This window comes from Erinaceus europaeus, chromosome 15 (genome assembly GCF_950295315.1).
Source record: "Erinaceus europaeus chromosome 15, mEriEur2.1, whole genome shotgun sequence".
In the NCBI taxonomy this organism is placed as follows: domain Eukaryota; kingdom Metazoa; phylum Chordata; class Mammalia; order Eulipotyphla; family Erinaceidae; genus Erinaceus; species Erinaceus europaeus.
The window spans coordinates 61,788,151-62,042,812 of record NC_080176.1 but is presented as its reverse complement, the minus strand read 5'-3'; the positions used below and the strand labels follow the sequence as shown (position 1 = coordinate 62,042,812).

The following is a 254,662-nucleotide window of genomic DNA, read 5'->3' as shown; positions in this document are numbered from 1 at the left end:
AACAGAAGGATTAAAAATTTTTTTTCACATTTTCTGGGTTGTTATTGTTGTTGAGAGAAAGAGGAAGTGATACCACAGCACCAGAGCTTCCTCTGGTCTCATGACACCTTGTATGTGGTGCGGGGTCTCAAATCTGGGCTACATCCATGGCTAGGCACAGATCTGTTAACTATCTCTCCAGTCCTGATAGACACTTTTTCCTTAGCTTATCATCAATTTAATTAGACCATGAGCAAAACAGGTAAGAACAGCTAACTAGCCTTTGCCCACAATGTAATTTTCATTGGTTAAACACAAGTGATTAGTGGACCAGGAGATGGCACACCCAGTAGTTTATCACATGCCAACCAAGAAGCGGGGTTTAAGTCCCCAGCACCGTATGAGAACACCATGTGGAAGCTCCATAAATGGCTGAGCAATGCTGTGTTGTCTCTTTTTTCTTTTCCTCCCTGTGTTTTTCTATCTGAAATGAAAAAGAGAAATAATGTCCACCAGGAGAAGTGGAATTGCATGGGCATGAGGCCACAACATGTAAACCAATGTTGCCATCTTAAGAAGACAAGAGACTTCTGCTTCTAGGGTCTTGGGCCTTCCAGTTGACCTCCAGCTTCTTCACTTCTAGGATCTAGGAGAGGGACTTTGGATTTCCAGCAGGAATGTTGATCATTTAACCTCTTTGCTGGGATGGGGTGTTGTGGGAAAGACTTCAGGAATCTGCCATCATAGTGTTGCCTCCACAAGCGATGGTGTCCTAATTTCCTATAGTTCCCTGTGAAGGTTTGGGGTGTGTGTGTTGGTGGGGAGGGGCTTGTACACAAGTAAATGAGGGTGATATTTGATTATGAGAACTTCTGTTTTCAAGTTCTAATAAATAAACTCTTTCATATTCAAAGAAGAAGGAAAACTTTAAGAAAATAATCCATACAAAACTAATACTGTTTTCTCTCCTCCCCCCATCCTTTTTTAAAGGTGAACACACACAAGAAACAAATTCACCTCATTCACTCAAAAAAGATGTAGAAAATATGGGAAAAGGTAAGAAAAAGTTTCAATTCTATGGAACTTCACTTTGCTTTAAGACTATAGAGATAATAGGATATTTTTGTTCTACTCCATATTTTAAGCTTGACAAGCAACATATGAATAATATATGGACCATTGGGTGGATATAATTGAGATTAATGCATACATATCAATCAATACATGACACTGTAATATAATACTTTAAAATAATATATTACATTGATTTATATTCATGGATTTCTGCACAAAATCTATCCTATGTCTATGCAGCACTTTTTAAACTGGTAAAATATTTTGTCTTATAGTAATAAATTGCCATATATAACAGTTCTCTGGAGAGTTATTTGTAAAGATTAGTAAAATGATTCTTCTTTTTATTTATTTTTTTTCTTATTAGAAGAACTTCAGAAGGTTTTATTTGAACAAATAGATTTACGGAGACGACTAGAACAAGAATTCCAAGTGTTGAAAGGAAATACGTCTTTCCCAGTATTCAGTAAGAAATCACTTTTATTGCATCACATTTATGATGTTTGATGACATTTCTATTACCAGGATTAGGGATAGACCTTTAAGTACTCAGTGATTGTTTATAGCACTGTCTGGTGTTCAGTGATCCACTTACATATTCAAAAATTTGGGACTTAGCTAACTTTCTAAGATTCTTGGTCTCTCATGTATGCGCCTGTGTTGGAGCACAACCCCCCATTGCACTGGGGGAAGCTTCTGTGCTGAGGTGCCTTTCCCTCTCTCCTTCTATCTCTCTGCTCTTGTGTCCGCCTATATGCAATAGTTATTCCAGAATAGTGAAGCCCTGGTGATGGCGAAAACAAAAAAAATCTGACATTTTAAATTTACATCGCATCAGTTCACAGGTAAAAATCCTTTTTAAAAAAGCTTTGAGCCTCTAGCTCATTGGTTTTCTGCATATCTATGTACACATATTATTTCCTTTTAAAATGTGTGTGTAAACATACCATCATAAATGTTAACATACTTGGATGTTTAGAGTATGTTCTTTAATTAATCTTTTTTAAGTTTTAAATTTTATTTATTTATTTTGGATAGAGAAATAAACTTAGAATGAGGAGATAGAGAGGGAGAGAAAGACACCTACAGCACTGCTTCACACCTTGTGAAGCTTCCCCTTCTATAAGTGGAGACAGGAGGCTTAAACCCAGGTCCTTTTATGTGGTAATACATACTCTCAAACAGGTGCACCACCACTGGGCCCTAGATTGAGTTATTGATTGACTGATTGATTGATTTGATAGAGACAGAAAAATTGAGAGGGGATGGAGAGATAGGGAGATACCTACAGCACTTGTGAAACATTTCTATTTATGAAACATTTCTACTTGTGAAGCATTTCTACTTGTGAAGCACTCCCTCTGCAGGTGGGGCCTTGAACCTGGTTCCTTGCATATTGTAACATGTGCGTTCAACCAGGTAATGCCACCACCTGACCCCAGATTGTGTTTTTTTAAAAAAAATACTTATTTAGGTGCTCTTTATCCCTAAGCTAGGAAAAATGAAAGAACACTGAACTTAGCATTAGAAAGCAGCCTGTTCTTGAAATGTATATTAATGTAAGCATTTAAAATATAGCAATGTCCTGTGATAAGTCTACTTTCTTCATTGAACTTACTGTAATTTTAGTAGTTTGAGAGTTCTTAATCCAAAGTGCCAGTCCCAATGTAGTAGCAATAGATATAGTAGCATAACAACTGTTGTTCTGCTCCCGGAGTCAGGGAATTTCAGGATGACTTTATTATAGGTGTTTAGATATCCGAGGCAAATACATCACAGTAGTGGTTTTCAAGTTTTGGAGGATTTTATTTTGTCACAGTCCCCCTCACCAAGGACAAGGAAACAGAAAGGAAACAAGCATTAAACACACACACATATATGTGTGTGTGTGTATGTATATGTATATATACATATGTATTTTAATTTTTTTTATTTATTTATTTTCCTTTTTTGTTGCCCTTGTGGTTTTATCATTGTTGTGGTTATTATTATTGTTGTTATTGATGTTGTTGCTGGACAGGACAGAGAGAAATGGAGAAAGGAGGGGAAGACAGAGAGGGGGAAAGAAAGATAGATACCTGTAGACCTGCTTCACCACTTGTGAAGCGACTCCCCTATAGGTGGGGAGCCAGGGGCTCGAACTGGGATCTTCGGGATCTTTAAGCTAATTTCGCACCATGTGTGCTTTTTAAAAAGATAACTAGAACAAGATGTCCGTATTTTCCTGTTTGATAATCCAGGCATCACAAAGCTTCTGTTGGCTTGCTCAGTAACTGTGATACTTTGAATACTTGAATATGAAGGTTTATGTTCATCAGAACTTCTCAAATGTAATCATCAGCACTACTGAAAGGCATGCCCTTTGGGGCAGTGGTTTTGAATAGTACCAGGTGCTTGATAACATATTAAACTGAGTTTCACCAGAAAGCTTAATAGGGTAAAAATGGAGAGACTGAATGGTAGAAGAGAGTTCTGACCACACAGCACAATAGAGTCTGCCAAGTTGTCATCTCTCTGTACACAAGCTCATGGTGCTTCAGTCTGTTGGGTTGGAATGATGTCTACTGAGGGCTCCTATAACATAGAGGGCAATAATCAGTAGCTTGAGATAGTGTATTAGGTTCACTTTGACATTTGTAGCTTTAGGAGAAAGAGATGTATGTTAAAAATACATCTGGATCTTTGGAAGCCAAGTGCTTCTAAAGGATCCAAAATGTTCTAATTTCTAAAACTGTAGTTTAAGAAAGACTGCATAATTCTTTGCAGCAATGAATAGAAATTGAAAATATTTTCCCATGTGCTGTTGTTTATCTAGTAGTTGAGGCTGCAAATCCCTGCTTTCAGATCCACCAAAGGCAAAGTCCCACTGAATCCCTCAAGTGCTTACTTAACTCCCCATGAAGCCAGAGCAGCCAACATTTATTTATCCATTAATAAAATCCAATTTATCATTTTAAAGATTTAAGTAATTTATAGCAATCCCCGTGTTTTTCTTATCATCTACTCTACCATACATGCACATATTGCTGTTATTATTTTTCTTTAAACTGGAGTGTTACAGTTAGTTTTGGCTCAGAACTATTACTCACCCTTTAGGTGTGAACAAGAATTAATCTGTTGTAAATAGCACATATAGGAGATACTTTAATTATATAACAGCAAAATATTTTCCTCTTTTTTTTAATCTATAACTTACTCTGTTGACCAAGGAAGTGGCATTGTGTGCCCAAGCTTGAATAATGCGTGGTTTAGATACACCACAAAGTGGCAGTTAATTTCACACCAATGAAAATAGCAAATGTACATTATGTGCCTGTTAAATTAATGTGAGAGGCCATGAGGTTGGCAGACAGATTTAGATTCACTCAGGTGAAAAGGGGAAGATGGAACTTTATGAAAAGCCACAACAGAAGGAAGCACCAGGATTCCTAACTGGAGTTTTGCAAAGCTTTTTTAGTAAGAGATGGAGAGACATAATACTCATAACACACAAACTAGTTCACTTAGAACACTGGGAACTTAGTATAAGATATAACATGTAACAAATGGGAATCCACACTCAAAACTAGACCAGGCCCAAGTTCACATTAGGATTCTGCTACTTCCTGGTTGTAGAATACCAGAAACTTTGAAAGAGCCAGAGCATTCCTGTTTCACAGGAAGATGGGAGGGCTAAATGAGGTATCCTTTTGAAGTGTTGCTTACATCCCAAGCACAGGAGAAGCAGACTGCAGTGTCAGCTGATGATGGTGGTAATAAGAAAGTCAGAAGGAGGGGAGGGAAATGTTATCATTGAGCTCTAGAAAAGCATTTCTTAAATCAATGCAAATTTCTGATTTTATGTTGTGGTTATGAGACTTAATGAGGACCACTGGAGTGGATCCTGGACATGAAAAAAGGTTAGGATAAGAATTAGAGGAAAGTAGAGGAGGAAGGTGAGGTGAAGGAGGAAGGAGATGAAAGAAAAGGAAGAGGAAGAAAGAGGATGGAGGAGGGGGATTTAAGAAGAAGAGGAAAAGGAAGAAGGATGAAGAAAGGAGCAAGTTTCCATATTGAAGAAGCAGAGTTTGAGAAATGGAGGCAGAACAAGCATGCCCCTCTACTATCTGACAGAACCTTTCAGAATTGCTTTACATAGATGCTTCTGCATGATTCTGTTGGGAAAACACAGGGCAGAGGAATGGGAACAGAACCCTGGGACCAGGCAGGTATTTACAATTTGAGTGGAAGCAGAGAAGCAGAGTGGTTATTAGTGAATCAAGAGTCCCATGCTTGGAAAATGATTTCTCCACTGAGTAACCCTAGGCAAATTACATAACCTCCCTCTCACCCGTAAAACAATACTACTACTACCTACCTCACTGGGTTGCTAAGAAGATTAAATGAGTGAAATGTAATCAAGTGTTTAGTATACTGACTGATCCATAGTAATGTGAGTTGTTATTTTAGAGTTTGATACGTCCCTACAGGGACTTTACTGTAAACCAGTTGATGTCAGAAAGCAAAACTTCTACATGTGTTGGGCTATAGTTTTGGAGAGTGGATCAGGCAGTGAAACTTGCTTTATTACCAGGCAGTAGATTTAGTCGACATGAGAAGGTAGGATATGAGAAGAGAGGTTAGGCGTGTATCCCCAGAAGAGGTGGGTGAAATGCAACTTAGAACAAATTCAAAAGAGGTATTTGGAGGCAACAAGCTTCACCTTTTATTGTCTTGAAATGGCAATAGGAGAGAAGTGAAGTCTGTTCATTTGGACAGGAATAATGATTAGAGACCCTGCCACCATGTCACTATTTTAGACCCTCCCATTAATGACTAGTTGGAACACTTTTGCAACTGGAAGTCCCACAGTCATTATTGTCGCTGTGCTGTGTCACCCTGCCTAGTGAGTCTGTCTCTTGTTGCTGCCCTCCCCTCTGGCACCTTATGTCATCCTCTGTTATAGCACCCATCGATCCACTGTCGTTTTCCATTCATTTACTCTCTTCCCACCAGTATGAACTCAGACTCCAACCTTCAACCTGGGACCTGCTAAAGGGCTGCTGCTAGGTGAGACAGTGAATGAAAAAGATCCTTCCTCCTTATTTATTTATTTATTTATTATTTTATTTATTTATTCCCTTTTTTTGCCCTTGTTGTTTTATTGTTGTAGTTACTATTATTGTTGTTGTTGTTGTTGTTGGATAGGACAGAGAGATGGAGAGAGGAGGGGAAGACAGAGAGGAGGAGAGAAAGATAGACACCTGCAGACCTGCTTCACCACCTGTGAAGCGACTCCCCTGCAGGTGGGGAACTGAGGTTCGAACCGGGATCCTTATGCTGGTCCTTGTGCTTTGTGCCACCTGCGCTTAACCCACTGCGCTACAGCCCGACTCCCCCTCCTTTTTTATTTTTATTTTTATTTACAAAAAGGAAACATTGACAAAAACCAGAGGATAGAAGGGGTATAACTCCACACGGTTCCCACCACCAAAACTCAGTATCCCATCCCCTCCCCTGATAGCTTTCCTATTCTTTTTTTTTAAATATTATTTATTTCCTTTTGTTGCCCTTGTTGTTTTATTATTGTTGTTGTTGATGTCATCATTGTTAGATAGGATAGAGAGAACTGGAGAGAGGAGGGGAAGACAGAGAGAGGGAGAGAAAGATAGACACCTGCAGGCCTGCTTCACCGCTTGTGAAGCAACTCCCCTGCAGGTGGGGAGCCAGGGACTTGAACCAGGATCCTTATGCCAGTCCTTGTGTTTTGCGCCACATACGCTTAACCTGCTGCACTACCTCCAGACTCCCAGTTTTCTTATTCTTTATCCCTTGTGCCGCTGTAGTGAAGCACTCTGGTTTCTCACTCCCTTTGACCACTCCAACTCTCTGCTATTAGTCCAGTATTCCTAAACTCTAGCTTTGGCTCCAGGTCTTCTACTTAGAAGTTGTAGTGATTCCCTACTACTTACCATACTGCATCTAGCTTAACTCCTAACTAACTCTCAAAACTCTTATTATTGACCCATCCTAGCCCTCCAACCTAATTTCTACCTGTGCAAACTGTACTTCTCCAGTCTAAAAAGCCTTTCCTCCAGGTCCTCTTGTCATTTAGGATACCACTCAGGATACACCACCTCCAGGAAGCCTTCCCACTCTTGGCAGTAAGCACTCTTTTCTGAAGTCCTGTGTTCATTCTTGGTTCCTCAGATGTTTTGTGTTGACTTATCTCTAATGGTCTTCATGTGTGTTATCCTCTTCTACTTAGAGGTATTGTAAATAGGTTCAAGAAAGAGGATTCATTGGTGAGGGTAGATAGTATAATGATTATGCAAAGAGACTCTCATGCCTGAGGCTTTGAAGTCCCAGGTTCAATCTCCTGTACCACCATAAGCCAGAGCTAATCAGTACTCTGCCATCTTTCGCCTGTGCTGCTACTAGGCTCAGTGTAAATTCTGTGGCTTCTGTGGTCTGGGAGGTGGCACAGTGGATAAAACATTAGACGCTCAAGCATGAGGTCCTGAGTTCAATGCCTGGCAGCACATGTACCAGAGTTATGTCTTGTTCTTTCTCTCTCCTCCCATGTTTCTCATTAATAAATAAATAAAATCTAAATCTATATATATATTCTGTGGCTTCTGTCCTTGTCCCTTTTTTTTTGTACCATCCTCTAGAGTGGGAGAGATGGAGAAGTTCAGAAATATTGACTACATAAAAACTTTCCATTGTTATTTAAAAGAAATAATAGCAAAGACTATGTAAACAAAATGAGTTCTCAAACCTATAGTTTGATGATCAGAATCTACCAGATGAACAAGATGTTTAACATGGGTCCTCTTCTAATTTCTGGTTCCAGAGATGTCGTCTGGGTATTTTTTATTCTGTTTGACAATCCCTGTAACTTTCAAAGTGTCCACATACACAGCCTTTGCCACAGTGTTGCTGCAAGACAGTGCTATACTGCTTTTCTCTCTACCTTCCTTTTATACTAATATTTTCCAGAAATATTTGTTTTGGGAAATCTTATTAGAGACAACAGCTTAATTTTTTTTCTTTTTCATCCTCAGTTAAACTGTGTCTTCATTAACCTATAGAATATAAAAGACATTTTTTAGCTTTTTCATTTGTCAATTAGTCTTTACATCACAAAAGCTATACATGTACATATAGAACAAAACCTGAAATATACAGATATACAAAGGAAGAAAAAATAAGGTCACTCATAACCTTGCCCCCTAGAGTAAGCATTGTTAACATTTTGGAGATTGAGTCTTTTTTACTGAATATTAAATCAACTTCTAATAGAATGAAATACCATATACTGTCATTCTTTAAATTTCTTTATTAGGGGATTAATGGTTTACAGTTGACAGTAACATACAATAGTTTGTACATGTACAACATTTCCCAGATTTCCACATAACAGTTCAACCTCCACTAGGTCCTCCTGTGCCATCATGTTCCAGGATCTGAACCCTCCTGCCCACCCCACAATCTTTTACTTTGGTGCAATACACCTTCAATCCAAGTTCTGCTTAGTGTTTTCCCTTCTGCTCTTAATTTTCAACTTCTGCCTATGAGTGAGATCATCCCATATTCATCCTTCTGTTTCTGACTTGATCACTTAACATGATATCTTCAAACTCCATCCAAGATGGGGTAAAGAAGGTGAAATCACCATTTTTAATAGCTGAGGAGCATTCCATTAGTGTACATTATCTTTTACCCCCTGTGCATTGTTTTGGTTTGGTTAAGTTTCCTTTTTGGTTAACACAAGCCTCTTTTCTTTCTTGGAAAAAGTAATTCATAGATGTTTTCCTATTTGGGAGATTCGAGTTTATCCAAACTTAGGAGATGGTCATCATTATAGCTAACCACACCCATAATTATTTTCCATAGGTTAAGCTCTGAAAATAATTTAAAGGTACACTTTTTTTTTATTGGATTGAGACAGCCAGAAATCAAGAGGGAAGGGGGTGATAGGGAGAGAGACAGAGAGACACCTGCAGCACTGTTTCACCACTTGCAAAGTTTTCCCCCTGCAGGTGGGGACAGGGGCTCGAACCCCGGTCCTTGAGCATTGTAATATGTGCTCTCAACCAGGTGCGCCACAACCCAGCCCCATTAAAAGTTACAACTTTTTAAAAATTGTATTTATTCATTATTGGATAGAGACATAAATGAGAGGGGAAGAGTAAGTAGAGAGGGAGAGAGACAGAGAGACACCCGCAGCCCTGCTTCACTGCTAGTGAAACTTTCCCCCTGCTGGGGGTCCTTGTGCACTGTGTAGTGTGCGCACTCAATTAGGTGCACCACCACCTGGCCTCTAAAGAGTACAGTTTTTAAAAGCGTGGTTCTTTGTATTATTTCCATTTCTTTCATTGCTCCCGATGTTGAACACCTCCTGTGTTTGTTGCTCCTTTTTATGTTTGTGACAATTCATTTCTGTCAATTCATTTCTTCCTTCCTTTGCCTTGTGATATGTTCATCTTCTTATTGCTATATATGAGCTCTTTATATAGTGCAGTATTGATTCCTTGTAATGTTGCAAATAATTGATTTTGGATCAGTTAGTTTTAAAAGTTAACCATGGTGTGTTTGGTTTGATCTATTTGTAGTCTATTGTGAGTCCAGATTTGTCTGTCAAGTCTATCAACATTTTACAATATTGGTTTTTGTCTTTGACACCACCACCCAACCCAATCTTATAAAAATTATCACTATTTTTACACTTTAATAGCTTCATTCTTTTTTTCATGTTAACTGAAAAATTATATTAAGAATTCCATCATAGAACAATGAGCATGAATTAAGGAAGGAGTGGTTATCATTCCACTCTGAATTGCCCATAGCTATGTCCTACAATCAGAATCTTTGGGGATTCCAGAGAGTTACCCCAGCCAGTTCAGTTTCATGCAGCTCCTTATTTCTGCCAGTGAGAAGCACCTTAGATCTAGCCTTCAAGGGACAGAAGAATTAGCTGAAACTCAGAGGACAGTCTCTTCTGCACAAAGGGAGACCACCTTGGGATGTGCTTTCAAGTCTGGAAAACATGCCATCCTCCCAGAGACACTGGGTTCTGGCCAGGTGGTGGTACACCCTGTTAAGTACACATACTGCTATGCACAAGGAACTGGGTTTCCCCCCCCCGCCAGCTCCCCACTTGTAGAGGTGAAGCTTCACGAGTGGTGAAGCAAGTCTGCTGGTGTCTGTCTTTCTCTTTCCCTCTTTATCTACCCCTCCCCCTATCAATTTTTCTCTGTCCTGTCAAATATAACAGAAAGGAAGAAGTAAAGAAAAAGGAAAAAAAGGAAAAATGGCCACCAGGAGCAGTAGATTCCCAGTCCTGGCACCAAGCCCCAGTGATAACCCTGGTGGAATGAAAAAATAAAGTAAAATAAAAATTAATAAGGTAGTATAGATGTCAAACAGTTCAGACAATATTTAAAATTTCTAAGTACACAGAATCTCAAGTGGTAAAGAACTTTTTTTTTTTTAATTTTTTATTTAAGAAAGGATTAGTGAACAAAAGCATAAGGTAGGAGGGGTACAACTCCACACAATTCCCACCACCCAATCCCCATAACCCACCCTCTCCCATGATAGCCTTCCCATTCTCTAGCCCTCTGGGAGCATGGACCCAGGGTCGTTGAGGGTTGCAGAAGGTAGAGGGTCTGGCTTCTGTAATTGCTTTCCCGCTGAACATGGACGTTGACTGGTCGGTCCTTACTCCCAGTCTGCCTCTCTCTTTCCCTAGTAAGGTGTGTCTCTGGGGAAGCTGAGCTCCAGGACACATTGGTGGGGTCTTCAATCCAGGGAAGCCTGGCCAGCATCCTGGTGGCATCTGGAACCTGGTGATTGAAAAGAGAGTTAACATATGAAGCCAAACAATTTGTTGAGCAATCATGGATCCCAAGTTTGGAATAGTGGAGAGGAAGTGTTAGGGAGGTACTCACTGCAAACTCTAGTGTAATCCTGCTTTCAGGTATATATTTTGCAGTAGTTTATGGATACGTGTGCACATACGCTCTCTCTCACAGAAACTGGTGTATGTCTAGGTTATGGGACTTTGTTAGAAAGTGAACTACCTGAGATGAAATTAGAGTGTACTATAAAAGGAAAGGTCTCACCCGAGTAATGAAGCTGAAGGGTTGTCATTCCACACGTGAAGTCTCTGGATACACTCTGAGGTGAAGCATGTTGAGATGGCAATCGTTGCTTTGGTTAGGTTGTGATCGGCGGATGCAATATTATTTGGTATGGATTGGGAGATGCATACGGGAAAGTGAGCCCTATCCAAGGGTTCCAGGACTGGGGGAAGTAGGGGCTCTATAGTGAAGATGTGAGGTTCCTGCTGTCTTAGGGTTCAAAAAGACAATCAATAGTTAATATTATCATCACATTATTTGTTAATTGGGTTAACTTTGAAAAGTCCCTTTGTTATGGTTTGCTGTACAGTACCCAGTATCTTGTATATAGCTGTGCTATTGGAAGCTTCTAATCTACTTGGTCTAGGTTTTTGAGAGAGTCCGCATATCAAATACGTAGCCTATCTATTAAAAAGATTCAGTTTGTCTTTTGAGAACCTTTGAGACATACAATTGATTTCCCCCTCTCATATTAATTAACTACTGATTTATATGTCTACATTTTGCTAGGAGTGTACATAAACACCATTCCCATCACCAAAGGACCGTGACCCATCCCTCCCGCCCACTCCCACCCCCCACTGGCCCAGGAAGCTACATGTCTACCCCTCACCACTGGGTTTTTACTTTGGTGCCCTACTGGTAAAGAACTTTTTAATCTCAAAAGCAATGTGTAGTCATCAGACAGGGGAATGAAAAAGACTTAGTGAGGCAAGAGCTGGAGGCCAGAGGTCAGTTGGGACACTGATCCAGAGAAGTGTTTGAATTTGGAGGTGACAGTGGGAAAGAGCAAAAGATGGAGGTGAAACATATAGGACTCCCACACCAGTTGGCTTAAGAGGTGAATGGGAGCGAGGAAAAAAGTTGGCAAAGCTTCTGGCTTCTTCAAGCTGCTCCCCTGCCTATCCACCACCGAGTTAACATGAAATCATCTCAATTTTTCATTTGAAGCAATTCTGAAGTTAGATTGATCTATACTTTAGGAAAAACATCACACAGAGAAGATGCAGCAATGTGATAACATTAAGAAGTCATTCGTTTTCCATAAAGGCAGGGAAATGATCAATATGTGCATTGCTCTATCTTTTAAAGCTCCTCCCTTCTTAGGTTGAGATAATTTGTAGAATTGCTCCAGACCTAAGGAGGACCATAAAAATAAGGTTGATAGAAGGTGAGAGTGTTTGCAGGTTGGGAGAATTGGGCCAGAGCACATTTATCGCTCTCTTAGGAGTGAGATGAGCTGCAGTGAAGACAGGGAGGAATATCTAATGGACCAACGTCTTATTGCCCAGAAGGCATTATGAGTACATGTGTCCCATTCCCTGTGCTCAGCTCTATCTGAGGCTCACCTCTCATTTATACTAGATTTCTGAAGGCAGTGGAAGTTCTTAGCACCTGTTACTTGCTCAATTGCAAAAGGGTTAGGGACCATCACATTTCTAAGTGCTTATAATATACAAGGGATTCCATAAATATGGACTTTTACAAGATATTGTAAAAAATAAAACATAGATCTTGCTTTCTTAAAATTTCCAATCCATTCTGATTAAATTTAGAGTTTTAAAAGCATGCCTTTGAACAGCTATATTAGTTTACTTTTTTAATTAGTGGTTTAATAATGATTAACAAGCTTGTAAGATAACAGGGGTACAATTCCATACAGTTCCCACCACCAGAGTTCCATGTCTTATCCTCTCCATTAGAAAATTTCTTATTCAGGCCAAGCAGTGATGCATGTGGCTGAGTGCACATGTACAATACGCAAGGATCCAGATTCAAATCCCCGGCTCCCACCTATAAGGGGAAATCTTTACAAGTGGTGAAACAGGGCTTCAGGTGTCTCTCTCTTCCTCTCTCCCTCTTTTATCTTCCTTCCTTCCAGATTTCTCTGTCCCTATCCAATAAATAAAATAATAGAAAGAATATTAAGAAAAATAAACTTTCCTACTCTTTATCCCTCTGCGAGTATAGAACAAAATTCTTTATGGGATGCAGAAGGTGGAAGGCCTGGCTTCTGTAACTGCTTCTCTGCTGAAAATAGATGTTGGCAGGTCTATTCAGACCCCCATCTTGTTTCTGTCTTCTTCTAGTGTGGTAGGACTCTGAGGAAGTGAGGCTCCAGCACACATTGGTGAGGTCATCTGTCCAGAGAAGTCAGGATAACATCATGGTAGCGTCAGTAACTTGATGGCTGAAAGACAGTAAAATATAAATCAGGATAAACTGTTTGATAATCAGGAACCCAAAGGTAAGAAGAGGGCAGATGAAACTAGAGGTCTTTGTATAGGAAGAAGCTAGGAAATCTATTTTGGTACGTTCCAAGGGGCGCATGACTTTAGTAATTTTTGCCTGATAGCTGACATGCAGGTGGGCTAAAAGTATTGTCTGGGAAGATGAAGTAACAAAAGGGGGGTGGATTTCTATTGGATAGTCAGTAATATTTTTACTAGATGTACTAAAATGAGGTTTTATACTGTGATTAATTTTTCTCTATTGCCCTCTCCCACCAGATAATTTTCAGGATCAGATGAAAAGGGAACTAGCCTACCGGGAAGAAATGGTGCAGCAGTTACAAATTGTAAGATGCATTTCTGTTTTAAAATAAAACAACCATAATGTGTGAAACAGTCTATATTTTTGCTATGGAATCCTTTGGTCCACTTACCCTTCAGCTGGTTAAGACACTAATTACCAAGAGATTTACTTAGACATGGGATAAACAGCTGTGTCAGTGTGTATCCTTGAAATGTAACTACCTACCATGTGTCGATAGACAGATGTGTGAATTGCCTCCATGGGCAAACTGGAGGTATTTCATTGTCTTCTACTGTGCAAACTTGTGATGTGTTGAAAGCTCAATGGGGGGCAACAGTCTTTTAATTCCCTCTCATCAACAATTAATCATTTAAATTCACTTGAAAAATATGATGAAAAGGAACAGAGTATTTCTAGATGAAATGTTATATTTTCCTAATCATGTCCAAAAATGGATACTAAGATCTCCATATAGAGAAACAGGGAGGCAAGAAGTTAGGTATCTGATAAAGAAATGTAGTGAGGCTTGTTTCCTTTTTATTTTTTTAAATGCCTTACCCTTTGTCCCCCCTGTAGTTACATCTGGTATTGCTCTTTTGTGTTTTGAAAGCAGTCTCCAAAGTGTTCTCATTTTCCAAGTACAGTGGGGAATATAATCTCTCTCAACATTTGTAAAATAGGTTTAATCACCTGGGTAGACGTGCACTGATCCTTCGTGATAGTCACAGCGTGATTATTATAATTTGGGTTGCTTGACATCTTCTTCCTGGTCCTTTTCCCATTAAGCCTGCACCTTTGCACTGTCACTTCTGTCTAGAAAAATCAGGTATTTGGCTGTCAGGATATTTAAGGAAGATAGTTATTCATGTTTCCTCTATGCGTGGAAAAACTAGTGCTTGTGTTAATGGAGTCTGCTGAGAGTCATGTTTAAAGCAACTTTGTAGTATTTTGTGTCTTTCTCCATTCAAAGGACTCTTTAAATGTCCTTGTATTAGATTTGCCTATACCTGAATCCAGTGGGGAGCAGGAGGAGTTTCTGAGTGACAAGAAATCCCCATAAAGGTTTTAAAAATGTATCTACTACCCTTCCATATTGACACCATGGTGATAAGAACTACTAATCACTTGCTGTGTTTACACTAGTGTCTTCTTTGTTCAGAGAAAATTTTAATTATGGAATTGAAAGTTGACAGAGATAAAATGTTAAGATCTTGCTATTATACATAACAGTAAGTACATCATTTTCAGATACTAAAAACAAAAGTTGCCACACATGTAACCAAGAAATTGTAATTTCAGGGCAGTACTGAATATAGAAAAATAGACATTAGAAAAGTAAATGATATCATTTAGCCTGTCTACAGTTACATACCAGTTACATAATTAAAAATATTTTTTGATACTTAGTATATTTAGTAAAAGAGAGAATAGTATTGTATCCCTGTAATAAGCAGGCAGTGTTGATAGAAAAATGTCACTTGTCTTTTGACACATTTGGTAGACGAATATGTTGCAAAATATTTGACTGCTATATGTTCACTTTTCTCAACAATTTCATTAACAATATTCCTCTTGATAGTAAATTAATCCTGTTTACAATTAAATTTGTTGGGAGAAGCTAGAATTTCTCTCCAGCTGCGGATTTACCATATAATCCCTGTAATCTACAAAGACAAGTATAAATTAAGGGTTTGGGAATTGGTGAAACAGATATGATTTGTCACCATGTGCTGCTCCACCTTCCCTTATGTCCCTACTAGAAGATACAGAGTGTTTGTACACTACCTCCAGAAAATGTCATGCTAGCCTTCTTCAGATAACTGACAGTACATGTTTGTTGAATGAATCACCTATGCATCCTTCTGATCCAACTCTAAAACAATCCCTTAATGCTTTTCCAAGTTTCCCTGACTTGGTTCTACTTTTCCCAAATGTTCTTTTGTACTGCCAGAACTACCAAAGGAAGGCATACTAGTGAATCATGGAGGATTCTGCACTGCATTTGTGCAGAAAAAAAAAAAAAAAACAGTAAATGTTAAGGTCTGCAAGCTTGAATTCAATACTCATCCCATGTTATTCACTATGTCAGCTCCTCATTCACAGGACCCTGTTTTAAATTTAACCTGGTTCCCTGCTAGGTATGTAGCAAGATATAGCTATATAATGAACTGGGAATGGACTGCCAGTCCAGTATGAGTGATCAAATTAATGGCATGCTTCTTCTCAAAAGTAATAGTACTTCCAAGAATGAAACTGTTTTCGTGCAGGAAGCACCGGTGTTCATATTACACTATTTGTTTTAGCATTGTGACAGCAGACTCATATTTTCCTAGAATCTTCTAGTCTCTTACTCAGATTATTGTATTTTCTAAAGTTCCTGGGAGAGAAATGTCTTTGGAAAATCCCATCTAAAGGTTAGCAAGAAGTTGCTAGTTATCGGTGTAACTGACTTTCTCAATATTTGTAGTTGAATAGTCTAATTCAACAATAAATATGGCTGCATGCTTTGCTCCCTAAAAACAACAACTTTATTTTATAAAGTTTATAGAGCATACATTACAGAATCCTCATTTGCCTACAGAATAGGCACTTACCCCTAAATTTTGAAACATCAACCTACCTTATCCTGCAATCATGGAGAATTCAAGTATATTAAAACCATCAGATTTTGTAACAATTCCCATAGGCCCACAATGCATTTATCGTATGCAGTTACAAAGCATTCTTATTCAAAAGATTGTGTTGAAAGCATCTTGGGTATCATTGCCACAGAAAGAAAAATTATGAATTTTGTAGCTCTAGCATTTTTAGATTCTCTGTTGACTATAATTTCTACATCATTGCTTCCTTCTTGAGTTTGTTAAATGCAAACTTGTGATGGCTGTAGAGTCAGATGATTTGACTCGTGCATTTAGAAATGAAGTTATATTTATCTCAATGTGATACTTAAAGCACATACACTTTATTTAACAATTATGCATAGGCCAGAAGCTAACTTTTTAAAAATAACTTTAAATTAGCTTTAATACTTAACACAGTTTATCTAAAGTCTTCCACCTCCCCCTGAGTTTCCAAATACTTAAAATATTTTTGTTATTAAACCCTTTAAGACTTTTTTACACAAACAAATAGATATATCCCCTTTGCTACAAACCAAATACCAAAGCTTCATATTTTAGAAAGTTTGTGAAAATGTTAGTGGGCATAGTAAAGAGTAAGTTTCCTTATTATTGAGTGAGTTGTGATCATATGAAAAAAATACTAAATTTAAGAGCAAAATCCATCACCCTTAAGGGTCAGTAATTGGTAAGCAAGTAATTTAATATTATATGTCTATTATATCTTTTTTTTTTGCCTCCAAGGTTATTGCTGGGGCTCAGCAATAACCTTGGAGGCTATTTTTTCCCTTTTGTTGCTCTTGTTGTTTATCTTTGTTGTTGTTATTGCTGCCATTGTTGGATAGGACAGAGAGAAATTGAGAAAGGAGGGGAAGACAGAGAGGGAGAGAGAAAGATAGATACCTGCAGTCCTGCTTCACCTGCTGTGAAGCGACTCCCCTGCAGGTGGGGAGCTGGGGACTTGAACCAGGATCCTTAAGCCAGTCCTTGCACTTTGCACCACCTGTGCTTTGCACCACCTGCGCTTAACCCATTGTGCTACATCTGACTCCCTTATATCTCAATTTAAATTTTTTAGAGATTCTAAAGATGCTATTCAATGTATACCCGTTTGATTAAAGTTTCTTTTCCCAAGGAATGGTGAATGTAATTTACAGCGTGAGCTGAAACCATTAAGATTATTTTACCTTGATAAGTTTTATTGTTGTTGTTATTATTATTATTATTATTATTATTATTATTATTAAGTTGGCAGTCGTATTCTTAAACAAGTACATGTTTGTTAAAGCTACAACTGTGAGTTTATTGAAGACATACAGCTCTTCAGTCAGTTCTTGAAGGTCATTCAGAAGCTGCTATGGAGAACACATGATAAATGACCAGACCCAAATACACATTCCTTGACCTTGCTGGATTGATATCAAGAAGTGTGTATAGATGGTGAAAGTGTGCCAGTCCTGAAGTGCCCTCTGCTGTTTTTCTAAAATTCTGCAGTCACAGCCAGTCAGGGAGAACAGTTCTCCAAGGTCTTCATTAAAAGTCCCAGTTAAAATCATGTTCAATCAAGAGATTTAGCACCAAAGTTTCATTCACTGTGGGCTTGTAAACACACACAGAGAGAGAGAGAGAGAGAGAGAGAGATTATAACTTTCTGATGGTGGGAGTCAAGTATTTCCTTGCAGGAAAGGAGAGATATTTTATTATTGCTACAGGGATGCTCACTTCTTTAAAAATTTTTTCTTATATTTATTTATTTATTTCCCTTTTGTTGCCCTTGTTTTTTATTGTTGTTTCAGTTACTGTTGTTATTGATGTCATCGTTGTAAGATAGGACAGAGAGAAATGGAGAGGGGAGGGGAAGGCAGAGAGGGGGAAAGAAAGATAGACACCTACAGACCTGCTTCACCACTTGTGAAGCGACTCCCCTGCAGGTGGGGAGCTGGGGGCTCAAACCAGGATCCTTATGCCGGTCCTTAGGCTTTGCACCATGTGTACTTAACCCTTCTGCATTACCGCCCAACTCCCAGGGTGCTCACTCTTTGACAAAGGTATAGCTCTCTTCAATGAGAGGGCTTCTTTCTGTCTCTCTTTCTCTTTCTTTCTTTCTTCACTCTTTTTTAAACATTTTATTGAGGGGTTAAGAGTGTACAGCACAGTTGTTGGCATGCAGTTACTGCTTCTGCAGAATAGTCTCACCCCCAACTTAGATCCTTTTCTATTATCTTGCACCAGGACCCCATTACTGCTCCATCTTTCTCTCCTTTCCTTTCTTCCCCAGTCTTTCACTTTGGTGCAATACACCATGTACCAGGACACTGCTCAGCTCTGGCTTACAGTGTTGCTGGGGATTGAATTTGTGTCCTTTGGTGCCTCAGGCATGAAAGACTTTTTGCTTATCCCCTCAGCCCAATATGGTCTGTTTTTGTTTTGTTTTTGTTCTCCAGTGTTCATTAGAATGGGGACTTTCCCAGACTTCTACCCTTTCAACCCAGAGACCTTCAAAAATATCATTTATATACTCTTAAAAAATAGATAATATAGGACAAGGGTAGATAGCATAATGGTTATGCAAACGGACTCTCATGCCTGTGGCTCAGAAATCCCAGGTTCAATCCTCTGCACCACCATAAGCCAGAGCTGAGCAGTGCTCTGGTAAAAAGAAAAAAAAAACCCAGATAATATCTATATCTATATAGATAGATAGATATAGATAATATATGTACTGTTTTGTACCAAATTATTAGCAAAAGATTCCAGAATCTCTGGAAGATTTGGGTTTTGTGTTTAAATGTCAAACAAAAGACAATTTCTATAGGCCTGAACTTCCAGCCATGGCAGTTGCTTGTGTGTGAGCTGAGAGGTGGCATAGTGCATAGTGTTGGCTTCTCATGCATGAAGTCCTGAGTTCAGTCTCTGTTATTGCATGTATCAGAGAATGCCGTGGTCCATTCTCATATTCATTCTCTCTCTCTCTCTCTCCCTCTCCCTCTCCCTCTCCCCCCCCTCTTCCTCTCTCTCATACATATATTTGAAAAAAAGATTCACCATAAGTAGACCACAATAAGTCTTTCCCCAGTTTTTAGGCATATTGTCATGCATCTTTTTTTTAATTTATTGGTGATTTAATAATTATTAACAAGATTGTAAGATAGCAAGGGGGTATAATTCCATATAGTTCTCACCACCAGAGTTCCCTGTCCTATCCCTTCCACTGGAAACCTCCCTATTTTTTAAAAAATATTTTATTTATTTTGTTTATTTATTAAATAGAGGCAAAGAGAAATTAAAAGGAGAGGGATGAGGTAGAGAGGAAAAGAGACAGAAAGACACCTGTAGCCCCAGTCATGAAGCTTTCCTTCAGCAAGTGGGAACCAGGGGCTTGAACCTGGGTCCTTACATACTGTAATGTGAGTGCTTAACCAGGTGTGCCACCACTTGGCCCCAACTTCCCTATTCTTTATCCCTCTGGGAGTATGAACCAAAATTCTTTTTGGGGTGCAGAAGATGGGAGTTCTGGCTTCTGTAATTGCTTCTCCACTGTACATGGGCACCAGCAGGTCAACCCATACCCCCAGCCTATTTCTATCTTTCCCTAGTGAGGTAGAGTTCTGGAGAGGTGAGACTTGGGGACACATTGGTGAGGGCATCTGCCCAAGAAAGTCATAATGCAATCATAGTAGCAATTTTGTGACTGAAAATTGCCATGCATCTTGACAATCAACTTTGTTTCTTAGTTAACAGTCATTTCTTTCTCCTTCTGAGATACTGGTCCTCCTGAATGTATAAGCTCAAACTAATTATCTCTCATCATAAACTAGGAAGATATTTATTTATGCATTTATTTACTTGTAATACACCAATACTTTTGATAGGTTACAACCAACTAGGCAATTTAAAAGTTACATAACAACTTTGGGTGAGGGCGTTATCCATGCCAATCTTGGTGATTTCCAAGCTGGTCAAAATGAAAAGAAAGCTTTTATAAGTTCTATTATATGAGAGTTGTGTAATATTAATTAGGTTATATGAGTCTATGGATCCAGGACTCTCAACTGTGAGGAGTGTTTGCTGAGTTCTTTGCATTTCATAGTATCTGAAGCGCTATCAATTACAAGAGGTATTACTCAATCTTTCATAAAGAAGAAAACTTCCAACTATTATTCTAAGATATATTGTCCTGGTAAGCTCTTCTTCCAGTCTGTCTGCATTGGTGTATTCTTTATCATTCTTGACTTAAATACATGATCAAGGGGCACAGCAGGTTAAGCGCACATGGTACAAAGAGCAAGAATCAGCAGAAGGATCCTAGTTCAAGCCCCTGGCTGCCCACCTGTAGGTGGGTGACTTCACAAGCAGTGAAGCAGGTCTGTAGGTGTCTTTCTGTCCTCCTATCTGTCTTCCCCTCCTATGTCCATCTCTTTCTGTCCTATCTGGCAATGACATCAATAACAACAATAATAAAAACCACAACAATGATAAAAACAACAAGGGCAACAAAAAGGAAAATAAATAAAATATAAAAAATTCAAAAAAATACATGATCTTTTGCTTGAAACTTTTAAAAATTATTATCTTTATTTATTTATTGTATAGAGACAGTCAGAAATTGAAAGGGAAGGAGGAGATAGAGAGAGACAGAGAGACACCTGCAGAACTGCTTCACCACTCATAAAGCTTTCTCCCTGCAGGTGGGGACTAGGGGTTCGAACCTGGGTCCTTGTGCATTGTAACATGTGCACTCAATCAGGTGCACCACCACCCAGCCCCGACTTGCAACTTTCTTCTTTAGTTCTGTTGGGTTTTATTTATCAGTAATTTCATTTTAATTAGATGAACACCCAGTCAATGTTTAAGGGAATAGTTCTTCACACCAAGTAAAATTATAGTTTGAACATCTGGTAATCAAATGTGCTTATTTGGAAATGTCCATTTTTTTTTTCTGAGTCCTTTTTCTTTTTTATTTCCAGCTTACCATCTTTTTTTTTCCATCCTACCATCTTAATAAGTGTTAAGATTGTTGTTTCTGGGAGGAAGGGGGAGAAAGAAAAGCCAGTGGTATTCTGACTTAGATCTGAGAGTTATGTCCTTCAGACTGTTTTTTTTTTGGGGGGGATAGGATGAGCTTACTGACTTTTATGAGAGGGCCTATTGTGATGGTAGTTTATCACGTAGTTCTTGGCACAGACAGAGACTCAATAAATCTTTGTGTCATCTAACCTGATGTGAGGATTCTAAGTGGGAGAAAGGCACACGTATATTCTATTGTGTGATTCTTCATACCCCAAGGTTTATGTTCTTTCTACAAGTCACCCTAGAAGTACTTTTCTGTTCAATGTTCTATTGTATCATGAATCTAAAAAGAGAGGTGATTTATGTGTTTTTGGTATAGCAAAGCATACATCATATTTGAAAAATCAAGATTCAGATAGTGTCTCTGTTAATAGCAGGTATATCATAACCAAGAGTGAAGAGTTAACCTGAGTAAATCTTATGTAGCTATTCTTGCTATAACTATCTAGTTGATTTCAGTTCACGTCTGAAATAGGAGATTAAGACTCTGAACTTTCAGTGGTACTGTATGTATCATTAATTTCAATGTTGTTAGCTATATCTTTATCAAATATGCAGCTGTTAGATACATTTATGTTGTGACTACATACCAAAATAGTGAGGTGGTTATTTTAGTCTTTCCCTAAAAACAATTTGATATAATTAACCAGTTATTATGACCAAATGGTCCAGCTAATCTTCCACTACTAGTATCTTGCAAATTCCTAGCTTCTTCCCATTAATCATATCATATTTAAGGAGATGTGAACCAGGAGAGTAAACTAGAAAAACACTAGAAATGTAGGGGAATGAATGTAACAGTATCCCCAAAATGGTTGCCTAATTGGATGAAAACAATTTTACTTATTTATTCCCCACTGCTTTTACATAACATCTGTATTTCAGAAAATTGAATAGTAATTCCTTTAAATGTAAAATTGAGTCATATCTCTCAAGCCCTGAATTTAGCTTTGTAATGATAAAGGTAAATAGTATAATGATAAGGTATTTTAATTGGGGTTAGTAGAGAATCAAATCTAAATAATACAAGTAGCTAATTTCAGCCATTTGAATTTTCTAATGAAAAGTTGTGTATCAAGTGTGGTAAACTTTAATTCAAAGCCGAGACATTGAAAAGCACTTTAGGTTTAATCAGGTATAATTCTCAAGGGTCATTTTTTTCCATGTAGTGCAGTTGTTTCTGATGTTTCTTCATAGTCATTAAGAAATTACCCATAGTAATGGTTTGTGTTCAGTTAGTTTATTTTACTGTGATTTATAATGATAGCATGTGTACCATTGTTAATTGAATTAAAGATTATATTGAACTAATTTATGGTCACATTCTGGTCCTGTGACCTTAGTTTTTGTACCTAAATTCATAATAATAATATTAGTATTAGATCTAAATTGTAAAGACATTAAATTATTTTAAATGTTTTTTTAAGTTTTAATTATTTTTATTACTTACTGGATAGAGACAAAGAGAACTCAAGAGGGAAGGAGAAAGAGAGAGAAAGAAAGGAGTGCAATGCTGCTTCACTACTTGTGAAGCTTTTCCCCCTGAAGGTGGCACCCAGGGTCTTGAACTTGTATCCTTGCCCATTGTAACATATAATCAGGTATATCACTGCCTAGCCTCTAAAAGAATTTTAAAAAATTTTTTTGCCTCCAGGGTTATCACTAGGGGGTAGGTACCTACACTACAAATCCACTGCTTCTGGAGGCCATTTTTTTCCATTTTTGTTGCCCTTGTTGCCCGTGTTGTTCTTATTATTGTTATTGCTGCTGGATAGGACAGAGAGAAATCAAGAGAGGAGAGGAAGACAGGGGGATAGAAAGATAGATACATGTAGACCTGCTTCACCGCTTGTGAGTCACCCCCCCTGCAGATGGGAAGCCAGGGGCTTGAAGCAGGATCCTTCCACCGGTCCTTGTACTTTGCACCACGTGCGCTTAACCTACTGCACAACCACCCAGCCCCCAAGAATTTAAAATTCTTTAAGTGAAATTAACTCATGAATCTTAGAGACTACCTGTAACAACAGTGCATGTGCTCATCTGTTCACTTTGATTTGCTTTTGAGCTGGCTTTAGGGCTATTATGCCTCAGAAGTTCTAAACTACTGAGCTGGAGACATTTTCTCCATGGGAGGAACAATTCACCATCAGATTATTAGGCATAGGTCTCCATTGCACCTCTTTTTTTTCAGATTTAACTTACCTGGATCGTTTTACTTGTTTTCTTTCTTCCTTTCTTTCTTTTCATCTTACAGATTCCTTATGCAGCCAGCTTGATCAGGAAAGAAAAGCTTGGCGCTCACCTCAGCAAAAGCTAAAAGGTAAGCTCATGCAAGGAAAGAGATATGTCTTAACTCTCTAAATTGTTATTTTTTGGTCATGTTCCTTATTAATAAGTTTGAAACAGCTCAGCAAGATTGGTTAAGTTACACTTACTATTGATATAATGATTTACGATGAACTCCAGTATGTATATGCCTGGGTCTTCCTAATGAATTTTTAAAATGTGGTAATAAGTTCCATGGGAAATTCCTAAAATTAAGTAAATTCTCTACAGTCTCGCTTTTCTGCTACCAAAAAGTCTTCCCAAAGTCCAACTTTCAGTGAGTTGCTTATAAATGATGAAATGAACAATTTGAAGCAAAAAAAAAAAAAGTTCTGGCTTAGGAATAGTAATTTTTTTTTCTTTAAACCAATAACATTTTTCTGTAGCTGAAGTTGAGTTCAAGCTGATATTCCTGGCAGTGACTTTTATTTATTTATTTATTTTTACTTAACATTTTTTCCCCTTCTGTTGCTCTTGTTGTTTATCATTGTTGCTGTTATTATTGTTGTTGTTGTTGTTATTACTGTCATCGTTCTTGGATAGGATAGAGGGGAATTGAGAGAGGAGGGGAAGACAGAGAAGGGGAGAGAAAGATAGACACCTGCAGACCTACTTCACTGCCTGTAAAGCGAACCCCCATGCAGGTGGGGAGCCGGGGGCTCAAACCGGGACCCTGATGCTGGTCTGTGTGCTTTCCGCCATGTGCAGTTAACCCACTGCACCACCACCTGGCTCCCAGCAGTGATTTTTAAAAGACAGATACTCTGGATTGAAAAAAAGAAGAGAATTAATACCTACTGATAGTATTCAGAATATACCAAAACATTCCAAAACCAACTTTTTTTGTTTTGGAAAAGAATGCATATATAATTGTTAAAGTGAAGGAATGCAAAAACCTCAGACATAGTTGTGTCTGTAGCAATATGTTAAGATGACCTTGACAATTAAAATTGCTATATCAAGGGAAATTCAGATGCAGCACTTATAGTGGTGATTGGCCTACTGAGGTTGCAGTCAATCATCAATTCAGTCCATTCCCATCAAAATGATTCCTCCCACTCCTCTCTGGAATATATTTTTAACTCAATAGAACTTATTGGCAGAAGGAATTCTGTACAATGTAGACTTACAGCTCTGTTTCTTCCCTCCATGCCTCTCCTCTGCATATTACAGGTCTTTTCTGCCTTGCACAGATGACAAATCTACTCCTTGCCATCTATTCATCATTTGTCTAAAGTAATGATAATTTGTCATGTTTCATCAGGACTTCAAAAGTCACTGCAAAACAGTCATGCATCTGTTTTCCCTTCATTTTATACATATGAGACTGAGGTATAGAAAAGAGATGTGTGATGTTTAATGTCCATGTTACAAAAAACAGGAAGAGATTCTAGTTCTTGATTTTAAATCTAATGCCTAATTTCTCCAGTGTATGCATTTTCTGTCTTCTGTGAGCAAATGATTATACAATAAAGACATGCACAGAATAAGACATTCTGTTTCTATCTCCATGAAGTAATATATAACTGGGTCTGTGAATTGTCTGTATTCTGTAAATTCAAACATTTCTCTTAAATCTGAGGTTGACTTTGGACAATTTCTTACCGTAGTTGACCAGGGAAGCAGTAGCAATGTGAAATGTATAATTTTACAACATGTAGATTCCAGTAAGTCTTAATTCAGAGGACAATTGAAGCAAAACCATCCAAATTAGTGCTGATAATCCCATAGGTATAATGTCTCTAAAGTGTCAAATGAATGCTCTTCCAAATCATAGAAGATATGCTTTGAAGCATAATGTACATTCATCAACTAAAGTACAACTCTTTTTCTGTTCTTCCCAATTCCCTGATTCATCTTTCCTGCTTGTCAGATATGGGTTGCACTTGCACCTACAACATAAGAACTTACTGCCCAGAAACCATGTCTCTGATGGTGACAAAGCACACAGCTAGGTGGAAAGATTGATTTGTTCTAGTAACTAATGCTTCCTCCATGCTGATTTTGTTTCCATCCTTGCAGACAACAGGGATTTCTCTAAGTAGGCCCTGGTGTTTTCAGAAGATTAGTGGTTACTTAAATGCTGAGCTAAATCAGCCAAGCAGAGAATCACAACCATATTGTTAGAGTCAGTATTTGATTCTCAACATGCCAGGCCTGCAAGGAATTACCCCATGAGAGATTACAAAATAAAACTCACTATACCAAAGGAGAGAGACACATTCTGTCTTGCTGAGTGACCACAGGTTTCCAAATTAGGGACTGATGCATTAATGTCTTATGCAAGAGTGACCCTTAAGGTAGTGTGCTGTGTTCTTGCCACTCAGTGGATTCGAATATGACTATTAAGAGGAGGAAGCTTTTCAAAACCACAGGCAATCCACTTAATAAACTCAGCAAGTATTGCCACATCTCACTGTGCTACACATCTTATGTCCAATGTTAGGACTAAGAAATCTATGTTGAGTCAAAATAAAGGTTCACCCAGATCAAGATACTAATTGTGTAATTTCATTTAAAAAACTAAACTGTGGTTCTTAACAATGCCAACCTCAAAAATTTAGGCATATACATTGAATATTCTTTACTTTTACTTGGTAAAGACTTAAAGCTCCATTAGCCATGAGTTTATCTAAACCTTTCTTCAACCTGAACATAGTTCCCCTTTGGCCCAATGAATTCTATTTGTTTAGCTACCAACTGTGTAAAAGGATGTTTATTTTATATATCTTCACTCTACCTTCTAAAATAAGCCCAAGAATCAGGAAATAGCTCACTAGTAGATCTTATCAGAGACAAGGTCCTGGGTTTAAACCCCAGAGCCACTAGGGAGTCCCACAGATAGCACACAGAGACCACCACAGGTGGTCAGCAGTGTTGTAGTGTTTCTCTTTTCTCTGTTTTTCTCACTTTCTCTTTTTCTAAAGAAAAAAGAAAAGGGGGGGCATCAGACTACCCAATAGTATCACACATGTACCAGGCCCTAATTTCATTTCCTGAAGCCACACTAAATCAATAAATTAATCAGTCCAAAGTTGATTAGCTACACTACTCTGTATTTTGCTTCATCTCAAGCTACAAGTATGTTAGGAATGATTTTGAAAACTTTTTTAAAGTGTGTATACAACTTAAAATAGTCCTTTCATTTTTAACATCAGGATTTAGGTGTTCCTTTGACCCAATCCTGCCAAATACTCCAGTGTTATCTGCATCAAGTTTGTACACCAAATAAAAAAATGCATAACATCAACACAAATTTAATTATTTCTTTACATTTTTTCCCAAGCATCTTTTATCACTATGGAAATTTCATCCACATACCTAGTTGAAATATCTATGTATTTCACAAAGGAAAACTCAATTATTTTACATAAGTAGAAAGTAAATTGGGGGAAATGACTTGTTCACAGTTACACAGAAATCCACTGACCAAAATTGGAAATCATCATTATTAATTGAACATTAACTCTGCCAGCTACTGGGAAAAAGTTTTGAGGGAATATGGTTTTGAAGTCTGACATTATCTTCCTGTGTTATATGTTTTTGACTATTTTAATTTACTTTTAAGTATTTATTTATTTAAGGCCAGAGTACCACTCCACTCATATGTGGTACCAAGGACTGAACTCTAAGCCTTAAAATACGAAGGGGCTTTTTGCTTGTTTGGCTTTACATTTTATTGTGTTTTTTTTTTAATTGTTTACAGTATAGTTGTTAACATCTTCCCATGATAGGTCTCTGCAAAACATTCTCACCCCCACTTTGGTCTTTTTCCACCATCAAGTATCAGGACCCCAAAACCCCCCTATCCCGTTCCCGCTTCTCCTTCACCAGAGTTTTCTGCTTTGGTGCAAAACATTCAAGTCTTGCTCTTGACCAGCTGAACTTCATCCCCACCACTCCCTGTGTTATATTGAGTCACATAATTTCATCTCTTTGAGTCTTGTTGTCATCTATAAGTTGTGGGTAGCCAAATCTGACCAAAATCTCTTCAACTCTCAACCTCTCTACTTTCTTTCTTTCTTTCTTTCTTTCTTTCTTTCTTTCTTTCTTTCTTTCTTTCTTTCTTTCCTCCTCTCTTTCTTTCTTTCTTTTTTTACTTCTTTTTTTTTCATTAGAACATTTCTCAGCTCTGCTTTATAGTGGTGCCAGAGATTGAACCTGGGAACTTAGAGCCTCAAGTATGAAAACCTGTTTGGGGACCAGGGGCTCAAACCTGGGTCCTTGCACATTGTAACTAACATGTGCACTCAAGTAGGTGGCCCCCACCCAGCCCCGCCATATTTAATCTTTTAAAGCAAGCTGTTCAGGAAAATATTGCTGCCTTAACTATTTACATCATGAAGAAGACTGAAATACAGAGAAATGAGCAAGTTACCTGTGATCTTACTCTAATGAGTGAATTTGAACTAGGATATTTGATTTGACAGTCCACACTTCACTCTCCTGGCTTAGTACACATACTGTTAATAGCCCGTTCAATGACTGTGTTGATGTTATATCACAAAGCCTCCAATTATACAGTTAACACACCAGGACAAGAAAAGTAGATATAACCTGGACCATCCAGCCAAGCTGATGGGGCCCTGGAGTTATCTGCTGCATCACAGCAGATTGTCTTAACATTTGCTTCAACAAAATAGTTTCTAGAATATAGCAAAACAGCTTTACTGCTTGAATTAAGAAAAAATACATAGCAAACCAGCATACTCTGATTCAGTAGTTCTGATCTGACTCGATTTTAAATACGTAACACAAGATAGCACATAACTATGTAAAAATAAAGCTACTTTTCTGCTCACTGTTCAAAAATGTCTATCCAAACTGCACTAAAAAATGTCTTTCATTAAAGATATGCTAAATATGACTTTCAATACTTTGTAATTTTCTGGTGCTATTGTGCTGATATTTTCACTCTACTTTTTGTTTTATCCCAGGTGCACAGAACTACTTACTCTTGATCTCTTGTAAGATACAGCCTGCCACTGAGCACTCTGACCCACAAAAGACTGCAGATTGAAAGGGCTTGGGAATCAAATACAAAATCAGGTTCAGGAGAACCCAAGGACAAGTGACCTCAAAGCTGAATGGACAACCCTGTAAGATAGACCATAGTGGCCATTCATTAGTGGGGGGAGGGGGGAGCTAACCAGAGCAGTCAGTGCTTGTCACATCTTTGGGTGGAACCAAAGTTTGAGTCTTTGTGATTTTTAAAAGCCAACTGGACCCAGAACCAGCCATGGTGGAAAATTCAAGGATGGTACCAAGTGCTGTCTGTTCTGCACCTTTGGAGAGAACAGTTCTACAAGATTTCTTTTGCGTTTGAAGAGTTTATTCTTGGTGTAAAGGAAACATAAGACCTGTCCTCGGAGTGGGTGATACATTTCAACAGCTAAGATGGCATCTGCTGTACAAATCTGCTTTTTGTAGCAAACTGGATAGACTTAACATGTGGCCCCTTCCTCTCTGGTACTTTGCCTGCTGAATGAATGAAGATTGTATTCCTCTGGAAATATTTTACAGTTTAATATTGAGTGTAATTAAGAATATAATCATGTTATCAAAAATGGTATTTAACTCTGTTGTAGTTTCTTTAACATTCATGTGGATAAAAAGTCTATAATAAAAAATGCTATGAAGTAATAGTTGTGTTCATGTAGTTAAATGCACATTTGCTTGGGGGCAGTGAATAGAAGTTACTACTTTTTAGAATTATTTTGGCATAAAATATTTGAATAAATTATTTTTGAAAACTGAATTCCTCCAAAAAATGATTATTAAAGTCTAGATTTGATTTGGGAGATAGTCCACCCATTATACCATGAAGCCTTGGACTCAGGTCTGGCCAGGGCCACCGTAAGAAGCACTGTGTGTGCCACTAGAGGAATTTCAGGGATGACGGAGTGGTGCTAGAGTATCTTTTATCTCTATGTCTGTCTCTCCTTCTCTTTTTCTTCTCCTCCTTCTCCTCTCCTCTCTTCTCTATCTCTCTAAAAAAAAAAAAAAGACAAAAATGAAACAGTTGGGTCAAGGATGACACTAAGTGGTACATGATGTTCAGGGTCCTGGGTTCATTCCCTGGTTTACATTTAAAAATAAAATAATAATAAAGTCTAGATCAACTTTTGACCATGATCAGCAACTGGAAGCCTCCACATCACGTTAGAATTATTGCACTGAATGTTGGTGACCGAGTTGACTTGTGCCTTCTTTAGTGAGATGTTGAACCCAAGTCTGAGATAGTTTTCTGCCAAAAGTTCTGCATCCCACAGTTCCTGGAGGTAGATTGAAGTGTCAAAATGGTGAATGCTTCAGAAACACAATTTCTTTTTCTTTTTTAAGATTTCCTTATTGGGGGATTAATGGTTTACAGTTGACAGTAAAATACAATAGTTTGTACATGTGTCATGTTTCCCAGGTTTCCACATAACAGTTCAAATCCCCACTAGGTCCTCTGCAATCATGCAGAAACACAATTTCTAAAGTAGTTCAGGGTTGTATACTAGTCTACTGTGAGTAACCTTCTAACCCAAGGCTGCAGGAAAACTTGCAAACTAAAGGGATATCTCACCAATGGAACCCCTGGACAGATTTTTTTTATAAGAGATTTAAAATGCCATCATACTAGTATTTGATACTTTCTCCACATCATCTTCACAATTGTGAACTACAGAGGAAAAAAACTTCACAATTTACCATTGAGATGAGTGTTCCTTCTTTTAAAAACATGTACTTATGGGGTCCATCTGGTGGCTCACCTAGTAGAGTATGTACTTCATCACTCAAAAAGATACAGTTCAAGCAATGGACTACCACATGATAGCACTTTCAGTGGGGGAAAGCTTTGCAAGTGATGGAGTGGTGCTGAAGTGTCTTTCCTTCTTTCTATCTCTTCCTCTCTCCTTGTCTCTCATCTATCAACTTTTAGCTAGAGGAAAGGAAGAGGGGGAAAAGCCACCAGTAGCAGTGGAGTCATGTAGGCACCAAGCCCCAGCAATAACTCTGGTGGCAAAAAAATTAAATTATTATATATATTAAATTGTATGTATATGGTATATGGAGAGAGAGACTAGAATATAGCACTGTAGGGCATGCAGTGTGAAGGATCAACCTGTGGTCTTTACACATGGATGTGAGGGCATTTCTTTGTGCTCCGGCCTCTAAATAACTTTTCTTATTTTCAATTGCCATATGAAAAAGCTAAAGCAGGAATACACATTTGTGATTCTTTCTAGCCCATGAAATCAAGTCAGAGAAGAGATATAAACCAAGTCCTGGAGTCTGAGAGCAGGTTCTCAGTGATCACTAGTGAAAAAATAATAGTGAAAATGGTATAAGTGACTATGAAGATTAGGATGTTCTCTTTGATCTGCTACTCCAGGAAGATCGTGGGGCTCATGTGGCCTTCCAGATGTGCCACGTGCTCTTGGAACTGACAGCTGTCCTTAGAGTACTAGGCAGCCAAGACGGTAGAGCAACTTTCTCCCTTCTAAGCTTTAAGTTACACTAAATAGCGATAGGAATCTAGTATTCTTTGTACGTTAATACCACTAGAGATAACAAAATTATCTGGGTGAATGACAGCAAATTGGCCTCAGGACCAGTCACCAGAGGACAGCAGAAACCATTTTCTACAGAACCCAATACAAACTATGGGATTAAATAACTTCCTAGCTAGGAACATCAGCTTGCCCAGGAGCTAAGAGGGAGAGGCAGCTGAGTTGCAGATGAATTACCTGAAGGTTTTTGTTCGGCAATTGCATCAACAAGCAGTATGAAATGTCATTCTTTTCTTTCCAACTGAAACTTTAAATGCCTTAGAGTAGCTAGTTCTAAAATAACAGCAAATGACCTATCAAAAGGGAAATTAGAACCAGACAATGTGACAGATGTGTCCAAGAAATATGTGTCAAGGAAATTTAACTTAAGAACATATACATTTTCTTAGCTCATGCATTTTTCATTAAAATGAATATCTCTTTTCTAGTCTAGTAATATTTGATGCTTCTAGATTGGAACAAAAGAATATTTTCCCTAAGACTGGATGTGACTGGCTTATCTGCACTGCCTTGTGCAAAGAGACAGCACATTCATCTAAAGTACTGCATGGGGCTAAAAATAAAGTCACTCTTCAAAAGGACAAATGTGAATTCTTGACTCCTCAAAGTGACAGCAGAAAGATGTTGTGCTCTTTTCTTTGTTTTATCATGTCAAAACATCAAGGTCAACCGAAATACTAGATAATGAAGAAAACAGGCAGCACAAAATAACATCCTCTATTTTAATTCCAACTGAAATTATATGAACAGAATAACCATATCATATCAAGCGGAAATTCCAGTCCAACCAATAAAGCATTTCCTCCTGGGATAGAGTATATATTTCAGACTTATCTTCAGAATGCTCAACTATCTGCCATAGGCAAGAACAGTGGGACATCCTAATTTTCTTAGATTGAGCAATGAGTCTAAACTCTTGTCTGTGTAAAATAGAGGGATAACTCCCCCCCCCAGCTGCAGGGAATTTAATCAAGTAGATAGGATCTCTTTCGTTTAAGGATAAGAATTAAGAAAGCCTTATCATTAGTGAGGAAGGTAGGAGAAGAAGAAAACTGTTGACTTACTAAGGTTGTATAACTACATCTTTAATGGGGCACTTCCAACCAACTCAGTGCCCATGTGCCATGCCCCTTTGCTAAGGAGTTGTGCATACAAAGTTCAAGGCCTACCATCTGCAAGGTTCCTCATGACAACCAACTATAGCCTGTATGTTTAGTGAAAAAGCATGTGCTTATAAACAGTACCTGAGGACAGTGGCTATTCAAGTTCTGAGCACACATAACACTTCCACAGAATGAATACATAGATTTCATTTGAGCTAGCCACAAGAAAACATTTCACAATTATTATGTTAAACGCTCTGTCAGTGAATGTTGACATTTCATTTGGTTTCAAATGATCATACATTGTGAGTTACTAGCTGCTATCCAAGATATCTAAATGAAAGGTTAGATGTCTCAATTTTATTTGCAGTTAGATGAGGCCACATGTGTTGTATGTTTTACACTGGGTTGTTCTAGCTCTCCCCCGCCAAGAAAATTGGATCAGTCCTGCTAATTTCGTGGGCCCGCTTGACCCCGCCCCAAGAAACCCGAGAGGGTTCCAGAGTTGCAGAGTTCGAGAGTTGGAGAGTTGCAGAGTTAGAGAGTGCTTGGGGCCGTCGTGGGGGAAAGAGGCAACAGAGTTCTGTTTGGTGATTAGTTTGGGTTAGTTTATGAATCGTTGTTCCTGAATAAAGAAATACAGCTTCCCTGCCCAGCCGTATGTCTCTGGTCGACTCTGTTACCCGCCCGTGAAGCTAGCCCGGCCAGCTGGAGCCTCCGAATTTTAACAACAAATGGCACCCACGTGGACCTGACCTGCGCATCTCTCAGATAAGTGAAGACAATTTGGCTACCTATGTACTATGGCCTTCTCTTCTGCTTGTGAAGAGATCTCCAAAAGCCTCTGCTCTTTCTTCAGGAGACTGTTTCGCTGTTTCTGGAACATTTATCTCTGGACCACTCTGTGGTTTCCACTCGCTCGGCCGAACTCAGAACGCTCTTGTCAGTGAATGTTGACATTTCATTTGGTTTCAAATGATCATACATTGTGAATTACTAGCTGTTATCCAAGATATCTAAATGAAAGGTTAGATGTCTCAATTTTATTTGCAGTTAGATGAGGCCACATGACTATAAGAAATAAGTGCAACTATGTGGACCTTACAGGAAGATCACTTCAAAAGTGCTTTGAGGAATAATTCTCTTTCTCCTTCCCTTTATCCCCCACCACCTCTGCCCAAATATCTTCATGATGATGGAACACCAGAATCATGTTGGATCATGAGATAACTCTAGAGATAGAAGTCAAATACTAGAATAATACAGAAAGATGGTGAAAACCAGTCTATAAGTGTAACATCTCTGGCACCCCCATTCTAACATAGACACATAGACAGAAGAAGATGAGGACAATAAGGTAGACCTGAATTGAATCCTCTGTGGAGGACAGAAGCTAGACTAGAAATATATACTGTCCAGATCTGCCAACACCCATATTCAGAAGAGAAGCAATTACATAAGCCAGACCTTCCACCTTCTGCACCCCATAATGACCTTGGATCCATATTCCCAGAGCGATAAAGAATAGGAAAACTTTCAAGGGAGGGGATTGAATACGGAGTTGTGGTGGTGGGGATTGTGTGAAAGTCTACCCCTCTTACCCTATGGTCTTGTCAACATTTCCATTTTATAAATAAATTTTAAAAAAAAAGAAATACGAGGGCACAGCGAGTTAAGCGCACATGGCTCAAACTGCAAGGACCGACATAAGGATCCCAGTTTGAGCCCCCAGCTCCCCACCTGCAGGGGGGTCGCTTCACAAGCGGTGAAGCAGGTCTGCAGGTGTCTCTCTTTCTCTGGCCCTCTCTGTCTTCCACGCCTCTCTTGATTTCTCTCTGTCCTATCCAACAACAATGACAGCACTGGCAACAATAATAATAACAACACCGATAAACAACAAGAGCAACAAAGGAGAAAAAATAGCCTCCAGGAGCAGTGGATTTGTCGTGAGGCACCAAGCCCCAGAGATAACCCTGGAGGCAAAAAAGAAAAGAAAGAAATACACACTGTCCAAAAGTCTTATGTGATGCAAGAAAACCATGAGCTGGTATAGCCAGACCTCACAAGCGAACAGAGCTCAACAGCACAGGTAGGTCCTGGATCAGGAGGTTATCAGTAATCACTGTCCATGTTAACTGACCCCCGCACCCCTCTAAGCACATTCCTATATTTCAAGAAAACTGAATTTAAAAATGTTTAAATATAAGTAAATAAAAAGAATATGTCTAAAATCCTTTCTTTTCATCCAGCTTTTACATTATCTCATTCTTAAGGACAGAGGCTTCCTGGATGATTGTTAATGATGGTTTTCTTTATTATATTTTAGGCCATTTAGCAAAGTTTATTGATTTATACTTCCTTGTAATTAGTTGTAGAGATTAAAATAGCTTTTATGGCCCTCTAGAGATTGACTTTTTAAAGAATCAACATTTCTCCCAAATTGTGAGCATTAAAACATGGTTAAATACTGCTTAAATTCAGTACTAAGCCATCACTGTTAAGTGAAGCTGTGATTTTAAATGTATTTGCTTTCTCATCCTTCTACTTATATAGCACTACCCTTCAATTGTTTGGCAGCCAATAGTAATAGCAGCAGCCAACTTTCGTAGTGATTTCTTTTCTTTCTTCTGTCGGTCTTTTTTTTTTTTTTTTTTGCCTCCAGGGCTATTGCTGGTGCTGGGTGCCTGCACTATGCATCCATAACTCCTGTGGCCACTTTATTTCCTTATTTTTTGGATAGCACAGAGAGAAGTTGAGAGGGGAGGGGAAAATAGAGAGGGAGAGAGAAAGACAGACACCTGCAGATCGCTTGCGAAGCAATTCCCCTACAGTTGGGAAACCAGGGGCTCGAACTGAGATCCTTAGGTGGGTCATTGTGCTTTGTTCTATGTGTACTTAATCTGGTGTGTCACTGCCCAGCCCCCCACGGTGATTTCAATAAGCCAAACATTATACTATGTCTTTATGCATGTTTCATTTAATCCCTTTCACAACCATATGAGTCAGAGGCTATTTAAATAGCTAACTGAAATTCAGGGTTGGGAGTAGGACTGGCCTAAGGATCCTGGTTCAATCCCCTGGCTCCCCACCTGCAAGGGAGTCGCTTCGCAGGTGGTGAAACAGGTCTCCAGGTGTCTTTCTCTCATCTCTGTTTTCCCCTCCTCTCTCCATTTCTCTCTGTCCTATCCAACAACGATGACATCAGTAACAACAACAACAATAAAACAACAAGGGCAACAAAAGGGACAGAGTTGAGAAAGAAGAACAGAAAGGGAAACTAAAAGCAGGATCTGACTAAACTGAGAGTAGGGCACCAAAGTAAACACCCTGTGGTGAGGGTGAGGGTGGACATTTGGCTTCCCAGGGTGTCAGGGGATTGGGGTTGGGTGGGTGGGATGGGACACAGTCTTTTGGTGGTGGGGATGGTGTTTATGTACATTCCTATTACAGTGTAAACATATAAACCACTAATTAATATGAGAAGGGAAAAATTGATTGTATGTCTCGAACTTTTTAAAACACAGACTGAGTCTCTTTAATACATAGGCTGAGTCTTTGATATGTGCACTCTCTCAGAAGCCTAGACCAAGTAGAACAGAAGCAACCAGTGGCACAGCTATATACAAGATCCTGGGTATTATACAGCAAACCCTAACAAAGAGACTTTTCATAGTTAACCCAATTACCAAATAATATGATGATAACAATAACTATCCATTGTCTTCTTGAACATTAAGACAGCAGGATCCTCACATTTCCACTATAGAGCCTATTTTTCCCCTAGTCTTGGAACCTTAGGGTGGGGCGCACTTTCCTGCATCCTTCTCTCAGTTCATATCAAATAATATTGCATCCACCAATCGCAACCTAATCAAAGAAACGAGTGCCACCCCAGCATGCTTCACTTCAGACTGTGCCCAGAGACTCAGGTATGGAATGACAACCCTTCAGCTTCATCACTTGGGTGAGACCTTTCCTTTCACAGTATTCTCTAATCCCATTCCAGGTGGTTCACTTCCTAACCAAGTCCCAAAACCTAGCTATAGACCAGGTACCCTGAGATAGAGCATATGTTCATACATATCCATAAACTAGGGCAAAATATATACCTGAAAGCATAAGTACACAGAGTTTGCAGTGAGTATCCCCCAACACTTCATCTGCTCTATTGCAGCCTTTAGGTCCATGATTGTTCAACAATTTGTTTGGCTTTGTATGTTAACTCTCTTTTCAGCCACCAGGTTCCAGAGGCCAGCCAGCTGGATGCCGACCAGACTTCCCTGGACTGAAAACCCCACCAATATGTCCTGGAATTCCGCTTCCCCAGAGTCCCATCTTACTAGGGAAAGAGAGAGGCAGACTGGGAGTATGGATCGACCAATCAATGCCCATTTTCAGTGGGGAAGCAATTACAGAAGCCAGACCTTCCACCTTCTGCAACCTACAATGACCCTGGGTCCATACTCCTAGAGGGACAGAGAATGGGACAGCTATCAGGGGAGGGGATGGGATATGGAGATTGGGTGGTGGGAATTGTGTAGAGTTGTAGCCCTCATATCCTACGGTGTTGTTAATGTCTCCTTTCTTAAATAAATAAATAAATAAAATTTTTTAAAAGGAGAGATTTTAAAGTCACACTGATCTTATGTTCAAATTTCTTATTTCCTCTTTCCTACTGAATGACTTAACCCTGAATTTCTTTTTTAAAAATATTTTTTTATTCCCTTTTGTTGCCCTTGTTATTTTCTTGTTGTAGTTATTGTTGTTGTCATTGTTTTTACTTTGGTGCCCTACTCTCAATTTAGTCAGATCCTGCTTTTAGTTTCCCTTTCTGTTCTTCTTTCTCAACTTCTGTTGATGAGTGGGATCATCCCATACTCATATTTTTTTTTTATTTATTTAAGAAAGGAGACATTAACAAAATCGTAGGATGGGGGGTACAATTCCACACAATACCCGACACCCAATCTCCATATCCCATCCCTCCCCAATAGCTTTCCCATTCTCTATCCCTCTAGGAGTATGGACCCAGGGTCGTTGTGGGTTGCAGAACGTGGAAGGTCTGGCTTCTGTAATTACTTCCCTGCTGAATATGGGCATTGACTGGTCGATCCATACTCCCAGTCTGCCTCTCTCTTTCCCTAGTAGGGTGGGTCTCTGGGGAAGCTGAGCTCCAGGACACATTGGTGGGGTCTTCAGTCCAGGGAAGCCTGGTCGGCATCCTGCTGGCCTCTGGAACCTGGTGGCTGAAAAAAGAGTTAACATACAAAGCCAAACAAATTGTTGAACAATCATGGACCCAAAGGTTGGAATAATGGAGATGAAGTGTTGAGGGGGTACTCACTATAAACTCTAGTGTACTACTGATTTCAGGTATATATTTTGCCCTAATTTATGGATACGTGAGAACATATGCTCTATCTCATGGAACCTGATGTATATCTAGGTTTTGGGACTTTGTTAGGAAGTGAACCACCTGGGATGGAATTAGAGAATACTGTGAAAGGAAAGGTCTCACCTGTGTAATGAAGCTGAAGGGTTGTCATTCCACACCTGAAGTCTCTGGACGCAGTCTGAGCTGAAGCATGTTGAGGTGGCACTCGTTGTGTTGATTAGGTTGCAATCGGCGGATGCAATATTATTTGATAAGAATTGGGAGAAGCATGCAGGAAAGTGGGCCCTACCCTAGGGTCCAGTCCCAGGACTGGGGGAAGTTTAGGGTCTATAGTGGAAATATGAGGTTCCTACTGTCTTAGGGTTCAAGAAGACAATGGATAGTTATTGTTATCATGACATTATTCAGTAATTGGGTTAACTTTGAGAAGTCCCTTTGTTAGACACACAATCAATTTTTCCCCTCTCATATTAATTAAATAGTGATTTATATGGCTATAATTTAACAGGAGTGTACATGAACACCATTCCCACCACCAAAAGATTGTGACCCATCCCACCCACCCACTCCCCCACCGGCCCAGGAAGGCACATGTCCACCCTTTCCCTCACCACAGGGTTTTTACTTTGGTGCCCTACTTTCAATTTAGTCAGATCCTGCTTTTAGTTTCCCTTTCTGATCTTCTTTCTCAACTTCTGTTGATGAGTGGGATCATCCCATATTCATCTTTATCTTTCTGACTTAGCTCACTTAACCAATGTTTTCCTCTAAGTATTTGATAGTTTCTGGTCTAACATCCAGGTCCTTGATCCACTTGGAGTTGATTTTGGTTTCTGGTGAGATAAGGTGGTTCCACTTCATTCTTCTGCATGTTTCAACCCAGTTTTCCCAGCACCATTTATTGAAGAGAGCTTCTTCCATTTAATACTTTGGGCCCCCTTATCAAAGATTAGATGTCCATAGATGTGGGGGTTTACTTCTGGGCTTTCAATTCTGTTCCACTGGTCTGGGTGCCTATTTTTGTTCCAGTACCAGGCTGTTTTGATGATGATGGCCTTATAATATAATTTGAGATCTGGCAGGGTGATGCCTCCATTTCTGTTTCTTTTCCTCAAGATGGTTTTGGCAATTCTAGGTGTTTTCTGGTTCCAGATAAATGATTGTAGTTTTTGCTCTATTCTCTTAAAAAAGCTTGGTGGAATTTTTATGGGTATCACATTAAATTTGTATATGGCTCTGGGGAGAATATTCATTTTGATGATATTTATTCTTCCAATCCATGAGCATGGGATGTCTTTCCATTTCTTGGTATCAGTTTCTGTTTCCTTGAGTAGTGACTCAGAGTTTTCAGTATACAAGTCTTTCACTTCTTTGGTCATCTTTATTCCTAGGTATTTTATTGATTTTGCTGCAACAGTGAATGGGAGTAATTTCTGGATGTCTTCTTCTTCAGATTTAGTGTTTTCATAAAGAAATGCCACTGATTTTTGTACATTAATTTTGTAGCGTGATACCTTGCTATATTGCCTAATAAGTTCCAGTAGTTTTCTGCTGGACTCTTTAGGTTTTTCTATGTATACTATCATATCATCTGCAAATAGTGAGAGCTTGACTTCTTCCCTTCCGATCTGTATACCTTTGATTTCTTTCTCTTGCCTGATTGCTATGGCAAGAACTTCCAATACTATATTGAAGAGTAATGGTGATAGTGGACAGCCTATCTCGGACTGTCTAGTCCCCGATCTGAGGGGGAATGCTTTCAGCTTCTGTCCACTGAGTATGATGTTGGCTGTAGGTTTGCTACATTTGGATTCCACTATCTTGAGGAATTTCCCATCTATTCCCATTTTTTGTAGAGTTTTGAGCATGAATGGGTATTGGATTTTGTCAAAGGCTTTCTCTGCATCTATTGAGATAATCATGTGGTTTTTGGTTTTGCTTTTATTGATGTGGTGAATGATACTGATTGACTTACATATGTTGAAACAGCCTTGCATTCCTGGGATAAATCCCACTTGGTCGTGATGAACAATCTTTTTGATATACTGCTGTATCCAGTTGGCCAAGATCTTGTTTAATATTTTGGCATCTATGTTCATCAGAGATATTGGTCTGTAGTTTTCCTTTTTTTGTTGTGTCCCTATCTGCTTTTTGTATCAGGGTGATGTTGGCTTCATAGAAGGTGGAAGGGACTGTTCCTGTTTCTTTGATTTTATGGAAAAAGCTTTAGAAGTATGGGTATTAACTGTTTCCTGAAGGTTTTGTAGAATTCGTTTGTGAAGCTATCTGGTCCAGGACTTTTGTTGTTGGGAAGATTCTTAATAACTGTTTCAATTTCTTTGTCTGTGATTGGTGTATTTAGGTTTTGTAGTTCTTCTTGGTTCAGTTTTGGAAGGGCATATGTTAGGAATTCTTCCATTTCTTCCAGATTTTCTAGCTTGGTGGCGTATAGTTCTTCATAGAAGTTTCGCATGATTTTCTGGATTTCTGTGGTGTCCGTTCTAATATCTCCTCTATTGTTTACAATTCTATTAATTTGAATCTTTTTCATTTTTTTTTTTTTAGTCAGTCTGGCTTGGGGGTTGTCAATCTTGTTTAATTTTTCAAAGAACCAACATTTGGCTTCATTGATCTTTTGTATGGTTCTCTTATTTTCGATGTTGTTTATTTCTGCTCTAATTTTAGTGATTTCTGTCCTTCTGGTTGTTTTAGGGTTTCTTTGTTCCTCTTCCTCTAAGTCCTTAAGGTGTGCAGTAAGGTCGTTTATTTGAGCATTTTATTGTTGTTAAAAACCTCTGCTTTTAACCACTAAATTCCATGCTCACTTTGAGTTGCTAAGAATACCCCCTTCTACATACAGTGAATTGACTGCCACATCGCACTCAACTCCAGAATGATAGGTCTGACAGTGTCAGCACCCAGGAAAACTCTCTTCAAGGAAGAAGAATTCTGGGAGTGGGTCTTGGCATCCTGAGCAGATCTAAATTGGAAACTCTGATTATTGTTTTCATTATGTACATGGTAATGATGCTGTGTAACCGGGGACAAACAGCCCCTGTTCCCAGATTAGATACAGATGAACAAGAAATGAGGTGGACAAAGTTATGGGTCATCAAATACATAAAGTTTTAGGAAAAATTCTTAATAATACTTACTCACCTCCTCTTATGAAATATGTTAAAACTCTATGTAAAATACTATCTGCTAAGCCTGTTACTCAGAAGTACATCACCCCATGAAGTATGACATTTCTGTAAAACCACAAGGCCATTACTTTCTGTATTCAGATATTGTTTATGTAAGGCTGAAGGATATATAAACTCTCACTTGCTAAATAAAACTTGAGTTCAGATTCACCCTCCAACAGAGTGTGTTGTATTCTGTTCTCCTCCTGACCCACCCTGGTGGTCACCTTCGGAGTTCCCTGATCCTTCCTACTGCTCCTCCGCCTGAGCGGTCCGTTGCAATTGACCATACACTAACAGATATGATTTGCAAGTTTCTGGAAGGCTCATCTTAAAAGTATCTCCTCAGCAACTTCACTTGAAGTTGAGACTTCATCATTATTTTACAGTAATGGCTAAGGTATGACTTGTTCCATGTAAGATCAATGCCACAGAATAGTTACTCAACTATGTTCTGTCAAAGAGAAAAAAAAAAAAAAAAAACAAGGAAAATACATAGATAAATCATCATGGTGTTGTGTTGGACAATGGTTTCTTAGACACAGCACCCAGAGCACAAGTAACAGATAAAAAATAGATAAATTGACTCTATCAAAAATACAAATTTCTTTGTTACAGATAATACTATCCAGATTACAGAATAGAAGAAAACATGTGTAAATTATCTATTTGAAAAGAAATTTGTATCCAGAATATAAAAGAACTAGATCATCAAAAGTAAACAAATAGTAAATGGGCAAAAGATTAGAGTAGGTACTTTCCCAGAGAAGATAGGTGAATGCCCAAGTAGCACATGAAAAAATACTTACCCCATGAGTCAGTAAGGAAATATCACTTGACATATCAAAACCACACTGAACACATTCTATAAGCCATCCCACACCCACCAAGATAAATATTGTCAAAAAGAGAGTAGTAGTATTGATGAAGACTTGAGAGAAACTAGACATTTGCAAGTAACTGATGCAAATGCAGAATGGTACAACCACTTTGAAAACTAGTTTAGTGATTTCCCACAAAATTAAGCACAGAATTATAATATAACCTAAAAATTCCCTTCCTGTATGCCCAGGAGCACTGAAAATAGGTACTCAAATGTGTTTATACAAATATCCATAGCTGTACGATTCCATAGTCAAAAGGTGGAAATAACTCAAATGTACAGCTAAAAAGATAAACATTTGTGAGATATAAGATGAATTACTCAACTACAGGAAGTAGTGAAACAGTGATGAGCTACAACATTCATGAAACAAAACATTGTGCCAAGTCAAAGAAGTCAGACTTAAAATTCATGTGGTGCCTATGGGAACTAGCTAGAATAGGAAAATCCATAGAAACAGAAATCAAATTGGTTTCCAGGAACTAAGAGGAAGAAAAGAATTTTAAGATCCTACTTAACGAGTACAGGGCCTTCTTTTTATCCCTTACTCTTTTTTGAAAATCATTTTTAGTGGGCCAAGAGGTGGTGCACCTGGATGAGCGCACCTGGGTTCAAGCCCCCAGTCCTCACCTGCAGGAAAGCTTCACAAGTGGAGAAGCAATGCTGCCGGTTTTCTCTCTGTCTCTCTCCCTTTCTGTCTTCCCCTTCTTCTCAATTTCTTGCTGTCTCTATCAATTCTTCTAGCGTTTGCCTTTCTTCTGTAGCCAGTCAACAGCGTCAGGTTGAGCCTGATGTAAAGTTTCGAGACTTCCTTTGAATCTGGAGAGGTGGCAGTCATTGACTATGTGGGTCATGGTCTGTCTGGAGCCGCAGGGGCAGTTCGGGTCGTCTCTGGCTCCCCAGCGATGGAACATAGCGGCACACCGGCCATGGCCTGTTCGATAGCCATTGAGGAGGGCCCAATCATAACGTGCTAGGTCAAAGCCGGGTTGACGCTTGCAGGGGTCTGTGATGAGGTGTTTGTTCTTTACCTCAGCTGACTGCCAACTCTGTTTCCAAGAGACTGGAACAGAGAAGTTCAGTGTAGGCGTAGGGGACCAGATTGGGTGAGGAGACGTCAAGCGTTGGACAGGGTGGGCGAAGATATCCGCGTATATTGGCAGGTCCGGTCGAGTGTAGACATGGGAAATGAACTTAGATGATGCCGCATCCCGACGAATATCTGGCGGGGCGATGTTGCTAAGAACTGGCAGCCATGGAACTGGGGTGGAACGGATGGTTCCAGAAATTATCCTCAAGGAGGAATATAATTTGGAATCGACCAAGTGGACATGGGGGCTACGGAACCATACTGGGGCACAGTATTCTGCAGTGGAATAGCATAATGCCAGAGATGATGATCGTAGTTTGGAAGCGCTCGCACCCCATGAGGAGCTGGCCAGTCTTGCAATGATGTGATTCCTCACGCCCACCTTTGCTGCAGTTTTTATGAGATGTTCGTGAAATAACAGGGTGCGATCGAGAGTAACGCCAAGATAGACTGGCTGGGCTTCATGCCAGATTCTCGTATCGTCAAGCTGCACATTAAGCTCATGCGAGGCCGAGGCATGGTGTAGATGGAAAGCAGATGATACCGTTTTTGCAGTGCTAGGGATTAGTCGCCATTTTTTACAGTAATCAGATATCAGAGACATGTCTTTCGTGAGTGTTTCCTCGAGGATGTCGAACTTGGATGCCTGAGTTGCACAGCAGATGTCATCAGCGTAGATGAACTTCCTTGAAGAAGTTTCTGGGAGGTCATTGATGTAAATATTAAATAGCGTAGGAGCCAGAACAGAGCCCTGGGGGAGGCCACTTGAGACAAGTCTCCATCTGCTAGACTTGTCACCCAGATGCACCCGGAATCTTCTGTTTTGGAGAAGAAATGATATAGTGTTGACCACCCATGGAGGCAGCATCTTGAGATCTTGACTAGGAGACCACGGTGCCAGACCGTGTCATAGGCTGCTGTGAGATCAACAAAGACAGCACCCGTCTTTAAATTCTTCTGGAATCGATTTTCAACGTAAGTTGAGAGGGCCAGGGCTTGTTCGCAGGTAGATCTTTCTGGGCAGAAACCAGCTTGGGCGGGTGATAGGAATTTCTCTGTAAGAGGAGAAATACATGACAGAAGCAGCCTCTCAAGGAGTTTGTAACACACGGAGAGGAGAGAAATTGGTCTATAGCTGGCGGCCAGTGTTGGATCTTTCTTGGTTTCAAAACGCTATTATCTTCTCTGTCAATAAATCAAGGTAATAAAATTTTTTTTTTTAATTTTTTATTTAAGAAAGGATTAGTGAACAAAAGCATAAGGTAGGAGGGGTACAACTCCACACAATTCCCACCACCCAATCCCCATAACCCACCCTCTCCCATAATAGCCTTCCCATTCTCTAGCCCTCTGGGAGCATGGACCCAGGGTCGTTGAGGGTTGCAGAAGGTAGAGGGTCTGGCTTCTGTAATTGCTTCCCCGCTGAACATGGGCGTTGACTGGTCGGTCCATACTCCCAGTCTGCCTCTCTCTTTCCCTAATAAGGTGTGTCTCTGGGGAAGCTGAGCTCCAGGACACATTGGTGGGGTCTTCAATCCAGGGAAGCCTGGCCAGCATCCTGGTGGCATCTGGAACCTGGTGATTGAAAAGAGAGTTAACATATGAAGCCAAACAATTTGTTGAGCAATCATGGATCCCAAGCTTGGAATAGTGGAGAGGAAGTGTTAGGGAGGTACTCACTGCAAACTCTAGTGTACTTCTGCTTTCAGGTATATATTTTGCAGTACTTTATGGATACGTGTGCACATAAGCTCTCTCTCACAGAAACTGGTGTATATCTAGGTTATGGGACTTTGTTAGAAAGTGAACTACCTGAGATGAACTTAGAGTGTACTATAAAAGGAAAGGTCTCACCCGAGTAATGAAGCTGAAGGGTTGTCATTCCACACGTGAAGTCTCTGGATACAGTCTGAGGTGAAGCATGTTGAGGTGGCAATCGTTGCTTTGGTTAGGTTGTGATCAGCGGATGCAATATTATTTGGTTTGGATTGGGAGATGCATACGGGAAAGTGGGCCCTATCCAAGGGTTCCAGGACTGGGGGAAGTAGGGGCTCTATAGTGAAGATGTGAGGTTCCTGCTATCTTAGGGTTCAAAAAGACAATCGATAGTTAATATTATCATCACATTATTTGTTAATTGGGTTAACTTTGAAAAGTCCCTTTGTTATGGTTTGCTGTACAGTACCCAGTATCTTGTATATAGCTGTGCTATTGGATGCTTCTAATCTACTTGGTCTAGGCTTTTGAGAGAGTCCGCATATCAAATACATAGCCTATATATTTAAAAGATTCAGTTTGTCTTTTGAGAAACTTTGAGACATACAATTGATTTCCCCCTCTCATATTAATTAACTACTGATTTATATGTCTACATTTTGCTAGGAGTGTACATAAACACCATTCCCACCACCAAAGGACTGTGACCCATCCCTCCCCAGGGTTTCCTTTTAAATGATGAAAATACTTGGGAACTAAAAAGAGTTGGTGATTTCACAAAATTTTGAAATTGTTAACTGTCACAGAAATGTCACTTTTAGTTTATGTGATGTGAATTTCACCTCAGTAAATAGTAAGAGTATTAAAAAATCAGAATAAATTCATCAAAAGCTATATAAGATCTGTATGTTGAAAAGTTCAAAAATTGAGACAAGTTTTTTAATCTCTAAAAGCTTGAGAAATATGCTATATGCATATTCATTATCATTAAAATATCAGTTGTACCTATCTATATTTATAAATTCAACACAATTTCAATCAAACTCCCAGCAGGTCTTTTGGGGGAAAACTGGCAATATGAATCTATAATTTAAACACAAATGCAAAGGACCTAGTATACTCAAAGCAATCATGAAAAAGAAACGTAAGGTTTCAGATGTCTGTCCTTGCCTAGTTATAAAACTTCCTATAAAGATACAGCAAATATAATGTTATTGGTTTAAGGACAAACATATCAGTTTAGCCAAGTTGAGACCCCAGACCTAGAATACATTTACATGGCCATTTGGTTCTTGGCAAAGGTACTAAAACAATGTAAAAGGCATGTTGGCTTAACAAAATAAGATACTGAAATAATTCTGCAGCCATTGGGGAAAAAATGAACTTCAAAATTCTATCAATGATTTTTTTAATGTTTTTATATTTATCTCATAGATAGAAGTTGAAGTTAAACATATAAGATAAGGAAGGGCCAGCAAAATAGTAAGCTGAAGAGTGTGCCTACTTTGTCATGTGCATAACACAGCCTGGACTCCACTGTATTGGAGGAAGTTTCAGTGGACAGTGCCTTTCCCCTCTCTGTCTCTATCTTTCTGTATAGAGAAGTTAACCTAGAGCAGTGAAGTCCCAGCAACAGGAAAAAAAATTAAAACAATTTCAAATGAAATTTTTAGAGCAAAAGAGGAGACTTTTTTTTTACAACTAAATATCAAACAGGCATATCTTGAATGTGCAAGGCAATAAAAAATTCCCAAAATAATTCTTATCAATTGAATTTCATCAAAATTTAAAACTTTGCTCATCGTGACACCAATAAGAAATGACCATACATATCAGACTCAAGTTAGTACATATTCAAAGAAATCATAGCAGAAAATTTTCCATACCTGGCAGCATTCAGAACATATACATTGAGGCAGCTGCGTAAACACCCAAATTCTTGAATCCAAACGAGTTTACACCAAGACACATTATAGTAAAATTTTCAAAAATCAAGGACAAAGATACTCCAGTGTTGCTGCTGCTTCTGCTCCTGGTACTACTACTGATGATGATGATAAATAAATAAAACCTGGATGGCAGAATCTATGTATAGGTGTTCACAGTAAATTCTTTGAACTGTGAAAGACATTTTTGGAGTTTTCATAATAAAATTCTGGGACTCAATAAGGATGTGATAGTACAGAGTAGTCACAAAATCCTGTGTCAAGAGACATTTGTAATGCACCTTACTATTCTCCACACATATTTTCATGTCCTCCATATTATTCTGAATTATTTCTGGTTAATAGTCATGAAGATAGTCATCAAGGGGCCTGAAAAATATCTCACCTTGATAGTATACTTGCTTTGCCATACATATAATCTAGATTCTCTCTCTCTTTCTTTGTCTCTCTCTCTCCATATATATGAAAAAGTTATCCTGGAGCAGTGAGGCTCTGGAAAAAATAAAATAAAATAAAATAAATGTCCTTAATAAATGTCTCTTCTACTACTACTATAACTTTTAGGTAGAGCTGAAAATTTTCTCTTGCACATTGTCCCAAGGCTGGGAGTCAGATCTGTGAGTTGAGTACTCACCACCATGGCATATCCACATTCATATTTCTATCAGATGAATTTGTCATTAAGATCATGTCTTATCAAAAAAAAAAAATTTAGGGAGTTGGGTGGTAGTGCAGTGGGTTAAGCGCACGTGGCACAAAGCACAAGGATCAGCATAAAGATGCTGGTTCAAGCCCCTGGCTCCCCACCTGAAGGATAGTCACTTCACAAGTGGTAAAGCAGGTCTGCAGGTGTCTATCCTTCTCTCCTTCCCTCTGTCTTCCCCATCTCTCTTCATTTCTCTCTGTCCTATCCAACAGCAACAACATCAACAATAACTACAACAATAAAAAACAACAAGGGCAATAAAAGGGAATAAATAAACATTTAAAAAATAATAATCAGGCTCCATCTCATGTTCTGGGCATTGTTGTTACTCTGCTCAATCCTAAACTGTCAATAAGTCATGAAATAAATTCCATTAATGTAGAATACAAACTCTTCCTTTGTTATCTGTGTTTTTCAAACATACCTCTGTTTAAGCAAGAGTCAAAATACTCTTCTTTGTAGCTTTCATTATGCTTTAATAATTATAATTGTATTTTCATTGTAGTTCTAAACATTCCTCATATTGGAAGGTTTTCAGTCCTCAGAGACCAACTTGATTGGTCTGAAATACAGTCAGAGCATCAGAATTGTGATATACTCCCAAGGTGATTCTTTTGTGCAGTTAAGAGTGAGAACTAGGGGGCCAGGTGGTGGCACACCTGGTTAAATGCACACATTGCAGTGCTCAAGGACCCAGGTGCAAGCCCCTGGCCCCCACCTGCAGGGGGAAAGTTTCATGAGTGGTGAAGCAAGGCTGCAGGTGTTTCTCTGTCTCTCCCACTTTCTCCCTCCCTCTCCCTTCTCAATTTCTCTCTGTCTCTATTCAATAATAAATAAAGATATATTAAAAAAAAAAAAGGGGAGTCGGGCTGTAGCGCAGCGGGTTAAGCGCAAGTGGCACAAAACACAAGGACCGGCATAAGGATCCCGGTTCGAACCCCGGCTCCCCACCTGCAGGGGAGTCGCTTCACAGGCGGTGAAGCAGGTCTGCAGGTGTCTATCTTTCTCTCCTCCTCTCTGTCTTCCCCTCCTCTCTCCATTTCTCTCTGTCCTATCCAACAACGACAATAATAATAACTACAACAATAAAACAACAAGGGCAACAAAAGGGAATAAATAAATAAAATATTTAAAAAAAGAATAAAAAAAAAAAGAGTGAGAACTAGGCCTTCAGATCCATTGTCCCCTTTTAAAGGAACACTGTTCATAATATCACACAGAATCCCAGTTGCATCTACTTCACTACATCATTTAAAAAATTTTTTTAATATGTATTTTCCCTTTTTTAGCCCTTGTTTTTTTATTGTTGTTGTAGTTATTATTGGTGTTTTTGATGTTATCATTGTTAGATAGGACAGAGAGAAATGGGGAAGACAAAGAGGGTGAGAGAAAGACACCTGCAAACCTTTACCACCTGTGAAGGGACTCCCCTGCAGGTGGGAAGACGGGGCTTGAACCGGTATCCTTATGCAGTTCTTGTGCTTTGCGCCACATGTACTTAACCCACTGTGCTACCGCCCAACTCCCACTACCATCATTTCTGTACACCATTATGCATTACCATTTAAAAAAATGTCCATTGTTCCCCCATAGGACCTTGCCCTCAACTTGGATCAACAACGGTAGAGAATGTTCCATCCTCTGAAGGGAGGCTGATCAACATACTCTATGCTACACCTGAGGAAGATGGGTCCTTATATTGGGGCAGCTTGGAATGTTCCTACTCATGACCACAGAATGTGAGCTCAGATCTACAGGGATGCAGAGGTCACATAGGCTCCTAAGCTGAATATGGGCCCCAGAGCACATCAAATGCTCGATGGGGTCTGTAGTCAACAATATTTATACACCTTTCCCATATTTGGGAGCTACTCTTTTCCCAGATCCAGCTTTCTGGTCCTTTTTCCAGCCATGACATCATCTCCCCGGACAATAACTTGGATCCACCTGCATATTAGGTTTCAGGCTTAAGGAAAAAAAAAAAAAAAAACCCAACTAGGCCCTTTGGAATATAAACACAGGCCCTTTCAAATATAACTAAAATATGCCTACTAGCTACCTACAGAATGGAGACCCCCTCCCCCAACTCTTCATCAGCACTACTCCAGCCTTTAGGTTCATGATTAGTCAACAATTTGTTTGGCTTTATAAGTTAACTCTCTTTTCAGCCACCAGGTTCCAGATGCTAGCATGATGCCAACCAGACTTCCCTGGACAGCTCAACCAATGTGTCCTAGAGCTCCGCTTCCCCAGAACCCCACCCCACTAGGGAAAGAGAGAGGCAGGCTGTGACTATGGATAGACCCATCAACACCCATGATCAGTGGGGAAGCAATTACAGAAGCCAGACTTTCCACCTTCTGCATCCCACAATGACCTTGGATCCATACTCCCAGAGGGTTAAAGATTAGGGAATCTATCAGGGGAGGGCATGGGATACGGAGTTCTGGTGGTGGGAACTGTGTGGAGTTGTACCCCTCCTATCCTATGGTTTTGTCAGTGTTTCCTTTTTATAAATAAATAATAAAAAATTTAAAAAAGAAAATTAAAATAAAAAGAAGTGGGTCAGAAGGCCAGGTGGTGGTGCACCTGGTTGAGCACACACATTATGCACACACAGTATGCAAGGACCCAGGTTCAAGCCCCTGGACCCCCACCTGCAGGAAGAAAACTTCATAAATGGTGAAGCAAGGCTGCATGTGTCTCTCTAACTCTCTCCCTCTCTCATTTTCTCTCTGTCTCTATCTGATAAATAAATAAATAAAATATTAAAAATAAATTTTAAAAAATTTAATGCCCATTGTTTAGTCAGCTAGTCAACTTCTCTTCCTGTCTTCCCTCTTCTTTTGTATTTCCCAACCTCTGTCTCTACCTAACCCCATCCTTTTTTGTTTTCTTCTTCATATAAAAGACTGAAGTTAATACATTCTGGATAGAGCTACTCTGCTTCTCAATTTCCCTTCTTGAATTATATATATTTGAGATGTCATTCTATCAGCTCAGTGGTTGCTGTAGCTTTTGGGTTATACAGATAGCCTCACTTTGATAGCTTTTCCCTGTGGTTCATGCCACCTTGTATTTCATTACATTTCATCTCCCCATGTTAATGCCCCCAACCCCATGATGGAATCATATAATATGACCTGTTAAAACCAGCAAATGTAAACTAGAAAGGCTATCCACTTTTTCCATTCCAAGACTCCAGAATGGAACATCAGAAGAGAATGATTCTTGAACTTCAGAAAGGAAGCTCTTCTCCAGTGACCAATGAAGAAATCCAGGTGTATTTCCCTAAAGAGTCACCTCTTTAGTTAGCAACATTCCTGAAACTCAGGCTTGCTACTCTTCACTATTCACTAGGGAGAATTTCCCAAGAGAATAATAAGTATGAGGTGGCATCATCTTTCCAAGGACACTTCTAAGAGATAATTAAGGCAGAGCTTTGGGAGTACATGACCGTGGTTCTACTCAGCCAGGTCTCTCTGCAAATCATTCTGGGAAGTATTATTTGAAGTCTAGCCTTTATGTATACTCTTTCACTTCAATATCAACAACTAATAATAGTTACCATTTGTTTAGAACTCACCGTATACCAAGTATTATAAACTTTATCATGTAGTACAACCCTGTGAGTCAGGAAATCTTAGGACCATCAAATAAATTCAGAAAACTTGGTGTCAGAGCTCAAGTGGTGGGTGCAATTAGCAAATAACCCAGCTTTCATTTGAACCTATGAGACTGAATCTTAAATCCATGTCCTGGTTCATTAAGCCATATAGTTGGAAAGTGCTACAGGAGTGCCACAGTGAGTGAAAAGTCAGTGTGGCTATCAGTAACATAATTTTATGGAGGTGGTGGGATTTATCAACAAGATTAAGGTGAGCAAAGAGGAGGGGGGAAGTAAAGCCATGAACCCAAAACAGACAGGGCTACTAGGCACAGTTTTAGAGAAACAAGGTGACCTAAGTTCGATAAACTGGGACTATAGACAATAGCCCACAAGACTGTTTACTATGACTCTATTTTGTGAGGGCTATTTAATGTGTTAATGGGCTTTTTGAAAGGATCCTGGTGTTGTGTGATCCTTCTCAGATTATCCTGGTTGTTTTCCTAGTTGATTGGTGAGAGCAAAATGCAGCTGCTCAGACCTTGTTTGTTTTCCTAGTATTTGTTTTCAAGTTTGTCATTAAGTGAAAAGATCATCCCCATTCATTTTGGTACTGGAGCTCTATAAGGGTCAATCAGCCTTGGCTTATTGTGAGCTAAGAACAAAAAGTCCTGTTTCAGAAATGAACACTCATCTTGTGTTGTCAAGATTTTCCCTTCCTTGTTATTTAATGTTAAAGGAAGAAACCCTCTTTGGAGTTCTAAGAATTAATTAGTATCTCCCAAAGGACTTTCTTGTGTCTGCTGTTATTTATGTAGCTTATTAAAGAAAAGGTCTCTCTTTAAAAATATTAGCTTGTTAATCTTTGTTGAATTAACCTCATACTCAGTCAAGATGATGGGCAGAGATGGGAGTATGGAATTTTTTTTTTATGGAAACAAAAGTAAATCTGGAAGAATACCTTGTAGATGTTAGAATTTGGAGGTTATAAGAGCTTTGGGAATTTGACATATTATAGAACAGATATCCTGTCATTTTTTAAAATATATGTTTCTAAATAGTCACTTATTTATTTATTTATTTATTTTTTTGGAGAGAAAATGAGAGTGACCTGGAGTCCAGAGTTTCACTCAGTTCTGGTAGACGGTGATGACAAGAATGGAATCTAGGGCCTCAAGCATGCAAGTCCTGTGTTCTAATGCTGAACTGTTGTTAAAGGTTCGGGGGCTCCAGCAGGCTGGGCTAGCTTCACAGGGGTAGACAGAGACAACCAGAGACAGAGACTCGGGGACACACAGCTGGGCTGAGAAGCTGCAGTTTAATCTTTATTCACGAACAGGCAAATCACCACACCATGAGCTTCTCCATCATTTTCCCTCTGCTGCTGCTGCTGGGACTCTGAACATCCTTAGCATATGGGCCGGGGAGGAAGAGGGGCGTAAAACTAGCAAGGGCCAAACCATTTCTCTCAGAGGTAGGGGGAAGGGGACCAAACCAACACGAAGAATACCAACATATTCCACCTTTTCTTTTTAACTAAATGACCACAGTATCAGGGGTGTGGGGTGAACAGAAACCTTTATCGTACAGGCATTTTCAAAAAAGAAACTGGCACAAACATGGAGAAACATGTAAGCGAGTAACAAGAACCAGTGTGCTACCAAGGGAAGGCCTGAGGGGGCCATTTTTTGCCTCTGGGCAAAACTTTATCAGCTTAAAAAAAATTTTCTGCCTCTGGGGGGCATACTTGCCTCAACAGGCATTTTCTAGCATGGGGGGAGGGTGAGGCCTAGAGTCCCAAGGCATGGCTGCAGTCAGTCTTTGAGAAACCCAGCAGCATAAGGGAAGCTGCTAGTTTTGTGCAAAGTGTCCGAGGTGTACCAGTGAGTCCGATAGAAGTCCAAAGCAGATATCCACCGAAGAATTGCCAGGGGGTGAATCATTGTACGTCTGTCTCGATGGGGAATATCAGCCATCAGAATTCTGCTTTTTTGTAGAGAACTTGACAGCTGCAATTCCCTTACTTATGAAACAAAACTTGTAGCAGGTTAGAAATTTACCACAATTGATAACTCTATCACAATTGGAAGTCTCCTCCAGCACGATTCTAAGGCTATTTAAAGTTTAAACAATAAAATGTAGAAAGGCAAACATGAACCATAGAAAGAAAAAAGGCCTCAGGCATGAGAATCATTAGCATAGCCATTGTGTAATCTACCATTTCTAATAGAGAAGGTAATCGAGAGTTTTACATATCAACGTCTATTTAACCTTTTGTTACACCCATTCAAGATGGAGACACACCCTAGGTGTGCACAGGTTTTATTTAGACCAACTTGGTTAAAATATATTGATATTTAAACTAATTTTTACCTCAGACTTTAAATGTAAGTTAATTTTATCTTTATGAGAATTATGTTGAAAACCTTTTTCCTTTAACTCTGTCTGGTAAGAATATAGTCTTAAAGTTATATTTTTAACCTTAAAGTTAATGTTACCAAACTTTAAACACACACGTAAACATGGTCTTTAATACACAAGGAGAGAAACCTTTGTTGCGAAGACATGTCATTTTAAACACGAATTTAGATCTTTACTGTCTTAGTTGTTGGGGGGGATCACCATCCGGAGGTGGCTTCCCACGCAGCTCCATTCCTGCGCAGCTCCACTTCTAGGAATTGTAGGTTGCAATCTCTGGATGAATCTCTGCGTGTTCTAGCTTGTCTGCCTTCAGACCCAAGCTGGCGATCTCGGCCAGGGGGCCCAGTTTCGGCAGGGAGCCCGCGGTCTCCGGGTGGTCTGGGATCTGTCCAGACTTCATAGCACGAGGGCGGGCGGGCCAGCCATGCAGAAGGCGTGGGCCGAGGTGCCACGGGGTGGTGGCCAGGATAGGCTGCCGCGGCCCTGCCCCATGGCCCTGCCATATCTGCTGCCCTGCTCCCAGCAGCCGAGCAGCATGGAGGGAGCCCACACCCAATGCTCCGCGCCACACGGCAGAAAGCCGGCTCATGCAGGCTGGCGTTGGGCTCCTGCGAGCCGGCATAGGGCAGAAACCACAGAGTGGTCCAGAGATAAATGTTCCAGAAACAGCGAAACAGTCTCGTGAAGAAAGGGAGAGATCTCCCTTTCTTCTTTTGGAGATCTCTTCACAAGCAGAAGAGAAGGCCATAGTATATAGGTAGCCAAATTGTCTTCACTTATCTGAGAGATGCGCAGGTCAGCCCCATGTTGGGCGCCATTTGTTGTTAAGGTTTGGGGGCTCCAGCAGGCCGGGCTAGCTTCACGGGGGTAGACAGAGACAACCAGAGACAGAGACTCGGGGACACATGGCTGGGCTGAGAAACTGCAGTTTAATCTTTATTCACGAACAGGCAAATCACCACACCATGTGCTTCTCCATCATTTTCCCTCTGCTGCTGCTGCTGGGACTCTGGACGTCCTTAGCATATGGGGGAGGAAGAGGGGCGCAAAACTAGCAAGGGCCAAACCATTTCTCTCAGAGGTAGGGAGAAGGGGACCAAACCAACACGAAGAATACCAACACTGAACTATTTCCCTAATCTTCCTTCTTTCCCTACTCCCTCCCTCCCTCCCTCCCTCCCTCCCTTCCTTCCTTCCTTTTCTTTTTTCTTCCTTTCTCTACTCCCTCCCTTTTTTTAAGATTTTTTTTAAAGATTTTTTTATCCATTTTTTAATGAGAAAGATAGGAGGAGGGAGAGAAAGAACCAGGCATCACTCTGGTACATGTGCTGCCAGGGATTAAACTCAGGACCTCATGTTCAAAAGTCTAAGGCTTGATCCACTGGACCAGTCTGACCCTCACTTTTTTAATTTACTTACTACCAGTGTTATCACTGGGGCCTGATATATGCACAACAAATCCATTTCCTCCCTTTTTGATAGAGACAGAGAGAAATGAAGAGGGAAGAGATAGAGAAAGAGAGAGAAAGATACAGCTCTGCTTCACACTATCACTTGTTAAGCTTCTGTACTGCAGGTAAGGGCCTGTGGCTTGAACCCTGGTCCTCATGCATAGTAATGTTTGTGCTTTACCTGGTGAGCCACTACCTGGCCCCATTTCCTTTTTTTTTTTTTTAAATTTTTCTATTAGGGGATTAATGGTTTATAGTCGACAGTGAAATACAATAGTTTATGCATGCATAACATTTCCACATAACAATACAACCACCACTAGGCCCTCCTCTACCATCATGTTCCAGGACCTGAATGCTCCCCCCATCCCACCCCAGAACCTTTTACTTTGGTGCAATATGCCCCCATTTCCTTTTTCTTAGTAATGGAAAAACCACATCTCTTCTCCAGGGTATTTTCTCTAAAACAAGAAACATAGAGCATGTTTTCTTATATAACTTTAAACATAGGCATAAGAGGAAAATTGGGCTTATGACAAAACAACATTATGAGTGTTGTTAAGCACTTGTATGTAGTCTTATTTAAAGAGAACAGTTCAAGTCACTTCAAGAATGGGAGTTAAGGAAGACTTTCAGAGGCCTAACTATGGAGTAGCAGCAGATGCATTTTGTTCTCCTGTATCAACTAGGAAAACGAGGATCACCTGAGAACACAAGACTAGGATCCATTCAAAAAAAAAAACCCAAGCCATGGGTGAGTGCAAACATGTGTGGCTCATGGACAGAGAGGGGCTAAGAGAAAGAATCCTAACACCTAGATATGAACTGGGGCACAAGAGATAGAGCACATGTACACATATATCCATAAATTAGGGGAAGTACATACCTTAGAGCAAAAGTGCACAATAGTTATCAGTGACCCAATAAGCATAGCAAGCAAGTAGAAAGACCTAAAAAAGACACCATAAAATACTTAATCAAATAGTTTCAACTTAGACCTAGATACTCTCCTCACCTCCCTCCTATTTCACTTCCCTCAACCACTCCAAGACTAACCTTGTCAGACAAAGTAAGGATTACAATAGCTGGATAAGGGCAAGAGACTGGCATTTAATAGAGGCTCTTTGGCTTACTACAAGGCCACCTCATCTCCTGAGGTACTAGTCAGGGAATCCTGGGATTCCCACATAGATATGATGAGCCTAGACCTCTAATAGATGCCTCTCTCCACTGTCACTGGTCATCTCCATCAGGAACAACATAATGTACCCCTTTGTTGGCCCCCATAGGATCTTGCCTTCAATGTGGATCAGCAATGGTAGAAACTGTCCCATTCTTGGGAGAGAGGTTGGACCAAAATCTTCTACCACTTGAGGAAGATAGGTCTTGAACTTAGTGCAGCCTAGAACATTCCTAGCCATGACCACAGAATGTGAGCTCAGACCTACAGGGATGCAGAGGTTGCACAGACTCCTGCACTGAATATAGGCCCCAGATCAAATCAGTGGGGTTTACAGTTAATGGTATTTATATACATTTCCCAGATTTGAGTGCTACTCTCTGCCCTGATCCAGCTTTATAGTCCTATTTCCAACCCTGACTCCATCTCCCCAGATAATACCTTTAGCTCATCTGCATATTAGCTGTCAGGCTCAGACTAGTAAAGTCATGGGCCCCTTGAAATATACTTAAAATAGACCTACTAACTTTTTCCAAAATTGAAACCCCAGATGTCATCTGATATATGCTTTTAGGTTCCAAATTATTAAACAATTTGTTCTTTATATCTTAATGCTTTTTCAGAAACCAAATTGCGTATGCTACCATGACACAAATCTGACTCCCCTACACAGACAACCTCACCACTGTGTCCTGGAACCCCACCTCTCTGAATCCCTGCCCCACTAGTAAAGAAAGAGGTTGGGAGTATGGATTGATTTGGCAATACACATATTCAGTGGAGAAGCAATTACAGAAGCCAGACCTCCCACCTTCTGCACCCTGTAATGATCCTCGGTCCATACTCCAGAGAGATAAAGAATAGGAAACCTTCCAGTTGAGAGGATGGGATATAGAACTCTGGTGGTGGGAAATGTGTGGAATTTTACCCCTCTTATCCTATGGTTTTGTCGATGTTTTCTATTTTTTATTTTATAAATAAATTATTATTTTTTTTTTACCAGAGCACTGATCAACTCTGGTTTATGGTGGTGCAGGGGATTGAACCTGGGACTTTAGAGCCTCAGGCTTGACAGTCTGTTTGCATAACCATTATGCTATCTACCCCTGCCCAATAAATTAAATTTTAAAAAGTATATTTGTTTTAAACTGAAAAGAGAGAGAGAGAATCCTGGGACTGAAAAACCATTCTCAGGAGTGGTTGGTACCAGTCCAGCAGTTTGCCAGTTGATGCAGCACTTCTGGTCTGAGTTTTACCAACAAAACAAGTGTTAAAGGGAGCAGAAAATCACCTAAAACTCACCAATTTACAACTGTGTGTCTCCATCATTATTGCCCTGGAATGGCAGCAGGGAAACAGAGAACTGGTAGGGTGCCTCAGGATAGAATCTACCTTCCCAGTGGTCCAAAGTGTAGCTATTTAGTAGAAGGCTTTTCATATCAATCTCCTGATAAACTAGTAGAAATGGTGAATAATTGCCTCAGAACTCACCAAATACAATCAAGATTTATTTGGAAACTCACAGGGCCACAAGCACTGCTCTGCTCTTGCAGGTGGTGGAGCAGGGGATTGGGCCTGGGACTTTAGGCCCTCAGGTGTGGGAATCTCTTTGGATAACAATTGTACTATCTACCCTCTACACAGTTTTATCTCCTGGTCACTACTGAGTAAATAAATAACATACAAATCACAAAACAACATAAGGTTTAACAACCACTGTGCTTCACCTCAGGGATGGAGATAACATTGAACAACTGTTAAGACTCGCAACTGTGAACTCTTAGGTACCTTGCTTAGACACAAGTCAATCCAGGAAAGTCTAATCAGTGGATTGAAAACTAGTAAAGGAGGTATATTTCAAGGCTGTAGAAGCTGCACTCAGCATGAGAAGGTTCCATCTTGCTGTTCCAATACATTTCTCTCTTCAGTTTGAACATAAGAGACCCTAACAAAAGCAGCTGGCTCAACATTAGACTAACGCCTCCAAACATTCCTGAAACACACCGAAGGCTAAAGGCAACCAGCTACAGGGATCCAGAAACTAACCAACCAGAAACAACCTCAAACCATATATAAACAGCAACACTCAGGAAGCTAGAGTAAATTTCTTTTTTATTTCTTTAAATTTATTTATTGATTTAATAATGATTGGCAAGACCATAGGATAAAAGAGGTACAATTTCACATAATTTCAACCAACAGAGTTCTGTATACCATCCCCTCCATTGGAAGCTTTCTTATTCTTTTTTTAAAAATTAATTAATTTATTTATTCCTTTCTATTGACCTTGTTTTATTGTTGTAGTTATTATTGATGTCGTTGTTGTTGGATAGGACAGAGAAAAATGGAGAGAGGAGAGGAAGACAGAGAGAAGGAGTGAAAGATAGACACATGCAGACCTGCTTCACTACTTGTGAAACGACTCCCCTGAAGGTTGGGGGCGGGCTCAAAGCCCCCTTACTGCGGGTCCTTGTGCTTTGTGCCATGTGCACTTAACCCGCTGCACTACGCTGGACTCCTGAAGCTTTCCTATTCTTTTTTTTTTTAATATTTATTTGTTTTCCCTTTTGTTGCTCTTGTTTCATTGTTGTAGTTATTATTGTTGTTATTGATGTCGTTGTAGTTAGATAGGAAAGAGAAATGGAGAGAGGAGGGGAAGACAGAGAGGGGGAGAGAAAGACACCTGCAGACCTGCTTCACCATCTGTGAAGCGACTCCCCTGCAGGTGGGGAGTTGAGGGCTCGAACCAGGATCCTTATGTAGGTCCTTGCGCTTTGCGCCACATGCGCTTAACCCACTGCGCTACCGCTTGACTCCCCTCTTTCCTATTCGTTATCATTCTGAGAGGATGGACCCAGGATCATTATGAGGTGCAGAAGGTGGAAGGTCTGGCTTCTCTAATTGCTTCTCCACTGAACATGGGCATTGGCAGATTGATCCATACTGCCAGCCTGCTGCTCTTTTTAATTTTTTTATATTTATTTATTTACTCCCTTTTGTTGCCCTTGTTGTGTTATTGTAGCTATTAAGTTGTTGTTATTGATGCCATTATTGTTGGATAGAACAGAGAGAAATGGAGAGAGAAGGGGAAGACGGGGGTGGGTGGGGGGTCGGGGGGATAGCCACTTGCAGACCTTCTTCACCACTTGTGAATTGACTCCCCTGCAGGTGGGGAGCCGGGGACTCGGAATTGGGATCCTTATGCCGGTCCTTGTGCTTCGTGCCACATGCGCTTAACCCGCTGCACTACCGCCCGACTCCCAATAGATAGTTATTCTTATAACCAAGTTATTTAGGAATTTGGTTTACTTTGAAAATTCCATGGTTAGGATTTATTGTACCATACAAGACCTGACCATCATTTATGGTATTTAATGCTATTTACAAATTATTGTATCTTCTATACTGACAAGACCAATTGCTCTGGTCTCCCTGGCCTAATATTAGAAAGGATTTGATATTTCAAAGAAAATGTTATTACTAGAAATGTATTAACAATTTAAGACCACTGTTAAAATTCAACTAGGCTACCAATTTGAAATCTTAAGTGCTTAAATTGAAGGAATATGTACTCAGAACTGGGATCTATACATTCAAAATTTCAAGACATTCAATCTGTTTTTCCCTCACCATATTAATTAAATGATTTTAAGTGATTTGTTGGACTCTAAGTTGGGGGGGACAGTTGGTGGCACACCTGGTTGAGTACACATGTTACATTACTACTCTGAAGATTCCTACAAGCGCTTCCGCCAAGCCATCTTCAAAGCAGCTTCCCAAGCCATTCCTCGTGGGAGACGTGCTAACTATACACCTTGTCTTGATGCTGAATGCGAGCAACTACTAAAGCAGTATGATGAGTCGGGAGACCCAGATGTGGCTGACCATCTCATTGCCTCCCTGGATGCAGCATGCCAAGCCCGCTGGCAACAACTCATGGAAAGTCTGAATTTCACCCACTCAAGTAGGAAGGCCTGGAAGCTTCTTCACAGACTGGGTGCCGGTAGCCAACCCCCTCCCATCTCCCATCCTCCCGTATCTCCAAACTCAGTGGCCAGTCACCTAACTCAAGTTGGACGTGCTAAGATCGACCCAGTCTGGAAAAGAGAAATTTCCCATGAGTGGTCATCCCACTTCCGTTTATCTTGTCCATCTCCAAAACTCTCTCCCTTTACACTGTCTGAACTCGAAGACGCTTTGAAGAGGGTTAAACCGGGAATGGCTACTGGCTATGATAACATCACCCCAGAACTCATTCTTAACTTGGGCCCCGCGGCAAAGAAGTGGCTCACTTCATTCCTGTCCCACATCTTGGAATCTGAATCTATGCCCAAAATTTGGCGTCGTGCGAAGATAATAGCAGTTTTGAAACCAAAGAAAGACCCAACACTGGCCGCCAGCTATAGACCAATTTCTCTCCTCTCCGTGTGTTACAAACTCCTTGAGAGGCTGCTTCTGTCACGTATTTCTCCTCTTACAGAGAAAGTCCTATCACCCGCCCAAGCTGGTTTCCGCCCAGAAAGATCTACCTGCGAACAAGCCCTGGCCCTCTCAACTTACATTGAAAATGGATTCCAGAAGAATTTAAAGACAGGTGCTGTCTTTGTTGATCTCACAGCAGCCTATGACACGGTCTGGCACCGTGGTCTCCTAGTCAAGTTCTCAAGATGCTGCCTCCATGGGTGGTCAACACTATATCATTTCTTCTCCAAAACAGAAGATTCCGGGTGCATCTGGGTGACAAGTCTAGCAGATGGAGACTTGTCTCAAGTGGCCTCCCCCAGGGCTCTGTTCTGGCTCCTACGCTATTTAATATTTACATCAATGACCTCCCAGAAACTTCTTCAAGGAAGTTCATCTACGCCGATGACATCTGCTGTGCAACTCAGGCATCCAAGTTCGACATCCTCAAGGAAACACTCACGAAAGACATGTCTCTGATATCTGATTACTGTAAAAAATGGCAACTAATCCCTAGCACTGCAAAAACGGTATCATCTGTTTTCCATCTACACCATGCCTCGGCCTCGCGTGAGCTTAATGTGCAGCTTGACGATACGAGAATCCGGCATGAAGCCCAGCCAGTCTATCTTGGCGTTACTCTCGATCGCACTCTGTCATTTCACGAACATCTCATAAAAACTGCAGCAAAGGTGGGCGTGAGGAATCACATCATTGCAAGACTGGCCAGCTCCTCATGGGGTGCGAGCGCTTCCACACTACGATCATCATCTCTGGCATTATGCTATTCCACTGCAGAATACTGTGCCCCAGTATGGTTCCGTAGCCCCCATGTCCACTTGGTCGATTGCAAATTATATTCCTCCATGAGGATAATTTCTGGAACCATCCGTTCCACCCCGGTTCCATGGCTGCCAGTTCTTAGCAACATCGCCCCGCCAGATATTCGTCGGGATGCGGCATAATCTAAGTTCATTTCCCACGTCTACGCTCGACCGGACCTGCCAATATACGCGGATATCTTCACCCACCCTGTCCAACGCTGGACATCTCCTCACCCAATCTGGTCCCCTACGCCTACACTGAACTTCTCTGTTCCAGACTCTTGGAAACAGAGTTGGCAGTCAGCTGAGGCAAAGAACAAACACCTCATCACAGACCCCTGCAAGCGTCAACCCGGCTTTGACCTAGCACGTTATGATTGGGCCCTCCTCAATCGCTAACGAACAGGCCATGGCCGGTGTGCCGCTATGTTCCATCGCTGGGGAGCCAGAGATGACCCAAACTGCCCCTGAGGCTCCAGACAGACCATGACCCACATAGTCAACGACTGCCACCTCTCCAGATTCAAAGGAGGTCTTGAAACTTTACATCAGGCTCAACCTGACGCTGTTGACTGGCTACAGAAGAAGGGCAAATGCTAGAAGAAGAAGAAGAATTAATTTGGACTGCATATGACATAATTGGTGTCAGGAGAAATATCTAGCTGGATGTTCTATGAGGCTGGAAAGTGTACAAGCAGTAGCTTATGTTTTTTAGGCTAGTAGCAGTATCAACAGTCGAGTCAAGAGTTTCAGATTCTTGAACATCCCTGTCCTGAATTAGCAGTACACTCACTAGATGACTTAGCTCTCTACAAATGAAAAACCCCCAGACAAAAGAATGAAGGAGAGAAAACTGCTGCAAATGGCAGACTCTCACGTCACTTCTGCATTCTCGTATCCTAGTAGAAATCTTGGTGGGCTTTGTAACCAATCAGCTTGTGCCATGCCCAGTTTGAAAAAAGATAAGAGGCTGAGTGCTGAGGTAGAGAGATGCTCAGGCCTGGTAGGAATAGACCTGAAACCTGTTAACCAAAAATCAGCGTAACTCCCTGCCCTCCAGGTAGCCTCTGTCTCATTCTTTGGCTGCATTTGAGCTCTAATATTTGAAAGCTTCACAGGAGAGCTGAAACACAGATTTTTTTCTGTAATACTCTCAAAATCTTGATTTCTTTTGATGAAAAACCTTTCAATCTTGCCTAGAGGCAAATGCAGACTACTCTATTAGTCAAGAAGTTAAAATGTTATTGCACCAAAGTAAAAAACTCTGGGAGTGGGATGGGGAAGAGTATATTTGCAGCTCCACTGTAGGGGTTTGGGGATAGGTACACAGGCCTTTGGTAGGGGGGATGGTGTTAATATATTCTCCTACTAACCTATAGTCATATAAATCACTATTTAATCAATATGAGAGGGGAAACAGTTTGAATGTCTCGAGCTTTTTAATGCAAAGACCAGCTCTGAGTATATATTCTGAGTATATATTCAATCTAAGCACTTAGGGTTTCAAATGAGTAAATTGATTGAATTTTAACATTGGATTTAAATTGTTAAAAGATTTCTAATAATAGCTTTTTAAAAAATATTAAATCTTAGATCAATGAGACCAGAAGTAACAAATCTTTTCAGTATATGAGATTTATTTATTATTTATTTGTAAATAGCATTAAATGACACAAATCATGGTAAGGTCTTGTATGGTACAGTAAATCTTAACCATAGGATTTTCAAAGTAATTCAAGTCCCAAATAAGTTGGTTAAAATAATAATGATCTATTGCCTTCTTAAACTCTAAGACAGCAAGAAATCTTCCTCATTCTCTATAAACCCATATTTCTCCTGGTCCTAGAACCTCTGGGGCTTTGCTCATTTTCCTTCATGCTTCTTTTGATTCATACCATTTGCTACTGCATCTGCTGATAACCAAATCAATGCTACCAGTACCAGCTAAACATAATCAATTTCAGACTGTGTCCAGAGACACCAAGCATGGGATGTCAATCCTCCAGCCCCAATACTTGGGGTGAGGCCTTTTCGTAGTTCATAGGAGTCCTTAGTTTCATTTCAGGTGGCACACTTCCTAACAAAGTAACAGAACCTAGATATAGACCAGGGTCTGTGAGATAGGACACATGTACAGATGCTTCTGTAAGTTGGGGGAAAATATGTACACTAAAGTAAAAGCACACAATAGTCTACAGTGACTCAGTCAGTGTAGCAAGCAAGTAGAAAGACCTAAAAAAGACACCATACAGTATTTAATAAAATGGCTTCTACTTGGTCCTAGATACCCTCCTCACCTATTTCCTATTTCACTTCCCTCAATCACTCTAAGTCCAACCATGTCAGATAAAGAAAGGACTACTAAAGCTGGATAAGGGCAAGAGACCGGCATACTGTAATGATGGCCTTTTTGGTCACTACCAGCCCACCCCATCATCTGGGGCCCTCCCTACTCAGGGAATCCTGGGACTCCCACATAGATATGATGGGCCTATACCTCTAACAGATCGCTGGTCATCTCCACCAGGAACAGCATTGTGGGCCCTCTTGTAGGCTTCCATGTAGAACAACAATGGTAGGGACTGTCCCACTCTCTGAAGGGAGGCTGGGTCAACATTCTCTGCCACTCGAGGAAGACTTGTCCTGAAATGAGTGCAGCCTAGAATGTTTCCAGCTATGACCATGGACTGTGAGCTCAGACTGACAGGGATGCAAAGGTTACACAGGCTCCCATGCTAAATATGAATAGATGTGGGCCTGAGGTCAGATCGATGAGATTTACAGTTACTGTATTTATATATTTTCCCATATTTGGGAGATTCTCTCTGCCCTTATCCAGCTCTCTAGTCCTATCCTCAACTCTGACACCATCTTCCCAGACAATACTCCTAGCCTAACTACATGTTAGCTATTTGTCTTAATTGAAAATTAGTGAAGTCAGGGGCCCCTTGGAATATACCTAAAATAGACTACCTAGCTCCTTCCAATATGAAGACCCCAAATTTCATCTGCTGTACTCTTATCTTTAGGTTCCTGTTTATTAAACAAATTGTACTGGTGTATATCTTAATGCTTTTCAGCCACCAAGTTGCAGATGCTACCATGATGTCAACCTGACTTCCCTGGGCAGATGACCTCACCAATGTGTCCTGAAACCCCATCTCTCCAGAGCCCTACCCCACTAAGGAAATATAGAAACAGGATGGGGGTCTGGGTCAACTTGTCAATGCCCATGTCCAGCAGACAAACAATTACAGAAGCAAGAACTCCCACCTTCTGCACCCCATAAAGACCTTTGGTCCATACTCCCAGAGGCATAAATAATAAGAAAATTTCCATTGGAGGGGAGGGGATATCGGTGGGAATTGTATGGAATTGTACCCCTCTTATACCATAATCTTACACCATAATCAATCATTATTAAATCACTAATAAAGAAATTATTTTTAAAAAAGAAGTTAAGATGTAGGACTGGGAATGATATTTTATATATAAAGCATCATCCAATATGCCTTTATTCATTCCTGCTTCTCCTAGATCACTGCTGTAAATCTCACTCTGAACTTCTGAGAATTTTTTTAATTTTTTAATTTGCTATTAACAGTATGTTACAAGACTGCAAGATTACAATGCATAGTTCCACACCACGCCCACCACCAAAATTCCATACACCCACCCTCCCATCTCCCAAAGAGAACCACCAGAGTTCTCACAAGTCTTATAAACAGTCTGCTTGCTTCTGTTTTGTTTGGATTTTTTTTTTTTTGCAGGTTCATGTAAATTCGATCTTTAAACTCCTCACATGAGTGAAACTACCTGGTAGTTGTCTTTCATTTCTTATTTCATTAAGCATAATCACCTCTAGGTCCATCCATTTTGCATCATCTTTTTTTATTGCAGAGTAATATGCCACCTTGAACTAAGGGGTAAAAACATATTTAAAATCTCCCATGTGATTCTGAGGATCAAACAAGTTTGGAGACACTGCTTTAAGTGAACACTTGCCTTAATTTTCCTTCTATTTTAAGCACTGAACATTTATTTCATTGTAACTCCTTATATCCTATAGCTTTTTTTTTACTAGTTGATGAATTTTCATCAGAGTAGAACCATGTCTAATTAGTATATTTGTTCTACTGCAAAAGTCAGGCAACTTTTTGCACGATATAAAACACATCTTAGAAGTTCAATAAATTATCAGCAAGTGAGGCATGGTGGTGGCACAGCTAGTTAAGTGCACACATTACCATGCACAAGGGCCTGGGTTCAACCCCCCATCCCCACCTGCAGGGAGAAAGCTTCACAATAGGTGAAGCAGGTCTGCAGGTGTCTCTCTGTCTCTCTCCCCTTTCCCTGTCAATTTCTTTCTGTCCTATCAAATTAAATAAACAAAATATTTTTAAAAATTCTCACCAAGCCAAATAAATAACAAATAAGTGAATGAGTGAGGGAATGATATGCATTTGAATTAGAAGTCTCTCCAGTTGTTTTTTTCTTTTTAAGTTCTGCTTTTATATTTACTCCAGTGGTAGTTCTTGAAATAAAAATCATCAGCTACATGTAGTCATTCAGGTTTAATCCTCTTTTAAAATAGATACAGTGGTTTATTTCTATTTTGTAAAGAAACTTTCCATTTCCAAGAGCCTAATTTCCAGAAATACTTCATAATGCACAAGCTTTCAGCTTGCAAATGGTTTCCTTTGAGTCTCATACCAGGAATAGCTCATATGAATCCATAAACATGAATGAAACTCTTGTGGGATTCTCCTATTTTGGTCCAATGCTTACCTCAAATAGAACCCATTTGAGTGAATTTTGCTGCCAGAAACCCATTTAAATTCAAAGTTGCCCATCGGAAATAACAGGATTAAAAGCAACATACCTCAGTCATCTCAGACATAAACAATGAAATACATATATATATTATAATATATTTGGATAAAAATGTTAAAAACCAATGATCCATTTTTATCCTTCTCCATGACTAGGTCCAATTTATTTTTATAAATAACATGCATAAACTTCACCCTAAAGAGTTATTTTTTAAATGAATGTGGAAATAGAAATGCTGAGATTTAGAAATAAAAATGGAAAGAGAGCAGTCAACACATTTATTGAATTATTCTAAGATCTGACTTGTAAAAACATTCTCTTTACATACCTGATACTTTTCATTGAATCAGTAAGGATTTTGCCAATTTAGTGACTAGGTTTTCAACAAATAGATATTTTTTAATTTATTTTTTCATGTAACATGCTTTATTTTTTAAAAAACAAATCATTTTTATTTGTAAATTAATCCTACATTGTAAGATTACAGGGTGTAGTTCCACTCTGCGCCCATCACCACAGTTCTGTGCCACATCCTCCCAATGACAACCACCATAATTTTCACAGTCTTGAAAACAGTAAGTCTTAGAAACAGGTTTTTTTTTTTTTTTTTTTGCAAATTTATGTTATCAGTTCCATGTATGAATGAAACCATCCGGTAGTTGTCTTTCATCTACTTATTTCACTAAGCATAATCAGCCCCAGTTCCATTCATTCGGTTCCAAAGGATGCAATATTATCTTTTTTGATTGCAGGATAGTATTCCATGGAGTATATACCCCATGACTTCTTTTTAAAATATTTTTTTAGTTAATTAGTTAATTAATTATTTACTTATATTTTACTAGAGCACTGCTCAACTCGTGTTTACGGTGGTATGAAGGATTGAACCTGAGACTTTAGAGCCTCAGGCATGAAAGTATCTTTGCATAACCATTATGCTATCTACCTACCCCCTCATGACTTCTTTAGCCAATCATCTGTTGAACATTTAGACTGATTCCACTCTGGCTATTGTGAATAATGAATCTGTGAACATAGGGGTGCATATGTTCCTTCAAATTAATTTTTGAGTGTCCAGTGCATAAATGTCCAAGATTAAGGGAGACTTGCCATAGCACAGCACAAGGACCCACTCAAGGATCCCGGTTGGAGCCCCTGGCTCCCCACCTACAGAGGGGGTCACCTCACAAACAGTGAAGCAGGTCTGTAGGTGTCTTTTTCTCCTCTGCCCTGTCTTCCCCTCCTCTCTCTATTTCTCCCTTTTCTATCCAACAATGTTACCAAAAACAAGAACAATAATAATAACAACAATGATCAACAACAAGGGCAAAAAAAGGAAAAAAATAGCCTCCAGGAGCAGTGGATTGGTAGTGCAGGCACCGAACCCCAGTGGTAACCCTGGAGGAAAAAAGAAGTCCAAGATTAGTATTGCAGAATCATAAGGTAATTCCATTTTTGTTTGTTTAAGGGCTCTCTTTCAAGGTACCATCTTCCACAGTCTTCCAGTACCATCTTCCACAGTCTTCCAACCAACAATGTAACAGATTTCCTTTTTCTCTACAACCTCACCAATACCTTTCATTTCCTGTTTTGTTGCTGTAGGTCATTCTGATAGGTATGAAAGTTAATCTGCATTTCTCTAGTGACCAGTAAAATGGAACATTTCTTTATGTGTATGTGGACTGTTTGCTAGAGAAGGAGAATGAACAAGAGCATCACTTTGGCATATATAATATGAGGGATCAAATTTAGGGCCTCATGCCTGAGAGTCTAAAGCTTTATCTACTGTGCCACCTCCCAGGCTGTGAACATGTTCACCATCCCAGCTGATTTGGATACAGTGCATGACATTTAAGTCAGATAGGATACTGGTGATGCTGTCATCAAAATCCAGGATGTTGGAAGTTCTATAAGGCAAATGACTCAGTTTTATCAAGAAATAAATTGTTTCCTTACTTGAGTGACTTGGCTGCTCAGAGGAAAATAAATGTCAGGATGACAAAAATGAAATCACAGAGACCTGCCAGGAACCCATGATCATTGTAGCATCTATACAAAGGCTGACGATGGGATTAGGATCATAGTAATAGACAAGATGAAAAGTGATTGCGTTTATATACATGTAGTAGTAAAAAGAAAAAAACTGCTGATGGAATACATATCAGATAGGAGAGAAATAGAGAGCCAAGGACAATATTGGCATTTTCTGATGAATCACTAGGAAGGATAAAGTTTCCTTAAATAAAATGAATGACTTCATTTTATTTAAGGAAATGCAGAATGACTTCCCTTTTCAGAGGGAAACCAGGAATTCAGTCTGGGGCAAGGTAAATCTGAGATGTATATTATATACCCAAGATGATATTGAAAACACCATCCATGAATTCATAAGGGGGTTCTGTGTAGGAGGCAATATTTGGGAGTCTTGTGTATACTTACTTCCAAGCCATTAGAATCACCAAGGAAATGCCTGAATACACAGTGGGGAAACAGATTTATTGTTTCAAAAATGCTGTGGAACAAAATATCACAAAATTTAAATAATCATAATAAATTAAGACAGAGATCATCTATTCTCACAGATCTGTAGTTGAAAGAGGGTTTGCTGATTTAAGCTCCACTTGACTGTAGTGATTTGGTTCTGCCCCAAATTTTATCTCCCAGCAGCCTTCCCTAGAATCAATGCACTAGCTCAGGTACACTACCTTTTTTTTTTTTTTAGTTTCACATCATTCTTAAAGTTTTATTGTTGAAATATATTTATATCCATAATTTTAATACATATTTAATGTGATACCCAGTGAATACAGTGTGATTATCCTATTTTTCTATTTTGAATATTTAAGTGACCTTAATTTTTTAAACTTGACTATGATATAGACAGAAATAGGGTGAAAGAAGGGGAGAGAAAGAGCACTGCTTCATTATTGAAGCTTCCTCCCTGCAGGTGCAGTTGTAGGGACATAGAAAGAAAATAGGTCTATATAAATCCCTTTGATATCTGTGTTTAGAATTGTCACAGTAGTCTTTGTCTTTTATTCTGTTGATCATAACAAGCCCATATAGTGAAACCCAAAACTAAAGATCACAAAATTATAAGGCTCAACACAGGGAGGAATAAATAAAAATAGAGATAGATAGATGATAGATAGATAGCTAGATAGATAGATAGATAACACCAGAACATCATTCTGGCACATACAAGGCCAAGGATTGAACTTCGGAACTCCTGCCTCAGTGTCCAATGCTTTATTTCACTGTGCCCCTCCTGGGCCTCAGGATAAAAGTTTGAACTTATTGCTTATTAAAAATTTTGCTTTATATCTTGCTGAATTTCAGCTACCCAGTTCCAAATGCTACTATGATTCCATCTTGACTTCCCTGGGAAGGTGACCTCACAAGTATGTCCCGAAGTTTTACCTCTCTAGAACCCTACCCTACCCAACTAGGGGTAGATACAAACAGGCTGGAGGTATGGATCTACCTACCAATGACCATATCCATCATAGAAGCAATTACAGAGACTAGAGCTCCTGCCTTCTGCACCCCATAAAGAATTTTGGTCCATACTCTCAGAGGGGGGATTTAAGGGAAGATTACTAGGGAGCTCTGAATCCCAATTCCATCAGGACCTTGAAAGAGAAGAGGAAAAAAAAAAAAAAAAGGAAGGACACTCTGAAGTTATAATAGTAGTAGATATGACTTAGAAAGGAAGAAAGGGTGGGGCCAGGCAGTGGTTGCACTTGGTTATGTGTACATATTACAGTGCCTAAGGATGCAGGTAACTCCTGGTACCCACCTGAGTGGTGAAGCAGTGCTATAGGTGTCTCTCTGCCTCTCTTCTTTTTCTTTTCCTCACATCCTTTCAATGTTCTCTGTCTCTACCCAATAAATAAATAAATAAATAAATAAATAAATAAATAAATAAATATTTTTAAAAGAAAGAGAACGGGAGTTAGGCGGTAGCACAGCAGATTAAGCGCAGGTGGCACAAAGCACAAGGACTGGCGAAGGATCCTGGTTCGAGCCCTCGCTCCCCACCTGCAGGGGAGTCGCTTCACAGATGGTGAAGCAGGTCTGCAGGTGTCTGTCTTTCTCTCCCCCTCTCTGTCTTCCCCACCTCTCTCCATTTCTCTCTGTCCTATCTAACAACAACAACATCAATAACAACAACAATAATAACTACAACAACAACAAAAAAATATGGGCAACAAAAGGAAAAACAAATAAATAAATATAAAAAAATTAAAAAGGAAAGAGAAGGCAAGACCTTAGAAAAAATGGGCAAATATCCATATAAAGTAGTCAAGGCATCTTGGTAGAACGACTGCAGTTTCCAATAAAGGGAATGAGGATACAGAATTCTGGTGGTGGGAAAGGTGTGAAATTATACCCCTGTTGTCTTACAATTTTTAAATCAATATTAAATCTCTAATAAAAACATTAACCTCTTAATAAAATTTGGGCAAGAAAAAGAAATGAAACAACAAAAACAAACAACGAAAAAAAGCACTGCTGTCTAGGAAATAGCTCCACTGATAGAGTACAGGGCTTGCATGCCTCAAACTCCCAGACTAGACCCCCTATTTTAAAGGCACTGTCTGGGGAGATGGTGTCAGAGTTGGAAATAAGACTAAAAAGCTGGATTAGGGAAGAGAGTAGCTCCCAAATATGGGGAAAGTATATAAATGCCACAAACTGTAAAACCCAGTCGAGATCTGGGGCCCATGTCCATTCATATTCAGCACAGGAGCGTGTGTAACCTCTGCATCCCTGTAGGTCTGAGCTCACATTCCACAGTCATAGCAAGGAACATTCTAGGCTGCACTCATTTCAGGACCAGTCTTCCTCAAGTGGCAGAGTATGTTGACCCAGCCTCCCTTTGGAGAGTGGGGCAGTCCCTACCATTGTTGTTCCATGTGGAGGTTAAGGTCCTGTACAGACCCAGAAGCAGGTCCATGATGCTGTTCCTGATAGAGATGACCAGTGATGATGAAGAGAGGAATCTGTTACACCATCTCCCCCAGACAATACCTTCAGCCCACCTGCATCTTCACTGTCAGGCTCAGGCAAAAATTGGTAGTCGTGGGCCCCTTGGAATGCACCTAAAATAGACTTCCTAGCTTTTTACAAAAAATCAAAAATTTTTTACAAAAAATTGTTTACCCCAAATCTCATCTGCTATGTTCTTACCTTCAGGTTCCTGATTATTAAACAATTTTTTCTGCTTTATATCTTAATGCTTTTCAGCCGCCAAGTTGCGGATGCTACCATGACAGCAACCTAATCTCCCTGATGACCTCACCAATATGTCCTGGAACCCCACCTCTCCAGAGGCCTGTCCCACTAGGGAAAGACGGAGACAGGCTGAGAGTATGGATCAATCTGCCAATGTCCATGTCAAGTGGAGAATCAATTATAGAAGCCAGACCTTCCACCTTCTGCACCTCATAGTGATCCTAGGTCCATACTCCCAGAAAGATAAAGAATAGGAAAGCTTCCAGTGGAGGTGATGGGATGTGGAACTCTGGTGGTGGGAACTGTATGGAATTCGTCCCCTCTTAAGCAGTGGACTTGCCAATCATAATTAAGTCAATAAAAAATAAAATAAAAAAAGATCCCCCAGTTTCATGCCTATGTACTAGAGTATTGCAGGTACTGAGCTCTCTCAACTCTTTTCCTCATCAGATAAACAAAATATCTCTTAAAATATAGAAATAAGAAATAAAAATAAAATTGAGTTATGTCTGTTGCCTCTTCTTTGGTGAAGGTTCTCTTCATATTCTCTCCCCATTTTTGGATTGAATCATTTTGTTTCCTCTCTTACTGTGTTTGGTTAGCTCTTTATATATTATGGTTGTTAGCCTCTTAAAATTTTTTTTTCATTATCTTTATTTTGTTTGATAGAAACAGCCAGAAATCTAGAGGGAAGGGGGTGATAGAGAGGGAGAGAGGCAGAGAGACACCTGCAACACTACTTCACCACTTGTAAAGCTTTCCCCCTTCCAGTGGGGACCCGAGACTTGAGCCCAGATCCTTGAGCACTGTAATGCCTATGCTCAACCCGGTGCACCACCACCTGGCCTCAGTTGTTAGCCCTTTGTCTGATGTAAGGTATGTAAGTTCTTCTTCTATTCAGTAATCTCTCTTTGTCTTGGTGGTATTTCCTTTTGCTGTGCAGAAGCTTTTCAGTTTTGATATAGTCTTAGTTTACCTTGGATTTGAACCATCAAAGATGTTTTTAAAGCTTACATTGAAAAGAGTTCTGCCAATATTTTCCTCTAAAAATTTGATGGCTTTTGGTCTAGAATCCAAATATTTTATTTGTTTGGAGTTACTTTTGTATGTGTAATGTAGTAGTCCAGTTTAATTCTTCTGCATGTCTTAACTTGATTTTCCCAACACCACTTGAGTAGACTCTTTTTCCTTTTTTGTTTCCAGGGAGCTTGGTGATGGCACTATGATTCCACCACTCCTGGAAGCCTTTTTTTTTTTTTTGTTTTGCCTTCCCCCCCACTTTATTTGATAAAACAGAGATAAAATGAGAGGGGTGGGAGAGATAGAGACAGAGCGAGAAAGAGAGATGCCTGCGGACCTTGCTTCACCACTTGTAAAGCTTCCCCTCTGCAGCTGGGGAGTGGGGGACTCAAACCTGAATCCTTGCATGTATCTTTGCACATAGTATTATGTTAGCTTAACTGGGTGTGCCACCTGGTCTCCAATAGACTCTTCTTTCTCCATTTAATGTTTTGGAACCACTTGTCAAAAATTAGATGTTCATAGTTGTGGCAACTTGGTTCTGGGCTCTCAATTCTACTCTATTGATCTGTGTGTCTATTTTTATTCCAGTACCAGGCAGTTTTGATTATTGATACAACAGCCCTATAAATATGTATGAAAGTGTGATGCCTCTATTCTTATACTTCTTTTCCTCAAGATTTGCTTAAAAAAAAAAAAAAAAAAGCTCAAAGTCACTGGTTGTCAGAGAAATGCCAGTACAGACAGCAATGAGATACCTCTTTACTCCTATGAGAATGTCATACAGTAGAAAGGACAATAAAAACAATCATTGGTGTGAATTTGGCAAGAATTGGAACCCCTCTACACTGCTGTTGGGAAAGCAAATGGGTCCAACTCCTGTGGAGAGCAGTTTGGAAATTTTTCAGAATGCTAGAGATGGACCTCCTCTATGATCTAGCAATTCATTTCTGGGGATATAGCCAAAGGAAACAATGCAACCAACTGAAGAAACCTATGTACATCTATGCTCATAGCAACACAATTTATAATAGCCCAAACTTGGAAGCAATCCAGATGTCCAACAACAGGTAGGTGGTTACACTCAGCTGTTAAAAATGATGAAGTTCCTAATGAAATAGTATCTAGTTGGGGAGTCCTGAGATTCCCAAACAGTCATGATGGGCCTAGACCTCGAATAAATCCTTCTCTCCATTGTTACCGGTCATCTCTATCAAGAACAACACAAAAAACCCTTTTGTGGGTCCTCATAGGACTTTCCCCTCAACGTGGATCAACAACAGCAGAGAATGTTCCATCCTCCGAAGAGAGGCTGGACAACATACTCTATGCTACACCTGAGGAAGATGGGTCCTGAAATTGGTACAGCTTGGAATGTTCCTACTCATGACCATAGAATGTGAGCTCAGTTCTACAGGGATGCATGGGGTCACATAGGCTCCTAAGCTGAATATGGGCCCCAGATCACATCAAATCGATGGAGTTTACAGTCAACAATACTTATACACCTTTCCCATATTTGGGAGCTACTCTCTTCCCAGATCCAGCTTTCTGGTCCTTTTTCCAGCCATGACATCATCTCCCCAGACAGTAATTAGGATCCACCTGCATATAAGATGTCAAGCTCAGAAAAAACGAAAAAAAAAACTAGTATAGTCATGGGCCCTTTGGAATATAACTGATATATGCCTACTAACTATCCACAAAATGGAGACCACCACCCCCAACTCTTCACCTGAACTATTCCAGGCTTTAGTTTCATGATTAGTCAACTATTTTTTTTTTGGCTTTGTATGTTAACTCTTTTTTCAGCCACCAGGTTCCAGATGCTAACATGATGCCAGCTGGACTTCCCTGGACAGACAATCCCACCAATGTGTCCTGAGCTCTGCTTCCCCAGAACCCTACCCCACTAATGAAAGAGAGAGACAGACTGGGAGTATGGATCCACCTGCCAACACCCATGTTCAGCTGGGAAGCAATTACAGAAGCCAGACCTTCCACCTTCTGCACCCCATAATGACCCTGGGTCCACAGTCCCAGAGGGATAAAGAATAGGGAAGCTTTCAGGGGAGGGGATAGGATACACAGAGTTCTGGTAGCAAGAATTGCGTGGAGTTGTACCCCTCTTAACCTATGGTTTTTGTCAGTGTTTCCTTTTTATAAATAAAAATGTTTTCAAAATGATGAAGTCATCTTTGCCTTCTTTAATAGAGCTTCAAGGGATTGTGTTAAATGAAATAAACCAAAAAAAGAAAAAAAGAAAAAAGTTGAAGACCAGATGATGTCACTCATAGGCAGAACTTAAGAAACAAGAAGAGAATGGGAGAACACCAAGTAAAAAATGGACTGGGTGTGGTGTATTGAACCAAAGCACATGACTCCCCAGTGTGGAGGCTGGGGTGGAGGATGGGTGGGATCCTGTTATATGATGTTGGAAAAGGATCCAAGTTGGGGGTGAGAGTGTTTTTCAGACATCTATAATTAGGAAATGAGAAATTGTACCCAGATGTCAACAACTATACTATAAACCATTAAACTCTGAAAAAAAATAAAAGAAAAACAATGTTTTTAACTTGAGCTTAGTAATGCACTCACTCCTAAATCCTAGACTGAGTCTAAACTGAGGCTTTTTAACTTTAAAAGTTAAGTATGAATTCTACATCTATCTTACTCTTCATTTCTAGGTGTGTGTTTGGAGGCCCTCAAACATAAAGATTACCCCAAACAGAATATTTAAAAATATTTTTATGGGAGTTGGGCGGTAACACATGGGTTAAGTACAGGTGGCACAGAATGCAAGGACCGGCGTAAGGATCCCAGTTCAAGTCCCCAGCTCCCTACCTACAGGTCACTTCACAACCAGTGAAGCAGGTCTGCAGGTGTCTATCTTTCTCTCCCCCCTCTGTCTTCTCCTCCTCTCTCCATTTCTCTCTGTCCTATCCAAAAACAACAACATCAAGAAAAACAACAATAATAACTACAACAATAAAAACAAGGGCAACGAAAGGGAATAAATATTTTTTTTAAGTTTTACTTATTGTTAATTTATTTTTTATAGAGACTGAGAGAAATTGAGAGAGGAGAGGAGAAGGTAGAGAGGGGGAGAGAGAGAGACATTTGCAACACTACTTCACCACTTGTAAAGCTTCCCACCTGCAGAGGGACTAGGGTCTTGAACCTAGGTCCTTGTACATTGTAACATGTGTGTTCTACCAGGTGTGCCACCACCTGTCCACCCCCAACACAATCTTACCCATTACTCTCTCTTGCCTAAAGGAGCTTTACTGAAGGCATTGATTTCTTGATTCCTGTGAGAGGAAAGAAAATATTGCCTCCATTTTAGTAGTGGCAAAGGAAGTCTGTGGCAAGATTGTCCAAAATACTCAAATGTGCCATCTGTCAGCCTGAAGAGAGAAAAAAACCTGAAGAAGCAAATGATGACACACCTGTGTCTGAAATTGAAAAAGCACAGTTCTCTCTACAGTAATATCTGCTAGACGATCCAACATGAACACAGGAAAATGTCTTATACAGACATCATCTCAGTACCAAGCAGCAATTCTAATTTTAAATAGACCACAATCAGTAAGTTTTTCCATGCTGCTAAGATACAAAATACTTTTTAGATTTTTTTGAGCAGGAAAGACTCAGAGGAATAATGCTTTTTAAGGATATAATCTGTTGTTAGCAATTTAGACTACAAGTCTAGGATTTTGAAAAACAGTGAATCAGATAACCTGATGTCGGCACTTACACACTATCTTACATATTTAAGCTACTTTTGATGGATCTAGAGGTTTTGGAGGCTGAAGGAGTCTTACAGATCACCATCAGCTAGTTTAATAGATGAAGTAACAGAGGCCCAGAGACATTAACCTGATGCTTTTGAAAGTAAAAGTAGTGGATCTTGTGAATTATACTGGGCACCACAGAGGGGTAACTGTGGGGAACCTTATTCTCACCTCCATTCCATGCACCTGGGTATTTACCAGTTGTCCTCCTGTACTACATCTCAATAAACATGTAATTTAGTAAAAATTAATTCCTTCTTCCACCACACTAGGTTGCCCATGCACATCATCCCTCTGCCCTGCCCATCCTAGTGTGAAATCCTGCAGTGGTCAAAACAACTTTCCTTCTCTGTAGTAGTGTCTAGAGGGTCTTATGTCTTTTTGCCCACTCCCATCATACACAGTTTTTACTCACTGAAGTGCAATAGCACCACTGAGTAGTCTCCCTTGGCCGATTCTTTTCATTCTCTGATATGGAGACAGAGAGAGAAAGAAAGGGAGGTGGAGAAAGAAAATATAAGAAAAAGAAGAGAGATTGAGGAAAGACACCACAGCAATGCTCCCCAGTACAGTTGATAGCTCTCACTGTGGTGTCAAGATTTGAATACAGGACATTGAGCCTGGTAAGACATGAGCTGTACTGGGTGGGCCATTTCTAGGCTTTCGGTGTTGAGGATCTTGACAAACTGGAGGATGTGTTGGTATAATGTTCTCACTTCCACTTTATCTTTCTGTGTCTTTCCCTTTCAGCCTCCTTTTGGAGAGAGTGTTTATGTATGCTGTTTCCGAGAAAAAAACAAAATACACTCTTTCCAGGAGTTGGGCGGGAGCACAGCAGGTTAAGTGCACGTGGCGCAAAGAGCAAGGACCAGAGGAAGGATCCTGGTTCAAGCCCCACCCCCCACCTGCAGAGGAGTCACTTCACAGGTGGTGAAGCAGATCTGCAGGTGTCTATCTTTCTCTCCCCCTCTCTGTCTTCCCCTCCTCTCTCCATTTCTCTCTGTCCTATCCAACAACGACGACAATGCACAAGGACCCGGGTTCAAGCTCCCATCTCCACCATCAACAATGACATCAACAACAATAATAACTATAACAATAAAACAGCAAGGGCAACAAAAGGGAATAAATAAATAAAAAAATACACTCTTTCTTCCCTATAGCCCCTAACCAGGTGGCCTATTTAAATTTAATTAGGAGAGGTGAGCTTTTTACCTTTTTTTTTTTCTTCTTTTCTGACTAGTGTCTCTTCCAGCAGCAGCAACACATGGGCTTTCAAATTCCTTCCTAGGACCAAATGCACTGTTTTCCCTTTTTCTATTTTAAGGTACATGGAAAAGTTCAGGAAGTAATATATACTTTTTTTTTTTATCTTTTCTTTTTTATTTTATTTATAAAAAGGAAACATTGACAAAACCATAGGCTAAGAGGGGTAAGGGAGTAATATTTTGCCTATGAGTGCTAAAACTATACCCAATAAAAATTTTTAAAAAAGCAGGACTCAGCCTCTTATGGTTACTGTCAAAAATAAACAAAATAGAGTAATAAGAACAGCTTTTAATCAGAAACACACTACTGCATTTTGTTTGTGTGAAGTATGAACTAAATATTAATTTGTATAGAAATGACTGGCATTTTTAAATTATTAAGAAAGGAGAGGCATCAGGATAGTCAGAAAAGTGAAAAATTACAAAAGGAGTTCTCAGTATAAAAGTTGATTAGGCCTCAGCCGGGTTGTTCCTTAGCTGGCAATTTTCAGAGTTAAGGCTCTACCCTCCCATGGTGTCTGGAAGATAAGAGAATTAGCCTACCTATTGGAATGGTGTTCAGGTCTTAGAGAAAGGTATTCCAGAATCTAAAAAGATTCTTTAACATCTCAAAAGGATAATGGAAGGATTCACAATTACAAGCCTTTTTCTTCCTTCCTTCCTTCCCTCCTTCCTTCCTTCCCTCCTTCCTTCCTTCCTTCGTCCTGTCCTTTCCTTCCTTCTTTCTTTCCTTCCTTCCTTTCCTTCCTCCCTCCCTTTCTTTCTTTCTTTCTTTCTATTTCCTTTTTTAAGCGTATGTTCTAAGAAAGGTGGAAAGTGAGTACTATTTCCAAATGCTGACTAGAACATTAATAATTTCTTTTGGTGGTCAAGAGTTTTCTTAGGTAGGTACTTTAGGAAGGGTTAGCAATTTGGACTTGAGCTAACAGAAACAACACAATTGTTTAAATATTTTAATGTGGGACTAGGGAATGACGTGAATTCTTTGTGTTGACTCTAGTTTAGGTGAGCGTAGTTTAATCTCAATTTGAAAAAGGGCTCAAAAGAGCCTGGCTAGAGTTAGCTAAAGCAGAAAATGTTTCTCATTGAGTATCTTTAAAACATGCTACTCAGTTGGGTCGTTAGCTTCTTCATTAGTAAAATAGTAAAATTAACATCAGTTTCCATTGTACAAAGGAAATTTCATTTTTTATTTTAACCAAAGCACTGCTCAGCTCCGGCTTTACAATAGTAAGGGGTGACTGAACCTGGGACTTTGAAGTCTCAGGCATGAGAATGTCTTTTTGCAAAACCATTATCTCCCCTGACCTCCAGTGGAAATATAATGCAAGCATCAGGTGGCATTATTAAGACCCTCATATTTGTGGCTTATTTCTCTAGTATATTTTTAAAATGTAATTTTGACATGTAATTCTTATTTTTAAACTCTTAGGAGTTCTGTCTACGGTCTTGTGGTCTTGCTTTTCTCCCAGGTCCTTGAAACTTGGTGTGAATTTTACACTTAGAGCACCTTCAATTTGAACCACTTGTATTTCAAGAACTCAATAGCCAAAGACTAGAGAAACAGTTCTGTTGGGTGGTATGCTACTTTGCCATGTGCGCCACTCAGGTTCCAGCCTAGCCCCCACTGCACTAAAGGAAACTTTGGTGCTGTGGTCTCTTTCTTTCACTCTCCACCTCAATCTAAAAAATAATTAGAAAAAATAAATAAATAAAAGGGACTCGAAAAAATATAAATATAGTTATAAACATAATTGTCAACCTATATCTGTGACCTAGGGAGATCCACTGCAGTTTTCCAATGGAGGAAATGGGGGCACGGAACTCTGGTGGTGGGAAAGGTGTGGAATTATACCCCTGTTGTCTTATAATTTTTAAATCAATATTAAATCACTGATAAAAATTTAAATTAAATAAAAAAAAAGAAAGGGACTCGAACTCAATAGGCACAGCGGGGTTATTGCATCGGACCACAGAGGTAGGTCTTGCTGGCTGAGCAGACAGGCCTCGCGGAAGGCTGGGTGGGCGGGGCTTAGACCAACGGGGCGGGGCTTCTCAGCGAGCCGATTGTGGGCCTCCTCGGCCACCGTAGGCGGGCGCCCGCGCCACGTCCCGGCCGGCGGCGGCAGCGGCTTCAGTTGGCCCTTAGCCTCCCAGGGTCACCATGGCTTTCACCCTGTACTCGCTGCTGCAGGCGGCCCTGCTGTGCGTGAACGCCATCGCCGTGCTGCACGAAGAGCGCTTTCTTAAGAACAGTGAGTGGGGCCGCCGGGCGGGCCGGGCGAGGCGGCGGCGGAAGCTGGGCGCGCGGGCCGAGCCGGACGCGTGAGGGGACCGCGGGGCCCCCCAGACGCGCGCTGTGTGCGGGCCCCGGGCGGTGGGGGTCGCCGTGGGGCGAGGGCTTAGGTGAGCCGGGCCGGAGCTGAGAGGCCCGCGCGGTGTGGCCGCGTGTGAAGTAGGAACCTGCGGTCGGGGGGGGCTCAGCGACGGGCAGGGGCGTGGCCCCTTGGAGCGGAGATGCCCGGGCGAACGGGCCGGCCGAGGCCCCCGGGGTGTCCTTCCCGGCCTGGAGAAGAAGTGCCGGGGCGCTGCGGCCACCAGCCACCCCCGCTCCCAGGCGGAGTTTCAGAAGCGTGGCTGCGGGGGAGCCCACGAGGCGCCCGGAGTCGTGCGGGGACCCGGGAGCGCGCGGTGCAGACGCGGGTGGTCCCGCCGGGGCCTCCCTGCCCGCGCCCAGAGTTTGGCTGCTGCCCGCAGGCCTGATTCATCGCGGTGCACCCACCGGAAGAGCTATTGAGCCTCAGTTACGGGTTAGGCCCGAGCAGGAAAAGCTGGAGTTACAGTAGTTGCCCAGTCCTTTCTAATGGATGCTTATCATCATTAGCCTGGGGGGTCGGGGTCGGGGGTCGGGGGAGGTGAGAGACAAGGCTGCATTTACGGTGAGCGCACAGGAACTTTGATGGGAGTGCAGTGAGTTGTATATACATATACTCATGCATGTGGAGCTGGACTCCAAAAAAAAAAAACCTTATAATACTGAAAGCCAGTGTTAAGTAAATTAAAAATAAAGCTAAACAAGTATGAGAAATGTTCCGTAAGTGGAGTGCAGGATGGGCCTAATCCTGTGAAAGTGTCCTTGGAGGAAATGGGTCCACACCCCAATCTCACAGTGAGTGAACATTAACTAGGCGACAGTGAAGGAGGGGTAGAAGTTTGGAACGTGAGCTTGCTGAAAACGCTGAGGCAGGTGAAAGTAAGGTTTACACACAGGCAGTAGCATGACCAGATGTGTGTCATTTGCAAGCCTCTTCTGGCTGCAGTATGGAGGACCGATTGGAAGCATGAGTGAGTGGATGAAGGAAACAGCCTTTCTAAGTAGGGCTTGTGGAGTTGGCAGGTGTAACAGTTGAGTTGGCTTAACAATAATATAACTTAACACTAGTGACTAAATGCCAAGATCTGTGTCAGGTGCTTCAGATCTACTAACTTGTGTAATGCTCACAGCAACCCTGTGAGACGGGTACTATATTCGTTCCCACTTCTCAAAATGGGGCCCTGAACTGTAGAAGGAAGAGAGGCCCTGACTTTTCTAAATGCTCTGAAGCTAGAAAGTAACACAACAAGGATTCAAGTGTAGCCATCTGACTCAAGAATCCATCTCTTGTTAGTGACACTAACAAAGTAAAGTACATTTGTTCTCTTTCTCAAATACAGTAATCGATAGGCTGAGATTTGCTTAGGGTCAGCCAACCGTCAGAACTGTAGGTAGGACTTTCCTTTTAAAACAGTAGGAGTGGGAGAAGCGCAAGAACCGGCGTAAGGATCCCAGTTCGAGCCCCCGGATCCCCACCTGCAGGGGAGTCACTTCACAGGCGGTGAAGCAGGTTTGCAGGTGACTTATCCTTCTCTCCCCTTCTCTGTCTTCCCCTCTTCTCTCCATTTCTCTCTGTCCTACCCAACAACAGTGACATCAATAATAACTACAACAATAAAACAAGGGCAACAAAAGGGAAAGGGAATAAATAAATATTTAAAAAACTTTAAAAATAAAAATAAAACAGGAGTGAGGGTTGTTGACTGAACTTGAATGGGTCGCTGTTTTTTCTGTTGAGTTTTTGAAGTTTTGTCCTGAAATTTTTGGCAGCTACTACTCACTGGCCTTATATTTATTCTCTGCTAGGCCCTTTAGCTATGGAAGCAGCAAAAGAATCAGTAAATTAAATCTTTCTCCTTAAAAAAGCAAAGCTCTTTAAAAATTGGCCACGGTCCTTAAAAAGCAACAGTGACTCCCTAAGTAGTACTTTAAAGGAAAACTGTTTGTTGTAGTAGAATAATTCTGACACCAGATCTTTTATATTTGTCACTGTATTTATCTGTTGAATAACTAGACAAGTGATTTATTCTCTCAACCCCCAGAGTCAGTTTTTTCTTTCTTTTTTTTTTTTTTTTTAATTTTAGTGACATAAGAATAGAGTAGGCTAAAATTAACTGAGGGTTGGTGCTTTAACCGGAATACCACTCAGCTCTGGCATGTGGTGATGCCCAGAATGGGACCTGGGACTTAAGAGCCTCAGCTATGAAAATCCTTTGTCTAACAGTTACACAGTTTTTGGTTGACTTCTCTTGCTAACTTACTCCTTTACTGTCAAGTGTTAGGAGAAAGATTTAATTCAGTGATTCTTTTGCAGCTTCCTTAGCTAGAAGATTAAATTCAGCTCCTGTTTAACAGGATTTTATAATCTGGTAGGCTCTGGAAAGCAGCTAACCATGTAGTAACTATTTGGGGGATAAAGGCCCTGTTGCTAAAGTCAGACAGACCTGGATTCAGAAGCTGCCTAGATGTATGCAACACAAATAGGGATACTCAGAACAATGGTAGGATCTAAGGCTAGCATGGCACTTTGAGGAATTTGTAATTTCATTCAGCAGGCAATGGAAAGGAAAATATGGATAGGAAAATACGACTTTTAAGGAAACTACTCAAGGGGTTGACACAAGGAGATTGCAAAGGCACCCTTTGAAAGAGTTGGTAAAGGTCACAATAGTAAGCACTGGCTGATGGCTGCACTGTGAGAACGTAGCTACCTCTGTGGACAGGAAAGGCCATGAACACAGTGTAAACTAGACGTTGAAGGGTGAGTGGGAGTCAAAATATAGTTTGTTGTGAACTTGAACATCAGATTTGTGTTAAGCTATACCTGTGTTGCTCTGACAAAAGAGAGAGATAACAACACTGACCATTATTTAATTAATCTTTATTTCAATCAAATGAAAGTTGATAAAGGAAAATGAAATCTTGTTTCCTAATACTTGCTTCTCTCGTGCATAAAATAAAGATTTGTGGGTGGGGGAGATAGTATAATGGTTATGCAAACAGACTCTCATGCTTGAGGCTCCTAAATCCCAGGTTCAATGCCCCGCACCACCATAAGCCAGAGCTGAGCAGTGCTCTGGTCTCTCTGTGTGTCTCTGTCTGAATTTCTCTCAAAAATTGTTTTAAAAAAATTGTTCTTTGTCTTCAGGTTTAAGGGTTATCATGTCAGGAATTAATTAAGCCCTTCAGTCATAAGAGATAATAATATAAGTGGTCATATGAGATGTGATGAGTGAACCTGAACAAGAGAAGGGCAAATTTCAGAAATGAGGACACGCTATCTTTAGAAGAATTTATAAGGCAATTAAAAAAAAAATACAGGTAAAGATCTAATGATACATAACACCAGGAAAGTGATGTAGAAAACAAAAGACTTATTTTTGAGAATAAGTGGAAAGGTGAAGAGCTAAATTCCTCACCTCCAAATTGAGAAATGAACAAGAATGACTAAGAGAAAAACAGATGTAGCCCTTGGCCAAACCAAGTTGGGACAAAGCTGATGTTAACATTCCCCTCAGTAGTACAGATAGTGAATTTCAACTGTAGTGTTTTTAATTGAGCAAGCTCTGCTGTTCAAACTTTGGTTTTTGGTTCTGACCTGAATAATGTTTTATTAGTTTAAGGAGAAAAATCCCAATCACATTTAATCTTCACTGGGTTAAATGCCATATAATAATCTAGTATGTAAATTTTTTAAAAAAGTCAAAGTGGAAATGAACTTTGTGGACACTTTCAAGTGAAAAGTGTACTCTAAGTTGGTCTTGTGACTTTTTAAGTCATGACTTTATACATTGTCTTTTCTAAAAATGTTTTTATTCATTTATTATTGTATAGAGAGAGAAACTGGGAGAGGATGAGGAGATACAGTGGGAGAGAGAAGAGACACCTGCAGTCCTGCTTCACGTCACATGAAGCTTCCCCCCCTGCAGGTGGGGCCAGGGGCTTGAACCTGCATCCTTGCGCACTGTAATGTGAGCACTTAACCAGGTGCACCAATGTCTGGCACACATACATTGTCTTTAATGAAGACTTAAGCTAATCTTTTAAAAGGTGCCTAATGAAGGAGCAAGGCAAGTACATAATAAACTTCAACGTCTCTATAAATTGTCTTTATATTATACAGTTGGCTGGGGAACAGACCAGGGAATTGGAGGATTCGGAGAGGAGCCAGGAATTAAATCTCAGCTAATGAACCTTATTCGATCTGTAAGAACTGTGATGAGAGGTAAGATGAAAAACTTAAGTTTTATTCTTTTGGGTCAACTTAAGTAGGAAAATTTCTGCAAATGAATACTGTCACATTCCATTTTTGTGGTGGGTTTTGTTCTTTTTTTTTTTTTTTTTGCTTTACCCTAATGTGCTTAGAAAGTGTAGGTATCTCTTTTAGTTTGCACATTACCTGCCATTGCTGAACAATAATGCCTTTTGGACAACTTGCTTTTAAGTAATTTTAAGTCATTTAGAAACTTGAGACTTTCTAGGGAAGAAAAAGGTCTGTATCTGTCATTTATTCTCTACTGGAAAAATATTTTAGAGGAACTAGAACAAATGAATTTAAAACCGTTTAGGACTGTGTGTTTGTGTGTGTGTGTTAACTGATTTAATTATGACTAGTTAGAATAATAAATTCATTATTAAATTAGTGATGAAACCTCTTTGGTACTATTGAATCTAATTTCCACTGTTTTCCTAATATCAAGTGGCATTGACCGCCATGAGAGTCTCTTTCTGCCTGGGGTTGTGCTTGTGTTCCCATAGCTGCACCAGCACTATGCACAAGCGTTTTGTACTTGTCTGCTGTTCAGTATGACTGTAATCTACAGTGATACACATCCTCTTTAAAATAAGTTTTGGATTTTATGATCCAGTGCATGTTTGACTACTTCTCTGTTAGAATTATTTGCTATATATTTTGACGACTGTTAGATGTATCCTTTCTTTCTGGATGTTAGTTATTATTTAGCTTTTACAGATATTTTCCACTATAGTAACCAATTTTTTTTTTCTTTTACAGTGCCATTGATAATAGTAAACTCTATTGCAATTGTATTACTTTTATTATTTGGGTGAAGATGAGTGGGGGAAATGGATACTCAGAGGAAGAAATGCCAACAGAAGTTATGATTTTGGTCATTGTGGGATATACATATCATAGCTGGTCATTTTTACACTCAAAAGTAAAGCTGACAATAAAACCAGAGACCCTATTTATCTGATTCTTTTTAATTGTTGCACTTTAAAGTTTCATTACAAAGAAGATCAGATCATCAGAAGGAATGATTACCCAGGATTGGGATATATTTGGTTGCTGATTGTCAATAAAGTTCATGCTATGATGAAGATTGTTGAAAGGGTACATGACTGTCACTTCTGTGTTTTCGGAGATTTTTTTTTTCTCTCTCACTTCTCAGGGATGAGGTTTTTCTTTTTCTTTTCCCTTCAATGTTCTGAAGTTCTTTTTGGCCTAGTTGTGCAAAATTGATTATTCTCCTAAATAAACTTTAAAGGATTTTTAAAAATAACTATTATATGTAAAATGATGAACTGGTAACTTAGAATTCTGAACTTTTTGGTTAAATATTTTGTCTGTTATCTTGGCTGTGAAAAATTCAAATTTGTAGTAAATATGGGAGAAAATGCCGTTTGCTTTTGTGGAGAATTCTAATATTGTAAGTCAGGTAGTCTTATGATTGTTTTTATTTTAAGTTTCTTTCCTACATATGTTATTTTATTAGTGACCTAAGTGGTGAAATCTGCCCAGTTTCTACTTAAGTTCATTGATAGAAAAATCTGTGTGTAAAAGTCGGTGCCCTTTTTACAGTGATGATTTGTTTTATAATAAAAGGCAATATAAATACGAGTTTGCAAGAAAAATCCTAAAGAATCCTAATGAAACCATGCTACTTAAATTTTATTATAAAACATTTACCTCTTCTAAAAATTATTGCAATGTTATTCCTTGGAATAGCAAATTAATAGCTGGACAAGTTTTTTTCAGTTGTGTTTTTATATCTTAAACAGTTCCAATATGCTCTTTCCATTACTTTTTCCTGAAGAAATACTGGAACTATGTAAATGTTTTTCTAGATGTTATCAGTTATGATATCTTAAGAGGGGTGGGATGGCATCTTTATTTATAGAAGAACATTTGTAAATAAAGTTTAAGTTAAGCACTTGATTTTATACCTTAGTATATACCTGTTAGTGTTAAACAAGTTATTCTCATTGTGTATATAAACTTCCTATATACAGTCTTTGCAGTACAGTTACTAACTACAGATTTATGAAAGCAAACACAATCCTTTATTTTCTCAAGGAATAAATTTCTGACATACATCAAGAAGACTCATGAGCAACTTTTATTCCATGACTTATATTACTTCTTAAGCCTTGGATCAGGTATTGAATAACTGTTGGCCTGACTTAGAGGTGGATCATCCCTGGCCACAGACTTGCAGCAGAACTAAAGAAATATAATACTGGGAGTCAGGATGTAGCGCAGTGGGTTAAGCGCAGGTGGCGCAAAGCACAAGGACCGGCAGAAGGATCCCGGTTCGAGCCCTGGCTCCCCACCTGCAGGGGAGTCGCTTTACAAGTGGTAAAGCAGGTCTGCAGGTGTCTATCTTCCTCTTCCCCCTCTGTCTTTCCCCTCCTCTCTCCATTTCTCTCTGTCCTGTCCAACAACAACAACACCAATAACTACAACAATAAAACAACAAGGGCAACAAAAGGGAATAAATAAATATTAAAAAATATATATATATATAATACTGTTTATATGTAAGAAAATATAAGCATTCCTTTAGGAGGGCAGGCACACCTGGTTAAACACACACATTACAGTGCACAAGGACCCAGGTTCAAGCGTCTACTCCCCACTAGCAGGGAGAAAGTTTCACAAGTGGTGAAGTAGGGCTGCAAGTTTCTGTCTCTTTCCCTCTTTATCCCTCCCTCCCCTCTCAACATCTCTGCCTCTTATCTAATAAATAAATAACACTGAAAAATAAAAATTATGTGGTCCAGGAAGTGGCGCAGTGGATAAAGCATTCGATTCTCACACATGAGGTCCTGAGTTCAATCCCTGGCAGCACATGCACTAGAAAGATATGTGGTTCTTTCCCTCTCCTGTCTTTATCATTAATAAAATAAAATGAAAATAAAAGTACACCTTCGTGTTAATTTAGCATCAAGGATATTCAAATTCACTCCACTGGGGAGCAGTAGGAAAGGTTATGGAAATCTAGCAAAGTGATTTTAAGGAAACCACTAAGGAAAATGAACTACTGAACATAATGCACTATAAGAAATATCTGGGGTCTGGTGGTAGGACACCTTGTTAAGCATACGTGGCGCAAAGCTCAAGGACCAAGCTTAAGGATTTTGGTTCGAGCCCCTGGCTCCCCACCTGCAGGGGAATTGCTTCACAGGCGGTGAAGGAGGTCTGCAGGTGTCTTAACTTTCTCTCCCCCTCTCTTCCCCTCTCTGGATTTTTCTCTGTCCTATCCAACGACAATAATAATAATAACAATGATAAAAAGGGCAGTAAAGGGAAAAAATAGCCTCCAAAGCACTGGATTCTTAGTGCAGGCACTGAGCCCCAGTGATAATACAAGGCAAAAGAAATAAAAATAAAAAAAATATATATATATATATATCTTCAGCTCTGAATGCACATACAACAGTTCTAACTTTTAGCATTCCTGAAGGGAAGTTTGTAGGCATTCACAGGTTAGCCCTGGTGTTTCCAGAAGAGTTGTGATTCAGTAACCATTGTATTTGTTTTTCCCAGTGCCTTTGTTTTTTTATTCATTTTTTTTTTTAACAGAAAGTCAAGGCAGAGAGGCAGGAGAGAGTGAAAGACTATAGCACTGAAGCTTCCTTAAGTATATTAGGTTGTTGGAAAAGTCATGAGGCATTTTTGCATAGGAAGAAATGTCATGACATTTTGGACAACCCAATTAGTAGGGGCTGATATTCAATCGGTGTGCACACTGAGCTATTTCATCAACCCTTATTGTATTGTGTCTTAATATATAACAACTTGATTGTTAGCTTACCTTTCCAATCTTCCCCAGTCACTTTTAAGAATTAGCAATTTTACATGTTCCCATGCACAAGGATCCGGGTTTAATCCCACATCTTACACCTGCAGGGGAAAACTTTGTCAGTCGTGAAGTAAGTACTGCAAGTGTGTCTGTCTCCTTCCCTCTCAAATTCTCTCCATCCAGTCAAAAAATGGCCACCAGGAATGGTAGATTTATTGTGTAGGCACTGAGTCCCCATGATAGCCCTGGTGGCAATTTAAAAAATGAATTAGTAATTTCATAGTTTTGGACTATAAATATCCATGATGTTCGTGGTCATATTTTCTGACCCTGTATCTGTGTGTTTCTGCCTTGTTTTGACAGATCTTGTGTATAGATATTAACTAAATTCATGCAAGTACAATTTTTTAAAATATTTATTATTGGATAGAGACAGAAATTGAGAGAGGAGGGGGGAGGTAGAGAGGGAGGGAAACAGACACCTGCAGCCCTGCTTCACTTGTTAAGTTTTTCACCCTGCAGGTGGAGACCAGGGGCTTGAACCTGGGTCCTTGCACACATTGTGCACCACCGCCTGGCCCCCAAATTTTTATATCAGCAGAACCAGGTATTTAAAAGGAATAGACACAACTGTAAAAGCACCAGTATCTAAACCAGAAGGGAACATGTCTATTCACTTACTGATATAGTTATTTTTGCCTCTAGGGTTATGGTTGGGGCTTAGTGCCAGCACTACAAAGCATCCACTCCTAGTGGCCATTTTTTCCTCCCCCACCCCATTTTATTTGATAGGAGAGAAATTGAGAGGGGTTGGGGAGATAGACACTTGCAGACCTGTTTGTGAAGCGTCCCCACTGCAGGTAGGGAGTGGGGGCTCAAACTTGGTTCCTTGCCGGTGCACCACTGCCTGACCCCCCCCCCCCCAGAAAAGTGGACTTCATACCACTTTTGTCAAGCTTATTAAGGCACTTGGATTTAGCCAACACTTAATCTGTATCTTACTGTAAAATTGCTGAAATGTTAGCTGGGCTCTGTAGGTATATGCAGTCAGTTAAGTGTATGTATGTACTAGAGAAAAAGTAATATATTTCAGTGATGAAAAGTAGAATGCAGGCTATTTCTAATATGCCAAGTAAAGTCTTTTATGATTTAAGATACATTTCCGGGCAGTAGCACAGCAGGTAGGTTAAGCGCATGTGGCACGAAGTACAAGGACCGGAGTAAGCATCCCGGTTCGAGCCCCCGGCTCCCCACCTGCAGGGGAGTCGCATCGCAAGCAGCGAAGCAGGTCTGCAAGTGTCTCTCCCCCTCTGTCTTCTCCTCTCTCCATTTCTCTCTGTCCTATCTAACATTGAAGACATCAATAACAACAACAATAGAAAATAACAAAGACAACAAAGAAGGACAAAAAAAAAGATACATTTCCCAAAACTTTGGTTGATTTTAGTTGCCTCCTCTGGAAAATTGGTCATGAACAAAATTAAGTCCAGATGACTTACATAGATGAGATGTTTTCCAAGTCACTAACCTTTGATTTTAGATATTCCTCAACCGAGGAGACATTTTCCCGAATGAAGCGTTTTTATTGAATAAGTCACCTTTTCATTGACACTTCCAAAGCTATTGCCAATAAAAAAAATTGGCAATAATATTAAAATGAAATATGTTTTTTTTTCCGGATAAAATTGCACTTTGTCCCGACTGATCATTAAATATCAGATACTATGAAAACATCCTATAGAAGGATGTCAAATACATAGCATTATTCAATGTTATTAATCAAGGTTAGTTCAGGAATCTTAATGATTTTGTTTCAATTGTGATAATGTTTTCTTTATATTTCCACTCCCACTTTGAGTTTTTGCCCTGTCTTTTTCTTTCCCACATTCAGTCCCTTCTGAGGTTCTATTTACTGATCTTACACTTTGGCATACAGTACCGTTTACATTTTACAAGAAGCCATTAGTCCTGCTCTATTACTACACATCATAATGAATAATAGTATCTATACAGCCCAAGCCTGGAACCTAGTAATTATTTCTTCATTAGCTCCAGTTTCTTTACTTCCTAAAGATCTCTTGAGTTTCACACATATTTGAAGGTATCATATTTAGCCAACATGCATTCTAACATCTCACCCATTGATTCTGTATATTGTAGTTAGAGTAAGCAACCAGGAAAATGCATGTCAGTTATTACCCAACTTGCTTAAAATTCTTTAGTGATGGTTTACTCTGGTTCAAGGACTCAATTACTAGTCTAGTTCTGAAGGCAAAAATTAAAATCAGTGTCGTTTTCCTGCAGTCCAGTAGGACTTCACACACAATATTAACATGTGGATAAGGAAAGCAACCTCAGACCCAGTGGGGAGGAAGAATAGGCTATATAGTCCAGGGCAAAGGGTTATAATTCACAACTTGAGTAACTGCGGTACTGAACAGGGCATGCTGGATAGAGTTCTGGAGCTTATGCGTCAGGGGCAGACCAGTAGCTTTGTTAAGGAGGTTGTTCACCAAAATAATTTCTGCTTTGGAGTGGATTCTGAGTTTAATAAATTTATTTTATTCAGATCTAAACAGAACCTAGGCCTAGATCACTGTCAGATACAGTCATGTCCATCCTCATCTCATGCCTCTTCCAGTAACTTAGTAAGTAGGAGCAGATACAGTCTAGGTTTTCCAGGTGTTTCCTTTGTTTCTTGCTGCAGGACTTCTCAAAGCGAACAATTTCAGTTTTGCTAATTTCAGCCTCTGGAAGCAGTCCTGCTGGTAATGTCTCCCGCAGAACAAAATGTAGAATTCTATTATTATCATCTTTATTTTATTGGATAGATACAGGCAGAGGGAAGGGAGAGACAGAGACATGCCTGCAGCCCTGTTCACCACCTTTCCCCCTGCGGGTGGGGACCGGGGACTTGAACCCGGGTCCTTGCGCACTGTTACATGTGTGCTCAGCCAGGTGCGCCACCACCCAGGCCCCCTAGAATTCTTTTACTTTAGCCCACACTTTCTATTCGTGCAAGCCAAACTGTAACCTATTATCTTAGACTGCTCCAAAGTTTTTGGTTCTTTGCATCGAATTCATGGTGGTAAATATCACTGTATTGAAATGTATTTGGAGTGAAAGGAAACTAGCAAGAGACAGTGTGGGGAGGGGCATGGCGAGGAGCCGGTGGAGAAGTCTTGCCTGCCTCTGCCTGAAGTTATCGCTGCCCCTCGGGACCTTAGGCATGGCCTGCTGTAACTGCTGTGAGAGAAAAGGCGTCTGGGTGTCAATAAAACTTGACAGTCTAGGGTTTGGGTCGGCCCGTGGAGGAAGAGGGGATTTGTTAGCTGAGGTAGCGAAGAGAGAGCGGTAGGTGTCCGAGTGGCAAAGCAGGAATGACAAGAGATGCAGTGTTTGGAGGACAGTATCAATGCAGCTTATGGGTTACTCCTTGAAAATGGGCAGAAAGTGGTGAAGGCAGTTCAGGGGTGAAGAACGCTACTCCGAACACTCAGTCTAACGACAGTGCCATGCAATGGGAGGCAGCCAGCCGGCAAAGACAAGGTTTTTATTTTTCCTCTTGCAAGAAACTGCGTCCTTGAAGGACAGCTTTTCTCTGTGCCCCGGTGGTGAGCGACCACCTGCTGTAGTGACGGGTGTCTGAGATGCTGCGGTGACACAGGACGGATAGGGCGGAGTGGCGGGGCAGGGGTAGGACTTCCGGCGCGTCCCGGAACCAGCTCTCGACGTCGAGCGAGGCGCTGCCCGCGCGTTCTGAGGAGGCTGCGGAAGGCGCGGCCGTGCAGTCCGCTGAGCGCAGGGGCTGTTGCTGAGGACGGCCTCCAGTGTGGGGGTGAGGAACTGTTGTGGGGTGGGGTGCTGCATGCCGGCCGGGCGGCTGCTTTCGGCGAGATGATTCGGGACTTCCAGTCACTTCTGGAGGCCGCACCGCTCCTGCAGCGTGGACCAACCGCGCGGTGTCCTTGAGGGCCGCCCCCCCCTTCTGTGGCGGCTCTCGCCCCGGCCGCGCGGGCGCATGCGCAAAGCGGGCGCGAGGCACTTCCGCCAGGCCCGGCGCGCTGAGCCGTGGAGCTCGCGGCTGCGGCTCGGCACCAGGGCCCCGCGGTTCCCCGGGACGTACCCCTGCCTGCCCAGGAGGTGGTGGAGTCTGATGCTGGGAACTGAGCTCAGAAGGCGTTGTGGGGAGTCGGGAGTCGTGCAGCGGGTTACGCGCACGTGGCGCCAAGCACAAGGACCGGTGTGAGAATCCCGGTTCGATCCCCCGGCTCCCCATCTGCAGGGGCATCCCTTCACAGGCGGTGAAGCGGGTCTGCAGGTGTCCCTCTTTCTCTCCCCCTCTCTGTCTTCCCCTCCTCTCTCCATTTCTCTCTGTCCTATCCAACAACGAAGATATCAATAACAACAACAACAACAAAAGGCATTGTAGAGGAGGACTGCACCCGAGTAAAAGACGGGGAGGGTCCCTGCAGGTCCTGGAACATGATGGCAGAGGAGGTTGAATTGTTACGTGGAGAACTGAGAAATGTTACACAGGCACAAACTACTGTATTTTGCTGTTGACTGTAAACCATTGATCCTCCAATAAATTGAAAAATAAGGGAGTCGGCTGGTAGCGCAGCGGATTAAGCTCACGTGGTGCAAAGCGCAAGGACCGACTTAGGGATCCCGGTTCGAGCCCCCGGCTCCCCACCTGCAGGGAAGTCGCTTCACAAGCAGTGAAGTTGACTTACCTTTCTCTCCCCCTCTGTCTTCGCTTCCTCTCTCCATTTTACTCTGTCCTATCCGACAACGACCTGAATAATAACAATAACTACAACAACAAAAAACAAGGGCAACAAAAGGGAAAATAAATACTTAAGATATAATATATATATATACACACACAAAAAAAAAAAAAAAAAAAAAACAATTAACAACAACAACAAAAAAAGCTGGACTGGAAGATACCTCGCAGTGTAGAGTGTGTACCCTACCATGCCCATGAGGTCCGGGCTTCCAACGTGGTTGCATCACGGACGGTACCCAGAGGATTCTCAAGATGCTAAGAGTGGTGCTGTGGGGTATCTCTCACTCTCTGCTCCTTTCTTTCTCCCTCAAAAGAGTAACAGAAAACCAGCCTGGTAGGTCACTTAGTGGTATTATGCTTATGCAGCAAGGCTGTGGATTCCATTCCAGTGCTAACTGAAAAATAAACATAACTTTTCTGAATTGTCCAACTAGAGTTAGTGGATAATCATAATAAAATAGATAATTTAATTTTTTTTAATTATTTCTTTGAAAGACAGGAGAGAAAGCCAGAGCATCACTTTGACATATGTGACACCAGAGATTCAATTTATGCTTGAAAGTCCAACACTTTTTCCACTGTGCCACCTCCCTGGCCACAAAACAGATAATATTTTAAAAGGACCATGAACTTTTCTCTTTTTTTAATATTTGTTTTATTTATTTATTCCCTTGTGTTGCCCTTGATGTTTCATTGTTGTATTATTATTATTGTTATTGTCGTCGTTGTTTGATAGGACAGAGAGAAATGGAGAGAGAAGGAGAAGAAGGGATGAGGGGGGAGATAGATACCTGCAGACCTGCTTCACCGCTGGTGAAGTGACTCCCCTGCAGGTGGGGAGCCGGTGGCTGGAACCGGGATCCTTACCCTGGTTTTAGTGCTTTGCACCACCTGTGCTTTACCCACTGCACTACCACCCGACTCCCAGGTAATAGTAATTTATATTATTGTCGATATAATCCTCCAATATAATTCAAGGTTACAATAAAAATCAGAAATAGAATAACTTATGGAGACTATTAACAGAAAAGAGGATTTTAAATTGAACTTTAACCAGAACTCTTATTTATTTATTTGCCTCTGCCCTCCTCTTCCCCCTTTATTTCCAGCAGACAAACAGAACCAAGGTTTTATTTTAAAATCAAATACTTAGGGGCTGGATGTTGTTTTACTGAGTATGTATAGTTGGCTATAAATAAGTCTACTTTTCTAGTAACTAGTTAATAGGCAATGACTAAAACAAGACTGATTTTGGGAAATAGACCATCTATAGAAGTATATGGAAAACCTACATAGGCATTTTTTATTTTTATTTTTAATTTATTTTCCCTTTTGTTGCCCTTGTCTTTTATTGTTGTTGTAGTTATTATTGTTGTTGTTATTGATGTTGTCGTTGTTGGATAGGACAGAGAGAAGTGGAGAGAGGAGGGGAAGATGAGGAGTAGAGAAAGACACCTGCAGAACTGCTTCACCGCTTGTGAAGCGACTCCCCTGCAGGTGGGGAGCCGGGGGCTCGAACCGTATCCTTAAGCCGGTCCTTGTGCTTTGCGCCACATGCGCTTAACCCGCTGCACTGCTGCCTGACTCTCAGACATTTTTAATTACAATAAAAGACGCTCATATACTCACCACCTAGGTCAAGAAGACCTCCGAGGTTCCCTTTCTTTTCTCCTGGCTTAAATCTCCTTCCTCTTCACAGGAGAAATCACTGTCCTGACTGACTCATGATAGTCATTCCTTTGCCACCCTTAGCAGTCTTGCTACCTGTGTATGCTTCCCTGTTTCTAAATACATTAAACCACACTGACCTGCTTCTTTCTCTTGATGGTAGATTTCTTAGAGTTAATATGATGTCTTCTGTATGAACAGTAATCTTAGAGTTAGTATGATGTGTTCACTTGTTTCCATTGCCTTTTTTTAAAAAATATTTTTATATTTATTTATTTATTCCCTTTTGTTGTCCTGGTTGTCTTATTGTTGTTATTAATGTCGTTGTTGTTGTATAGGACAGAGAGAAATGGAGAGAGGAGGGTAAGACAGTGAGGGGGGAAAGAAAGACAGACACCTGCAGACCTGCTTTACTGCTTGTGAAGTGACTCCCCTGCAGGTGGGGAGCTGGAGGCTTGAACCAGGATCCTTACGCCAGTCCTTGCGCTTCGCGCCACCTGCGCTTAACCTGCTGCGCTACCGCCCGACTCCCTCCATTGCCTTTTTTATCTGTATGGACACGTTATAATTTATTTACTCATTCAACTGTAATAGATGTTTGTATTTCCAGTTTATGGCTATTACAAATAGTGCTGCTATACAAGTTTTTGTTTAATCACAAGACCTCATTAGTGAAGTCTTAATAGTGGGTAAAAATAGAAGTGTGGTGTAAGATAGTACAACTTAAAGTTTTGTCCGTTCGGCTGGGAGGATCCATTTCTTCAGGTTGATTTTGAGTTTTATCTTTTACTACCTGAAGGGGTCACCTCAATGTTACTAAGTGTAGTGGATGCTCTTGGGGCCAGAGCAATTCACAGTAGTCTGCTCACATCCTCATTTCTTGCTCTTACTCAGATCTAAGATGGACCTATTCTGTATCATACTAGAGTAGTAAGTCTTAACTCTTTGTATTTGTCAAAACCCATTGAACTACATCACAAAGCATGAGCTTTAACATATGTAAACATTAAAAATTTAAAAATCGAGGGTCTAGTAGATAAGTCTATAGTAGAGGACATTCCTGCCGTGTCTGAGACTCTGGGTTCTATTCCTGTTGTCACACTGTAGACAGAACTCTGAGGACAAAAATGGGTGGGGCTCCATGAATGGTAGAGTAGTACTTTTTCCTCTCTCAGGAATGTTAAATGAAAAATGGACCAGCGAGGTGGCTCAGCCATATTGCACACACTTGAAGCCCTAGGTTTTTGCTCTAGCACTGCATTAAAAATGAATAAATGAACAAGGTATCAGGAGATCCCAAGATGGAGTCTATACTACCCCCCTACAATTTTTCATTTGAGATTTTAACATTTACTGATTTCTGCCCCAATCAGCTATTACCGTGTTGCCCGTAAAATGCTGACTTTCTGTTTCTAAAAATTTATTTATTAAAGGTAGGGGTTGGGGAGAGAACGAGAGCATCACTCTGGAGCTTGTGAGCCTAGAAATGGAACTCAGGACCTCATGCTTTAAAGTCCATTGCTCTGGCCACTGTGCCACCTCCAGGACTGTGATTTTCTGTTTCTAGTACTGCTTTACATTTATGATTTGACATTCATCTGTGAAAGATTTATCATTTTCCATTGCTTTAAAGTGTTTTGTGAGGTCCAAGAAAGTTCACCAAATAAGGTGTATGCCTTACCATCCTGAGTCCCTGGTACTACATGGGAATACCGTAACACTGGGGTTAGCTTCACAGATGGTGGAGTGGTGCCGTGGCATCTCTCTCTCTGAATTTTTTTTTCTTCCCTTTTTTTTTGTTGCCCTTGTTTATCATTATTGTTGCTTTATTATTATTGTTGTTGTTGTTGCTATCACTGTTGGATAGGACAGAGAGAAACTGAGAGAGGAGAGGAAACAGGGGGAGAGAAAGATACCTACAGACCTGTTTCACCACTTGTGAAGTGACTCACCTGCAGGTAGGGAGCCGGGGCTCGAACCAGGATCCTTACGCCGGTCCTTGCGCTTTGTGCCATGTGCGCTTAACCCACTGCGCTACCGCCCAGCCCCCTCTGTCTGAAATTTAAATAAATAAATTGTCCCAGGACCTAGCAGGCTCCCATTGAAGAGAAAGGTCCAGGCCTTGGATGGTAAATTGATCCTCTCAGCACAGATCTTTTCAGTAAGGAATAGAGAACGCTTGAGCTTTCTTCTTGCCTCCCTAACTTACATAAGTTTCTCTATACAGGAAAAACAGAACACATAACCAAAGATGACAGTTAGTTTACCAGTGATTTCATGCTTCCAGCCACCCATTCTTCATATTCTCGTGTGACAAAGAGAATGAAGTTAGATGATAGCACTGAGCAGCCTCCTAGGCCCAACTTCTTCACTCTTTTTATTTAGAGGGGAGAAGAGAGGGAGAGAGAAACTGCAGCACTGTTGACCTATTCATGGAGCTTGCCTAGAGTTGTCCATGATTGTCCTATATAGTGCCAGAGCTTGAAGCCAAGTCCTCACACACAGGAAAGCAACCCACCAGGCAAGTAATCTTTTGGCCCCAAGAGTCCATTTTTTCCACACTTAAGTATGAAATAAATTAATGAATTACTCCACCAAAGAAACCTGAGATTAAATACTAACATTGTTTTTTTTAATAGTTCCTTTGTTCCTGTAGTTTAACATTTTTTTTTAATTCCATTTTAACTAAGCATTATAGAAGTTTGATGAGGCAAACTTTAGGGGTTTGTTTAGTTTTCAAAACTCTATTTTTAAAAAGGAGCTTTGCACTAAGCATTATAGTTCTGAATATGAATGATGTTTTTGAAGACAATATCAATGTTTTTGAAGACTTACCAGTTTTTAATTGTCCATTGTTTCCTAAGCTGTATTTTTAATTTCATTTACTCTCTCCTAGGGAATGAAGGATGGCAGCACGCCGTGCATTAAAAGCTGTTTTGGTGGATCTCAATGGCACACTTCACATTGAAGATGCAGCTGTGCCAGGCGCACAGGAAGCTCTTAAAAGGCAAGCTATCCTCCAGGTTCAGCTGACAAATGTGTGTGTAAGTGCCATTTTACCAAGGCAGATCATTAACTAAATAGATGGCCTTATGATGGCACTTTACCAGCTTACCATACACACAGGAACTGCCTTGGGTTTAGCGAGAAGATGTATGCATTGTAATATCCTCCAACCATTGTTCTCTAAACCTTGATTAGGTTTGGCCTTTTGATTAGGTTTAGTCTTTTTGTTGTGTGTGTGTTTGCATTTCTAAGTTAGAGTTGTAAATTTAAGGACAAGTATATTCAGGTATAAAATACAGCATAAAATAAATAACTTTGGAAGAATTATAAAATGAAACACATTTACACACAAAGGCAGAATTCTGTCTGCTCTCCCCTTACCTAAGATCTTGCATTGAGTATGCAGCTGCTCGAATTAAATTTAATTAAAGGACTTGAATTAGTATTAAGTAATTAGTATTAAGTATTAGTATTATTGGGCTATTGGAAAAGTCATGATGAATTCTTTCTACATTTTTCTGTGCAACTATACCTAATGCTTTCAGAGATTAAAGACTATTTTTATATTTCTGATGCATCTATTATAGTACTACATGCAAGTCTAGATATAAACCAGGAATGTTTAGTAAACACTTGTTAGAATGAACAGGATGTGTTTACTTCTGAAATTTGCTGAAACAGAAAAGATACTTATCAGTACAACAGAACTAATGATTGACATTAAGCACTTTCATCCTAAACTAACTTAGGGAAGTTTTCAATGTCAGTAGTACTTAGTATGGAATGCTTATCACAGTCCAGCCCTAAAATATTCTTAGTATGCTTTTATGTAATCACCACAACCACAATGTCAGGTGATAGGGCAAAAGATTAACGCAAACTACTCTCACAAGGAGCTTAGTCTTCACACAGGGAATCAACAAATACCAAACAGTGTGCTTATCTGGTAGAAACAGCTTTAGTCAGGAGCCACTATGTTCTCATTGTGTAGGTAGGTAGCATGTTTGAAACTGGAAAGAAAACAGTTTTAGAGTTGAACTTTCCCTTGACTCCTTGACATTGTCTCTCAGAATTTCTAGGGGAAAGGATATGCATCAGTCAACCTACTCTCTGGTGAGAGGAATTTTTGCTGTATTAAAATTTCACTTTCTGATTGGAATCAAAAGAAAAGTCTTCATTTCTCGTGAACGAATGAATACCATGTAAACTGTGAGCCTGCCATTCTGGAGAGAGAGAAGTTTACTAATTGATCTTCTGCTGGCACTGGCAAGTTTCCATCCCAAACTAACTACGATATCATCACTGCTGGTTTTTTGATTTCTAAAGAAACAAACTAAGGGAAGATGAAGACTTAGGAAAAAGAAAAGGTTTTTCAATCTCCATTAAAATTATGTGGTCATTTCAATAGTTATTCCAGTTTGTTTTAGGGCAATAGTTTTGTTAAAGTAACCAGATTGTTTTTAGAGATAAGCCATCAAATTTTTAAAAATTACCATCTAGATATATTGGTAATATGAATATATTTGTGGTATATTTTACCACAAAAAAATTAGTGATATTTGAGTAAATACTTAAAATTTCTTTTATATTTAATTTGCTTACTTTAAATTGTCATTAGTGCTATTATGCCTTATATGCATTTGAAGCCAAAATAAAATAAGAGGTAACAGAACATTCATACAAAAATTGAAATTGTAGCTAAGTAAAATTATTTTTAGCTTAAAGTACATAGGACCAAGAAAATAATTTATTTTTTTTATTGCCATCAGGATTATTGCTGAGTCTTGGTGTCTGCACTTAGGAGTCTACAGCTCCCAACTACTATTTTTTTCTTCTTTTTAAAAATATTTTATTTATTTATTTGGATACAGACAAAGGAATTTGAAGGGAAAGGGGAGATAAAGAAGAGAAAAAGAGAGATACCTGTAGCACTGCTTCACTGCTTGTGAAGCTTCCCCCTTGTATTTGGGGCCTGGGGGCTTGAACAAGGTTCCTTGCAGATAGTAATGTGTGCCACCATCCAGCCCCTCCATTTTTAAAAAATTATTATTTGACAAGACAGAAATTGAGAAGAGAGGGGAAGTAGGAAGAGAGAGAGAGAGAGAGTGAGAGAGAGAGAGAGACCTTGAGCACTACTTCACTGTTCATGAAGTTCCTCCCTGCAGGCAGGGAACGGGTGTGAACCAGGGTCCTTGTGCATGGTAATGTGTGCACTGTCTAGGTGTACCACTGCCTGGCTCGCTCACTAATTTCCATTTTTTTTTAATATTTATTTATTTATTTTTATTATGGGATAGAGTCAGAGAGAGATTGAGAGGGGAGGGGAAGATAGAGAAGGAAAGAAACAGAGAGACACCTACAGCCCTGATTGACCACTTGTGAAGCCTTTCCCCTGCAGGTGGGGACCAGGGGCTTGAACCCTGGTCCTTGCACACTGTAATGTGTGTGCTTAACCAGGTGTGCCACCACCTGGCCCCTAATTTCCACTTTTTAAGGATTTATTTTTATGAGAGAGACATCTGAGCAGTCTGGCATAATAAGTTGCCAAGGATCAAACCTCATGCATACAAGACATGTGTTCTATCACTGAGCTGTCTCCCCAAACCTTGTTTTCTACTTCTTTACTAAATCTCTGTAGTAGCAACCTGTCAAAATATAGAAGACCCTCAAAAAAGATGGATAGGGAGTCAGCAGGTTAAGTGCACGTGACACAAAGCTCAAGGACCAGCTTAAGGATCCAGGTTCAAGCCCCCGGCTCCCTACCTGCAGGGGAGTCGCTTCACAAGCAGTGAAGCAGGTCTGCAGGTGTCTATCTTTCTCTCCCCCTCTGTCTTCCCCTCCTCTCTCCATTTCTCTCTGTCCTATCCAACAACACCAACATCAATAACAACAACAAAAATAACTACAACAATAAAACAAGGGCAACCAAAGGGAATATTTTTTTAAAAACCTTAAAAAAAAAAGAGAGAGAGAGATGGATAGACTTTTACAATTTGACTTTGTAGTCTTTGGAGATGAAACAACCTACAGAAACTCTATGAGCAGTTTTTGGTAGATTACAAAAATTACTCGCTATAGAAACATTTATTTGGTGGCTTAGCCTTTATTTTTTGACCTTTGGCAAATACTCCAAAATTAATGGGTTTTGTGGGGCTAAAAGATAAAAAGTTCCTCTTGATTTCCATATTTCATTTTTTTCAGGTTACGCGGTACTTCTGTAATGATTAGGTTTGTGACCAACACAACCAAAGAGAGCAAGCAAGATCTGTTGGAAAGGTTGAAAAAACTGGATTTTGATATCTCTGAAGATGAAATATTCACTTCCCTGACTGCAGCCAGAAACTTAGTAGAGCAGAAACAAGTCCGGCCTATGCTACTGGTTGATGATAGAGCACTACCTGATTTTAAAGGTAGAGGAAATTTGGGAAGATATTAAGAATTGATTCTTCTTATTTTTTTTTATTAGTTATTTAATAATGATTAACAAGATTGTAAAGTAGCGGGTACAGTTCCATACAGTTCCTACCACCAGAATTCTGTATCCCATCCCCTTCATTGGAAACTTCCCTATTCTTTATCCCTCTGGGTATAAAATTCTTTATGGGGTACAGAAGGTGGAAGGTCTTGGCTTCTGTAATTGCTTCTCCACTGGACATGGACATTGGCAGGTTGATCCATACCCCCAACCTGTTTCTGTCTTTCCCTAGTGGGGTAGGGCTCTGGAGAAGTAAGGCTCTAGGACACATTAGTGAGGTTGTCTGTCCAGGGAGGTCAGGATAGTATCATGGTAGCATCTGCCCTAATCCAGCTTTCTAGTCCTATTCTCAACTCTGACACTATCTTCCCAGACAGTACTTTTAGTCCACCTTCATGTTAGCTGTCAGGCTTGGGCAAATATTACTAAAGTCATGGGCCCCTTGGAACATACCTAAAATAGTGTTTAGCTTCTTCCCACACAAATACCACCAGTTTCATTTGCTCTACCTCTGCCTTTGGGTGCCTGCTTATTGAACAATCTGATTTTTTTATATTTCTTTTCCCTTTTGTTACCCTTGTCGTTTTTCATTGTGATTGTAGTTATTATTGTTGTTGTTACTGAGGTCATTGTTGGATAGGACAGAGAGAAATGGTGACTGGAGGGGAAGACAGAAAGTGGAAGAGAAAGATAGACACCTGCAGACCTGCTTCACTGCTCTGCAGGTGGGGTGCCAGGGGCTCGAACTGGGATCCTTAAGCCGGTCCTTGCGCTTTGCACCACATGCGCTTAACCCGCTGCACTACTGCCTGACTCCCACAATTTAATTTATATCATACTGCCTTTCCAAATTGCAGATGCTACCATGATACTATCCTGACCTCCCTGGACAGACCAAATTGGTGAATCTTAATTGATATTTTTAAAACACCAATTTTGACTATTTTGCTTGCATTATGTGGTTAATGAAACATATTCTATGGTAACCCAGTACACCTAAATGTATATTTTAGTAATGATAGTATTGTTTTAAAATTGCAGATTCAGGATAAAAGCAGTGTTTTAAGTATTGCTAGGATCTAAGATTTTAAGTGAATAGAGATGCATATATAAAAACAGGTGTACTACTTTTGAACTGAAAATGTCTTTATCCACTTCTTCATTCTCTTAAAAATATATTTTATCTAGAACTACCGAAAAGGCCTGGAAGCAGTAATAGACTGGTCTACTATTTGCCATTTTACTTTTTTGATAAATGACTGATTCCAGACTGGGGCAAGCATTGTATATAATGGATCTGGGTTAACTAATTTTGTTATCAAGGACACTATTGAAGACTAGGTTATTGTATAAAGGACATTGGAGCCAATTTGGAGTAATAATTAGAACATTGAAAAGTAATTGTAGTGGATTTCAATATTATAGAAGTAAATAGTCCTGAATTTGAAAGGATAGTCAACCCTACAAAAAGTATTGGTTACAATGGGGGGGCTAGTAGAATAATAACTCAGTCTAAAAATGGATAAGTTAAGGGAGTAACTCAAGCATTTATCCTGCCTTTCCTCTCTAGACTGTATCTCCAAATAACCAAGTACCTGAGGGTAAATTCTGTATGAAGAGTTCTGGCTTTTACATGCGAAAGGAATAAAAGGAGGCCAGGTGATAGGACACCTGGTTGAGTGCACTAGTTACAATGTGCAACAACTTGGGTTCGAGCCCCCAGTTCTCATCTGTGGGGGGAAAGCAATGCCAAGTGGTGAAGCAGTGCTGCAGTGTCTCTCTGTCTCTCTCCCAATCTCCCCCTCCTCTTTCGATTTCTGGCTGTCTCTATTCAATAAATAAATGCATTTTTTTTTTAGAGAAAGCAATGAAAGAATAAAAAGGATGGGGGAAATTACCACTTGACAGGTCTTACTGAAATAGACAACACCCGTAAATTTTTGTTGTTTTATCGTTGTTGTGGTGTTTAGTATCGTTGTTATTGATGTCGTTGCTGTTGGATAGGACAGAGAGAAATCGAGAGAGGAGGGGAAGACAGACATCTGCAGACCTGCTTCACTGGAACTGGGGGCTCGAACTGGGATCCTTGCGCTGGTATTTGTGCTTCACACCATATGCACTTAACCTGCTGCACTACCGCCTGACACCCCACCAACCCCACCCCACCCCCGCCACCAGTAGATTTTTTTTTAATTAATTAAATAGTGATTTATATGACTGCAAATTGATAGGAATGTACATAAACACCAGTAGATTTTTAAACACATTCGGTGAAGGACTTATGGAGAACTTAAAAATGAAGGAATCGGCTTGATAACAGTTAATCACTTGTTATTAACACTTGGTAACACAATGGGACTGATCAATCTTAATATCACTGGAGGTAGTACTGCTATAATTTTGCTATTTAATGGTGTGATGTAATAGGACATTCATACCATTGCATATGAAGTGATTTTGCCTAAAAATTGAATGTGAGCCTATGAGTCCTCTAAATCGAATTACCAATGTATAGGAAAGAACAAATTAATATTATAAACAACTGGCAAAATTCAAAATGTGGAACCTTTTCCATGATCACGTTAACTTAATTTCTTCTTTAAGTAGAAAGGGGTGCAAGTAATAGTATGAGCTAGAGTTAACAGTGTGATAGATAAATTTTGTTGGATGCCAATTACATATTAGATGTAAAAAGATATTCTGATACATATTTAGAGAAATTGAACCAGGTGTGGAGTATTGTTAAAATTACTGTTAACCTAGTTGGGACTGGAGGCACAAATCTTTGGCACAGAGTGTGATAACTTACACCAGCGATAGATATATGGTCGTGAATCTATACTCCAGAAATCCTACAATTCTGTAACGCCTTTTTAAATCACTAATAAACAAGAAAAATGGAAAAAAAAATGCAAATGATTTTTGAACTAGCAATCGCTATTTTGAATACGATAATGTTGAATCCTTTTGTTTTTAATTAACTATCTAATTAGTTTACTGGATCAAGACAGAAATGGAGAAGGAAGGGCGGAGACAGGGAGGGGAGGCACCTACAGTGCTTGTTCAGTGGGGACAAAGGGCTTGGACTCTTGTGAATATGTGCTTACCCAAGTGTGCCACTGCCTGGCCCTGGTAAATTCTTTTTAATGTATTATTTAATATACTGAAATATGAACGGATGAAATGACACAATATCTGCAGTTTGCTTTAAAAAGACTTTTAAGGGAGTCGGGCTATAGCGCAGCAAGTTAAGCACAGGTGGCAGCAAAGCGCAAGGACCAGTGTAAGGATCCCGGGGACCCCCAGCTTCCCCATCTGTTGGGGAGTCACTTCACAGGCAGTGAAGCAGGTCTGCAAGTGTCTGTCTTTCTCTTCCCTTCTCTGTCTTCCCCTCCTCTCTCCATTTCTCTCTGTCCTATCCAACAAGAACATCAATAACAACAACAATAGTAACTACAACAATAAAACAAGGGCAACAAAAGGGAATAAATAAATATTAAAAAATTAATATATATATATATATATATATATATATATAATAAAATGACTTTTATGGGGCCCAGGTGGTAATAGCAGAGAGCTAAGCGCACATGGTGCAAAGTGCAAGGACTGTCTTGCGGATCCTAGTTCGAGCCCCCAACTCCCCACTTGCAGGGGTGTTGCTTCACGGGGGTGAAGCAGATCTGTAGGTCTTCCCCGCCTCTTTCAATTTCTCTCTGTCCTATCCAACAACAACAATAGCAGTGGCAACAATAACAACAACTAGGGCAATAAAATGGGGAAAATGGCCTACAGGAGCAGTGGATTCATAGTGCAGGCACTGAGCCCCAGCAATAACCCCAGAGGCAAAAAAAAAAAAAAAAAAAAGATTTTTATGTAAGGGTTAGGGCCAGGTGGTGGTGAAACTGCATAAATGCAAACATTACAGTATTAATGTACAGTACAGTACAGTACATTACCAGGTTCAAGTCCCTGGTCCCCACCTGTACTGGTGAGGGCATACACTGTCTCCCCACTGATCCCACTCTTCCACCCCAGTCAGATTTTTCTTCTTGATTTTATTTGAAAAAGGTGAAGTTTTTTTGACCGGAGCTGGAGTTGAGTTATATAGTTGAGTCTGGTGTGAAATATTGTTATTCAGTCTAGGACTAAACATGCAACATTCTTAAATACATAAAAATATCTAAACTGGGTGTTTGAAAGGATTATAAGTATCTTTGCTAACTTCTAATGTTTTTGCTGGTTGTAGATTGGCTATAATAAAAAGAGCATTAAAAACTTTATTCACTTCTAATAGTCCTGGTGGTGGATGTACTTGTTTGGTTGTCATGTCTGTACTTTTATTGTGTCAGGGTCTTTAAAACATGGTTAAGTCATAGAGTACTAGAAACTAAAGGTAGAGGGGCCAGATGGTGGCACACCTGGTTGAGTGCACATGTTACAGTGCTCAGGGACCCAGGTTCAAGCCCCCACTTCCCTACCTGCAAGGGAAAAGCTTTGTGAATGGTGAAGCAGGACTTCAGGCGTCTCTCTGTCTCTCTTCCTTTCTGTCAATTTCTGGCTGTCTCTGTCCAATAAATAAATAAAGATAAAAAAAAGAAACTAAAGGTAGATTCAACTTTTGTAGAGAATCATAGAATCTGTAGTGGATTCCATAACTATCAAGAAAGTGTTAACTTCAGCTGTGTCAATTAAGGTCTAATTTCCCTTGCCTCTTGGACTTAGCAGTTCCTCATCAGTTGCTATTGATCTGATGGCTCATAGGGGACTCAATGGCTGTTTTGGTAGATTGTAATTGGTAAAGTTTTTAGAAGTTGGAAATTTATTACTTTGTTGAGAACATCAAGCTACCGAGTTTCAGTTCAGATCTTCAAGTGGCCAAGGAGCTAGCTGTTAAAACCATGCGAAAGGAGGTCAACAAGGCAGCTCACGTGGGAAGGTGCCCGCTTTGCCATGCACTTGACCCAGGTTTGAGCCTGGCCCTCACAACATGGGGGAGTTTCAGTGCTGTGGTGTCTTTCTTCATCTTTCTCTTTTGAAAAAGTCAAAGTCAGAGAGGTGAAGCCTGGTGACAACGAAAACAACGTAATATGCAAAGTTACTAGTGAGTTATTTTCTTTAAGTACTTCCTACACTATTTCTGAAATACACTGCATAAGGCAAGCTCTTAAACTTCAGATTATGGCTTCAGCAAAAATTTATACTTCCTTGGCAAAAAAAAAAAAAAAAAAAACCTGCTTTTATTTGCAGCATTCATTACTTTTAGTCATTTCTCAGTGATTATTACTTTTTTTAATTGTTACCTTTCTTAGGATTACAAACAAATGATCCGAATGCTGTGGTCGTGGGGTTAGCACCAGAACATTTTCATTATCAGGTTCTGAATCAAGCATTCCGGTAAGTCTTCAGATATTGAATTTCATCTGATCATATAGTCTCCTTTGTTATATAAGTCTGTATGCCTGCTTTACTCTCTAGCCACATGAGACTGGCATCTTCAAGATCAATATCAAATAATATTACTATCTTACTTTTTTTAGTGGTCACTATATTAAAATGGGATACTGGGATTTCTCAGTTTTATAGAATCAATATTCTGGAGCAAAAATTCTTAATAAAATTGTAAGTTTTAAAGATAGCAATTTTATCTTTTATTATCACTCCTGTGATTCTTTACTAACTATACCATCTCTGCTGGAAGATCATATCCAATTGAATATGCCCAAAACAGTCCATATGATTCTTCCTCCAGTAAAAAGCCACAGTATGGAGTTAACACATTTGACTTTAGTTTCAATGAGATTATTCAGTGAATGATAATGATAGTGCAAACTGGGGAGGTGACAGTATGAATGAAGAAATCAGATTCAGCTAGGGCTGGGTGGTGGTGAACCTGGTTAAGCACACATAGTACTAAGTACAAGGATCCACATAAGGATCCGGGTTCCAGTCTCTGGCTCCCCACTTTCAGGGGAGGCACTTCATAAGCAGAAAAGCAGGTCTGCAGGTTACTTCTTCTTCTCCTTCTTCTCCTTCTCCTTCTCCTTCTTCTTCTTCTTCTCCTCCTCCTCCTCCCCCTCCTCCTCCTCCTCCTCCTCTTCCACCTCCTCCTCCTCTTCCTCTTCCTCCTCCTCCTCTTTCTTCTCTACCTCCCTTTTCTTTCTCAATTTCTGCCTCTATCCAATAAAGTGGGAAAAAATTGCCCCCAGGAGCAGTAGATTCATAGTGCTGGCACTGAGCCTCAGTGATAACCCTGGAAGCGAAAAAAGAAGAATCAGATTCAGGTAAAATCACTTTGACTCAATGGATGATTGGGTTTAGAAGGTCAGAACAGTAAGTCTATCAGGACATTGGGATTTCTAACCTGAGCACAAGTGATAGGGATTAGGTAGCGGTAAGTTTAGGTTGGGGGCCTTACGGCCTGTGGGTTATCTAAATGGTGACATTCTAATGGCTATTGGTAAAAATTAGAAGTGTTACTTAACACATAAAACATGATTCTTCAGCTGTATATTTTACTTATTTTTTTTTTCTCAGTAAGTGCTATTTTTAAGTGGATAATCTTTTTTTTTTTAATTAATTTATTTATTTTTTATTTAAGAAAGGATTAATTAACAAAACCATAGGGTAGGAGGGGTACAACTCCACACAATTCCCACCGCCCAATCTCCATATCCCACCCCCTCCCCCGATAGCTTTCCCACTCTATCCCTCTGGGAGCATGGACCCAGGGTCATTGAGGGTTGCAGAAGGTAGAAGGTCTGGCTTCTGTAATTGCTTCCTCGCTGAACATGGGCGTTGACTGGTTGGTCCATACTCCCAGTCTGCCTCTCTCTTTCCCTAGTAGGATGGGTCTCTGGGGAAGCTGAGCTCCAGGACACATTGGTGGTGTCTTCAATCCAGGGAAGTCTGGCCTGCATCCTGATGACACCTGGAACCTGGTGACTGAAAAGAGAGTTAACATACAAAGCCAAACAAATTGTTGAGCAATCATGGACCCAAAGCTTGGAAAAGTGGAGAGGAAGTATTAGGGAGGTACTCACTGCAAACTCTAGTATACTTCTGCTTTCTTACTTTGGTGCCGTACTCCAAACAGTCAATTTCTGCTTTGCGTTTCTACTTCTTTTTTTTTTTTTTACATGCATAACATTCCCCAGATTCCCATTTAGCAATACAACCCCCACTATTTCATTCATCATTTTTCATGGACCTGTATTCTCCCCACCCACCCACCCACCCCAGAGTCTTTTACTTTGGTGTAATACTCCAATTCCATTTCAGGCTCGACTTGTGTTTTCTTTTCTAATCTTGTTTTTCAACTTCGGCCTGAGAGTGAGGTCATCCCATATTCATCCTTCTGTTTCTGACTTATTTCACTCAACATGATTTTTTCAAGGTCCATCCAAGATCGGCTGAAAACGGTGAAGTCACCATTTTTTACAGCTGAGTAGTATTCCATTGTGTATATATACCACAACTTGCTCAGCCACTCATCTGTTGTTGGACACCTGGGTTGCTTCCAGGTTTTGGCTATTACAAATTGTGCTGCCAAGAACATATGTGTACACAGATCTTTTTGGATGGATGTGTTGGGTTCCTTAGGATATATCCCCAGGAGGGGAATTGCAGGGTCATAGGGTAGGTCCATTTCTAGCCTTGTGAGAGTTCTCCAGACTGTTCTCCACAGAGGCTGGACCAATTGACATTCCCACCAGCAGTGCAGGAGGGTTCCTTTGACCCCACACCCTCTCCAGCATTTGCTGCTGTTACCTTTTCTGATGTGTGACATTCTCACAGGAGTGAAGTGATATCTCATTGTTGTCTTGATTTGCATTTCTCTGACAATCAGAGACTTGGAGCATTTTTTCATGTGTTTCTCGGCCTTTTGGATCTCTTCTGTGGTGAATATTCTGTCCAATTCCTCCCCCCATTTTTGGATGGGGTTATTTGTTGTCTTGTTGTTGAGTCTGGTAAGCTCTTTATATATGTTGGTTATTAAACTCTTATCTGATGTATGGCATGTAAAGATCTTCTCCCATTCTGTGAGGGGTCTCTTGATTTGGGTAGTGGTTTCTTTTGCTGTGAAGAAGCTTTTTAATTTGATGTAGTCCCATAGGTTTATACTTGCCTTAGTCTTCCTTGTAATTGGATTCGTTTCATTGAAAATGTCTTTAAAATTTATGCGGAAAAAAGTTCTGCCAATATTTTCCTCTAAGTATCTGATAGTTTCTGGTCTAACATCCAAGTCCTTGATCCACTTGGAATTTACTTTTGTATTTGGTGAAATACAGTGATTCAGCTTCATTCTTCTGCATGTTTCAACCCATTGTTTCCAACACCATTTGTTGAAGAGACTCTGCTTTCCCCATGTAATAGTCTGGGCCCCTTTGTCAAAGATTAGATGTCCATAGGTGTGGGGCCTCATTTCTGGGCTCTCAATTCTATTCCACTGGTCAGTGTGTCTGTTCATGTTCCAGTACCAAGCAGTTTTGATGACAATGGCCCTATAATATAGTTTGAGATCTGGCAGTGTGATGCCTCCGGTTCTGTTCTTTTTTCTCAAGATTGTTTTGGCAATTCTAGGTCTTTTCTGGTTCCAGATAAACATTTGTAGCATTTGTTCTGTTCTCCTAAAAAATGTGCTTGGGATCTTGATGGGGATAGCATTAAATTTGTAGATGGCTCTGGGTAATATATTCATTTTGATGATGTTAATTCTTCCAACCCATGAGCATGGAATATCTTTCCACTTCTTTGTGTCTTTTTCAATTTCTTTGAGTAGCGACTCATAATTTTCAGTATACAAGTCCGTCACTTCTTTGGTTAGGTTTATTCCTAGATATTTTATTGTTTTTGTTGCTATAGAAAAAGGAACTGATTTCTGGATTTCAATTTCTTCTAACTTAGTGTTTGCATAGAGGAATGCCACTGACTTTTGAATGTTAATTTTATAGCCTGACACATTACTGTATTGCCTGATGATTTCCAAAAGCTTCTTGCTAGATTCTTTAGGTTTTTCCATGTATACTATCATGTCATCTGCAAATAAGGAGAGTTTGACTTCTTCTCTTCCAATCTGTATTCCTTTAATTCCTTGCTCCTGCCTGATTGCTATGGCAAGAACTTCCAACACTATGTTGAATAGTAATGGTGATAGTGGGCAGCCCTGTCTAGTACCTGATCTGAGAGGAAATGCTTCCAGTTTTTCACCATTGAGTATGATGTTGGCTGTAGGTTTGCTATATATAGACTCCACTATCTTCAGGAATTTTCCATCTATTCCTATTTTTTGTAGTGTTTTGATCATAAAGGGATGTTGTATTTTGTCAAAGGCTTTCTCTGCATCTCTTGATATGACCATGTGGTTTTTGGTCTTGCTTTTGTTGATGTGGTGGATCACATTGATTGATTTACGTATATTAAACCAACCTTGCATGCCTGGGATAAACCCCACTTGGTCGTGATGAACAATCTTTTTGATATACTGCTGTATCCGGTTGGCTAGAATTTTGTTCAATATTTTCGCATCTATGTTCATCAGAGATATTGGTCTGTAGTTTTCTTTTTTGGTTGTGTCCCTGTCTGCTTTTGGTATCAGGGTGATGTTGGCTTCATAGAAGCTGGCAGGGAGTATTCCAGTGTCTTCAATCTTCTGGAAGACTTTTAAAAGTAGAGGTATTAGTTCTTCTTTGAAAGTTTTATAGAATTCATTTGTAAAACCATCTGGTCCAGGACTTTTATTTTTGGGAAGATTTTTGATAACTGTTTCAATTTCATTAGCTGTGATGGGCCTGTTCATTTTATCCACTTCCTCTTGACTTAGTTTTGGAAGTTGGTAGGTATCTAGGAAATCATTCATTTCTTCCAGGTTCTCTAACTTGGTGGCATATAGTTGTTCATAGAAGCCTCGCATGATATGTTGAATTTCTGCAGTGTCTGTTGTGATATCTCCTCTTTCATTTACTATCCGATTTATTTGGGTCTTCTCCCTTTTTTGTTTTGTGAGTCTGGCTAAAGGTTTGTCGATTTTGTTTACTCTTTCGAAGAACCAACATTTACTTTCATTGATCTTTTGAATGGTTTTCCTATTCTCAATGTTATTTATTTCTGCCCTAACTTTAGTAATTTCTGTCCTTCTGGTTGCTTTAGGGTTCTTTTGTTGTTCTTCTTCTAGGTCTTTAAGATGTGCAATCAGGCTGTTTATTTGTGCCTTTTCTTGTTTCCTAATGTGTGCTTGTATAGCTATGAACTTCCCTCTTAGGACTGCTTTAGCTGTGTCCCAAATATTTTGATAGCTTGTGTCTTCATTTTCATTGAACTCTCGAAACATTTTGATTTCTTCCTTGATTTCCTCTTTGACCCAGAAGTTGTTAAGAAGTGTACTGCTGAGCTTCCACATTTTGGCACTGTTACTAATCTTTTGTTGATTGTTAAGTGTTAGTTTAATTCCACTGTGGTCTGAGAAGATGCTTGGGATGATTTCAGTGCTCTTGAATAGGCTGATGCTGTCTTTGTGGCCTAACATATGGTCTATCCTTGAGAATGATCCATGTGGATTTGAGTAAAATGTGTATTCCAGTTTCTTGGGATGAATGACTCTGAAAATGTCCAATAGTTCTAGTTTATCTATCTCTTCATTTAGCTCCCTTATGTCTTTACTGATTTTCTTCCTGGATGATCTGTCAAGTTGAGATAGTGGGGTGTTGAAGTCCCCTACTATGATTGTGTTACTGTTAATATATTGCTGTAGCTCTTTCAGTAGAAGTTTGATGTATTTAGATGGCTTCTCATTGGGTGCATAGATATTAATAATTGTTAAGTCCTCTTGATTGACTGATCCTCTGAGCATTAAGTAGTGTCCATTCCTATCTTTTTTAATCTTATCTATTTTAAAGTCTATCATGTCAGATATGAGAATAGCTGTTCCTGCCCTTTTTTGTGGGCCATTGGCTTGAATGATAGTTTTCCATCCTTTCACTTTAAGTCTGTGTTTGTCTTGTTGCGTTAGGTGAGTTTCCTGTAGACAACATATTGTTGGGTTGTGTTTTCTGATCCATCTTCCTACTCTGTGTCTTTTACTAGGTGAATTCAGGCCATTCACATTTATTGATATCAAAGATTGAAGATATTTTAACGCCATTCTTGTAGAGTTTTAGAGTGTTTTGATATATGTTCTATTTGTGGTGGTCTGGTTGTTTATAGGAAACCTTTCAGAACTTCTTTCAAGGCAGGCTTGATGATGGTTGCTTCCTTCAACTGTTGCTTGTCTGAGAAGGTTTTGATGCTTCCATCTAGTCTGAATGACAATCTAGCAGGATATAGTATTCTTGGCTGAAAGCCTTTCTCATTGAGTACTCGATAGATATCTTGCCATTCTCTTCTGGCCTGTAGTGTTTGTATGGAGAAGTCTGCTGCTAATCTTATGGGTTTTCCTTTGTAGGTGACTCTTTGTTTTTCTCTTGCAGCCTTGAGGATCCTTTCTTTATCCTTATTCCTTTCCAATCTAAGTATGACATGTCTTGGTGACTTTAGGTCTGGGTTAATTCTGTTTGGGACCCTCTGGGCTTCTTGAATCTTTATGTCTTTGGTGTTGTCTAGACTAGAGAAATTTTCAGCTATTATGGCCTGGAGAACGCTTTCTTCCTCCCCTTCTCTTTCTTCCTCTGGTAAGCCAATAATGCGTATATTGTTTCTTTTGAAGTCATCCCATAGGACTCTGTTGTTGTTTTCAGCATCTCTTAATCTCTTTTTGAGATCTCTTACTTCTTTTTTAGTTGTCTCTAATTCATCCTCAATCTTGCTAATTCTGTCTTCAGCCTCATTGATTCTATTCTCTCTGCCCTCTACTGCTTTCTGGAGTTCATCTATTTTTGTTGCCCTGCTCTGATATTGTTTTAGCTTGTTCAGCTAGTTGCCTTCTTAGCTCACCAATTTCAGCTTTCAGCTCTCTAATAACCATGAGATTATTAGAATTTTCTTCCATATTCTCATTTGTTGTTCCTGCAGTTCTGATTACAATTTTTTCAAATTCTTTACTCACTCCTGTTATTATTTCCTTAGCTAATGTTTGGATGTTGAACTCGTTGTTTTGTGCTTCACCCTCTGGAGGACTTTTAGCTGGACTCTTGTCCTGGTTCGAGTCTCCATTATTTTTTCTTGTTGTTTTAACCATTTTATATAAGTTAACAGTTTTTTCAATCCCTGAGTTGGAGTTCAGTGGTGTAAAAGCCTTTTTTTTTTTCCCCTGTAGGCTATGGTAGCCTGAGGGCTTTTAAACTATCAATAGGCTTCTTGGCTTAATCAATGACTCCTGACCAAGAGATAAAGCAGGGTGTGGCAGAGATAATCCAGTGGTTATGCAAAGAGACTTTCACAGCCCTTCAGCTATGCCACCGAGGTATAGGTCTTCTCCTGAGTTTCCTGGTTAGATCTCTGTGCCCTGGTGTCCCTCCCTGTTGCTGCTCCAGATTCTGAGGGTAGTAGCAATGGAGACTCAGAGTTGTACTTGGTGAGTCTCTGGGGAGTCCTTTTCTCCCTTCAGCTGTCCCCTTGTTAGTGGAGCAGACTGGAGGTGGTGTCTCCACTGACAAACTGTGGAACTGTTAGCAGTCACTTAATCTCTCCTTAGGCCCCTCTCTCCTCTCTGTCACCAGCCACACGTGTTTGTACTCACGGGTGATTTACTGGGTTTCTGTGGTCATTCTAGTCCTGTCTTGTTTCGGTCCGGGTGGTCTCCTTTGGTATTCCTAGTTGATCCGGGAGAGGAGAGGAGAGGAGAGGAGAGGAGAGGAGAGGAGAGGAGAGGAGAGGAGAGGAGAGGAGAGGAGAGGAGAGGAGAGGAGAGGAGAGGAGAGGAGAGGAGAGGAGAGGAGAGGAGAGGAGAGGAGAGAAAGCGATCTGCTGCTCGTAGCTCCGCCTCCGGAAGTCGAATCCCCTGTATATTTTACTTATATGAACTTTTTGTACTTACTTCCAAAAGGAAGATTACATATAGGTTCTTGTACTTCCTGAAATGAATTGTATCGGAATTGGCCTATGAACTCTATCCCAGAGTGAGATTCAGTTGTTCTCCCTTGGACTTTTCTTTCTTCATACACTTAAAGGTTTTTCTTTTCTTTTCTTTTTTTAAAATTATTTTTGTTGTTATTGATGTCGTTGTTGTTAGGACAGAAAGAAATGGAGAGAGGAGGGGAATACAGAGGGGGAGAGAAAGATAGACACCTGCAGACCTGCTTCACCGCCTGTGAAGCGACTCCCCTGCAGGTGGGGAGCTGGGGGCTCGAACCGGGATCCTTACACACTTCACATCATGTGCACTTAACCTGCTGTGATACCGCCTGACTCCCAACTTTAAGGTTTTTCATCTTATCTTTTACTTCTTCCAAGTCATTAGGCAGTGTTACTTACCTTTCAATTTATTTAGTTTAAATTATTACATAGAGGGGCTGAGTAGTGACGTAACCAGTTGAGTGCATACATCGCAATGCACAGGAGCCTGGGTTCAAACCACAAGCCCCCACTAGCAGGGGGAAAGCTTCATGAGTGATGAAGCAGTGTAGCAGGTGTGTCTCTATCTTTTTCTTTCTCTAGCTCCCCAGCTTCTCTTTTCTTCTCAATCTCTCGTCTATCAAATAAAAAAGAATGAATGAATTAAAAGGAAAAAGTGGGGAGTCGGGCTGTAGCGCAGCGGGTTAAGCGCAGGTGGCGCAAAGCACAAGGACTGGCTGAAGGATCCCGGTTCAAACCCCGGCTCCCCACCTGCAGGGGAGTCGCTTCACAGGCGGTGAAGCAGGTCTGCAGGTGTCTATCTTTCTCTCCTCCTCTCTGTCTTCCCCTCCTCTCTCCATTTCTCTCTGTCCTATCCAACAACGACAACAACAATAATAACTACAACAACGAAACAACAAGGGCAAAAAAAAGGGAATAAATAAATAAAATAAATATTTAAAAAAAAAAAAAGGAAAAAGTGGCCACAAGGAGTTATAGATTCATCATGCAGGCACTGAATCCCAGCCATTACTCTGGTGGCAAAATTATCAATCCATTCTCTTAAAAAAAAAGTACATATTAACATTGAGCTACCTGAATGATTTCTGGTATTTACATACAAAAATGCTATAAATTGTTACTTACTTACCAGTACAAAGAGTGACAAGAAAAAAAAAATTAACAGGCTTGATATAGAATTCCTGTCTTCATGTTTAAGTTCTAGAATCAGAATGTTTATAGGAAACTTTAAAACTCATTAGTGGTTCTACCCATCTAGGCATATTGTTTTTTTGTTGATCTTGAAAATGGCTGTCCTTGTGTATAATCTTTGTAGACAGAATAGGACACACTCCCCCATGAGCAAATTAATTTTTGACCCTCAATTTGTGGAAGCTGACTAATGTACTTGGTGATTATGATAGTCAAGCCTTTGTTTGATAGGAAGTAAAACTCATTATAGTTGCTCAGTATACATTTACTGTATTACTTCCTGACTATCCATTGCTCTGACAGATTGTGTGGAGAGATACTTTGGAATAAATGGTATTTAAAATGTATTCTGTTTCATCTTTTTTCAGCTATCCTATTTTAACTTCTTGGGGAAGCTTTTCTTTATCTGTTTCTCAAGTGAGGTTTATAGCTTTATGCCAAAATCAGTATTCCTTTGGAATGCACAGCTTACTATTATGTCTTACTTCAGAATTTATCCCTTCTACCTTTTATTCATTTCTTTTACCAAGGAGTTCAAAAAGGTATTGATTGACTTTTAGCTGGTAATTTGGAAAGGACATATTTAATAGGAAGTTGGGAAGTCTCTGGCTTAGACGAATACTAGAATGAGGGTAATAAAAATGTATGTTGACATAATACTGACTTTGTAATTGCTCGGATGCTGTCTAATTAGTACACTTCCCTAACCATATTGATTTTTTTAAACACTATATTTTAAAGCATTACAGTGCACTTAAAGGTCAACTCTAATTTCATAAATGCACTTAACAGCTGGGTGGAGAGTTAACAGAAGGATTTTAGGTCTTGCCCTTCTTTGCATATTTATGTCTCCACATAGACTGTGCCTTCCAACCAATGACAGAAGCAGTGTGGACTGTAAGTGGCAAATATAGACATCTCCAGTGAACCACCGATTAGGTAAATTACTATCCAGGTTGATAATGAGAACAAACATTAGATTTTTAAATTTTTTTGCATATCCGCCTTGACTAATGGCTTCAGGGGTATACTGTCCTAAGGCAGACATTTATTTTTTAATATTTTATTTTATTTATTTATTCCCTTTTGTTGCCCTTGTTGTTTTATTGTTGTAGTTATTATTGTTGTTGTCGTCGTTGTTGGATAGGACAGAGAGAAACGGAGAGAGGAGGGGAAGACAGAGAGGGGGAGAGAAAGATAGACACCTGCAGACCTGCTTCACCGCCTGTGAAGCGACTCCCCTGCAGGTGGGGAGCCGGGATTCGAACCCGGATCCTTATGCCGGTCCTTGTGCTTTGCGCCACCTGCGCTTAACCCGCTGCGCTACAGCCTGACTCCCCTAAGGCAGACATTTTAACCTTTCATGTTAGACAGCCTGTTATTTACTGTGTTTTGAAAGGGTAGAACTCACAAAATGCATAACACAATTGGCCTGCAAATTTCTCAAATTTCTGAATGAAACTGAGAACCCTGAATTTTGAAGAATTGTCGAAAGAACATGTACCAGTTAAAACGAACAAGTATGATTTGGGTTTGAACTATGTAAAAATGAATCCTAAGAGTCAAAAAAAGCTATTGATGGGAGTCTGGCGGTAGCGCAGCAGGTTAAGCGCATGTGGCATGAAGCGCAAGGATTGGTGTAAGGATTCCGGTTCAAGCCCCTGGCTCCCCACCTGCAGGGGAGTCGCTTCACAAACGGTGAAGCAGGTCTACAGGTGTCTATCTTTCTTTCCCCTCTCTGTCTTCCCCCTCCTCTCTCCATTTCTCTCTGTCCTATCCAATGACAGCAATAACAACAACAACAATAATAATAACCACAACAATGATGGAACAACAAGGGCAACAAAAGGGAAAAAATGGTCTCCAGGAGCAGTGGATTCATGGTACAGGCACCAAGCCCCAGCAATAACCCTGGGGGCAAAAAAAAAAAAGCTATTGATATCTTTTATCCTTTTCCTGACAAAAAAAAAAAAAGGAATAATAATAGCAAACTCCCATATTACTGTAAACATTTAAAAATGCACATTATCAGAGCATTTTGTATCCCCTGTGTATCTCTCCCCAGTTTTATCATCTACAATCTAAAAGTAATCAGGATTATGAATTTTGTGTTTATCATTTAGTGCATGTCCTTTTTGAAATGCTTGAAGTACGTATGAAGGTATCCCCAGACAGTACTTAATATTATTTTGCATGTTTTATACTTTATACATTTATCTATTTGTTTCTCCCTTAGTAATATTATTCATCAATATGAATATCATTTATTCATTCATTCCAATCCATTCATCTTCCACAGCTCTAGTACTAGCATGTTAGCAAGGTCTTTTCTCAAATTTTGATCTCAGAAAACCAAAGCTTGAATATTTTAGTAATGAACTAATTATAAAATATGATGCTCTCCATTAGGAGAAAAGCAACATGGAGATTATATTGTAAGAAGAAACTAGCCCAAACATAGTAGAATAAGAATTACAAATTATGGGAAGTGATGTGAAGGGAAAAAAGGGGAGTGAGATAGTGTTTAAATGTCAGAAGTCAACTTCAGAGAGGTTGAGAATGGCTTCTTTGATGTGCTGACATTTAAGCTGAAACCCAATAAATGAGCAGAGATAGCTGTGTAGGCTGAAATAAGAAAGAGTTTGACTTTTTTGAATTGAGAAATGACGATTGTGACTGAAACACATATCTGTAACAGTGGAGATGACTTGAGATTAGAGATGGTGATATGAGCCAGGTAGGGTAAGACTTCATGATTCTAGAATAAGGGCTTTGAATTATATACTGATGAGAAATTATTGAAGAATTCAAACAGGAAGAGGTCTTGGTCGTATTTGTACTTTTAAAACTCTTTCTCTTGGCCATACAGTGGATTAGAATAAAAGAGCAACAGTAGAAAGCAGGAAGACTTGTTAGGAATCTCTTGCAGAAGTCTAGGGAAATAAGGCCATTTTGAGATGTGTAGCTATGTTTATTTTCTTTATTGGGGAAGAATGTTTTACAGTCAACAGTAAATACAGTAGTTTGTACATGCATAACATTTCTCAGTTTTCCACATAACAATACAACCCCCACTAGGTCCTCTGTCAAAGGATGACAGATATTTTTATTATTGTTCTGCGATTGGAGATTGCTGAATTTGCAAATGAATAGGGATGTAGGAAGGTAAAGAGAGTGAGAGGTGATTGCTAGGTTTTTTTGTTTAAACAACTGAGTAGACTTACTGAGAAGGAAAAGATTGGGAGAGGAACACCTGAAGGATAGAAGAGAGGGGTCTGGTAGTTTAGTGTTGGGCACTGATGTTTTGTTTTTTCTTTACCACAGCACTGCTCAGCTCTTGCATATGGTGGTTCAGGGGATTGAACCTGGGACTTTGGAGTCTGAAGCATGAGAGTCTCTTTGCATAACCATATGCTATCTAGCCCCACCCTTGTCTGGTAGTTTTTTAAACTGCCATACGAATTCATTTCTGTGCTCCAACTTCAGTGGAAATGGTGAAAAGGTGACCACTTTTCTAGAAGAGTTTATTCAGAAAAACAGTAGGGCTATTTGGAAGGGTGCTAGATTTCTCAGCTTCTAGGTCTTCTTGGTGGTGCAATTTATTTTAGCAAACATTTTTGAATGATCTCATTTGCACAAGGGGACATAACTCCTTCAATAGTATTTTGTGATTCTGTAATTTAAGCTATCCCTATAGTAGCTTTTCTCTTACAACTCTGCCCAAAGCCAATTTATATTGTGACCTTGATCTTTCACTAGGATTTCTTTTTCCTTTGCCTATGTGGAGTTTTCATCCAGAGTTTTTACATCAGAACTTCCTTTTAGTCTTTTTTTTTTTTTTTCCTGCCTTTTGCACTTCAGTGAGCTTCTAGATAGAGGATTCTTAGATTTCCTGCTGATGCATTATTTCTGGTAATGAAAGCAACCAGTATTTTGTTGCCCTGGCTAAGAAGTATAAAAACACTCCCAAGTATTGGGTTGTATGCTTTTTATATTTCCTTAAATGTTTAACTATGAAAGACCTTTTAATCTGTGTGCTAGAAAACATTTGCCCTTCGATTCATCCTGAACACACCTTGCCTCTTAGTAAAAAACAGTGCTAGGCAGAAAAGAATAATGGAAGCAGAAACCACTTCCCTGAGAGATGCCTCTCTTTTCCAGGCTAGTATAGCACCAGGCCACACTTAGAGAAATGTAGAGGAACCCACAGTTTTAGCTCTTCCAGGGAAAGCACTGAAGTACTGCCTGGGAATTAAGCATATACATCAATCACATGGATAAGTCTTATCCCCAGTTAATATATAATAAAATATTAACAACGCCAAATCAAATGAGTTTTTAGTTTAGCTATATATAAGTGGAAAGCAATTTTGAGGTCTATTGCATAAAGAATTCCAGTTCCGTGGTAGAATAGCAAATAAATGGCATTGGGGGCAGGGTGACAAGAGGGGAGATAGATAAATCACCCATTATTATCTCATTGCTATCAGCTGTGGTTCTCCAAGGCCAATCGAGTGACTTCATCAGTTTTTCTAACAATTGGATTTCAAGATATGCTTTAAGAAATAAATTGGTATCAACGTTAGTGAATAAATTCAAAGGATCTGTCCTGTGCTGTGAGCAATTTGTAGTAACTAACAACAATGCCCTGTAATAGTCCACTGTTGGTTTTTACTTAATAAAATATTTAATCATAAATGTCTGAATTCTGCATCTCCCACAGGAAGGCATTTCCATGCCCACTGACAAGAATAATTTAGCAGCTTCATAGCTGAGCGCTTAATTACTCATAATTATGGAGGGTAAGATGTGATGAATTCTTCCTCGATGGACATACTAAATATTTTAACTAAGTAGATGACTTAAAGTAAATTAAGCTAGCGAGATCATTTATTACATTGGTTAAAGGCAGTAGAAAGATTGTATCGTGTCCCACATTCCATTAGGTGAGAAATGTGTGTGTGTGTGTGTGTGTGGCTACTTCTGTATGACAGTAGGCTGCACTGTGGAGCTTAGATGGCAGCTTGGGGCTTCCGGCATGAGGTCTGCGAGGTAAGAAGACGTTGATGAGCTTTAAAAGAAAAAAATTCTTATTTTTCCTAAGTCATTAATGAAGAGTCCAGTTAATAGGAAAATATTTTATGTCCTTTTGTTTGGGATGAGTGTATATGTCCTTTGTCAAGACAAAAGAAGAGACTTCATAGTTAAAATTGACCCATAAACATTGGTGGTGTTTTCTTCAGAGAAGAAGCTCTCATTTTCGAAGTAATGTCAGACACAGTCAAGAAGCAGAGTAAAGAGATATAAGCAAAAAGTAAAATGCTCTGTTCGATTTTCGAATTTGAAAGAAACTTCCATTTTTTGAAGTAGAAAGAACCCAGGAAATCAGGTATTTTAGGAGTTAGCTGACTGAGTATGTCACTGAAGCAGCAATTGTGTCTTATTGTAAAAACAGCTCAAGGGCCTCCTGCTTACATTAGGGAAGGATGAAACAACTTGTCTCATCAAGTTAAGCGTCTTCCCTCGAGTGTCTTATTTAGCTTTACTTCTCTTAATTCTTTTTCCCCTGGCGATTTGGGTAAAGTGTCTGAAACCACTAAAGGTAAAAGGTTGAAGCAGTCTCAAATTTAATAATCTATCACCTTTCTTTAGTGTATCTTGAGTGCAATTCCCAGCAGTTCTTAAGAGAATTCATTAGGAGACAGCAAGTCATTAAAAGTTAATAAGAAACCGTTTGTTTCTGTGAGTGTGAATAAAACCACTTTGTAAGTCTGACATTCTTTTCCAGTCATAAAAGCTTTGCTTTTAGCCAATTTCCGTTTTCTCTGTCTCTCTAGGTTACTCTTGGATGGGGTGCCTCTGATAGCAATTCACAAAGCCAGGTACTACAAAAGGAAAGATGGCTTAGCCCTGGGGCCTGGGCCCTTTGTGACTGCTTTAGAATATGCCACAGACACCAAAGCCACAGTGGTAGGAAAACCAGAGAAAACATTCTTTCTAGAAGCACTGCGTGGCACCGGCTGTGAACCTGAAGAGGCCGTCATGATAGGAGACGTAAGTAGGAGCAGTCCAAGAAATAGCCCGAGTTCACCTGCTGTGCTAGAAAGAGCCGTCTCTGCAGCACTGGGCCAAAGCATAGCAAACTTTTTAAAAAAATTTTTTCTTAAATTTTTTTAATTATCTTTATTTATTGGATAGAAACAGCCAGAAACTGAGAAGGGATGAGGTAATAGAGAGGGAGAGAGACAGAGAGACACCTGCAGCACTGCTTCACCATTTGCAAAGCTTTCCCCCTACAGGTGGGGACCAGGGGCTCGAACGCAGGTCCTTGCATATTGTAACATATGCACTCAACCAGGTGCACCACCACCTGGGCCCCAGCATAGCAAACTTTTACTGATACCAGAGGATAGCCTCTTAGCTAGGCGTTCTGGTAGAGCTTTAGTGATAGATTTAGTGAAATTCTTCTACAGAGCTGAAATTTTGATTATTTCTATTTCCATCATAGTGTTTTGAAGTAAATACTTGTCAAACTTACTATATGCCTGTAGATGCTTTTTTTTTTTTTTTTTTTTTAAGAAAACCTCTACACAAATTTAATTTCCTAACATTGCTTATAGGGGCTAGGCAGTGGCACACCTGGTTAAGCACTATACATTACACATCCCCCACTACCCACCTGTGGGGGGGGGGTTGCTTCACAAGTGGTGAAGGAAATACTGCAGGTATCTCTCTTTCACTCTCCCCTTCTCTCAATTTCTCTCTGTCCTATCAAATAAAGAAAAAATAAAGATATATACATGCCTACATACACACATATTACTATGCTGAAAGAATTCTACCAGCATTGATTTTTCTTTTAGTACATGTTTTATGGAGGAACTTCCCAATCATTGTGCCACAAATAGCTAAGCATATCGATTGCCTCAGCATGACACTGTGAACCTGGGCTATTGGAAGTCCTGGCTGGTCAGCACTGACTGAGTTGGCTTACCCTTACTTCCTCTGTGCTATGGTAGGAAAGCACATTGACTTGTGGAAAGTAGGTGGCAAAGATTATTATTTCAACATTAAGTAGTAGCATTTCAGTCTGGAAGGGACCATAGAGATTACCTGGCTCAAACCCCATTATTTATAGACTGGGAGACTGCAACCCAGTAAGGTCAATTCCTTGCCTGCGGCCCCACAGGTAACTAGTAGCATAGCTGGAAGTAGAACTTGAAACTTAGGACTCTTTCCAAATCATACTCTACACCTCTTACTTTTTCTTCTTCTTTTCTTTAACATGTGGTGGTACAAGAGCTTGACACTCGTCCACTTTTATTTTCTACTCATGTATCTATTCAGCTGAAACCAAACGGACTAGTCATTTCTACAGGCACTTTTTTCCTTTTAGCAAACTGCTAGCTGACTTTCCTTGTGAATGTGTGTTAGTGCTTTGCCATAGGTGGCCAGTCTGAGCACCATTACCCTGTGGGAAGTTCTGTGGTACACTGCAGTATCTAACAGTATCTATCCCTCTTTGTCTGTCTGTCTTTCTGAATGAATAAATGAAGACATAGCTAAGAGTGGTAAAATCACACATGCAAAACCCAGGCTCTGAGAAGACAACAAAAAGTAGTTATTTGAGCTTGGAGTTTTCAAAATTCTTTACCTCAGGAAACACTGGCATTGGAACTGAGTGGGAGGTAGGAAAGGCAAGTGACAGTAACGTTCATCTGATGGGACAACAAACATTCCTGTGAGAGTAGTGGGTTTCTGCTTCCTGTGCCTTGTCCACAACCCTCTCCCCCACCTCTACTGCTTCAAGAAGGTTTGAGTGAATATTTTGATCTTCTAGAATGTATTCCTAATGTGTTGAGTAATATTGATCATTTTTAAGGTGATAAACTTTTCTTTGGCTATGGTTTGAATGAATACTGGCTATAGCAATGAGATGAGAAGATTGATTTTCTTCACGCTTCTTCCAGTCCATGAGTTTTATTGCCTTGTATTTATCATCACAATTCACCAAGTATATTAATCCCTCTCCTGAGTAAGAACTGGGAAGAGGGACTCTCTTTTCAAATTGATCTGTTATTCTCGTGTGTGAAGCCTATCAGACAGTCATAGAATATATTTAAGTATACTAATTTGACTTAGACCCACTTCTTAGGGACAGTTGAATGGACAGTAAAGTTAGTATATACACTGGCAATAGAAGAGATATCTCTTAAATTTCGTTTATTTACTGTCTAAAACTGACTCATGTACCTCAAAAGCTGCCATGGTTAAATTGCTTTACATGTGTTGAAAAATGAAGGACTATAGCTGTGCCTTTTGTGTTTAGCTAGGAGGATCACTTCTCTCGTATGCTTTCTCCCTCTGAGATGCTGCCCTTTCTAAATGGTGTGTTTCCTTAGAACCAAGTAGATCAACCCTTTTTTACACCTTCCTCTCATTTTAAGGAAAAACAAAATCGTGTGGTGACAGCTGGTTGTCCCGGCCCAATAAATCTTATCTGTGTTTTGTTAGCAGGCTCACTGAAGACATTGAAATAATTGTTTTCTTTATGTTTCCCTAGGACTGCAGGGATGATGTTGGTGGGGCTCAGAATATCGGCATGCTGGGCATCTTAGTGAAAACGGGTATGTCTAAACGTTCTCAAAAAAACAAGATAATAGGATACTTATTACCTTAAGAACAGTCTTTGAATAAATGGCATTGTCAGGTGGGGCACTTTGATTCTCTTTCTGGCTCAAAATAAATTTGAGATCAAAAAGATAATGTGAAGGGCCCATGCTGCACAAAACTAGGAAGATCAAAGATCACTTATGTGATTTTTCTATCTTTTTTTTAATGTTTTATTTATTTATTTATGAGAAAGATAGGAGGAGAGAGAAAGAATCAGATATCACTCTGGTACATGTGCTACCAGGGATTGAACTTGGGACCTCATGCTTGAGAATCCAGTGCTTTATCCATTGCGCCACCTCCTGGACCACCATAATTTTTCTAGATGTACAAATTGCCACATTTAAATGAAATAAAGGAGCATTAATTTGTGATTCCCTGTGAAAATAACCTTTGTCTTTGTGCCAACTATAAGATGATGTTGATGATCTCTTTAGGAACTAACCAGCTAGGGAGCTAATAATTTGCTTAAATGTTCCATTGCCTTAAAAACGTACAAAGAAATTCTAGTTTTTACTGTTACTTAGGAACTATTTCTTGTGCTAAAGTTAACTGTACTCTGGGTAGTCCCTTAAATAAATTAAAAGTAAAAATAAAAGTTAATGATGAGGAGCTAGTCCAATATTTTGGCTATAGTCTGTTGGTTAAGTCGTGTCCTGCTCTCAACTCTGCACTAACAAACTGTATAAGACTTTGGTCAGGGGGTTTTGCTTTATTTTGTTTTGTTTCTACCTCTTTGGGTCTTTGTACCCTTTAGCAGTGATAAGTTTGAGTTTGTCCCCTCTAACTCTCACAATCTATGATTCTATAAGTTTCCCTATGTGTAGTGTGACTGGTAAATTCCTTTCATAGAAAGAATAGAATAGGCATCAAATTCATGTATGGGCTTGAATGTTGTTGCATAGGGAAATTAAATGAGCCTTTCTAGATGTAATGAAGAGCGCGCACACACACACACACACACACACACACACACAGACTCCTTACACACCCACATAGTATCTGCTGAGCTTGGAACTAAAAGGGCATGTGTATTGGATAGATGATAGATTATTCTCCTTGGGTTCCTATAAATCAAATATCCTGAGCTCAGTTATTGCCTGGTCTCATATAATGTGAAATGATTTAACAGGTGGGTTCATAAAGGGAAGATTTCAACAAAGTCATAGAAGAGCCACTGAGAAATTGTTTTCAGGAAGTACATTTACTCATGACTGTAACATATGTTCAAGAAAATGTGGTTTCATAAAAACTTTGAATTTAGAAACAAAAAAGGAAGCATAGATGCAGCAGTTGAATAGAAAGTTAGTCTAAGTTAGTGCAGAGTAAAAAGAGTATTCTAGTGATGCAGTCTGAGGTGAGGCTTAGAGAAACCACTTGCTCTGTGTGTGTGTGTGTGTGTGTGTGTGTACACTGTGTGTTTTCTCCAAAGTTCACAGTAAAATACCACTTGCCAAGAACCTGACTGTTCTTGGTTGTAAGCAAAAAAAAAAAAAAAAAAAAAGACAAATAATCACACTCACCACCCTCAACTATATCTTTATTTTCAAATTCATCCTACTCAGATTTTATCTTCTGGGCACTGAGGACATCCTCAGATAAATAGTTTTGCTCTTGTTATCATTTACTCTAATTCACATAACTAAAGATTTATAGTATGCATTAAAACTGGCCCTTTGTAAGTGTTCTGAAGGTCCAGCATCCCTTGGCCACTCTCCACTGGCTCTGCCATCTCTGTCATCTTTTGTCACAGAGACATCCAGCTCATCTTAGCTAAGCCAACAACAAAGTTCAATCAAGTCTATAATGTGTAGATTAGTAGAATAGCTAAGCTTACCTTCTGCAAACACACCCTGTGTACTATTGTTCTTTGGTCAGGAAATGTCCTGAGTAAATCTGAAAACACAGAGAACAACCATCACCACTGTGGGGATTTCAGTTGAGTGCTGTAGATAAGGGCTAGGTTTTCTGATGTTCCAGGTTACTATAAAAAATACTGATCTTTGGGAGTCGGGCAGTAGCTCAATGGGTTAAGCGCATGTGACGCTAAGCGCAAGGACTGGCACAAGGATCCCGGTTCGAGCCCCCGGCTCCCCACCTGCAGGAGAGTCGCTTCACAAGCAGTGAAGCAAGTCTGCAAGTGTCTCTCTTTCTCTCCCTCTCTCTGTCTTCTCCTCCTCTCTCCATTTCTCTTTGTCCTATCCAATAGTGACAACATCAATAACAACAATAATAATAATAACTACAACAATAAAAAACAACAAGGGCAACAAAAGGGAATATATATATATATATTGATCTTCACCAGTATTTGCTTTTTTGTGGACTTTCTTGAGCAGTTTTATTTCTCAATATGTAGATGTTCAATATGCATTTATTTGGTGATTTGTGAATAAAGATTTTTAACTAGTTGTGACCAGAATTTATGTCAATTTAGCATGTAAAACAATCACTTAGAAAAATCAGATCACTCTGTGTCTAATGTCAACAAAGCTTCCTGTGTCCTTCTTCCACTATTCAGCTGCTAACCAAAAAGGCCAGACTGCTGCAGTGAGTCAGGTGTGAATGACAGCAGGCTGCTTCACTCACTCACCCAGCACTATTGTATCCAGACACATGCTGGGTGCTAGAACTATCACACTTACACTGTTTCAGCCTGTCCTTTGTGGAAAGCCCACTGACAGGACCAGACTGAAAAAAGCCTTATCTCTGTGACTAAGGAGCTTGACTGACCTGCTTGCCATTAAACCCCTGGGTCCAAGTGATAGCTGTTATCTTACTTATGAGACTAAGTAGAACCCACCCAACCCACCCCACCCTCCACACACACACACACACAGAATTTTTATACTGAGTAGAATTTGAGGGGGAAAAAAAAAAAAAGCAGTAGAGCCTCTGGTGTAGACTGCACTTTGCTGGCCCCATTTCCTACACATTCATAAATAGCTAATAGTAACGGTAAAATTAAGTAAGAGATTAATGATGGACAGTAAACAGCTGTGCAGAAGAATGAAACTCACCACACACCAGTAAACTCCAAAGGATCAGGACTTGGATGTTAGAACAAAAACGATCAAATACTTACAAGGAAAATATTGGCGAACTCTTTTTCATTTAAGTTTTATATGCATCTTCGAAGAGACAAGTCTAATTGCAAGGAAGACAAAATCAAAAATAAACCAGTGGATGACATCAAATTGAAAGGCTTCTGCATAGCAAAAGAAACCACCACCCAAACAAAGAGACTCCTTTCAGAATGGGAGATCTTTACATGCCATCAGACAAAAGGCTAGTAATCAAAGTATATTTAAAAAGCTCACCAAATTCAGCAACAAAAATATAAAAAAAGAATGACTCCATCCAAAAGTAGGGAGAGGTTATGAACAGAATATTCACCAAAGAAGAGATATATCCAAAAGGTCAACATAGGTGGGAAAAAAAAAAAACCCTCCAGAGAAATGCAGATAAAGGGGCTAGGCAGTGGCACACCTGGTTAAATGCACATATTAATTACTGTGCACAAGGACCCAGGTTCAAACCCCTGGTCCTTACCTGCAGGGGGAAAACTTCAGAAGCAGGGCTGCAGGTGTCTGTCTCTCTCTCCCTCTCTACCTCCCCCCTTCTAGCCCAATTTCTCTCTATCTCTATTCAATAATAAATAAATAAATATGTGGGGGTAAGGGAACCCTTCTGCACTGCTAGAGGGAATGTCAATTGGTCCAAGTCCTGTGGAGAGCAGTCTGGAGAACCCTCATAAAGCTAGAAATGGACCTACCCTATGGCCTGGCATGTATCTTCTCCTGGACATATATCCTAAGAAATCAAACACACCTATCCAAAAAGGTCTGTGTACACATATATTCATAGCAGCACAGTTTGTAAAAGTCAAAACCTGGAAGCAACCCAGGTGTCCAACAACAGATGAGTGGCTGAGCAAGTTGTGGTCTATAGACACCATGGAATACTACTCAGCTATTTAAAATGAATTCATCTTCACCCCATCTTGGATGGAGCTTGAAGGAATCAGGGTAAATGAGAAGTCAGAAACAGAAGGATGAATATGGGATGACCGCACTCAGAAGCTGAGCAATGAAAACAGAAGAGAAAACACAAAGCAGAGCGTAGACTGAGTCTGATGTATCGCACCAAAGAAAAGAACCCAGGCAGTGGAGCAGGCGGACAGCCTTCAGGTCCTGGTGCACAGTGGTGGGGTAAGAGCAAGGCTGCGGGTGAGAGTGTTGTGCAGAAACTGAGAAATCTGACACGCGTACCGATACTGTGCCTACTGTAAACCATTAATTAACCACACGGTTTAAAAAGAAAGGGTGCTGGGCACTGGGTTCAAGCCCCACTCACCATCTGCAGCAGGGACACTTCCACAAGAGGTGAAGCAGGTCTGTAAGTGTCTGTATTTCTCTCTTTGTCTTCTCTTCCTCTCTTAGTTTCTCTGTCCTACCAAATAAAAGGAAAAAATGACCACCAGGAATGGTGGATTCATAGTGCCAGCACAGAGCTCCAGAGAATGGAGACAAAAGAAAAAAAAAAAAAAAAAGGTGTAAAGTATTTTCACCACCATGATGCAGTGATGAGGGACAGGGCTTTCCTGGGCTCTGCACTTGATGGACAGAGCAAGAGGCAGCTATATAAAACCAGGAGAGGTTTTAGTCAGCTATGGGTCTGTTGGTGTAAACTGTATTTAAGCATAGAATGCGGGAATGTGCAGGATAAATAGCGCCAACAAATACCTGAAATCACAGAAAAAGGATGAGAGGACAAGGACGGGAGATTAAGAGCAGAAGCAGCCCCACTGCCTTTAGGGCATTTGGCCCACAGACCTCCACTGAAGCAGGGTTCTGCATTCCCTTTCCTCTGTCATTCTTCCCTCCACTGTTTCCTCCTTCTCTCCTTCCTATAAAAAAATTTTTAAAAGTCTTCAGCACGTGGCGAGTCAGCCAGCAGACACTGAGCAACAGCAATAACCCTAGTGGCAAAAAAAAAAAAAAAAGTGGCGTGTTCAGGGAGTGTTACTGTGTTCAGTATTAGAGCTACATCAGAAGTACATAGTCCTGCTTACAGAGAACTTACAGTCTCTGGTGTGCAACAGATACTAAATCAATAAACACAAGTAAATATGTAATTACAGATCATCATCAGTGTTGTGGAAGCAAACAATGTGTCCTAGAGAATCAAAAGGAAGGGTTTCTCAGTTGGATGGTAAGGTCTAACATGAGCTCTGTCTCCCAGAATAGTGTTCCAGACCAAGGATAGGACACATGTGACGTTCCTCCAGAGAGTCAGGTCCAGCCTGGGACTGTACATGTGCCTACGTTAGCAGAATGCTGAGACTGATGACAGAGGAGGTGGGGTTTTTAGATCTTTACAGAGGGGCATTGGAACCCAGTCAAGTATTTAAATAGGGGGTCACACCTCTTCTGAATGTTTGGACATGCTCTCTGTGCCCACTGCATGAAATGGTTCTGCTGTATCAGGGTCTTATACTGTGTCTTGAATGCCAGGAGTGGAGAGAGATGGGTGTGTCTGCCTGGCAGTGCTTACCATGCAGCCTGTCCTGCCCTCTCGGGCTTCAGAGCACCCACCACGCCCTCCCCTAGTCGCCCCCACCTGCCTTGCTCCTGAGACCCCTGCTTGGCAGCAGCAGCACTGCTATTTCCATTTACTCTCAGGAGCCAGTGAGATTCCTGCCCTGTGTTTCTGGGCTTGCATTTCAAAGCGTTGGTTTAATTGCCAATCCTCTCTTTAGGGCAGGTGGGGGGGGGGATGCGGGGGGACCAGACATGATTTTATCAGCTGTGTAGATTTGAAGGCAACCTTAGCTGTCAGGGGACCGCACCAGTCCATTGTGAGACCAGAGGCCAGGGAAACACTGAATGTGGTGTGTGTGTGTGTTTGGTGGTTTTTTTTGTTGTTGTTGTTTTTTGTTTTTAATTGCCTCATTGCATCCTAAGGCCTTGCTTAAAGGAACTATGGAGCCCCCGTCCTGTAATTGTCAGAGTGGTTCAGTGGTGGTCTGGTACTCATGGAGGGTGTGTCTGCTAAATGTCGATCCTAACAATGGCCTTTGTTCACTGGTTTCACTTTCATTTCAGGGAAATATCAAGTAGCAGATGAAGAAAAAATTGATCCACCTCCTTACTTAACTTGTGAGAGCTTCCCTCATGCCGTAGACCACATTCTGCAGCACCTGCTGTGAACCATTCTGCGCATCAGAAGCAACTTGAGATGTTGCTTTTCATCCTCTGGAATGAAGCCCTCACCATCTCAGTGCCAGCCTGGACAGACACACACCACTCGGCACTGATAAAGGCGTAGCCCTCTTCTGTTGTGCATTAATTAGAAAGAAACTGAACTGCAGCCAGCAACCAAGTCTTGCTAGTTCCTTTTGTTTTCTTTCTTAAAGACGATGAGACCCAAAGAAAGGGAGAGCTGAGATTTTATGCCATTCCTTTTAAAATATTCATCAGGTTAGAAAAATCCACTGCAAGGAGTCACGTTCTCTGCTGTCTCCTCACTGGTGAAATAAGGGATGGGGAGGAAGGGGGCTCAAGATTCATATTGTGAATAAAGTTGAACATTGTTTTTTTACATTATAAAGTGACACTTTGAAAGGTGCATTAGGCTGTAAATACTGAGTTCAATGGTGAAACCCATCCAAAGCGCCAAGAAGCAGCAGCAGCAAAATAAATTGTCCTTTAGCCCAAGTGATTGAGTGAATTTGCTTTAGCTAGTGTTGAAAATGAGATTATCTACTGTATTATTCCCAGCACGGGTGACTTCTTTTTCTCTTCATTAGCCAGTGATGACTAATTTAAATTTAGAACCTGATTTTAATTTAAAATAATATTTCCATTAATAACCTATTCATTGCAGATACCTATTATACTGTGTAACAGTTGTTTTGGAAATTTTATGTAAAATTAAAACTATCAGTATTTTACAGATGTTTTAATTAGACATTGTTATTAACAGGAACAGTACAGAAACTAAAATCAAGCCTTTAATGTCTTACAGACCATGCATTTTTGAAGTTAGTGTCCACTAGGGTCCTATTAACTGTACATTTGCAAGATTTCATTATTTTTGCCTCTGATACTATGGGAAAAATCTTTTAGAAGCTATTGGGACAGATTCAGGCTTTTATGTACTTGGTTACTACAGCTGTAAAATAAAATCTCGTCTTGTAGCGTGGATTATTCTTCTCATGTTCAGCCCACCAAAATGAAGGGGACTAAGTAGGTAATGATTTTCCTGGTGCATTTGCATGCAGTGATAATCCTGGGCCTTGGCAATTGTTTTACAGGGCTTCTGGGCATTGAATTATTAGCATGTAATTGTACATCATTGTAGTGTTCACCTTATTGAAGTGCACACTGATGTTAATGAGCTCTGGCTTTTGATGCTTGTTTAGAGATCAGCTTGGTCTTGAAGGAGAGGAAGGAAAACTAAATAAATGGCAGCTCCTTCTCCTCTTAGTAGTTCATCAAGCACTCTGTTCTTGTCTTGGCAGCTGCTTCAAGTTAGTACTTAAAACATCCAAGGGTTCAAAAGGCCGATATGATAGTGGAATGACACAGAGCACTGAGCAGAAATCTAGTCAGCATCTGACTGGCTCGCCGTCCTTGAGCAAATCGATTATCCTCTCATGCCTCCTTTCTCTTATCTGTAAAATGGAGAGAATGGTGGTGCCCACCGTGTAGGCTTGTGGGTGAAATGCACACCCATGTGTCACAGGTTTCCACTCAGGCCAGGCGAATGCTAAGTGCACTTGCTGTGATCATGGCACAGATGGAGCAGTTACTGTCCATGTTTACTCGCCTGAAAAGTGTTGGTAAAACTCATCTCTGCGGTCACTACCACGGCAGAAAGCCTTCTTGATGGTTTGAATTAAAAGATATCCTACTGCATTTAAACTTCCTCAGAGCAAAGCCACACACTGCAGCCCAGCATGCATGTAGAGTGCTTGTTGGTGCCTGGCGGGTGGGCTACATAATGGACCCAATCCAGAAAAGTGATTCCTCAGCTTTCTTTCATTCTCATTTGACCCTACCGGCCATTCAAATCTCAGTTGGATGTTTTATTTAACATATTTCCTAGGACTTGCTAACTGAAATGCTCACAGTGAGGTTCATGAGAATAATTACCGATCTTGTGTTAGACCCAACACATTCCCAGTTAAGTTGGCTAGTCTGCCTTGAACCTCATGGAGATTGAATGTCTAAATGGCTTCATTTTCCAGCCATCCCACTTAAAGGACTACCTTGTAGTCTGACCTGAAGGGTAGTGTTGGCATCGTTACACTTAATATAGTGGGCCCCTAAGAGACTGGCCTCATGGGACTGAACAGGGTGTCAGAGAATGACCATTGTCAGGAGATGGTTTAAGATCATCTAAGCCAGGCCCACACTGAGTGTGCAGATGGGTAGGTCACCAGCCCAGTGGGGAAGACTTTTTCTACTGCCTTCACTCACAACTTTACATAAGCTAGTTTTTACATCAGCTCTACCTGCCTTTTTAAAAACATTTTCACTTTTGTTGCCCTTGTTTTTCTTGTTGTTACTGGTGTCGTCATTGTTAGGACAGAGAGAAATGGAGAGAGGAGGGAAAGACGGAGAGAGAAAGATTCCTACAGACCTGCTTCACCACCTGTGAAGTGACTCCCCTGCAGACGGGAAGCCGGGGGCTTGAACCGGGATACACCAGTCCTTGCGCTTCGTGCCACCTGCGCTTAACCCACCCAACTCTCCTACCTACCTTTAACTCTTTGTTTTTACCAGAGCACTTTTCAGCTCTGGTTTACGGTGGTACAGGGGATTGAGCCTGGGACTTAGGAGCCTCAGGCATGAGAGTTTCTTTGCGTGACCATTATGCTATCTACTCCCCGACCCTCTACCTGCCTTTTATACATTTTACCAGAGCTGATCCTAGTGGCTTGCAAAGGAAAAAGGGCTAGGCTGCTTCACTCCCTAGATGATGGTTCTGTTAAACTACCATAGCTGTGAATATTAAAAATTTCCTTGGAATGCTACTGTATGTCATCACCCCACCCTTAATCCCAAATTTAGGGATATGGAACTCTGGTGGTGGGAATTATAAGGATGTGTACCCTTCTTATCCCACAATTTTATTGATAATTATTAAATCACTAGTAACATATATATATATATATATATATATATATATATACACATATATATTACTATATCAAAATAGCTTGTTGGACAGGAAAGTAAAAAACACACCTGAACTGGTCTCGGATCAGTGATTTAGATCATGTATAATGAAACTGACTTCCTTGGGCAGCTATAGGAAAGAATTTTTTAAAATATTTTTTATTTATTATTTATTCCCTTTTGTTGCCCTCGTTGTTTTATTGTTGTAGTTATGATTGATGTCGTTGTTGTTGGATAGGACAGAGAGAAATGGAGAGAGGAGGGGAAGACAAAGAGGAGGAGAGAAAGATAGACACCTGCAGACCTACTTCATCGCTTGTGAAGCGATTCCCCTGCAGGTAGGGAGCCGGGGGCTCGAACCGGGATCCTTCAGCCAGTCCTTGTGCTTTGTGCCACCTGCGCCCAACCCACTACGCTACCGCGGACTCCCAGGAAAGAATTTTTAAAAGTGCCCTAACTCACTAAAATTCTCTGCCTGAAATAATAGAATCCATTTATTTTAATTTATTGATTTCATAATGATCAGCAAAACTGTAGGATAAATAGGGTACAATTCCCACAACCAGAGTTCTGTATCCCATCTCCTCCACTGGAAGCTTTTCTATTTATCCCTCCGGGAGTATGGACCCAGGATCATTATGGGGTGCAGAAGGTGGGAGGTCTGGCTTCTGTAGTTTCTTCTCCACGGGATATGGGCATTGTATAATCCCTTTCTGATATTGATAACTGTTTGCTTAGAACAACTGTGTGTACATGGTTAGATTTATTTTATTTTAGTTTATATTTTTATTTACACCAGGGTTCTTGTTGGGGCTCTGTGCCCGCGCATCTATCACTTCAGGTGGTCTTTTGTTTTTCTTTCTTTAATTTAATAGGGCTGAGAAATTGAGAGGGGGGAAGAGTTAGGGAGAGAGACAGCTGCAGCCCTGCTTCACTGAGAAGTTTCCCTCCAGCAAGGGGGGACTTGAACCAGGTAACTGTGCTATGGCACCATGTTCACTCCACTGGGCATGCCACCACCTGACCCCTTGAAGTTTCTTTGACGTAAATCACAAAAGCCTCTTTTGGCATTAGTGCACACAACCTTTGCTGATTTTGTACTGTGCCAGCCATTAAGGCCTGCTATCCCAAAACATGCTGCTCCCTTTTAGAGACAACTGGAGGTAAGTGCCGGAGCACCAGGAAACAGCCATCATCATTTAAACAGCAACTGTGTCAAACAGTTTTAAATACTTTTTTTTTTCAGTGCTTGCTTTCATGTCCTACACAACTCCTATTTCAGTAACTGATATGCCTGAGGAAAAAAAAAAAAAAAACAAATTACTTACTAAATGCTCCCTGTGGGTAAAGCACTAAAGTAGACAATAGAATGAATCCCTGAGAATAGATGGAAAATTCCTGAAGATAGTGGAGTCTATATATAGCAAACCTACAGCCAACAACATACTCAATGGTGAAAAACTGGAAGCATTTCCTCTCAGATCAGGTACTAGACAGGGCTGCCCACTATCACCATTACTATTCAACATAGTGTTGGAAGTTCTTGCCATAGCAATCAGGCAGGAGCAAGGAATTAAAGGGATACAGATTGGAAGAGAAGAAGTCAAACTCTCCCTATTTGCAGATGACATGATAGTATACAAAGAAAAACCTAAGGAATCTAGTAAGAAGCTTTTGGAAATCATCAGGCAATACAGTACAGTGTCAGGCTACAAAATTAACATTCAAAAGTCAGTGGCATTCCTCTATGCAAACACTAAGCTAGAAGAAATTGAAATCCAGAAATCAATTCCTTTTACTATAGCAACTAAAACAAAATATCTAGGAGTAAACCTAACCAAAGAAGTGAAAGACTTGTATACTGAAAATTATGAGTCACTACACAAGGAAATTGAAAAAGACACAAAGAAGTTGAAAGATATTCCATGTTCATGGGATGGAAGACTTAGCATCATCAAAATGAATATACTACCCAGAGCCATCTACAAATTTAATGCTATCCCCATCAAGATCCCAACCACATTTTTTAGCAAAATAGAACAAATGCTACAAATGGTTATCTGAAATCAGAAAAGGCCTAGAATTGCCCAAACAATCTTGAGAAAAAAGGACAGAACTGGAGGCATCACACTCCCAGATCTCAAATTGTATTATAGGTCCATTGTCATCAAAACTGTTTGGTACTGGAACATGAATAGACACACTGACCTGTGGAATAGAATTGAGAGCCCAGAAGTGAGCCACCACACCTATGGATATCTAATCTTTGACAAAGGGGCCCAGACTATTAAATGGGAAAAGCAGAGTCTCTCCAACAAATGGTGTTGGAATAAATGGGTTGAAACATGCAGAAGAATGAAACTGAACCACTGTATTTCACCAAATACAAAAGTAAATTCCAAGTGGATCAAGGACTTGAATGTTAGACCACAAACTATCAGATACTTAGAAGAAAATATTGGCAGAACTCTTTTCTGCATAAATTTCAAAGACATCTTCAATGAAACGAATCCAATTACAAAGAAGACTAAGGCAAGTATAAACCTATGGGACCACATCAAATTAAAAAGCTTCTTCACGGGAGTCAGGCTGTAGCGCAGCGGGTTAAGCGCAGGTGGCGCAAAGCACAAGGACCAGCATAAGGATCCCGGTTCGAACCCCGGCTCCCCACCTGCAGGGGAGTCGCTTCACAGGCGGTGAAGCAGGTCTGCAGGTGTCTATCTTTCTCTCCCCCTCTCTGTCTTCCCCTCCTCTCTCCATTTCTCTCTGTCCTATCCAACAACGACAACAACAATAATAACTACAACAATAAAAAAAAATAAATAAAAAGCTTCTTCACAGCAAAATAAACCACTACCCAAACCAAGAGACCCCTCACAGAATGGGAGAAGATCTTTACATGCCATACATCAGATAAGAGTTTAATAACCAACATATTTAAAGAGCTTGCCAAACTCAACAACAAGACAACAAATAACCCCATCCAAAAATGGGGGGAGGACATGGACAGAATATTCACCACAGAAGAGATCCAAAAGACTGAGAAACACATGAAAAAATGCTCCAAGTCTCTGATTGTCAGAGAAATGCAAATCAAGACAATGAGATACCACTTCACTCCTGTGAGAATGTCATACATCAGAAAAGGTAACAACAGCAAATGCTGGAGAGGGTGTGGGGTCAAAGGAACCCTCCTACACTGCTGGTGGGAATGTCAATTGGTCCAACCTCTGTGGAGAACAGTCTGGAGAACTCTCAGGCTACAAATGGACCTACCCTATGATCCCGCAATTCCTCTCCTGGGGATATATCCTAAGGAGCCCAACACATCCATCCAAAAAGATCTGTGTACACATATGTTCTTGGCAGCACAATTTATAATAGCCAAAACCTGGAAGCAACTCAGGTGTCCAACAACAGATGAGTGGCTGAGCAAGTCTTGCTATATATACACAATGGAATACTACTCAGCTGTAAAAAATGGTGACTTCACCGTTTTCAGCCGATCTTGGATGGACCTTGAAAAATTCATGTTAAGTGAAATAAGTCAGAAACAGAAGGATGAATATGGGATGATCTCACTCTCAGGCAGAAGTTGAAAAACAAGATCAGAAAAGGAAACAGAAGTAGAACCTGAAATGGAATTGGCGTATCGCACCAAAGTAAAAGACACTGGGGTGGGTGGGGAGAATAAAGGTCCAAGAAGGATTCAGAGGACCTAGTGGGGGTTGTACTGTTATATGGGAAACTGGGGAATGTTATGCATGTACAAACTATTGTACTTACTGTTGAATGTAAAACATTAATCCCCCCCCCCCAAAAAAAAAAAAGAATGAAGCCCTGAGTCAAGATACCTATCTTCTAGCTGGGAAACTGAAGCTTATCATATATACCTAACAGTCCAATGGGTGCCAACAAGTTCAAGGCAGTTACTTCAGTGACGAGGTCATGTGCAGGAGAGGAGACAAACAAGTAGCCACACTATTGCTTGGTGATTGTTGTTGGGGGTGGGGGCAGAACTTTGGTGGTGGTTGTGGTTGAAACTATACCCTGATGATTTTATAATCTCATGAACCACTATGTAATCACTAATAAAGTTTTAAAAATAAGTAAAATCTGAATTAAAAAAAAAAAACAGAAGCTCTAAACACAGTAGATTAACCATATGTGTCAGTCACTCTCAAAGGCCCACAGTAGAGGGATGCAGAGGTCACACAGGCTCCTAAGCTAATTATGGGCCCCAGATCACATCAAATCGATGAAGTTTACAGTCAACAATTGTTGGTATGCTTCTAATTCTGCTTCTAAAACCCCTTCTGTTTCATTGGTTTAATCCCCCCTGCTTAACATTGTATTCTATTTACATAACCACTGTTAACTAAGCACTACCCTGCCTGTAGGGCATTGGTTTAATCCCCACTGGTTCATGATGTCTTTTTGCTCCACCCCCTCTCATAGTACACCCTGATTTGCACCAGTCACTTTTCGCTCCACCCTCTCTACATCACATCCTGTTTACACCCTACTTGGCAAGTGTATATATATATATATATATATATATATATATATATATATATATATATATATAAAGACAGGATTGTGATTAGAGTTTTAGTTTAGTTTTAGATGGCTTAGATTGTGTGGCATTCTACATGAATAAAGAGATAGTGCCCAGCTCAGCCATGAGTCCCTGGTCATCTGTCTCCCGCCCATGAAGCTAGTCAGGCAAACAATATTTACACCCCTTTCCCATATTAGGGAACTACTCTCTTCCCTGATCCAGCTTTCTGGTACTTTTTTCCAGCCATGACATCATCTCCCCAGACAATAACTTGGGTCCACTGGCATATCAGAATTCAGGCTCAGGGGCAAAAAGAAAAAGGGGAAAAAAAAAACCTAGTATAGCCACAGACCCTTTGGAATTTAACTAAAATATGCTTACTTGCTATCTACAAAATGGAGGAACCCCCAACTCTTCATCTGCACTATTCCAGCTCTTAGGTCCATGAATGGTCAACAATTTATTTGGCTTTGTATGTTAACTCTCTTGTCAACCACCAGGTTCCAGATGCTAGCATGATGCCAACCAGACTTCCCTAGACAGACAACCCACCAATGTGTCTTGGAGCTCTGCTTCCCCAGAGCCCTTCTCCACTAGGGAAAGAGAGAGACAGGCCGGGAGTATGGATCGACCAGTTAACGCCCATGTTCAGCAGAGAAGCAATTACAGAAGCCAGACCTTCTACCTTCTGCATCCCACAGTGACCCTGGGTCCATACTCCCAGAGGGTTAAAGAATAGGAAAGCTATCAGGGGAGATGATGGGATACGGAGTTCTGGTGGTGGGAACTGTGGGAAGTTGTACCCCTCTTATCCTATGGTTTTGTCAATGTTTCCTTTTTATAATAAAAAAAAATTTTTAAAGGTACAATAACATGAGAGATGGGAAGTGGATAGAGGGTTGAAAATGAAAATCAGTGAAAACAAAATATGGCCAAAACTCATCCTGTAGAACAACCTCAGACCATCAAGACTTAGAGACACTAGTTAGAGAGAAAGTTATAAATGAGGTAGAGTTGGAAAGCAAACAAGACTGTTGAAAGCTGACAGAGTGGTTGAAGCCCCAGAAGTCCTCCCTACCATGAGCAGCCAGACAGGCACTCAAGCCAGGGCAAGCGAGCGGAGGTTTATTCTCTGAAAAGTGCAACTATGAAGGGTAAGCTTCAGGGGACAGTGGTGGGCCTTGTGAGGTAGATAGCTAAGAGGAGGGACTAGATGGAAATCTGCTCACTCTACAGTGTATTCTGGTTCTCTTCCCCATAGACTACCAGGACCAGAAGCACAGGGACTAAACTGAGAGTTCAGCCATTTGGAAAATAACACGGACAAATCTAAGAGTGAAACGCAGATACATAAGAGTAGATATGGAAATGAGGAAACAAGACAGTTATTAATTCTAGGAAAAAGAAAAAGTCATAAAAAAAAAAGAAATAACCTTCCCCATTAGTTGGCTCTGCAGTGAACCATGTAGAGCCCTATGATTACTGAGTTAGTCTAAGATGATAATTATTTAGCAATGCTAGATAAAGGCATGTATGTGTGGCAGAGACAGGTATGAAACATCTTATTTCATCCAAAACAAGTCATTATACAGCATATAAAACTGATCAAGAAGTCACAAAAATAAGAGCATGGTACAAAACCATGCATAATTATATAGAGACAAAATTTTTCAAGGGAAAAAGGAAAGTAATATTGAATATGTGAATGAATATTGGTAGAAATAAAGATAAGAGGGGGTCAGGCGGTAGTGCAGCAGGTTAAGCACACATGGCGCGAAGAGCAAGGACCGACATAAGGATCCTGGCTCAAGCTCCTGGCTCCCCACCTGCAGGGGAGTCGCTTCACAAGCTGTGAAGCAGGTCTGCAGGTGTCTATCTCTCCCCTTCTCTGTCTCCCCTCCTCTCTTGATTTCTCTCTGTCCTATCCAACAACATTAATGGCAACAATAACGACAAGGGCAACAAAATGCGAAAAAATAGCCTCCAGGAGCAGTGGATTTGTAGGGCAAGCACTGAGCCCTAGTGATAATCCTGGAGGCAAAAAAAGAAAGAAAGACAGACAGACAGACAGACAGAAAAAAAAAGAAAGAAAGGTATGTTGGTATGCATGAGACCCCTTCTGTTTCATTTGGTTTAAATCCCCCCTGCTTAACACTATTCTATTTACATAACCACTTCATTCTATTTACATAACCGCTGTTAACAAGCACTACCCTCCCTCCAGGGCATTGGTTCAATCCCCACTGTTTCATGATATGTTTTTGCTCCACCCCCTCTCCTTGTCTCACCCTGATCCTCTCCTTGTCACACTCTGACTGTCACCAGTCACTTTTCTCTCCACCCTCTCTATGTCACATCCTGTTTCCACCCTACTTGGCAAGTATATATAAAGACAGCATTGTGAGTTTTACAGTACTTGAGTTTAGCTTGGCTCGGCTTAGATTGTGCTGCGTCCTGCATGAATAAAGAGATACTGCCTACAGCTCAACCATGAGTCCCTGGTTGTCTGTTACCCGCCTGTGAAGCCAGCCCGGCGAAAACAACATAGCCCGTTGAAAACAACAAAGATAAGCCTGGGAATTCTGAAAAGGAGTGGAAAGGTATGGGGTGAGTACAGCACACAATAGGCTGTGTGTGGGATTTTGGAAGTGAAGACAGTCACATCATCACATGTCTTTGCTGTGTAGTGAGAACAGGCAGCTAAAAGTGCCCAAATACATTGCTACATCACTTACTGATGGCTTTTTTGGTCAATACTAGGCCACCCCATCATGGGCCAAAGTCAAGGAATCCTTGGATTTTTCACAGACATATGATGGGCCTAGACTTTCTTTTTTTTTTTTTTTTTTTGGTCTTCATAGTTACTGTTGGGGCTCGATGCCTGGCACTATGCATTCACTGCTCCTGGTAACCATTTTTCCCATTTTTGTTGCCCTTGTTATTGTTGCTATTGCTGTTGCTGTTGTCAGGACATAGAGAAATTGAGAGAGGAGGGGAAGGCAGAGAGGGGGAGAGAAAGATAGACACCTGCAGAATTGCTTCAGCGGGAACCGGCATCCTTAAGCAGGTCCTTGGGCTTTGTGCCATGAGCTATTAACCTGCAGCGCTACCAACCAGCCCCCAAAGGGCCTAGGCTTCTTTTTTTTTCCCTCCAGGGTTATTGCTGGGCTCGGTGCCTGCACCATGAATCCACCGCTCCTGGAGGCCATTTTTTCCCCCTTTTGTTGCCCTTATTGTTGTAGCCTCGTTGTGGTTATTACTGTTGCCATTGTTGATGTTCGTTGTTGGATAGGACAGAGAGAAATGGAGAGAGGAGGGGAAGACAGAGAGGGGGAGAGAAAGACACCTGCAGACCTGCTTCACCGCCTGTGAAGCGACTCCCCTGCAGCTGGGGAGCCGGGGGCTAGAACCGGGATCCTTACGCCAGTCCTTGTGCTTTGTGCCACATGCGCTTAACCCACTGCGCCACCGCCCGACCCCTGGGCCTAGACTTCTAATAGACTTCTTTCTCCACCATCGCTGGTCACTTCCAATGGAAATATCATCGTAAGCCTTCTTGTGGGCCTCTGCAGGACCTCGTCCTCACTATAAAGCAGCAATGGTAGGGACTGCCCCACTTTTCAAAGGGAGACTGGGTCAGCCTACTCTGACACTCAAGGAAGACTGTCCTGAAGTGAGTGCAGCCTAGAATGTCCCCAGCTGTGACTATAGACTGTGAGCTCAGACTGACAGGGACTTGTAGGTTACACAGGCTCCTATGCTAAATATGAATATATATGGACCCTACGTCAGATGGATGGAGTAAATAGTTAACGGTATTTATATGCTTTCCTCATATTTGGGAGTGACTCTTTGCCCTAATCCAGCTTTCTACTCCTATTCTCAACTCTGACACTATTTTCCTAGATAATATTTTTAGTCTACCTTCATGTTAGCTATGAAGCTCAAGAAAAAATTACTAAAGTCATGGGCCCCTTTGAACATACCTTAAATAGATTTCCTAGCCTCTTTCTGCCCTAAAATCTCTAATCTCACCTGCTCTGTTCTACTTTTTAGGTTTCTATTTATTAAAAATTTTGTCCTGCTTTATGTCTTACTGCCTTTCAACCACCAAGTTGCAGATGTTACTATGATTCCATCCTGACCTCCCTGGGCTGATGACCTCACCAATGTGTCCCAGAGTCTCAACTCCCCAGAGCCCTATCCCACTAGGGAAAGATAGAAACAGGCTGGGAGTATGGGTCAACCTGCTAATGCCCATGTCCAGCAGACAAGCAATTACAGAAGCCAGACCTTCAACCTTCTGTGCCTCATAAAAATTTTCGGCCCATACTCCCAGAGGGGTTAGTGTTAGGGGGAGATGGACAGACAGCTCTGAACTCCAATTCCATCAGGACCCAGAAGAGAGAAGAGGTAAAAAGGAAGGCCATTCAGAAGTAGCAATGGGTGTAGGTGTGACTTAGGAAGGAAGAGAAGGCAGGACCATAGAAAATGGGCAAATACGTATAACTATAATTTTGGAAATAACAGTCAACCCATATTTGTGACCTTGGGAGAAATATTGCAGTTTCCAATGGAGGGAATGGGGACACAGAACTCTGGTGCTGAGAACGGTATGGAGTTATACTCCTGTTATCTCATAATTTTGTAAATCAATATTAAATCACTAATAAAATTTTAAAAATACATTGCTACAGCACATCTATCCGTAGGGTGTCTCCTCTGGACTGCCCCATTTACCTGGTCATCCTTAAGTATATTTAGAGTATAAACATACCTACTTTCTAACATTACGACATTAAGACAGTTAAGGCTCTATCCCATCGAGAGTTTATTAAGTCAGAAAGGATGGCAGTAGCCACAGGAAATGGATTAACAGCCACAAGAAATAATCACTGACAACTGACAAGTATGGAATGCAGGTGTTGAAAATGAAGTAGAGCAGCAGTCAGGCCATCAAGTGTAGAGACTTACATGTCTGGGTATCTCTGTGCTGTGCAGTATAGTTAGAACTAATGCTTATGAAGAAGTTTAAGTTTAGGGGGCCAGGTGGTAGTGCAGCAGGTTAAGCACACATGACACGAAGCACAATGACCAGGAGGCAAAAAAAAAAAAAATCAAGTTTAGCATTAAGAAAAATACCTTTTGGGGGTCGGGCGGTGGCGCAGTGGGTTAAGCGCCTGTGGCGCAAAGCGCAGGGACCGGCGTAAGGATCCCGGTTCGAGCCCCCGGCTCCCCACCTGCAGGGGAGTCGCTTCACAGGCGGTGAAGCAGGTCTGCAGGTGTCTATCTTTCTCTCCCCTTCTCTGTCTTCCCCTCCTCTCTCCATTTCTCTCTGACCTATCCAACAACGAATTGCGTCAACAAGGGCAATGATAATAACCACAACGAAGCTACAACAAGGGCAACAAAAAGGGGGAAAAAAATGGCCTCCAGGAGCGGTGGATTCATGGTGCAGGCACCGAGCCCAGCAATAACCCTGGAGGAGGAAAAAAAAAAAAAAAAAAAAAAAAAAAGAAAAATACCTTTTGTTTTAAAAAGTTTTTTATAAGTAATCTTTTCCAGCTGACTACATTTTCCATGACATGACAAATATATGCTCTAAATAATACCTCAGATGCTGTTTTAGTTTGAAAGGGCAAAGCCCTTTGGAAGATGTCTAACTATTCAAAACGTCTCTTCCTGGAAAGTTTTCCTTCCAGCAGAGTCTGCCTGGCAAGGATGAAGAAACCAGAAAATAAAAAGAATGCGACTTACCAAATAGGTAAGTCCTAATTCTGGAGAAGAAGAGCATTACTTAGTGAAAACCTTTCATTTTTATCAGGAGTAAAAAAACAGAACTTCTTTCTTCTCTGACATACTTTGCAATATATGACTTTGCTTTCATGTGTTTGTGTGTCATGCATTGTGTGTTAGTGTGAAATTCCACGAAAAGCATTTCTAAAAGAAAAAAGGATCAGGTGTCTCAGGTTGTACATATCTAAAGGAGCTACATAGGAAGACTCGGGTTGATTCTGGAAGCCCAGGTGCCTATCCTAAGATTTGGGTCCAGCCAGAATCTGTGGCAATGGGAAGAGAAAGAGCACATGGGATGTGAGATGTCAACAGTCCAAAAGACTCAAACAAGTAGCTACTGGTGGTGGTAAGTACCACTGCTCTCTAGATTCAAAATAGTCAACTCAGGATGGATTACTGTCATTTCTGAGTGGAACTTAATTTGGTAAGGACGTGCTGCTGATAAAACTGGTTGAACCCAGACTTGGGAAAGCTGACTCATGAGATTCAAAATGCAGTTGAGAATGAGAAGCAGACCCTGTATTTTCTCCCCTACTTCCATTTTCAGTCCACCTTTGAACTGCCATTTGGCCAGATGACTTGTCAAACTGTTTCTAATTGCTTCCTGTCACTCAAAACCACCCTGTGCAGCTCCATCTCCTTCTTCAAAATGACAATGCAAGTTCATAGACAAGGAATACAACATGTTAGGGAGTCTCTGAAACAAGCCTCCCAGTGCATGAGCACTAGCTATCTGGCACCTCCCTGTCATGGAAACCTTCAGTAGGTTGTTGGCATCGAGCATGAAAACATCTTAGATTTCCAAAATGACACAGCCATCCAAAATAGCAGAGTCTTTAGGGATAATTTTATCTTTTCTATTTCAAACATTATGCTTGTCACTCATTTAACTAATAAACCAGGACGGAGGTCTCTAGGTTGTCTCTGTGATCAGGTGGAGGGACATGCGCCTTTAGACAGATTCAAACTCTCTCTGCCAGGCTGAATATCTCTGAGTCAGGTTCTTTGCTGAAGGCTTGGTATGAGCCAGCACATCCAAAAAGTCGGCAGTGGTCACTGTATCCAGCCGGATTCCAGGTAAATGGCTGCTCTCTAGGTAAAAACACAACAGCAATAGCACAATAATCAACCTCCTGGTGATCAATGCTCTTGAAATGCTAATAGACCTTCTTTCAAGATAATGCATAATGCAGTATTCTTAATGGTTAATGCAGAGAAAGACAAAGCTTAAAGAGGGATAGGGGGGAAAGTTCTTTAATGTATAACTCAGCCCCTGAAACTCAGACAAAAAAAAAAAAGGTAATTTCAATGTATCATTATCCAAGTATTATTTAATATTTATACATTGTCTCAAGTGGATCCAGTCCAGCATCATAGTATGCCAGAGAAATAAGAGTTCTAGCTCCAAGGAATTTATCATCTGGTGGCAAGGTTGATCTAAAACAGAGGAGGAATGAGTTGAGTGCAGCAGCTACAAATGGGCCAGTTTGTACAAGTGGAAAGAGCCCCAAGAACAGGAGCGAGGCTCCATCTGCTGGTCAAAGTGGGATTTTCATGTACAAGTTTCTCTCCCAGAGCCCCTTGGCTGTGATCCCACCCATACCTGAGTGGTGGTTTTCAAGTTCATTGAAGATTTTCCTCACCGGTCGCATGGCTGCTTCCCTGCAAACTAACTTAATATCTGAGCCTGAGTAACCTTCCGTCTCCTGTAACAGCCACAAAGCCAACAGTCAGTCAGCAGGTAGGTGGTGGTTAAGTGCTTATATTCAGACTAGTTATCTGGGCCTCTGTTATAGAACCTCTAGGTTCTATAATAATTTGCTACAAATATTATACACAGATTCCCAAATAATGCTTAGGAGAAGAGGGATTGCTAAGAAGTTAGCTTAACCCAAGAAACCAGGTACTAAACAGCTCCGCACACCATCCACATGTATTGCCAGATGCCCTCTAGCATCTGAGTCAGCCTGAGCTTCCAACACCTTCAAATCTGGCAGACATGTTTGTTCTTGTAAATGAGATAACACCTACCACGTTGAGGAAACCTTGGGGAATATCAAGTTCAAGTGTCCACTCAGGAGACTTACAACAATGGGGGTGATAGATACACATCTTGGAGCTCTTCCACTCAGGGAGGTTTTCATTTAAGAATCATAGTAATGCTTTGCAATATATCCACTACCCATTTTACAAAAGAAGCAGTGGAGTCTCTGAGATTTAAGAGACTTCTCTGAGGCAGCATAGCTAACAGGCCACAGGGCCAGGATTGACCTTAGGTTCTTTATGTCTAAATCCAACTCAATTTCTATTACATCTCACTGTCTCTCCCTACTGAAGTGTTTCTGTATGACAAAGAGCTCGTGGATGAAGAAGTCCACCACACTGCTGGGGCAGCCTGGGCCTTTTCCTTTTTTATTTATTTATGTATTTATTTATTTATTTATTTTAATTTTAAAAAATAATTATTTATTTATTATCCCTTTTGTTGCCCTTACTGTTTTGTTACTGTAGTTATTATTGTTGTTGTTACTGATGTCATTGTTGTTGGATAGGACAGAGAGAAATGGAGAGAGGAGGGGAAGACAGAGAGGGGGAGAGAAAGATAGACACTTGCAGACCTGTTTTACTGCCTGTGAAGTGACTCCCCTGCAGGTGGGGAGCTGGGGGCTCAAACCGGGATCCTTATGCCGGTCCTTGCGCTTTGTGCCACGTGTACTTAACCTGCTGTGCTACCGCCCGACTCCCAGCTGAGGCCTTTTCTATGTGACTCTAGGAAGAGACCCCAAAGAGCTCAAGAGAAGACTGCTATGAGGTGGATTCAGGGCCACTCACCTGGCTCAGCAGCCCGTACTCCAGCTCTGTGCGCAGCTCCAGGGCTGTGCTCTCACTCACAGGGGGCAGCCAGTGGTGGATCATGGCCTGTCTGGCCTCCTGGCTGGGGAGGTCCACCAGAATCCTCTTCTCCAGGCGGCGCAGCATGGCACAGTCCAGCTCCCTGAAATGACACAGGGTAGTGAACTCCCTTCTCAAGCAACATCCTCCTGCAACTACATTTAGAGAACAGTTCTTCAGTGTAGGAAGCAATTCTCCACCCCAACTGTCACTCTATACTGATACCCTGGTAAACAGATAATACACTTACTTCTTATAGTTTGCTACAAATGATTGGTTAAAAATACATATATCTGCTTCCCCAGAGCCCCACCCTACTAGGGAAAGAGAGAGGCAGACTGGGAGTATGGATCGACCTGTCAACGCCCATGTTCAGCGAGGAAGCAATTAGAGAAGCCAGACCTTCCACCTTCTGCATCCCACAATGACCTTGGGTCCATACTCCCAGAGGGATAAAGAATAGGAAAGCTATCAGGGGAGGGGATGGGATATGGAGATCGGGTGGTGGGAATTGTGTGGAACTGTACCCCTCTTTTCCTATGGTTTTGTTAATGTCTTCTTTCTTAAATAAAAAAAAAAATTAAAAAATTAAAAAAATATATATATATCCTGAGGAGCTGGGTGGTGCCTCAGCTGGTTGAGAGCAATCATTACCACTCACAAGGGCCCAGGTTCAAGTCCCTGGTCCCCACCTGCAGGGAGGAAGCTGTGGAAGCAGTGCTGCAGGTGTCCAACAACAGGAAAGTACTGGAGGACCAAAGGGAGAGAGCAGACCAAACTACAAGCCCACAGGCGCTCCAGGAAAAAGAAGTTTTGACATTAAAAGAGAAAAAAAAAACCTCTCTAGAATGATGAGGCGAGGTCCCAGGGTTCTCCTGTAGCTACTGAGTGCAGAGGACCGTCCATTCAAATTAGAGCTTTTGAGAAGAGGACTCCTTATGCTGGTCCTTGCACTTCACCTCACATGCGCTTAACCCTCTACGCTACCGCCCGACTCCCGAGGAGAGGACTCCAAGAGGGAGAGATTGATAGACCATCAGATATGTCTGCACTAATCTTGAGCTGATTTCGACAGCAGAAAAGTGTGGCTAAATTAGTGCGAGCACAGGGTCAAGTTGTTGGGAGGGAGGGCAAAGAAGAGAAAGAAAAGGGAGCCCTAGAAATAAAATTAAAACCATCAGACTCACATTTCAGTAATGCAGTTCAGTTCAGTTCAGTTCAGCAAGTATTTAGTGCCTATCAAGTATTTTTTTGCTGCTAAATCTTCAATACACAAAAGTAAGAGCAACAAACTGCGGCTTATAAACAAGTAAAGGCAGCAAGGGAGGTTTTGACCTGGTCTGCAGGAATGTTGGCCCCGCACACATCAAAGATACGTGATTTCACTCAGACTGAAACCAGGAAGGAAGCAAGAAAAAGCAGAAGACATGGCAGGACTAAGGATGATGACCTTACTTCTTCCAGGGTCTTTCCTTGGACCAGCTTTCCCTCCTGACAAAGCAGGGTACTACAGAAGGGAGGGTTTTTTTTTTAATTATTATTCACTTTATTGGGAGAAATCATCATGTATATAGTCTGTGATTTCCCCACGATAGGTGAAGGGTTCTTTTGTAGGGGCAGCATCTCCGTATCTTCCCATCATCCCATCCAGAGTGACTCCTCATCCAAAAGAAGCCCTGGTCCCCAGAACACCAGAGGGAAATGGGACCTGGCAGAGGGACAGTGGGAAGATTTACATATTTGTTCAGGATATAGTTGATAGGTATTGCTCACTTTCAAGAAATACTGAAACATATACAAATAATTTTTATAATGAATATGTATTACTGCCTTGAATGGCCCAAAGAGAAAAACTATTTTTCTCTTGGGGAAAGAAGAAAACACCACAGAAGGAAACACAAGCAACAAATGGTTGTATTTTATAATTTAGTTGGTTTTAAAATGCAGTTCAGGGGCCAGGTGGTGGTGCACCTGGTTGAGCGCACATGTTGCAATATACAAGGACCCAGGTTGGAACCCCCAGCCCCCACCTACAGGGGGAAAGCTTTGCAAGAGGTAAAGCAGTGCTACAGGTGTCTATGTGTCTCTCTATCTCTCTATATGTCTCCCCCCTCCCTCTCAATCGCTGGCTGTCTCTGTTCAATAAATAAATATTTTTTTAAAAAATTTTTAAATGCAATTTACATATCAACCTGAGAGTGTCCTGTTAAAAAAAAATGATGTAACAATAGGTCAGATTGAGAAAAATTTAAGTCTAATAGAACAGGACAACCTGAGTTAGGTATTAATGGGGCAAAAACAAGTTATTCCTAGTGACCATCCCTTCCCCCTCAGTCAAGTGCTTGTCCAATTGTTCCATTATACCTACAAAATACTACACCACACCCTTCTTGCCTAGTTGCTTCAAAATTACCCATCTAACACATGTGGAAGACCATGGCCTTAGTATTATTGCAGGTAAGAGGGAAGTCTTGTATGGAGTGAAACAACTGCAAGCAAAACTGCGTATCACAAAAGCACAAGCATATCACAAAAGATTTGAAATGGAGACTTCTGGAGGTATGACTATGGAGTAGGAGCCATCTCAGACTGCTTTCCTGACACACTAAAAAATAAAAATAAAATAAAAACTTACCTGAAAAATTAACAAACTACAACCAGGAATTCTTCAGAAATTTGCTAAGCCATAGCCACAAAGTTGTAAATAGTACGATGATTTTTATCCTCCCTCACTGGGCAGACACCAACCTCACCAATGTATCCCAGAACCTCACTTTTCCAGAGCCCTATCCCACTAAGGAAAGACAGAAACAAGCTGGGAGTATGGATCAACCTGCCAACACCTGTGTCCAGCGGACAAGCAATTACAGAAGCCAGACTTTCCACCTTCTGCGCCCCATAAAAATTTTTGCTCCTACTCCCAGAGGAGTAAATGTTAGGGGAAGATGGCTAGATGGTTCTGAACTCCAATTCTATTAGGACCCAGTGAGAGAAGAGGTAAAAAGGAAGGCCATTCAGAAGTAGCAATGCATATAGGTGTGACTTAGGAAGGAAGAGGAAGCAGGACAAAAAGATGGGCAAAAATGTATAAATATAGATAGATAGTTATAGAAATAATAGTCTGTAATATCTGTAATTTTGGAAGAATTAACACTGACTCCAGTGGAGGGAATTCTGGTGGAGGGAACAGTGTTGAATTATACCCCTTTTACCTTATAATATTGTAAATCAATGTTAACTCATTAATATATATATATGATTTTAAAACCAATGAGCATGAGATTGCAAGGAAAGGTGCAATCATCAGATCAGTATGAATTCATGCAAACCTCCATTTCCACAAAAGATATTTAAATAAAACTTTATTCTTGTGCAATGTTCCTTAGAGAAAGGATTCCAGGGCCAAGTCATGTGTGTATGGCAGATACTGCTTTCTCATGTCGTAACACGTGGAGAGTCCTAACACACAATGGTATCTATCTAAAAGACAATGAGAAATCAATTTGTCTTTAACTCAGTAGGTCCTGAGCTGATTAGGTTACTGGAAATATTATTTATTTATTTATTTATTTGGAGTATAGTTTCTCACCACTCCTTTCACCAAGGGTCTGTGTTCCCACCCCCATCTCCAATTACTGGAAATTTTTAAATGTATTTTTAGGGTTAAAGCCAATAATGCTTATTGACTTGTGGCAGACCACTCTTAGAGACAGCTGACCTAAAGAGTAATGACAGTCAGGGCGTAAGGTCCTAAGATAAAACTTTAGAGAACATAGCTTCTGGAGACCTAGGAAAGGCATGGATTTATGGTGGAAAGAACTGGGGATATGTTTGCTTATTTCTTCAATCACATGCATAGACTGGTACAAAAAAGAAAATCACACCAGAGAGGTGAGCTTTCATATAAGAAGTCAGTTTACATATAAGTTGCACATTCCCAGGGTGGAGATATAGCATAATGGTTATGCAAACAGACTCTCATGTCTGAGGCTCCGAGGTCCCAGGTTCAATTCCCCATAACCCACACACCCCCATAAACCAGAGTTGAGCAGTGCTCTGGCAAAAAAAAAACAAAACCAAGCATGTAAGTCACACATTCCCCATGCTATGGTCTCTTGAATCTTATGCTTTCTTCTAAATATTAAACTTATTTTATTTTGGGAGGATGCAGCTTGTAAACATAGTTTGGCCATATTGAGTGTCTAATTTTTAAGAGGGACAATAACATTTCCAGACCTTTTGAAATTATGAAGGGAAAGATGAATTCCAATGTGCCTCACACATACAATTTTTATACCTTATTTATACGAACTACCACTGACTTAAATAGACATCTAAAGATGGTATTTGCCTTAATGGCCCTGTTCAGTATTTTGTTTCCCTCTGGACTCCTAGATATGAGTTTGTGAACACTCAACAATCAAAGCGGGTCAAATTAGCCCTAATTGTGCTTGCTAAACACTTTTTACATGGCTATTACTTTAAGTGATAAAATTAAAGATGAAATATTTGTTATGCTTCTTGTTGCTTATTTACATATCAAATGTCACAGTTAAGTATCATTTCTCACCTCTCTTGTCCTCATATGATGCTTCAGACCATGAAAGATGTTCCTCAGAGGAAAACACTGAATCTCACTGCTGAGGAAGGAGAAAATAACTGCCCCTTTGAGACACAGTGAATTTGTCCAGGGAAAATGATCAATGAACAAGCAGTAAAGGATAGCCTAGTGCCCTGAAAGACACTGGTGATGAGAGCTACTACCAAGCAGCCACTAAAAACTTCACAGGCGGTGAAGCAGGTCTGCAGGTGTCTATCTATCTCTCCTCCTCTGTCTTCCCCTCCTCTCTCCATTTCTCTCTGTCCTATCTAACAACGACAACATCAATAATAACAACAATAATAACTACAACAACAATAAAAACAAGGGCAACAAAAGGGAAAATAAATAAATAAACATAAAATAAATCAACTTTATTTGGGGCCTGGTGGTGGTGCACCTGGTGGAGTGCAGTGTTACAATTTGCAGGGACCCAGGTTCAAGCTCCTGGTCCCACTGCAGGGGGAAAGCTTTGCAGTGGTGAAGCAGTGTTGCAGGTGTCTGTCTTTCTCTGCATCTCCTCTCTCTTTCTTGATTTCTGGCCGTCTCTATCAAATAAATAAAGATAGTAAAGAAAAAAAAACTGAAGTATATTTTAACACCATACCCACCACCAAAAGTCTGTGTCCTTACATCCACACCCCTATAATGGACCTGAAAATCTACTCTTCCCTGTTTACTTTATCAACTTATAATTTTCTAAATCACTATTTATTCAATATGTCAGGGGAAAAATAGATTGAATGTCCCGAGTTGTTTCAATGCCTTGATTTCAGTTATGAGTATATATTCCTTTAGTCTGACCACTTAATGTTTTGAATTGGTAAACTGAATTCTGACACTGGGCTTAAATTGTTATTGCATTTCTAACAATGACATTTTTTTTCAAATACTAAATTACCTACAACCTTAGAACAAGTAGATCAGAATCAACTGGTACTGTCAGTATCTAACATACAGTTATTTATAACATAAATCATGGTGAGGTCATGTGTGGTACAATAAACACTAACCGTGGAATTTTCAAAGTAAACCAAACCCCCAAATAACTTCGTTATAAGAATAATTATCCATTGCTTTCTTCAACTCTAAGACAGAAAGGAACCTTTCCTTTAAAATCCATATTTCTTGGGGCCTGGTGATGGCACACCTGGTTAGGTGCACACATTACAGTGTGCAAGGACCCGGGTTCAATCCCCTGGTCCCCACATGCAGAGGGAAAGTTTCACAAGTGGTGAAGCAGGGCTGCAGGTGTCTCTCTGTCTCTCCCACTCTCTCCCTCCCCCTCCCTTCCTAATTTCTCTCTGTCTCTATTCAGTTATAAATAAATAAAGATATTTTAAAAATCCATATTTCTCCCAGTCCTGGAACCTCTGGCACTTTGTATATCTTGATGCTTCTCCTCTTGATCCCCTACCCTGTGCTACCCCTCTGCCGACCTCAACTAAATCAATGCAGCCGGTGCTACCACACCATGTTTCACTTCAGACTGTATTCAGAGATGCCAAGCCTGAGATGTCAACCCTCCCACTCCAATAATCTGCTGAGACCTTTCCTAAAACATGGGATTACCTAATTCCATTTCAAATGTCACACTCCCTAACAATGTTACAGATCCTGAATATAGACGAAGGCCTAAGAAACAGGGCACATGTGCACACGTATCCATAAGTTAGGGGAAACTATATACCTCAAAGCCAAAATGCTCAATAGTCTGTTATGATTAGACTGAGAATTAATAAGCTCAGCAAGCAAGTAGAAAGACCTAAAGAAGACACCATAAAGTGTCTAATCAAATACTTGCTACTTAGTCCTAGACACCCTCCTCTCCTACCCCTACTTCATTTCCCTCAATCACTTTATCTACTCAATTAAGATATTTTAAAAATCCATATTTCTCCCACTTTATCTACTCAATTAACTACACAAAATAAAATAAGTAAAAGATATATATTTTTTATATTTTATTTACTTATTAGTGAGAAACACTGGAGGAGAGAGAAAGAGTCAGACATCACTCTGGCACATGTGCTGCCGGGGATTGAACTCAAGACCTCATGCTTGAGATTCTGATGCTTTATCCACTGTGCCACCTCCCGGGCCACTTTTTGACAATCACAGGATTAATGTTACTCCCTTGATAATCTTTAGAAGAAATATTGTATACAATTGGCCAAGAGATATACTGGCAAAAGTATATATCAATCATCTAAAGGATAATTATTGTCCTCTGTGACAAACTCTATTAAAATCATCAAACAAGTAAAACGCACTAAAACTTAAGGTTAACTTAATCCCACTTAAACCCTGGGTCTATTCCCTTCCTAACTTGAGGCCAAACCCCATAAACCCAATAGTGGCTTGGATACAAGTGTCACTAAATGATTTAACAACTGGGAGAAAGTCTAACCTCGCCAGATAAAAGAAAGAAATACAAACGCTGGATAAGGGAAAGAGACTGGCTCACATTAATGATGGCCTTTTTGGTCAATACCAGGTCACCTCATCATCTGGGACTCTAGTCAGGGAATCCTTGGATTCCCACATAGATATAATGGGACTAGACATCTGATAGATCCCTCCTCCACTATCAGTGGTTACTTCCAATAGGAACATCATCATAAGCCCTCTTGTGGGCTTCTCCAAGACATTGCCCTCACTGTATAGCAGCAATGGCAAGGACTGCCCCACTTTCTGAAGGGAGACTGGGTCAGCCTAGTCTGCCACTCAAGGAAGACTGGTCCTAAAATGAGTGCAGCCTAGAATGTTCCTAACTGGGAGTCAGGCAGTAGCACAGCGGATTACCCGCAGGTGGCGCAAAGCCCAGGCTCCTCACCTGTGCAGGGGAGTCGCTTCACAGGCAGTGAAGCAGGTCTGCAGGTGTCTATCTTTCTCTCCCCCTCTCTGTCTTCCCTTCCTCTCTCCATTTCTCTCTGTCCTATCCAACAACAATGACATCAATAACAACAATAATAACTACAACAATAAAACAACATGGGCAACAAAAGGAAATAAATATTTTTTAAAAAAAGAAAGAAAGAATGTTCCTAGCTGTGACCATGGACTGCGAGCTCAGACTGATAGGGATGCAAAGGTTGCACAGGCTCAAAAAAAAAAGAAAAGGTTACACAGGCTCCTGTGCTAACTATGAATATATATGGACCCTAAGTCAAATTGACAGGATAAACAGTTAGTTGGATTTATATATTTTCTTCCAGTTTGGGAGCTACTCTTTGACCTAATTCCACTTTTTAGCCCTATTCTCAACTTTAACACCAAATAAAATATTGTCCCAGACAATATTTTAGTCCACCTTCATGTTAGCTATCAGGCTTAGGCAAAAATTAGTAAAATTCAGGAGTCCAGCAGTTGCGCAGCGGGTTAAGCGTACGTGGCACAAAGCGCAAGGACCGGTTAGGATCCCGGGCTCCCTACCTGCAGGGGAGTCGCTTCACAGGCAGTGAAGCAGGTCTGCAGGTGTCTCTCTGTCTCGCTTCCTCTCTGTCTCCCCCTTCTCTTTCAATTTCTCTCTGTCTCTACCCAATAACAAATAAATACAATTTTTAAAAAATTTTTAAAGATAAAAAAATAAATTAGTAAAACTCATGGGCCCCCTGGAACATATCTAAAATAGACTTCCTTGTTCTGTTAAGGCATAACTGGCATAATAAAAACCCATCCATTTGAAATGTACAATTCTATAGTTTTAACTATAAATATATGGCTATACAATCATTACTATAATAAACTTTAGAATATTTTCTTTACCCTTCCAAAGAAACCTGATACCCATCAGCAATTACCCCTATATCTTACCTCCCCTATATATTAACTAATGTTAATGGTAACATTAGTGAACACTAATTGGTTTTCTGTCTCTTTAGATTCTTCTATTCTTATGAGTGAAATTATTATGGTGACTCTATATTTAATTGTTTCAGGAGCTGTCAAACTCTTCCAAAGTGGCTGTACCACTTTATATTCCCACCAAAAATGAATGAATGTTTCAATTTCACCATATCCTCATTAATATCTGTTATTATTTTTTACTATAGCAATCCTTATAAATCAGAGTGGTGTCTTACACTCTTGATTTACAGTTCCCTGATGACCAATGATATTGACCCATTTGTTATCATTGCAGATGATTAGGGTTCCCACTCATGACTCTAAAAATGAAAGAAAAAAAATTCTGCTTTTCTACAATGAACTACCAATGTATCTCAGTAGAGTACCTAAATAACTATATTGGGTGAGAGAAGTTAGAGTTACTCCAGCTATTGACCAGAAGGAATGATAGCATTACAATTTTAGAGAAATAACTGATTCTGGCAAAGATCATCAGTGAATGAAAGCCATGGATAAGAACTTAACAGTGGAGGATTCAGGCTAACAAAGTTGAGCCCACTGATCAACCCTAGCATCATCACAGGTGACAACAGGGCATTCACATGTTTGGATTGGATATAGTGTGACCTACTCAACAATACCAATGAAACATGTATGCCAAAAGTGTATTGCTCTTAACTCTAATCAATGTAAGTTTTATTCTAGGATAACTATAGGGGTTAAGTAGTGCAGGGGATAAAGTTTTGAACTTTCACGCATGAGATTCTAAATTCAATCCCAAGCACATCACATATGCCAGAGCAATGTGCTGATTCTCTCTGTGTGTCATTAATAAACCAACCTTTTATTTTTTTATTATTTTATACTGTATTATTTTTATATTATATCTGTAGAAGCAAAAAGGAAGGGAATGCAGGAATCAATAGATTGGATAAAATATTAGTTACCAAAACTGGACAAGGGTGGGTTCATCACACATTTTTTTCTTTTCTATAGTGTTTGGATTTCCTTTACAATAAAATGTATTTTAAAATTCAAGCAATGCCCCAGGGCTTGTATGCTTAGAATATACAGGTCTGATGTACAATGTAGCAGTGTGATTTGTGAAATAATCCAAACTTAAAGTGCATGTGCATTTACTATTTGACTTGCTGAGATTCAATGCTTTTGGAAAAAAGGTTCTCTGAGTCATCTGTAGTTTTTGATTGTGTGCTGATTACCTTTTTTAATTTTGGGGGTCTCTTTAGGGCTTAGTTAAAACTGAGTGAAACCATGGCAGCACAAAAACTTCTTCAACCAGGTTTACGGTATTGACTGAGACTGAGTTGGAGGGTTCGCTGCTCCTCAAAAAAAAAAAAAGGATGCCCTGAAGGCATAGCCCCATCCTTAAATACTCAAGAGACGTTATAACCTCCACAGACTCCCCACTGACCCATTTAGTCACTCCCAGACATAAGGATCAGGATCAAATCTGTTTAAAGAGTAGAGATTCTATTTCCAAAGGATATCACATTCATCTTTTTTTATTATTATCTTTATTCACTTTTTGGATATAGACAGCCAGAAATCAAAAGGAAAAAGGGCGATATATAGAGAGTGAAAGCTTCTTGCAGCCCTGCTTCACCACTTGCAAAGCTTTTCCCCGGCAGATGGGGCTGGGGCTCAAACCCAGGTCCCTGCACACTGCAATGTGCACTCAACCAAGTGCGCCACCATCTGGCCCCTCACACTTATCTTTAAACGCTAGTTCTCTGGACTGAAATTTTGTGTATAAATACCTTTGTATTCAAATGTAAAATGTTGATTTAATGTATAGCACATTAGAGAACGTCTTACAAATTTGAAAGGGGAGTAGGAACCAGGTTGATTGTGTGTGTGTGTGTGTGTGTGTGTGTGTGTGTGTGTGTATGGAGAAAGAGAGAGAAGAGAAACCACAGAACCCCTCTACCATTCACAGAGCTCCACCAGTGGCATACAAGATGCCCCCCATATAGTGTTGGGGCTCAAGCCCAGGATGTCACACATAGTAAAGTCTACAGTCTATCAGGTGAACTATCTTCTGGCCCCCTCATGAATATATTTAAAACAGCAGGTTACAATGAACATCATGATTTTTTTTTCTAGTGTTCTTGATGGGAAATTCTGATGATCAGTATACATTTTTTGAATGTGGATATAAAAGAATGAGGCAGGGTGGGTGGCAAGTCCTAACTTAGCTGCAGTTTTGCTGCTGACTTTGAGTGAACTGACCTTCCCTGACTTTGGTCTCTCTCTGCAAATGAGAAAAGTGTCATTGAAAAGCACCTGTCTCTGAGCTTATCTATAGCTCAAAAGAAATATATGCATAAATATAGGAAGAACTATAAAGGAATAAAATTATTTTAATGTACTCTCCAAGTAGATATTATTTTTCCTTTAGTCATGATCTCTTATTTCCCAATTCCACTTCTAGAATTGTTCTTAAACCACACTGGGATACACTTTGAATAAAAGACTCAGAGAGTAGATTATATTTTTAATTAGAGATTATTGAGCTTCCTATTTACTATCAAACATTTAAGAAGATTTTCCTCCTAACTTAAAAAAAGTTTAATTTAGACTGTTAAAATCCAAAATACAATTTCTGGAATATTCATTGCATCCTGAAGATTTTAGTTCTAAACCAAAGCCCTGATCAAGCATGGTAAGTAATTTGACTTTAGGCTCAAAATATCTAACAAAGAAAGTAAAATAAAAAAAAAAAAACCCTCAAATTTCCATTTTAAAATGATGTCAGTGATAGCTCTGTACAATGTGTCTTCTATTAAAGCAGAATTTGTTTTTTGTTTTGCTTTGCTTTATTCTGTTTTTTTATATATATATATAGTGAAGACAGCAAGAATTGAGAACTTGAACAAGAAGGTCTTTAGATTCTTCTTTTATAGCTAGAAACAAACAAGCAAACAATACTTTGTCTGGAGAAGTCAGAATCTCCATCTGAACACAGGAGCTCATGAAAACACATTCACAATATACTCCTCTCTCTTACCACGGCAGGTTAGAGGCAGCCAAGACAAACACCAGGTCTTCTGAACGAGCCAGCCCATCCATCTGCACCAGCAACTCCGTCTTCATCCGAAGGCTTCCTTCATGTTCTCCCCTAGAACAAAGGAAGGAGAGTCTCCAGGAGACAAAGGCTTCATACCCATTACATGAATAGCTTTCACACAGTTCTCATCCACACCTCATTGCTTGGACATACTGAGTGGGGAAAAAAATGCCTTTCTTGGAGCACAGAGTGTTCAACTTCCCATCTCTGCACTGTCACGTAGTTATTCGGCAACTGTGCTCCTTGCTATCTAACTGCCTTTTCCTATGAAAGAAGACAGTCTAACATTATAGTGATATATTTCCTCAGCACTTGCCACAATTCCTAGCCTTTTAGTACAAAATGACCCTGGAAGTCTACAAAACACCTTCCCTTAGTCCCTGGTACCTTGAAGAGTCTAATTTTGGAGTTTAAGTCCCATACAAGATAGTTGATACCCAGTGCAAAACCTGGAGAGCACTTAAAGTGGTGGAAGAGTCTTCAAATTAGCTTGGCTAAAGCTTAGGCCAGCCCAAGGATGGAGATGGGGAAGCAAGTATAAGCGTTTTCAGGAATCATGTTAATTAAGATAGGCCAGAAAGAGAAAGATGGACATGGCATTGCCTCACTCATGGGCAGAACTTGAGAAATAAGAACAGAAAGTAGAAACACAAAGTAGAACTTGGACTGGGTTGGTATCAAAGCAAAGGATTCTGGGGAGGATACCTATCGTGGTGCAATGAGAAATTTTAACCATGTATCAACAACTGTACTTACTATAAGCCATTATCCCCTCCAATAAAAAAATAAAGCAAAGTTAGAAAAAAAAGAAGACAGAAGAGGAGGAGGAGGAGGAGGAGAAGGAGGAAGAGGAGGAGGAGGAGGAGGAGGAGAACTAGGCACCAGCCACAATGATCAGCCAGGTCAGCAAGTGAGGCCCATGTAAAGAGACTGGCAACAAAGGAAGTCTGGGGCTTCCCTGCTGGATGCCTATTCCAGTCAGAGGCAAGAGCTGCTGAGCTTGGGGCTGACCTGCACCCATGATGCCGTGCGAGCCCTCCCATCTCAATCATGGGCATGAATCTCATCCAATGTGGGGACATCTTGATGGCTGTCTTTCCCAGCTAGGCTAATGGTTTTCAATGAGTCAAATTACATTTCACAAACTGAATCTTTGCTTCCTATTCCTATTTATTCTGTCGTAATCATAGACGATTAGAGATCAACACTGCAGCCATGTTGAGATTTCTCAGAGTTCTCTTTGTCAAGAATGGGTACCATGTTGAGTAACCATGAAAAAACAGTGATGATGAGACTAGAAAGGCATTTTTAAAACCATGTACAGAGAGGCGCCAGGTGGTGGTGCACTTGGTTGAGCACATACATTATAGTGCTCAAGGACCTGGGTTTGAGCCCCAGTTCCCCACCTGCAGGGAGGATACTTCATGAGCAGTGAAGCAGGTCTGCAGGTATCTCTCTTTCTCTCTCTTCCTCTCTATTTCCTCCTCCCCTCTCAATTTCTCTCTGTCCTACCAAATAAAGTAGAAGAAAAAAATAATATACACAGAGATGACTCATTAAGTGTGAGGTATGCCCATCCTTTCTTACTGGGACATCAGTGACCACTTTGCAGATAACTTATGTGACAGACTTAAAGTCAGGCATGCTGAGTTATAACCTAGAGTCACGGAGAAGCTGTGGCTTCCTTGGCCTCACACACTGTTTCAAGAACTGCCTCTTGGGACTTGGCCCTTAACAGCACTGCTCCCCACAGGCAGCCCCCCGGCTCTAGAGGAGGTAGTCAGGGCTATTTTGAGCCAGCAGGACTGTTATGGGAGCCTGGGATCATGGGGGCTCAGTGATCTTGAGGCCTGAAAACCACTCTGTGGGAAAGGGAGAAAGTGGATGGCATTTCCTCCGGTTATAAAAACTACTTAAATCAGCTATCCAGTTAACAGGATCTAATTTAAAGATCTTTCCATGTGTCTGCAGAAAATTTGTGGGCTTACTAATAGGCTCATTCTGCTGGCAAATGTCGATGGGCTTCCGACCATCAGACACACTCATATAAGAAGGGAGAAATGAGGACAAAGAGAGAAAAGAAGAGAAGGGAAAGAAAGGGAAGGGAAGGGGACGGGAGGGGAGGGAAGGGCAGAGGAGGGGAGGGGAGGGAAGGGGGAGGGGAAGGGAGGGAAGGGGGAGGGGAAGGGAGGGAAGGGGGAGGGGAAGGGAGGGAAGGAGGGGAGAGGAAAGGGAGGAGAAGAGAGGAGAGGAGAGGAGAGGAGAGGAGAGGAGAGGAGAGGAGAGGAGAGGAGAGGAGAGGAGAGGAGAGGAGAGGAGAGGAGAGGAGAGGAGAGGAGAGGAGAGGAGAGGAGAGGAGAGGAGAGGAGAGGAGAGGAGGCCCTGTCTGTTACCCAGGAGCCATGCCTCTTTGGCTCATCACCGACTCCAGCTCGTCCAGGAAGATAGTGGAGGGGGCATGGTAGCGGGCAAGTTCAAACAACACCTGGGGAGGAGAAAAGCAAGCACATGTTGAAACTCATACTTCCAGAGATTAAAAGCTTACAGTGACTGTGACAGTAAGCGCGGGGGCCACACTGTACTATTTCACAATAGCTTATTTATTTGTTTATTTATTTATTTAGACAAGGAGAGAGAGAGAGAGAGCCAGATCATCTGTTTGGCATATGTGCTACCAGGAACTGAACTCAGGACCTTGTGCTTGAGAATCCAATGCTTTGTTCACCAAGCCCCCTCCCAGACCACTCCCAGTAACTTTATAATCATTACAATTCTTTCTCCCTTGTAACACCCCACAGGGCTGGGTGGCCCCACTGATTCTATGGATCAGTTGATGCAGTTAGGGCCAGAGAGAGATAAGTGGCTAGCTCAAGTTTACTAACCATAAGTGGGAGAGTTTAAGATAAAACTCAGTTTCCGGGAGTCGGGCGGTAGCACATGTGGCGTGAAGCACAAGGACCCGCATAAGGATCCCAGTTCGAGCCCCCAGCTCCCCACCTGCAGGGGAGTCGCTTCACAAGCGGTGAAGCAGGTCTGCAGGTGTCTATCTTTCTCTCCCCCTCTCGCTCTTCCCCTCCTCTCTCCATTTCTCTCTGTCCTATCCAACAATGATGACAACAGCAGCAGCAATAATAACTACAACAATAATAAACAACAAGGGCAACAAAAGGGAAAATAAGTAAATAATTTAAAAAAAATTTTTTTTTAACTCAGTTTCCAAGCTTTCAGAGAGAGACCCTTCCCCAAAGCATGTTCCATATGGACACAAAAGCCATAGAATACATAAAATTGGTTGATAATTTCCCCTTAGAAAGGAGAGTCAGTGGTTTATTCTCTTTTTAAAAAATGTGTTTTGTCTCATTTTTAAAGATTATTTTAATATTTTTTATTTTATTGGATAGAGACAGAAATTGAGAGCAAAGGGGGACACAGAGACACCTGCGGCCCTGCTTCACCACTCATGAAGCTTTCACCCTGCAGGTGGGGACCAGGGGCTCGAGTATGAGTCTTTGTGCACGGTGACATGCTTGCCTTATCAGATCTGTGACCACAAGCCCTGAGCGTCATTCTCAAAATGAAGAATTTCAGGAAAAGCATCAAGTTCTAACCACAGACAAAAAAGTACAAGAACTTTCCCCCCTGTAACCTCAAATGATTCATGAGGTCCCCCATACCATCCCAACACTGCTGTTCGTAGTCTCACAGCAGAATAAAATTTTATAGACTGAACAAGACTAGGAAAGCAGGAGTCGGGCGGCAGCGCAGCGGGTTAAGCGCAGGTGGCACAAAGCACAAGGACCTGAATAAGGATCCCAGTTTGAGGCCCCGGCTCCCCACCTGCAGGGGAGTCGCTTCACAAGCAGTGAAGCAGGTCTGCAAGTGTCTGTCTTTCTCTCCCCCTCTCTGTCTTCCCTTCCTCTCTCCATTTCTCTCTGTCCTATCCAACAACGACATCAATAACAACAATAATAACTACAACAATAAAACAACAAGGGCAACAAAAGGAAATAAATAAATATAAAAAAAGAATAGGAAAGCAACCAGCAAAAACAGACATACAAAGAGCTCTAAAGGGAGATGTAGTGGTGACAGAAAAAAATACATAAAAAAATTAAAACTTTTTCTTTAATTCCTAAAACTGGTCTCTTGAGCACCATATATAGCTTTTCACTGGGTGATCAGAGAAAGCAATAGAAATTTAGAAAAGATAGAGGCTCTTTAATAGATATAAGGGATTTATTCTCTGTGTCACTTAGCACTGGCAAAAATAAGAGGAGGAAGGATTCACGAGGGCAAAAACCATTTGTGTTTTTCCTGAGCAGTGGGAGGCTCTTCTTCCCTTCTAGGTCTGTCTCCCTGTCACCCAACTACATAGTTTTCCCCTTTGCCACTGTTTGTGTGTGGAGTATCCATACTTGTACTCATGTACTTTCATTTCACAGAATCTTATTCAACCAAGACGGTTGACTCTACCTCATAATGAGCAAGGCCAATGGTGGAACACTCATCACACCTACCTTTTAGGTACAGTGAGACTGTTTCATTAGAAACAAGTAAATTTCTTCTTTGTTAGAACAAGAAAAGCCCAAATATATCTGATGTGAAGGATGACTATAATAGCAGCAATATACCTAGTAGTGGAAAATGGATACTGGAACTCTACAAGACTGAGTGTTCAGTTGGGAAAAGAAGCACATTGGAGCTTTCAGCCCTAAACTGAGTCTCACTGCTTCTTCCACTGTCAAAGACAAAATAGGATTCTGGGTAAGTGCTCTGGAAGCATTACTCTAAAATTTTCAAAAGAACTTGGAAGAAGTTAAGCCATACATTGGAGTAGAGGGGGTTGAAAGACGTAAACACCAACAGGTGTGTGCATTTGCTACAAAGACCACTCAACTACTCAATAGCTTCAACTCCTAAGAGATATAAACATTAGGAGCTGAGGAAGGAACATAACCCAAGGGTTCCCTATAAATAACTCCTTAATTGAAATACAAGAGAAATAAATGGTGGGAAAGCTTCTCTGGTTTAGGGGAAGGTCCTGAAGGGATAGCTTTATTTGAAAGCTAAGGAGCTTGACAGCATGACCAACATTTTCCAGGTGAAGATCTTTCAAGAGATCAGAAAATAAAGAAATTTCTGAAGAAAAAAAGAGAGAAAGAAAGAAAGAAAAGAAGAGAAAAGAAAAAAAAGAAAAGAAAACAAGATGAGATCCCTCAAGCTTAGCATGGGTTATCTGATTTTTTTTTGAATTATTTGCTAATGTCTAAAGTAGAAATGTGTTTCACACGAACACACTTATCAACACATGTTGTTTTCGCCGGGCTGGCTTCACGGGCGGGTAACAGACAGACAACCCGGGACTCATGGCTGGGTTGTACGCAGTATCTCTTTATTCATGCAGGACGCAGCGCAATCTATACCAAGCTAAGCTAAACTAACTACTACAAACAATCTTGTCCTTATAAATATACTAGCCCAGTAGGGTGGGAACAGGATTCGACGCAGAGAGGGTGGAGAGAAAAGTGACTGGTGAAAATCAGGGTATGACAAGGAGAGGGGGCAGGCAAGAATTCTACCACTGAACCACTAATGCCCTGGAGGGAGGGTGGTGCTTATTAACAGTGGTTATGTAAATAGAATGAAGTGGTTATGTAAATAGAATAGTGTTAAGCAGGGGGGATTAAACTAAAGAAACAGAAGGGGTTTTTAGAAGCATACCAACAATAACACAAAAGTCTCTTAAACTCATAGAAATATGTTAAAGTTAACTCAGAAGTAAATAAATGCACATATGGGCATTGGAACATGACTTTCACTATCAGAATGGCAAAGTATTGGTCAGGGTGTGGAGCAACAAACACACTCAGACACCACTGGTGGAGATGTAAACTGGTGCAACTCTATTAGCAGGAAATTTGGCAATTTAATTTTCTTTGTTTTCTTCCTCCAGGGTTATCCGCTGGGGCTCAGTGCTCCCACTACAAATCCACTGCTCCTGGAGGCCATTTTTGCCATTGTTGTTGTTGTTGCTACTGTTATTTTTGTTGGACAGGACAGAGAGAAATTGAGAACGGAAGGAAAGACAGAGTGGGAGGAGAGAAAGATAGATACCTGTAGACCTGCTTCCCTGCTTGCGAAGTGACCCCCTGCAGGTGGGGACATGGGGGGTCGAACCCAGATCCTTGAGCAGGTCCTTGTGCTTTGCACTATGTGCACTTAATATGGTGCGCTTCCACCTGGCCCCAGCAATTTCATTTTCTCTGATCCATTGATTCTACTTTATACTATTATATAAGGAAAAAATGTATATAGCAAAACTGCCCATTCATATTTGTCCATAATATCATGAGACTAGAAACATCTGAAATGTCCATCAAGAGAAGACTGGTGAAATACCTTTTGGTATTTACCTATGATGAGATGCCATGCAGACATATAAAACAAGCTCTGCCTCTCTATAATAATAAGCAATAACAATCAAGTTATATTGCTAACGAGGGCAGTGCAAAATACAGGAGGGCATGTGTACTATATTCTTACTTATATTTTAAAAGGAAGGGAGAGACAGTTGTCTACGCTAACACAGAATTTGACAAATGTTTTAGAAGGCCACACCAGCAACTGTCTTAGTTGCCTCTGGGGAGAGATCTCAAGAGTCTATTAGACTTTCATACATTTTTTAAGACTAGTTGCTTTTTACATATATTGCAAAGGAAAGGAAACATGGTAGGTAAGAGATCATTTCCTCACTCAGAATTCTAACAAAGTAATGCTGAAGAAGAGGAGAAAAAAAATTTTTTTGATGCTAGAGTTCTGTGGCTATGCAATTTCACCATTCCTAGCAGACTCTTTCTTTTTTCCTTTTAATTTCAAATAGAAACAGAAACCTTGGGGAAGAGAGAGAGAAATAGGAGAGACACCACAGCACAGCTCCATCATTCAAGAAGCTTCTGATGGCACAGTGCATGCATGGTGTTCCCATGTGGTGCTGGGGGCTTGAACCCAGGACCTCACATATAGTGAAGTGTGTGTTCTACCAGGTGAGCTATATCCCGGTTCTGGGAAACTTTAGTTAAATAAAATGCTGTGGGAGGTGGTAGGGAGCTGAGAGAGTATTGAGAACCTGTGCACGGTGATGGAAGAGGACTTAACTTAGTTGGTGGTGGGAGTGGTACACAGACACCTATCATGGGGAGAAAGGAAACAGTACTTATGTGATGGCACCTGTCTTGTAAATCATTATTTCCCTAATAAAATATTAAAATAAAGAAAACCGATGTAGTCAGAACAAAATACACAGAATGGAGAATTCTTTTTAAATGACTTAACTGGTTATCCAACATTGAACAAGAAACCCATTTAGTTTCCTATTTTGTTAAGGGGCTGGGAGGTGGCTCACCCAGTAAAGTACACACATTGCCATGAGTGAGGACCTGGGTTCTAGTCCTGCATGGGGAAAGCTTCACAAGAAATGGAGCAGGGGAGAGTTGGGCGGTGGTGCAGCGGGTTAAGCGCACGTGGTGTAAAGCGCAAGGACTGGCATGAGGATCCCCACCTGCAGGGACATCGCTTCACAGGCAGTGAAGCAGGTCTGCAGGTGTCTTTCTCTCCGCTTCTCTGTCTTCTCCTCCTCTCTTCATTTCTCTCTGTCCTATCCAGCAACAATGACATCAATAACCACAATAATGTTAAACAACAAGGGCAACAAAACAGAAAATAAATAAATAAATATAAAATAGAAAAAAGAAAAGAAATGGAGCAGGGATTCAGGAGTCTCTCTCTCTCTCTCTCTCCTTATCAAAAAGGAAAATAAAAAAGGCAACTTGGAATGGTGGAGCTGTGTGTGTTGTAGGAACCAAGCCCCAGTGATAAGCCTGGTGGCATTTTTTTTTTCATGATTACTGGAAAACGTTTGCATTTATCCTTCTCTCTAAATAAGGCCTGAATAGGGACTATAATATGATCTCTTTCTGAGCACTGTGCAGTATCTTGGGCTTCTACATACCACTTTCCATAACAGCAGAAAACTGACTCTGGGGGCATCTATAACATCTTGATGTTACTCAGCACAGAGAAAATTTATGTTTAAAATAATGTCTTCTGTCCAGTAAAAATTCTAGCTACTTGGATTTCAATGGTTTGAAATTCAGCAAATGAGGTTCACACGGAGCCCACAAATTTAGGAAAAGCTACACTTAAATCCCACCTTTGAATAAGACACTGGATTAGAGGTAAGACAAGGAAATAGAAGATGTCAACACAAATTTCCACAAGTTACAGTACTGAATGGATAATAAGAATTTATAAATTGTTGGAGGTGACACCAAGGTCACACACACGCAGAATTTCTAGGCTGGTGTTTTGAGACAGAGAAAGACTGACAGAAACACAGAGAGGAAGAGACCCCACAGCACTAAAGCCTCTTCCAACACCATAGTACCTCCACATAGTTTATGGCAGAGGGATCAAACTTGGGTCATGAACATGACAAATAAGGTGTTCTATCAGTTGAGCCATGTTGTCAACTCCCAAAGCTTCCACATTTGTAATAATGTGAGAAAAAATATCTGAGTGATATGCAACAGGTCATTTTAGGTAAACTAATCCTTTAAAAATATTTTATAATGACTTCCTAAAAAGTTGTAATATTCTGAAAATACATCATCCAGGGGAATGTGATTTAGCATACTATTTAGCATACTATTTTCAGAAAATATGTCTTTATCTAGTTAGTATTGATTACTTCTCAACCATTCTACAGAGTTCAACAGTTTAACAGAATTTCTGAGAAGAGTCATATTATATTGAGGCATAAATCACAAACAGGTGTTCTCATAATGGAGCTAGAGTACATTTTAAAAAAATATTTATTTATTTTCCCTTTTGTTGTCCTTGTTTTTCATTGTTGTTGTAGTTATTATTGTTATTGATGTCATCATTGTTGGATAGGACAGAGAGAAATGGAGAGAGGAGGGGAAGAACAGAGAGGTAGAGAGAAAGATAGACACCTGCAGACCTGCTTCACCGCCTGTGAAGCGACGCCCCACAGGTGGGGAGCCAGGGGCTTGAACCGGGATCTTTAAGCCGGTCCTTGCGCTTTGCGCCACATGCGCTTAACCCACTGCACTACCGCCCGACTCCCAGTACATTTTTATAATACAAAATATACCACAGTCTGGGAGTGTAATATTTTAGAGGTTGAAAGAAATTATTCAGAAAGGGTAAAAACCTCTACACCCTGTGGGAACAAGAGAAGAAAGCTGCTCAGAGCACGTAAAAGAATAATTATGTCTTAAGTTTCTTGATTTTTCTAGAGAGTACCTAGAATAGAGACTAGCAGATAGTAATAGCCTCTCAATAACTGCAAGTGCTTAATAAGAAATACTTCTCGGGAGCCAGGCAGTAGCGCAGCAGGTTAAGCACATGTCACAAAGCGCAAGGACACACATAAAGATCCATGTTAAAACCCCTGGCCCCCACCTGCAGGGAGATGGTTTCACAAGTAGTGAAATAGGTCTGCAGGTGTCTGTCTTTCTCTCCATCCTCTGTCTTCCCTTCCTCTCTCCATTTCTCTCTGTCCTATCCAACAACAATGACAGCAATAACAATAACAACAACAATAACAAGGGCAACAAAAGTGGAAAAATGGCCTCCGGGAGCAGTGGGTTTGTAGTGCAGGCACCAAGCCTAGTGATAACCCTAGAGACAAAAAAAAAAAAAAAAAAAAAAAAAAAAACACCTCTTCAGATATTTCCCTCCAAATTTCATTCCAAAATTGCTGAAGGGTATGATTAATAGCCAAACATAGTAGTAATTTCATTTCTCAAGACTTGGATAATCAAGATCCAAGAGAAAACATAAATATCAAGTAAAAACAAAGGAGCTCTAGCATCATTTTGGACCACTGTATTTAGTAGGATTTGTTAAATATCCAGAAAAAATAAAATCAATAATAAAGTCTTCCTTTGAAAAAATGTATAATATAATCAGAATTCCTACCCGGACAAGTTTTTCTGAATCCCCTCTCCACTTGCTGACAATGGTGGATGCAGAAATGTTAAAGAAAGTTGTTTTGCATTCTGTGGCTACAGCTTTGGCCAGTAAAGTCTTTCCCGTACCTAGAGACACATATGGGTAAAATGTGAGTGACATTTGAACTCTGTTCTTCCACTTACAGACTCACAAGTGAAAGAAGGGGGCATTACTTTACTCATTTGCCCCAAGCCTGGTGTGATGATTAAAGAGAGCCACCCATCTTCTGCAAATGCACTTAATACCAAGACCCAAATGGAGAGCTGTGCTTACCTGGAGGGCCATAGAGCAGTAGTCCTTTCCAGGGGGAAAGAATTCCTGTGAATAGCTGTGGGTACTATGGAAGCAAGAAACAATGATGAGGCTTTATATCAATCAGAACTCAGCCTGAAAACCTTGGGCACAGGCCAGCTAGTGGAACTAGAGTGAAAACAGGATAAGTCTAGGAGACAGCTCATCCCTTTTTTAAAAAATATAATTGCTTCTATTTAGATGCATTTCACTTTTATTTGCACACTTGATAGGAGCATATGGTTTAAGTACTGTGACTTTTGAAGAAAGCAGTTATATAAAGGGAAAGAGAGACATTGTCCCTTTCCCTATCAGCAGTTAATTTTCACATGTATAACACCATTTTCTCCCCAAAGTTCTAAATGTATTTGTCAAACTGCATTTTGAATGTTGCGAGGTGGGTGTGAACTTTAAGATAAACGTGGGAACCAACAAAGATGTGTGTGAAAAAAAAAAACAGCGCAATGGTGAAATATATTTTAGAAACTGGGAACACTAGTGCTAAATGCATTATAAAACACTAAATTCAAATATGCATGGACTTCAGGAAGTCTCTTGTGCTCAAATTCAGAGATTCTAGAGCAAGCAGAAAATAAGGGTAGTGGGAAAACAGTAGCAGAATTCTAAGTAACTACTAGTTTCTTGATAAGAGTCATGCTAAATCATGATGCTATCCAATAAAGAACGTATACTATGGGGATAATATATTTAGAGGTCCAGTGATAACGGATAAATGATAATCTATAATTTCTGAAAGTCTTTTACTATAGACAGTAAGAAAATACCCTCAGGTTCAAACACAGGAAGAAAGAGGTGGCAAAGACAATCAAATTTATTGAGTTTTTCCTCCTTAGAACAGAAGCATCTTCAAATCAAAGGCTGTATGGGTCCAGTGATTGAAATAAAAAGTCTATTCAGGGAGTCGGGCTGTGGTGCAGCGGGTTAAGCGCAGGTAGCGCTTCTGGCATAAGGCTCTGGGTTCAAGTCCCCAGCTCCCCACCTGCAGAGGAGTCGATTAACAGGCAGTGAAGCAGGTTTGCAGGTGTCCAACTTTCTCTCCCCCTCTCTGTCTTCCCTCCTCTCTTCATTTCTCTCTGTCCTATCCAACAACAACGACATCAATAACCACAACAGTATTAAACAAGGGCAACAAAAGGGAAAATTAATAAAAAAAAATTTTAAATTTAAAAAGTCTATTCAGGGAGTCGGGAGGTAGTGCAATGGGTAAAGCACACGTGGTGCAAAACACAAGGACCGGTTAGGATCCCGGTTCCCCACCTGCAGGGGAGTCGCTTCACAGGTGGTAAAGCAGGTCTGCAGGCATCTCTCTTCTCTCTTCCTCTCTATCTCCCCCCTCTCAATTTCTCTCTGTCTCTATCCAATAACAAATGAAAAAAAATTTTAAAGTCTGTTCAGCTGAATATATTTGTACTCCTGACTACAGGACATGTGAAGGCATAGTGTATTTCTCCAGCAGTTGAATTTGGACTTGGCCTTAACACATTGGTCAGTGGGACCATAACAAATGTAAGAGACCTGAAAATAGAAGACTAGCAAATATATGTACTATAAGGAGAGACATGGGAGTCCAGGCATTGGCACACCAGCAGAGCACGCATGTCACACTGTGCAGTAACTCTGTTCCAATTCCCCAGTCCCCACTTACAAGGGGTAAACATCACTAGTGGTGAAACAGTGCTGCAGGTGTCTCTCTTCTTCTCTCCCTCTCTGCCTCCCCCTTTCTTCTCAATTTCTCTCTATTTCTATCCAGTAAATAGATATATTAAATTAAATATAAAGGGAAATGAGAAATGCTCATGAATTTCCTGCTCTTTCTTGGGATCTGTCTTTTCTTTCTTTCTGTGGGAATTATGCCACCCTGTGATCAAGATGTGACTTGCCCGCTGAAGGATGAGTGGCCTCAGCTGCTCAGCTGTCCTCCTGTCTATCCCTGCTTTCCCAGCCTCTCCATCTTTCCCACCACCCTGACTAATGCCCCAGACATGTGAGTGAACCCAACCAATATCATGTTGATGATGCAAAGGACCAGCCCAGCTGAGCCCACTCTGTTCTCCCTTCCCACAGAATTGCAAAACAAGTTAATAACTGGTTGTTGATTTAAGGTACTTAGGTGTGTGGGTGGTGGTGGTGTGGATCTGTTTATAGTAAAACACGTATGACATCACTACATTTTTAAACCAAAATAAAGAGCCTCACTTTTCTATTTCCCCACCTGTTTAGTGAGCCACTCTGCACTGAGGCTCGCAGGAGTCATCAGTGAGCTCAACACATGGTTCCATAGGTCCCTGCCCTTGGAAAGACTTGCCTTGTCTTTACAACCAGCCAAAAGCAAAACCCCAGATGACAGGGGTGAGGAGAAGGGAGGGTGTATAAAGCAGGGAGGCCTTCTGTGAAAGGGGGAGGGTGTATTGCTATTATAGAAAGTACAATCTGGGGGAGGCAGGCCAATTTGGACCAATCGATACTAATGGACATATCTAATACACTACAGAGCCTTTAGTATTAAATTACCAGACACCGATCCTTTAATATGTACCGTGATGATGAATCATCTAGAATAAAAACCTGGAGTTGGTTCACCTGGTAGAGCACACACCTATGCTGTCGAGCCTGGGCATCTATGGAGATGCCATGGGCAGGACTGGGAAAGTTCCAGGAATGCTTCTGGAGTATCTCTCCTTCTCTCTTTCCCTCTCTTTTCTTTCTCTCCCTCCCTTTCTCTGCTCTCTACAAATAAAAGAGATGGAGAGAAAGAAACAGAGAGAGAGAAAGGGGGGAGGAAGGAAGAAATGAAGAAAAGGAAGGAAGGAAGGAAGGAAGGAAGGAAGGAAGGAAGGAAGGAAGGAAGGAAGGAAATTGGGCTGGTAAAGACAATTAAAGGTATTATACATGTTTGAGGTCCTGGGTTCATGCCCCCAGTGCCACACAAAAATAAATAAATGAACAAGTTTCTAGGACTAAAACCTTAGCACTCTTGTACTAATCATAATTCTGATCAAGTGTTATGATATAAGCTAAAAGTCTTCTACTAGACACAACAACACCCTGTCCTCTTCCTGCTGGGCCTGACTTACAGTCTGTCCAATGGATATTGAACAGAAATTACCCCCAGAGGCTTCCATTCTTACCCTGATAGGATACACAACAGCTTCTTTGACTAACTGCTTGGCTGCATCAAGTCCAATAATGTCATTCCACTTTATGTTTGGATTATGGAGATAAATGTCCTGCAATGCACATTTGATTATTTTGTTAAAACTAATGTTTTCCTCCACAGCTGTAATAAACACAGGGACGAGAGAATCTTTAACTTACAATAGGACATAAATTGCAAGTGATAAAAACATTTCATATTAGATGCATGCACATTGTAATTTTGCCCTCGTTGACCAAAGAGATGCCATGAAAATATTCAGTACTTATTCCTGAAAATGCTATTCATTCTATCTTATAGAAATGGGAGGGGGCGATGGACTGTTTCTATCTTGAATTAATAGCAAACTATGCTTATTTATGACCATAATCAAAGAAACTGCACAATATGCCTTCAGATTAATCTAGTTTTCACTTCTTTTTTTTTATTTTTTAAAAGTTTTTTTTAATATTTATTTTATTTATTTATTCCCTTTTTGTTGCCCTTGTTGCTTTATTGTTGTAGTTATTATTGTTGTTGTCATTGTTGGATAGGACAGAGAGAAATGGAGAGAGGGAGGGGAAGACAGAGAGGAGGAGAGAAAGACAGACACCTGCAGACCTGCTTCACCGCCTGTGAAGCAACTCCCCTGCAGGTGGGGAGCCGGGGTTCGAACCGGGATCCTTATGCCGGGTCCTTGTGCTTTGCGCCACCTGTGCTTAACCCGCTGCGCTACAGCCCGACTCCCTAGTTTTCACTTCTAAACATAGTTCCTAAACTGGCGTTTGGTCTCTCTCTTACTCTTTGAACTGGCAAACACTTTCTTAATTTGTTGCATAAGAGAGATAATGCTCCTCCGAAACCAATTTCTTCTCATCCCTAGTGGCTGTTCCTTACTTTCATCAGGAGCAATTGCTCTTGCAAAATTCAAGGAAGCCAACAGCCAAGCAAATATGCAGTCTTTTCTTATAGTGCAGCCCTGTAGTAACCATCTAGGGTAATCAATTAAGGTAGCTTTTACTGATCACTAATTTACAGTTTCAAAACTTCAATTTCACAAGCCTTTCTTAGGAGGAGCTGTTAAGGCAAACTGAATTATCTAGAGCGTTACATTAAAAAAAAATCAAAAGCTTCCTTTCCAAAATCATTTTGAATGTCCATAGAACAACCTGGAAGCATTTTTATATTTATTTAATTTTAATCAATAATACAAGTAAGTGGTTCAAAAATATATCAGTTTGAATTTTTTAATTTTTTTATATTTATTTATTTTCCTTTTTGTTGCCCTTGTTGTTTTTCATTGTTGTTGTAGTCATTATTGTTATTGATGTCATCGTTGTTAGATAGGACAGAGAAATGGAGAGAGGAGGGAAGACAGAGAGGGGGAGAGAAAGTTAAACACCTGCAGACCTGCTTCACCGCCTGTGAAGCGACCCCCCTTCAGGTGGGGAGCCGGGGGCTCAAACCGGGATCCTTAAGCTGGTCCTTGCACATTGCACCACGTGCACTTAAGCCACTGCACTACCGCTGGACTCCCCTCAGTTTAAATGTTTTAATGCTAGTGAAGTATTGTGTTCCCACTCTGTCCTCCAACATCCCAATTTTCTCACTACGGTTGCAAATATCTGTTAGAGAAACTTTACACAAGTGGCCATAAGACATAAGATCTATTTCTGGATTGGATGATGAAGAATAACCTCAGTCTTTTAATATTCTGGGAGAACCCACCCATCTTTATAGCCTAGCAAACTGACCCACCGACGACTCTCAGTCTTATCACCACTCATTCTTAGGAAAACATTCACACACAGGGTAACTCCTCAGGACGGACACACAAACACACACACACACACACACACATATGATATAACTTGCCTTCTAAAGTTGACTATGAGTTTGCACAGAAATGTTTAATTTCTTAATAAAGTTTCTTTTTTTAAAAAGAATTTTTTAATATTTATTCATTTATGTATTCCCTTTTGTTGCCCTTGTTTTTTATTGTTGTAGTAATTATTATTGTTGTTGGATAGGACAGAGAGAAATGGAGAGAGGAGGGGAAGACAGAGAGGGTAAGAGAAAGATAGACACCTGCAGACCTGCTTCACTGCCTGTGAAGGTGGGGAGCCGGAGGCTCAAACCGGGATCCTTCCACCGGTCCTTGTGCTTTGTGCCACCTGCACTTAACCCGCTGCACTACCGCCCGGCTCCCAGGAAGTTTCTTTTTCACCCAAAAGTTATCAGTCAGAACTTGATAGGACTGTCGTATGAAATAGTGAGCTCCTGATTACCAAAAGCATTCAAGTAGAGGACTGCCTCTCAGGACACTTTAGAAAGAATTCCTGGGGGGGGGGGCAGGTGGTGGCGCACCTGGTTGAGTGCACGTTCAAATGCACAAGGACCTAGGTTTGAGCCCCCAGTTCACACCTGCAGGGGGAAAGCTTTGTGAGTGGCAAAGTAGTGCTGCAGGTGTCTCTCTGTCTCTCTCCCCCTCTATCATCCCCTTCCCTCTCAATTTCTGTCTGTCTCTATCCATTAAATAAATAAAGATAATAAAAAAAATTTTTAAAGAATTCCCAATAGAAACATTTCAGGCTTCTTTAGCTCTGCAACTTCTACCATCACTAAACATGTCAGCCTTTTGTAAAATTAGTAACAAGACTGTTGAATTTTGTGTGTTTAAAAAAAATTTTTTTTCTCTGCTCCCTTACGCTTCCCAATTGCCACAGCCTGCTCAACCTGTCATCCTCTCTTAGTAGTGTCTTTATCTCCATCTCTTCAATACCCAGTCACCATGTTGTCACTAGAACAAGCTAACAAAGAATGTATGTGATTATCACATTCTCCTGATGGGCACCTTTCAAAGACTACCTCTTCCTGCAGATGGATTTCCAGTCCTGGGTCTTATTTGCCACACCCTTCCTGAACCCTGGCCTCTCTCTCCAGCCATTTCTCACCATTCCTTGTGTCTGACTTGGCTCACCAGAAACAATGTACAAACTACTTAATGCCAGTTTTAAACATCTCTCTGAGCTTGTGAATGTGTCATTTTCCCACTGAGTCTGAGATTGCCAGAAATTACAAATGTCTCCTGAAATCCAAAATCTAGTCTTTTCCAAAGACTGGCTCCAAACCACACAGGTAGAAAGAGGAAGTTCAAGATCCTAAATCCTGGTCAAGCAATTACAATGCCTAGATCACCAATCATTAGACTTTACTGACTTTAGGTCCCAGGGTGAGCAGGTCTGAATGGTAAGATCTTCCAACAAGCTTGCTTTTCATGGAAATTCCCAATGATGAAATCAGCAGGCTCTTCATACTGCTGCTTTTCTAGGCTTTGACTATATAAATGAGAGGCAGGCATGGCATGCTTTCTCTTTCTCCAAGAGTCCCTCTTTCCCTGACTAATGGCAGTCATCTAAACTTTCACCTGTCCCTTCCTTTCTAAGCCATTTTCTCTTTCTTGGCCTTTACAGTGAGATGGTGGGCTTTTTATATTGTAATTTTATGATTCTATAATTTATTTATCATGCATTATTGTGCTTCTAAACAATATGAGTGCCTTTGCAAGTGGGGGCACTTTATAAATAAATGATCATATTTATTGTTATTAATAAAAGAAGCAGCCCACAATGCTCCAGGAGCCCCAGTCGTCTCCGTAAATTTGTGAATTGAATATCAGATCTTACCCGGCTTACCACAGCTGCCAGTTCTCGCATCTCACTGTTCATGCCAATAAATGCACTCAGAGGTTTCAGCAATCGCTCCTGATGAAGAGGACAGAAAGCCTCACATTACAAAGCTGCTTTCTAATTTAGGGGAAAAAACTGGGGGCCAGGCGGTGGCACATATTACAGTGTGCAAGATCCTAGGTTCAAGCCCCTGGTCCCCACCTGCAGGGGGAAAGCCTTACAAACAGTGAAGCAGGTCTTCTACAGGTTGTCTCTCTGTCTCTCTTTCTCTCTATTCCTGCCTCCCCTCTCAATTTCTCTCTGTCTTTATCCAATAATAAATAAATAAATACAATATTTAAAAAAAAGAAAAAGAAAAGCTGGATCTTGGTGACACAGGTGGTATCAGATGGTTATGACCTTCAAGTTGATCTTGGGATTTCTCTGAGTACAAAGTTGTCTGGTTTTTGGCAGCTGGTAAGAACATTGCCTCTCAGACACTTACTGAGGGGTCTGGGTTACAGTCAAAGCTGTTCAGGCCAAGTTCACTACTGGCTCCTTTGATGGCATCTGTGAGCAGCCCTCGGAAGTCAATGATTTGACCCTGTTAGGGAATATTGGTTATTTACCACATTCAAACATGAGGAACGGCTATGTTTAACAGCACACATTCATTACAGCAAGACACATTTATGTACTACGATCAGTAGGGCAAACTTAAAGTGAAGTTTAAAAAAAATACAAAGCAAAGTCCTGTGTTAATATTGAATGAGATGATTTTCTCATAGGGAGCACTCTTAAAAAAATAAACTACAAAACCAGAACACAACGGGGAGACACAAAGTAAACTTGCACTGGGTTTGATGCATTGCACCAACACAAAGGAGTCTGGGGAAGAAGAGCAAGGAAAGGGGGAAAGGGGTGGCTTTGGGGTCCTGGCGCCTGATGGTGGAAAAGGACCTAATTGGGGGTGAGAGTGTTTTACAGATATCTGTCATGGTGAGATGAGGAACTGTACCCATGTGTCAACAACTAACTGTACTATAGACCATTACCCCTCCCATAAAATGACAAAAATACTTGTGAGTAAATCTTTCAGAATGAAGTCTATTTGAAAAAAAAAATCATACATTTTTTTCAGCTCCTAACACATAACATTCTATTTTTTTACTTGTCTGTTTCCCGACATAGTCTCATTCTTTTTTTGTTTTGTTTTGTTTCTCTTATCGGGGGGATTAATGGCTTATAGTCAACAGTAAAGGACAGTAGCTGGTACATGGGTAGTATTTCTCAGGTTTCCACATAACAGTCTTTTTGTTTGTTTCAAAATGTACTAGATTTTTTGTTTTTTTAATTAATTAATTTATAAAATGGAAACACCAACAAGACCATAGGATAAGATGGGTACAATTCCCACCACCAGAACTCTGTATCCCACCCCCTCCCCTGATAGCTTTCCTATTCTTTATCTCTCTGGGGGGTGTGGACCCAGGGTCATTATGGGGTGCAGAAGGTGGGAGGTCTGGCTTCTAACTCGTTCTTTTAAAACTGTCCACACACGGGCAACTCATTGACCCAAAGAAAGTTCCTAGTCATTGACTGTGATGTACCTTCAGTGACAGTGTACTATACACTGAATAATAGTAGAATGCCTGGCACAAAACAGACATGCAAGGTATTTTGTGAGTATCATTTCCAATTCGTTTTAACACCTCTCTTAGTAGGGAGTGGCAGCTCTGTGAATTCATGTATTCTGTGCACCGACGCTTTATAAGTCATATCTAATGATAATATTTTCTGATAGTCTACTGTTTAATCAATACATTTTCTTCATGCCTGTTATATGAAGTAGAAACTTTTTAATTTTTATGAAACCCAAATTGTTACTGTTTTCTTTGATAGTTTATAATTTTAAATCTTGTCTAAGAAGTCATTGCTGACTTCAAGAATACAAAGATTCTCTCTGTTTTCTTCTACATACTTGTAGACCTAGTGTCATGTCTAATTAATTTTAGGGTATAAGGAAGTACAGTTTAGGTTATCATTTTCTTTTTTCTTCCCAGACAATAATTTTAGTCCACCTGCATGTTAGCTATCAGGCTCAGACAAAAATTATTAGTCATGGACCCCTTGGAATATACCTAAAATAGATTTCCTAGCTTCTTCTCACCTGAAGACCCCTAATTTCATTTGCTATATTCCTACCTTTGCATTCCTGTTTATTAAACATTTTTTCCTGCTATATATCTTACTGCTTTTCAGCCACCAAGTTGCAGATGCTACTGTGATTTCATTCTGAATTCCCTGGGAAGATAACCTCATCAATGTGTCTTGAAGTCTCACCTCTCCAGAGCCCTACCCCACTAGGGAAAGATAGAAACAGGCTGGGGGTATGGATCTACCTGCTAACACTCATGTCCAGCAGACAAGCAATTACAGAAGCCAGAACTCCTACCTTCTGCACCCGATAAAGAATTATAGTCCATACTCCCAGAGGGATACAGAATAGGAAAGTTTCCAATAGAAGGCATGGTGGGAACTATATGGAGTTACGCCCTCTGTTATCTTACAGTCTTGTTAATCATTATTAAATCATAATAAAATTTTGAAAAGAAAAAAAACCTAAAAACAAAAAAGCACACCTACAAAGTTAGCAAGGGCCACTTGGGAATCCAGAAATTAGAAATACTAACAAGGTAATAAAAGACATTTAGAAGCTGGGCCTCAGCCTCTACATCTGCATTCGGTTTATTAACATATGAAGTTATTTTATGCTGAGGACGTTTCTTCTGGTAAGAGAATTTATAGTCAGCCTCTCAAAGGCTAAGTGGTAGATTAGATAGAGCTTTCCTTTGACCTGATGAGAAATATCCATTTATATCAACAGGAGATATTCACAAAAAAAAAAAAATGCCATAAAGTCTTTATGTACTGAAAACACACTAAGACTGCTGATGCCCAAGGGAATATTTTGCCAGTTGAGAAACTGATTCAGATGTGCTCTCTGACTTCTAACTAAATAAGTGAGATCCTTGAAAGGATACTCTTCAGACTGATGAGCTTTCTCCCTTAATTTCCAGGGAGATGCTTCGGTGTCCTTTATACATACACACACACACACACACACACACCACAATTCAGTTTGGCTGATAAGAGCTGGACTGTGGTAAGTCAGAAATCCTATGGTTTGGGAATTTGGTCAACAAGATGACTCAAAAAATTACAAACTTGGACATTATGATCAATAAAAACACGTTGGTATTTTTTTTTTTGCCTCCAAGGTTATTGCTGGGGCTCAGTGCCTGCACCATGAATCCACTGCTCCTAGAGGCCATTTTTCCCCCCTTTCGTTGCTCTTGTTGTGGTTATTATTGTTACTGTTGATATCATTCATTGTTGGATAGGACAAAAAGAAATGGAGAGATGAGGGGAAGATAGAGAGGGAGAGAGAAAGAGACACCTGAAGACCTGCTTCACCACCTGTGAAGAGACTCCCCCGCAGGTGAGGAGCTAGGGGCTCAAACTGGGATCCTTACGCCAGTCCTTGCACTTTGTGCCATGTGCACTTAACCCACTGCGCTACCACCTGACCTCCCATGTTGGTATTTTTTTAAATAATTTTATTTACAGAGTTAGCTGTCAGGCTAACTGTCAGGCTCAGGCAAAATTAGTAAAGTCACGGGCCCCTTGGGATAGACCTAAAATAGACTTCCTGGCTTTTTCCAAAATGGAGACCCCAAATCTCATCTTCTATATTCTTACCTTTAGGTTCCTGATTATTAAACAAATTGTTTTGCTTTATATCTTACTGCCTTTCAGCCATCAATTGCAGATGCTACCATGATGCCAACCTGACTTCCCTGGGCAGATGACCTCACCAATGTGTCCTGGAATCCCACCTCACCAGAGCCCTACCCCACTAGGGAAAGATAGAAACTGGCTGGGGGGTATAGATTGACCTGTCAACGCCCATGTCCAGTGAAGAAGCAATTACAGAAGCCAGACCTTCCACTTTCTGCACCCCATAAAGATCTTTGGTCCATATTCCCAGAGGGTAAAGAATAGGGAACCAAAACATGTAGAATTGCCAAAACCATCTTGAGGAAAAGAAACAGAAATGGAGGCATCACACTCCCAGATCTCAAACTATATTATAAAGCCATCATCATCAAAACTGCATGGTACTGGAACAAAAATAGGCACACAGACCAGTGGAACAGAATTGAAAGCCCAGAAATAAATCCCCACACCTATGGACATCTAATCTTTGATAAGGGGGCCCAAAGCATTAAATGGAGGAAGGAGGCTCTCTTCAATAAATTGTGCTGGGAAAACTGGGTTGAAACATGCAGAAGAATGAAACTGAACCACTTTATCTCGCCAGAAACAAAAATCAACTCCAAATGGATCAAAGAATAGGGAACCGTCCAATGGAGGGGAAGGGATACAGAACTCTGTTGGTTGCAATTGTATGGAGTTGTATCCCTCTTATTGATCATTATTAAATCACTAATAAAAAAATGTTGAAAATTACTACCATGATGCCAACCTGACTTCCCTGGGCAGACAACCCCACCAATGTCCTGGAACCTCACTCCACCAGAGCCATAATCCACTAGGGAAAGGTAGAGACATGCTGGGGTTATGGATCAACCTGTCATGTCCAGCAGAGATGCAATTACATGCAATTACAGAAGCCAGACCCCCCCCCACCTTCTGCACCCCATAGAGGTCTTTGGTCCATACTCCCAGAGAGATGAAGAATAGGGAACCTTCCAATGGAAGAGATGGGATATGGCACTCCAGTGGTGGCGGGAATTGTATGGAATTGTACATATCTTATCCCACAATCTTGTCGATCATTATTAAGTCACTAATTATATAGTTTTTAAAAAGTTGAAAAATAAGAAAACACAAAGCAGAACTTGGACTGGGATTGTTGTATTACACCAAAGTAGAAGACTCTGGGATGACAGGGAGGGTTCAGGTCCTGGAACATGATGGCAGAAGAGGACCTAAAGGGGGTTGAGCTGTTATGTGGAAAACTGAGAAATGTTCCACATACACAAACTACTGTCTTTTACTTTTGGCTGTAAACCAGTAATTCCCAATAAAAGGAAAGAGAAAAGAAAATGAAAATGAAATCCCAAAACCCCTTTCTTGAACCCCTCAATTTGCAAATTATAAAACTGATCACTTTAGAGATGGGCTATTCACTCACCCAGAAAGAAGGTTCAGGTTCAACCCTTGGGGCTCTTATCCTACCCAGGGCTCACCTACCACATGGCCGACCTTTGATCACTACATATTTCACTGGATCATAATACAATTTAAATTTTTTGTTTGTTTTTAAAATAGGTTTTTGCCCTTCCAGTGTTGGGCTAAGAAGATGCACTGACTTTCTGGGGGCGAACCCTTTCTTCTCCAGAGCCTTTGCTGATTCCAGATACGTTCAAGCCAAAGTTAGCACTCTCCACGCTCGAGTTATGGACAGCCTGCTGGAGAATAGACAACAATGAGAGACAGTCAGCTGTGGGGATGCTTGCTGTGTCTGCCTATTTCATCAGCTCACACCAAATGCTGAACTCAGTCCTTAAAAATGGCAAACCCCCAGTGGAATATGAACTCCTCCATGCAGACTGAACAAGATGAACCAGCAATAAACCTGCACTGTCTGGAGGGTGCTATCCCTGGAAGCCTCAGTTCTCTTTTCCTATAGAGTGTATGTCCATGACTCACCCCATCCTCACACATTGGTTTGTTTTGTCTCCTGTGACCAGAGGGTGTTTATAGCAGGACATGGCTGAGTTTGGAGAGGTGACGCCAGCAGCCAGCTCCCTGTGCAACTCATCCTGCCTCACTTCCACTTTTCTTCTGAGTTAAACTGCAGTACCAGGCCACATGATTTCCTTAAAGGCAAGAGCTTCCTTTGACCCACTGAAATTCATGATATTTATTTGTTTGTTTGTTTGTTTTTGCCATTGTTGGGACTTCACTGATCTTAGTTGACTTTTTGAGAGAGAGACTTCAGAGCACCAGAGACCCTTGCCCCTCCCTCTCAGCCTTGCCATCGTAGTACCATGTGGCACATTGGGAGGCCCAAAGCTAGGCTACAAAGCAGGCACCCCCCCCCCAGCTGAACTGTCTTGCTGGGCTCCTCCTTTCTAACACGGATATCCTCAACATTCTTTTTCAGTTGATTAACTTGTTTTGTCCTGAACCTGGAAGTGACAGTATGGATCTTGAGGTCACACAGGAACTGTGGATTTCACCTACCAGCTGAGTTCTCTCCTCTAAACTGCTCATCTCCACCCCCGGGAAATCCTATGGGGACCAACCCTAAGCACCTTGTAGAAACTCAACAGAATACACTGAGACCCAGTTACACCAGAAAATGTCACAAACTGACTGCTGGGAACCCAGCAACGTGCTGCTGGACAGGAAGACCTGCAGCTTGCAGTTTCTATGGATGAGAGGTCCAATCAATGGAACTTGGGCAGCTCGATCAATGAAGCCAGGCCTTCTGCTCTAATGGGGCTCAGGACTTACCCACTGAGACCCATCACTCAGCACTCAGAAAGAAATATTACAATAAAGATAAGATATCACGTTGGGGGCAGGAAGGAGTCCTCCCATTCAAATTAAGAAACATTATGCAGGGGGCTGGGTGGTGGTCCACCCAGTTGAGCGCACACATTACCATGTGCAAGGATCCAAGTTCAAATCCCTGCTACCCACCTGCAAGGGGGAAGTTTTACAAGTAAGGGAAGAATGCAGATGTCTCTTTTTCTTCTTCCCTTTATATCTCTGCTCCCTTCTCAATTTCTTTCTGTCTTGTCAAGTTAGAGAGAGAGAGAAGAAAAATTGCTAATGAGAGAAGTGGATTCTTTGTGCAGGCACCCAACCCTAGCAATCATCCTGGTGGCAAAAGAGAGGGAAGGAAGTAAGAGGGGGGGGAGGGAGGGAGGGAGAGAGGAAGGAAGAAAGGAAAGAAGGAAGGAAGGGAGGGAGGAAGGGAGGGGAAAGGAGGAAGGAAGGGATGGAAAAAGAAAAGAAGGAAGGATGGGAGGGAGGGAGGGAGGGAGGGAAGAAAGATCAAGACAGTCGTGTTATAACTGTGCAGCATAGTGCAGCGCAGGGCTTGCACACCTGAGTTTGCTAAGTTTGAGCACCAGCACCACATGTGCCAGAGTAAGGTTCTGCTTTTCTCTTTCACAAATCTTAAAAAAAAAAAAAAAAAAAAAAAAAGGCAAACCTAGGGGTTTGTCTGGGTTTTTTTGTTTGTTTTGTTTTGTTTTGTTTTGTTTTGGTCTGGGTTTTAATCAGCATATAGGAAGCAAGTCTACAGCTTAATGATTAAAAAGGCACAGGTCTTCAGGTCTTTAAAAAAAAAAAAAAGTGCGACTTCTTGGATTTTTGTTTTTTTTGCCTCCAGGGTTATTGCTGGGGCTCAGTGCCTCTACTATGAATCCACTGCTCCTGGAGGCCATTTTTCTTCTCACTTTTTATTGCCCTTGTTGTTATAGTTGTTGTTGTGGGACGGGACAAAGAAAATCTAGAGAGGAGGGGAAGACAGAGGGGGGGGAGAAAGATAGACACCTGCAGACCTGCTTCACCGCCTGTGAAGCGACTCCCCTGTAAGTGGGGAGCCAGGGGCTCGAACTGGGATCCTTATGCTGGTCCTTGTGCTTCGTGCCATGTGCGCTTAACCTGCTGCGCTACCATCTGGCGCCTTCTAGTGATTTCTTTTCAGCCACCTGTGATCTTAAAATTTTGTCCCACCTGTTTGGGATTCTCCTTGTGGGGTGATCTGCTGTCCCCTGGTTTCCCCACTGTGGTTTTGGACCGAGGCCTTGGCTGATCAATCTTGGGGAGATTTTGACAACTGTCATTCATCATCCTGGGGGAGAGAACAAAGACTTTGGAAAAAATTATTCCAATCATGAAATTTAAGGGAATTAAGAACATTTTCTTTTTAAAGCTATATACTTATTTTTAGTTATGACGGAGACTGAGCGGTACCTACAGCCTGCCCCACCACTTTTGAATCTTCCCCCCTTATAAGTGGGCACTCGAGGCTTCAAGCCAAATCCTTGCACATGGTAACATGTGTGCTTTACTGGTGGCACCACCGCCTAGCCCTCAGTGTTTCCTTTCTTTCTTTTCATTGCTCTAGCCTTGGTTCCCATTGCTGGAAAATTCTGTGGGAGTAGTTTTACACCTCTATATGTATATGATACTTGTCACGAGGGTTCCAGGGCTCTGGCTTGGAATGCATGCCTTCCCTGGGTAAAGCATGGGGTTCTAGCCTTAGCACCGCATGAATGCGTCAAGGACAGCACTAAGGAAGCTGCCTGCATGCTGAAGCAGTGTTGTATTGTTTCTCCTCTAGGTCTCTCCCTCTTTCTTCTTTGCCCCGTTTTTCTCTCTTTTATAAAAAGAGGGGAGGAGAAGTTGAGCAATGGGTTCATTCCCAAGGAGCTGCACAAAACAGAGCAAAACAAAGTTACAGTTCTGTGGAGCACATTCAACACAAGTTCAGCAAGAAGGTAGATTTACCTCAGCAGGCAGCTTCCTTCTAAGCCATCCTCCCCAGTCTTCCTGGTTCTGACCTGCTTCTGTGGCCCACAAGGTTCCTCCAAGACTGGGACAGCAGGCCCACGTCCTCCTGGTGGCCCCTGACTCACCTTTGTCATTTCCTCCCCATATTCCCTAGCTTCATATTCCCAAGACACATCGCTTTACGAGCATCCCCCCATTGCTTCTCCTACCTTCTTAAGCAGTAGCACACAGACCTGGGGAAAGGTGCAAAGGAGAAGAGTCCTTTCACTTATATTAAGAAACATAGGATTGGGTAACCAGAGGTATAGCACCAGCTTCTTTATGCATGAGGTTGCTAGGTCCCACGTTCAGTCCCTGGTAGCACCAGAAGCTAGAGCTGAGCAGTGCTCTGGCAAAATAAATAAATAACAGGGGGCCCTAGCGGTAGTACAGGGGGCTAAGCACACATGGCGTGAAGTGCAAGGACCAGGGTAAGGATTCCGGTTTGAGCCCCCGGCTGTCCCTCCACCTGCTAGGGGGTCAAAAAGGGAGAAATAGTATGTCCCGGGTCTTCACTATGTGTGGGAACCCACTATATGTCAGAAACTTGCTCCAAGCATGGAAAAAGAAAAGCTAGGAAGAGAATCTGGCTCTTCTCATCTCTGAGGTCTATCCTTTTCAGACCACTTTGTCAAGAAACAGAGTCTACATGGATGCAATTATTTGAGAAAAAACCAGGAGAATGGACAGACCTAGGACCATATCCTGGATATCCACTGGTAAGATGCATGGCCCCCAGGGCAGGGACACCAAGGTCACAGAACCTCAGTCTAATAATGGGTAGACAGTTGTGGAGCTGCACTGGAAAAATCTGGAAACAGATCCTATAAATCCCTACACTGAGTTGGTCAATATGAATCACCCTTTACATTACCTTCTGGCCTTCCCTCCACTTCTTGGTGGTAGATTATTTTCAGCTATAGGAAAAAAAAAAAAAAGGAAGAGTTTAATTTTTTAAAATTTTTTCCCTTTTGTTGCCCTTGTTGTTTATTGTCGTTGTTGTTATTATTGTTGTCATTGTTCTTGGATAGGACAGAGAGAAATCGAGAGAAGAGGGGAAGATAGAGAGGGGGAGAGAAAGATATAGACACCTGCAAACCTGCTTCACCACCCGTGAAGTGACGCCCCTGTACATGAAATCTGGGGGCTTGAACCAGGATCCTGATGCCAGTCCATGTGCTTTCCGCCATGTGCACTTATCCCATTGCATCACCGTCCAGCTCCCAAAGAGTTTAATTTTTAAGAGACAAGAAGTCCTCTGTTATATTTATTCTTTTACATTGTTTTTAGCATTTGTGTTATACTCTTTGGAAACCAGAAACGCTAAGCTGTTCTCATCAAGAGAGAAAGGAAATGATCAACAAAGAGAAAGATGCCTCCTTTAATATTTCCACACAAAGAAAGTCTTCAAAGGTCTCAGATATTAAATAGGCAGGACCATGCACCAAAATTAACTCAAAATGCATCAACGATCTGGATATTAGACTTGAAGCTATAAAATGCATAGAAGAATATATTGGTGAAACATTTCAGAACCTTAACAGACATATTTAGAGACTCCACCCTATGGGCAAAGGAAACAAAACCAAAAAAGAATAAAGGGAACTATATCAAATTAAGAAACTTTTACACATCAAAAGAAAATTCCATGGGGGGGTCGGGCGGTAGCGCAGTGGGTTAAGCGCATGTGGCACAAAGCACAAGGACCAGCGTAAGGATCCCGGTTCGAGCCCCCGGCTCCCCACCTGCAGGGGGGTCGCTTCACAGGCGGTGAAGCAGGTCTGCAGGTGTCTATCTTTCTCTTCCCCTCTCTGTCTTCCCCTCCTCTCTCCATTTCTCTCTGTCCTATCCAACAACAAACGACATCAACAATGGCAATAATGATAGCCACAGCGAGGCTACAACAACAAGGGCAACAAAAGGGGGAAAAATGGCCTCCAGGAGCGGTGGATTCATGGTGCAGGCACCGAGCCCAGCAATAACCCTGGAGAAAAGAAAAAAAAAATTCCATAGGGATAAATAGGAAACCCAGCAAATAGGAAAAGATATTTGCACACTATACTTCAGATAAGCAGTTAATGTCAAGCCTCTATAAAGAATTCCTACAGCTCAAAAAAAAAAAAAAAAAAAAAACAACCCAATTAAAAAGTGGACAGAAGATATGAATAAATGGTTCTCTAAAGAAGAGATACATATGGCCCACAGACATGTGTGGAAATGTTCTAATTCACTCATCTTAGAGAAATGAAAATTAAAATCACTTTGAGATTCTACCCCACACCTGTGAGAATGGGCTCCATCAATAAAACAAGAGAAGATAAGTGTTGGAAAGGATGTGGAGAGAGAGGAACTCTACTACATTCCTGGTGGGAACGTAAACTGATGCAACCACTCTGGAGAACAGTCTGGAGAATCCTTAAACAAATACAAATGGAAATATATTATGACCCAGCAATTCCACTGCTAGGCACATAATTTGAATGGATATATGCACCTCCATCTTTATAGCAGCAGCCTTCTTCACAATAGCAAAAAGTTAGAAACAACCAAAATACCCTTCGACAGATGATTGGATTAAAAAATATGGAACATATACTCAACAGAGTATTATGCAGCAAAAAAGGGATGATATTGTGTTCTTTGGTATAAAGTGAATGGAATTAGAGAAGATGATGCTTAGTGAAGCAAGTCAGGAGGTGAAGGACAACTAACAGAATGGTTCCACTCATGTATGTAATATAGATCACTGAATATCCAAATATGAAAAAAAGAAAATATCAACCTGTTTCCAAGACTGTGGGAGAACTATAGTGGTTATATATGGGGGTAGATATGGGGACACAGACCTTTAGTGACAGGAGTGGTAAAAAAAATTTCAGTGGTGAAGTGTAAAAAAAAAAATTGAAATAGGCTGGAATCATTGAAACTACTGGCAAATGCAATACACGCTGGCTTTACAGTTACTACCTCATTACGCTTCAAGACCTTACACCATTTAGTTGTGGTGTGTGGGACACCAGGACAACTGCATGAGGCTGGTGGGAACACTTTATCAGCCATATTCTGTCAGTCTTCCTTACAGTAAAGACTATGTCCAACATCCCAGGAGAATGTGGTTTCCAGTTAGATCAGAACTAGCAGTCTAGAAATGAGATCACGTCAGTAGTCTTTGTTGCCCAATGGTTAAGAACCAGTACTGTCTTTGACAAGACCCAAATCTAATAACCAGATAAGGATGCCAGACTTTGAATCCTGCACTGCAAGGGGACACAGATAAACTACTTCTCTCTGACCCCCTCCAGCCCTGAGATTTGGCCCTGGTTGTTTTTAATCGATGTTCCTCTTGGTTTCCTGGTCCCTACATGAAATGTTAACATCTGTGGCTTAACAAGCACCTTGTAAACAGGACAATGATCTCCCTTGGTTTATAATTACTTCCCCCACTTACAGACATCTAAGTCAATGTTACAACAAAATACAAGGCCCTCACTTGAGATCTTTCCTCCAGCCAGCCTCCTTGACTGCTAACCTGTCCTGGGTCTCTGCATTACACTGATCATTATCTGGATTGATGGCCTTCAAAAGCATTTCATTATCTATACATGAGCTATTAACATCACCAGTACTCATTTTCATGTTATTTTCCAGATAGATAATAGGTCTTCCTAACAAGAAAAGATTCTTCTGTCATTTTCCTCTTCCAATAACTCTTTCCATCTCTAAAGAAATTAAAGTGATGGTGGTCTTCTAAGAACCACCTCTGACACACTGGGGTTTTGCTTTCACTGCTCTAAAACACTCATTCTTCAAATAAATGCCAATATGACTTGAGGGAAGCCGGCGATATCTAGACAATCATATTTAAATTGCATTGTTTCTAAAAGAAGTGACACAACTTGTCTTCCTGTTCCATCAGCCATCTACCTGAAAATATATGAAGAAGCACTGATCTTAAAGACAGGATAAAGCCTTATTTCTAGAAAATATCCATGTACCTGTATCTGGTGTCTTTTTGATAATTTTGGGGTATTTCTGAAATTTTACAAAATAATAGCTCTCATATTCCATCAAAATAGTTTCAAGATCAACGTTGTCACAAACTTCAAAGCGTCGTAACCCAAATTTACTTTCTTGCTCCAAAGCATTGGCTGCATCCAAATATCTGGCCATGTTACAGAGGAAAAGGGAAAAAAATATTAACATTGCATGTAAAGAATAAAGGTAGGGGGCTGGGTGGTGGCACACACAATAGAGTACAGATTTTACTATACTTGAGGGCATGTGTTCAAGTCCCTGATCCCCACCTGCAGATGTCACTCGTTCTTTCTCTTCCCTCTCCCTTTTAACTTCTTCCTGTCGTTTTCCTGTGTCTATTATAGAAAAGAAAGGAAAAAACAAAGAAACAACAACAAAAGGCTACTGGGAGTGGTGGAATTTTCATGCAGAAACCTGGCCCCAGAAATAGCCCTAGTGACTCTCCAAAATATGTAATAATAAAATGAAATAAATTTTTAAAAAGTAAATAGGGATAACAAGCTCACAGAGACTAAACAGAGTGAGATAAACATTTCATCATTTGGTCTGCCTATAGAGTTTGAGCCTCTCACACAGCAAATATGAGCAAATATACTGTGACTTAAAGCACTGACTCTACATATCTATCCTAACGATACTCAATGGTTTATTTACCGTCTTTGTAAACTTATTCAGTACTTTAAACATGTCACCAGACTGTCTGGTGGTCTTAGCACTAAAAATAAGGGCCTTGTATTATGAATTTCTGAGATTCCTCAGATTTTTTTTTAAAAGAATTTATTTATGAACACAAAATAGAGGAGAGAGAAAGCCAGAACATCAAGATGACAAGATGACACATGAGATGCCAGAAATTGAATTTAGGACTTCATGCTTGCAAATTCAGTGTCCCATTCACTGTGACACTTCCTGGAACTAATCCCTTAGATAGTAATCCTAGCTCTTAAATTGCCCTTAAAGTTTGTTTTTAATTAGTTAGTTAATTAATTGTGCCAGAACACTGCTCTAATATATGCTGTGCCAGGGTCTTACTCATGCAAGCCCCCTACTCACTGAGCTACCTCCCTGGATACAACTTCTTTTTAAAATCAAGGGCTCTCTTCTGAACAAGAAAATGCACACAGTGTGAATATGTACAAATTAACAGTATAATTTCAGGAGCTCATAGAAGACCAGAGATTAAGAATTCCTTCTAGGGGCCGGTTGAGGTAGCGCATCAGATTAAATGCAAATGGTATAAAGCACAAGGACAGGTGTAAGGATCTCGGTTTGAGCCCCAGGCTACCCACCTGCAGGGGGCGGGGTCACCTCACAGGCAGTGAAACAGGTCTGCAAATGTCTATCATTCTCTTCCTTTCTCTGTCTTCCCCTCCTCTCTTGATTTCTCTGTCCTATCCAACAACAATACTAATAACAACAAGGGCAACAAAAGGGGGGAAAAAAAGCCTCGAGGAGCAGTGGATTTGTAGGGAAGGTACCAAGCCCCAGTAATAACCCCAGAGGGAAAAAAAAAAGAATTCCTGTGGCCCGGGAGGTGGCGCAATGATAAAGCTTTGGACTCTCAAGCATGAGGTCTCGAGTTCGATCCCCAGCAGCACATGTGCCAGAGTGATGTCTGGTTCTTTCTCTCTCCTCCTATCTTTCTCATAAATAAATAAAATATTTAAAAAAAAAAAAAAGAATTCCTTCTGCAGGTGGAAATTCTTTCCATTTGATGAAAGTCTAGAGGGTTATCTAAATCAACTTTGCCTCAGATTCTGATTGCATTTTCCTGAAAGAGACTTCCATGATTGTTTCCAATGTCCTTGCTAATTTCAAAGAATTCCCAAGTGTCACCTGCCTATAGAAGTGAGCGTCTCAACAAGGGAAAATAAATAAATTTTCTCAAAATAAATAAATAATTTTTAAAAATAATTTTTAAAAATAAATAATTTTTAAATATAAATAATTTAAAATAATTTAAATAATTTAAAATAATTTAAATAATTTAAATAATTTAAATAATTTAAATAATTTAAATAATTTAAATAATTTAAATAATTTAAATAATTTAAATAATTTTAAAATAATTTAAAATAATTTTTAAAAATAAATAAATTTTCTCAAAAGGGAAAATAAATAAATAAATAAATAAAAGAAGTGAGCTTCTACACTTACTGATGGCTCACCAGGCCTCCACTCTTAAAGTCTTAACTCCCATTTTACAGGGGAAAAAAATGAAATCAGACTTTTTGCTAATAGTTTTCTTTAGAATGGAGTAATCAATTGTGATCATTTAAGAAAACAAATTGAAAATAAAGAGAAATGAAAATTCCACCACTCAGAGAGAAGGACTGTTAACATTTTATCTCTATTCCTCATAGCTTTAAATGTCTACATACATGTTTGCTTTACTTGCAGAACAAACTACATACATGTTTGCTTTACTTGCAGAACAAACAAGATGGAAGATGAGCACATGTATTAAATGTGGTCTTTCCTGACACCACAGTGTATAATGAACTCCCGCAGGGATCATGGAGCTCCAACTTAAAAACAAAGGAATAGACTGTCTCCAGGACCCCTGATTTCCTAAAGGAATTGATCACTGGAAAATGAAACTTCTTCTGCATGTTGCTACTACACTGTTAGAATCTGAATGAAGTCTGAATTTAATAGGGCACCCAGGTGGAGGTACTAGAGGTTCTTAGTCAACAGCGACAAGACAGGATTTTAGGAAGAGCAATGAACACAGATGAGCAAGTTAGTGGGAGAGAAAGGGAAGTATGCAGTGCTACAAGAATCCACCCATGATCCTCCACTGTAATTCACCAATTCTCATGCACTTCGTCGATGCATTTCTGTTTCATGTTGTTCCACATATGCCATGCCCCTTCTTTCTCTGTTCATCACATCTCGCTATTCATATTATACACATTTTCCAAGACCAGCTCAAATTGCCTTTTCTGTAAAGCTTTCTCTCATTGTTCATTCCAATTCATGAGTATCTATGCTCTTTGATGCATTCTTAGCATTTCACTAAGGTCAGGACTATTTTTTTCTGACACTATTATGTATTTTAAAAAATATCTGTAGTTCACCTTTCATCTTGCTAATTGACCAAAAGCTTCTTTTCCCACAGGGTCTCAGAAAAATCAACTGTAGCGGAATATTAATTGATTCAAGATGCAAAGGGCCATCTTGTGGCAGAAAGAACAATTGCATATTTTTTCTTTTTTTTTTTTTTTAGCAATTTACAAAATTACAAAATAACAGAGGTACAATTCCACACTGTTGCCACTACCAGAGTTCTGTATCCTTATTCCCTCCATTGGAAACTGTAATGAATCTCCAAAGGTCACAGATATGTGTTGGTTATTATTTCTATAATATATATGTATATATATGCATATATATGTATATATATATATATATACCCATTTTTTCTATGGTCCTGCCTTCTCTTCCTTTTGAAATCACATCTGTACCTATTACTATTTTCTAATGTCCTGTCTTTTTTTCTCTTCTCTTTCTAGGTCCTGAATAGGAATTGGGGTTCAGAGCCCTCTAGTGATCTTACCCTAATAGTTCTCTTTCTCTGGGAGTATGGGCCAAAATTCTATTTTGGGGTGCAGAAGGCAGAAGTTCCATCTTTTATAATTGCTTTTCACCTTTTATAATTGCTTTTCATTGGAATGCTGGTTCGTACTCCCAGCCTGTTTCTATTTTCCCTGGTGGAGTAGGGCTCTGGAGAGGTGTTGTTCCTGGACATATTGGTGAGGTCATCTGGCCCGGGAGTTCAGGATGAAATCATAGTAGCATCTTCAACTTGGCACCTGTGGTTTAGTAAGTTTCTGAAGAAGTCCTGGTTGTATTTTGTTGAGTTTTCAGTGACTTTTTGTTGTTTTTTCTAGTTTCACACAAGAGTTGTCTGAAAAGGCTTCTATTCCATAGCCATACCTTTGGGAGTCTGCCTCATTTGCTTTATTTATTGGTTTTGTACACCCACTGAAGAAAAAGTGCATATTTTGTACAGTAAGCAACAACACCTGAAGAAGAGCTAGCTGTGTTAGTTTTCATTTGTCTTTCTGTCTTTACAGTTCTTTCTGACATATCTTCTGGAATACAAAAATGCATCACAAGGGAGTCAGGCGGTAGCGTAGCGGGTTAAGCACACGTGGCACAAAGCACAAGGACCAGCATAAGGATCCCGGTTTGAGCCCCCGGCTCCCCACCTGTAGGGGAGTCACTTCACAGGTGGTGAAGCAGGTCTGCAGGTGTCTGTCTTTCTCTCTCCTCTCTGTCTTCCCCTCCTCTCTCCATTTCTCTCTGTCCTATCCAACAAAGGCAACATCCAAAACAACAACAATAATAACTACAACAACAATTTTAAAAAAGGGAAATAAGAGGGAAAATAAATATAAAAAATAAAATAAAACAAAAATGCATCACAATAACAGGAATTACTTGTGTAAAACAGCCAAATATCAACTAATTGTCCCTCCTGTTATTCACACAAAGGGCTCACTCATTTCTCTGGTTTAAGGCTAGTGGTGATATGGAAAGAATGAACCGTTTTCTCAGTGCAATTCATATCCTCAACACAAATATGAAGTATGTGTGAAAAAGCTTGTGTTGCAAGTGGAATGCTTTTGTACTAAAGATGATGAAGTTCATCACATTTACCAGGGCAAAGGCTAATATTAAAAATTTCAAAAGTATGATATTAAAGTGTTGTAAGAAAGACTGCATTTTGTAATTAAATATCATTTGATCAATCAAGGGAAGGGAACTATCTGTTTGCTCACTAACAATGTTTGTTTAAAGGTTCTGTGTTAAAAACAGTCACCAAAACATAGGCATCTGAAATTCTGTCAGTAAAAACACTAAAGGGGTGATGAAATAGCTCACCTAGATAGTGCACCTGCTTTGTCATGCACAAGACCCAGGTTTGAACTCACCCACCACCATGCTGGAGGAGGCTTCTGTTCTGTGGTGTCTCCCACCAACCCATATATATATATATATATATATATATATAGTCAGCCTGGGGAGGTGATGCCCCAGTGATGACAAAAAATAATAATGAAATAAAATAAACAAAACAAGAGCCTTTAATTAATGACTAAAATAATAAAATCATCCTTAGGTATAGTTACAAAGATTTGATTTTCTGATTTTAAATAAGTCATACATTTTAAAATGAATTGTGCACAATTTTATTATCTTGAGGTGATCCTCAAGCTACCACAAATCTAGCACGAGAGATCTCAGGAAAGACTTGGAAAGAATTTGTGGTTGAGATAGACCTGGAAAGTGTCCCCGCAGTGTCCTTCAAATGGGAAAAGAGGTTTACAACCTCAAACAGAGGTTACAATGTAAAGGGAAAAATTCCTCAAGGCTACTCCGAAAGGTCATGTCTCTGAAAAGGCAACAGGGAGCGTTCAGCAGTCGTGTACCTGGCTGAGCACACAAGTTATCCTAAGAAGCCATGTTCAAGTCTCCACCCACACTTACAGGGGGAAACTCAATAAGTGGTGAAGCAGGTATTCAGGTGTCTCTTTTTCTCCTTCTCAATTTCTCTATGCCCTATTAAAAGGAAGAAAGAAAGACAGAAAAAGAGAGAGGAAGAGAGAAAGTAAGGGAGGGAGGAAGGAAGGAAGAAAGAAAGGGAAAAGACAATGATTGCTCTCAACAGCTGTTGCTGCCATGGTTCAGAGGACTATGAGAAGTTTTCACTTCCATCTAAGCTGATTCCACTCCTTCTCTCCTAACTGCCCACTGCCCCAAACCCTGATCTTAGTAGATTTCCCAGTCTTTTAGCTACAGTCATTTTTCTGTTTCTAGTAGCTGTTAAATTTACTAATAGCTATTGGAGCAGAGTTGTTCATCTAAGACTTTGGGGAAAGGCCGGCAGCTGGTCAACCAGCCCTGGCTGTAAGGAGAACTGTCTGTGGGGGCCGGCCAGTAGCACAATGGGTTAGGCGCACAGGGTGAAGAGAACTGTCTCCACCTGGTGCTCTCCATGTTTAGAGCCGCTCTGGTGTGCCAGTGAGGCTGCCCTGTGCATTGAAGTAGCACCTTCTGTCCTCTGCCCTCTAGATGCCACTATGATAACTCCAAAGAGCAAAAAATACCCTGGTGTTAAATACTACCCTTAGTCAAACCCCATTAAAGTTCTGCGACCATCTTTGCTTTCTAAATCCTAAACCTGAAACTGGAATATTTTCTTCCTGACTGCAGTTACAAAAGAATTTTTTTTTCAGACACTGTGGATCGACTGTTTTCCTCTCATAATTCCTGCCATCTCAGCAACCCTCATTGTTGTATGAATGTTTTTTTTAATATTTCATTTATTATTTTTTTATTTATTGGATAGAAGCAGAGAGAAATTGAGAGAGGAAAGACAGAGAGGGAGAGAAAGAGAGACATCTGTAGCATGGCTTTACTGCTTGTGAAGCTTTCCTTTTATAGGTGGGGACAGGCTTGAACTCAGGTCCTGAGCACTGTAACATATACACCACCACTCAACCCTTCAAATGTATTTTTGTACCACTTGTGCTTAACCCACTGTACTACTGACAAACTTTCTCAAGTGTATTTTTAATGATGCAGGTATCCAGACTCAAATACTCCCAAACTTCTTGTACCCAACAATTATATAATGGACATAGCAAAAAAGAAGAGGGAGGGAGGAACCCAGGCATAGGTTGTCTAAGTAAATCGAAAACCTTTATCTAGAGAGAAGGAAGACTGAGGAATATGAGCTGTATCCTAGATAAAAGGGGTATGTGTCTGGGTTGTTTCAGAGGAGAGGTAGGAGTCAGCAGAGGCAGGGAATTTTGAGAGCAGTGAGTCTGTCCTGTATGTTGCCATGATGGGGAATGGATGACATTATTTCATTTGTCAAAACCCACACAACTGCACAACAGAGAGTGAACTCTGATGTAAACCATAGACTTTAGCTAATAATAACATATCAGTATAGTAATAAATAAACTACACCTATGCAAGATGGTTGTTTTTTTTTTTTCTTTCCTCCAGAGCACTCTGGCTCATGGCAATGTGGTGTGGGGAGTGAACTTGGGACTTTGGAGCCTCAGGCATGAGAGTCTCTTTGCATAATCATTATGCTTTCTACCCCAGGCCTGAAAGAAGTCAGTAAGAGGAGACTGTTGGCCAGCTCAGTGGGCCCTTGGCCAAATTCTAACCCTGGCACTAAATGGGATGTGTTAAAGCACCAAGAAAAGGATTCACGTTGTAGTGTCTCTCCTTTCCCCATCTACCTATATAAAATTGACTCCAGAGTAGTGACAACACACATAGGTAAGGCCTTGCCTTGGAAAAACAAACAAATAAAGGGAGGAAATGGTAGGGAGTAAGGGTTGCCATTTACTGGGAACCCTGTTTTCTTGGTTCAGTTTTTCTATATATAGCAAACTGTTCTGAAATAGCTCAAATAATAAAAAATAAAACAGTTCACCAGGTTCTGGATGCCAGCATGATGCCAACCAGACTTCCTGGACTGACGACCTCACCATTGTGTCCTGGAGCCCTGCATCCCCAGAGACCCACCCTACTAGGGAAAGAGAGAGGCAGACTGGGAGTATGAACCAACCAGTCAACGCCCATGTTCAGCGGGGAAGCAATTACAGAAGCCAGACTTTCCACCTTCTGCAACCCATAATGACCCTGGGTCCATACTCCCAAAGGGATAGAGAATGGGAAAGCTATCAGGGGAGGGGATGGGGTATGGAGATCAGGTGGTGGGAACTGTGTGGAGTTGTACCCCTCCTATCCTAGGGTTTTGTTAATGTCTCCTTTCTTAAATAAATTAATTAATTTAAAAAAAAATTCAACATCACAGCACAGTATTCTCCAGGACTGAGTGTTGTTCTCTCTCTCTCTCAATACCTATAGCTCATAGAAGAAAATAAATACATCTTTTTAAATTATTTACTTATTTATTTACTACTGGATAGAGACTGAAAGAGAAATTGAAAGGGGAGGGGAGATAGAGATGGAAAGAGACAGAGCAACACCTTCAGCCTTACTTCACCAATAAGTGAAGATTTTCCCTTGCAGGTGGGGACCAGGGGCTTGAACCCAGGTCCTCATGCACTGCAATGCATGTGCTTAACCAGGTGCACCACTTCCTGGCCCCATAAATACATCTTTTTAAGCTACAGAGGGGAGAGGGAGAGGGAGAGGGAGAGGGAGAGGGAGAGGGAGAGGGAGAGGGAGAGGGAGAGGGAGAGGGAGAGGGAGAGGGAGAGGGAGAGGGAGAGGGAGAGGGCGGCCTGAGACCCAAATGTTACATTGTAGATTGTTTGCAGTTCGTGCTCCCCAGGACATTGGACAGACTCAACTCCCTCCCCTACACCAAGAGAGAAAGACTCTTCCCGTCCTTAGTCCTTAGTGCAAATTAAGTGGAAGGGGAGGAGAGAAGTGCATGTGTGGGCTGCTGATGCCCAGGTGTAGGGGGCCTTGGCAGGGATTTGGAGGGGGGAGAGGGGCAGAAGGAATCTGTTTGTTGGGCAGGCTGCAGGCAGGGGAGGCCTTGAGTGAGTCCAGGGCTGTGCGTGGGTGTGGTGGCAGGGGGTTAGGGCCTGTCCCCCTTCTGGATGGTGAGATGGCAGCTGGGCTGGCCCAGGGCCCCCAGGGTTGGAGGGCAGCAGCAGGTTGGCAGGAAAGTAGCGCAGGGAGGCACACAGTAGATGACAGGGAGCTGGGGTAAGGGAGCAAGGGGAAAGGGGGCAACCTTGCAGAGGGGGCTGGACTGGAGAGTGAGTGGAGGAGAGAGGGAGAGGCAGAGGCAGAGGCAGAGGCAGAGGCAGAGGCAGAGGGAGAGGGAGAGAGGAAAGGAATGACACCATAGTATTGCTCCACCCTTTGTGAAGGAAGCTTCACAAGTGCCCAGATGTGGAGTCTGTGGGCTCACACCGAGGTCCTCACTCATGGTAAAGTGTGTGTTCTACCCCAGTTAACCATCTCCCAAGTAAATACATCTTTAAAAATTAAAGTCTATGGGAGTCCGGTGGTAGTGCAGCAGGTTAAGCGCACGGGCACAAAGGCAAGGACCAGCTTAAGGATCCCAGTTCGAGCCCCGGCTCCCCACCTGCAGGGGAGTTGCTTCACAGGTGGTTAAGCAGGTCTGCAGGTGTCTGTCTTTCTCTCCCCCTCTGTCATCCCTTCTCTCCATTTCTCTCTGTCCTATCCAGCAACGATGACAACAGTAATAACTACAACAATAAAACAACAAGGGCAACAAAAGGGAATAAATAAATAAATATTTTAAAAAACAACTTTAAAAAAATTAAAATCTATTAGCTGTTTTGAAAAGTCTGTATCTGGTGCAGTGGAAGTCAGGGAAAGAGAAGAATCACCGTAAGTGCTTGCAATGTAACATACCCTTCTTGCGTTAAATAATGCAAAATCAAGATAAGGAGATTTTTCCGCCGTGCTTCTGTCCTCATCTCGCACTGTGAACAAAGAGAAAAATTTAGTTGGGATGACAGTGAGGTACAGCTCTCCTTTCATAGCTGTAAACCCTTGAAGGTAAATATAATCTGTCAAACCAACCAGCTTGGCTCACAGACTGGAAGGCTCTCTAAGGACATATAAGACTTTCTATTGTTATTTCCTTCTCTGAGCTGAAGTCTCAATTGTAAATGGAAGGTACAATGATTTAAATGAGAATTGCAGTTTACAAACTAACTTCTCACTGCCTAGCTAGTTGGTCCTTTATTGCTTATAACCAAGAAGAAACAAGCATGATCCTGACTCTTTGGTCTAGGTTAAGGAAAGGGATGCTAAATTTATGAGCCAGAAATCAGCTCTAGCTCCAATGTCTTAAATTCAAAATCCCACCAAACACCTGCATGAATAAACTGTAGAGAGGGGATGGATGGCATGGCTAGCTATTGGGAACATCCATCCACAGTAACATACAAAGAAAACTCCTGCATAATAATGTCCTTTGTGCAACTTGGGTGGATTTGTGCATTAATTCACAATGTCAATGTGCTGTATTAACTATTTAGTATCTGAAACCCCCCTGAAAAGCATTCCTAAAATATTTCCTTTAACTCTAATTTTCCTTATTTGAAAATAACTTACCTGCTGTCTTTATCCAAGGAGAATGCAACTGGATAGAAGCAAAAGAATGGATCCTGAGTGACTTAAACTATGTCAGAAATCTATGCACAAACATGTTTCTGACACATGCAGTATTTGTCCAGAGCTTTCTTAAAAAGCGATGCCTTAATATTACTATCGTTATTTTATTGCCACCAAGGTTATCGCTGGGGCTAGATGTGTCCACTCTCTTCTGTGATTTCAAGAGTTACTTCATTCCATTTTAGAGCACATGGCACCAACAGATTTGACTATGTCTGTCTAAAATCCACTTCCTCTGTAGGGAAAGATCTGATTAACAAAGAGGTGGGCTGTGGCACACCAGTTGAATGCACAGGCAGCCATGCATGCATAAATAACTGCATCCCACCTGCCTCCATTTAGATCTGCTGGGGGAAGCTTCCCTAGTAGGAAAGCTGTATTACAGGCGTCTTTCTCTCTCCCCATTTCTTGTTGTCTCTATCAAAAATAAACAATTAATTAAAGAAAAAAAATGGCTAGCCTCAAAGATAATCCCTTTAGGAAACTATATGTAGCAGGTCACTAAAAAAAAAAAAAAAGATCCTGGGTGATTTCTACTTTAAGAGGCCCATTTTTTTTTTAATTTCTTTATTGGGGAATTAATGTTTTACATTCAACAGTAAATACAATAGTTTGTACATGCATAACATTTCCCAGTTTTCCATATAACAATACAACCCCCACTAGGTCCTTAAGAGGCCCATTTAATTGATGGGGGTAGACAGAATAATAGTTATGCAAAGAGACTCTCAGGCCTGAGGCTCCAAAATCCCAGTCAATGCCCTGCTCCACCACAAATGAGAGCTGAACAGTGTTCTGGTAAAAAAATAAAAACTCCATTTAAATCTGCTTAGTACGAGATCAAGAATCTACAAGACAGTTACAATAATGTCATGATTTGTTTGTAGTTGTAAAATACAATTTATATTGAAGAATATTCAAAGTGTTGACTCATTTATAATAACAGTAATAAAGTAATAAAGATAATAATCTAGGGCTGGGGAGACAGGATAATGGTTATGCAAATGATTTTTATGTCTGAGGCTCTGAAGTTCCAAATTCAGTCCCTAGCACTACCATAAACCAGAGCTCAGCAGTGCTCTGTTTTTTCTCTGTATTGTTCTCTCTGTCTCTCTCTCATCAAAATAAACAAAATCTTTTTTTTAAGATAGTAATTAATAAATAATGCCTCTTCCCTGGTTAAGAATCAGAGCAAGTTCCACTTTCTTACTAGTTACTTACAAATGCTTTTTTCTCCTCCCACTAGAAGTAGTTACCACTAGAAGTAGTTACTACCAATCTGGTTTTTCTGAGTCAGTCTTTCCTTTTTATGGTTTCCCCAATTATGGAACTATTCTTAAAATATTATTTCATTTTCATATTTTTAAGTGTTATAAGACTAGAACATACATTTTATTTATTTATCTATTTATTTATTGGTGATCACTTTTGTTTACTAGTATATACTCTCCCCAATAACAATTCTTATCAAAGCAAAGACATTATACAAACTAGAAATTTCATAAAATCAAGAATCCTTAAACAAATAAAAATGGAATTTGAAGGAAATATACTGAGGCCTGATGCCCTCTTCTCACAGGAAGAACTTATCTTGCTGAAACAAGGAGGTGATGTGCTGAGATTAAGCAGATCCCTCACCCATACAGGAAGATTTACCCCTACCTATACCAGACATCTCCAACCAGAAATGAATCATAAGTCCTATGACCCATTCCATGACCCTTCCCATGCCAGACAATGTAACAGGACTCTATGTAAGGACCAACCTGTTGGTTCCACTAAGGGCTCTTAGCTCCCCCTAGATGGGCTCTCTATTCCCAACTGGGACTCCTTTCTCCCTGCCTCCCTCTGGCTACTATATTAAACTTTTCTTTTCACTCCTGACTTAACTTGACTTACTTTGTGTCACATAATTCTAACATTTTGGGGCTAAAACCTGAGAGGGGATAAGGATCTAGCCTCTCCCTCTAGGCCTTTACTGTCACACTATCCCAACAGAATTATCTTATGACCCAGCAATACCACTCTTAGGCATTTTTCCAGTGAACACTCAAACACTAATTAGAAGGGACACATGCACCCCTATGTTCATAGCTGCATTATTCACAGTAGCCAAAGAGTGGAAGCAAACTAAATGCCCATCATCAGATGACTGGCTAAAGAAGTTATGGGATACATATTCCATGGAATACTACTCCGCAATCTAAAAAGATGATATTGTGTTATCTGAGACAAAATGGAAGCAACTAGAGGTGATTATGCTTAGTGAAATAAATAAAGAGTTGAAGACAACTACCAGATGGTTTTACTCATCTGTGAAATCCAGAGATCTTATTTACAAGAACTGCCAAAAAAAAAAAAAATCCAAGCAAAACATATAAGAACTCTGGTGGTTATTTTTGGAAGGTGGAAGAGTAGGAATATAGAACTTTGGTGGTGGGTATGGTAAGAACTATAAATTGTAGTCTTACAATCTTGTAACAGTTAATAACAAATTTTAAAAAACAAAAATGACCACTTAAACTGTCTATTCTCTAATTTTCTGGTCTGAGGGTATAATTTCACAGTGTCTCCCAGGGTTGTTCTCTAAAGTCTCTCAATATAATCCTTTCTCTTTCTCTACAAATAAAAGTAGCATTAAACACTTAAGTCACCCTTAGTTAATTCTAGTAGGCAATATCTGTTCTTTCTTGATAGGTTCACTAGATCACCGGTTTTCTTGTTTTTCACTTTAAATTATTAACTTCATGGATTACGGAAGTAGCATAGTTTAAATGGTGGTTATCCTTCCGGGCACAGAATTTTGGTGGTGGGTGTGGTGTGGAACTATACTACTGTTGTTTTATAATCTTGTAAATCATTACTAAATCACTAATTTAAAAAATATCTCAAAAAATAAAAATTCTATAAAAGATGTGTAGATACAGTAGAATTAGCACTGAATGCAAAAGAGGTCAGAAGACTTGTTTTGAGCTGAGATGATAGTATAATGGTTATGCAAAAAGGCTTTCTTGCCTTAAGGCTCTGGGCACCACCATAAACTAGAGCCCCCCCCTTCTTTTTTTTTTAATTGAAGTGCTTTAATCTTTGTCAAGTTATCTTTACTTATTTATTGGCTAGAGATAGCCTGAAATTGAGAGGGGAAGAGAGTGATAGAGAAGGAGAGAGACAGAGAGATACCTACAGCACTGCTTCACCACTTGCAAAGCTTTTCCCCGGGAGGTGGGGGTGGGGGCTGAAACCTGGGTCCTTGCACATTGTAACATGTGCGCTCAACCAGGTGCGCCACCACCCAGCCCCCTCTCTGTATTCCCATTAAATTGAAAAGACAACTTAGTATTGCTTTGTGAAATTTCAGTTGTTATTTACATGTGTGTATGTACATACTAGATACCAGTACAAGAAGTTTTACCAATCTAAAAAGTATGTCTACTAGATACCAATCTAAGAAGGTCACAGTAATAAAGTTTAAAAGCCAGTGTCTACTCTGACATTAAATGGAGATGTCCACCACTGACTCTCTTGGTGAAGAATGCACATTTTCTAAATAGCCAAAATTAGCACTGGTGTCAGTGTTTCTCTGTCTCTCCCTCTCTCTCTCAAAGGGGGATGTGGTAAGGGTTTTTTTTTCTTTTCATTTTTTACTTTTTTCTTTATTTTCTTTATTTATTTATTGTAATTTGATTTGCCTCACCTACAATGCCATCTAGTGTACTTAGGAGGGAAACACTGTATGAAATTTATGTAGATCCAGATCATTATTTGCATAATAAAGGTGAAATCACAATTCAGTACGAATCAAGTTTGCCGAATAAAAAAAAATAATAGCCTCATATGAGATACAAAATACTAAGACTGATGGGACTTGTTTCTACAAGTACCAGTTCTCAAATCCATACTTGGTGGTTTGGTTTGGAATTTTAGGAATTCAACAGAATGTATCTGGAGATACTGAGTCTCAGATCCTGAGATCCAGACATGTTTAGAGATTTGCTCAAGATCCCACAAGGGACTGAAAGCAGAATCCAGGCCTTCCGACTCTTGGGATCTTCCCTCCACCAGGTTCTCCATCAGATTCTCTACATGAACTCCACACTCGATGGATGAAAATCATCAATCTCCACTCCCACTCTGCAGATCTATCCCAAACCAGTTAGGAGCTATTATCCTAATTTCCCCCAAAAAACTATGCTAATTTTGCCAAAAACAAGCAGATATGGCTACCAAAGTTGTTTTTATCTGAACAAGTCACAAATGACGTTGTTAACAATTTTATTATTATTATTATTATTATTAATTTACCAGAGCATTGATCAGCTCTGGCTTATGGTGGTGTGGAGGATTGAACCTGGATCTTCAAAGCCTAATCTACCTCCACCCAAAAATTTATTAAATCTGACAACGCAAATCTTTTGTGGTCATGTCCAAGCAATCAGGGCTAGATCTCCTTCAAATTATTTGTCACCACACAGCAACTGGAGTAATATGTCTCATAGGAGATTCTGCCTTTTAATTTCTGAATAGCCATAGTCCTGTTGTAATTGAAACCAACTCATCCTATTTGTGTGTCAAGAACAAAAGGGTTGGAATGAAAGAGCCATGAAAGCTATGCACATTTGAGACTGCACTAGTTACTATTAGTGCCATTTCTAAGGACTTCTTCGACCCTCCATGTTCAGAGGGTCTCCAGCAGTATCATATGTCACACTGGGCAAATCCTGAACAGTGACTTACAAACTGGGGTGCCATTTCCAAACCAGGGCTAATAAGTATGGCTATGCTTTGTTCATGTATTTCCATGGCCATCCTTTGTCCTGGAAGCATATCTTTCTTCCTATTTTGAAATATGTGCTGATAACAATGCTCTCTTGTTACTAGGACACTGAGAGAAAAAAAAAAAGTCAAGGAGATTTGTGCCTGGATTTGTCCCTGTGTGGTTATTCTACTCCTGGTAGACTCTTTTTTTTAACCTTTTAGTTTCAGATTAGAGAGAGAGAGAGAGAGAGAGAACAGGCACAGAAAGGAAGAGAGACACCACAGCATAAATCCACCATTCACAAAGCACCCCCTGACACCCTACATGGTGGTCCTTGCATTAACCTGGGTCCTTGTGCGTGGTGATATGTGCTTTACCGGGTGAACTATCTCCTGATTTCACCATGAAATATTCTGACCACGATCCTCAACACCATCATACTGCACAGGGTTTGGCTCAGAGCTCTGAACTTCCTAAAGTTGGGACTTTAGGTAGATCCAGAAAATTCATTAGAGCAATAAAAGATATTGAGAGAGATGTTTTTAAAGGCAGGCTAGGTGATGTAGAGGACACAATAGTTCAGAGGTACAGAGTTTCTTCGAGCAATCTTGAAAATGCTGCCTCCAGAAAGATGGTTCAGTGGGTAAAGCACAGGACTTGCATGTTTGAGGGCCCAAGTTTGAAGTCCAGGATTGCATGTGCCAGAGTGATAATATAATTCTTTCTCTATCCCAATAAATAAATAAAGTTATCAGGACTAGTGGTCTGGGAGGTGGTACAGTGGATAAAGCATTGAACTCTCAAGCATGAGGTCCCAAGTTCAATCCCCAGCAGCACATGTACCAGAGAAATGTCTGGTTCTTTCTCTCTCTCCTATTTTTCTCATTAATTAATAAATAAAATCTTTTTTAAAAAAGTCATCAGGACTATGATTATATAACTATAAATACCTAAAAGTCATTGAATTGTATACTTTAAATGGATGAGTTGCATGATCTATAAGTCTGCTGTAAAGTGTTAGAAAAACACACACACTGAAGTAGAGAAAAAAATCAAAACAAATAAGCTTTTTTTTTTTTCTTTGCTCTGATATATTCAGTAAACGGCATGGCTGAAAATGGGGGAGGATCAAGCAATTTTGAAATTACTCAGAATAGGAGTCACTCTTCATCACCCACATCACCCACCCCCACCTCCACCTACCTACGCCCACCCACCATGGAGGAGGCTGGTCTTGTATTGAGCAGTGAACTTGCTCTACTTAATCGTCTATGACAGCCTTGCTGTTTCAATGTGACTACAGAATATACTGACAGGAAATGTAAACAAACACTAAATCATCCCAGCAGACATTCTTCTTAATCCTTTATCTTTTATATATTATCACAGTTTATAATGCACATAAGTTGCAAGAACCACTTTATGTATCATCACTTCTTCCACATTTCCCCTGACGTCGCCACTCTCCGCGTGTGCACAAATGCGTGCTTATGTACACACACACACACACACACACACACACACACAGGCAAAGGAATCTAGGAACATTGTCTACTGTCCATTAGCAGGAACTTGAGCTTCATAGTTACCATAACAGAACTTGAACTGGAATATTTGTCAGAATTATTTGCTTCATTGTTTTTTGGTTGGTTTTGTTTGTTTGTTTGTTTTCTGTTCTTTTTTAATTGTCACCAAGGTTTATCGCTGGCCCTCAGTGCCAGTACTACAAATCCATCACTCCAGGCAGACCTTTATTCCTTTTTCTTTCTTTCTTTTCTTTTTTTTTCTTTTTTAAGTTTATTTATTTATTCATGAGAAATGATAGGAGAGAGATAAAGAACCAGACATCACTCTGGTACATGTGCTGCCGAGGATTGAACTTGGGACCTCATGCTTAAGCGTCCAAAGCCTTATCCACTGCACCACCTCCTGGACCACTTTTCTTTTTTCTTTTTTTATATTTATCTATTTATTTTCCCTTTTGTTGCTCTTTTTGTTTTTATTGTTATTGTAGTTATTATTGATGTTGTTATTGATGTTGTTGTTGGATAGGACAGAGAGAAATGGAGAGAGGAGGGGAAGACAGTGAGGGGGAGAGAAAGACAGACACTTGCAGACCTGCTTCACCTTACGCCAGTCCTTGTGCCTTTTTTTTTTTTTTTTAATTAAATAGAACAGAGAGAAAGTGAGAGGGGAAGAGGAGGTAGAGAGGGAGAAAGAAAGACCAGCTTTAGGCCTGCTTCACCACTCAGGAAGCACCCTTGGAGGTGGGGAGCAGGGGCTTGAACCAGGGTCCTTACACATGATGGTGTGTGTACTCAACCAGTGGTGACCACCCAGTCCCCTTCATTGGTCTTTAAAACAGTGAACTACTGACCTAGTGAACTTATGGTAGATCAGGATGACCAGGAAATCAAAGCTCTATCTTTGGGACAGAGGAACCTCAGATCCTAAGCTTATCGATGCTGATCTTATGCTTCACAGTATATTGACAGGTTTAGGCAAAGTTTTATTTATACTGGAAAAGTGGTAGTTCTCCCAATGTCACACAAGAATATTTCCAGTCTACGATTTTTTTTTGGCTGAGGAGTTGGGGGGGGTCTGTGGGTGGGTTTCTTATAATAAAAATTAGGGATATCTATGACAGATGGACTGAGATGGGTGATTGAGAATTCTGTCTGATGTGGCTAGGTGGTAGCACACTTGGTTGAGCGTACATTATCATGTGCAAGGACCCAGGTTCAAGCCCCTGTCACCCTACAGAGAGGAAGCTTCACACATGGTGATGAAGTGCTGCAGGTCTCTCTCCCTCTCTCTCTTTTGCTTTCATCTCAGTCTATCATTGTCTCTATCCAATTAATGAATAAGTAAAATATATGTAAAGAGAATTCTGATAATGAAACTGCTTCAAAAGAAACTTTTTTTTTTCCTCCAGGGTTATTGCTGGGCAAGCGCATGGTGCCTGCACTACAAATCCTCTGCTCCTGGAAACCTTTCCCCCCACACCCGCTTTGTTGCCCTTGTTGTTGTTATGTTGTCATTATTATTGTTGTTGGCATTGCTGTTGTTGTTGTTAGATAGGACAGAGAGAAATCGAGAGAGGTGGGGAGACGGAGAGGAAGAGAGAAAGACAGACACTTGCATACCTGCTTCACCGCCCATGAAGTGACCCCCCCTGCAGGTGGGGAGTGGGGTGGGGGGTTGAACCGGGATCTTTCCACAGGTCCTTGCGCTTTGCACCATGTGCCCAAAAGAAACTTTTTATCATGAAACAGCCTATACTTCAGATCTCCGGTCCTCAAAATTATGTGATATTTTTTTCTCTGAGAAAATACTAGTGGAAACTTGGACTTTGTTGACAATAGAAAAGCCTATTCACATACCTACTGGTGAATACTGAAAATGGAGTATTATTTGAAATATAGAATGAAGCCTTGTAAGTTGGTTAATTTAAAGGGTAAGGTTTGTCAGGCCTTTGACATGTTTCTACTCATGTAAGTCAAATAAACATTAAATAAATAAATAAATAAATAAATAAATAAATAAACTAAGAGGAGGCCACCAACAAATGGTCAATTTAAACTGTGAAAGATGGCACATTCTTGCAATGGACACAATTAGATGCTCAATTAATTTCTGTCTACCAAACAAAAGAGGTCCAGAAGTAAACATTTAACTGAAGTGTCTCATTTTTCTCTGCTTCAATAAACTGGCTGTTCTTCCTCCATTTCCTGTGTGGGCTATTGTGTAACAAAAGTGCCTCCATTATCAGATTCAAAATTGAATCCTATAATGCTCTAGCCTGAGGAAAAGGAAGCCTTGGATATCATTTTTAGTTTTAAGCCCAGAAGATATTTAGGAAATGTTACTGTATATACACCAAATGCAACATTAGTGCTTTTAATTTCTTTTTTATGAGTGCAGTAGAGATTAATTTGCATAAGCTTTCTGTAATAAGATCCAAATTTTGCACTAAGCTTTCCATCTCAAAAACGAACAGTTAAAAGAGATACATTTCTTCTTTCAAATGCTTTTATTGTGGTTTTATTTTACAGTCTCTGAGCCTAATATTCACTTAAAAGACTGAATATAGATGCATATATACGCATACACGCATAGGTTCTAATTTTCTTATTATTTGCTTCCTGATAGCCTCCTGTTTGTTTGTAACAGAAAACTTTTTAAGTTTCAAATGCTTCACACATAACCTGATGAAGTGTTGGAACTGTCAGAGGAGATCCACAAAAGGTGCAGTTTATTAAAAAAATTTAAACCAAAGCTATTAACGTACTATTGGTTTACACCATTATGAAATTTCAAGAGTACAGAGTCACATCTTTACATGTATATAAGAAAGACTTCAAGTTCCAGTGCTGTCACAATATCAAAATGATCCCTTCTATCTATTCTTTTTTCTAATTGCCACCAGGGTTACTGCATGATGAGTTTACTACTCCCAGTGGCCATTTTTTCCTTTTATTTGATAGGAAAGAAAGAAATTGAGAGGGGAGAGGGAGAAAGGGAGATACCTGCAGCACAGTTTCACTGCTTAGGAAGCTTTCCTCCCTGCAGGTTGGGACTGGGGACTTGAATTTGGATCCTTGCACATGGTGAAATGTGCACTTACTCAATATGCAACCATGGTTCTGGCTTCCTCTCTGTCTATTCTTATCACAAACTCAGTGCTCCCTGAAGAGGACCCTTTTAAAAAGATTTAGTATGTATTCACTTTATTTGTTTTATGAGATACCATCACAGAGTGTGTGTGTGTGTGTGTGTGTGTGTGTGTGTGTGTGTGTGAGAGAGAGAGAGAGAGACAGAGACAGAGATTAAGAGAGAGAGAGAGAGAGAGGGAGAGATCGGCCAGAGCACACATAACTCAGTGCTGAGGAGCTTGTTTGGGGCTTTAAGCATGCAAGTCCTGCCTCTTACATACAGAGCTGCTTCCCTAATCACAGAGAATCTTCATTAAAGTATGAACTGCTTATAGAATGAAGACTTCAGAGAATTATAAAGACTAGAGATTTACAGAGATTTTCAAAACATGCCATTGTTAGAAGAAGAAAAAAAAAGCTAGATCATGAAAGCACGATGCCTTTTCTTTAACAGAAAACAAAAAACCTCATAATCACATAGCCTGCTTTGTTACTGTAACAGAACAGTGCCATGGAATGAGGTGGAATTTATCTCCTAATGTATACAAGATGATATCCACATATTAACTCAATTAAATGGTTTTATTTAACTGCACTAAACCAGTATTCACTACTTCCTGTTCATGTGGGGATAGAGAATTAGGTGAAACTTTGAGGAAGCCATCAGACACTGAAGAAGGGAGATCTTCAGAACAATGAGCAGAACAAGTTAGTGTCACTGAATACAAGGGTCAATGAAGTACTCTAGCTCAAGGAAGACAGAGCTGGGTGGGAACCATGGATGTGATCACCACAAGGAGGCAGTGAGGGGCCAGATCCAAGTTCTACTGCAGCAGGTGTCAAAGCAGAAAGGGGCCTAATATCTCCAGCAGACAGTGGAGGGAGAAAGGAGATAAGTCAGAAGGAGATGTATGAATATTGGATGATCTTACCTGTAAGTGAAGCAGAAGAAGAAGGAGGAGGAGAAGGAGGAGAAGGAGGAGAAGGAGGAGGAGAAGGAGAAGGAGGAAGAGGAGGAGAAGGAGGAGAAAGAAAGGCAAAATACAAGGTGAAACTTGGACTGGGCAGAGTTATGTGGACATTGGGGACCCAATACACCATGATGAAGTGGACCCAAGTTGGTGGTGGTAGTGGTGTGCAGGCAACTAACATGGAAAGATAAGAAACTGTGCCCACGGGAAAACAACTCTTTTGTAAATCATTATTTCCCTAATAAGACCATTAAAAAATTTAAAAAATAATAAAATAAAAGGAAGTCTCTAACAATGTGAAAGGCAGACAAAAGTAAGCAAGTTGCTGATGTGAGGTATAAAAGTTGTTGAAAACTGAATCAGGTCTTTAAAGATGTGGTCCAGGAGATGGCGCAGTGGATAAAGCGTCTGACTCTCAAGCATGAGGTCCTGAGTTCAATTCCCGGCAGCACATGTACCAGAGTGATGTCTGGTTCTTTCTCTCTCTTCTCCTATCTTTCTCATTAATAAATAAATAAAAAAAATTTTTTAAGTCTTCAAAGATGACAAAAGATAGAATTACAAGAAATCTAACTCAAACAAGTTAAATGCACTGCAAAAAGATGTGTTTGGAAATATGAAGCAGTGGCTGGTAGGTTGGTAAAGATAGAAGTGAGCAAAAACCCGGGGGGCTGGCAGAGTCCCGATGCTGAGAGATACTGGTAAAGGACAAACTGATGGGCCAGAACCTGGAGTGTCTGAGCAGTGTTAGAGAAAAGCATTCTCTGAAAACCAATCATTTGTTTATTAAATAAATAACTAATACAAAGGCAAAAAAGAGGAAGAGATAGAATTTTTTTCAAAAAATGAGCAGATATATATTTGCTAGAGTTTGCAGTGAGTACCCCCTAACACTTCCTCTCCACTATTCCAAGCTTTGGGTCCATGATTGCTCAACAATTTGTTTGGCTTCGTATGTTAACTCTCTTTTCAGTCACCAGGTTCCAGATGCCATCAGGATGCCGGCCAGGCTTCCCTGGATTGACGACCCCACCATTGTGTCCTGGAGCTCAGCTTCCCCAGAGACCCACCCTACTAGGGAAAGAGAGAGGCAGACTGGGAGTATGGACCGACCAGTCAACGCCCATGTTCAGCGGGGAAGCAATTACAGAAGCCAGACCTTCCACCTTCTGCAACCCACAATGACCCTGGGTCCATGCTCCCAGAGGGATGGAGAATGGGAAAGCTATCAGGGGAGGGGGTGGGTTATGGAGATTGGGTGGTGGGAATTGTGTGGAGTTGTACCCCTCCTACCTTATGGTTTTGTTAATTAATCCTTTCTTAAATAAAAAATAAAAAGAAAGAAACCTAAAAAAAAAAAAGAAAAGGGAAAAATTGGGTGAAGCTTGCATAGGATGAAGTGTATTGCAGCAAATCAAAGGACTCTGGGGAGGAGGACGCTGGGTATCTAGTGCATGATGGTGAAGAGAGACTTAGGCTGGGGGGGGAAAAAGAGTTCTAGGGTAAATATATATTATCATCCCCAAAAAATGAACTAGAAACCTATCTTACAAGTTCAGGTCCCGGAACAGGAAGACAGAGGACCTAGTGGGGGTTGTATTGTTGTGTGGAAAAATGAGAAATGTTATGCATGTACAAACTATTGTATTTACTGTCCACTGTAAAACATTAATCTCCCAATAAATAAATAAGAAACCTATCTTACACTGATCACAAAATGAACTTGAATTAAGGACATAAAGGTTATAACATGAAATTGCGTGCCCTGTATAAAGCACTGGGCTAAAGAACATGAGGTAGGAAGTTTGACCACTGGCTTCAGTTGTGCATCAGGGATGCTCTGCTCCTATCTTTCTCGCTAATAAAGAAATGCACATTCCCAACATCAAACCTGTACACACACAATTTGTAGGAGAAAGCACACGGAAAACTTCCTTTATCCTAAGACAATTTTCATTTATAAAATAGAGAGAGAAGAGAGAGAGAGAAATATTTTCTATGGGATGGGGTATAGTAGCCCTCTGGAAAAAGTGGAAATTTCTGGTGTACAAGATATGACCTGTTCAGCTAAGTCCCCAATCATGTGAAAACTTCTTTTTTAAAAAAATATTTTTTATATTTATTTTTATTTATTTATTCCCTTTTGTTGTCCTTATTGTTTTATTGTTGTAGTTATTATTGTTGTCATTGTTGTTGGATAGGACAGAGAGAAATGGAGAGGGGAGGGGGAAGACAGAGAGAGGGAAAGAAAGATAGACACCTGCAGACCTGTTTCACCGCTTGTGAAGCAACACCCCTGCAGGTGGGGAGCCAGGGCTTGAACCAGGATCCTTATGCGGGTCCTTGTGCTTAGCGCCACCTGCTGCTTAACCCGCTGCACTACAGCCCGACTCCCGTGAAAACTTCTTAATATAGGTCTTGACAATGCATTTTTGTGGCTATTACTCCAATGCAAGGCCAAAAAAGATAATCTTACTCCAGCTAGACAGCAGATTGGAAAAGACATCTCCAACAGAAGGAAGAATGCAAGAAAAAAAAAAAAAAGGAAAAATGGCAGAGGACTTCTCTGACATGCGGGCCTTAGGGTGTTCCCAAACCTAATCCTAATCCCTATACTTCTTCTTCTAGCGTTTGCCCTTCTTCCGTAGCCAGTTAACAGCGTCAGGTTGAGCCTGATGTAAAGTTTCGAGACCTCCTTTGAATCTGGAGAGGTGGCAGTCGTTGACTATGTAGGTCATAGTCTGTCTGTAGCCACAGGGGCAGTTCGGGTTGTCTCTGGTTTATAGCGGCGCACCGGCCATGGACTATAATCCCCTCACACAAATCCTCTTCAACTCCTAGTTGGCAAAACCTAGCCTGAGGGCAGTGAGTGACAACACTAGGTGTGACAGTTGCCCAAGGAAATGTTAATTAGGGCTGGGTGTGACTTTGTGCAGCTCTGAGGCTAAATTGGAGAGTCCTTTGACCTTGGATGCCTAGAGGAACAAGCCAGGGACCTGGGCCAGTTAACTGAGCCAGTCAGCAGTCACGCTGATAACTGTGTGGCCAATGGACTGCAAGAAGGCAAAATCAGGCTGGGGAGACAGCATAATGGTAATATAAATGACCTTCATGCCTGAGGCTCCAAGATCCTAGGTTCAATCCCCAGAACCACCATAAACCAGAGTTGCGCAGTGCTGGAGAAGGGGAAAGGGAAGGGGGGAGGGGAGGAGAAAGGGAAAGGGACTGGGATGGCGAAAGAGAAAAGAGAAAGAGAGAAAGGTGAAATCCAAGAGTGAGACCTGGAAAAACAGCTTGTTTTAAGTGATCCATGTACGTGCAGCCCAGATAGGGGCAGACCCCACCATAATGGAGGAAGTTTAAGTCCTGTGATTTAAACTTGTCCTCTTTCCCCACTTTCTGCTTCTCTGTCTCTTAACTATATACATCATCCACGAATGTAAAGTCCCAGGGTTAACTAAATTAATTAATCAACTTTTTAAAAGTTAGAAATCATTGCGGCTACAGACAGACTATGACCCACATAGTCAACGACTGCCACCTCTCCAGATTCAAAAGAGGTCTCGAAACTTTACATCAGGCTCAACCTGATGCTGTTAACTGGCTATGGAAGAACGGCAAATGCTAGAAGAAGAAGAAATCATTCCACCCATTTTGTTGAATAATCGATTGATTTTCTGTCCTTTATGTATAATATCCTCTAAGACATTAGATATTATCTGTTGTAAATGACATCCAATTAAAATTACTTGTCAAGACAAAAAATAAGGAGTTGAAGCAAGGCATTTATTCTTTTGCAAAAGGGCATGCCGCCAACAGTGGCAGTCAGGCAGCAGCACCCCTCAGCCTTCTCCCATCTTTTATACCTGACACAGAACTATCTCCTCCACCCCTGGGCTGGGCTTCAGAGCTCAGAATCTCCCCGTTGCCTAAATAAGGAAAGAGGGGAAAGAGTCTGAGGGTCTCTGCTGGAGGATTAGCAAGCACTGCAAGGAGCTGACCTAAAGAATACAAAACTATTGGTTATAGGTAGTCATAGATAACAATTTATAAAAAGAGTTTTTGTACTAAACAGTTGTTCTCTTCATGTTCCTTTGAAGAGAAGACCTAACCATCTCTCACACATCACATGGGCTTGGTAGTTGTGATGAGGTTAGGCCTGTGCTTTATGAAAAGTCAGCCCTTGGGAGTCAGGCTATAGCACAGCGGGTTAAGCGCAGGTGGCGCAAAGCACAAGGACCCGGTTCGAGCCCCGGCTCCCCACCTGCAGGGGAGTCGCTTCACAGGTGGTGAAGCAGGTCTGCAGGTGTCTATCTTTCTCTCCTCCTCTCTGTCTTCCCCTCCTCTCTCCATTTCTCTCTGTCCTATCCAACAATGACAACAACAATAATAACTACAACAAGGGCAACAAAGGAAATAAATAAATAAAATAAATATTTTTTAAAAAACATGTTTAAAAAAAAAAAAGAGGGGCCAGGTGGTGGTGCACCTGGCTAAGCACATGTGTTACAGTGTGCAAGGACCTAGGTTCGAGCCCCCGGTCCCCACCTGCATGGGGAAAGCTTTGCAAGTAGTGAAGCAGTGCCTGCAGGTGTCTCTCTGTTTCTCTCCCTTCCTCTCGATTTCTGACAGTCTCTATCCAATCAATAAATAAAGATTAAAATTTAAAAAAACTTAAAAAAAAAAAAAAGAAAAGTCAGCCCTAAGTTAGGTTCTGATACAGGGAGCCCGGGATCATATTCAAATGAGTAGGAAGCACACCCCGCACATTGGAGAGAAACAGAGAGTGCTTGGAAGGTAGAGTCAGCTGAAAATCAGTGGGGTTTTCTCCTCTTTTTATTGTAAGCTGTGTCTTGTGCCTTAGTTTTTTTAGGTGGAAGACAGTAAAACAGTGGTTCAAAACCCTGGCTACACATAGGAATCAATTGTATGTCGAGCCTGTGAAAGTATGAGCATATAGGATCCACCCCAAACCTATAAATCAGACTCTAAAGAAAGGTTGAGATATTAGTACTCTTTACATGTTAGTTTTCTTTATCTTTCTTTGGCCCATAATCCATTTTGTTGTATTTGTTGCTGGAAATGCATTGCTCTGAATGGACTTTTTCTTTTTTGAATTCAGACAGAACAGAAGGAGAGGGGGACAGGGTGGCCCACCTGGTTAAGTGCTGGTATCACCATGTGCAAGGACCTGGGCTGCAGTCCCTGCTCCCCACCTGCGGGGGGGGGGGACACTTTACTAGTGGTGAAGCGATGCTCTTGTGGTAATAATTCATCACTGATACTTAATAACTAATAAAATGGTTATGATATTAATAAGACTCTAATAATGCTTCAAACTTAACAAACCAACTGTCATCAAACCATCATTTTAAACCCTCCATTGGCTCATGGATGAAGCAATGTCTGCAGGTGTCTTTCTCTCTCTCTATCTCCCCTTCCCTCTCAAGTTTTTCTCTGTCCTGTCAAATAAAAAATTTTTTTAAAGGAGAGGGAAAATGATCATCATGAGCGGTGGATTCCTAGTGCTGGCACCAAACTTCAGCAACAACACTGGTGGGGGGGGGGAGAAAAGAAAGATATCATAGCTCCAAAATTTCCCCAGTGTGGTGAGGTTGGGATCAGATGACAAAGCAGTTACACTGTCCAGGTCAGCTGTTTTGGTGTAACACACACACACACACACACACACACACACACACACTTTTTTTCCCGTATAATAAGCTCTTGTGGAAAGCTCTGCTGGCCAAAGGAAAACACTGGATGTATTCATGATCTGGAAGGTTCATGGAGGATTTGTACATATACACAGTTCAGTTATTTTTATTTCATACAGAGGAACTGAATGCCAAAAGGGGAATTCAATGTCTAAAGTCTCTAGGCCTCCCTAGAGGTGAATGAGGATCATGTTATTCTACATGCAGGGTGCTGATTTTTAACCTTTCTGCAACTTCATTTTAAAAGTTCCCATATTACTTATCAAGAATAAGGCTGTCTTCACAAGGAGCTAACATACGGGTTATACAAAATGACTTTCATGCCTCAGGTGCCCAGGGCCCTGGTTCAATCTCAGACACCACCATAAGATATGAGCAGTGCTCTTGTGGTAAGAATTCATCACTGGGGAGTCGGGCGGTAATGCAGTGAGTTAAGCGCACATAGCGTGAAGCGCAAGGACCGGCGGAAGGATCCCGGTTCGAGCCCCCAGCTCCCCACCTGCAGGGGAGTCGCTTCACAAGCGGTGAAGCACGTCTGCAGGCGTCTAGCTTTCTCTCCCCTCTCTGTCTTTCCTTCCTCTCTCCATTTCTTTCTGTCCTATCCAACAACGATGACAACAACAACAGCAATAATAAATACAACAATAAAAAACAACAAGGGCAACAAAAGGGAAAATAAATAAATATAAAAAATAAAAATAATTCATCATCACTGGTACTTAATAATTAATAAAAATTTATGTTAATAAGAATATCTAATTATGCCTCAAACTTAACATAGTAACTGTCATCAAATCATCATTTTAAACCCTCCATCGGCCCAGATTCACCCTCCTCACATCAGGCCCTCCAGCCCAGGCTCTGAATTTTACTAGCAGAGCCTGACAGGCCTCAAGGCACTGGGCACTCCCATAGCTTGCTTTGTCGCCATAGCAACGTGGGACAGTCATAGGGGCCAGAAGCAACCGGAGTTTCTGACACAGTTCTTTGTACATGATTTCCTTACCGCTTCCCGCGCCTGGTGGGTAATTTTGAGGGTCTGGTAAGAAAGCTCCATCGCAAACTATGTTAGGGTCCCAGAGAAAGAAGGAAAGGACAGTCAGTGGGCTCTCCAGTGCACCCCCACCCACCCCAGAAACCCGATGCCCGTCCTTTCAGGATTGGCCAGAGCCTACGAGGGTCAGCCAATTGCTGGCCAGGCCTGGATTCCTTCATCTGTCAATCAATGCCGAAATTCCAGGAAGTGACCAATGAAGATAAACGTAGGAGTTGACAGCCTAGGTGCTCCTGGGGGTAGCGAATGTTTTAGTTCTGTTAATTCTGCCCTGGAAAGCTCAAACGCCCTCATAGCATTTGTCCTTGATTTCGAAAGTTTGGTTTAGACCTTTGTGGCACCCCCGGACATATGTCCTTAAAAGGGTGCTTTGCCATCCTCTCTCTTCCCCTATTTTACTTCACTTCTCAATTAGGTAAAAGGTTTAGAAGGATCTTCCTATGTTAATTTGAAATACTCAGTACTCAATGTGGTTAGACTTGGAAAAATGTGCTGTGGACTTTGGCAATCAGGGGCTTTCAGGGATGAAAACTGTATATCAAACTTTTCCTGTTCCTGCACCTTGCCTCCTGAGTGATCTAATTTCAGAAGACAAGCAGCATGATTATAGATTTTCTTCTGTTTCATGTTCTTCATGTATTAGCTACTTTCTGTTTTCAGAGCTGTGAATCCTATTCTAAACGGCCCCTCCTCTTTCACCTTCAGCCTTGCTTTCCGTTCAGATTTAGGAAAAAGGGGGGGGGATTGGGTGGTAGCGCATTGGGTTAAGCGCAGGTGACACAAATCCAAGGACCGGTGTAAAGATCCAGGTTCAAGCCCCGGCTCCCCACCTGCAGGGTGTCTTTCTCTCCCCCTCTCTGTCTTTCCCTCCACTATCCATTTCTCTCTGTCCTATCCAACAAAGATGACAACAATAATAATAATTACAACAATAAAACAGGGGCAATAAAAGGGAATAAATATAAAAAAATTATTTAAAAAATATATATGCATTATCCATGTTTTATTTTTAAAAGTTCTTAATTTATTGTTGTATGTGGTCCAAGAGGTGGCTCAGTGACAAAGCTATGAACTCTCAAGCATGACGCCCCGAGTTCAATCCCCGGCAGCACATGTGCCAGAGTGATGTCTGGTTCTTTCTCTCTCCACCTATCTTTCTCATAAATAAATAAAATATTTTTAAAAAATTATTGTTAGGGTGGGGGTATAGCATAATGGTTATGCAAAGAGACTTTCATGCCTGAGACTCGAAAGTCCCAGGTTCAATCCCCCACACCACCATAAGCCAGAGCTGAGCAGTGCTCTGGTAAAAAAAAAAAAAAAAAAATTGTTGTATTGAGTCACCTTTCTTATATTCACTGCAAAAGTCCTGAGAAGTTACAGTGAAGTAAAGGGGTTTGGAGGTGAACAGGGCAAGAAGTGGTGAGGTGAGCAGGGCAAGAAGACTGCCCACCTCACCAGCCTAAAGACCCAATTTTGAGACCTCTACTATCAATGAGAGCACCTGCAGAGGGAAGCTTCAAGCGATGCTTCAGTGTCTGTCCCTTTTTCTCTGTCTCCCACCCTCTATTTAAGAAAAATGGTGGCAGTCCTCAGTGGAGTCATGCCATCAGGAGCCCCAGTAATAACCCTGGTGGCTAAATAACAAAGGAACTGGGAGCTAGCTCACCCCTCTGGAGAGCCTTTCTTAGATGGATTCAAACCTAGACACCACATGGAAGCATAATTAAAACTCTGGGGGACATTCCAGAATGTTGTGCCTTACTTTTTTTTTTTAACCAAAGCACTGCTCAACTCTGGTTTATGGTGCTACAGGGGATTGAACCTGGGACTTTGGAGCCTCAGGCATGAGAGTCTCTTTGCATAACCATTATGTTATCTACCCCTGCCCTGTGCCTTACTTTCTGACTCTACTCCTGCTCTCCATATTTTAAAAAATAATAATAATAAAGGGCCAAGTGGTGGTGCGTCTGGTGAGCGCACGTGTTACAGTGCACAAGGATCCGGTTTCGAGCCCCCTGTCCCCATCTGCAGGGATAAAGTTTCACGAGCGGTGAAGCAAGCAGGGCTGCAGGTATCTCTCTGTCTCTCCCTCCATCTTCCCCTAGTCTTTGGATTTCTGGCTGTCTATCCAATAAATAAAGATAATAAAAAAAATTTTAAGTAATAATAAAGTTTACAACTCAATACCTAAGTCTCTGGGACTATATTTCTAATACTCAAACACTGTAGCTAGCTAACATCAAAAGTGTTCCTATATGTAAGTGAACAAATTTTGCATAACAAATAGAAATGATCAAAACAATGAGGCAACCTGCATGGTGGGAAGACAGCATAGTGATTATGCAAAAGACTTCCCTGCCTGAGACTCCCAGGCTCCAGGGTAAACCTCTGACATCATCATAAGCCAGAGCTGAGTTTATGATGATGAAAAAAACAATTTTTTTCCCTCCAGGGTTATCACTGGGGTTTGCTGACACTATGAATCCACTGCTCCTCGGGGTCATTTTTTTCCTTTTTTTTTAATTGAATAGGACAGAGAAAAATTGAGAGGAGTGGGGAAGGTAGAGAGGGAAAGAGAAAGACACCTGCAGACCTGCTTTACTTCTTGTGAAGGTGGGTAGCAGGGGCTCAAACAGAACCGTTGCATGGGTCCTTGCACTGAGCACTACATATGTTTAACCAGGTGCACCACCACCTGGCTCCCTAAAACAAATCTTAAAAAAAGAAAAATTTAAAAATCATCTATCAGATAAGGAGCTATTGGCCCCATTATGCTAGGAACTTTTACAACTCAATTAAACAATAGTTATAATGACTGGGTGTTCTAACATTGGTTACAATGTGAAAGGACCAGGGTACAAGCCACAGGCCCTCTACTGTAAATGGGAAAGCTTTACAATCAGTGAAGCAGTACTGAAGGAGTCTCTATCTCTCATATGTCTTGATTTCCCTGTCTGTATCTAATTAATAAATAAATTAAATATTTGAAAAGCCATATATGGGAAGTAACATATTGGTTAAATGGTTATGCAAATAGATTTTCATGACTGACATGACAGTCCTATAGCATCAATGCCAATGCCACCATAAACCAGAGCTGAGCAGTGTTCTGGTTACACCATAAATAATAAATAAATAAATAAAAATCCCATTATAAATGGAGGTAAGTTAAATGGAAAGAAGACAGCAGCAGATACATGGAAAATTGGTCAACATCGTTACTCAACAGGGTATTGAAATTCATTTAAAAAATTTTTAATATTTATTTATTCCCTTTTGTTGCCCTTGTTTTATTGTTGTAGTTAGTATTGTTGTTGTTAATGTCATCATTGTTGGGTAGGACAGAGAGAAATGGAGAGAGGAGGGGAAAACAGAGAGGGGGGAAAGAAAGACACCTGCAGACCTGCTTCACCACTTGTAAAGTGACTCCCCTGTAGGTGGGGAGCTGGGGGATCAAGCTGGGATCCTTAAGCCAGGCCCTTGTGCTTTGCGCCATGTGCGCTTAACCTGCAGGGTATTGCAATTCAAAACCATAGTGAAATAGGATCTCATGTCCTTAAGAATGATTATTATTAAGAAAGAACGAAAGAGAGAGAGAGAAAGAGAGAAAGGAAGAAATGGGGGTGGATCACTGTGGCAGAGGGGGAGGCTTTAGCCTCTCTTAACATCAACTGACCTCTGGAAAGTCATGAAGTTGTCAGCCTTACAAAATGATTGATTAAATTATAGTCTGTGCTAGTCTAAAACATGCATAAGTACAGAATATCAAGATATGTTTATTATACTAGATGTTCCCCAACACACATGAACTTGAAAAAAGAAAAAAAGCAAGCAAATTGTTTCTGAGACTTGTGAAAACTATGGTGGTTATCTTTGGGAGGTGGGAGGATGGGAACACAAATGACTGGGGGTGGGTGTAATACGTAACTATACCCTGTAATCGTAAAATCCTGTAACCTAATTTTTAATAAAAAACATATACACATTTAAAAAGTCAGCACTCAACATTCTTTTATTAAAAAAAAAAATGGCCAAAATACAGTTTGACAAGTACATAACCCTACGTCGATACTCCCAGAACAATAAAGAACAGGGAAGCTATCAGGGGAAGGGATGGAATGGGATATGAAGTTCTGGTGGTGGGAATTGTGTGGAGTTGTACCCCTCTTATCCTATGGTTTTTGTCAGTGTTCCCCTTTTATAAACAAAAATTAATATATACATACATAAATAAAAAGATGGGGTAGGGTAGTGGTGCACCCATAAGGTACATACATTATAGGCCATCAAAATAGCTCATTTGGATATTCCTCTTCTTTTTTTAAAAAAATTATTTTACTTATGATTTAAGAATGACTTACAAGATAATAACATTAAAGGGGAATAGTTCCATACCACAACCACCATTAAAGTTCTATGCCCTCCCCCCTCCCACTGATTTGAGAAATTCTCTGCTATTATTTCTTCAAATGTGGTTTACGCTCCCTGAATATGGTTTACACTCCCTTCTTTCTCTTCTCTCTTTCTGAGACCCCTATAATTCTGATATTTAGGGAGTCGGGCTGTAGCGCAGCGGGTTAAGCGCAGGTGGCGCAAAGCACAAGGACCGGCATAAGGATCCCGGTTCGAACCCCAGCTCCCCACCTGCAGGGGAGTCGCTTCACAGGCGGTGAAGCAGGTCTGCAGGTGTCTATCTTTCTCTCCCCCTCTGTCTTCCCCTCCTCTCTCCGTTTCTCTCTGTCCTATCCAACAATGACGACAACAACAATAATAATAACTACAACAATAAAACAACAAGGGCAACAAAAGGGTACAAATAAATAAAATAAAATATTTTTTTAAAAAGATAAAAAATAAAAAAAAATAATTCTGATATTTGTTTTTCTGATAGTATTAAATCTCTGGGAGAGCTGTCTCATTTTCTCTCTTCTTTACAGTCAAAGATTGTTGTCATTTTCTCTTATATTTCTGATGTTCTTTCTTCTACATAGGTAAGTCTACTTCCTTGACTTGCCTTTTGAGATTGGAATGCTTTCAAAGTGTCATCCACACTCTGTAACTCTTTTCAGGTTCTCCATTTTTCTTGTCAAGTGTCTCTTGGAAGTCATGAATTTCTTTCTTTCTTTCTTTTCTTTTCTTTTTTCTTACTTATTACAGACATCCAGAAATCAAGCGGGAAGGGGGCGATAGAGATTGAGAGAGAAACCTGCAACACTGCTTTACCACTCGCAAAGCTTTCCCCTTGCAGGTGGGGACTGGGGAGCTGGAACCGGGCGGGTCCTTGCACCTCATAATGTGTGTGCTCAACCAGGCGTGCCACCACCTGCCCCCTGGGTTTCTTACTTAATCTGTTTTTCCATATTAAATTAAAATATTTGTATTTTTTCAAGTTTAGATACAAGGTAGTTCCTAAGTTCTTCATTTGACAGCCTCACTGAATCTGCATCAAGTGTCTGACCCTCACTCATTTTGGCAACCACCTTCCTTCTTCTTATAGCGTTTGCCCAACAACCTTCCTACTTTTACCCAACTGTTTTCATTTCTGTTGTTGGCCAGCAGGTGGCACTGGATTCTGCTTTGTATGTGAACTGTGGGAAGAGGGGAGGAGTTTTGAAAAAGTGACTTCGTATTTTGACACCTGATGTCCCTTAAACAGGCCGCTAGTCCAGAAGTGGGAGAGAAGGGGATGAAAGAAATACCAGACCTCCTTTTCTTCTCATCCTGACCCCTAATAATGGGAACTGTGCTGTGAATTCGGTCACTCCTCACCTACAGGGCAGTCTGATCCTATTCCCCAGGGTCTCTCTGGCATCTGGGACACAGCATTTGGTTGACTTCCCTGCAGCCACAAGGATGCAATGTTGTTTCTTGCTTCCTCCAAATGGCCCTCTGAGGTTCACTCAGAGCCTGTGCACTCTACAGCTGATAATAGCAGTCCCGAGCTCCTTTTCTAAACCTTTCAGTTCTTGAGCAGCTCATTCTGGGCCATTAAATCTGTCAGATGTGCGGGGGGGGGGGGGTAGGGCATCGGGCTGTAGCTCAGTGGGTTAAGCGCATGTGCAAAGCGCGTAAAGATGCGGGTTAGAGTCCCTGGCTCCCCACCTGCAGAGGTGTCCTTTCACGAGCGGTGAAGCAGGTCTGCAGGTATCTTTCTCTCCCCCTCTCTGTCTTCTGTCTTCCCCTCCTCTCTCCATTTTTCTCTGTCCTATCCAACAACAATGACATCAATAACAACAATAATAATAACAACAACAACAACGATAAAACAAGGGCAACAAAAGGGAAAAAAAAATAGCTTCCAAAAGCAGTGGATTCGTGATGCAGGCACCGAGCCCCAGCAATAATCCTGGAGGGAAAAAAAAAAATCTGTCAAATGGATTTAAAGTAACTGCTAAGTATGACACTGTAGGCACTGAGTCTTTCCTTCCACAGCCCAACCCCCCTCCTGTTGTCCACAATCACCAACATTCAGATAGTGATGTTCCTTTCTTTACCAGAAAGAAACCCCAGATGTTCTCTGATGAAACTCCTTGGGAAGTTTTTGTTGTAATATTTGTTTTCCTGGGGAGTGCTAACTTCTCAAGACTAGATCTCCATAGCTCTCCCCCAGTCCCGCACCCCCCCCCCCCAGTCAATAGTGTGCAACCCAGGTTGAGGCCAGCCTCCAGCACACTGAAGGAAGTTTCTGCGCTGGGGTTTCTTTCACTATCTCTCTGCTTTTCTTCATCTATTAAAACAACAACAACAACAAAAACTAAAGCACACCCACTACCATATTTAAGCCCTAGAATGCCACCTCCTGAGGGGTTTAGGGGAGGAAAGTGTAACAAGCAGTGGAGAGAGTTGCTGGTGTCTCACTTTCTTTCCATCTCCGTTTCTATTTTTACCAAAAAAAAAAAAAAAGAAAAGAAAAGAAAAACAAAGACCCTCAGGAGCAGTAATTATGTAGGATCCAACCCAAAGTATTTTATTTATTTATTTATGAGAGAGATGCAGAGAGAGAAAGATACAGAGAGAAACACCAGAGCCCTGCTCAGCTCTCGTTTATGGTAATGCAAGGGATTGAACCTGGGACTTCTCAGGCATGAGAATCTCTTTGCATAACCATTATGCTATCTACCCCCACCTGTACTACTACTACTACTTCTACCACCACCAATAATAGTAGGGAAGTGTACCCCCAGTTGAGCACACACATCATGCTGCACAGGGACCTGGGTTCAAATCCTCAAACCACATGTGGGAGTGGGAGCTGCTTCTCAAGTAGTGAAACAGTGCTGTAGGTATCTATTGTTATGTTTATGTTCTTTTGCTCTCAATTTATATCTGGTTTATACACAAAATAAATATTAAAAAATAAATAAAAATTAAAAATATATTTATATTTCTCAAAAATTAATTCATATTTTACCCCTGGACCTTATAACTAGGTTATAAGTTCTCTTAAAAACTAGCAGTGCTTCTTCAGTCATTCTAAGGCTAAACTTGTCAAAGTAAGGATTACAAAAGCTGGATGAGGGCAAGAGATTGGCATACCTTAATGATGACTCTTTGGTCACAGTCAGGCCACCCCAACACCTGGGGCCCTAGTCAGGGAGTCCTGGGATTCCCACACAGACATGATGGGCCTAGACCTCTAACAGATCACTTTCTCCACTGCCACTGGTCATCTCTATCAGTAACAACATAAAGGACCCTTTTGTGGGTTCCTACAGGACCTTGCCCTCAATGTGGATCAACAATGGTAGGGACTGTTCCATTCTCTGAAGGTTTTGGACAACATACTCTATCTAGCACTTGAGGAAGATGTGTCCTGAAATTAGTGCAGCCTGGAATGTTCCTAGCCATGACCACAGAATGTGAGCTCAGACCTACAGGGATGCAGAGGTTACATAGGCTCCTATGATGAATATGGGCCACAGATCAAATCGATGGGGTTTACACTTAACACTATTTATATACTTTTCCCATATTTGGGAGCTACTCTTTTCCCTGATCCAGCTTTCTAGTCCTTTTTCCAACTCTGACACCATCTCCCCAGAAATGGACCTTGGGACCACCTGCATGTTAGCTGTCAGGCTCTACAGTCAACAATACTTATATACTTTTCCCATATTTGGGAGCTACTCTCTTCCCTAATCCAGCTTTCTGGCCCTTTTTCCAGCCATGACATCATCTCCCCAGACAATAACTTATCCACCTGCATATCAGATAGCTGTCAGGTTCGGGCAAAAACTAGTAAAGTCACGGGCCCCTTGGAATATACCTAAAATAGACCTGCTAGCTTTTTCCAAAATGGAAACCCCAAATCTTCATCTGCAATATCCTTTTTTTTAAATATTTATTTTCTTTTTTGTTGCCCTTGTTGTTTTATTGTTGTAGTTATTATTGTTGTTGTTGCTGATATTGTCATTGTTAGATAGGACAGAGAGAAACGGAGAGAGGAGGGGAAGACAGAGAGGGAGAGAAAGATAGACACCTGTAGACCTGCTTCACCGCCTGTGAAGCTACTCCCCTGCAGATGGGGAGCCGGGACTCAAACTGGAATTCTTATTCCGGTCCTTGTGCTGCGTGCTACGTGCACTTAACCCACTGTGCTACTGCCCGACTCCCCATCTGCAATATTCTTGCCTTTAGGTTCATGATTAATCAACAGTTTGTTCTGGTTTATATCGTAATGCTTTTTCAGCCACCAGGTTCCAGATGCTACCATGATACCAAACTGACTTCCCTGGGCAGACAACCCCACCAATGTGTGCTGGAACTCTGCCTCCCCAGAGCCCTGCCCCACAAGGGAAAGACAGAGACAGGCTGGGCGTATCAGATCTACCTGTCAATGCCCATGTCCAGTGGAGAAGCAGTTACAGAAGCCAGACCTTCCACCTTCTGCACACCATAATGGCCCTGGGTCCATACTCTCTGAGGAATAAAGAATAGGTAAGCTTTTCAATGGAGGGGATGAGATACAGAGTTCTGGTGGTGGGAAATGTATACCCCTCTTATCCTATGGTCTTGTCAATATTTCAATTTTATAAATAAATAAATAAATAAATAAATAATAAAATAAAATTTAAAAAGCTAGTGATGCATGTACCTGTTCCAGATAGTGTTTTTAAATAATTCCAAAATATGCGCTTATATGTGATTTTCATATAAATTAAAAATTCAAAATATGAAAAAATATTTAGAATAAATAATAAAATTAGAACAGATAACTAGTTCTAGTGAGGACGGGGAGAAATTGAACCCTTGTGCATTACTGATGAGAATTTAAATTGATGGGTACACTATGGAAAACAGTTTCTCACATTTTTTTAAACAGGGCTACCATGCGACCCAGCAATTTCACTTCGCATCTATATCTTGAAGAAGTCACTGTCTTGAAGAGTTAGCTGCAGCCCCATGTTCAATACAGCACCATTCACAACAACAAAGGCAAGCAAACTGAGAGTCCAGGTAGCCACAGAACTGTGTTTCACAAGTAATGAGAACAAAAATACAAAACAACAACAAAACACTATTGGGTTGAGGATACAACATGATAATTAGCATAAATATATTATTACCATTATTATTACCAGAACACTGCTCAGCTCTGTGGGGGATTGAACCAAGGACCTCTGAGCCTTGGCCATAACAGTCTGTGTGAATAACCATTATTCTCTCTCGTCCCTGTCCATGCCCCCAAATAAGACTTCCATTCTTAAGGTAGCAAAGGTCTCTAGTTCAATCCCCAGCACCACCATAAACCAGAGCTGAGCAATGCTCTGGTAAAATAAATAAATAAATAATTAATTAATTTAAAAAGACACTTTCAAAGGGCAATTGGCAGGAGCTGGGAGGTCAGACAGGAAACTATAGTCTAGGGGAGGGATAAATGGGCAAGATCTAACAGGACTAAATGGAGCAACTCTCAGAGGACATCTTTGGAGTTCACTTGAACTCTGAGTTACATAAGACTGTAGACATTACCATGCTACCAACTACAAAATCTGGGGGTGTGGATGCTCCAAAGGATTTGAATACCTCTTTCCAACCTCATCCCGCTATGTCTTCAAACTGGTGTTAAGCTACCATTTTATTCCATTTATTTCCTTCATTATTTTTTGTCATTTTCAGTTCTTAATTTAAAGTTACTTTTTTTTTCTCCAGATATATGATAGATAGACAGATAGATAGAGAAATAGAGAAAGGCAAAGACATCACAGCACCCTAGCCTCTTCCCCCAGTGCAGTGAAGACAGAGGTTTGAATCTGGGGTGCCTGCATTGGCAAAGCAAGTGTTTGCCCAGGTGAGCTGTCTCACTAGCCCCAACAGGCAACACTTAGAAAGAAAAAGGAAAGTTGGAAACCTGCAGACCTGCTTCAATACTCATGAAATTTTCCTACTGCATATAAAAATTAGGGACTTGAGCCCAGGTCTTTGATCATTGTAACATGTGCAAACTATTGGAAGCACTACTGCCCAGCACCCAATAATGAGCAAATCCCCCCTCTCCCCGTGTGTGTGTGTGTGTGTGTGTGTGTGTGTAGTAGTAGTAGTAGTAGTAGTAGTAGTAGTAGTAGTAGTAGAAGTAGAAATTGAGAAGGATTGGTAATTAGAGCAAAGACAAACTGAGAGACATCTACAGCACTACTTCACTCCCTTGAAATTGCCACCTGAATGTGGGGATCAGAGCGTGAACCTGGGTTCTCAATAAGGTATGTTAACTCTAACAGGTGAGCTGCTGCTCGCCCCCTTGGGAAATTTTCCTTTAGCAGATAAGTATGTTCCTGCTTAAGAAAAGTCTCTTTACAGCATTCCACATCCTCTTCCTCTCAGGGATACTCCAGACTTTAGAAGAACAATTTTCCCCTGCTTGCCGCTGAGCTCAGTTTCTATTTCTCTCATCTTTCCTGTGGGTGTGCTTTCTAGGTTCTTAGTCAAAGCCAAAAATCAATATTGCTTCAGGTGCATACAGCACTAGCTGTGCTTTTGAGGGTCCCATGGAAGAGGGAGGTGCATGAGGTGGGGACTATGAAGTTAGGCATCTGGCAGCTTCTGCTAATCTCTGCATTATACACCTTGATGGAGTTTGCCACATGTGACACTGTTCCTCAGTTTCATGTAGGGTCTGCATACCAGTAGATGTCTTGATGGAGAGTGTTTGTTGTGCCATCTCTGGTCCTGGGTGGTAGTGACTCCAGTGGCTCCAGAAAAAAGTTTTTCTGTTTTGTTTGGTTCTTCACTTATCAGCTGCTTGCTTCCAAAAGTATTAGTATTAATTTTATCTTTCTACTTGCTTGCTGCACTTATTGAGTCACTGCAAATTATTGTGCACTTTCACTTTAAGATATATATTTTCCAGGAGTTGGGCGGTAGGTAGCACAGTGGGTTAAGTGCAAAGGACAAAAGTGCAAGGATCCTGTGCAAGAATCCCAGTTCAAGCCCCCAGCTCCCCACCTGCAGGGGAGTCGCTGCACAGGCAATGAAGCAGGTCTGCAGGTGTCTGTCTTTCCCCCCGCCCTCTTCCCCTCCTCTCTCCATTTATCTCTGTCCTATCCAACAACATCAATAACAGCAATAAAAATAACTACAACAATAAAAAACAACAAAGGCAACATAAATTAAAAAAAAAAGAATAGAGCAGGTGGAACTAAGGGTCTTAGTGTGGGAAGAAGCTAGGAAGTCTATTATAGGTATATTCCAAGGGGCCCATGACTTTAGTAGTTTTTGCCTGAGCCAGATAGCTAACATGCAGATAGCTGAAAGTAGTGTCTGGAAAGATGGTGTCAGAGTTGAGAATAAACTAGAAAGCTGGATTAGGGTAGATAGTAGTTTCCAAATGTGAGGAAAGCATATAAATACCATTAACTGTATAGCTCATTGATCTGATCTATCTATTTATATTTAGCACGGGAACCTGTATAACCTCTGCATCCCTGTCAGTCTGAGCTCTCAGTCCATGGTCACAGCTGGGAACATTCTAGGCTGCACTCATTTCAAGACCAGTCTTTCCCAAGTGGCAAAGTATGTTAACCCAGGCGTTCTTCAGAAAGTGGAGCAGTCCCTACCATTGTTGTCCTACATTGAGGGTAAGGTCATGTAGAAGCCCATAAGAGGGTTTATGATGTTGTTCCTACTGGAGAGATGACCAATGATGGTGGAGAAATGGGCCTGGGCCCATCATAACAGACTTTCTCTATTAGACTAATAGAGAATAGCTATGAACATAGGGGTGCATATGTTCCTTTGAATTAGTGACTTTGTGCCTTTTGGAATAAATGCCTAAGTGTGGTATTGTTGGATCATAAAGTAATTCCATGGTTATTGCTGGGGCTTAGTGCTGCACTACAAATCCATCACCCCTGGCAGGAATTTTTTCCTTTTATTATTATTCTTCTTTCTATTTTAGTGGATAGGAGAGAGAATGAGGAGGAGACAGCTTCACCACTCATGGAGCTTTCCCCCTGCAGGTGGGGAGCAGGGGAACATTGGTCTTTGCATGTTACCACATGTGTGCTTAATGGGATGCACCACAACCCAACCCCATTTTAATTTAAGAACTCTCCATACAATCTTCCAGAGGGCCTACTTCAGTTTGCATTCCCACCAGCTCTAGAGCAGAGTCCTTTTTTCTCCATATCTCTCCAATGCCTGTTATTTTTCATTATGTAAATATACAACATTCTCACGGGTATGTATTGGAATCATGAGGTTCTTTTAAGTAATTATCTATGTATTTATTTATGACACAGAGAGAAGCAGAGCATGACTAGCACATGAGACACTAAGATCAAACTCAGAACCTTATGCTTGAGTCACCCCTTCATCTACTGTGCCAAAAAAAGAAAGAAATTTAAAACCTATCATACACTCTATAAAATTTAATGAAGTGGTGCCAGGAGCCATTTCTCTGCTTTATAGATGATAAGCTTTGAGACAATGGAACCCCTCAAGACAAATGTTAATTACCCCCTGGGCAGGCCATTTCCCCTTAGGTAAACCATTTATCAGTAATCAAGTGAGTCAACACAAGTGAGTCAACACATAGTTTGGTTCCTGCCATTTGTTGCAAGGAACATTCCTCTTTGAAGTTTGCTCCCCCTTCCCCTCCTCCAGCATTCCCCCTCCTTCCCCAAAGCCTTATAATGTCTGTGCACACAATAAAATTTAGAGCTTGATCAGAAACTTGACTTGCTCTCGTTCTTCGCGTCTCTTGTCCCTATCATTTCAGGTCTCATTGGGTTCCTAGCCCCTGCTCACCGCCCTGCTGGCAGGGGCAAAGTGGTTAAGAATGTAAACATCTGTTGTTGGGCACCTGGGTTGCTTCCAGGTTTTAGCTATTATGAATTGTGCTGCTATGAACATAGAAGTACACACCTCCTTTTGGTTGGGTGTTATGGAGTCCTTGGGGTATAACCCCAGGAGAGGAATTACTGGATCATATGGAAGGTCCTGAGAGTTTTCCAGACTGCTCTCCACAGAGGCTGTACCAATTTACATTCCCACCAGCAATGTAAAAGGGTTCCTCTGTCCCCACATCCTCTCCAGCATTTGTTGCTGCTGTCCTTTTTGATGTATGCCATTCTTACAGGAGTGAGGTGGTATCTTAGTGTTGTCTTAATTTGCATTTCTCTGACAATCAGTGACCTAGAACAGTTTTTCATATGTTTGTTAGCCTTTTGGATCTCCTCTGAGGTGAGTGTTTTGTTCATATCCTCTGCCCATTTTTGGATGGGGTCATTTGCTTTTTTGGTGCTAAGTTTGCTGAGCTCTTTATATATTTTGGTGATTAGTTTCTTGTCTGATGTCTGGCATGTGAAGATCTTCTCCCATTCTGTGAGGGGTCTCTCTGTTTGTTTAATAGTTTCTTTGGATGTGCAGAAGCTTTTCAATTTGATGTAGTCCCATTGGTTTGTTTCTGCTTTAGTCTTCCTTGCAATTGGGTTTGATTCATCAACAACAGATGAGTGGCTGAGAAAGCTGTGGTATATATACACAATGGAATACTATGCAGCTATCAAGAACAATGAACCCACCCTCTCTGACCCATCTTGGACAGAGCTAGAAGGAATTATGTTAAGTGAACTAAGTCAGAAAGATAAAGATGAGTATGGGATGATCCCACTCATCAACAGAAGTTGAGTAAGAAGATCTGAAAGGGAAACTAATAGCAGGACCTGATCAAATTGTAAGTAGGGCACCAAAGTAAAAACCCTGTGGTGAGGGGTAGACATGCAGCTTCCTGGGACAGTGGGGGGTGGGAGTGGGTGGGAGGGATGGGTCACAGTCTTTTGGTGGTGGGAATGGTGTTTATGTACACTCCTAGCAAAATGTAGACATATAAATCAGTAGTTAATTAATATGAGAGGAGGAAAATCAATTGTACGTCTCAAAACACAAACTGAATCTTTTTAATATATAGGCTGTGTATTTGATATGCGGACTCTCTCAAAAGCCTAGACCAAGTAGATTAGAAACATCCAATAGCACAGCTATATATACAAGATACTAGATACTGTACAGCAAACCATAACAAAAGGACTTTTCAAAGTTAACCCAATTACCAAATAATGTGATGATAACATTAACTATCGATTGTCTTTTTGAACCCTAAGACAGCAGGAACCTCACATCTCCACTATAGAGCCCCTACTTCCCCCAGTCCTGGAACCCTTGGATAGGGCCCACTCTCCCAATCCATACCAAATAATATTGCATCCGCCAATCACAACCTAACCAACGCAACGATTGCCACCTCAACATGCTTCACCTCAGACTGTGTCCAGAGACTTCACGTGGGGAATGACAACCCTTCAGCTTCATTACTCGGGTAAGACCTTTCCTTTTATAGTACACTCTAATTTCATCTCAGGTGGTTCACTTTCTAACAAAGTCCCATAACCTAGATATACACCAGTTTCTGTGAGAGAGAGCTTATGTTCACACGTATCCATAAACTACTGCAAAATATATACCTGAGAAAGCAGAAGTACACTAAGAGTTTGCAGTGAGTACCTCCCTAACACTTCCTCTCCACTATTCCAAGCTTTGGGCCCATGATGGCTCAACAATTTGTTTGGCCTCGTATGTTAACTCTCTTTTCAATCACCAGGTTCCAGATGCCACCAGGATGCTGGCCAGGCTTCCCTGGATTGAAGACCCCACCAATGTGTCCTGGAGCTCAGCTTCCCCAGAGACACACCCTACTAGGGAAAGAGAGGCAGACTGGGAGTATGGACTGACCAGTCAACGCCCATGTTCAGCGGGGAAGCAATTACAGAAGCCAGACCTTCCACCTTCTGCAACCCTCAATGACCCTGGGTCCATGCTCCCAGAGGGATAGAGAATGGGAAAGCTATCAGGGGAGGGGGTGGGTTATGGAGATTGGGTGGTGGGAATTGTGTGGAGTTGTACCCCTCCTACCTTATGGTTTTGTTAATTAATCCTTTCTTAAATAAAAATAAAAATTAAAAAAAAAGAATGTAAACATAAGACCTGAAGCTGTGGGTTGCACTAAGGTTCTATTGGCCTTTTCTTTGAAGTCTGTGTTTCCTGAAGACATACAATGTACATATCCTGTTCTTTAATTCATTTAGCTACTCTGATTTTTTGACAGGTGCATTTAGGCCATTCACATTTAGAGTGATTATTGATATTGTGATTTACTTATGTCCATTCTTATTTTTGTTGTGAATTTGTTTTAAATAGTTGATTCTTTGCCCATTTGTTTATATCTGTCCTTTTGTATAGATGAGTTTCTGTGATGAGCTCCTCACTGATTTTTCTCTTGTACTTTCCTTGTTTTGTATTGTGGTTACCACAAGTATAATAACTAACAGAGTGTATCTAAAAACGTCTTTTGAAAGTTGATCTTGATTAACAAACATTTGATAGAACTGCTTTGTCCATTAATTCTCTCCCCTTTTCTGCTTTATTGTTCTCTCCTTTTCTTTTATTGTGTTCTGAGTTTTAATTGACTGCTGTTCACCTCGCTTAGAATGTGCATTCCGTTGCTTCCTCTTTTCTTTTTTTTCAATATTTTATTTATTTATTAATGAGAAAGATAAGAGGAGAGAGAGAAATGCATTCTGGGGTCAATAGCATAATGGTTATGCAAAGAGATTCATACATGAGGTTCCAAAGTCTCAGGTTCAATCCCCTGCACCACCATAAGCCAGAGCTGAGCAGTACTCTGGTATAAATAAATAAATAAATCTAAAAAAAAAAGAAAAGAAAGAAATGCATTAACAATTTAAGCCAATGTTAAAATTCAATCAGTTTACTCATTTGAAATCTTAAGTGCTTATATGGAAGGAATATATACTCAGAACTGAAGTCTATGCATTAAAAAGCTTGAGACATTCAACCTATATTTCCCTTCTCATATTAATTAAATAATTATTTATAAGACTATAGGTTAATAAGAGTATATATTAGCACTATTCCTGCCACCAAACATCTGTGTCCCTAGCCCAATCCCCCTACAGTGGAGCTGAAAATCTACCCTTCCCCTGCCCTCTTCCCCAGAGTTTTTTTACTTTAGTGCAATACTCCCAAACCCAAATTCTACTTTGCGTTTCCATTTCTGTTCATCTTTCTCAACTTTTGTTTATAAGTGGGATCATCCCATACTCATCTTTCTCTTTCTGGCTTATCTCATTTAACATAATTCTTTCTAGCTCCATCCAAGATGGGTCAAAGAGGGTGAGCTCATTATTCTTTTTAAAAAAATTTTTATATTTATTTATTTTCCCTTTTGTTGCTCTTGTTGTTTTGTTGTTGTTATTGCTGTTGTTATTGATGTCATCGTTGTTAGATAGGAAAGAGAGAAATGGAGAGAGGAGGGGAAGACAGAGAGGGGGAGAGAAAGATAGACACCTGCAGACCTGCTTCACCACCTGTGAAGAACTCCCCTGCAGATGGGGATCCAGGGGCTCGAACCAGGATCCTTACACCGGTCCTTGCGCTTTGCGCCACCTGTGCTTAACCACTGCACTACCGCCCGAGCTCATTATTCTTAATAGCTTAGTAGTATTCCATTGTGTATATATACCAAACTGTTACTTTAATAGAAAAAATAATTTATTTAATAATGATTAACAAAATTGTAGGATAAGATGGGTAAAATTCCATACAATTCCCACAACCAGAGTTCCATATCCTATCCTCTCTGTTGGAAGGTTCCCTATTCCTTACCCCTCTGGGAGAATGGATGAAAGATCGCCATGCTGTGCAGAACGTACAAGGCTTCTGTAATTTCTTCTCCACTGGACATGGACATTGGCAGGTTGATCCATATCCCCATCCTGTTTCTATCTTTCCCTGGTGGAGTAGGGATCTCAGGAAGGGAGGTTCCAGGACACACTGGTGAAGTTGTCTGTTCAGAGAAGTCAGGTTGGCATCATAGTAGCAATTTAGTGGCTGAAAAGCATTAAGATATAAAGCAGGAAAAATTATTTAATAATCAGAAACCTAAAGGTAAGAATATAGAAGATGAGATTTGGGATCTTCATTTTGGAAAAAGCTAGGAAGTCTATTTTAGGTATATTCCAAGGGGCCCGTAACTTTACTAATTTTGCCTGAGCCTGACAGCTAACAAGCTGGAAGGCTGAAAGTTTGACCAGATTCCTGGTCCATCACGGGCATCCCACTGGACTCCTAGTTGACCAGCGGGCTTTCTGGCCAAAGGACCAAGTCGGTCCAGACTCCTAGTAGACAGGTCTGGGAGCCCATGGTCCCTGTGCAGATAGCAGCAGCAGCAGCAGCAGCTGCTCTGCTACTTCGGAAACCGTGACCCAGAAGCACATCGTCTAAGAAACGTTTAGCACCTGGTTCAGAAATTATCATGAGGATAATTTCTGGAACCATCCGTTCCACCCCGTTTCCATGGCTGCCAGTTCTTAGCAACATCGTCCCGCCAGATATTCGTCGGGATGCGGCATCATCTAAGTTCATTTCCCACATCCACGCTCAACCGGACCTGCCCATAATACGCGGATATCTTCGCCCACCCTGTCCAACGCTTGACGTCTAGTCACCCAATCTGGTCCCCTATGCCTACACAGAACTTCTCTATTCCAGACTCTCGGAAACAGAGCTGGCAGTCAGCTGAGGTAAAGAACAAACACCTCATCACAGACCCCTGCAAGCGTCAACCCGGCTTTGACCTAGCACGTTATGATTGGGCCCTCCTCAATCGCTATCGAACAGGCCATGGCCGGTATGCCGCTATGTTCCATCGCTGGGGAGCCAGAGACGACCCGAACTGCCCCTGCAGCTACAGACAGACTATGACCCACATAGTCAACGACTGCCACCTCTCCAGATTCAAAGGAGGTCTTGAAACTTTACATCAGGCTCAACCTGACGCTGTTGACTGGCTACGGAAGAAGGGCAAACACTAGAAGAAGAAGCACCTGGTTCCCCACAAATGTGCAGTGTGGGAAGGGGGGGGGCGCCTTTGCAGCTACGCCCCATTTCCCACTGGTTTTACACCTCTGGGTTTCCTCACTGTGCCAAAGTAGTCGAGCCCAGCAGGGTCTTCTTCCCCGCTGATTCCGCCAAGCCCGTTCCCTTGTTCCCTTGGGCTGTGGTTCCGCTGGATAGTAGTCTGTGCAGCGGGAATCTAGTTCAGCCATTCCTGCGCATGACGAGACCTCTGGCTAGCTTAAGAGTCGGGGTTACTCCCCAGTTTACCCCAGGTCATTGAATTTCTTCACTTTCACATTCAGCACTGGGCAGAGATCACATGGCGTCAACACGGCCTTCACGATGCTTGGTTTTAATTAAGCAGTGGGATTCCCCTGGTCCGCCCCAGTCTAAGTCTGCTGCCTGGGCCCAGAGGAGGGCGGGGGCTTCCCTGGCCACGACCCCACCGCAGCTGGGGGCGATCCTCTGGGGGCAACCCGCTGGGACGATCTGCTGGGGTCGATCCGCTGGGGGCGATCTGCTGGGGAAGATCCGCTGGGGCGATCCGCTAGGGCGACCCGCTGGGAGCAGTTCTCTGGGAGCGATCTGCTGGGGGAGATTCGCTGGGGCGATCCGCGGGAAGGGCCCCGCTCGAGTCCAGAGTCGCCCCCAAGCCCTCTCCCCTGGGTGGGGAAGAGGACAGACAGGCCCACGGGGTCGGGACGGGGGTGGACCCGGGCCGGGAGAGGGGGGTGGCGGCGCCCCAGCCAGCCCGCTCCGCGCCCCAGAAAGACGAGCCGGCCCTTAGAACCAGTCTAGCTCCGCTGGCCGACTTCTCTCACCTCCACTGTTCCCACAGCGAAGGCTGTGCACCTCGGAGACCTGCTGGGCGGTGGTGCCGCCCGCCACGGGCTCACAGCCTCTCCCTGGGCTTTCAAGGGCCTGGAGAGCCCACCGGCGGGCGCCGAACCACCGCTGTGCCCGGCGCCGCCTCTCCGGGGCAACAGTCCAGGGCGTCCCGCTTCGCACAGCGGAGACTCTCCCCGGTCCAGGGCCTCTCCGGACCGGCACCGCCCCCACCACTCCGGGCTCGGGATCTGAACCCGACCGAGCCACGTTCAGCTGCTGGCCTCACGGAGCCCTTCTCCACTCCCTTCAAAGTTCTCGTCTGAACACTTGCGACCACCACCGAGACCTGCCGCTGCGGGGCTCCACCCGGCCGCCCTGGGCTTCTCCCTCCGGTCCGCGCGTCCTTCCCGACGGCGGCGGGTATGGGCGACCGCCCAGCGCCGTGGCACGTTTTCAGGGCTGTCGACTCGGAGGGTGAGTGGTGCCACACTCCCTCGCGGATTCCGACTCCGCCGGCCGCGTCCAGCCGTCTGGATCAACCAGCACCTTCCCGGGGCGTGAGGAGCGTGGCCTCGGCTCCGCGCCAGCCAGCGGGCTTCTTACCCGCTTCCAGTCTGAGTAGAGGCTGAGGTCGCTTGGGCCCCGACCATTCGCCTTACCGGAGAAAACTGCACCAAGAAGTGGGTTCCCGCCACAGCGCCGCTATCCTGAGGGAAACCGCGGAGGGAACGCTTAGTCCTTCGCCACTGGCAGTCAGGGCCGCTCGGGCCTTCCGCGGGTGCTCCTGGCTTGGCCCTGCCCACGCACAGCTCGCCATCTTTCGAGTCCTAACACGCACGCTCGCGCTCCGCCTCCCCGACGGGCGGGCCCTCCAGACCCCACCTGGGCCCCGGCGGGGTGGGGCGGGGCGGCCTCGACCTTCACCTTCACCGCGGGCCCCATTCGCGCACGTCTTAGACTCCAGGTCGGAGCTTCACGACGGCTGGGCGACATCGCGGTGGCCCGGCGTTCGCTTTCGCTCCGTCCCCCTCCCCGCCCACCGACCTGCTGCCGCCGGGAGGCCGCAACACTCGGGGAAGCAGCAGGCGGCCCCGGGACCGCCGCGCCCTCAATCACCTTCCCGCAGGGCCGCCCGGCGCGGGTCGCGGCTCAGCGCCGCGGTGGAAATGCGCCCGCCGGGGCGCCGGGACAGTGAAGGGGTCCTCCGCCTGCGCCGCCCCCGAGCCGCGGGGAGGAGGGCGAGGCCGCGCGGGGAGGACCGGTGGGCGGAGGGGCCCGGACGACCGCAAGCGGGAAAGTTCCTCCGGGCGGAGCGAGGAGCGCGGACCCCATCCGTGTACGTCTTGGCCGCTTCTCTCCCTCTTGGGCTCTTGAGAATTCATTTCGAATTCCCCTTACGGCGCTTGTTAGCCTTAGATGGCGTTCGCCACCCGCTCCGCGTTGCGTTCCCACCAGCCCGACACCGGGGAGAACCGGGCGGGCGCCGCCACCGGCCTCACAGGGCCCAGGCCGGGCCTCCGGCAGGACTTGGGGATTCGGCGCTGGGCCGTTACTGAGGGATAAATCCCGCTTAGTTTCTTCTCGTCCGCTGACTAACATGCTTACATTCAGCGGGTCGCCACGTCTGACCCGAGGTGGCGTCTGGGAGAGGCCAGCCGAGGAGATCCGCCAGGAAGCGGCGAGAGAGGGCGGAGACCCGCAGCTGGCGGGCGGGGGACGACGGCGCGGCCCAAGGCCCGGGAGCGAGCGCGCTGAGGGCGACTCACCCCCGGAACCGCAGCCTCGCGGGCGAACCGGACCTCGGCCCGGCAGGGGGCGGAGGGAGGTCTGTGCGCGGCCCCGGGACCCGGGACGAGGGAACGCAGAGGGCGGGCGGCGGGGAGGAGCCGGGGAGGCGATCGGGTGCCCCCCAGGCCCAGGGCGGACGGGCGACCACCCGCGCCGCCCCTGAGACTGAGTCTTAACGGACGGCGGGTCGGCTCGTCCAAACAGGGATTTCTGGTGGACCCGCCGGGCCAGCGCAGCCGGTCTCCGCTCTCCTCTGCAGGCGGACGCGGGAGGCGGCGGCAATATAAAAGCAGCCGCCCGGTGGGTCCTTCCGGTGGGTCCCTCCCCTCATCCGCCGGGTGGGTCCCTCGGGTCCCTCCCCTCATCCGCTTCAGCCCAGAGTGAGGCGAGTCCGGACCCCAGCAGGGCCGCCGGCCAGCAGCTCGCTCGCTCGCAGAGGGACCTGCCGCCCCGGGCCGTGGGAGGGCGCGGGAGTGGAACTTTGGGTAAAGAAGGCTGGCGGGCGTGGATGCCGGGGGAAGCGGGGGCGGGGGGCCGAGCGAGGTTACAGGTGTTTCGTCAAAGTTGCCCAGCAAACAGCAAGCAGATGTATCCGGATTGTTTTATTGGAACATAGAGAATGTAAGTTCATTTCCCACGTGTACGCTTGACCGGACCTGCCAATATCCACGATACCTTCGCCCACCCTGTCCAACGCTTGACGTCTTGTCACCCAATCTGGTCCCCTACGCCTACACTGAACTTCTCTGTTCCAGACTCTTGGAAACAGAGTTGGCAGTCAGCTGAGGTAAAGAACAAACACCTCATCACAGACCCCTGCAAGTGTCAACCGGGCTTTGACCTAGCACGTTATGATTGGGCCCTCCTCAATCGCTATGGAACAGGCCATGGCCGGTGCGCCGCTATGTTCCATCGCTGGGGAGCCAGAGACGACCCGAACTGCCCCTGCGGCTCCAGACAGACTATGACCCACATAGTCAACGACTGCCACCTCTCCAGATTCAAAGGAGGTCTCGAAACTTTACATCAGGCTCAACCTGACGCTGTTGACTGGCTACGGAAGAAGGGCAAACGCTAGAAGAAGAAGAGGAAGAGGAAGAAGAAGAAGAAGAAGAAGAAGAAGAAGAAGAAGAAGAAGGAGAATGTGTGGCATGAGAAGAGGAGGAAGAGAGGGGTCTGGAGGCAATACAAAAGCGGCTCCCTTTTCTCGTCAACTTCAGCTAAAAGAGAAATCCTACAGATTACCTCAGAATAATAGAATGAAAAGTTAGTGATGGGAGCAAGAATATCCCAGAGTGTGTGCCCGCAACGCCTCTGTCTACCCCATCTGGTCTCTTTAGGCACAGCCTGCCGGGGGGGGGGGGTGCTGCTCCATCTGGGTTACCTTACTTTTATTTCTTTTTTCATATTTACTTAATTTTTCCATCAGTTTATGGCTTTGGCCTGGTGGCTGCATCATGATTCTGTCACTCTTGGTGATTTTTTTTTCCTTTTCTATATTATTTAATGGTCTACAGTAAATGCAGTTGTTGATACATGCATAAAATTTCTCAGTTTTTGGGAGTCGGGCGGTAGCCCAGCGGGTTAAGCTTGTGTGGCGCAAAGCGCAAGGTCCAGCGTAAGGACCCCGGTTCGAGCCCCCGGCTCCCCTCCTGCGGGGGGGGGGGGGGGGGGGGGGTCACTTCACAGGAGGAGGTGAAGCAGGTCTGCAGGTGTCTATCTTTCTCTCCCCCTGTCTATCTTCCCCTCCTCTCTTCATTTATCTCTGTCCTATCCAACAACGACATCAATAACTACAACAAGGGCAACAAAGGGAATAGATAAGTAAACAAAAGGTATAATTAAAAAAGAAAGAACTCACTTCTAAAAAAATTCTCAGTTTTCTGCAAAAGACTCTTAATCCCCCACCTAGGTCATCCTCCACCATCGTGTACCAGGACCTGAAAGCTCCCTGACCTCCCCCCACCTCCCACTCAAGTCCTTTGCTTTGGTGCAATACACCCAAACCCAGGTCAAGTTCTGCTTTGTATTTCCCATTCTGTTCTTATTTCTCAAATTCTGTCCATGAGTGAAATCATCCCATATTCATCCTTCTCTTTCTGGCTGATCTCAATTGCCATGATTCCTTCAAGTTCCATCCAAGATGAGGTGAAAAAGGTGAATTCATCATCCTTAATAACTGAATAGTATTCCGTTGTGTATGTATGTAGACCACAACTTTCATAGCCACTCATCTCTTGTTGGATACCTAGGTTGCTTCCAAGTTTTGGATATTATAAATTTGGATATTACAAATTGTGCTGCTATGAACATAGATCTTTTGGGATGGGTGTGTTTGGTTCCTTAGAGTATATCCCCACAAGACGAATTGCTGGGTCATACTGTATGTATTTCTATTTCTAGCCTTCTGAGAGTTCTCCAGACTGCTCTCTACAGGAATTGGACCAATTTACACTCCCACTAGCAGTGCAGGAGTGTTCCTCTACCCCTGCAACCTCTCCAGCATTTGTTATTGCAATCCTTTCTGACATTCTCACAGGATCGAGGTGGTATCTTTTGGGTCTCTTCTCTGGTGAATATTCTGATCATATCATCTTCCCACTTTTGGATTTTTTTTTTCTGGTTTTGGTGAGATCTTTATTTAGTTTGGTTTTTAGCCTTTCATCTGATGATGGCATGTAAAGAACTCCCATTTTTCTTTGGGAGTATGTTTGGGTGGTAGTTCTTTTTGCTGTGCAGAAGATTTTAATTTGTTGTAGTTTAAATTGAAAAGCATTCTGCAAATATTTTCCTCTTGGTATTACACAGTTTCTGGTCTAACATACAAGTCCTTGATTCATTTTGAGTTAATTTTTTGTTTGGTGCAATGTAGTGGTTCCATTTCATTCTTTTGCACATTTCTGTTTTTTTTTTTTCATTATCTTTATTTATTGGATAGAGACGGCCAGAAATTGAGAGGAAGGGGGGGGGAGAGAGAGAGAGAGAGAGAGAGATGGAGAGAGAAATCTGCAGTGCTGCTTCACCACTCATGAAACTTTCCCCATGCAGATGGGGACCAGGGGCTTGAACACGGCTCCTTGCACATTGTAACACATGCACTCAACCAGGTGGGCTAGCCTGGCCCCTTCTTTTGCACATTTCAATACCAGCCCATGTTTATGTTTGTTAAGCACACTGGTACCTAGAAATACAGGCTAAGTATTTGTTAGAAGGATGTATTTAGAACCTTCTCTTCTCTTCTCTTCTCTTCTCTTCTCTTCTCTTCAGTCTTTGCTGGATTAGCTCCACCATCAAGTTGCTGAATGTTATTAAGTGAAAATTATTTTCTATTTCTTGTCCAACCTTATTCACTAGCTATAAAACTGAGCAGGTTGCATTTTCCTCTTATTTGTCACTGAGTTCTGTCTTTTCCTGCACCCCTTCCATGTTACTGCAGTAGCATTTGATTCTGTCGTCCTGTTTGGAGTTTAATTTTCTGTTTCACAAACCTCTGATGAACTAGTTATGAGCTAGGGCATTTTGCCCCAAGGTGTAATTTGGGAATGCCCAGAAATATTTGGGTTATCCCTCTGAGGGAGGCTTTTTGTTGGGAGAGGTTAGGGGTATTGCACTCTACTATTTGTGATACATAATATGCACTCACTGTAGCCCCAATAATAAATAATTTCTTGGGGCCAGATGGTGACATACCTGTTTAAGTGCACACAATGCTCAAGGACCTGGGTTCAAGTCCCCGGTCCCCACCTGCAGGAGGAAAGCTTCATGAGCGGTGAAGCAAGGCTGCAGGTGTCTCTCTGTCTCTCCCTATTTCCCTCTCCCCGCTCAATTTCTGTCTCTGTATAATAAATAAATAAATAAATAAATTTTAAACTTTAAAAATTTTTCTTGACTAGAATGCCAATAGAGTTGATATTCAAAAACTTGTCCCAGAGAGTTTTCAGTCTCATTCTAATTCATGCAGTCACACCATTTAAGTGATGTTCTTATGCCACTGGGTGAAATTTACAGTTCATAGGAAAGCAATTGGAGGTGGTCATGATTTTCTTTGCTTTATGAGCTTTAGCCTTGTTTCTCATGCTTCCAAATGTTCCTAGAATTCCAGGCACCCCCAGCAATTTGCACTGTTCTTAGAATAAGCTTTTGGTTATTTGCTATCGTTACAACTTCAGACAAGCTTCTAGTGGGTTGTGGATCCAGCTTCTCAATAAATATTGAGAGAGCTGATTATCTCACTGTGTGGGCACTGGGTCAGGCTGAAGATACAGCAGTGAATACCCCCCCACACACACACACTTTTTTGATGTTCCCCTTCTTCACTGTTCAATCTTCACCTCAGATAAAATGAACTGTGCTTAGTTAAACACATCATATAATACACTTATCTAAGACCCTCTACTCTAGAGAGTTGGTTTCTTCGGATTTTGAGTAAGATCTGGTCATTGTATTTGGCTTCATTTCAGTGTCAAATCTTTGGGGTTCTTTTCTGGGCACTAACTTTCCCTCCGCACTTCTTTTTTTCTTCCTTCCATTTCCTTTTCAGAAACTCCACTTCTTTCCCCTGGGTCCCTTCTCCCCTCTCTTTTTAGAATCACTCAGTTGTCAGCAGAAAATTTCTTATTTTGAAGTAAAGTTGTTTTTTTTTTTTTTACTGCTTCTTTGTCCAGGTGAGGGAGATAGGAAAGAGACAGGGGGACAGTTGTAGCCCTGCTTCACCATTTGTGAAGCTCCTCCCTCACACTCCCCACAGGTGGGGAACAGGGGTTTGAACCCAGATTCTTGCCCACTATAATGTGTGTGCACATAGCCAAGTGCACCACTGGCCTGACCCCTTAAAGTTGTAATTAGTAAAGTTATTTTTTTGTTTTTCCAAGTCTGTTCTAGGGGCCAGGAAAAGGTCACCTGGTAGGACACAGACTTTGCCAAGTGAGAGGATCCAGGTTCAAGTCTCTGGTCCCCAGTGGAGCACCTGTGCAGGAGAAATTTCACAAGTGTTGGAGCAGTGCTGTGGTTGGTCTCTCTCAATTTATCTCTGTCTCTCTGCCTCTCACATTCAATCTTTAAAAAAAAAAAGTGATTCTGCCTGGAGTGGTGGGATCCTGTAGGTAAATCAAAAAAGAAGGAGAAAAAAATTAAAAAAAAGATTTTATGTGGTCCAGGAAGTGGCGCAGTGGATAAAGCACTGGACTCTCAAGCATGAGGTCCTGAGTTTAATCCCCTGCAGCACACGTATCAGAGTGATGTCTGGTTCTTTCTCTCTTTCCTCCTGTTTTTCTCATTAATAAATAAAATCTTTAAAAAAGAAAAAAATATTTTGTAAAAATCAATGTATGTTGTATGTTCTAAAGATGAATTTCCAACCAAGAACTATATCCTTCAATATTTACTGTTTAGATTTGTAATTTTTAAAAAATATTTATTTTCCCTTTTCTTGCCCTTGTCGTTATTGTTGCTGTAGTTATTGTTGTTGTTGTTATTGCTGCCATTATTGTTGGATAGGACAGAGAGAAATGGAGAGAGGAGGGGAAGACAGAAAGGGGGAGAGAAAGATAGACACCTGCAGACCAGCTTCACTGCCTGTGAGGCGACTCCCCTGCAACTGGGAAACCGGGGTCTTAAACCGCGATACTCCTGCGCCACGTGTGCTTCCACCCGACTCCCTAGATTTGTAATTTTTAAGTAGTTGGTAAACATTTCTTTTTTTTATAATTTATTTCTTTATTGGGGAATTAATGTTTTACATTCAACAGTAAATACAATAGTTTGTACATGCATAACATTCCCCAGTTTCCCATTTAACAATACAATTAATCATCCTTCATGGACCTGTATTCTCCCCACCCACCCACCCCAGAGTCTTTTACTTGGGTGCAATATGCCAATTCCATTTCAGGTTCTACTTGTGTTTTCTTTTCTGATCCTGTTTTTCAACTTCTACCTGAGAGTGAGATCATCCCATATTCATCCTTCTGTTTCTGACTTATTTCACTCAACATGATTTTTTCAAGGTCCATCCAAGATCTGCTGAAAACGGTGAAGTCACCATTTTTTACAGCTGAGTAGTATTCCATTGTGGATATATACCACAATTTGCTCAGCCACTCATCTGTTGTTGGACACCTGGGTTGCTTCCAGGTTTTGGCTGTTACAAATTGTGCTGCCAAGAACATATATGTACACAGATCTTTTTGGATGGATGTGTTGGGTTTCTTAGGATATATCCCCAGGAGAGGAATTGCAGGGTCATAGGGTAGGTCCATTTCTAGCCTTCTGAGAGTTCTCCAGACTGTTCTCCACAGAGGTTGGACCAATTTGCATTCCCACCAGCAGTGTAGGAGGGTTCCTTTGACCCCACACCCTCTCCAGCATTTGCTGTTGTTACCTTTTCTGATGTATGACATTCTCACAGGAGTGAAGTGATATCTCATTGTTGTCTTGATTTGCATTTCTCTGACAATCAGAGACTTGGAGCATTTTTTCATGTGTTTCTCAGCCTTTTGGATCTCTTCTGTGGTGAATATTCTGTCCATGTCCTCCCCCCATTTTTGGATGGGGTTATTTGTTGTCTTGTTGTTGAGTCTGGCAAGCTCTTTATATATGTTGGTTATTAAACTCTTATCTGATGTATGGCATGTAAAGATCTTCTCCCATTCTGTGAGGGGTCTCTTGGTTTGGGTAGTGGTTTCTTTTGCTGTGAAGAAGCTTTTAAATTTGATGTAGTCCCATAGGTTTATACTTGCCTTAGTCTTCTTTGTAATTGGATTTGTTTCATTGAAAATGTCTTTAAAATTTATGCGGAAAAAAGTTCTGCCAATATTTTCCTCTAAGTATTTGATAGTGTGTGGTCTAACATCCAAGTCCTTGATCCACCAGGAATTTACTTTTGTATTTGGTGAAATACAGTGGTTCAGTTTCATTCTTCTGCATGTTTCAACCTATGTTTTCCAACACCATTTGTTGAAGAGACTCTGCTTTCCCCCATTGAATAGTCTGGGCCCCTTTGTCAAAGATTAGATGTCCATAGGTGTGGGGCCTCATTTCTGGACTCTCAATTCTATTCCACTGGTCAGTGTGTCTATTCATGTTCCAGTACCAAGCAGTTTTGATGACAGTGCCCTATAATATAGTTTGAGATCTGGGAGTGTGATGCCTCCAGTTCCTTTCTTTTTTTTCAAGATTGTTTTGGCGATTCTAGGTCTTTTCTGGTTCCAGATAAACATTTGTAGCATTTTTTCTATTCTCCTAAAAATGTGCTTGGGATCTTGATGGGGATAGCATTAAATTTGTAGATGGCTCTGGGTAATATATTCATTTTGATGATGTTAATTCTTCCAACCCATGAACATGGAATATCTTTCCACTTCTTTGTGTCTTTTTCAATTTCTTTTGAGTAGTGACTCATAATTTTCAGTATACAAGTCTTTCACTTCCTTGGTTAGATTTACTCCTAGATATTTTGTTGTTTTTGTTGCTATAATAAAAGGAACTGATTTCTGGATTTCAATTTCTTCTAACTTAGTGTTTCCATAGAGGAATGCCACTAACTTTTAAATGTTAAATTTTGTAGCCTGACACCTTACTATATTGCCTGATGATTTCCAAAAGCTTCTTGCTGGATTCCTTAGGTTTTTCCATGTATACTATCATGTCATCTGCAAATAAGGACAGTTTGACTTCTTCTCTTCTAATCTGTATGCCTTAAATTCCTTGCTCCTGCCTGATTGCTATGGCAAGAACTTCCAACACTATGTTGAATAGTAATGATGATAGTGGGCAGCCCTGTCTAGTACCTGATCTGAGTGGAAATGCTTCCAGTTTTTCACCATTGAGCATGATGTTGGCTGTAGGTTTGCTATATATAGACTCCACTATCTTCAGGAATTTTCCACCTATTCCCATTTTTTGTAGTGTTTTGATCATAAAGGGATGTTGTATTTTGTCAAAGGCTTTCTTTGCATCTATTGATATGACCATGTGGTTTTTGGTCTTGCTTTTGTTGATGTGGTAGATCACATTGATTGATTTACGTATATTAAACCAAACTTGCATGCCTGGAATAAACCCCACTTGGTCATGATGAACAATCTTTTTGATATACTGCTGTATCCAGTTGGCTAGAATTTTGTTCAATATTTTCGCATCAATGTTCATCAGAGATATTGGTCTGTAGTTTTCTTTTTTGGTTCTGTCCCTGTCTGCTTTTGGTATCAGGGTGATGTTGGCTTCATAGAAGCTGGCAGGGAGTATTCCAGTGTCTTCAATCTTCTGGAAGACTTTTAAAAGTAGAGGTATTAGTTCCTCTTTGAAGGTTTTGTAGAATTCATTTGTAAAACCATCTGGTCCAGGACTTTTATTTTTGGGAAGATTTTTGATAACTGTTTCAATTTCATTAGCTGTGATGGGCCTGTTCATGTTATCCACTTCCTCTTTCCTTAGTTTTGGAAGTTGGTAAGTATCTAGGAAATCGTCCATTTCTTCCAGGTTCTCTAGCTTGGTGGCATATAGTTGTTCATAGAAGCCTCGCATGATATGTTGAATTTCTGCGGTGTCTGTTGTGATATCTCCTCTTTCATTTACTATCTGATTTATTTGGGTCTTCTCTCTTTTTTGTTTTGTGAGTCTGGCTAAAGGTTTGTCGATTTTGTTTACTCTTTCGAAGAACCAACATTTACTTTCATTGATCTTTTGTATGGTTTTCCTGTTCTCAATGTTATTTATTTCTGCCCTAACTTTAGTGATTTCTGTCCTTCTGCTTGCTTTAGGATTCCTTTGTTGTTCTTCTTCTAGGTCTTTAAGATGTGCAATCAGGCTGTTTATTTGTGCTTTTTCTTGTTTCCTAATGTGTGCTTGTATAGCTATGAACTTCCCTCTTAGGACTGCTTTAGCTGTGTCCCAAATATTTTGATAGCTTGTGTCTTCATTTTCATTGATTTCTCGAAACATTTTGATTTCTTCCTTGATTTCCTCTTTGACCCAGAAGTTGTTAAGAAGTGTACTGTTGAGCTTCCACATTTTGGGACTGTTACTAATCTTTTGTTGATTGTTAAGTGTTAGTTTAATTCCACTGTGGTCTGAGAAGATGCTTGGGATGATTTCAGTGATCTTGAATTGGCTGATGCTGTCTTTGTGGCCTAACATATGGTCTATCCTTGAGAATGACCCATGTGGATTTGAGTAAAATGTATATTCCAGTTTCTTGGGATTAATGACTCTGAAAATGTCCAATAGTTCTAGTTTATCTATCTCTTCATTTAGCTCCCTTATGTCTTTACTGATTTTCTCCCTGGATGATCTGTCAAGTTGAGAGAGTGGGGTGTTGAAGTCCCCTACTATGACTGTATTACTGTTAATATATTGCTGTAGCTCTTTCATTAGATGTTTGATGTATTTAGATGGCTTCTCATTGGGTGCATAGATGTTAATAATTGTTAAGTCCTCTTGATTGACTGATCCTCTGAGCATTAAGCAGTGTCCATTCCTATCTTTTTAAATCTTATCTATTTTAAAGTCTATCATGTCAGATATGAGAATAGCTCTTCCTGCCCTTTTTTGTGTACCATTGGCTTGTATGATAGTTTTCCATCCTTTCACTTTAAGTCTGTGTTTGTCTTGTTGAGTTAGGTGAGTTTCCTGTAGACAACATATTGTTGGGTTGTGTTTTCTGATCCATCTTCCTACTCTGTGTCTTTTAATAGGTGAATTCAGGCAATTGACATTTATTGATATCAAAGATTGAAGATATTTCAATGCCATTCTTGTAGAGTTTTGAGTGTTTTGATATATGTCCTATTTGTGGTGGTCTGATTGTTTATAGGAGACCTTTCAGAACTTCTTTCAGGGCAGGTTTGGTGATGGTTGCTTCCTTCAACTGTTGCTTGTCTGAGAAGGTTTTGATGCCTCTATCTAGTCTGAATGACAGTCTAGCAGGATATAGTATTCTTGGTTGAAAGCCTTTCTCATTGAGCACTCGATAGATATCTTGCCATTTTCTTCTGGCCTGTAGTGTTTGTATGGAGAAGTCTGCTGCTAATCTTATGGGTTTTCCTTTGTAGGTGACTCTTTCTTTTTTTCTTGCAGCCTTCAGGATCCTTTCTTTATCCTTATTCCTTTCCATTCTAAGTATGACATGTCTTGGTGTCTTTAGGTCTGGGTTAATTCTGTTTGGGACCCTCTGGGCTTCTTGAATCCTTATGTTTTTGATGTTGTCTAGACTAGAGAAATTTGCAGCTATTATGGCCTAGAAAATGCTTTCTTCCTCTCCTTCTCGTTCTTCTTCTGGTAAGCCAATCATGCGTATATTGTTTCTTTTGAAGTCATCCCATCGGACTCTGTTGTTGTTTTCAGCTACTCTTAATCTCTTTTTGAGACCTCTTACTTCTTTTTTAGTTGTCTCTAATTCATCCTCAATCTTGCTAATTCTGTCTTCAGCCTCATAGATTCTATTCTCTCTGCCCTCTACTGCTTTCTGGAGTTCATCTATTTTGTTGCCCTGCTCTGATACTGTTTTAGCTTGTTCAGCTAGTTGCATTCTTAGCTCAGCTATTTCAGCTTTCAGCTCTCTAATAACCATGAGATAATTAGAATTTTCTTCCATATTCTCATTTGTTGTTCCTGCATTTCTGATTACAATTTTTTCAAATTCTTTACTTACTCCTGTTATTATTTGACAATCACATCTGTGACCCTCATACTGAACCCGCTGAGAGACAGGGAGACATGGAGGAGCAGCAGAGACAAGTTCCACAGGACTCCCATGGAAATCTACAATAGAAAGATAACCACCACAGCCTACTGCTGGAGGCCACTCTGTTGGTGTCCAAATGACTGCTGTCACCTTCATGTCAGAGTCCTGCAGGAAACCAGGAAGTAGAGGAACAGGGATTCTGTAAAATGAAAGTCAATATTTTTCATTTATTGCAAGTTCCTATTCCATAAAAATCATGGGTAGTTTTGTTTCCATGAGGAGAATCCAGCCCTGGACAGTAGTGGCCTTTCAGTAGCACTCAGAGAACAGGAACCACCAGCATCAACTCTTGATGGAAGCCAGTGTTAAAATACTGGGAGAGCGGGGCCAGGTGGTGGCACACCTAGTTGAGCTCACATGTTAAAATACTTGGAAAACTTGACTTTGCTGAGGAAAGTAGATTAGCCCACATGAAGAGTCATGTGTCAACATGCACCCCCAGCTCAGGAACACAGTGAAGGGGCCTGGTGGCAAAGCCAGGACTCTCAACCCCTTTCTGCACTCATTAGTCAGTACAGCTGGGGCTGAAGAAATTCCATCTGTTTATTATTTTAATCACATCTTCCTACTCTTGGGACTTTTATTCAATAAATAATATATCTTGATCCTTAGAAGAATTATAAAGCTCAGACTTTTAAAACATGGTAAATTTGTGAGGGTTGTTTTAAATAATTGGAGACAGCTTCCTTAGACTTGCATAAGAGTCTCACAGAGATGTTGGCACTAACTTATCCTTTTACCCAAACTCACCTGTTCCTAACCTGTTCCCTGTTTATTATTTGTTCTCCCATTTCACACACACACATATTTTCTCCTAAATTTGAAATTAAGTTGAATATTTGCTAAAAATAGGCTATTCTTTCTTTTGAAGTTTCACTAGTGATTCAATAGTGGTTTACATGACTGTAAGACTATGGGATATGCTAATCATAACCACTGTCAAAGTTCTATGCTCCCATCCTCTTAATGAGAAAAGTAAGAATATTCTTTTTTAAAATTTTTTATTCTCTTTTGTTGGCCTTGTGGTTTTATTGTTTTAGTTATTATCGTTGTCATTGTTGTTGGATAGGACAGAGAGAAATGGAGGGAGGAGGGGAAGACAGAGGGGAGAGAGAAAGACACTTACAGACCTGCTTCACCACCTATGAAGCGGCTCCTATTCAGGTGGGGAGCCGGGGGCTCGAACCGAGATCCTTACACTGGTCTTTGCGCTTTACGCCACCTGCTCTTAACCCGCTGTGCTACCGCCGGACTATCTAGTAAGGATATTCTTTTTTTTTTTTTTTTTGCCTCCAGGGTTATTGCTGGGGCTCAGTGCCTGCACCATGAATCCACTGCTCCTGGAGGCCATTTTTCCCCCCTTTTGTTGCAGCTTTGTTGTGGTTATTATTGTTATTGTTGATGTCGTTCGTTGTTGCATAGGACAGAGATAAATGGAGAGAGGAAGGGAAGACAGAGAGGGGGAGAGAGAGACACCTGTGGACCTGCTTCACTGCCTGTGAAGCGACTCTCCTGCAGGTGGGGAGGCGGGGGGCTCGAACCCGGATCCTTATTCCGGTCCTTGCTCTTTGCGCCACCACTTAACCTGCTGCGCTACTGCCCGACCCCTAGGTTATCCTTTTATGTGACCACAGTATAACTGCCAGCTGCAGAAAAATCTAACAAAACATGTTATGCATCAATAGTGGAGTAAGAAAGTGAAAGACAATTACTAGACGGTTGCACTCATATGGAATGTGGAGAACTGAAACAAATGCACTTGGAAAACAAAAACAAAACAAAACAAAAAAGGCAATTTCCCTCTAAGACCTTGGGAGAACTATGATGGCTATCTCTGGGGACAAGGGGCACAGAACTTTTTGCTGGTATGATAGTGTGGAAATATACCCCTATTATCATCATGTAAATCATTATTATTTTTTAAAAAGGTCAAATGACGTATATTTCAAATATATTTTTTAAAATTATATTTAAAATAAATTCAGCAAATTTAAATTTGATTCAATTAAAATTGAAAACAAAATTTATTCTTGAAACATGTTATATCAAACCAATTCCTTGATTTTTTTTTCTTGCCTTCCTCTTAACTTATAATAGAGACTCTAGGAAAATAAATCCTCAGGTTAAGGAAAGTTCCAGCAATGTGAAGAAAAGATTTTCCAAAATTGAAATAACAAGTTCCTTCCTGGTTAACATAACTGATGGAAGCAACAGATATATGGCTGCCCACAAGATCACCTTCCTCCCCAAGCTCAAGAAAAGGCCCAAACCACATCCCTTTCAGTCATTAGTGAGTCCTCCAGGGGACTAGGACTGCACATACTACCAGTGCTACATAAATACTTCATGATACATTACCCAGTCCTGGAATGTCCTGCAAGATTGCAGTCTTTAAACTAGTGCACCGCAACTAAAAATAATCAGATAAAAAAGCTATATCAATCCCTTGATTAGCCACAATTAAAAAAAAATTATATATAAAACAGAAACACTGAAAAATCCATAGGATTAGCCACAATTTTTACAAGATTTTGAGAAAAAAATATTGTTACATTTTAATCTCAAGAGAGATTTACTGCTTATATTATTTCACCAAAAGATTGTCAAAGCTACACCAAATTTTTTTCATTGAATACTATTTTTCAATTGGATGGGAACCTTTATATTGTAATGTGTAGTCAGAAATAACCCAGTATGTCATGAAAATATAGGACAGACTGAATTCTAACAATTAGCATAGGGTCTGGTATGTGGTATGCAATGAGGAAAATGTAGTTGCTTGATAAAAACTATGCTTAAATCTTTAATTACAGTGGAGGGTAGATCGTATAATGGTTATACAAACAGACTGTCATGCCTGAGGCTCCAAAATCCCAGGTTCAGTCTCCTGCACCACCATAAACCAGAGCTGAATAGTGAGTGCTCTGGTTTAAAAAAAAAAAAAATTAATTGCAAAATGTGCTCCTGTATGTTAAGGTCAACCTCAAAGTTTTGGTTTTCTTATCTTTAAAATTAAAGAGCGGGGGCTAGGTGGTGGTGTACCTGGTTGAGTGCACATGTTACAGTGCACAAGGAACCAGTTTCGAGTCCTCGGTCCCCACCTGCAGAGGGAAAGCTTCATCAGTGGTGAAGCAGTGTTGCAAGTGTCTCTCTGTCTCTCTTCCTCTCTACTCCCTCTTCCCTCTTGATTTCTGGCTGTCTCTATCCAATAAATAAAGATAATAAAAAATCTTTTTAATAATAAAATAAAATTAAATTAAAGAGCTGGGGGCAGGGCGGTAGCACAGCAGGTTAAGTGCGCATGGTATAAAGTGCAATGACCAGGTTAGAGCCTGGGACTCCCCACCTGCAAAGGGGTTGTTTCACAAGTGGTGAAGCAAGTCTGCAAGTGTCTCTTTCTCCCCCTGCCCGTCTTCTTCCCCTCCTCTCGATTTCTCTCTGTCCTATCCAGTGACAACAATAGCAATAACAACAACAAGGGCAACAAAATGGGAAAAATGGCCTCCAGGAGCAGTGGATTTGTAGTTCTGGCACCAAGCCCCAGCAATAACCCTGGAGCCAAAAATAAATAAATAAAATGAAATAGCTAACAAAAAATGTTCAATTTAGAAGAGCTAAGAGACTACTAATTTTTAAAATATTTTTCTTTATTTATTGTTGGAGAGAGAGAGAAATTGAGAGAGGAGGAAGAGAAAGTGAGGGAAAGAGACAGACACCTGCAGCCCTGCTTCACTACATATAAAGCTTTCCCCCTGCAAGTGGGGACCAGGGACTTGAATCTGGATCCTCATGGGCTATAATGTGTGTGCTTCACCAGATATGCCACTGCCTGGCCCCGAGACAAATAATTTACTTATTTTTAATGTCTTTATTGGAGAAATAATGGATAACATGCACTTTGGTACAATTTCTCACCCCCTGTGGTAGATGCCTGAGACTCACTCTCACACCCAACTTTTTCAGCATCATGCACCAGAACCCCAATGCCTTCTCCACTCCCTCCCTGCCCTCCTTCCCCAGAGTCCTTTGCTTTGGTGCAGCACACCAACCCCAATCCACATTTCACCTTGTGTTTTCCCTTTCTGCCCCCATTTCCTAAATTCCACCTATAAGTGGGATTATCCAATATCAGCCCTTCTCATTTTGGTTTGTCTCAGTTAACAGACTCCTATGATTTCCATCCAAATTGAGGCAAAGAAACTGACTTCATAAGTGAAATAAGTCAGAAACAGAAAGATGAATATGGGATGATCTCACTCTCAGGCAGAAGTTGAAAAACAAGATCAGAAAAAAAAAAAAAAACACAAGTAGAACCTGAAATGGAATTGGTATATCGCACCAAAGTAAAAGACTCTGGGGTGGGGATGTGTGGGTGGGGAGAATACAGGTCCAAGAAGGATGACAGAGGACCTAGTAGGGGTTGTATTGTTATATGGGAAACTGGGGGATGTTATGCATGTACAAACTATTGTATTTACTGTTGAATGTAAAACATTAATTCCCCAATAAAGAAATGAAAAAAAAAAAGAAACTGACTTCATCATCTTAAACATCTGCATGGTATACCATTGTGCACATATACTGCTTCCTTAGCTATCCATCTATCCTTGGGCATCTGGGTTGCTTCCAAGTTCAGACTCCTACAAATTGTGCTGCTACTAATATGGGTGTACAGAGAACTCTTGGAATAGATGTTCTGTTTCCTTTGGACAAATCTCCAGGAGAGAAATTGCTGGGTCATATTGCTGGGGTATGTCCATTTCTAGTTCTCTGAGAACTCTCCAGGCTGTTTTCCACAAGGGTTAGGCCAATTGTCATCATTACCAGGAGTGTAGAAGGGTTTCTCCCCAGGTAGCACCTCCACACATGTTCACAAACACTTGCTGTCTCTGGTCTTTCTTTCTTTTATTTATATTTATTTATTTATTTTCCCTTTTGTTGCCCTTGTTGTTTTATTGTTGTAGTTATTATTATTGATGTCATTGTTGTTGGATAGGACAGAGAGAAATGGAGAGAAGAGGGGAAGACAGAGAGGGGGAGAAAAAGATAAGACACCTGTAGACCTGCTTCACCGCCAGTGAAGTGACTCTCCTGCAGGTGGGGAGCCGAGGCTCAAACTGGGATCCTTATGTTGGTCCTTGTGCTTAACATCTCTGACCTTTATAATGCATGACATTCTCACAGATGTAAAGTGGCACCTCAGTGTTGTCTTAGCTGCACTTTTCTGATACTTAGTGACTACCAGCATTTTCTCGTGTTTGCTGTCTTCAAAAACATTTCTGTGTATTAGGCCATGAAATCTTCCTCCAGTGTTTTCTTCTATAGATGTGATAGTTTCTGTCTAATGCCCACGCCTTTGATCCATTTGAAGTTGGCAAGTGGGGGTGGGGTGGGGTGGGGGTGGGACACGGAGAGGAGGGATACCTGCAGCACTGCTGAAGTTTCCCCTGCTAGTGGGGGCTTGGACCTAGGTCTTCACTCCTGGTCATGCGTGTGATCTACCACTTGACTCCAAGCAAATTTCTTTTTTTTTTTTTTTATCATGACTGTCATTGAGAATTCTTTTCTGTTTGTTTGTTTTTGTCATCCTTAGGGCTTCATCACTCAGGGCTGGTTTTTCAGGAAGAGACAGAGAGATAGGAACAAATAAGGAAAGACACTGTAGCACCTATGCATCCTTCAGAGCCTGGGGTCTGCTGTCAAACCTGGGGCTACTCATGGCAAAGCAGCTCCCTAAGTGAGCACTCTTATCAGCCTTAGAGAACTTTGAATAGCAAACATTCATGGACTGCTACTCTCAAATCACTTACATGTGATTGCTTGCCGGCTGCTGTCTCAGTGGTGTGAGATGCCTCTTTATCAGGTGGGATTCATGCCTATATAATTTTCAGTAGATTAAAAAAACACAAGGTGCATATTGTGAAGAAATATAAATAAAGGTGCATATTGTGAAGAAATATAAATGAAGGTGTTAGTGGAGGTTGATATAAGAATGTAGTTAGGGTGGGGTCCGGTGGTGGCATACCTGGTGAAGCACTCACATTGCAGTACTCAAGGAGCCAGGTTCAAGTCCCTGGCCCCCACCTGCAGGGGGAAAGCTTCATGAGTGGTGAAGCAGGGCTGCAGGTGTTTGTCCCTCTCCCTCTATATCTCCCCTTCCCCTCTCAATTTCTCGATATCTCTATCCAATAATAAATAAATAAAAATATTTTTTGAAAAAGAATGTAGTCAGGGCATTGTCGTTCACTAAGATTGTAGCATTCCAAATTCTATAAATTGTACCAGTTCTTTAAGGAGGTTTTGTAGCCCATTAAATACTGATGTGTTTTCAGAACAGCAATAAAATAAGTGCAGGGTATTTGATGTGGTTCAATACAGGAAGCATCAGAGATTCTATCATAAATTATAGTATATTTCCTCAAATGGACATCAAACCATTGTGATATGTGCTTGTTAATATATACTCCTGTCCTTTTAAAATATTTTTGTTTATTTACTAATGGATAGAGACAGAAATTGAGAAAGGAGGGGGAGATGAGAGACTCTTGCAGTCCTGCTTTACCACTTGTGAAGCTTTTCCTCTGCAGGTGGGGACGAGGGACTTGAATCTGGGTTCTTGTACACTGTAATATGAGTACACCAGGTACACCACCACTCGCCTGCCCCCCTCTCTCATTCTTTTAACACACACCAAACCCACTCTCAGGTTCTTTTAAAAAATCAGGCATGTACAGGGAGACATGGCTGTTTACTCCAATCAGTATATCAGAAGAGGGTCTTTCTTCAGTGCCTATAATATATATTTTGGTACATGTGCTGCTGGGGATTGAACTTGGGACCTCATGCCTGAGAGTCCACTGCTTTATCCACTGCACCACCGCCGGACCACTGTAATATATATTTTGAACAAGAACTTGACTGTGGGTTTTACAATGGTCCAGCTACATATGAATATTGTAGTTTAACTAATAAAAGTGCATTTTATGTGCTAATAGCACCATGCAATGAAGCATTGCCTCGCTACCAAGGTAAACATTATTCAGGGTTTTAAGAGTTGAGATGGTGACAATCAACTACTGGGTGTCGCAGTGAACTGGCATCACTAGAAACCCATTTTCCCAGTGGCCTCAAAGTGCAAACCATCTCCGACCTCTGTTTACATCTAGCTCTTCTCATGTCTTCACACAGTCCGTCTTTTTCTCTCAGGCAGCCTGAGATCTGCTGTCAATCTTGACTGTTTTGTTTACTCAAGGTCTTTCTCTGTCCATTACTTTTATCTCCATAATTGCTGAGCCTAGGGGAGGCATTTTGTGCTACAGATCCTCCACTCCTTCTGTGTCTCAGTCTTCCTCCCTCCCTTTCCTTCTGCAGACTCCCCAACCCCCCACCAGCACCCTGACCCAGTGTGATGAGACTCAGGGCAGTGTGTCAGGGCAGTCCTGGAGGAGTCTGTGCTGGAAAGACATGAAGGGCAGAGAGCCCCTGTGTGGAGGCCCCCGAGGACTAGACTCTTTGTGGGGATCATCCTCCGGGGACTCAGAGGGTTACTGACCTGATGGGACTGTGTGAATGTGTACCTCAATGAGTGTGTGCCTCGGTGAGCATGTGAGAAAGGATTGTGTGGTGGAAAGTCTGTGTGTGTGACTGTGCATGTGACTGTGTGAGCACAGGCGACACCATGTGTACGGAGAGTCACTTGTCTACCCTGACAGCTCTCACCTTGTGACCTGGAACGGGTGGCAGCACTGGGTGGCGGATCCGATGGGATCATTTAGTGGATGTGTGGGGGCGATTTGCACTAATTTTATTTTCCTTCAAAAATGATAAATACGATTTTATAAGTGATTCGGCAAAATGTGACAATTGTGAAAGTGAATCCATATTTTGTGTTATAATGTGCCACCAGAGCCTCACAGATGGGTGATTTCTTGTTCCTGTGCCAACTTTTAATTCTTTTTTATTTAGACAGAGACAGAGGGAGGGGCAACAAAGGAGCAGAGCTTGGCTCGGTGCCATGGTGCCACCACACAGTACCAGGGCTTGACTCTAGGCCTCCTGCCTGACCATGCACAGGCTGTGCCCTGCACGGGCGCAGGACGCTGACTCAGTGCTCCTGACTGAGCAGTCAGCTTCTCAGGTATCTAAGGACAGAAGTCTGCTGAGTGAAGCCTCTAATCTT

At 41.0% G+C, this 254,662-nt stretch overlaps 4 protein-coding genes across 6 annotated transcripts in view; 3 read left to right on the top strand and 1 right to left on the bottom strand.

Moving 5' to 3' along the window:
• Positions 1 to 29,860, top strand: part of SKOR2 (SKI family transcriptional corepressor 2) — a 51,044-nt gene extending 21,184 nt beyond the window's left edge. The window contains exons 5-9 of the mRNA XM_060173832.1: positions 970 to 1,035; positions 1,421 to 1,519; positions 13,691 to 13,758; positions 23,658 to 23,723; positions 28,666 to 29,860. Coding sequence (XP_060029815.1) covers positions 970 to 1,035; positions 1,421 to 1,519; positions 13,691 to 13,758; positions 23,658 to 23,720 — 296 coding nt within the window. The 3' untranslated portion in view covers positions 23,721 to 23,723; positions 28,666 to 29,860. The remainder of the gene's footprint in view (positions 1 to 969; positions 1,036 to 1,420; positions 1,520 to 13,690; positions 13,759 to 23,657; positions 23,724 to 28,665) is intronic.
• A 49,622-nt stretch (positions 29,861 to 79,482) lies between these two features.
• IER3IP1 (immediate early response 3 interacting protein 1) lies at positions 79,483 to 84,982 on the top strand. Its single transcript, XM_007515934.3, has 3 exons — positions 79,483 to 79,663; positions 83,906 to 84,007; positions 84,797 to 84,982. The coding sequence occupies exons 1-3, from the start codon at positions 79,573 to 79,575 to the stop codon at positions 84,850 to 84,852; spliced, it is 249 nt and encodes an 82-aa protein (XP_007515996.1). The 5' UTR covers positions 79,483 to 79,572; the 3' UTR covers positions 84,853 to 84,982.
• Positions 84,983 to 91,541: 6,559 nt separating this feature from the next.
• Positions 91,542 to 130,846, top strand: HDHD2 (haloacid dehalogenase like hydrolase domain containing 2). 2 transcript variants are annotated; one of them, XM_007515935.3, is made up of 7 exons: positions 91,542 to 91,665; positions 97,184 to 97,294; positions 100,495 to 100,703; positions 106,081 to 106,165; positions 120,805 to 121,021; positions 123,531 to 123,594; positions 129,748 to 130,846. In XM_007515935.3, the coding sequence occupies exons 2-7, from the start codon at positions 97,194 to 97,196 to the stop codon at positions 129,849 to 129,851; spliced, it is 780 nt and encodes a 259-aa protein (XP_007515997.1). In that variant the 5' UTR covers positions 91,542 to 91,665; positions 97,184 to 97,193; the 3' UTR covers positions 129,852 to 130,846. The 2 variants fall into 2 exon arrangements, with proteins under 2 accessions (XP_007515997.1, XP_007515998.1); XM_007515936.2 differs by lacking the exon at positions 91,542 to 91,665 and having other exon boundaries at positions 97,184 to 97,331.
• On the bottom strand, positions 119,856 to 214,745 carry KATNAL2 (katanin catalytic subunit A1 like 2). Of its 2 annotated transcripts, XM_060173829.1 has the most exons (17): positions 214,662 to 214,745; positions 196,789 to 196,859; positions 187,359 to 187,525; positions 184,238 to 184,280; positions 182,545 to 182,662; positions 180,162 to 180,260; positions 175,268 to 175,366; positions 174,781 to 174,858; positions 171,090 to 171,188; positions 167,923 to 167,986; positions 167,617 to 167,735; positions 160,008 to 160,099; positions 157,555 to 157,665; positions 146,018 to 146,180; positions 144,789 to 144,891; positions 125,478 to 125,536; positions 119,856 to 120,038 (listed from the first exon to the last, which is right to left on the bottom strand). In XM_060173829.1, exons 1-17 carry the CDS (start codon positions 214,710 to 214,712, stop codon positions 119,910 to 119,912), a joined length of 1,665 nt encoding a protein of 554 aa, XP_060029812.1. In that variant the 5' UTR covers positions 214,713 to 214,745; the 3' UTR covers positions 119,856 to 119,909. The 2 variants fall into 2 exon arrangements, with proteins under 2 accessions (XP_060029812.1, XP_060029813.1); XM_060173830.1 differs by lacking the exons at positions 119,856 to 120,038; positions 125,478 to 125,536 and adding an exon at positions 144,019 to 144,277.
• Positions 214,746 to 254,662: the final 39,917 nt, after the last annotated feature.

Bases quoted from the DNA above. Each gene is read 5' to 3' on its own strand.
- IER3IP1 (XM_007515934.3), top strand. From the start codon at position 79,573: ATGGCTTTCACCCTGTACTCGCTGCTGCAGGCGGCCCTGCTGTGCGTG. The intron at 79,664-83,905 runs GTGAGTGGGGCC...TATATTATACAG, and splicing joins AGAGCGCTTTCTTAAGAACA to TTGGCTGGGGAACAGACCAG. The intron at 84,008-84,796 runs GTAAGATGAAAA...TTTCTTTTACAG, and splicing joins TGTAAGAACTGTGATGAGAG to TGCCATTGATAATAGTAAAC.
- HDHD2 (XM_007515935.3), top strand. From the start codon at position 97,194: ATGGCAGCACGCCGTGCATTAAAAGCTGTTTTGGTGGATCTCAATGGC. The intron at 106,166-120,804 runs GTAAGTCTTCAG...CTGTCTCTCTAG, and splicing joins GTTCTGAATCAAGCATTCCG to GTTACTCTTGGATGGGGTGC. The intron at 123,595-129,747 runs GTATGTCTAAAC...CTTTCATTTCAG, and splicing joins GGGCATCTTAGTGAAAACGG to GGAAATATCAAGTAGCAGAT.
- KATNAL2 (XM_060173829.1), bottom strand. From the start codon at position 214,712: ATGGAGCTTTCTTACCAGACCCTCAAAATTACCCACCAGGCGCGGGAA. The intron at 196,860-214,661 runs GTAAGGAAATCA...CTTTGTTCACAG, and splicing joins CCCACCAGGCGCGGGAAGCG to TGCGAGATGAGGACAGAAGC. The intron at 167,736-167,922 runs GTAAGCACAGCT...ATGTGTCTCTAG, and splicing joins ACTGCTCTATGGCCCTCCAG to GTACGGGAAAGACTTTACTG.